The following is a 287,750-nucleotide window of genomic DNA, read 5'->3' as shown; positions in this document are numbered from 1 at the left end:
GAGTAGCTCCCCATTTCCCCTCCCCCTGGTCCCTGGCAACTACCAATTTATTTTCTGTCTCTATGCATTGGTCTAGGATGGATGCTTCATATAAAAGGAATAATACAATATGTGGTCTTTTGTGTCTGACTTCTAATTCACATATATCTTCAAGGTTTATCCATGTAGTAGTATTCATCAAAATTTCATTTTTTCTTGTGGTGGATATACCACATTTTGTTTACCATTTCTTAGCTAATGGACATTACAGATTTTTCCACTTTTGGCTATTACGCTTTCAAAGTATGATACTTTAGAAAAGGCAGAACTATGGAAACAGTAAAAAGATCAGTGGTTGTCAAGGGTTAGGGGGAGGAAGGGACAAATAGGTGGAACACAGATTTTTAGGGCAGTGAAATTATCTTAAATCTTTTTTGAAGCATATGAGATTTCCTTCTAAATAATCTAGTATGGATACAAATAAAATGAGGTTGGCCATCAGCTGACTGTCTTTGAAGCTGGGATGCTGAAGTTAGGTGATGAACACACAAGGTATTATTATTCTGTTCTCTACTTTTGTTTATTGTAAATTTTCAATGATTAAAGATTTACAAACTTACTACCTCAGAGGCCTTCCCTGACCACCCTAAGGTAGATTACCTCTCCCCATGATTTTCTAGCACAGCGTCCTATTATCTTCATAGCACTTACCACAATGGTCTTTCACATATTTACGAATTGATTTTTCTCCACTAAAATTTAGTTTCAGTGAGATTAAAAACTCCTTGCCTTGTTCACCGCTGCACCCTAGGGCTGGAGCACACAAAGATGCTTAATAGATCTCTGTTGCATGGAAGGATAGATGGATAGGTGGGCAGACCAACAGACAGAAGCAGAGGCTAGGGCAAGAATTAACAAAGACATAAATTTATAACAACATACTCCCCAAAGATACTAGAAAAGGGAAAGCTTGGAAGGGAGATTCAACTGCCGAACCCTGGGGGGTCTTTGGAGCCAGCTGATTTCAGATTTAGTTGTTCCTCCAACTGTATGAGAAAAATAAACTAGATTCACAATTGTTTTCAGCCATGAACCCTTTCTTTGAATGAAATCTCCTGAAATAATCCAATATGTAATATAGAAAAACATGATAGTCAAAAGTAGATTTATTGTTATAGCTTAGTTTCAAAAATAAAACAAAAGGATCATCCAGTGATTATGAGGAATCTAGGAACACCTGTCCCAGTAATGCCAACTTAGAGGTAAAAGGCTGACTAGGGCAGCTGAGAAGCGGGATTTTCTGCTTGGCAGGCTTCTTCTCTCTTGTCTCATCATGGTTTTCAGGTGAGGAGAATGTTCCTGGCCCTGCTGGGGGTTCCCATGGCCCTGAGCTCATAGTTGTCTTCTGAAATCTTGACCTATTCCGTTTGAGAGAGTAGAACTCCCTCATCAAATCCTCCACTTCCCACTGCTCTTCCTTGAGCCTCCGGCAACAGTGCAGGGCAGCAGGGTCGATGGGGTGGGCTTCTGTGTTGAAGATGTAGCCCCCAGCCCCTAGGATGCACTCCCCATAGGGAGTGATCACTGCATCGAAGGTGGAGCCATTGTTATGAATGAAGTTGTCTGGGTCAAACAGAAGGTAGAGGTATTTCACAGTCTCAGCCAGGAAGAAAGACTCCATGCGATTGTCAAGCTTGTGGTCTCGCAAATCTTTGATCTGCCATGAGGGAGAAGGAAGCAAGTCAGAAGAGCATCCCAAGGCTACAGAAAGGGTCAGGAGACCCCTGTTAAGAATTCCTTGCCTGCCACCAAGCAGTTGAGGGCCTTTGGGCAAATTATGACCACAACTCCCAACTGGATTTCCTACTTCCACTCTTTCTCTAAGGTATATTTCTATCGTTAAGTCTTACCTGTCACTCCTCCACTGAAAACCCCCTGTTAACACCCATTTCACGTAGACTACAAACAAATGCCCTTACCAGGTCCTTTGTGATCTGGCTCCTGCTCCATCCCTGACTTCTCTCTTACTGTTTTCCAGCCACAAGGCTTTTCTGTTCCACAAGCCAGCAAGTACACTTCCACCCCAGGATCTTTGCACCTGCCATTCTTTTAGCCTGGAGCACTCTTCCTTCAGACATCCTCATAGTTTGCTCCCTTACTTCCTTCAGGTCTCTGCTCAAATGCTGCCTCATCAGAAAGCTCTTCGCTGACCTCCCTACCTGAAATGACAATTCCTATCCCCTTTATCCTACCTTTTTGTGACTACAAATGTAGATCTAATCACCTCCTGTAATGACATTGCAAAAATGAAGCATCATTTACTTAGCTAATCCTCTCTTGATGGGCATTAAGGTGGCCACCAAGTTTTTGCTATTGTAAACCACTAATTAAGAGTCTTAAGAAAAATTCACATTTTTAGTTTATAATCATGGATAATAAGTTTACTTGCTACAAACAATTTATTTCAGCTTTTCAGAACTGGCAGTACATTTAAAAAAGAAACTCATTCTCAGTGGATGTCTATTTTACACCAAAAAACTGTGACTAAAACACACAGACCTTATGAACCAAGAATTATTATTTTCTTGCCCTATTTGATGAAGGCCAAGGGATTCAGATGACTGTTCCCATCACTCACCCTGGAAGATCTCCAAAGGGCTTTATTTTCATGGAAATAAGTCAAGCATTCCTAAGAAGCCCCAATGGGCTTATCCACTTTGGCTTTTCACACAATATAACACATTAAAAACTAAAACTGATCATTGCTTTATTTTTCTCCTACACATATGTCTTTTCTTTAAACATATGTACCTATGTTCTACTTATAGAATATAATCACATTATAAAATTTTGAAAATAGTTTTGTTGTTATTGTTTGTTTTCAATTCCATACCTCACACAAACAAACAAAAAACCTCTGTAGGCTTTTTGGTGCATTTTCTTCTAGACTATTTTCTTACCCATCTGGTTTTTAAATGATTGTTTATTTACATCTTGCCTGCTTGGGCCCTCTAAGGACATGACATGGCTCTCACTCTTGACCCTTTCAATCCATTCTCCACAGAGCAGCCAGTGATCTTTCTAAAATAAAATCAGAGTATGTCACTGCTGCACCATAAATCCTACCAGAACTTCTCATTCTAAGCAGAACAAAACCCAAACTCTTTCCCACGGCATACACAAAGCCTTACATGATCCAGTCTCTGCCTATTTCTGGGATTTTATCTCTTTCCACTTTCCTCTTCACTCCACTCCAGCCACACTGGCCTTTTCTGTCTCCCAGATACACGTTCATTATTTTTCCTACTAAAACATCAACCCAAGGCTTAGTTTTTCTTCACAGCTATAACCCTCAGCCTAGCAGAGTATCTGGCCTGTGAAAGACATTCAATAAATATCTGTGAGACTGGTAGGGCTGTTTCATTGAGGATCCTCCAGTTTGAACTTATGGTCAAAATATATATTCAAAAGGCAGAGGTTTATGGGCCTCTGTATTTCCCTTCTAGAATCTGTTTTACAGGCCTTTTCACAAAACTCACCCTTGCAATGTAGACTATTCTGACAGCTAAAGAATCTCTGATATAGGGAGAACAGCAAGGGCATGGAGTCAAGACCCCAGGAACCAACCCTAGTTCTACCTCTACTAGCTATGGGACCTTTAACAAGTTCTTGGCTTCTATTCCTTGGTCTCTCCATCTATAATATAAAGGCATTACATATCTCTCTAAGGTCCCTTCCAGTGCTAATATTCCAGAGCTTCCAGCACTCCACCATTAAAGAGGCTCTTTAGTAGCAGAAGGAGACGTTTTCCAATTCTTGGGCCCATGGAAACACTTACAGTTGCAAATCCACACTCCACCTTGCTGATTTTTTCGATGGATTCCACAGCATCTCTTCCGAGTTCTAAGAGGGTGGGGTCGCCCGTGGCACGGTAGAGATACATGGCACTCTCAATGAGTTCTGCAAAGTCCAAAGCAGACCCTTCTCACTGATCAAGGAAGGCTTGGGGCCCACTTGGGGCAGTGAGATACCCCTCCCCTCCCTACCTTGTCTACAGGGTCCCCAGTAGGAGGAACATGGGATAACTCACTCAATGCTGAGTTCTCAGAGCCAACAGACCCACATCCTGAAGCTTAAACAAGACCAGCATTAAAACAGACTCCCAACCCAAGAGAGAAGCAGGCAACTAGGCTCTGGGATAGGGAAGGTGGCAGAGGCTGCTGTCTCTCTCTCAATATCTGTTCTCTCCTTCTTCCTTAGTAATAGAATTCCTAACTTTCACCAAGCACATGTCTGCTAAGACTAACACCCATTCCCAGCAGCCAGGTGTGGGATTAGGGTTCCTGACACCATAGAGAGCCACATAAGGCCAGAACATGACAAATAAATTTCTATCTTAATCAAGTTATTGCATTTTTTTTCTGTCACTCATTGCCCCGCCTAATCCTAAAACTTAAAAAGAAGCATATGAACCTGTCATTATAAGGCCCTCTCTGACATGGGATAGAACAAAACATGAAGGCTAACATATTCAAAAGCCAACCTTCAATCTAACAAAGATGTAGCCATCAGTTCACTGTGGCCAGAACAAGGCAACAGTTCTGCCCTATTCTACACCACTGGAATCTGATGTTCAGACATAGGCCCCATTAAAAAGGAATATTAGCCAATAGGAGTTGGTCTCCAGATGATAATATTTATCCTGGAGGCAAAAAACAGAAAATCTGTTTATCGTTTTCAAATATCTGAAGAGCTATTATGAGAAGGAAAAATTTGACTCTTCGGGTGGCTCCAGCAGGTGGATGCTACAGTTCAACAGACTTCTACTTCCTCGCCTGTCTTTTCTCAGAAAGAAAATTCCTCTCCCTTCCCTATGCCAACTTTTCCTCCTGATCATTCCTTCCCTGTTTTCTCCTGGGATTTGATCAGCACTTTTCTCTCTTTTGATTTATTACTGAAAACTCTATTTTTTATTTCTTATTTCTGCTTATCGCCCCAATTTTCTCCTACTGCTCCTTCCCATTAACCCAAAGACCTCTAAACAATTGTTAATATAACTGCTCATATCCTAAGACACAGACTGGGACATGTTCACTGGCAGGTGAACGCACTGTGTGTGTTCAAAGAAAGAAGACAGTGCTGTTCTGGGAAGCCTCCCCTCTGCTTCTAGCGGCTGCTGGGATCAGCGCATCAAGAGTCAACCATTTGTTTTCTCGTCCTCACACATGAGCTTATGAACGCTGGTAATTGTTTGAATTTCCTGACTATTCGGCCAATTCTCTAGAAGAGAGTGACAGCCCTAGGTTTAGATTTGAACTTGGTGGGAAAGTAATGGCCCTCAGAGGCCTTTAGGCTAGGCTCTGTGCATCAACACTGCTGATGAGACATGTGTGCCAGACTGTAAAGCACTGGTCCACCTAATTATAGATTATAGAGTAGTACCTTATCTTCCATATGCTATTTTGGGGTAGGAAGGATGACTAGACTAAGGCATTCTTAGATTCCTGGATGTGGTGCCTTACTTTCCACTGATGCTTCCTGTAAGCCTATTCTGAAAATGCAATAAGTTGCCTCTATAACTAGTGAGCTCCCTGTCACTGTGGTAACTATACAAAGACTAGATTACTAGTTGACAGGGCACTTATAGGAGATTTCGATTAGAAGAGCTTTCAGGTTCCCTCTAACCCTGAGAAGGCACAAGTCTAAGTCTTACATTTAGTTCCAAATTCTATCTTCATTTTATCTATTGGTAATATAGGAAGTGATACCTTCTGAAAGTTTTCTCATAAAAAAAAAAAAAAGCCATAAAAATAAATACATGAGAAATACCAAGAATGGCAGCCTCTAGCCTCTAAGGAGTCAAAAGTGACTAATTTCCTCTTCCCAGTGGCTATTTTACTCCCTCTTCTGTCCCTTCTCCACAACTCCTACAACAATCGCTTGTGTTGGAGGAAATAAATGGATCGGAGGAGGGCAGAATGGGCAGAAGCCACTAGAAGGCCGGTCCCATAGCTCGAAGGCATTCAGGTGGGAAGGTGGGACAGGTCTAAGACAATGGTAACATAACCTGCTCTGGGGTGGAGGATGAATGCGTGTGCTGACTAAGCTTCCTTCCTCTGTCCCCCTTTTCCTTCCCGTCCTCACAACATTTAACTTTCCTGCAGTGAATCAGAGGATCAGAGTTGGAAAGAAACTTAAGACTTTTATCTAATGTGTAGTCCCTTTCTTCTCTGTGTCTTGATTTCTGAGCTGCAAATGAGGTGGATGAGCCCAGATGATTCATTCCTAAAGTCCATTCCAAAGTTCTAACACTCGGTATTGTAGGAATGTAATTTATCTGACCCATTGACTTAGGAAGTTTGCCCACATTTTTGGAATCCTGATGGCAGGAACTTAAAAGGAGCCAACCTGGCTTTTTCCATCTCACTCACTTGCTCAAGATTGAAGGAAGATTTAGTTAGGAGACCTGGGTTCCACCCTACCTCCTACACTCACAGCCTTGGGCAAGCTATTTCAACCCACCAGGTCTCATATGAAAAATATGGGGATACATAATTCCTAGCAGGAAAACTATCTAGAACCACTGGAAGAATCAGATAGAAAAAAAAAAATGGACTTGTAAGGCATGGAAACTCGTAAAGACATGAGGGTTTGGGGTCTGGAGAACCAAGCCTGATGGCCAGAGATGCTGCTTACCTGGCCGAAGTGGGTAGCCCTCTCGCTTCTCCACCGTGTATCCCTGAGGAATATTGTAGAATTCTGGGAGTCCTCCAAACTGTTTCCAAACAGTGTAGTAGTTAAGGAAGGTCCTCATGGCATTATCAATGTCCCCAATGAGACTCTGTGAGAGAGAAGGGGTTGTCAGGCAGGCAGCCACCAGGCATAAAAACCCACATACAACCTCAAGAAAAAGAAAAAAATAATCAAAAAGGCCTGCAATCAAATCCTGAGTTGGCCTTTTACTCACTGAGGCCTCAAACCAGATACTTAACTTCTCTGAGCCTCACCTATAAGATACAAAATATATCTTATATATTGTTGTGAAAGACAGAGGTTGTACACAAAGCCCCTGGCTGCCAGTACATGCTCAGTCAATGCTGGTTACTAACAATTTTTAAATAGGTAAGTCAGCCATCTGCTTTAAAGTTCTAAGAATAGGAAAAAAGGTTGACTATACTAAGTCTCACTCCCACCCTACATCTCAGCAAGTACCATTTTGTATTAGTTTGTAAACATAAACAAATACATAGAGTATATTATTTCCTCCACATTAAATATAGCTTATTAAATATACTGTTCTGCAGGTCTCTTTATTCATTTAATAATATATCCTGATTTTTCCATGCAAATACATAAAAAGCTCCTGCCTCCCTGCATAGTATTCCATTGCTTCAATCATAATTTAATTAGTTCCTTATGAAGACAGTTGGCTTGTTTCCAGTCATTTCCTATTTGCTATATCAATGCTGCAATAAATAACCCTGTACATATATCATCTCAAACATATGCAAAATGTATCTGTAAGATAAAGTTCCAGAATTAGGATTGTTCAATCAGAGGATATATGCATTTGTAATTTTACTAGCTGTTGCCAAGTAGCTACTAATATTAACTCACAGAGAAACAGCTAACCTTCTTGACATCGCCATTGGATATCTCAAGGATAGAACAAACTTGACATTTCCCAAACAATATTTCTGGTTCCCTCACTTTCCCACAAAGTTGACTTTCTTCTTGGTAAATGGCTCCACCATCTCCAGCCAGAAGCCTTAACTCTCCTTTATCTCCACCTCCACATCCATTCCATCAGCAATTCCATCTTCAAAACATCAATATTTTTCTCTCTCTGTCTCCAGAGCCAACACCTGGTCTAGTCACCAGCATCTCACACTGGGTTGATGTCAAAGGCCTCCCTGCTCATTCCACGATTTGTCCCCTTGCCCTTTTCAGCCTACCCTCCCCAAGGCGGCCTGACCGCAGGGCTTCCCATGGACTCAACATAAAGTCAAGACAGTTTACCGTGGCCCTCAAGGCCTGGTACAATCTGGTCTCTGCTGACCTTCCATCGACTGATCTTTCCCTTCCCTGGATCGTGGCCATACTGCGTTTCTTTGTTTCTGATAAACGCCCAACACACTACACTGTATTTCCTCTGCCCGGAACAACGTCCTTCATTCCCAATTCCTCAAGTATCAGCTTTAATGTCACATCTGATAGGCCTTCTTGTCTAAAGTAGGTCCCCATCCAATATTCTCTATTGTAGCCCCTTATTTGTTTCCTTCATTGCAACTTATTACTTTATGTATTTATCTGTTTAAGTTTTTCTTTGTGTCTTGTCCTCTATAAACTTTAGCAGGGCCTGAAACACAGAAGGCATTTAAATATTCGTTGAGTAAATGAACAAATTTAACATCTCTAAGCCTCTTTTCATCTATGAAACAACACTTACCTCATTATGATTCTGTGTAAAGTCCCTGGCACACAAATCATTCTTTCATAAGTATTTGTCACAAACAACTTAAAAATAAGAATGTCCCAAAATCTCATTAAGAACTGCATTACTAATAAAATTGCTTTTAGATTTTATATTTATAAAAAATTAATTTATAAGAAATTAATGTTGTGTTAATCATTTACATTTAATAATAACTAAATCCATAAGAAGACAAATTGAATACTCAGAGCCTATGGTCACAGAAAATTTTTAAATATTTTTAATTTCTATGTACCATATTCGGACTTTGTTTCAGAGACATGATAGGGTATCAGTAAATTTTTTCAGCATATAAAATATAATAATTTGGATAAAATTCTGTTGGGAGAGTAGAATGGAAATATGAGTTCAAGGAGAAAAAGAAATGGTATGCAAACACATAAATATGCAAGGGGTGCTACAGTTTTTCAAAATTCTCTTAGGGGTCATTCGAGCATAAAATTTGAAGATCTTGAAGACTTGGACCAATACTTAATATTATCAACAAATTCTCTCTGAGCCTGTTTTCCCATCTGTAAAATAAGAGGGTTGGCTGAAAGTCCATAATGGAAGACTAGTTAAATAAATCACAGTGTATCTATTCAATGGAATATATGTAGCTGTTAAAAGACTGATCTATGTGTATCAACAAAGAATGATCTCTAAGATATAGTCAGTGAAAAAGATTATTTATAATATGTTCCTATAAATGTAAAGAAAAAAGAGGGATATAAATATACATACATTTATGTATATGGATTTCTGGAAAGATATACAGAAAACTGATAATAGGGACTGGATTGGGGAAGAGGGTCTGAGGGTGGGGGCTCAAGACTTACTTTACCCAGTATTCTCTTTTGTGCTTTTTAAATGTACCATCTATGTGTTATTACCTTTTCTTAAAATTAAAAATTAAAACTAGTTTATAAAAGTATTTTGGAATACCTAGGGTGTAGATTAGATGGGCTCTAAGATCCTTTCCAGCTACAACTCTATCAGATCGTGTAACGGAAAAAGATAGTGATGGCAGACAGAGCAGCCCCAGCCGCTTTCACATCCTTTCTCGGGCCCGCTATCAAGGAGATCTGACAGAAATGTCCAGTGGAGAAATAGCTGTTGCCAGTGGTTGTTACTGCCCAGTCTAGAAAGACACTCTCTGCTTTATATTTACAACATTCCGTAGCAAACTGGAAGCCCGGTTCCTAACATCCTAAAGCTCCCCTTGCAAAATGCAGTGAGGCAGAATCTTAAATCTAATTTACTCTAAGTCCTTCTTCCCTCCCCAAACCATCGTCTAAAACAAATATTCAAGCAACTAAGCTTATTTGACTTATACATCAGAATGAGCTTGCTTTGCCAGTTCCAAGGAAAATCGCCACCCTCTCTAATTGCTCCTACCTGAAGACCAGGCCAGTAGGCCTCCAAGGACTGGAATACCGGCATGGACACAGTCCCCTTGTACATCTGCACCCACAGGTACCAGTCATCGAAGCGGGTATAATTTCGAATGGCTTTGTTATATTCTGTAATGGAGATGGGATAATGGATACATCAGGAATTAGGGAGAGAAAAGGCAGGCCTTGGCAACAGAAGCACAGACTTAAAACTTTTGAAAGATTATATGAAGGTCTAGCTTCAAAGAAGACTAGCATGCAACAAGGCATAGAGGAAAGAGCATGGGTTCTGGAATCAAACTTCTAGGCTCAAATTCTGGCTCCAGCTTTATCACTTGCTAACTATGACCTTGAGCAAGTTTTTCCCTCTGAAGCCTCAATCTTATTATCCGTAAAATGGGCAGATTTATGTTATATACCTCATAGAATTGTTTAGTCATTTGTTCACTCACCATTATTCACTGAGCACCTACTAAGTACCAGGAACTCAGGTAGCAAACAAGACAAAGAAGGCTCCCAGCCCTCAGGGAGCTTGAACTTATACTTCCCCATATAACGTAAATCCATGAGGACAAGGGCTTTGTTTTGTTTATTGCGGAATCTCCAATACTAAGATACTACATAATAAATATGCACCATAAATGTTAACTGAATTAAGTACCAAATATGCATGCAAATAAATAAAGACAATCTCGATTAGTGTTGTAAGCATCAAATAAAATAGTCCATGTCCAGTATTTTACAGAGCGCGTGACACATCAATAATTAATAATAATTATTAGGTGTCTAACAATTCCTTGACATCATTATTACTAGTGTCTAAGGGCCTGGAGGGTAAAATGTTTTTACTCAACAGGCATTATTAATCTACAGCCTACTTCGTGTAAAGCATTATGGGAAACACAAAGATGAATAAGGTATGGATGCCGTGCTTAGCTGGTAGAGCTTTGAACTGTGGATGACAGCTGACTGCAAGAGAAAAGCTGAACACTCTAAATTCTCAGGAAGGATTAAGCTACTTTCTGGGCAAGGTGACATTTAAGCTGGGCCTTGAAAGGTAAGTAGAATTTGGGCATGTGAAGACAGGAGAAAAGGTATTCCAGGTAAAAGAAACACTTATGCAATGGCCAGGAAATAAGAAATCCAGGGCTACATACAGAGAACAGAGTATGGTTCAGAGTATTGGCTCTTGCAAGAAGGCAACAAGAAGTGTGGTGGGCAGCAAGTGGACAGTATACATCCACAGTGGCTTTGAATGCAAATTCAGGTATTCAGAACTGATTCTCTAGACACTTGGGAGCAACTGAAAGTTTATAAATAAACTATATGTCAACAGGAAAAATCATAAGGAAAGCCCCTTTATCCTTCCCTTTTTACCTAGGAACATGGCCATGAGTTTCTTATCCTGAAGCAGGATGGCTCCTTTCACCAGGTACTCAAAGTAGGAGTCCACACCAGCCCCGATGCCCGCATCCTGGGCCACCCACTTGCCAGTGAGCACGTCAATATGGTTGCCGACCTGAGAGAGAGACAGGTGGTCCCAAGAGGGCCCGAGACAAAACAAGGATTTTTCCACTCCCCTGACCGCCTGGTGAGATACAAGGCAGGCATCCCAGGGCTTCTTGGGAGACATGCAGGCTATCGGAGTACAGGGTTGGGGGGCAAGGCTGGATCACGGCCAGCTCTTCTCCATATCTATACAGTGGAGATATATGTCATGCACATTTATGAGAACTTTATACACTGGGCAAAAAATGAGAAAGAACAATGATTTATAGAGTTTATGCTTTGTTTAGAGGAGCAGGTCCCAACATTTTGGCACCTATACGAATCTAATGCCTGATGATCTGAGGTGGAGCTGAGGTGGTGATGCTGGTGCTGGGGAGTGGCTGTAAATACAGATGAAGCTTCACTTGCTCCTCCCCCCCCAACCCCCCCCCTCAACTCCTGCTGTGCAGCCCAGTTCCTAACAGGCCATGGACCGGAACTAGTCCACGGCCTGGGGATTGGGAACTCCAAGTCTACAGTGAGTCTGAGCTGGGAGATGAGAACTTGCTATTCCCACAATCTGTCTCAGACATCTCAGAACTCTGCATATGATTCCAGTATCTAAAGACACAAAGATATAATCTATAGATTTCCATAAATCAACCCAAGAAGAATATCCAAGAAGCTGATGGAGTGGTTGGTTACTTGTACGGAGAGGAACTGGGTAGCTGGAAACAGATGTCATGGGGGACTTTTTTTTGTATCCTTTGACTTGTGAAACGTGACTTTTAAAATCATTTAAAAATAAATTTTAAAACATTTCAATGAAGAAATATGTTGTCCGTATAACTTAGATCCTGATGGAAGCTGATAACTTCGTCTGGTACCCAATCAAAGAAGACAGATAGCTGTTTTGTGTTAGTTTGGGTTCCTCCAGAAACAGATCCTTAGCAAGGAAGACTGAAAGCAGTTGATTTGGAAGGTGAGTCCCTGGATACACCGGTAGAGGAGGGGGAAAGTGAGGCAGCCCATGGTGTGCCATCAGGCAAGTGCCCATTGTGGGACTGGAGCTCAATACCAAGGGACAGCTCTGTGAGTCAGTATCGAGCATGAGCATCAGCATTATGTCACCCAAGGGGTGGGGAACTATGGTCATTATCCACAAACTCCCATTAGGACCAGTCACTGAGAACTGCTCCAGAGTAGCATTAAGTCCTGGCACTTCTGGCTGAGGACAAGCAGAGCAGGATCCAGGCACCAGAAAAGACTCATAGGCCAAGAGACACAGAGGATGGCGGTCAGGCCGGTATACACAGAAGTGGTTAAGGGCTGAGAGGATATGGTCAGGGCACCATAGAGTCCACTATGGTTCCAGTGCTGGCGAAAAAAACTGCCTGTGTTGGACTTACTGAGGGAGTTACAGTAGGTCTCCAGAGGGGCACTCTCTTAAGGGATTTTCAAGGATTCTTCACATAAGTTTCACTTTTTAAGCTGATTTCAAATAAGACTTTGCATAAAATGTACCTCCACCTGAATCACTTTCAGACAACAGAGTCTTCATAAGTCATAATGACTCAGCAAAGGTGGTATTAATACATTAATGTTATTGCTGAGGTAACTGATGATCAGAGAGACTGAGTGACTTGCCCAGGGTCACACAGTTTCGATGTAGCAGGCCTGGGCTCCAACCCAATTCTGACTAAATCTAGTGCTATTTCCTGGATAGCTTTGGCTCAATTACTGTAAATTTCCATGGATTATGCAAATGAGAAGCTGAAACTAATTTTAGGGATCATCTGGCCCAAAGTGTGTTAAATTTCCATGGTTTAATAGGTATTAGAGAAGAAAGGCAAATCTTGGGGTCAAACAAGTTTAGGAAATGTTGAGTTAAGCAAAGTGGAACAGATTTATTTATCATAGGACTTCATAATCTTTAACCTGCTCATGTTCATTATGATGCTCCCCCCGCCGCCCCCCCCCCCCCACAAAAGGAACTGTATGTAGTATTCTCCGAACTTAGTTGACTGGAAATCATTTTTTCATGGCATAACCATTCAACACCTCTCAGAACTGGTGTTCTAAGAAACACAGTTTTACAAACAAAAAAAGACAGTGAAAATGAAGGCCAGACAGGCTGATTATCTAAGGTCACCAAATGAGTCGGGGGCATGAAGCATATGATCCACTCCCTAGAAATCAGAAGTTCAAAGTCAAAGCTTAACATAGCCCCTTTTCCCTATCAGATGATTTGCTCTCATGCTCTCTTCCCCTCTGTGCCAAAACATGAATCGAAAGCTTGATCTGCTTTCAGTGTCCTAGACCATTCCTGATGTCACCCTTAGTTTCCTTTGACTGGACTGCAACTTGTTGCTCAGAGCCCCAAGTCTCTTAAGCAGGGGCCCAAGTGACCAACTTGACTCAGGAAGGTTGCCGCCAACTTACCAGCCCAATATCTGATCGGCTCTCCCACAGGCGCATCAGGGCCGCTCTGGCCACGTCTTCAAACACAGGGTCACCGGTGAGGCTGCTCAGGGTGGCGAATTCCACAATGAAGGTCCCAATCCCTGCCGTACAGGTGACAGGGGTCTCTCCCGGGTTCACACCATGAAGTAGGTTCACTGTTCCATATGGCATACCGGTGGGTGTCTGAAAGGCTGAACAATCACAAAATTATGACCCCAGACAGGAGTGGGGAGGTAGGGATGGTTGAATACAGGCCCAAAGCCTGAGGCCTTTGCCAGCATTTCCCTCTTTATCTCCTGAGTGATCTGCTAGAGACTGAACTGGAGAAGGAAGAAGATCACAACTGGAGGGCCTGTAATGGCCGCCTAAGCCAGATGTGGTCAAACACTACTCCACATGACCCTCGGGCTCTTGCTTGTGATGAGGAGGAAAGCAGTGGGCTGTGTTCCAGGTTGTCACGCTCCACGCAAGCTCACTTTAGCTAGCACAGCTCTCCTTTTACTTATTTTACACTATGCCTTCAGCCACCAGGCAGGCAACTTACTGTGAAGCAGGCGGGCTTTGGGCTATAGGGAGTGGTGGCGCTGTGGCACACAGAAGACCTTGCCCTATTAGAAGCCATTCATATACTTTAAAATTTTTTATTTCAATTTGGGCTATAATTGACATACAGCACTATATAATTTTAAGGGCTACAGCATAAAGACTTGACTTATATATATTGTGAAATGATTACCACGATAAGTTTAGTTAACATCCATCACCTCATATAGATACAAAAAAAGTTTCTTTCCTTATGATGGAACTTTTAGGATATACTCTTACAACTTTCAAACACATCATACAGCAATGCTAACTATTGTCATACTCTTGTATATTACATCCTCAATACTAAGTTATCTTATAACTCAAAGTCTATGTCTTTTGGCCACCTCATCCAATTCCCTTCATCTACCTTTTTAAACACCAGTCTGATGAAATGAAACTTATCTGCAAACCTAAATAGTCCTAGAGGAGCCAGTTTGAGATACCAATTTTAAGTAAAGAGTTTAGGGGCCAAAAAATATTTTTTTAATTAAAAAAAAGGTGGGAGACATAAACCACTAAACTGCTGATGTGGTCCAACCTCAATTTATAGGTAGGAAAAGTCACGCTTGTAAAGAAGTGACTCAAAGGTCACACAGAGAGAGCCAAATAGAGGTGGAATGGGAATGTCTGCCACGCACCTACTCTTTCCCCCTCCCCACAGCCCAATGCTCTGTCCACCCCACCCCAGTGCCTTCCGATTCAAAGCAAGGAACAAGACAACCAGCCAGAGGTAGAGATATCCTCTCCAGGACTAATGGTCAAATAACCCAGAGCATAGAGCAACCTGTGCGTCACCAAACTGTGAACAAAGTTGTCAAAACTTCCAAGAACTATAAGGTCCAGGGACTTTGTTGTAGACGAGAAACCTATCTGGCAGGCATGAGTGGCAAGCAAGGAGAATAAGAATCACAATCAAGAAGGGCTCAAAGGAATATTTCAGAAAATTCAGTCAGTGTTGAAAAGAGAGGGAATAACAAAAATCCTATTTTTTGACCCGACATGTCTCAACACAAATTTTTTTTAAATGACAAAATAAAAAAAGAAGAGAGTAACCAGGCAGAATTTCCTCTAGGGATGAATCACACAGGACATGATGTTTGTAAGGAGACATTCTGGCCATGAGCCGTGAGCCATAAGTGAGACCTGAACCCAGCTCGCTTACTCTATTTAGGTCTTCCCCAAGCATGAGAGGCAAGTACTGTGCGAAAGGGGTAAGTGAGATGGCCGAGAGGCTGGTGGAAAGCACGGTATGACGTGTTTGGGTGTGAAGAGCCCTCAGAGCCTCCACCACACCCTGAAGAGAACACAGTGTCCAGTGGATGCTGCTGAGCCCAGTTACTGTCCCGCCAGACGAACACATTGAGGCCTGGCTTACAGCCCTGGAGTTTAGCTACAAAATAAGTCCCTCTCATTTCAGTGATGTCTGAGGTTTCCCAAGTACTTTTTCCCTTCTGATTTCATTTTATGCCTCCTAAAACCTAGTGTGGCAAGGAGGTAGGAACTATGATTCCCGTTTGCTGGATCGAGAAATTGAACCAAGAAAAGGAAAAGTGGCTTGGTCAAGATACTGGCTGGCAGAGCCGAGTCTAGAACCTAGGGCTCCTTGAGCTCAGACTAAGGCTCTTCTCTGGAACCCTTTTATTCCAGCAATGTGTGGGCCTAAGAGGAGGCAACAGGGCTCATTCAAATAAGGCAAAGGCTTCCATCCATCAGGCTGGCCTTCAGCATCTCCCCTGCAAAAGTAATGAGGTCACCTCATCCATCCTGGGCCAGGGCCCCAGCTAGCCTTCAAAATACCCAGTGCGCTCCTGATAAGCATGCTGAATTCCTAGAGGTAGAAATACCAAGTGTTTGGGTGAGAAAACACCAAGAAATAATTCAGCTTTGCTATTCTCATCTCCAGCAGAAGAAGCAGGACCTCTTCCCCAATGTGGGTCTTACCTGGGAGGAGTTTTCGAGCTGCCTCCTCAGCCATCCTCAGGAGAGGTCCAGAGCAGGGCCATCCAGCCTCCACTTCTACCCCAGCCTTCTTTGATAGCAGGTGAGCAGAGAGAAGTCCTCCTACCACTATAGATGGTACAAAACACAAGTGTCAGAGTCCCATGGACCAGAGTTTCTCTTGTACAAATAAACCTAATTGCTCTCACTGGTGGCTCACTGGGAAGGGGCTAGAGACATCTGATGAAAGAAGAGACCTTTAATCCCACATATTAATACAGTGTTAAGTTTGCAAAGATGTTCTCTTGGTGGGCCATGAAAACAATAGCTATCATTTTTTTTTTTTTAAATCTCTACTGTCTACCAAGCACTAGGTACTATTGTACCCTCTTCAGATGAAGATACTGAGGTTCAGAGAGGTAAATTGACTTGTCTTGGATCATCTAGTATGTGGTAAGGCCAGGTGTGTCTCACTCCAAAGCCAATGCTCGTTCCACTTGGTCACTCTGTCTCCCATTCCTGCTCCCCCCACCAAGACACGGAGGGGAGGAAAGGGTGAGCAGAGTAGTTCTTACCTTCATTTTATTAATTTATCTATTTCAGTTTATTACATAAATTAGGACTTATAAAAAAGACACAAAGGTTCTGTATCTGGAAATATGGCTAAACAGATTAAATATTCTGAATGGCCCTCTCACTGACAAAAACTAGTGACCTAGAGCTTCAGTTTTCCCCTCCTCCTGGCAGAGGGGAAATAAGAGACCTATCCAAAATAGTGAGTGTGATGAAAGATCCCTCCGAAAAGTTGGGATCTGAAAGAATTATATACTCTGTTTAAGGACGAATTAGAAATAAACCCTACACACCTCCCCAAGTGTGCAGTAAGGAAAACTTCATGCCTCAATCTTGATGTCAAAAAAGGGAAGAAAAAAAATCTCCCCTAAGAATTAGTTCCTACAACTACAGCCTGAATCCACACTAACTGGGTAGTCTAGAAACCATCAAACCTTTAGCTTAAAGTGGTTTTTGGTAGATAGTGCCGCCAGCCACGTGGCAGAAGTAAATGAAAACTACATCTGAAAGAACCCACTATCAAGCCAGGTCTCAAAGAATCCCACGGATGAAGTCTAGGGAATGAGGATACATTTAAAAACACATAAATCACTAAACATACAAAGAAACAAAGCATTATGAATAAAAGCCAGCAGAGAAGACTATAGAATAAGACTTACCAATATTTCAGATACTGGAATTATCAGACACAGAACACAAAATAATTATGTGCAGTTTGTTTAAAGCTATAAAAGGTTGGAATATATGAGTAAGCAGCTAGAAATTATAAAAATGACCAAGCCTATTTATAAAAGAACCAAATAGAATTTCTAAAAATAAAAAATAACAATAATTAAAATTTTAAATTACATAGGTTTAATAGCAGGTAAGATATATCCGAAGAGAGAATTAGTGGATTTGAAAACAGACTAAAAAAAATATATACAAAATGCAAAGTAAAGAGACAAAATAATTTTTTAAAAGTACAGAAAGGGCTTGGAGGACAGTAAAAAGGTATAACACTATATCTGGTTGAGTTCTTAAAAAGAGAACAGGGAGAAACTGGAGAAGAGGCAACATTTGAAGGGAAAATAGTTACCAACTTTCTAAAACTAATGGATAATATCATATCTCAGATACAGGAATCCCAAGCAAAATGAAAATAAAAAAAAAAAGAAATCCACATTTATACATATTACACACAATAGAACGGTAGAACAACAAAGGAATAAAAAAGATCTCAAAGGCAGTCAAGAGTCCATGTAATAATGATCATTAAAGCCCAATGATGGGTCCATCTAGGTCATTATACTATTTTCTCTACTTGTATGTATTTTTCAAAATTCCCATAAGAAGTTTTTAAAAGGAGGGTGCCGTCTTCATAAACAAAATCAATTATCTATAAAGAAACAACAATTAGATTGATAGATTACATCTTAATAATGAAACCAGAAGACAACTGAAAATTTTCTTCAATTTTATTTGAAACAGTAACTATCAACCTAGAACCATATCTCCCAAAGGCCAAAAAAATGCAGTGAGAGAAAGACATTTCCCACAAACAAGAGCAGAGAAAGTGTGCCAAGAACACACCTGCACTAAAAGACATTCTAAATTACTTCAGATAGAAGGAAAGGGATCACAGATGTAAGGTCTCAGACACAAGAAGATAGTCAAAAAAGTGGTAAACATAATAGTAAATCTATAAAAAAAAGAGTAAATCAAAAATTTCAATTGATAGAGTATTAACAATGTATGGAGGGCTGCAAAGAAGTAGAATACATTAACTACAGCATACAGGTAAGGATAGCCTCAGAGCCAGGCTTTGTATTGTTCAGGAGAAGAACAAAGATTTTCATTAACTTTAGACTTTGTTATGTTTGTTAAATTTTCTAGGAAACTATTTTAAAAGCTAGATGCTGTGTATAATTTCTAAATTAGTAAAAAGAAAAATGAAAAGAGGAAAAAATCAGTCTAAAGAAGGCATGGAAAAGGAGAAAGGAGAAAGAAAAAAAACATAGAGAAGATGAGACAAATAGTGCAAAATAATACCATAAAAATGAATGCAAATATATCAATGATTATTGTAAATGTGAATGGATCAAATGTTTCAGTTAAAGAATTGTCAGAATGTTTAAATAAGCAAAATATATAATGTAATTTACAAAAGATATATCTAATCATAAAAATACAAAAAGAATAAAGTAAAAGGACAGAAAAAGATATACTGGACAAATGCCAAGCAAAAGAAAGCTGGTATAATTATAGTCATATGAGAAATGAAGGTATAAAGACAATCTTGATTTACAGATGACAAATTGGGCTCAAAAGTTGTGTGACACAGCAATGAGCATGGCCTCAAACTCAGGTCTGATTCCTACACCAGAATTTTATACCATGCTGCACCTCTGCTCCCTAATCTTTTTAAAAAATTGTTATTTATCACATTTCTGTAATATTTTTCATTGCAAAAGACACAAAATAAAGGTGAGCAAAATAAAGGGGGAAAAAACAAAACCCTGCCATCCAGAGGTAACTGCTCTTAAGCCACTGGGAGTCCAGACAGTCACTGAAAATAAGGGCTGTGCTAGCTTCATAAGAATCACTGGAAACCTGCTAAAAATAATGATTCTAGGACTCAACCCAAAGATCCCAATTAAGTTTAGAGTGGACCCTAGACATCTGAATTTTTTAAAAGGTGCCAAGTGGTTCTGATAGACAACCAGGTTTGGAAACTAATACCCTAGAAATACTTGCACTTGGTAATACAGTAATCACTAACCACAAGTTGCTATTTTAATTTAAATGCATTAAAATTAAATGAAATGAAAGATTCAGCTCTTCATTTGCAGTAGACACATTTCCAAAGTGCAAAAGCCATATATGGCTCGTGGCTACCATACTGGACAACAAAGATATAAAACATTTCCATCATCTCAGAAAGTTCTATCAGATAGCACTTCCTAGACAATCAGCTCTAGGAACATAAGGATTACATTGTTCTTGTTCATGGCTGTATGCCTAGCACCAAATATATGTTAAATACTTGATTAATTCTGGCATATTTCTTTCCAGTCTTTTCTCTGTCCTCTGCTCATGTCTGCAACTGATGAGGGATCTTGAGACCTCCCCATCCGACTCTCTAGGAGGGAAGAAGAGCTGCAAGTCACTGATTTTGGCCAAGTGCCCTGGCTGGGTTGTCCCTTAAGGATCCTAACTACCACCCCTTAGTTTACATGGAGGCAAAAACTCCACAGTCTTTTCTTCGAAAGGCCCTAGAGGGTAGCCCTCACCTCGGATGTTGGTTTCAAACACAGAAGCATTCACATCAATATCAAAGTCCACATTGTCCTGGAGCACTTCAACCACTCTTTGGAATTCCGAGACATTCCCCAAAATCTAGGAGGAAAGAGAATGACATGGCAGTGAGGCTCTCTCAGGCTTGAAGGCACCGAAGATGCTAGATTAAGAGTCTGTCTGGGATCCTACACTGGTGTAATCCTCATTTATTCAACTTAGGACCTGCAGTTTCTGTTCTAGGACTGGTAACAGGTGAAGAAAACACCAAGAGCTAGAATTAATTCACAGAGACCCAATATCAAGAGAATTGGGTAATATCAAGTAAATTCTTAGGTACCTATTTAAGAGTCCTCATTTAAACAATATAAAACTATATAGTCTGTAGACCACATTAATGAATTCTTAGTCTGCCATTTGCAGTGGATATCTGAACAATTTTTAACCTTCTCTTGCCACATTCATCCTTGTGGAAAGTATTGCAGGCTGGGTGGCCCCACTTCTTTACCCTTGCAACCTTCCATCATATAGGCTGGAAATCCAGATACTTGCTTTCTCAGCTTCCTTTGCTGCTAGAGGTGATTGTATTATCAGTCAATTCTGAGCCTTGAGAAAGCTACTGGGGGAACTTCTAGAAAAGCTTGTTTTCCTATTAAAAAAGGACAGACACAGCTGGCATAGCTTTTCCTCTTCCTCTTTCTGCCTTAAAAGCAGACTTGATTTCTGCAGCTGTGGCAGCCAGATTAGACCGTGAAGTACTAAGCATGAGAATGAAAGCCAATAAACTATTAATAATAGAATGGAAAGATACAGAGGTTGGGTCTCTGATGGCACAGGTAGTCACTGACCCAATGCTAGAAATTACCTCCAGACTTTCTTTTACTTGAGAAAATTAAACCCTTTTTGTTAAACCATCAGCCAAATGCAATCCTGATAACTTTTCCCTTGAGGAATTACCTTTCTTCCAGTCACTTGTACAGGTGGGAGGGGCTGCCTCCAGTCCTTTAGGTACAAAAATGGGCACTTGACCTGAACTAGACAGTGTACTGTATTGTGGCCAAGTGATTGGTTTAGGAATAGACGTACGACCCAAGCCAAATCAATGAGACTCATTTCCTGGAATTAATGCAAAAGGGCTGATTCTTTCCACACACAGATTACTAAATGAGTAGGATGTAAGTCTCGAGCTACTGTTGGCTAACTGACCATAATGAGAGCTTAAGAACATGGCCAATAAAGAAGGCAGAGATAAGAGGAGAAAGATATTCCTGAAGACAATATTTCTATGTCTGAATCCAGCTGGGTCTGAGGACAGCCTTTACCTGGACGTTTTAGTTATCTGGCTCAGGTAATTTCCTTCTTGTCTCATCAGTTTGAATTGGATCTTTGTCACTTGCAAACAAAATAATCCTGATTATTTCAGCATCAAGGCCCTCTATGATTTGGACCCAACCTACCTCTCTGACCATGTCACTCACTGTTCATCTTCATCTAACCTATCTTCATCCCTTCAGTAAAACTGTACCCACTATTCCTCGATTTCTTGCCTTCAGACGTACTGGTCTCTCTGCCAAAAATCACTCCCACCAACTTCTTCCCATTTACAAACCCAACCTATCTTTGGTTGTCTAAATGTCACCTTCTCTAGGAAGCCTTCAATTCCTCCAGTTGGAATTAACCTCTTATCCCTTTAAAAGGCTCCAGTAACTTAACCACACAGCTCTTAAGGCATCCATTTCTTTTTGTGTTAAGAGAATCTTTGCCTGAGCAGGAGCCTTACTCATTCCTGCATTACCCAAGAGTGCCACACACAGCCCATGAAGCAATTACTCAAGAAATGTTTGTTAAATGATTCCATGAATCTTTCTGCACATAGCAGCTAGTGATCTCAAAACAGAAATCACATCATTTCCTGTCATCTACTTAAGGAATTGCAGTGGCTTTTCATTACTTTCTAATTAAAGGTCAAAATCCTTAATATGGTGAGAGCATCACCTGGTTCCTATCTATTATTCCAGCCGCACTTTGCTTCCTCCTTTTCCTTCTCCCCATCCCAGATATAGTGGCCTTCCTTTAATTCACTGCACTTGCCATGTCCTCTGTCATGAGGCCTTTACTTAGTGTTCCCTCTACCAGAAACACTCTTTCATCCTCCACTTTCCTACTCAACACTTACTTCTCCTTCAGATCTCAATTTAAGTGTCATTTCACTACCTTGAGGAAGTCCTCTGTGACCTCTTCAGTCTAGGTCAGGCTCATTTGGTTATAACCACTCAAAGAATCATGTTCCTCTCCTACAGAGCACTCATCTCAATTTGTAATTATACAATCTTTAGGGTTAGTCTTTGATTCTTTGTCTCCCTCACTAAAATCATAAATTCTAAGAAAGCAGGGACTGTGTCTGTTTAAACTCATTATTATAATTATTGTAGCTCCAGAGCTTAGCACTGCTTGGCATATCGTTGGCCCTCAATAAATATTTAAGAAATCAACAAGTACAAAGACATTAAGGAAAAAAAGGTAAATTATAACTAAATAGCTAAATTATATCTACAAGGTGATCACAATCATGTAAATACTATTAATATATAAAAATAAGAAGAGATGACAAAGAACTAGAAATAATGAAATAGGGGAAAGTGGTTAAATCTTCTCTTATGACCTCTTTAAGAATGACAGTTAAGGCTTGGAGTCATACAGAATTGAGTTCAAGTCCTAGCTCTGCCTTTTCAAAGCTATATCTCCTAGCCAAGTCTCTGTACCTTTCTAAGTATCAGATTTGTTAACTATAAGAAGGAGTAAAGGTACTTACCTCATGGGGTTATGGGAAGGATTAAAAAAGATAACACAGGTAAAGTGCTTAGCACAAGTCCTACGGACACAACAAAGTAATTACTGCTATTATTTTTATCACTGAACTTGTCCACTAGAATGTAAGCCTCTAAAAACGAGAAGGGTATCAAAGTCTCTATATCCCCCACTAAATATAGTTCTACACAGAGGCTTATCACAATTCTGTGTCCATAACATGTCCTCTATAAATGTTTGCTAAATAAATAGACCTGAATAAGTTTGGAATGTTGTTTTCCTCTATCTAGCTGGGCAACCAGAACCTGACTTTTCAGAATAATGAAATGAAAATAATAAAAGACCCAGGTGAAGAATTCATTTTTCATCTACAGTCAAGCTGCCAAAAGAAGAGAGATATTGGTTATGCAATGGTAGAGAAGAAAAGAAATAGATGGGACACTTACCAGCAAGGTGTCCAGGGCATCAATTAGAGTCAGAGAAAAACTGTAAAAGGACAGAAATCCCAGCTGCTTAGTAAGAAAATCAAACACCAGATATTAAGGCTGCCCCAGATCAGATACCCCAAAAACTAATACGTGAGGCACAGCGATGCCCCTGGCTGTCCCTCTTCCAGTCACAACAGAGAAGCTATAGTAAAAATCACCAGGAACCTCTGACCCATTTAATGCAGCTAGGATAGTGGATTGATGTAGCTCAACTGTAGTTAAACACATGACCTATATGCGCTGGCATTCTCTCAGCCATAGGGAGGCAGTATGAAATTACAGCTAAGAATACAGACTTTTCATTATTTAGGAACTTATCTCACAGAGCACAGAACTACATGCTGAGAATGCTCATGAAGTATTGTTTAGAAGAGAAAAGCCAGAAATAACACAAATGTACAGTTGAAAAGTGATTAAATTGTACTGCATTCAAACAATGCAAAATTATGAGGTTGTCAAAAAGATTGTTATCAAGAGTTCTCTTGGCCAATGTTAAATGAAGATATTCAAATCATATTGTTAAATGAAAAATACAAGGTACAGAATAGGCAGTGTAGTATTTTTCTATCTGCATTTTCAAAGAGACATACAGACAGAAAGCAGATTAGCTGTTGTCTGGGCCAGAGGTGGTAGAAGGATTAACTATAATGTGGCACAAGGGAACTTTTTAGGGTGTTCTATATCTTGATTGTGATATCAGAACATCAGAAATGTTCTATATCTTGACTGACAGTAGTTACTATACACTTAAAATAGGTGTATTTTATGTAAGTTATGCCTTTAAAAAATTAATTTAAAAAGATACCTACATGATGGTATATACCTAAAACATTTCTGAAGGCTACGCAAGAAATGTAAAAGTGGTTCAAATTCTAGGGTATGGGAGATAGTTATTTATAGGATTTTGTACTGCCTGAATTTGCCATTTGTTTGTATTACTTTTTCAACTAAAAAACAAAAACCAGCACAAATTTTGTTATGTTTCCTTAACTTCTCCAGTCCTTAGCATATTCATGTAAAATGGAGATAACGGCACTTCTACAGGTATTAAGAAAATTAAATGAAATGACACCAGTAAAATGCTTAGTGTGTAATCAATGTCCACTTCAAAGAAATGCAATGATTCTTTACTCAGCTGGGTAGAAACAAGACTGAGAATTCCATCTCTCACGGATTTTTATTCTAGTGGAAGTGAGAAAGACAAACTGGCAGACAAGTGGAAATGATAGTATCAGAGTGAGAAGTGCTAAGAAAAATCGAGTGATTTGTGAGAGTGACCTGTAGGGGGTGAGTAGTTAGGGGAGTTGATGCTAAGGTGACATTTTGGGTTGAGCTCTCAAGAAGCAGTCAGTGTTGTGAAGATAATGGGGGAAGAGTGTTTAAGTTACATTAACAACAAAAGCTCTGAAGTTTCATATCTGGATGAGGAACAGTTCCTCCTGGGCCTGTTTGCCAACTTATTAAAATGAAGGGTTTGGGTTTTCTGACTTCTTGGAGGCTTTCCATCATATCCTACAACTCCAGAGATCTGCCCAGGTCCCCACAGCTTGTGCCTGTTATTCTTGTGGCTGAAGTCCAAAGGTTCCTTCAGTCCACTGTGGGATCCATATTTCCAAAAGGCTGAGTGGATCCGGGTGGTATTAGCCTTAACTGGGGGGAACGCAGCCTCACCCTGGCTAGGAGCAATTCTGGAACCAGTAAGAAGACCATGAGGCCACCAGCCCCAGCAGTCCCACCCGCCTAGGACAGGATTGCGAGACCCCGATCGCCCCCTTGCTCCTCCGCTCGCACTACCTGCCCCAGGTGTCGTGCCCGTCACAGGTAAGAGGTCGCAGCTCGTCGTAGGGAAAGGCATTCTCCAGGTAGCTGTCGTAGGCGTGGTAGAACATGGCCTTGACTCGCTCCCTGGTGTGAGGTACGAGAAATAAGGCAGGGGGCCAGAAAATAAAACCAGGCAGGGGAAAGGACAAGAAATAGGGCGGAAAATGGGAACCCTGATTCTGCTGGGAGTCCAGCGGAGGAGTTCGAGCAAGTGAGAGTGGGGTCGTGGGGTGCAGGGAAAGGGAAGGGACCGGGTTTGCGCTTTCCACTCCCCACTATGGAAGGGCAGGGAGTCTGACCCCATTCACCTGTAGTGGGCGGGGTCGGGCGCGGTGCCGTCGGGGCCCGGCGCACCATGGTGCAAGGGCAGCAGCGAGCACAGGAGGCCAAGCGGGACCAGCAGCCGGAAAGGCATAGAGCTCGTGTCCTTTCAGCACCGCCGCCGCCGCAGCAGCCACCACCACCCGCTCATCCTAGGAGCCTCTGGGGTTCTTCCGGGAATCCGTGGCACTGCGCCTGCGCGCTGATCAGTTACTCACATCCGGACTACAAGCTCCAGAATGCAACTGGTGGCGGAACCCAGACAAAGCGGGGTCCACGTGTCTTAAAGACAGTGGCTATTACAGCTACTATAATTAGTGTTTTGGTAGCATTATTTATTAAGCAATTATTGTGTATTGACTATATGGAGCACTTTAAATACATTATTATTTTCTTAAACCACCATATTGGCATGAAGTCAGAGACTAGGAGTGACTCAATATTTGTTGAGTGGACATGTATGAAGATGGATGAAGAATGTTCAGCCTTTACCATTATTAGGCATACTGAGTTTCCCAAATCAGTTCCCAGCTGATTGTGAAAGGTACAATTTACCTCCATTTATTTCTTCAAAGCTTCCACTCAAGAGATTTCTAGAAATCCTTCAGTTCTAGAAATTTATGAATTCTTGACTTTGCTCTTCTCCCATTTAGGATGTGGTTACATCATTGTGATCTCCTCAGCCTCCATACCAATGAAGAAGCTTCCTCTTCCCAATTGCCCAGACCATCTCAGTGGCTGTACTCCTGTAGAGTAGACCAGGTGAGAATGAAGACCCTGGAGCACTATAGCTTTGAGAAGATTTGGAAAACATTTTTTCATTTTCCTTCTAGCAAGTTCCCAGAATTTGGTCACCACTTTAGATCATAGCAACACCCATGACTTTGGGCAGTGTGGTGTGTAGTAAAATCAACCCTAGATTTGAAGTGAGACCTGGACTTCAATTTCGCTTAAATCTTCTATATGTGACCCTAAAATGCCCTTCTCTTTCTCTGGACCCAGCTTCCTCATCTATAAAATGAGGAGTTTGAACAAATGGATCTCTGAGATACTTTAACCTGAGCATTCTATATGCTATAGGATTGGCCATCCTCTTCTCTTTGGCAAAAAAAAAAAAAAAAAAAAAAAGTCAGATGGAAGTGGCAGCTCAGTTCCTTGAGATGGAATGCAGGTAAATGTGGTCACCTTTGGTCCAGCATCCTTGAAATACCCTTCAGATAAATATACCCTTCAACGAAATACCATCTGTGGATATGAGAATTAAAACCCTGACTTAACCCAGAGAGCTTGAGGTAGTACAGTATAGAGGTTAAAAATGCATGCTTTAGATTTGGACAGACCTGAATTTGAATACTACCTCCATCACCTATTAAGGTGTAGCCCCACCATTTTTCCTATGAGCCTCATTGTATGCATCTGTAAAATAGGAATAATACTAGTATCTACCTATTAGAATTATGAGCATTCAATGAGCTACTGCAGGTAAAGTGCTTGTCATAATGCCTGGCAGAGAAGACACTCAAAAAGTATTAGGATGTTTTTGGAAACTCTGTTTGGAGGTGCCAGATGGATAGGAAGGAGATGACAGTCAGCTGAGACTTTGCTAACAACATGGAGGCACTGTGTTAGTTTCCTGTGAGTATTGTAACAAATTACCACAAACTTGGTGGCTTAAAGCAACAGAAATTTATTTTCTCACAGTTTTGGAGGCCAGAGGTCTAAAATCAGTTTCACTGGGCCAAATTCAAGATGTTGGCAGGGCCACACTCCCGGAGGCTCTAGGGGTGAATCCATTCCTTGCCTCTCCAGCTTCTCCTAGAGAAGAGAATGTTGCTAGCATTGCTTGGTCTGTGACTGTATCACTCCAAGCTCTACCTCCATCTTCACATCACCTCTTCCTCTCTGGGTATATGTCACATTCTCCCTCTGCCTGTCTCTTATAAGGACACTTGTGTTTGCATTTAGGGTCTACCTGTATAATACAGGATAATCTCCCATTTCAAGACCCTTAATCACATTGGAAAAACCTTTTTCCAAATAGAGTAACATTTACAGATTCTAGGAATTAGGACCTAATGATTTTTAGGGGGCCATTTTTCAGCCTAGCACAGGTACTCTCTTTCCAGTTCTGGGCCTTTTCCTGTTATGAAACTTACCCAGACCTAATCATCCTTCTCCATGTAAGACCTGTAGCTTAACTTTTTGTCTCTTATTTAAAACTCTAATATGGATAACATGTTTGCAGGGAGTGTGGAGCCAGATTAATCAGTAATTAATGACAAGTCTCTTTTTATGCACAAGACTGAAAAATTCATAATTTTTCCTTGTTTTCTTTTTCTAGCTTGATGAAAATATGCACTTTCCAAACTGTCACAGAACAAATACAACCACGACTCATATTTTCACAATTTATGTAGTTGATTTCATAGTTTTCTCATGAGAATAAAAAAATTGTTTTACCCTGTAGAAAGCATTAGGACTCTTCCTTTCCAGCTTCACCTCTCACTCTATGTTTGTTATTGGATTCTAGAAGGTCATAGTACACCAGAGAAGTGTCAGATTTGAACATTTACTTATAAAGAGACTCAACGTCATTTTCCTAACCTTTGTGAACCTTAATTTCCTGATCTGAGATGTGGAAATTGACAATGCCATAAAGGATTTCTGAGGATTAAATGGGACAGTGGTCAAAATTCACAGCACTGTGGCTGAAACATATTAAGTTCTTGAAAAATATTCTCTTCTTTACCCCTTTATTCCTCTTTTTTTTAAAAAAAAAATGATAGGTGGCATTTATTAGTTCTTTTTACTGGGCTTCTGCCCCTAGTATCCAAGGTGTTATAGGCAATAATTCCTTCCCTCAGGAGTTGGAAGCATAGTGTTAGGCACACAACAAGGATTCCAAAGTAATCAAGCCACAGTCCTTTCCCTTGAAGTGCTTGCAATTTTGATAGAAATAAAAGATATTTATTGGTGAACATGTAGAATCACAGAGTGTTCCAAGTCTTCCTGTGGGTCAGTGGAGTTCAGAGGATACATAGATTGTATCAATATCCAAGGTCAATATTCTTGGACTCCATGCCGAGTGGACCAAGACTTAAACTAGTGGTCAGAAGCCCTGGGTTCTACTATTGGTTTAGCCTCTGTCTCTGTGTAATCTTAGGTAAGTCACTTTCCCTTTTGGGGATTCAGTTTCCACATCTGGAAAATGAGAGAATGAGACTACCTCTCAGTGCAAGGAAAATACTGACAGATTCATACAGAGTTATTGCAAAAACTGAATTCAGTGTACATTAACTGCAGAAAATTTCCCCTAGAAACAATCATGAAGCAGAATAAAATGGTGGGACAACACTCCAAATGGAACCTAAATATTTGCCAACTGAAATAATAACAGCCAATAAGACAATAACCAAAATGTATCAATAACAGCAAGTATTTATATAGCATTTACTATTCCAGACACTGTTCTTAGTATTTTACATGAATCAACACCATTAATCCTTATCACACATTTTCTAGATTTAAAAAGTCAAAGCACAGATTTTAAAAACCAAAGAGAAGTTTAGTAACAACCAACATCTCACATGTTGATAGAGACAAGATTTGGACTCAGATAGTCTATACTCTACTGCATTGATGAAACTAGTGACAATCTTATAAATAAAATCCAATACAGAATAAAAAAATGGAAATCTGACTTTTGCAGTGTTCACTAGCTTTAACTTCATGTGACTCTACATTCAACATTCCCTTCTTTTTTCTGGAAAGTCAGAGTAAAATGTTCAATTTCCTGAAACTGGAAGCCAAGGCATCTTAGTTCTTCTTTGACCAAGTCCTTTTGACACTTTGAGCACAAAAGTATCTGGGAATTCCTTTTCTAGCATCTGGAGATCATGTGGTTCAAGTGGATTCTCCCAACTCCCAGAGCAGAGCGTGCGTGCTACATACTTTTAGACTGCCAAGATATAAGTTTATTCCTGGGAAATTTCTCATCTGTTGCTTTGTAGAAATGTTTGGATTTCCCCTCTCCGCAGCATGTGCAAACATTTAGAGCAATGATTCCTTGATCACAGCTCCAGAACACATTTTATCATGCTCCTATTCCAAGTGAATGTGAACCTGAAGCTAAGTCTGCACAGTGAAACCTAACCATCCTGGGTGTATTTCGGCAAAAGTACGGAATCAAGAAGTGATCACAGATGGTCTTACAGTCTGGTCCGTCCCAGGCCCTGAGCCAGATTAAAATCTCTAAGAGCTCAAGCCCTGAAAATGGTGCAATTCAAAACAAAAATAATCCTGTATTATAAAATAAATGGAAGCAATATCCATAAGTGAACATATAGATAAACAAAATATGATATGAATAAATAGTGGAATACTATTCAGCCTTGAAAAGGCAGGAAATTTTGACACATGCTGCAATGTAGATGAAACTTGATGATCTTATGCTAATAAAATAAGCCAGTTGCAAAATAACAAATATTGTATGATACCACTTATATGAGATAGCTAGAGCAGTAAAATTCATAGAGACAGAAAGTAGGGTAGTTGCCAGGGGCAACGGATGGGGATGGGTTATTGTTTAGTAGGTAGAGTTTCAGTATTGCAAGATGAAGAGTTCCAGAGACAGATGGCGGTCATGGTTACACAACAACATGGCTATAGTTAACATCACTAAATTGTACTCTCAAAATGGTTAACTTTGTAAATTTTACATTATACGTATTTTACCACAATTTTTTAAATTAAAATGGGAAAAAAATTGACAGTGGTCCCACAAATTTCTGATTTTTTCCGTGGTGTCTACTTCACTGTATTTTTTGGAAATATCCAGTTCTTCCAAAGAATATGTGTTCTTATTGTGGGGGGAAGGGTGCCCGCTTTGCTGATGCCCAAAGCGGATACTTTCTCTGCCTATTTGATGATGTAGAATTAGCCTGACACCTCCCCAGGCTGAGGAAGGGCAGAGCATAGGTGTCCTGCAGGGTTCCCCCTCAGCCTACTTGCTTTGTAGGCCCCAAACTCTGCTGCGAGAGAGAATGAAGAAGTCTAATAGAATGAAAATCCTTTCAGCAAACATTTATTGAGAACTTTATAATAATAACAGTTTGTATCTATTAAATTAAACTTACTAATGTTAAGGAAAACTATCCAAAACATGTTACTAAAGTAAAAAGATGATCGTGTGACTTTTTGATGTCATAATAAAGTATTGATGAGCAAGAGTCATCTACCTCTGAAGAGAAATTTACGCAATTGATTAGGGCCCAGACATTTTACAATTCTGCAGAGTATTGAGTTGTGACAATTTTCTTTTCTGCCTGGTAGAGAAAATAATCACAAAGGTTATGGTTTTATTACCCTCTAGGACATTAATCCACTTTGTATATAATTTAGCAATCTCATTTCAATGTTTTTCCTTTTCATTGACTATAAAAACTCTAGTTTACATTTTATTTTGAACTGGCTTTGTCATCCTGCTAGTCCCCTTATAATGAGTTAAATGAAATTCTGACTCCTGTTCACTATTTGTATGAGAATTATGTTTTTAACAAACTGATAATTATCTTTGACACTGTCAGACCACAGGTTAAACAATTCAGGGACCCAGGATACCCCTTTGAGACAGTTTCTATTTTATCCCAATTTTCCAGATGAGAAAGCTGAGGCAGAAAAAAAGATTAAATAATTTTCTAAGGGCAATTATGTGCCAAGCATTTTGCTAATCACAGTTTTCTCTCCTTCTCTGGACATCCTATTTATTTGTTTAGTCATCCAGTAAACATCTACTGAGCACTTACTATGTGCTTGGTACTCTTCTAGGCTGGTAATAACAGAAATGTGGTAAAAACACATTCTCTTCTTACAGTTTTTGGTGTGGAAAATAGACGTTTAAACAGACAATTATGACAAGAAGTAAAGGCTGTGATGAGTGGAAAGAGAGGGCTGTAATAGAACAGAGGGAATATCCAATTCAAACTTATGAGCATGAAATCAGGGAAGGCTTCTTGGAGTAAGTGATGGCGACTCTAATAGTTTTAGGCGGGCCAAAAAAGGGGGCGAGAATCACTTCAAGATAAAGTCTCAGTTCCTCAGTGTAGCATGGCAAGCTCTACCTCACAGACTCCTGCTTACCTCTTCACATCATTTCTACAATCCTACCACCTATTCTGTTTTGGACTTAAATACTACCAATAACTCAAGCATGTTGTATTCTTTCTCCTCTCATTTTATATTCTTTTGCACCTTTTTCTCCTTCTGCTTGAAACTTTTCCCCACATGTTCTGTCCTAACCCCATTTACCCATCACTTGTCCTGCGGGACCAGCGTAGGCATCATCTCTGAGGAGTCTTCTCTGACCCCAGGCCAGGGTCAGAGGACTCTATTCTCATAAGTTAGATGCTCCCCATGCTCCCTAGTCCCAGTCTTCTACCTCCCTGGCCCTCTATTTTAATACTTATTATACTGTATTATCATTGTTTGTTTATATGTCTCTTCCCTACTTGATTGTCTGCTTCCTGAGGAGGGATCTTGTCTGCTTCAGATCCTAGCACTCAGTAAGTGCTCAATAAATGCCCACTGAATAAAAGAACGAAGCAGCATATGGACAACTTTAGAGGAAATAAAGAAAGAAGAGAGGATGCCTCTCAGAAACTTTTAGAAATAACTTGTAAGCAGTTCAGAATAGCAGAAACATAGAGTGGTGATGGCTATGGACTAAGCTAACAAAAATAATAGGTCCAGAGCTGTACTAAGTGACTTGCTTACATTACCTCATTTCGTTTTCACAACAACTCTATGAGGCAGGTGCTATTATTCTTCCTATTTTACTGATTGAGTCAGAAAAGCCAAGTGGCATGGCCTAAATCCACAGCTAGCAAGTGCTAGAGCTGAGACGTGAATCCAGACAACTTTACCCTAGAGCCCATGACCTCACACTGTACCACTCTGCTGTGGGTCCAGGGAGGAAGGAGTGGACTGAGAAGACAGCACAAAGATGCCCTGGAGGAGTTCATAGTCCAGAAGAGAAGACAAGGGGACAGATAGAATGTGACAATGTAGCTACAATGGGAGACAAAGTTCTATGGGTTTTGTGAGAAGAATGAGAGTTCACTCCTAGCTGGGGGCATCTTGGAAAGCTTTCAGAGGAAGATGGTATCCCAGCAGGGCTTTGAAGGAATGGGAAAGATTTGGAGAGTTCTAGAGAAAAACAGCAGAAGAGTAAAATATATGTAATAATATCTCACAAGAAGCTGTTTTATCTCAGCAGTGCAGGGTTAGTTTAACGCTAGAAACAATGCATTTCCCACGTTAACAAACTAAATATGGAAAATCATGATCATTTCATTAGACAATGATAAAAGATCTGAAAAACTCAAAACATGTATGATAAAAGCTCAGAAAACTATGGGGAATATAATCAATAAGATTGTAATAACTGTGTATGGTGTCAGATGGATTCTAGACTAATTGGACTGATCGCTTCATAAGGTATATACATGTCTAATCACTGTGTTGTAACCTGAAGCTAATATAATATTGTATGTCATCTGTAAGTGGAAAATAAATTAATTTTTAAAAAACTCAGCAAAGTAGGAATAAAAATTTTTCTTAATCCGATAGAGTATTTATTTTTAAAAACATACAGAAAACTTCATATTTAATGGTAAAACACTGAACACTTTCTTTCTTAAACCAGGAAAATGACAAGAATACTCATATTTTCTGTTATTTCTCTTCATTATTATACTAGAGGTTGTAGCCAGAATGATAAGAAGAAACTATAAAAATTAGAAAAGAAGAAATAAAACAACATGGCTATGCCTATAGAAAAGCAAAAAAGATCTACAAATTAATATTGGAATAAATGAAAAAGTTTATTAAGGCTTTTAGATACAAAATCAGTGCAACAAAATTATCAGCATTTCTATATACCAGCAATAAGCAATTAGCACATGAAATTTCTTTTAAATACAATTTTTAATAACACTTTAAAATATGAAGGACCTAGGGGGAAAATCTAACAAAGAGCGAGTAAGATGTCTAAAGAGAAACTTATAAAACTCTGAGAGACACCAAAGAAGATGTTAGTAATGAAGAGATATTCTCTATCACGCATTGTTTGATTCAGTATTATAAAAATGTCAATTCTTCCCAAAGCCATTAACATTAAATGCAATATCTACCTGATAAAATAAATCTAAAGTTTATGTAGAGAAGTTAAATATACAAAAATAGCCAAGACATCCTTAAAGAACAAAGTGGGAAGATATTAAGATATATTATAAATCTATACTAATTGAGATCACATGGCATTGATACAGGGAGAGAAAAACAAGCCATTGAAATGGAATAAACATACTTACTACAAGTCAAAGATGTCATTGCAGATCAGTGAGGAAGGGCAGACTTTCAATAAATGGTGCTCCGACAACTGAATATCCACATAAAAGAAACTAATCTTGACCTCTACTTCACACCACACACCTAAAGGTGGGAGAGAAAACTTTCAAGCTTTTGAAGATAAATAGAAGAATATCTTCGGGATTTCCGGGTAGGAAAAGATTTCTTAAACAAGGCACACGAAGTATGAACTAATGGAACGGAATGATAAAGCTGGGAACTTCATAAAATTAGGAACTTCTGTTTACCTAAAGATAAAATAAAGTGAGAAGATAACATTTATGTGCTCTGTGTTCAGGAAATCAGGAGGGGCAGATTTGCCTGAGACTGGAATACATGGAAAGATAAGGCTGCAAAGCTAGGTAAGAGCCAAACCAAGACTACCAGGCCCCACCACCTGCTGGACAGGCGAGAGCTAAAATCATCCTGACTTTAAAGGGCTTTTTGTCATGTTTCCTAAACTGAGGTGTGTTAGAAACTGCAGGGAATGATACTGAATAAGATTCATATCTATTCCTTTACCATTCCTTCAGGAAATTGTAATTAATGTCTACACTTCATTCTTCCTGCTGGGGAGTCAGCTCTGTTTGCTGCCCCAAAGCCAAGCTCTTGAATACGTACTGTGTTCTGGCACTTCGTATGAGTCATCTCATTTATCTTCATAGGGTGGTCTAGTAGTTAGGAAAGCATATTTTGGAGTCTAGCTCATCTGGGTTTGAGTCCCAGCTCTGTCTTTTACTAGTTGGGGGATCAGAGCAGGTCAGTTCACTGTTCTGTGCCTCTGTGTCCTCCTCATCTGTAACATGTCCTCATCTGTAACAAGGAATAAAGGCTGTTTTTTCATACTTTATAGAGCACTAGTGAGAATAAAACACTCTGCCTTCTTAATACAGTGCCTTGCACATTGTAAGTTCTCAGTACATGTTATTGTTACTATTCCACATCCTAAGGGAAAGGTGATTTCTGAAGGGACCACTCTTCATTGTTATGTGAGTTGGGCTTGGTCGGTTAAACTGCGTACCTTCAGTAGCTAATAGGGGAGGGAGATGACTGGTCCTCTGAAGTCCAGCTGGGCACACTGCCAGTCCCTGGCTCAGCCTGGCTTCTGGAGGGGTCTCTCCTCACACACTGGAGCTGCATCAGCACAATTCCACCTCGGCTTCCTGTCCTCCTTATCTTCCCCCGGCATGTGCTCTCTGGAGTGGGAAATGCCACCACTTGCTTCCTTCACTTCCCTTTGCTCAATACAACCCTCATTCTTTAGGTCTCTGTCAAATCTCAGCTGCTGGCCCTGCGCCTACTCTGCTGTGTGGTTTTCTGCCCCTTGGTCACCCAAGCAGGATGCAGCATAGGCTCTGGCTCCAACCATAGCATTTCTCTTCTCTTCCCTACCCCCAACCCTGGGTTTAGAAGGGGAAAAGGGGAGACACCCCTCAAGCTGCTCTCTCTCACCAACCTCCCTACCTAATCCCATACCTCCATCCTCTTTGAATTCGAATCCCTGTTCTGGACTTCCAAGCTCTGTGACATTGGGCAAGCTACCTAAACTTTCTGGGCTTTAATTATCTCATCTCTAACATGAAGACAATGAGCCATGTGCTATATACCCCAGAGGAAGTAATAAAGACAGAACTCGTAGTATGAGTTTAGAGCATGTTTTATATTATACATAACATAAATATTCAAGCATGTTGGATGCATGTATTCAAAAATGTACAGATGGAAGAGTATCTCAAAATTTTTGAGATACTATGTGGTGGTTAAAATCACAACTTTGGCAACAGAGAGACATGGATTCAAATTACAGCTTTTTCTGTGTGAACTTAGGTAAGTCACTTACTCTCTCAGAGCCTCAGTTTCTTTATTAGTAAAATGGAGATGTTAATGAAATCTACCTCACAGGCTGACATATGGATAAAGTGAGGTTATTTATGTAGAGCTTAACCCCGCCCTAGCCCGTGATAAATGTTAGCTAATAATAATTGTTGTCTCTGCTATTCAATTTTCAGGGCACTGGGGATGAAGAGAGTGCTCAGGAAATAGCTGTTGCCACTTCTCTCCATGACAGGTCTTAGTTTGGCGGGAAAGAGCTCTCCGTAACTAGGTCTGTGGATGGCGGCGTGGCCACACTTTAACCCCAGTGCTCAGGCCCTACGTGCACAGATCAAAGACTTACAGCATTCAATTTCAAATTGGTTCAATCATATACTTATCAACCTCTGTCCCAAAGCATTCTCAATTCCTCAAGGGAGAAAAAAAGGCAAAGCTAAAAAATGCACAAACTCACTAGGAATCAGATAAAACAAAGTAAAACCAAAACGAAGTGCCATTTCACACCCAATCATCTGACAATGCCAAGGGTTGGCAAGGATTTGAAGCGAGGGAACTCTCATGCAGTGCTGGGAATGTAAATTGGCCCAAACTTTTTATAAAATACTTTGGCAGTATTTAGTAAAATTGAAGATGCAGATACCCCATGAATCATCTATTCCACTCCCAGGTTTGCACCTACAATGATTCTCCCACATAAGCACAAGAAAACATGTATAAGAATGTTCATACCAGCACTGTTTGTAACAGCGAAAAACTTGGGGGGAGGACAGCGGTGGGCCTGTGGGAATGAAGGACTGTAACGTCTAACAACAGAAGAATGGATAAATAAATTGTGGCATAGTCAAAAGATGGCATATTATAAAGCAGCAGAGATTAATGGACCTACACATAACAACGTGGATGAATCTCAATATGTTAGGTGAGAAAAGCAAGTTGCAGAGGAATATGTGCACTTCAATACCATTTATAGAAAGCTCAAAATATACAAAATACCACTATATGTTGCTTAGAGAGAAATGCGTGTGTAGTATAAGTACATAGAAATGTGAGGAAATAAAAAATAGCAAATTCTGACTTGTGTTTACTTTGGTGGTGGGGCAGAGGGGAGAGAGACATCTATGGGAACGAGTACACTGCAGGGTTCAATTTCATAGGTAATATTTCATTTCTTCTCCTGGGTGGTAGGGACATATATGTTTGTAATAAAATTCTTCAAACATAAAATAATTCTTCAAATATGAAATCTTTCATAATATTTTTTTTATAAAATGCGAAATGATATCATCAGCAGTGATTTAAGCTCTTCTACTTTTCCTGAGTCCCAGTGCAGAAAAACAAAGACCCTGTTCTTCTGACCAGATCATTTTGGTGAGCTGGAAAAAGACCGCGATATTATTTCTAAGATAGTTTGCAACAACTAAGAGGTGAGCATGGACACTCTTGCATATATTGAGTTCGGAGCATGGGAACCTGGTGTGTGTCCAGGGTTTGTGCTGATACCACTACGACATCAATGCTCCCTCCAAGGAAGGCAGATAAAATAAAAAGTTAAAATCCCCCCTAAACCCTTTATCTACTTCCATTTCGTAGAGGTAATCTCTACTGACAGTATCCTTCCGCAAATTTTCCTATCTATATGTAAATACACAGATACAGACGAAGTTCTTTTTTAAATATTAGAATGGAATTATATATGTTTTACTTGGACAGAAGTAAAAGTTTTAAACAAAAAAAAATAGATAGAATTATGCTGTATGTATTTTTCCATGTTCCTTTATTCACTTATAAATGTCTCAGGTCAATACATCAGCTCATAATGATCTGCCACCCTCTGCTACCGTAATTTAGTATTTAAACTTCTATTTTTAACTCAACAAGAAATATATGATCACATTCTAAATGCAAAATTTTCAAACACTGCAGGTAGAGTGATAAAGCCCTTTACAAAATATAGTGAAAAAGCCTTTCAAAGATTTCCAGCCTTCACATACACACTTTCTCCTCTCCCTCCCTCCCTCTCCTTCTGTCTCAGGCCCCTCCCTAGAGATAAACCACTGCTACATTTGCTGTAGGTCCTTCTAGATTCATTTACTACCATAAAGAAATAGGTTGTTTAGTTGTCATATGTGTGGTTGATATACAAATGGTTCTGAATTGTATATAATGTTCTGCAATTTACCCTTGCAGATTTATGCACATCATAACTATCTTATGTAGTCATCCATTAGCTGATATTTATTATGATATTGTTTATTATGTCCACTATTCTAGAAACAGTAACGAACAAGATGGACAGCCTCCATCCTCATGGAACTTACATTCTGGTAGGACATTCAGAAAATAAACATGTAAATAAATAAGTAATAAAATTTCAAGTAGGGCTAAGTAATATGATGAAAATAGAGTGGGGATTGACTAGGGGAGGTTTTTTATAACTACTGCATAGATTTCTACAGTATAGATTATCATACTTTGACGGAGTAACATTCTGATTTTCTCCTTGCTTCCTAGAGTAAGAAATACATTTTACACTGCTATCCGAAACCTATCATAGAAACATACACACACAAAACCAAAACACGTATACAACCAAACAAATATTTCATGAAATAATGCTTAACTTTACCAAGGGTGATGCACTTGAAAATTTTTACTCTGTTCTATTTCATTAAAACAAAACAAAACAAAACAAAACCCTACTAATCATGACTTGCAAAATTGTTTTCATTGTCCACTAATAAGATTGTGATCTCAGCTTGAAAAATATTGCTTTAAGTAACAATCCTCTATTGCGATTTAGATTGGTCATAATTCTCTCCTATTACAAATGATTCTGCAGTGAACTGCTCTATACTTATAACTATTTCTGAGAGCAAGATCCCTGATTGTGTAATTACTATTTCCTTAAAATTCTGAGAAAATGTAGCCAGCATGATGAAAAAATGAATTCTAATCCCCAATCTGTCACTACCATAAAGTACAAACTTTGGGCAAATTTTCGAACCTCTCTGGGCTTTGGTTTTCGCATCAGTAACCTGCTGGTCTCTACACTCTAAAGTTGGCTCTAAGTTGAAAACAGATGCCCCACCCCCTGACTCAGCCAGGGAAGGACTTCTCTCCAAGCCCTTCTCCCCCCTTTTCCGCCGCTCCCAGTTCCTCAGTAGCAGCCCCAGGAAAAGAGAAAAGGCAGGTCCGGGCACGGCGGTGAGAAGTAGGGCGGGGCAAAGGGAGGGCAAGAGAGAGGCCGGCCCCCAGTAGGAAATGAGATAGGGTAGGAATAACACTTTAAAAGCCTGACGCCCTCTTTCTCCTCCCATTCCCTGGCCACCTTCCAGCCTCCTCCGTTCAGCCTCCTCTCCTCCCAGGCAGTTCTCACTTCTTCCCCTAGGCTGCAGCCAGCTGGAGCCCCCAGCCTCTCAGAGCCAAGAGCCCAGGTGGGGTCAAGAACCTCAGCCCCAGGATGTTGACAACATTTCTGCCATTGCTGCTTCTACTGGTCCTGCCCAGCAGGGCCCTTTGTAGCCAGGAAGCCTCAGATGGTGAGTCGGGGGCACATCTCCTGCCTCGGGATCGTTCTGGAGACTCTTAGCCTCTCTCGGTACCTGGTCATGACCAGAGGAGAGCTTATCCCACAGTGTCTGTGTCAGTAGTTGGCTGGATCTCTCTATAGGGCAGGCAGGGTCCTGGGGACTGGTTTGTGTCCCAAAGCCAAGATGAGGAAGTATAGTTTGGCACATGGGAAGGGAGAGATGGAGGAGGCTGGGGGGAAACAGGACTGGAAAAATGGTAAAGGGACGGGGATAAAGGGTGAGGGAATTAGCCTCAGGGAGAGGGGAGAGATGGACTGAAGTGAAGTCTAGAGAGGGAGAGCTGAGGGTGACGGTGGATGGGGTGAGTTTAGGGAAGAGATTCAGAGATGAGATGAGAGATGGAAGGAATGGGAAGACACTGGGAAAACTGAGAGAAAACTTGGGGCTGAGATAGTGAGGCAGAAAAGGAGACTAGAGAAGGTGGAAAAAGACTGGGGGCAGTTGGTGAGGTGAAACTGGGGGAAAGAGAGAAGCTGTGGTCAGTGGGAGAACTCACGGGAGATCGGGCTGCCTCGAGGGACTCCTTTAAAGCACAGGAGAGGTATTGCCCTGCACTGTAACTGCACAGGAGCCTCCTCTCTCCTCTCCCACAATCTCTACAGCTTCAGTCCCCCCTCAGAGAGGGAGCAAATAATAACCAGTATTCAATGAATACTCACTGTAATTAATGCATGTATTGATTCATTTAACCCCCACAAAACCTACAAGATAGGTAACATTATCTCCACTTCACAGAGGAGACTGGGCCACACAACAATTAAGAACCTCGTCTAGAGTTATCCACACAGACATATTTATTCACACTTGCAGACACAGAGCACTTCTCCAATGCAAAAATGGTCAACACACGCATGCACATACAAGCACGCACGCGTGCACGCGCGCACACGCACACACACACACACAGATTTAAAACCCCAGACTCATTTCCTCCTCAGACATTCTCTGGCACCAACTCTGTGCTAGGCCCTTACTGGGTACAGGGGGCAGATGACCGGATGCGATTCTATAGCCTAAAGGAGCCCAGTGTAGCCTGTGTGTTTAGAGACAGTTTTGTAGAATCTGGGATCATTGAAACAGATCCACACTGGTCTGGGTGGGTGGAGAGGATAGGCATCAGAAGGAGACAACAGAGCTGGGTCTTGAAGCATGAATAGGGGTTTTCCAGGAGGCAAAGCAACCCTCACATGTTATGTGCATGTCAGTCAAAAGGCAGCATGAGAAACCCCAAGGAGTTGGACATACCTATACACTGGGGAGAGGCTGAAAAAGGCAGCTGAGGCTCAGTCCCCGCAGCCTTGAATGCCGTACTACAGACTTTGGACTTAATTTTGAGAGCAGATATCCTAATGGCAGAGGGGAGTAGGGGGGGGGCAGGCAATGTAGTCAGGTGGCTAAGAGTGCTGGACTTGGAATACCTGCATTCAAACCTTAGCTCTCCTATACCATTTTAGCCTGTTTCACATAGGGACTGGGGTTAATAATAGTAGCTACTACATTAAGTTAATGGGAGGAAGGCAAAAATAAGATAATAACGTGTGTCGAGTACAGTGCCCAGGTCATAATAAGCACAGTATTATTAGCTAATATTATTGATAGGGGAATGTGTTACTGGAGGATTTTAAGAAGGGCCTAATCTTATTTCTGGGTCTGGTGGGGTCAGATTATGAGACAAAACTGAACAACAGGGTTGGGGCATGAGGAAAGAAGTTACTACCCAAGTCCAGATGAGAACCGACAAGGCCTGAAGTAGGGCAGTGGCAGAGGAGACAGAATAGAGATTTTATTATGTCAGGAATTTTTGACCAACAGGAAACGGGGGGGGGGGGGGGGGGCAGGGGAGGGGTGAGAGAGAAAGGAGATCAGAGTTGCTCTTCTACTGACTGGATTACCCTGGGGCAAATGGCTTCTCCTCTTCTGGCCTCTTTCCTCATCTGTAAAATGAAGACGATAATCCCTGTTCTGCCCCCCTGGCAGGGTTACTGTGAGCATCAAATGGAAAGAAGGGTAGGAGGACGCTTTATATACAGTTTATGAAGGCCAAGAAGGTGGGTGGCCAGCCTCTGGGTAGGGGGTTATTATCTCCTGCTACACGCCGACCCATCCCACGCCAACCAGGGACCAACGCGCTGACTTCTGCCCCCAGACCGTTGGAACCTCCACATGCTCCAGATCTCCTACTTCCCAGACCCCGGCCAAGTGTTGCACGAAGGCAACGCGTCGCTAGGGGGTCTTCTGACCCACGTGCTGAAAGGCCAGGACTCCAACATCACGATCCGCCAGCTGTACGCCTTGCAGGAGTCCCAGAGCTGGGCCGTCACAGAAGGAAGTGTGCGGCGGTACCTGCAGGAGTTCCAAAGCCTGGTGCAGCTGGTGCACAATGAGCGGGGCTTGGCCTGTGAGTGGCACGCACGCACGCACGCGGGGACAGGGCCGAGGCGGGGCGGGGCGGGGCGGGGTCTGGGCGGAATGCGGCGGGACCTCGTGGAAGGGACCGGCGCCAGAGGCGTCTTGTGGATGGAGGTAGCCCGGTGGACATGGTCTTGTGTGGGCGGTGGCTCTCAGGAGCCCAGTGGTGCCCTGGCACCCGCACCGGCATTTGCTGATTGCTGTGTGGGAGCTCGAGGCTACAGAGGAGTGGGCATCCTAGCTTTTGGACCCTCTGTCAAGCCCCCTTCCTGCTGGCATGACCTCGGGGTAGACTCTGTCCCTTATCCACTCTGAACTCTGAAAGTTCACTTCTCCCTGGTGGACATCCCCCACACCTGGTACCCTCTACACACAGACCCCTGACCCTGAATCCCCCGTCCACAGTTCCTCTGACCATTCGCTGCTTCCTGGGCTGTGAGCTGCCTCCCGAGAGCTCTAGAGCCCATGTCTTCTTCGAAGTGGCTGTGAATGGGACCCCCTTAGTGAAGTTTCAGCCAGAGACGGCCTCCTGGGTGGCAGGGCCCCAGGCTGACCACACAGTGGTCACCTACACCCTGAAGCAGCTCAACGCCTACAATCGTACTCGGTACGAACTGCAGGAATTCCTGCAGGACACCTGTGTGCAGTACGTGCAGGAACACAGCACCGCGAAACAGTTGAAAGGTATGATGGGATTGGTAATAGGCCTGCGTTTTGGGAGGGTTCTGGGCAAATGAATGGACCTGAAGGATGGATACCTTGAGCAACAGGAGACCCAGGGCTGGGGGTTTGGAACAGAGTACACGCAGCTTAAGTCACCTGGTGAACTAGCCCCTTCCTTTAGAAATTCCTAAGGGTTTGACTCAAACCAAGGATTATTCCTTGGGGGTATGTTCTTCAGGCTAACTCTCTGCATGTTCTCCAGGGAGCCAAACAGGCCGCCCCTACACTTCGCTGGTCCTGGGTGTCCTGGTGGGCAGTTTCATCATCGCTGGTGTGGCTGTAGGCATCTTCCTGTGCACAGGTGGACGGTGTTAATTACTTTTCATCCCCCTCTGGAAAAGGGCTGGACTGATGGGGGCTGGCAAGGGAAGATCTCAGCTCACTGAAATACCAGAGTCCCCATTTGGGATATTATAGCCCAGAAGGTTTGGAGTGGCAGCTCCTTTCTTCTCCCAAATCTGCCCACTAAAGGTTGGAGGTGGGGTGGAAGGAGAGAAGGCTAGGTAGAGAGACACCAGGTTTGTTAAGAACCTACAAACTTGAATGCTTTTCTGAATTGGTCTGAGAAGTGAATGCTTCTCTATCTTTGTGGAAAACAGATGATGGACTGGTGGTGGGGGTGGGGGTCTATGGCCCATCCTCCAAAGACAGACAGAATCTCCCGAGGCATTCAAAACATAAAACCAAATAAAACAAGTCATCCACAACCAGAATAAACAACATTCAATGCTTCCATGTGTGTCAGATATGGGAAGGGACAATGGTATAACAGAGGTAGAAAGAAATAACTAGAGAAATGATGGAAGTATAAAATCCAAGTAATATGGGAGCAAGGAGTTAATCAATCAATATATTAATAGATTCCTTATACATAAGGCATTATTATTTCCTCTGCTTTGCAGAACTTCTGGAAAAGTAGCCTATACGCTTTGTATCTACTTCCTCATCTCTCAGTCATTCTTCAACCCACTGCAATCTGACTTCTCTATAAACTACTCTAAGATAATCAAAGACCCCTAATTGCAAAATATTGCAGGGAAGCAATATAATCTTGTCTTTGAGAGCATGTGTTTTTTATCAGACAGACTTGAGTTTTACTTCCTTGAGTTGGGCACGTTAATTTCAAGTCTCAGTTTCTTCATAAACAAAAAGTACGATAAAATATACGAAAAGGGTATAATAAAAACAATACCTACCTAATAGAGGCATTATGTGTATTAAATAAGAATACATATAGCCAATAAATATAGCACTTGCTGCTGACCTTCACCTCGAATATTATGCAGACATTTTAGAGTCAACATGTTCAAAATAAACTCCATATCTTTCTCCCCAAAACTGTTCTCTCTCTTCTGTTGTTTACTATCAATAAAACAGAATTACCATCAAACCATATCAATGTGAAGACCTCGTGTTAACCTTTATTTACTCCCTCTTCATCCCCACCTATGAAATAAAATATCTGTAGAATTCATTCCTTCTTTTCCACTCCATTGCTTTTTGTTCAAGATACACAGGTCATCCCTTTCTCTGTGGTAGACACAGAGGTGTGCCATCCAGTTCTACCTTCCAGAAAAGACTTGCTGTTCAGCTACAAGGAGTATAGCCAATAGATAGCCTCTTGCTGCTTCACTTCTTTCAGAGTCTGCCTTCCCTTCAGAGAACAGTTCTGCACAAAGTCATGCTTGCCCTGCGGCTGTCCTCATCTGACAACTAAGCAAAGCAGAAGTATAAAAGGTCAGCCATTTTAGCCTATGGCAGGACAATTCTGATAAGTACTATTTACTCCACAGCTCCTTGCCAGGTAAGCTGGATCTATGTCAGATTTACATTCAGTTTGACTTTTCCCTTTGTTCAATCCTGCTTCCTCTCTCTAGTAAATATCTCGCACCTCAAACTCTGTCTCAGCATCTGCTTCCAGAAAACCCAATCTGTGACTGACAACCTGTCTCTGTCTCTTAATTAAGAAATGTTCTCAATCTTTTGTCTGGACCATGGCAATAGCCTCCTCTTAATTGTTTTCCTGGTAACCTAATTCCTCTGAGTTCTGTTTCATCCTCTACATGACCAAAATCAAAAAAACAAGCAAACAAACAAAAAGCCCACACATAGATATGATCATATCATCATTCTGTTTTTTAAATTTTCCATACTTATTGAGCTAAATTCAGAATCTTCAAAATGACATTTAAGGACTTGTATAATCTGGCTCCATTCTAATTTTCAATTTTATTTTCTACCACTTCTTTTTGTCCAAGTTTCCTTTAGGTTATCAATTTTTAAAGAATAGATTTAAAAAACAGAAGTAATATAACAGTAGCTCTCTCCTCCCTAAAACCTTATCCCAAAGGTATACCAAGATTCTTAGTTATAAGCAACAGAAACTAACTCTGCCAACTGAAGGGAGAAATAAATACATTGTCAGGTTTCAAGTAATCCTTAGGGTTGATGGGAAGGTGAGCTAATCAAGTGCAGAAAACAGAACCAGGGATCACAACCAAAGTCACAATTCAGAAATGGTCGAAGTAAGGATACCACAGGTGGAATCACTACCTCCATCACTACTGCAGGCTGCCATCTTGAATTCTATGCTGTCCCTCCGTCTTTATATTCTTTGTTCAAGATTCATAGTTCTGGTGGGAGCATCCGAATGACCAAGCCTAGATCATGTTGCCTTGGCCTTAGCTGGAAGTGGAGGTAAAGGAAAACTTTAGGTGTCTTTGGCTTCTCTTGTAGGAGATGGGATGCTGTTTCCCATTAAGTTACACAGAGGAAGAGGTTTCAGATGTTGGGAAACCAAAAAAAAAAAAAAAAAAAAACTCAAAATTTTCACGTTGTCTCTCACCATCAGTTTATTTACTCACTCAGTAAATGTTTATCAGTAACTTCCATATACAAAATTTATCTGTGTACTTTGGAAGATACAAAATGATTAAGACATGATTCTTCTTAAGAAGCTCATCATTTACTTAGGAAGATAAAATATCTACAAATAAGAATAATATAAGACAGAATATCCTAATAATTAGAAGAAACATAAATAAATATGCTCTGTTGTGACTTACTGTTGTAGCTCTCATCTACAGATTGCTTTACAGTTTTTTTGAATTATTTAACTTGTATTTATCATTTAATACTCGCCGAGATCGTGTAAGATAGGTATTCTCCTCACTTTAGATTAGGAAACATATTTAGTGAGGGTAGTGAGGGAAGTAAGTAAATAAAGTAAATGGCAGAGCCAGGACTCAAACCCATGCCTTCATGTTCTAGAATGTATGCTTTTCCTCCTGTACTAAAAATAAGGGAATCAGAGGAATCTGAGGGTGGGGTGAATGTAGGATTTGTGAGTGGGTAAGAAACTACCATGAACTGATAGGAAACATCGACAGAATAGCTTAAATACTGACATAGTTAGGAAAAAGCAAAGTAAATTTTAGGAAGGATAGCTATCCCCAGTATGACTGGAGAAGAGAGGAATGGTGGAAAATGAGAAAGGTAAGCTGGAGTTTCATTATACTGGGCCTCGAAAACCTGTTGAAGGATCGTGTTCTTTAGGTGGTAAAAATTTGGGGAATTATTGAAGGTTGGTGGACAGAAATCTGCTGAATTCTTTCCCCTTTCAGATGCATTGTTAAAAAGGGACTTCAGAGAGGTTGAGAACCACTGACTTCAAGTTTAAGAACCTGGCCTGCCCAGACTAGGCCTTATCTCAAGTTATGGAACAAGGGAAAGGAGATGGGAAGAAGCCAGTAGGGAAAAAAGTGAAATCTTGGAGTGTGAGGCAGATGTACTCAGGTTCTGAGATGTTATGTTACCTGCCTTTCATCAGTGCTGCCACCACAAGAGTACAGGCGCTTACCACCTCTAACCTAGACTACTAACTAAAATTCGATTTTACATGCTTTTAGTCCCCTCAAAATGTTGGCCATTAGAATGCTCTTTCTAAAACATGCCAGTCATCTGCCCAGAATTCTTTAGTTCTTCCACTATTCATAGGATAAAATCCAAACTCGACGGCGTGGAGTTAAGACCCTGTACAACCCAGCGCCAACTTATGTCTTCTTTAGCTTCATCTTTAACCCCTCTTAGTCTATTTGGATTGCTGTAACAGAAATATGATAGAGTGGGTGGCTTAACCAACAAACACTTATTTCTCACAGTTCTGAAGGCTGGGAAGTCCAATCGTGCTTTAGGTTATTGATTTTTAAAGGATATTTTGTACCTGGTGAAGGCCTGCTTCTTGGTTCAGAGGTGGCCATCTTCCCAGTGTCCTCACATGATGGAAGTGGGAAGAGGGAGCTCTCTGGGGTCTCTTTTATAAGGGTGTAATCCCATTCATGAGTGCTCTATCTTCATCTTTGGGAAGATGACCCAATCATCTCCCCAAAGGCCTTTACCTCCAAGTACCATCACTTTGGGGATCAGGTTTCAACATATAAATTTGGGGGAAGGGAAACCAAAACATTCAATCTACAGTACCTTCCTCCTCTCTCAGCCTACCATCTAGCCTCTCCAGATCACTCTTGTTTTCTCAAACTACCCTGTCCTTTCTTGTTATGCCACTTCATGTCATATTTTTCTCTTTCCCTGGCAAACTTCTCCTGGTCTTTTGAAACCCAGATCAAATGTCATCTCTGCTGGGACATCATCTGTGATTCTCCTATACATATTTATTTACTCTCTCCTCCGTGCTCCCAAAGCATGCTTTACAGTCCCTATTAGAATACTGTTGCCTTGTATTATAATAATTTGTATTCTATTCTGGAATATGAGCCTTCCAAAAGGTAAAAATTGTATCCCCTAACCCAGGACTGATAAAGTAGCTGCTTGATATAATTGGAATGACTTAGTATTCTAGGTACTGCCTGGGCATCCTCCTTGTCATGCTAAGTTCAGTAGTATGTGGTCAACAAATACATTTGACAAAATGAATTAACATTTGAATGAATGAATGTGGCCCGGGTAGTAGTTCGGATTCTGCCGTTATCTAGTTGTGTGACTTTGTACAATAACTCCACCTCACTGATTCTGTTTTTTCATCTATATAATGAGAATAGAAATCTATGGCCTGCTTGCTTCATATTGCTGCTGTAAGGATAATGTAAGACAATGGATATGAAAGAAACTTACAAACTTCAAAGCACTGTTCACATGTAATGTTATTATTAAATAATAATAGCTTAAAAAATAAAAGGTATAGCTCTGAAGTAGATTCTGATAAGATTTCTATTTTAAGCCCTGAATCAACTACCAAGAAAATAAATAAAAAGGCAACAAAAGCAAAAATCAACAAGTGGGACTACATCAAACTAAAAGCTTCTGCCTAGCAAAGGAAACCATGAAAAGGCAACCTACAAAATGGGAGAAAATATTTACAAATCACATATGTAATAAAGGGTTAATATCTCAAATATTTAATGAACTCATACAAATCAATAGCAGAAAAGAAACAATTTGATTTAAAAATGGGTAGAGGATTTGAATCGTCATTTTTCTAAGGAAGATACACAGATGGCCAACAAGTATATAAAAAGGTACTCAACAACACTAATCATCAGGGAAATGCAAATCATAACCACAATGAGCTATCACCTCATTTAAGATGGCTATTAAAAAAACAAGGACAAGAGTTGGAAAAGATGAGGAGAAAAGGAAACCCTTATACACTATTGGTGAAAAAGTAAATTGATATAGCCATACGGAAAACAGTATGGAAGGTTCCTCAAAAAAATTGATCCCACAATCCTACTTCTGGGTATGTATATCCAAAGGAAATAAAAAATTGCTATCTCAAAGGGATACATGTACTCCCATGTTCACTGCAACATTATTCACAGTATCCAAGATATGGAAACAACCTAAGTATCTGTCAATAGATAAATGGATAAAGAAAATGTGGTATATATACAATGGAATATTATTCAGCCTTTAAAAAGAATTAAATACTGCCATTTGCAACAACATGGAGAAACTCGGAGGATATTATGCTAAGTGAAATAATCCAAACACAGAAGACTAATACTGCATGATCTCACCTAGATGTAGAATCTAGAAAAGTTGAACTTATTGTAACAAAGAGTAGAATAATAGTTACAAGGGAGTGGGGAAAATGGGGGAGATGTTGGTCAAAGGGTACAAACTTTCAGCTATTAGATGAATAAGCTCTGGAGACCTAAAGTATAGCATGGTGACACAGTTAATAATAATGTATTGTTACTTAAAATTTGCTTAGGGAGTAGATATCAAGTGTTCTCATGATATGCACAAAAAAGGTAACTGGGTCAGGTGAGTGTTATGTTAATTAGCTTGATTTCAGTCATCTTTTCACAATAAATACCTATATCAAAATACGAGGTTGTGTGATTTAAATATATATAATTTCTATTTGTCAATTATAAAAGCTGAGAAAAAAGCATTAAATGTGAATAGATTAACAAACAATGCAATCGAAAGTCAGAGATTGTCATACGGAACAAAACCTAAAATCTAACTTTATGTTGTCTACAGTAGACATACTTTATATTTAAAGATGCAAATGATTGGAAGTAAAAGGAGAGAAAACCATAAGACAGCTGGAGTGGCTATACAAATATCAGACGAATTAGACTTTATGACAAAAAATTATTAGAGATGAAGAAGAACATTTTATAATAAGGAAAGGGTCAATCCATCAGGAAAATGTAACAATTATAAACATATATGCACTTACTTGAACAACACTATAAACCAATGAGACCTAACATGCATCATTAGGACACTCTATCCAACAGCAGCAAAATGTATATTCTTCTCATGCACACATGTACCTTTTTCAAGAACTGATCATGTTTCAGGCCATATTCTTCCTACTTCTATTCAACATTGTATTTGAGGTTCTAACCTGAACAATTAGGCAAGGAAAAGAAATAAAAGCCATCTGGATTGGAAAGTAAAGAAGTAAAAGTATATCTACTTAGAAATGACATAATCTTATACATAGAAAATTCTAAAGAATCTACCAAAAAACTATTAAAGCTAATCGACAAGTTTAGCAAGTTTGCATGATACGAAATTAATATTTTAAAATCACTTATATTTCACAAAAAACGATAATTGTATTTCCATGTACTAGTAATGAACAATTCAATAATGAAATAAAGAAAAGAATTCTATTTGCAATAGTATAAAAAAAGGAATAAAATACTTAAGAATAAATTTAACAAATGAAGCATAGGATGTAAGCACTCAAAACTACAAATCCTTATTGAAAGAAATTTAAAAAGGCCTAAATAAAGGGTAAAACATCCTGCATTTATTGACAAGAGACTTTACACGTTAAGACAGCAATACTCCCCAAACTAACCTACAGATTCCATAAATCTCTGTTAAAATCCCAGCCGCTTTTTTTTTTTTTTTGCAGAAAACAATGCGTTAATTCCAAAATTCATATAGAAGTGCAAAAGACTCAGAATAGTTTCCCCTGCCCCCCCAAAAAATACTTGGAAAAAAGCTGAGGATCCACACTTCTGTTTTATTATTATTAATTTCAAGTACACAGTACATTGGTTAGACATTTATATAGTTTATGAAATGATCACGCTGACTGCTTTCTCTCCTCTGGCTCTCCACCTAGCCAAAACATTACTGCTGACTGCATTCCCTATGCTGTGCTCACCATCCCTGGGACCATCTATCAACTGCTAATTTGTACTTCTTAAACATTCACCCCTTTCTTCCAATCTCCCAATTTCCCTCCCCTCTGGCTATCACCAGATTGTCCTCTATATTTGTGAGTCTGTTTTTGATTAATTTGTTCTTTTTGTTCCTTAGATTTCATATATAAGTGAAATCATATGGTATTTATCTTTCTCTGACTTATTTCACACAGCATAATAACCTCTAAGTTCATCCATGTCATTACAAATGGTAGGATTTTATTTTTTTATGACTGAATAATATGCCATTATATATATGAACCATAACTTCTTTATCCAAGTTGCTTCCTATCTTGCCTATTCTAAATAGTATTACCATGAACATAGGGATGCATAGATCTTCACAAATTATTGTTTTGGTTTTCTGTGGATAAATACCTAGAAGTGCAATTTCTAGGTCAAAAGGTATATTCATTTTTAATTTTTCAAGAAACCTCCAGACTGTTTTCCACAGTGGCTGTACCAATCTGCAATGCCACCAACAGTGTATGAGGTTCCCTTTTCTCCACAAGGACCCACACTTCTGTATTTCAAAACTTACAACAAAGCTACAGTGATCAACATAGCATTTTATTGGCATAAGGACAGACATTTAGATCAATGGAATAGGAATGATACTCCAGAAATAAACCCTTACATTTATGGTCAATTGATTTTCTACAAGATGCTAAGATAAGTGGAGAAGGAATAATCTTTTCGATAAATGATGCTGGGACAACTGGATATTAACCAGCAAAAGAATGAAGTTGGAATCCAAACCTTACACTATATATACAAATTAATTCAAAATGGATCAAAGAGTTAAATATAAGATCTAAAACTATAAAAGATTTAGAAGAAAACATAGGTGCTAATATTGGCCTTAGATCAAGCAGTGGTTTCTTAGATATGATACAAAAGCACAAGCAACAAAATTAAAAATAGATAAAATAGACTTCATGGAAATAAAATATCTCTGCACTTTACATCACACTATCAATAAAGTGAAAATATGTCCCACAGAACAGAAAAAAATATTTGTAAATCATATATCTGATAAGAATCTAGTATCCAGAATATATAAAGAACTCTTACAACACAATAATAAAAAGACAAATAACCCAATTTTAAAAAGGCATTTTTCAAAGTATGCCATTGGCCAATAGCACATGTAAAGATACTCAGTGTCATCGATCATTAAGGAAATGCAAATCAAAACTATAATGAGATACCACTTCACACCATCGAGAAAGGATATAATAAAAAAAGACAGACAATAAGTGTTGGCTAGGATGTAGAGGAAGTGGAAACTTCATACAGTGCTGTCGGGCATGTAAGATGATAAAGCCACTTTGGAAAACATTTGACAGTTTCCCGAAAGTTAAAAATAGAGTTACCCTAAGACTCAGTAATTCTACTGGTATATACTCAAGAGGATTAAAAATGTATGTTTATACAAATACTTGTACATGAATGTTCTTAGCTGCATTATTCATAACAGTTGAAAGGTGGAAACAATCCAAATGTCTATCATTTGATGAATGGATGAACAAAATATGGTATATTCATACAATGGAAGGAAAGAGCCATAAAAATGAACTAAATAGTGACACATGCTACAACATGGATGAGCCTTGAAAATATTAGAAGTGAAAGAAGCCAGTCACAAAGAACTACATCTTGTATGATTCCATTTATATGAAATGGAATAGACGATCCATAGGGAAAGGAGATCAGTAGTGTCTAGTGTAGGGGGCATGGAGTAGTGACAGAGAGTCACTGTGAAAGGGTACAGGGCTTCTTCTGGAGGTGATGAAAATATTCTAAACTTAGAGTGTGATGATGAATTCATAATTCTAAATATAGTTTTTAAAACATTACATTGCATACTTTGGATGAATATTATGATATGTGAATTATATATCAATAAAGATGTTACAAAGTACTAACAATAAAATTATCTTGAATATGAAAAAAGGAGCAATAGCTGCTTAAATCAGTGGCCAGCAAAAAATATTAACAATTATTTTGTATATAAAGAAAAGTGTCTGGAGTTAGGTTAGATGAGGTTAATTCTCTCTTTGTGCTTTCTCAATCCACAGTTTGCTCAATCTTCCTTTGAGTCCACACGGAGAATAAGGAGATAGAATTGTAAAATGTTAGACCTGAGCACTCTTGTACTGATGAGGAAACTGAAACTGGGAAAGACTGAGCAGCTAGTCCCAGGTTCTACGTTAGCTGATACAAGTACTGCAACTAGAAGTTGGGACTTCTGACTTTTGACCCTGAGCTATTACTTCTATACCATGCTATGAGAGGGGGCAGGACTCATAAAATGCAGAGGTAATGGGACTACTTGCAGTGCTTCTCTGAAAGCTCATGTTTAAATCCAAAAGCAGGAGAGGTAAAGAGGCAGGAAAACAGTAGGATAAATAACTCTGACTTTTTAGGGTGAAGGTATGAGCCTCATTTCCAGGAGGTTCTAACAAAGTAGAGAGTGAATAGAAGGTTCATCTGCCTATGCATGTGGATATTTGTTCACAGCCGTGCGACCTTGGATAAGTCAGTGTCCCTCTCTGGAAGGGAGTCTGTAACTTTTAAGATAACTTTCTGATAGCTAGGATTCTAGTTCCTAAGTGCAGACAGCTCGTGCATTTAGACAACTGTAAGAGTCCTAGCAGTCCTATTCATCTTAACGAAACCACCTCAAATTGTTTGGCTTAAGCTTATCCCCCCGACAGCCAGACTACTGGAGGTTCTGTTGGAGTTTACAAAAGAAATAAACAAATCTGGAATAAATTTAAACAAGTGGCTCCCGCTTGGCTTACTGTATTTCCCCCACCTTATAATTTGGTTCAACATGTATTTATGATTTTATGCCTACTGCCAGGTGGTCTTAGGTTAAGTTTCTATACCCTATTTTTCTTCCAATTCAGCCAACTTTTGCTGGGGCCTATTTGATGCATAGCATTGTGCTAACTGTTCTCAGGAATGCAGAAATGGGTAAGATATGGTCCTTGTCCAGGAACTCATAGTCTGGAGGGAGAGGCATACAAAAAAACTCATTTAACAAAGAAGGAATGAAAAAGGTACAAAATAACTATAAGCTATGCACTGAGGAAAAGGGATCAGGGAAAGCTACACAGAGACCACAGATTTCACCTGGGCCTTGAAAAAAGAGAAGCATTTCACAGCTTGAAGAGAGGAGATGCATCTCGCCTCTTAGGCTAAGATCTTTGAGGGCAGAAATTATGTCTTATTTATCAATGTGCTCCTGACTGACACCCAGAAAAATACCTAACATAAGGGAAGAGCCCAAACATGTTTGTTCAGTTAATGAAAAATGAGTGGATTTTGGACTGATATCACAGCACAAAGGCAAAGAGGGCGGAAGTGCATCTTATGTTTAGGGAATGGTAAATGGTCTGATGCGGCTGCTCTGAATATAGTTTATGTAAGACAATGTCGTGGAGATAAAATGAGACATTTGGATACCGGATTAAGAATGCCATGCTAAGACTTGTACTTACTTCTGTAGTCAATACTTAACTATTTCCCCCTCTAAGAAAATAATACCCTTGTTCATCTTTGTATCCTTAATACCTAGAATAGTACCAGGGATTTAGAAGATAGGCAACGAATGGCTGGATGAATGAATGAACCGAAGATTTTTTGAGAAAGGAAGTTATTTAATCCAGTCTTCAGCTTTAATAATAAGAACCTCACACTTTTATATACAATTTTATAGTTACAGAAACACTTTTTGCTATTATCTTATTTAAAATGTTGATACCCCAACAAGTTCATTAGGAAAGAAGGACAGATGTTATTCTCACTTCCAGTGTACAAAAACGAAAACTCTGCTTCTTCTAATATCCCTTCATCTGTCTGAAGGACTGATATATGTGTACCTGCATATGACACTCGGGCTACAATAAATTTATACAAAATATTTTATTTCTTCAATAATAAACCAAGCTTACTGTAAATTTGTTACTCGATAAACTTTTTTTAAAGCTTTTTGACTCTTTTGTAATAACACGGCTTAAAACACAAACACATTGCACAGCTATATGAAAATATTTCCTTTCTTTATATTCTTATTCTATAAGCTTTTTTCTATTCTTAAAATCTGGGTTTTCTTTACTTGAATTTTTTTGTTTGTTTGTTTAAAAACTAAGATACAAACACACACATTACATCTACACAGGGTCAGGATCATCACTATCACTGTCTTCTACTTCCACATTTTTGTCCCACTGATGGGGTTCAGAGGCAATAACACACATGGAACTATTGTTTTCTGTGATAACAGTACTTCTGGAATACCTTCTGAAAGACATGCCTGAGGCTTTTCCTGAGGAGGGGTCGCTCTTTTCAGAAATATGTCTATGGTGGTTTGCTTGGCTTATTTCTTTTTTCTTTTTTTCATAGGAAACTTGCTTATAAACAGCTAATGAACCATAAACATTCTTCTCTGTTAATGAAAACATTTTAGTATTGGTATCCGTATTTTCAAACTTTTTTAAGGAGTTTGTTGAGGTCAACAAAAGCTTCTGCCAAACCCTTCACTGAATTTCCTTGGGGGTTCATCTTTTTCTTCTACAGTTTCCTTTTCCATTGCCTCTTCTTTAGCTGTATTTTCCTGTTCTCTTTCCAACAACTCCTCATTAGTCTGTTCCTCAAAAACCATCTCTAAAAACTCTTCAGTGTCACCTTCATCACACCAGATTAAGTTTTTGCTATGTCAATCACATCATCATGGATTTTTGCAATTTACTCATCCTTGGCAAATCCTTTAAAGTCACGGACCAACCTCTTCAGTATCTCCTTCCAGATGCCATTTGTATACTCCTTGGTGACATCACCCCAAGCCAAGGCAAGGTTCTCGATGCAGTCATAGATGTCGTAATCTTTCCAGAACTACATCAGTGAAATTCCTCAGTTATAGCAATAGCTTGGGCAAAGGTCCTCCTCAGGTAGTAGGCCTTAAAAGCCGCTATAATTCCTCGATCCATTGGTTGGATCAACGAGGTGATATTTGGAGGGAGAAATACCACTTTGATATTGGGATGAAGAGCACCAATAATATGAAGGGTATCTGGGAACATTATCAACAATAGCAAAATCTTGAAAGGAATGCCATACTCTAAACAGTATCTCTCCATTTCTCTGGCATAGCAATTCAGGAGGATGTCTTGGAAGAGGAGCTGGGTCATCCATGACTTCTTATTGCTCCTGTAGTACACTGGCAGTGTTTGCTTATTGATATGCTTGAAGGCCCTGGGCTTCTCACTGTGCTAAATCACAAAGGGTTTCAAATTGTAGCCTGAAACATTGCTTCTAAGCACAACTGTTATCCTGTCCTTAAAAGCCTTGAAACCTGGCATTGACTTGGCCTCCTTATGGTAAAAGTCCTTCCAGGCATCTGTTTCCAGAATAGGGAGGTTTCATCCATACTGAATACTGGCAAGCAATTTTCCTCCATAATCAGCTTATCTAGAGTTTCCAAAAACTCTTCAGCTGCCTTCACATCAGGACTCACAGACTCACCAATCGCTTTCACATTATGTAATGAATAATGATTCTTGAATTGTTGGTGACCTAACTTTCGGGACTTACCATATAGATGATATGTAAATCCATGAAGCTGAATGTGATCACCTAAGGTTTAGTGTAAATAAAGAAAACATTTAAGGACTAAACCCTGGGTACTCCATCCAGCAGCTAAAGATTGGGAATTGAAGAGAAACCTGAAAGAAAATTGAGAAGTGGACAGTGAGATATGAAGAAAACCAAGACAGAGAGGTATCTCTGAAGCCAAGTGAAAAACAGGTTCCAAGGGAAAACGATCAACTGTAACAGATGTTCCTGATAGGTAGAATTAGGTAAGGATGGAGAAGCGATTCTTGATGAAGGTCATTGGTGACTTTCATAAGAGCACTTTGGGTGGTGTGGTAGGGACAAAAGCCTAATTGGAGTGGGATTAAGAAAGAAAGTGGGTAAACTAATTAGAGATCATGAATATAAATAACTCTTTTGATGAGTATGACTTGTTTTATAGGGGAGCAGAAAAGTAGGGTATAAATAGAGTATTAATTCCTATTGAGAGAAGTGTGGAATAGAGTATTTAAAAGGGTTATGGGGTTAAGAGAATTGATTTTCTTTTAAGAAGGTGGATAATATAACATATTTGTATACTTATAGGAATAATCAATAGGGAGGAAATTCTTAATGATGCAGGGGAAAAAAGGACAGTTGCTAGAGTGATGTTATTCAGGAGGCTAGAGAGGATGGAATCTAACTTAGAGAAATTGACTTAGCTGAGAGCATGGGCCATTCACCCATAGTAGCTGTAGGGGAGACAGAGCACATTGGTAGAGATGTAAACAGATCAGTAGATGTGGAAACTATCTTCTGATTGTTTCTGCTTTCCCAGAGAATTTAGAAGCACAATGTTCAGCTGAGAGTAAGAGGGATATGGAATTGGTGTTTTGGAAGTAGAGGTATGAAATAGTCATCTTGGAGATAGTGAAAGTGTGAGTCTCAGAACTGGACAATAGTTCTGCAGGCAGCATTTGATAAGTGCATCATATTTATCCACTAAAACTATTACTTTCTGGATCTCGAGCACAGTATTTTCTCCCCATCAGTACAATTGGACTTGTCATTAATCAAAACACCCGTTTTTTACTTCTGGTGCAGGCAAGATGGAGGAAACCCATTACAGCCTTTCTCTCTCACTGATTGTAATTAAAATCTCTGACAAAAATAAAAAACTACCTGAAGACTGTGAAAAATAAATAATAACAGGCAGGTTAGAGAGGGAAGTCAAAATTCGAAGACTGCCCACTATGGCAGCGGTGAATTTCCTGGTGGGGTGGTGGTGGTGGTGGTGGTGGTGTGTATGTGTGTGCGTTTTCCTCTTTCATCCCCTAACTTTCACCTAAGGATTGGTCAAACCTGGAAACTGTACAATAGCTGCAGATAGTAAAAACGCCAGGAAAACCTCATCTCTCTATCCAGAGGACTGGGAAAAGGGGCCTTTGTGAGCTGGAGTGTTTGGGAAGAATCTCTACTTTTTTTTCTCTCCCAGTCCTAACCCAAGGCCACCCAACTGTGGAACTGCACTGCTATGGGGGATGGTGTCATTGGCATAGTCACCTAAAACTCTGAAGAAAACCCATTTCTCTAGACAGAAGAACTGAAAAAGGGGGCCACTGTGGTATAGATGTTTTGAAATGTAGATTCCATTTTTATTCAGGTATGGTGAGGCCGACAGATCAGGAAATGATTGTCACTAAAAAAGATGGTCACTTGAGGCCACATGAAGCCACAAGCAAGAACACTGAGGTCAATCACAGGCAGGGAGGGGCACTGGAGGAGAGCCTTTATGGTAGTTTTTGAGATTAGGGAACCAGAATAGTGACCTGGAGGTGATTGGGAGGCAGGGGCTCAGATTAGTTAATTTGCATATGAAAGGCACACAGGGGAAAGAGTCATTTCCCATCTCTAGGAATCCATTAACCCTAGGAGGGAAAGTCCTTCCTGGTCAGCAAGGCCCCAGATGTCAAAGCATCAAATATATAAACTAGAAAACCTGATTAACTGCAGTGGAGACTGTGGAGGAAATCCCCTTTTCTTCTCTCTTTTTTCTTGCCACTTCACTCCAGAGGTGGGCTGAGTCCTGTGGAACTATAAGACAACATGGGAGGCTGTATGACAACATGGGAGAACCCCACTTTTCTAGACAGGAGAATCTGTGAGCCAGAGAGTTGGGGCGGGGGTGGGGTGGGGGTGGGGGGACATTCCGGGAAGGAGAGGACTACGTGCGAACTAACAGAAATCCTGGGCCCATTCCCATGTTGCAGAACACACCCACAGACGCTTAGTAAGGGCTTTGGGAACTGAACTACAATACGCACCATCATCGCCTGAGTCCCAGACTAACCCACGAGTGACACATGAGGGGCAGATCCAAACAGCATAGCAAAAACTGCAAATGAACTGACATTGGAACCACCACCCATAGAAGGTGAGACAGAATTTGTAGTACGAGCCTAACTGAGTTGACTTGATAGCTAAAATAAAAATAATCAACATGCAGAGGATTTTCACAGGACTCAGAGTTCTATAATATAATATTCAAGATGGCTAGGATATAATCCAAAATTACATACCAAGAACCTTGAAATTCTGATCAATTTTCAAGGGGAAGGAAAATAAACAGATGCTAATTCTAAAATGACCCAGTAGTTAGAATTATCTGACAGAGACTTTAAAGCAACTATTCCACCATCCTCCCTGAGGTAAAAGTAAATACCCTTGAAATTAATGGAAAAGTAGATGGTCTCAGCAGAGAAATATAAACTTGTAAAAGAGAACCAAATGGCAATTATATAAAGTAAAAAATATATATATATTTACTGGAGGGGCTCAGTAGCAGAATAGAAATGACAGAGGGTGAGGCATGTGGACATTCAGGGGAAGAGACTGACAGGCAGAGGGGCCAGGGCAAAGCGCTTAGACTCCAGTTAAGCATCCTGGATACTTCATAACCTTCAGAGATGATTGAAAACTTCTAGAGTCAAAGATTACATGGAGTTAGAGGAACAAATTCACTTATTGGAATGGACCCAAATCACTTCCTTTTCGTTTTCTTGGAAACTCCATCACGTGTGGGCTGAAGGATCCAGCAGCTGCAGGTTTTATCCATGGTCTCAAATGATTGCAGACCACGGGAGCAATGTACTTGGCTGTCTTCTGTCAGCACTTTACCTGTGAGAGATAAAGAGATCAAGCGCAATAAGATGTCTATTTAAGCATTAACTTTTCTTTAGCCATATCCACATCACGTGTTTTAAATGGTTTTTCTAGCTTGATATTTTAAAAATATTATCTAAATAATATAACATAGAAAGACTAATTTATGCACGCTCGAATGTTAGAAGTGTATTTGTTAGTTCATATTTTAAGTTTATTTTTTCTAATTGTAAAAAAATAATAATAGTGTAGAAGATATGAAAAACACAAAAAAGTGGAAATAAAGGGAGAAAACCAAATTTTACCAACAAATGTTACTATTTAGAGATATTTCCTTTTATAATTTTTCTACAGTTATCATTACAGTAATTGAAATCATACTGTATATCCTGCTTTATTTATACTTCACTTTGATAATAACTACAGCATTATTACAAATTCTTTATAAATTATTCTAATGGCTGCATAATATACCATCATGTAGGTGTTCCATAGTTACTTAACCACTCTTCTATTGTTAGAAAGACACGTGGAATGGAAAGGAAGAAATAAATCTGTCTCTATCAGTAGCCAACATGATCGTTTATGTAGAAAATGCTATTAAATTTAAAAAAAAAAAAAAAAAAAAAAAAGCTCCTAGAACTAATTAGTAAAGAGTTTGGCAAAGTCACAGGGTACAAAGTGATAAGATATAAATCAATTGTATTTTTATATACTGGCAACAAGTAATTGAAAAACAAAATTAAATAAATAATACCATTTATAATTGCATCAAAAGAATGAAGTGCTTAGGGATAAATATAACAAAATATATGACAAATATTTATGCTGAAAACTATAAAGTACCAAAGAAGGAAATAAAAAAAGACCTAAATAAATAAAGTGATATAACATGTTCACTGATTGGAAGGCTGAATTCTGTAAAGGTATCAGTTCTCCCCAAATTGACATATAGATTCAACACAAGCCTAGTAAAAATTCCATCAGGATTTTTTGGTAAGTATCAGTAAGTTGATTCTAAAATTTATATGAAAAGGCAAAGGAATTATAAAGCTAAAATAATTTTGGAAAAGTAGAACATTGTTGAACTTTATCTGATTTCAAGACCTATAATACCAATACACTAATAAAGACAGTGCAGCATTGGCAAAGGGATAGATACATGGATCAATAGAACAGAATAGAGAGTCCAGAAATAAACTGACACAAACATGGCCAATTGATTTTGTTAGGGAAATGAGGAAAGATTGTGCTTTCAACAAATGCTGCTGGAGTAATTGGACATCATATGCAAAAATGTAAACCTTGACCTATACCTTACACTTTTCATTTTAAAACTTTAATAGATGGATCATAGACCTAAATGTAAACCTGTGAAACCTTAAGAAGAAAGCAAAGGAGAAAAAGCTCACCTTGTGTTGGACAGAGTCCTTAAATGCAACATGAAAGCAAAATTCATAGAAGGAAAATTTAATAAATTGGACTATAGGGATAGAGAACACATCAGTGTTGCCAGTATTTAAGGGTAGGGGAGGTTTTGACTACAAAGGGTAACATGTGGAAACCTCTCGGGGATGATGAACCATTCTGTATTTTGCTTGTGGTATTTTGCATGACCGTATTTGTCAAAACCCACAGAACTATATACCGAAAAGTAAATTTTACTGATGTAGATTACAGTTAAGTTACACACAGCTATATATAATATATGTATGAATTCTTTAAGTTTTTCTCCTCATATTACTATCAGGTCACATCTCATAGACTGTAATTTTCTTGAGCCCAAGATTAGGAATGCCTTAATCCCTGTTAACTTTGCGTTTTCTCTCATTCTAGAACCTAAAACTTCATCATTTGGAATTTATTCTCTTTGAGTAGGTTATTCTTTATGTCTCAAGAAGGTCCAACTCCTATTACTGAGAGTGGAAAAATAACACACCATCTGCCATTAGCACTTTAGCAGGAATTCATTTATCAGGTTAACTAGCTGTCATTACGCATGGCAGTGAGCAGGCCTCTGAGGGCCAGGACACAGGACAGATGTGCTTTGATGAGGGGAAAGGCAAAGAAAGGCCTGCAGCACAGCGCAGCAATCGGGCACTACAGGCTAGAGGTAGAGGCGGGAGGGCAGTGATCAGAGAGCAGAGCTGAGAGCATGCCAAGAACACACTGCGCTAACTTCACAGCTTTGCCTCCAGCTGGCTCTGGACTTAAGCCAGTCTCTTCCTTGAACTTTCATTTCCTCTCTTCTGAATCTGTCAAGTCTCTACTAACATCTGTTCCATAGTGTAACCGAACTCTCCCTCTGTCTCCGTTTATTCAACAAATATTTATCATAACTGACTCTAATAACACTCCCTTTTTTTACAATGCTAAAGCCCTTTTATATCTACTTATCTCTTTATCTCTTTTGATCCAAAAGAATTAGTCCTCATTTCCAGAAATGGAAATAGAGCCTCAGAAATGTTAAGTGATTTACCCAAGGTCACTCTCTTAACACTGAGGACTGGACTCTTTCCATTATCTATACTCTGCTGCCCCCTACTGTGCACTTAGCATTAAATACTTAATTACAAAGAACACAGTTGCTACAATCCAACAGTGTTTACATTTGCTAATTTAAGAAATATTTATTGAGATCTTACTGTGTACCAGAAAGACAAACATGGTCCTTGCGCACATGGTGCTTATGATGTATAGGGGGATATACAATTACGCAAATAATCGTGATCACAATTTGGATAAGTACTCTGAAGTACAAGGTTGCTATATAAAGGTATAGGTCAGGGGTATGTAGCCTAGTTTGGAGGCTTAGGGCAATTTTGTATGAAGATTCTATTCCATAGGAATAGATTATCTATTAGCTATGGAGGAGGTTAATGAGGCATCAAGGATACCTCCCAGCTCTCTGATATGACTGGGCAGATGGAGTACAGTTACTAAGTTGGGAAAGCCTAGAGGAGAATGAGATTTTGAATAGGAGGAACATGTCCTTGGTTTTTGCCTTTTGCAGTTTGGAAATCCTATGAGGCATCAGGTATAGATGTGGAGTAAGTAATTGGATCTATGAATTCAGGAGCAAGGTCTAGGCTAGAGATAGAACTTTGGGAGTTGTTGGGATACGGGTCCTATTTAGAATTGTGGTGATGGATAAAATCTCTTAGTAAGAAAAGATCAGAAACAGAAGAGGGTTTAAAAAGGCCCTGAGAAACTCCTGAATTTAAAAGTTCAAGTGGAAGAGATGGAACTGAAAAGGAAACTAGGAGTGACGGGCCAGCGAGGTAGGGAGGAGAATCAGCCAAGGAAAGAGTGTGTTTCAGGAGGGAGACTTGCCAACTCTGGTGGAAGTTCTGAAGATATCAGGTAAAAGTTATTTATCTGGCTAGCCTCGTGAAACTGAGGCCCAGTAGTTTCAGAGGCCTAGAAGTTGAGAGGACCAGACCAAGACCTCCTAGAAAACCCTCCAGAAGCTGCCATAGTGTGTGGTCTTGGACCAGCGGTCTTCGTACTCTTTTTATCACATACCACCTAAAATAATCTTGATAAATGATGTCACGCATAATTAAAGGGTACTTCCCTGAAACTACTATATTTAATTGTCTCTTTGTCACCTCAGAATTTATTGTTGCCCCAGGCAATGCACCATAGTAAGATCCAAGGTGGGACAGGGATATGCCTTTCTCATGAAGACTAGCAGAACTCTGATTATGAAGGAAAAGTCAGCTTAGAGCCTCAGCCCCAGGAGCTTTCTCAGATAGAGTACATATGAAAATTGAGGATCTAGAAAATAATTTCCTTAAAAATATCATGCAGGAGTACCCCTTTGAAAGTCTTCATGTGTCATAAGGGAATTGCATACCTCCATTTGAAAGTCAGCATTGCAAAGGATTAGGGGCAATCCGAAACTACTGCCAGATTCCTGGAACCTGGAACTGACAATGGGGCCAGCTGGCCCTGATGAGATCAGACCCCCACATTAAATGCCTGAAGAGTATAAGGAGATCAGAGACAGGTGTAGGTGGTTTGGGGGATCCTCCAAAAGCTTGCCAGTTCAGGCATCTCCCACCACTCCAGGGGACCATCTGAAATATATCATGGCTCTTCCAAGCAAGAGCCAGCCATCAGGGCCTGCTGGCTTCAGTGAAATTAGAGTCCAATCCAATTTAGCAACATGGAGGTGAGGCCTAATTTTGAAGCAAGGTAACTGATTACTTAGTACACCCATCTAAACTATCCATTCCAACTCATTCATTCTCTCAACTCCCATGTGTTAGGCAGTGTGTGAGGTGCCAGTGTTAGCAACAACAACAACAAAAAAAAGTGTAAGCCATAGGCCAAGCCCTTGAGAAAGCTCAGGAAGACAGACTTTAAAACAAATAATCATAATACACTGTGATAAAGATACATACAAAAGCTGGTGGGGAGCACTGAAGCGTGTCTTGGGTGAGAGGGTTCATGGAAAACTCCCAAAGCAGATCACATTCGAGTTATTTCTTGACAAGCATATAGTCCATATAGAAAAAGAAATGGTGGTGGAAATATGTTCCAGGCAAGAGAAGCAGCATGCCACTTTGGCAGCCAGTGTCGATGTGGCCCTCAACTTTTAAGGGGCAGAGCTGGCTTCATGGGCACGTAACTCTGCAGTAACACAGGCCTCACACTTAGAGAATCTCCCACACTTGTTTTAATACTCCATTGCCACCATCTTGGAGTTCTTAATATTTTAAAAACAAAGGGCCCTGCACTTTGGTTTTGCACTGGGTCCCACAAATTACGTAGCATGTCCTGCAAGGAGGCAAGTTAAAAGGAGGGAGACCTATTGGAAAGCTACCGCTGTAGTCCAAGTAAGAGATAATGAGGGAGCTAAATTAAGGTCTTGTCATAGCAGTAACACAGATCCACGTTGTGCTTTTCAACACCTACCTAGCGTTCCCCTGTTTAGATGTAGCAGTTACCCCAACTGGAAAATATTTAGGCTGATTTTGGTCTTTTGTAATTATGAAGAATGCTGCAATGAATAATTTTATACGTTTGTTTTTCTAATCTGCAAGGATTCTCTATCAAGGATAACTTCTGAAAATTAGAGTTGATGGGTCAAAGGCATGCTCATTTTCCAGGAAGATAGGCATTGCTAATTTGTGCTCCAAAGAGAGTATACCAATTTATAACCCTTCAAACAGTACTTCTGTCATGCCCTCTTTAACACTCTGTAATATCCAACCTTTTTATATTTTCAGCCTCATAGGTGAGAAAGCAATAGCTCATTATTCTAATTTGCCTTTCTTTAAATACAAGTGAAGTTGGTCTTTTTAAAAATATAAGTCCATTCATATTTCTGTTTATGTTACACCCATTTTGTCCTTTACCATTTTTGAATTGGATTATATTTCCTTTTCTTATTGGTTTCTAAAAGCTGTCTTATGTTAAGAAAATTAATAATAAACATTTTACCTAGTTTATTATAAAATTTACTTTATTTATGGGTTTTTATGGTGACATTGGTTAACGAAATCCAATAAGTTTCATCTGTACTCTGTAACAGTAAGGTATATATATATTTACACTGTGTGTTCACCTCCCATAGTTAGATTTCTTTCTGTCATCAGATATTTGTCACCCCCTACCCTCTGGTAACCACCAGTCCATAGTCCATGTTATGGGTGGGGGAGCTGCCAGTAGATTAAGACCTGAGTTTTCGAACCTGCCCACCTAAGTGAACAACTTTTGCTTATATTTCAATATAAGCCCTATTTTTAGGGAATGGCCTTTAGAAAGACTATTACACTAACATTTGTTAAAAGTTCAACTTATATTTATTTATGTTTTGAGTAGATAATATAGACACATATTTTTTAAAAAAGTCAAAGGACACAAAAATGTATACAGTAAAATATCTCCCTCTCACCCTGTCCTCAAACCACATAGTTTCCCTCCAAGAAGGTAATCACAGTTATCGGTACCATGGAGTCCTTCCTATTTCCTGTGTAAACAAGAAGGTACACACACACACACACACACACACACACACACACTCCCCATTATTACAGAAATAGTAGCATACTATACCCACTATTCTGCATCTTGTTGGTTTTTTTTTTTTCATTTAATGTTACATTTTCGACATAATTTCCTAATGGTTTATAAAGTGCTTCCTCATTATTTTTAATGGCTGCATAGTGTTCCATTGCATGACCATCACTTTGAATATGCTCTTAAGAGAAAAATCCAAGTGGAAAATACCCTCAATTCATTTGGGGCTGGATCTTGAGAGTGAAGCAGGGGATTGAAATGGGACTTCTCTACATCCTAAATAATTGGACCCTTTCCTTCTTCAGGTCCTTACTAGCCCCCCACCTCCCACCACCACCATTTTCTGCCAATAAAACTTCACACGATCTTTCATTGCTTATAACTTTTAAACACACAATGTGGTGATAATGTTCAGTGTATACTGTATATAAAACAATTAGTTTATAAAACACTACCTGTTTATATAGGCTCATTTCAAATGCTACTTCGTTTTTGCTACTTCTTTCACCAGGGGAGTAGTGGAGGACGAGGGACCGCATCAGATATTAAAGGTGATCAGATAGTGAAAACGAGGGGTTCTGGCTAAACAGACTCAACAGGAACTTTGCTAAAGCTAGATTTACAAGGAAGTGCACAGATGGGCCTAGGAGAAGTTTCAGAGCCTGACTAAGGTTTAGCCAAGCAAAGAGCCTTTGTCATCAAATGGAAGGTATTCTGATACCCGCAATGAGAAGCCAATGTGATCTAGGGAATAAAAAAAAAAGTCCCAAGGGATCATAAAGAGCACAGTGTCTTGGAACTTCAGGAGCTTTAGTTCACTTCTCAACTTCTCTTGCCTTGTTGTAATAGCCTCATAACCCACCTCCCTCTTACATCAAGAACTATTGTGAGGAAAGCATCTAGCATAGTGCTGGACAATGCAAGTAACCAATGCACGCAAGATCCCCCTCTAATCTCTTCTCCACCCTGGTACCAGATTTATACACTTAAGAGTCGTCTTCTTTCCTATGGATGATTACCTTAGCTCATAGCCAGCCTCTCTACTTGCATACTTGCATACTCGAGGACATTGCTTCAGCAATTATCCCCACCCTCCTGCAGCATCCATTTTTCCCTCTCCACTGGATCATTCTCGATCCACATATAAACATTATATAAACCCTTTTTTGACTCTACTTTCTCCTCTAACTGCCATATTTTCTCCTTCCCTTTGCAGTAAAACTCTTTGGAAAAAGGTATATATATTTAACACTTTTGATTCCTTTCCTGTTCTCTCTGGAATTTACTCTAGTCAGATTTTTGTCCCCTAGAAGCCACCAAAACTGCTCTTCTCAAGATTAACCAATACCTTCACATTGGTTAATCCAATTACCATTTCCTAACCTTCACATTATTTGATCTATAAACGGCACTTAACACAGTTGATTATCCTCTCCCTTAAAACACTTTCCTCACTTGGCTTCCAGGATTTCTCACTCTCCTGGGCTTCTTTTTGTCTATTCCTTCTCAGTGTCTTTTGCTGATTCCTCTTCATTTTTCCCAACCTCTAAATATTAGAGTTGCCCAGGATTAAGTCATCAAAACTTTTTTCTTTTCTCCCCACACTCATTTCCTATGTTATTTCTTTTGGTCCCTTGGCTTTTAAATATTATTTTCATTTTTTTCGAGAACCTCCAAATTCATATTCCAGTCTAGACCTCTTTCCTGAACTCAGACCCACATATGAAACAGCCTCCTGCGTAAATCCACTTGGGTGTTTAATAAACATCTCCCACTTAATATGTTCAAAACCAAGCTCTTATTATTTCTCTTCAAACCTGTCCCTCCTGCAGCCTTCTTTGTGTTAGCTAATGGCAATTCCATTCTTCTAGTTACACCAAAAAGTTTGGTGTAATTTGACTTTTCTCTTGTTTTCATGCCTCATACCCGATCCATTGCCAAGTTTCACCAATTCTACTTTCACAATCTGTGAAGAATTCAACTACATCTCATAATGATGTACTCTTGGTTCAAGTCCCCATCATCTTTTACCTGGATTCCAGTAATAGCCTCTTAGCTGGCCTTTCTGCTTATGACCTTTCTACCTGTTCTCAATACAGCAACCGAACTGGTTCCATTAAGGGTAAATCAGATGTCTCTTCCAGTCTCGAAACCTTCCATTGGTTTTTTATGTCAGGTAGATAAAAACCTTCCCCTTCCATAACCTTTATCTCCTAATACCCTCTCACTCTTCTTCCACTACAACCTCACTGGTCTCCACATTACTTCTCAAACTTGCCAGGCAGACTCTTGCCTCAGAACTTTTTCTGTTCTCTCTGCCTGAATTCATTTACCCAAGATATCTGCATGGTCCACTCCCTTGTTCCTTCAGGTCTTTACTGAAAACTCACCTTTTTACTGTCCACCCTATCCAAAAATTTCTCTCTTTCTCGTTCTCTTCCTCCTCTCTCTTACACCTATACACACACCTTTCATATCTTAGTTCACTGCTTTTCTCATCTATTGCTAACAAATGACATACTTATTATTTTGTTTATTGTCTTTCACACCCAGTATAATATAAATTCAGTGAAAGCAGGGAATTTGATTTGACTTCTTTACTGCTCTATCCCAGCACCTAGAATAGTGCCAAGCACATAGTACATGTTTAATAAATATTTGTTGATCAATTTGTTGAAATGTTATCATGTCACTCCTTTATTTAAAACACTTTAGTGATGCCCTACTGCTTAGAATAGGGTTCTCAAACCTTTTGGTCTAAGGATCCCCTTTACACTCCTAAAAATTATTGAGGACTCCAAAGAGTTTTTGTTTATGCGGATTATATCAATTGATAATTACCATACTAGAAGTCAAAGCTGAGAAATTTTAAAATATGTATACATTAATTTATTTGAAATATTTTCTCTCTCTTATAGCACATATTGTGTTATATTTTTTTTCTATCTATGTAACTGTCTATGTTGTTTTGGAAAATATCTATGTAAATATATCTGTGTAATTATAAATCTCCCAATGGACTATCTTTCTAAAGGCAACAACTGTAACTTAATCTTTATATCCCTAGCCCACCTGGCACCCACAAGATATTTAATAAATATTTATCGAATGAAGAAATAAGAGAGGAGGTGAAGGGAAGAGAGGGCTCCAGTTTCCCTACAGTGAGCTCTGGCACTGATATAATACTTCTTGATAAGATTACCAATATCAAAGTTTTTCCTAACATCTGCTCGGTTAACTATATAGTTTCCAAAGTAAATCCCAACTGTTCATATGGTCTTTCTCATAAAGTGGAGAGGGCAGGAGTTATTAGTTTTATTTTACAAACGAGGAAATCAAGGCTCAAAGTGATGAAGCAACTTGCCCAAAGGTGCAATATAAATTAGTGACCGCCAATACTTGAATCCAGGTATCTGACTCTAAGTCCAGTGCTTTTTCCATTAAAAAAAAATAGGAAAAAAGAAGTCAGAGCCCAGATTATTCCATCATAGAGTGTTACTGAAGCCTTCACAACCTCCTCTTGGGCTGGCTTCACAATGGTCTCTTGACTTCTCAATTAGGAACTTAACTTAGGGATACATTTTATAAGCATCCATTTGTCTTATACCAACCTCTTCCTTCTCTATCATTATCTACTGCCACTCACATCCACCATCCTTGGTACCTGGCTCATGGACCACTTTAGCCCTACATCACCATTAGCAGTTTAATGAGTACTTGGCATTAGAAGAAAGAAGATGAATAAGACAGATCTTGTCCTTAGGAAGCTCAGTCCAGTCTGTTCCCTTTCACTCAACGAATGTACTCCTTCCTTCTGGCATATACCCTCTCCAAAATCTTCCAACTTTGGGCAGTTCATTACTCTTTCCTCAATGTTTCCATAACACTTTGTTCTCATCTCTGTCATAATTTATCATGTAACCACAATGACTTGTCTCTATATCCCTACTGGAATGTGAGCTGTTCAGTTCAATGGTGTGTATGCAGTCTTCAATCTCTGATACTGCTAACTCTCTCCCTCTCTTTAAAACATTCCTCCTCTTCCTCATGATACTCTACAACCCTGATTCCTCAATCTTTTTGGCCACTCTTTAGACTCATTTTTGCTCGACTTCTTTCAAGCCCTGGATATATCTCAAGATGGGGCCCTTAGCCTAGATGGCTTTTTCACTCTAGTCTTTTTGCTTCAACTATGATATTGAGGGTTCCAAAATATCTATTCTCCACCCTCTTCTGAACTCATTCCTATATGCATCTCAAGGATCTTATGGTCACCTCAATCTCAGCAAGCCTAAAAGCAAACTCCTTGTCACCTCCCTCAAGCCAGTTCCTCTTTATGACAGATCTATTACTGTGAAGACACAACCATTCATCTTTCTGGACTAGCCATTATTCCAAAATCCTTTCTCTCTTCTATTTTGCCCAATGTCTCTTAAATTTATCTCTTTTCCCCCATTCTAGGAAAAAAATGGGTTCTGAGGTCAGATTGCTCCATCTCTGACACTTATGAATCATGTAAATTTGGCAAACTTATTCAGAGCTTCCACTCCCTTATCCCAAATTGGGCATAATAATAGCATCTATTTCATAGGGTTTATCTATGAGGATTAAATGAGATATAACACAGTAAATGACTTAGCCCAGTGCTTGGTACATAGTAGGCATTCGATAAATGTTAATTATTTTTGGTATCATTATTTCTTTATACCTAGACCATTGCAGTAGTTTCCCAACTAATCTGTCTGCATCCTCTGGTCATTCCATACACCGGGAGGGTAACTAATGTAAAACATCTATTACGTACTAAGCACTTCATCCTCACAGCAACCTTATGGAGTAAAATCAGCATCATTTTATAAAAATGGAACAGAGCCAAGATTTGAACATAGGTCTGATTCTAAAACCTGCCACCTTCCCACACTTCCAAATTACCAGGTAACCATATGACACCATTTTCCATACACCATCCTGCACACACACAAAAAGACCTTCAATCACCACCACTCCCATTTCCCTTCAGAACATAACCCAAATTCATTATCTTAGGATTTATGGTCTTGTAATATTCCCCTCACTTCCCAGCACTTTCCTATAGGAACTCTGCGTTCCAGAGAAAGGAGTCTACTGCTCCAACCACATCCTGTCCACCCTCACCTTCCTATGGATATGCCCTCTTCATCCCTCTTCCCTTGTTTAATTGCCTGGCTAGAGTCCCACGGGATGCATAAGACCTTTCCTGACTTCCCCAGCCCGCCATCAAGTCTCTCCTGACCCCTGAAGCACCTGCCTGTATCTCTTTTGACACTTAGTGTTTGCTACCCTGTATTTCTTTGCACCAAGCTGTAAATCTCTACCCTTCAGGCAACCAGCCTCCTTTTCTTTTGTACCCCAGGTAGTCCAGAGCCCTACATATATATATATATATATATATATATATATATATATATATATATATATATATATATATATATATATATATATAAAGTGCTCAATAAACATGGGTTGTTTTGAATGGAAGACGGTCTTCCCAGCTGGGCAATTTCTCTCTAGAAGGTGAGGAAATGGAGCTTCACCTTAATTCCACCCAGTGTCTCCCAGGGCTGCTCCCCTGAAACATCCTTCAGGTTTATTCTTTAGTTTTCACCCTCGCTACCCAAGGAGCCCCTCGGACCCTCTCCTCCAGGGCTATTTCTTTAGCTCGTTCCCCTCCAATCCCGCCATTATCCTCAGGGAAGCTCCTCAGTCTCCTTCCCCGGGGCAGCCCCTCAGACCCCTCCTCCAGTGCCACCCCTTCTCAGACCCTCTCCCCTGGAGATAGGGACACCGTATAACCTCCCCGAGAGCCATCGCGTAGTTCTATCGCTGGGATTATTTGTTTAGCTTCTTTTCCCTCCCTCAGGGCTGCCTCTCAGGCTCCCCTCTCCAGTCCCACCCCTTTGGACCCTGCCTCCAGAGCTGTTCTTGTGGCCTCTGAGACCCCCTCCCCAGAGCCCCTACTCGACCAGTGCCCCAGGGCCAGCCCGGGACCGCCGCCCCGCGCGTCCGCCCGGGTGCTGCCCCCGCGCCCCCTGCCGCCCCCCGCCGAGGCGGGGCGCGCGGAGGCGGGGGCGCGCTGGCGGCCGAGGCGGCGGCGGTGGCGAAGACAGGCGGGCCGGGCGCGTGTCCGCGGCGCCGTGACTCGGCGGCTCCGCAGCGGCTGCAGCGGGAAGACCCGGCCGGAGCCGCCGCCGCCGCCGCCGCCATCGCAGCCGGGCGGCCGGGCCCCGCCGCGGGGATGCCGAGGAGCCGGGGCGGCCGCGCCGCGCCGGGGCCGCCGCCGCCGGGCCGGGCCCGGCGCTGGAGCCGCTGGCGGGCCCCCGGGCGGCTGCTGCTGCTGCTGCCCGCGCTCTGCTGTCTCCCGGGCGCCGCGCGGGCGGCGGCGGCGGCGGCGGCGGCGGCGGGGGCCGCGGCCCCGGCGGCAGCGGCGGCGGCGCGGGCGGCCGAGGCGGAGGCGCCCTTCGCCGGGCAGGTGCGGCTGGTGCGCGGGGCCGGGGCGCGGGCGCGGGGCCTCCGGGCAGGGCGGGGGGCGGCGCCGGGGCCGGGCCGCGCCTGCCGCTGGGGGAGTGGAGGTGGCGCGCCGGGGGTCCGGGCCAGGGTCCTGGGGCGGGGGCTGGAAGGGCGGCGCCGAAGCCCGGGGGGAGGGGGGTGGCCGGGAGCTGCTTCAGCACCGCGGACAGAGGCAGCGGGCGAGGGCGGAACGCAAGGGTCGGATTGTTGTGGCGGCGGTGGGGTGCGTGGCCTGCATGACTATGTGTGAGGGAAACCGTACAACGCCTCGGAGTAAATAGTGAGCGCAGCCAGTCTGTTGTGGGCTGGGAGAAGAAATCGAGGATGTTCAAGCTGAAGAAGGAAGGATGGGGTAGAGAAGGCGGCGGCGGGGGTGGGGCGGGTAGCAAGAGAAGGACTCGATCACTGTCTTCATATTCTAAGGGCTGTCACGTGGAGGAAGGATAGACTTGCTCTATGAGGCACCACAGGGCAGAACTAGGGCCAACAGGAGTGGGGGTAGGGTTTACAAGAAGACAAATTCCAGCTCAATACAGGCAGAAGTTTGTAACCATCCGTGCTGCATGTGCAAGCGAAGGCTCCAGGAGGGGACTGGATGGATACATGTATAATAATAACAATAATGCCAACTAGCATTTACTGAGCACTCACTGTGTGCCAGGCCTGATGCTCTGTTTTATATGAATTTGTATCTTATTTAATTCCCATGACTACTCTAGGAATGGTTGTAATTATTACCCTCATTTTACATGCCCACCTGTCCTTCCTTCAGTGGAAATAGAGAACTTAAATAATTCGCCCAAGGTCACAAGACTAGTAGTGAGTGATGCAGTTGGGGTTCTAACCTAGGCAGGCTGACTCTCTCTAGTCTCCGTGTATTTAACCATAGCGGTTATTCTGTATCACAAGAGGTTGGGAACTATATAATTTCTCTGGTCTCTTCCAACCTGGAAGTCTAGGAAGTGAGGTTGAGAAGGTGGTCTTCTGCAGAGGAGAATAAGAGTGATTGCCTCAGATATCCTAAGAGATGGAGTGTGCTGGTTGAAGCAGGCAGTCTATTTGTGCAGAAGAATCTGCCAGGACAGGAATTCTTGATTGGACATGGAACTCAGTGGGTCATAAACACTCTGAAATTCTGTGTGAAATTGTATTTGTATGTATGTGCAAGTGTGTTTTTCTAAAAGAGAATCCATAGCTTTCTGCAGACTCTCAAAGGGCTATGTGATCAAAAAAATTAGAGTGGTTAGGAAGTCTCCTTAGCCCCAGTTGGTAGTTATCTTCCAATTGCTGGCTGACTTTTAGTGAAAACTTTTCCTAGCCTGTTTGTGTTTTCAGCTTTATTCTGTCTCACAGTAATGCATTTCATGAGTTTATACCCTGTAAAAAGTAGGATTCCTATAGTCTTCCTGAGAGCAAAAGGTGAGGTGGAAAGACCTCACCTTGGCTAGAGATTTCAGAGGCCTGGGCTCTAATCCAACCTTGGCCCCTAATGGTTTCTGTGACCTTGGGTTATTTCTTTGCCTTCTCTAGGCTTGAATTTTACCATCTCAAATATGAAGAGCTAGAGCTAGATGATCCCAGCTCTGAAGCCCTTTTATTCCTATGATATTTTAAGCATTAAGAGGAGGCTAATTGCTTGAATATGTCAGGATTCAGAGAGAAGGTTATGTGTACCCACTCCTTATCTTCAGTTTTATAGGCTTTGATTGTTCCACTTCTCTTAGCCTTTGTCTTAGCACAGTTAAGTTTCCTCCTCATGACAAGCCACCTATAGAATAGCTGCATTCATCCTCTGGGTCATTTTAGCTGCCCTTTTCTAGATATCCTTGTGCCATAATGTTTAATAGACATAAGCCTGACCATTGTCCCCAGATATGGAACCTTGTAGTCTTGTACACAGGAAGAATGATTTCCTCTTTGGTTTTCAGGTCCCTTCCTGCTTCTGCCTATCCCTTTGTCAGCCTTCCTGACCCCAACACGTTAGGGCACTGCCTTTAGGAAACAATCTGCTATAGCTCCTGGATCCCTTTTGTGAGTCAAAACTGATAGCCTGGAACACAGCACCCTATATGTGGATTATATTTATCAAAATTCATTACCATGCATTTCCCTACATCAACATTTATCTGCCATTTTGCATCCCACTCAGTACCTTCCTTCGACTCTCACTCTCTGCTTTGGCAAAGCATTCCCTTACATGAAAGGGCTTAATATGATCTGCAGTCCTGAAATTTTCACTTTGCTCTACTTCTGGATCACTTATAAAAATTTTCAAACAAGCAAGTCCCAGCATGGTCTCTTGGGGGCCCCAGCACTCTTAATCTCCTTTCATTCAGAGAAGTGACTGTTTATTTCCATTTATTGTTTCCTATCTCTAAGTGAGTACACCACCCTTAATTCCATGATGACTCCATTTTCAGTGCCTAATACATTGTCCAAAACTTTCTGAAAGAGAGACGAATTATATTTACTGCTTCTCTCCATGGTTTGCACCTCCCTATTCCTGTTGAATATTAATGGATCACATTATTGAAGTCTTATAGAAATATTGTTGCTTTTTAGCCAGCAGATAATGTTGCTTACTCCTCTTTCTGTCTTTTAAAGCCTCTGGAGTCTGACTCCACCCTACCTCCTCACTAGAAGGCTGCCTTTCCCACTGCTCATCAGTACTCATTTTTACTTCAAACAGGCTCGTCTCTCCTTTATCTTAAGATAAGCAACTTCAGTTCCTCTGAACATCTACACATGCCATTTATGTCTGCACCTCCACCCAACCACCTGCTTCTCCAGGAAACTGTCCTTGACTTCTCTAGTCATTTATTTTTCTCTTCCCAGGGGAACACTTTGAGGCAGCCCCAATTTGCCATTTAAGTTTTTTTTTTTTAATACTTAAACATTATTTGGGGGGAAGGAGTTGTGGTTTTTAGGTAGGGCTCTCCCCAACTTTATGTTTTTAGATCTAACACAGCTCCCAACTTTAAGTGCTCATTGTTAAGTACTCAAGCATTCAATGGATTCTACTCTTTATCCTTTATGCAAAAACGTTACATGGATCTGAAATAGATGCAGGGGGCATGTGAGTCTCCAGGTCCTCTCTAAAATCCCTAAGAAGATGGGACATGCCGCTCACCTGCCTTTCCCTTATTGGTAACAGAGGTTATTCCTTTCAGCAGTGCTTCTTCAATTTCACCCTTGAGTTCTTTCAAAACCCAGTAGGTAGGTTATTATCTAGTGGCAGTGACATACTATACAGAGGAATTGAGAGGTGGCCATCATCTTAGAGACCACCAAGGAAGCACACAGTAGTACTTAATAGATAGTTCTTAAATCGCCATTAGTGAATTGCCCAAGGTCACTAAACCTGATAGTAGGTGAGTCAGAACTAGAACTTTTCCCTGGTTTCCTGACTTTTTAGTTGAAAGCATTTTTACTATCTTTGGCTTTTGGTTTCATGTCACTGATCTTGCATTACCAAAAGACAAAGTAAAAAAAAAAAAAAAATCATTCAGTCTGTTTTCTCCTTTGCTTCCTTGAGTCTTTCTCTTGTATTTTGAATTCAGGGGTCCTACTGATTCTCTAACTGGCTTCCTGTGTTTGATATATTTAAAGCATTTCTTTTCTCCTATTAGCAAAGTAGAATGCCCACAAATAGTTTTTTGGCCCTCTTAGTTTCCAGTATGATTCTGAGGAAGGTCAGTTCAGGCAGAAAAGACAAGCCAATCAAAACAGACCACACAATGTGATGCCTGGTCCAAGGGCATAATGGATTCCTGATCTTTAGACCAGTTTTGAGAGATCTGCTCTGGGCAGATGGAGAACATTCTTTAGTTTGTACCTGCAGTCAAGGAAGTTAGAGCCCTGAATGAATCGAAGGATGGTGTAAGCCTATTAAGAAGCTATCAGATTCTCAAGCCGAAAATTTATTTCAGTATGATTATTACCTCCAGTGTATCTTTTGTCTGAGAAAAACAAATTCTCACTCTTAGGAAGTTCTTCCTTTTATTTAACCTGAATCTAGTCCACCGTATTTTTAATTCATTTTCTCCTATTACTTTAATAGCCTCCTAGCCGAATGGCGCTTGGCACTTTCTAGATGCTTTCATGTGCATGGCCCCACTTGATCCTGGCCACAATGCCATGAGATAGATAGGGAAGACACTGTCCTCATTTTATATATGAGCAAATGGAGACTCAGAGAGATGATGTCATTTGTCTACGTCTTGTTTAGGAGCCCATGTGTAGCTAATAAATAGTAAAGAGAGGACCAGAGCTGGATTTTCTGTCATTGGTCTGAGTGTTTTCCTTCTACACTAAACTTACCTTATTCTGGACTACTGTAATAGTCTTTTAGCCAATCTTTTCCATTTTCAGGTATGTCTCACTCCAGTCGCTGAAAAAGGCAGTTCTAGAGCAAAAAAAAAAAAAAAAAAAAGGGTAAATTATAGTTATACCAAAGAGATTAATCTTAGAAAATGCTTAGCCTTATGACACAATAGAGTTTGAACTCAAAATGAGAAGAACCAAATTCTTCATATACTGTAGCCAATGTCTCCTCAGTGCCTAGCATGTGCATGGCACATTCTGGATACTTGATATTCTTGAATTAATTCCATTGTCTGTATCCCCCACCAACTTCTTTGAATAGTGCTTGGTACATAAAAAATCAGTACTTCTTTGGAAGAATAAATAAATGCATTGTAGAGGTATAAACAAGGTCCGAGGAAGCACTGAAATGGGAGGGGATGAAGTTCCCAGCTGAGGTCGGGGAGGTCAGGGAATGTTTTAGGAAGAAAGCTGATATCGAAGATAAACATTAAAAGGAGGAGGAGGATGGAGGATGCTGAATGGGGAAGTCCAGACAGAAGGAAAATCATGAAACAAGACTCCAAAAGAGTGTGTGCTATGTTTCGGAAACAGTAAATAATTTGCTGTGCCTGGGGCATCGAGTTACTTGCTATTTCCAGTAAGAATGTATGAGAAGAAGAGTCTGGAAAAGGAGGCTGAGAGCAGATTGTGAAATTGGCTTTTGTCCAAAGGCTGAGGGGAATCATGAAAGGTCTCTGAGCAGAGAAGTGACCTGTTTGGAGCCGTGTTGAGGAGGTAGAGGGACCGGGGCCTGTTCCAGAGCTGTCGTGGGTGCTGGCCCCTGCCCTGGATGCTTTTAGCGTTCTTAGCACAACTTAGGTCTGTGAACCTGTCTGAGGGGCTAGTATGTGGATAAAAGCTGTGAATCCCAGCTCTGGCCCTCTCTAGTCCAGAGATTTGGGAACAAATTATTTGGTTTCTCCGAACCTCAGAACTGATTCCATTCAGGTCCTTCACTAGTTGTTCTCCATCACTCCTCCATGCATTCATTTTAAAAGGCAACTTCGGAACTAGGTTTTCTCAAAGATCATACCATGTTGTTATAACAAAGTAGGTAGAAAAAAACAAGGCATTGCTATTGACAACTTTTGTTAGCAATAATCATCTAAAAACTCAATTCTATACCACAGACACTAACGTGCACACTGTTCTTTGTGCCCCAAAAACCCTGGGCCAGAAAGATGCCAGCTGTCCTTCACCTCTTCCTCTCTCCCATCTCAACAGAATCAATCGCCAAGCCCCAGTGAGCCCCACCTCCTGAGTATATCTTCCCCGTGTCCACTTTTCTCCACCTCTGCTGCCTCTGCATTTGCCTAAACTTCCATCATGTCTCATCTGGGTTTCAGAAACTTCCCATCCGATCAGCTTCTTTTTCCCGCCTCTAATCCTTCTTCAAACAGCAGCCAGCCAGAGTGACCTTTGAAACTAAATCTACACAGGGGTCAGTTATATCTGAAGCAAATATGGTAGAAGCTAAGATTTAACAAAGCTGGTTGGTGGTTATCCAACATTTGTTTTATTATTTTGTATGCCTTTGGATGCTTGAAAGATTTGATTTAAAAATTTTTTCTTAAAAATCTGATTGTGTTACTCCCATCCTTATCTTGCCTAAAATGGCTTTTTGGATAAAGACTAAACTACGATTACTATACTATACTTTTTGTTTAGTTCTTCTTATGAAAAAATTTCAAACACACATGAAAGTAGAATGAACAGTATTCTGAACTCCCTTGTACCTAGCTAGTGCTCACCAGGCTGCTTACTAAGGCTCGAGGCCCTGTATGACTCAGTCCTGCCCAGCCTCTCTGGCTTCCTTTTGTACCACTTTCTCAGTAAACTCCAGCCACCCTGGCCTTCTTTCTCTTATTCTAATACACAGGATCCTTCCCACCTCAATAAGCCTTCAATAAGATAGGCTTTTTCCTGGGACGCTCGGTTCTTTCACCTTCACCTCTTCTACTCGTCGCGTACAGGGCTCAGCTGAGATGGCACATCCTCAGGGAGGCCATCGGTGACATCACGGCCTGCATCTCTTCTCAGACACTTTCGCTGCACGTTCTCCTTTTCCTTCAATCCATTATCACTATTGTTAGGAAACACTTAGTCTTCCCATGTCTACCTCCCTCACCAGGCTATACGCTGTATGAGGAAGAAGAGTTCAGTGGGGGCGACAGGCATTTATTACATTGATGTACTATAATGTAATAATGCTGTTAGCGAGGGGTGCATATAATGCCACCGGGAGCACAGAGGAAGTCAGTGCAACCTTGATAGCCCTCCCAGGTGAAGTGGCATTCAAGTTGCATTTCGAATGATATTTAATATTTTATCCGGGAGAGGCCAGAATACAGGTGGGGAGGCATTCTAGGGAGAGGGAAGAAAAGAGGCACAGGAAGGAACCTGCAGGCAACATAAGGCCTGAAGCTACAGTAGTAGGGGGTACTTGGGATGGACAATCAAAGGGTAAGACTCGAAGACAGAAGATAAGGCTAGAAAGGTGCACTGGCATCAGATTGTAAAGCTTGTTGAGTGCTATGCTAAGGAACTTGGACTTTAAGACTGGTCATGAGGAACCAGGAGATTGGCTCCACACTCAGTCCAATTAAGCTAAAATAATAAAACTTTATGTAATTACTTAGAGGTTCTTTGGTTGGTCATCTGCCTGTTACAGTTGAGAAACTAAGGCCTGACCATGGCCTTTATCTCCCCTCTTCCCTTTTCTAACTAACTCATCAGTAAGTCAACCCTAAGGGGACAGAAAACTGGTAGATCTTCAGGAAGGCACTGGAAAGGGCTAGGAAGACTAAGGCTCCTCACTTCTCAGAGAGTGAATGGCTACACTCCTGGCCTTGGGAGAAGGCCTCTCCAGAGCTGAAAAACTTGGACATCCCAGAGTTGACCCAAAACCCCAAATGCACCACCTCCCTAGGTATGGTGATTGTCTGGCTTGTGGTGGCCGCCTGGGAGTGGGCCAAGGACATTGTACAGAGTGCCAGGGAATTCCCGCTAGTGCACTTACCACCTACTCAAGAGCTCATGGCAGCCAAGAGGCAATGCCGTGCCATTAAGGTGTTTGTCAAGAAGCTAAGTTGGGCATTGTGGGCGATCCTGAGGGCTCATTTTAGACTGGCTGTAAATGAAGGGGGATAAAAAAGGTGCAGCCTTTGGAGGCAAACCAGAGCTAGTGGGGAGGGTGTAGCATGACAGAGAGAACCTCGTTAGGAGGCAGGGGCGCTGGGCTCCATTTTCAGTTCCTCTATGAACTTGCTCTGTGATTTGGGACAAGTCGTTTCTTTCACTCTGTCTTATTTTTCTCTTCTGCAAAATGAACATGTTAAATTAGATGCTTTCTAAGTATTCTTGACCAGTGTATATTCTAGATACCTGAATGGTTAAGTCTTCAAGATTTTATAATAAAAAATCAGTTCTAACTCAGGTTGGCTCAGTGGCAAGACTGCAACCTTAGTTGTATGGGTAGAGGAGGAAGCAGGGTTTTGGTGGGACAAGAGTTGGAGGGAGCTGACACAGTGATATGGCTAATCTCTGAGGAGTCACCAAAGAGACACAATGATTTGTTCTGGCAGCAATGACCAAAGGTGGTGATCGATCTATTGCTGGAGAGTATGGAGCGAGCATATGGACAATAACATTGTGAGAATGCTTCCTATGTGCCAAGATCTGCTCAGTGCTTTATCTGTTAGTTTCCTATAGCTGCTGAAACAACTTACCAGAAACTTAGTGGCTTTACAACACAAATGTGTTATCTTATAGTACTGGAGGCCGGAAGTTCAAAATGGGATTTATGGGACTAAAATCAGGTGTCGACAGGACTGCATTCTTTCTGGAGGCTCTAGAGAGAATTCATACCTTGCCTTTTCCAGCTTCTAGAGGTCACCCGTATTCCTTGGCTTGTGGCCTTTACAGCAATGGCATCATTCTGACATCTCTTTCTGTCATTATAGCTCCTTCTCTGACTCTGACCCTCCTGCCTCCCTTTCGTAAGAACCTTTGTGATTACATTAAGCCCACCTAGGTAGGCCAGGATTATCTCTCCACTTGAAGGTCCTTCACTTAATCATATCTGTAAAGTCTCCTTCACCATGTAAGGTAACATATTCATAGGTTTTGGGGATTAGGATGTAGACTTCTTTGAAGGGCCATTATTTTACCTGCCACAGTGCATCATTTCATTGAATTCTCCTAACAACCCTCCTTTTATCATCCTCTATTTAACAGATGAAGAAAATGATGCTTAAAGAAGTTAGGTCATTTACCCAAGGACACCCAGCAGGAAAGAGCAGAGAGACAATATATGTCATGTGGTGGCATCTTGGTCCCAAGGGGCCTCTTTTCAGATAAGACCCCATCCAGTTCCCAGGTGTTTCGGAGCTAAAGTCTCACTCTCTGGAAGAGACTGAGAACCAGGCAGGGAGTCTGAGACCCTGAGAAACTTATTAGGATCATAGCAATCTTGGCTTAGGACCTGAATTCCAGACAGGGAAACTGAGGCAAAACCCAGTTATAAGGATTGAACTAACATGGCAATGAATGAGAAAGAATGATCTTAGGCCACTCTTGTTGCCAGTATGCAATGACACAATGGAAATTCAATGTTGGGGTACTGATGGACCATTTGCTGAAATTAGGACCACCCAAGGAGAAGGGCAGGCAAAGGACCCAGAGATGAGAGCAGACCCGAGGCACAGAGGGCAGATGCTGGCTATTGAGCCAATTTAATAGAAGGCTTTTCTCAATGGGTAACATACTTTCTGCCTCAGTAAATTAAAATTGATACTGAACATAACATGCTCATTTCTTCATGGCACAGGGCTATCACTCCCAGTGGTCCCTTACTGCAGTGGTTCACAAACTATAGTAGGCAACTTAATCACCTTAGGTACAGATTCCCAGTTCCCAACCTCAGAGAGTCTGATTTAGTAGATTTAGGTTCAGATTTGGGAATATGCACTTTTAACAAGCTCCTTGGATGATGCGGTGCTGACAGCCTATGATGCACAAGGACTGCACACTGAGAAACACAGCCTCAGTGTTTGGGGCTACGGTACAGTGAGGTATTTAGAGTTGTTTGTCATCTGTCCGGAAAATCATGGTCATCACTATTGCTATCTTTTACTGAGTACTTAATAACACATGTTATGTTATTTAATCTTCACAACCAATCCGTGAGGCCCATACTAATGACATGATGCAGATGAAGCAAATGCACAATAGAAAGGTTGAATAATTTGCCTATGGTTGTGTAACAGGTAAATGAAAGAATTAGGACTTGAGCCCAGCACAGTTTGTCTCCAGAGCATACACTACTAATCATAAACCTAAACATCCTCTCAAGCTAGCTTGCTCCTCATCGCTTTCAAGCCCATATCATATCCACCTGCCCAATAAGAAAACCAGCTGTCACTCAGTCTCATCCTGGGAGGCTATTGACAATGCCTAGCGCTTTCCCTAAAACGTGGAATTTAGGGTTGAAAGGACCCTTAGAGGATATTCAAGGCAGTCCTATAAGGGAACCTCTTTATAGTAGTGGTTCTCAACTGGGGGCAATTTTGCACACATTCAGAGGAACTTTCGGTGATGTCTGGAGACATCTGGCATCCAGTGAGTAGAAGCCAAGGATGCTGCTAAACATCCTATAGTGCAAAGGACAACCCCCTCTCCCCGCCCCACACACACCAATAACAAAGAATCATCTCACCAAAAATATCACGTGCCAAGGCTGAGAAACCCTGTTCTATAGCAAGTTCCAACTCACCCTGAGCACTTCAACTCGTTTTCATTCAATAAATATCTATCTATGCCAGGACCTGTACTGGGTGTGGGGATATGATGGTGAAGAAGACAGACTATGGGCCCTGCCCTCAAGCACTGTATAGTCAAGAAGAGACAAGTAGTTCACATGATTACAACACTGTGTGATAAGAATTGCAATAAAAGAGAAGGACTGCCTGGTTTCAGATATATCTGGGTTTGACTCCTGCTACTTATTAGCTTCGTGGCTCTGATAATTACGTAACCTTTCTAAACTTCAGTTCCCTGATGTGCAAACTGAGGATCATAATCCCTACTTTGTGGGGTATTGTGTTCTAGAGCGCCCAGCACAATGCCAGGTATATAGTGGGAGTTCTAATAATAGTAGCTATTATCATTGTTATAATTAGAACATCTCTGTTAAAAAGATGTTTCTTATAATAAGTCAAGATCTATATTCTGTAATCTCCCATGCAGGTCTTAGTTTGCACTCTGTGCCAACCAGAATATAAATCCTTATCCACAGCCATTTGGCTTTTTGAAAACTCATATCCCTGTAGCCCTCCCTTATCTAGCCCACACATCCCTCGTCTTTCCTCACAGGACATGTTTCCCAGTTTCCTTACTTTCCTGGCCACTCTCCCTTAGTCATGCTCTAGTTTGTCACTGTCCCTTACATATACAACCTCTACAACTGGACTTGGACCTGCTGTGCATGTTGAGACCAATGCCTTGTTCCTGTTATTCACATCGTCACCCTAGGATATGACCTCGGATGCACAAACTCTTTGATCAAGGTCTTTTATTCTTTCTCCCTCATTCTAACCCGTGCTTCCAAATTTGATGCCTTCCTTCCTGGTCCTTCTTTGTAGACTTCGCCTCTGGCCTTTACGATACTACCTTCTGGCTCACTGCATTCCTGATCAAACACCTGATCCTAAGCATTCTCCCACTCCTCCTCCAGGCCTGTACAGTCTGATTTGGGCTCACACCCAACCAGTTGTGATACTCCTGCATGCCCCAAGGAGACCATACAATTTTAAATGATCCGTCTTTCTCTTTTCCCACCCCCCACAGTCATTTCTGTTTTCCAGGAGCAAACGGCAGCACCACCAGTTGATCCTGCTTCTTGCTGCCTCCATTGCCACTTCTAATCTCACCACCGCCTCTGCTGTCTGCCACTCTCTCTTTAGGCCACATTTTTTCTCTTTGTTATTCCGCGTTCTCTCCTTCTCCTATCACTACTCTTGAACTTCTCAGCTTTGGCTTCTCAGGAACCGAAATCCCGCCTTCTGGCTAGCAGACCAATCACACTGTATTGTCTGTGATCTCTACATCATCTTTGGTTCAACCCAGCTATTTTGGTCCTTGCTTGCACTCTGAGATTTTTCTCACTTTCCTCTGGGTTTGCACCTCTTTCAGCACTTAAAGGGTGACAGACATCTTAGAGCTGGTTAACTGAGCTGTAAAAGTTAGACTTCTGACGTGGCTGGTGATTGATTAATGGATCCAGGTATAAAAAGATGAAAGGTAGGTTATTTTTTTAAAAAAAAAAAACTGAATGGGGACTTTTCCTTTTGTGGATTTTATCTTTTTTTTTTTTCAGATGGGACAATGGAGCTAATTGCCTCATCAAGTAAAGAAGTCAAACCACAATAGACTGAATTTCAACAAACTTTTTTTTCAGCTTCTAATAGAAACCAAGAATTGTGCTTGGTGCTTTCATGTGTATTACTCATTAAACCTTTCCAGGATGAAATGCCTTCTTTGATACTCATACAGTACCTCCTAGATCAACTGCTCACTCATTCATTCATTCATCATCCATTCAGTGATTATTTATTGTTCCAGGCACTGTGCTAAGTACTGAAACAAATACAAAAATAAATGAGGCCCTGCTCCTCGGGAACTCAATCTAGTAAAGAAAACATATCAACCAACAGGTGTCATACACTGTGGTAGTTATGTTTAGAATGGTAGAAGAGTAAGGCACTGCAGAAGGAAAGAAGATACCCATTAACTCTTCCAGGGAGAGTTAAGGAAGGTTGACCAAAAGAGATGACATTTCAACTAGACCTGAAGGATAAGTTTGCTAACACACATAAAGAAAACAGGCTTCGTAGGCAGCAGGAACAGCCTTGAAGTGTGAAAGGGCAGGGAATGTTTTGGAATTGGTACAACTGGAGTGTAGAAGACTCACTCCCATATCAGAGGATTGCCTGGTTCACAGAGCAAGTGAGTGGCAGAGACAGGGTTAAGCAGAAGTTGGAATTATCTTGTGCCTGATCCATAGTCTTTAGCCTCCTATTCTCTAACACACACACAGATGCACGCATGCACACACACACCAGGTCCAACCTCAATGCCCTGTTCCCGAGCTTAGAGTTGTCATTTGACCAGCCCCACCAACCCACTCCCATTTTCCCTCTTAAGCATCTGCCCCTGAGTTCTGAGGATTGCCCCCAGTGAACCTGGAAGAGAAGTGGCGCCCAGAGAAGGCTCACCCATTACAATGTTTGGTCCCAACCAGATATATGCCTAGGACCTGAGTGCTTAGGTCCTAACTCAGTGATGCTGCTGATGTAGATTCTATGACCTTCATAGTGGATCCTGATTGGCTCAGATGCTCCTTGCTGGGGTATCCCAGGAAAAGAGCTAGATAAGCCAGGTTGCCCATACTGAGGACTACTTTCAATTCCCCAAAACCTTAAGAAGTCTGGAGTATGTTTATGCTAAGAGTTCCCTGCTCCCTATCTCCTGCCATAAGCAGTAATGAGGGAAGGAGGTGGAAGATTCTTCATTCCATGCTCGCTTAGAGGCAGATCCTCAAAAAAAGTATTCAGTTGGCCGACTGGTTCATCAGCGGTATCTGTCCGAAGACCCGTAGCTGTAACTCATCTTAGTTGGATTTTTAGAGAGGAATTGGTTTGTACCACACCTCTTTTTGGAATGGCTTGCGGCAGCTTACAGATTGAAACAACATTTGTAAGTAAGACTTTTAAGGATGAAATATAACCTGGAGGTCGGAAAGATGAAAAAAGTAATGGCAACTTCCAGGCATCACTGCGCTCAACACTTAAGCTATAAATTTGGCTGACGGATTCCTGGCAGAAAGGCCAAAAGGGAAAACCACTGGGTTACCCAGTGTTCATTTTCTGAAACCAGAAACCATATAGAATCTCCTATAGGGAAAACATTTTCATCAAGCTAAAGTTTGATAGAAAGTGATCGTGTTTGGTCCTAAGAAAAGCTGAGTGACAATTCTAGACAGTTGTCATTTCTCAGTGTGCAGTGCTCCCAGTTCTGTGTGAGAAATGGTCATGTCCATTGGTCACCTACTAGCAAGCAGAATTGATCCTGCCAATGTACTACCCTCACAGAATCCAGAAAGACTGGCTCTTTGTCCAAAGAGAATGTGCAAGGGCAGGATGACTAGATTCAAAGGCAGAGAAGGAGTCAAAGGCCATTTATTCCACCTTGATTTTACAAATAACAAGATATTGCATGTAGTGCATGTTATCCAAAGGGATAACAAATACCTTTTGAGTGATTTTTGTGTCAGGTGCATTTGTTCATTTCATCTTAACAACAATCCTGTGGAGGAGGAATTATTGTTTATATTTCACAAATAAGGAAACTCAGTTTGCCCAAGGTCACAAAGCTGGCAAGTGGTGAAGTCGGGATTCCATCTCAGGGCTGTGTGCCTTTTTCCCACTATACCGCCCTGTTTATTCAACACAATAATTCTTAAAGTTTCTATACAGAGGATGTAATGTGACATTCGGGTTATGAGAAGCTAAGAGAATAGATTGAAGGGACTTAATGCTTTGATGACATAACCTAGAAATCGAAGGTAGAGTACCTAGATGAATAGATGGGTAACTTGTCTTGTTCATTTCCAGATGTCTCATTTGAGCTTTTTGGCTAACCCTAGGCCATAGTCAAGTCACAAGTGATTCTCTATAATTTGTCCACTTCATGAACAGATCATTATGTACTATATCTCTCCACTTTCCTCCTTTCCAACTCTCTCTACTCTTCACCACACTCTCCTCCCCCAAGTTCAAGCCATTTTAAATATTTCTCAGAATGTGCCAGGCTCCCCGACACCTCCAGACAATTGCACATGCTGTACCCATCAAGACTTAGCTCAAATCCCGTCTCCACCTGGAGGCCTCCCCTAAGTTTCCTTTTCTCCCCATTCCCACCTCCCATGTGGCTAAGACACCCCTCTTTTGTTCTCCCATTGAACCCTATACACCTTATTTTTAGGGCTATATTTTCATAGGTTTCATGGGTTTGTTTGTATGTGAGCTCCTTGTTTATCTTTTTACCCCCAGAGCCTTGCACAGTACCTGGCCTGTAGTACGTGCCTAATAACGTTTGCTGAACGGACATAATGAGCAACTACTGTGTGTTAGGCACTTCCTGGGCCCTGTACATATAGGGATGAGTAAGATATGGATCCTTCCCTCAAGGGACTCAGAGTCTGATATGTAATGATTAGAGTTCAATACATAAAGTCTATACTATCTATAATTGCGGATTTAGGGAGCACAAAAGAGGTAGAAAATAACTTAGCCTAGAGAGTAATGAAAGTCTTCCAGTAGTAATTTTATGGTCTCAAAATTAAAAGTATGAAAGATTTTTGCCAAACTAAGAAGTATACCAGGAGAAGGGGAAATGTACAAAGGCATGAAAGAAATTCAATGTTTGGGGGAAGTGCAAGAAGTATTAATATCCTATGCCACAATTTGGAATGAAAAACATTTTAGACATCAAATATGAAAGAGGTAAGGTTGTCACTCTGTTATGGACATTTTAAGACTTTATTATTCTGACTATTTTGTTTTTTAATCAGTCTAATGGATTTTATCACAAGGCAGTAAAGATATAGTCACTTTTGGTAAAATCATAACTTATAGTTTTTGGTTTGCTTCCTTCCAAAATGGTTTGATTTGACTTAACAGGAAACAAAACCTATAGATAGGAAGGGAATAATACTATTTCTTACATTCTTTTTCCTTCATTAGCTCGTTAGGTATTCAGGACAATCCTCTAAGAATGGGCACAGGTTCTGTCCAGCTTAGAGACCAGCATGTAGGAGTGCTCCTGTAAATGCCTGTGGGTTCGGTAAATACCTGGATATTTTCCTCATTTTCCAACTGATGCCACCGATATTTCCTGGTGTTTCGGTTTCTTCAGGTTTCTATCCCCTCATGCTTGTCGGTCAGCATAACTGTCTTGACTTTGCTATCCTTCAGATCCACTGCTTGTTTGACCTTCTTCGCCCAAGCTCCTTTCAGGTTCTTTTGCCCTTTTAAAGGTTTTCTCATTTATATTTTGAATGATTCATGCATAAAACTTAGGAAAAAAGAAAAGAGCAAAGAAAGAAGTCCCCCATGCTACAAATGAAGGATATTCATTATTTTTTCATTTAAAATTTTTTTCACTTTCAGAAAAGTTTTTGAGAATAGGACAAAGAATTCCTGACTACCCTTTACCTGGATTCCCCAACTGTCAATATTTTTTTTAAACATTTTACTATATCTGTTTTTTCTCTAGACAGACAGACTGACCGACCAACCGACTGACTGAGAGACACAGAGATATATTTTTTCCTGAACCCATTTAAGAATAAGTTGTAGACATCATGCACCTTTATGTAAACCTAAATACTTCACTGTATACTTCCTAAAAACAAGGAATTCTCTTACATAGTCATACTATTATTTTTCATGTATGCCTTTTATGTATTGATATTTAAATTAAATAATACATTGTTTTGCTTATTTATATTTATTTATAATGGCTGGCTTTTTTTAAGGGGTTAGCAATAAAGATTGTATATAACCTTATGTCGATAAATATTCTACAACATTATTCTTTATCAGACTCTGACTTTAGACACATGGGTTTCTGGAAGGGACATTTTAACAGATCACTCTCTTTCAGAGAATGAACTATTCTTGTACTTTTGCATGTCTAGTCATATGTCAGTAGAAACCACTGAATGAATGAGCAAAGAGTCAGGGTAGTGGAAAGCCTTGAATGCAAATTTAATCTTCATTCTGTAGCCAGGGGAGAGCCAATGAAAGGTTTATAGCAGGAGAGTAAGCCAATAAGAGCTGCGTTTCCTGGAGATACATTTAATGTGTCTACAGGAGGAAGTGAAGGAGGAAGAAAACAGAGCTTAAGTCCATAAGTCCCTCAGGAAAAATGATCCCCACTTTCAAGGGCAGATCTCTGCCCAGGTAGAACAGAGCCTTCTCCACCATAATGCATCCTTTTCTTTCATGTGTCTTTCAGAACTGGTTAAAATCATATGGCTATCTGCTTCCCTATGATTCACGGGCATCTGCGTTGCACTCAGGGAAGGCCTTACAGTCAGCAGTCTCCACTATGCAGCAGTTTTACGGGATCCCAGTCACCGGTGTGTTGGATCAGACAACAATCGAGTAAGATTTGCATAGGACATTGTGCCTTTGAACTTTCCAGACTTATGTTTGGGTTCACATTTGTCATGGCTTTGTATATAAACTATGTCCATCTTACCTTCTTATGTGCAGTGTCATCCCAGGAGAGAATACCCCAAGGTGCCCTTTCCTGTGTGAATTGGGGTTGTGCTCTGTGACAAACTTGCTGTGTGACACTTAATGCTTTGGGGCCTCAGTTTCCTTATCAGCACAGTGAGGGGTTTGGTCATAGTTGGTCCTCTGATTCTGTAATTTGTGTGTCTATGAGTTACCCCTCTGGCATTCCTTGAGATATACACATCTCACTTGAGACAGAGAACCCTGGAATGATGAGTTGACAACACTTCTTCCACTTCTACTTATGGAACATTTGCTGAATGCCTGCGTGTGCCAGGCACTGTGCTTAATCTTAATCCAGAGGGTCACCATTTAGTGAAAAACACTGGCTACACCAGTCTAGAACTCAGAAGGAAATACTGAGTTTCAGGGAGTGACTTAGGAGGTGATAATAAGCAACAAGGATGGTTGAGATCACTCAGGGAGAGTTTAGAGAGGGGGGAGAGTGCCGGGGATGGAACCTCTCGAAGCAAGCTGAGGAGGAGCAGGCAGAGAGGTGGAGGAAGCCTGGGGTCGTGATGTCATGGCAGTGAAGGCAGGAATGGGCAATGAGCTCAGCTGCTGCAGAGCAGTCAAACAGGAGACTGAAAAGTGTCTGCTGAGTCTAAAACAAAGAGGCCATTGTAAGCTCTGAGGAATGGTGGAGACAAAGTCAGATTGCAGTGAGGAGATGGGGAGGTGAGGAGTAGAGATGGTAAGTGTAGGGAAAACTTTCAAGAAGCTTAATAATGAAAGGAAGGAGGAATAGATGATAGCTAGAGAGGGATGGACTTTTTTTTTTTTTTTTAAGGCAAGGCAACCCTTTGTTGGCCTCACAGACTGCAAGGACCTTGTCGATTTACAATCCCTTTTTTATTTTATTTTATTTTATTTTATTTTATTTTATTTTTTATTTTATTTTATTTTTTATTTTATTATGTTTTACACCTACAGCACCTGGTCTTCCTAGGTGGTCTCCCATCCAAGTACTAACCAGGCCCAGCCCTGCTTAGATTCCAAGATCAAATGCGATCGGGCTTGTTCAGAGTAGAATGGCCATAGACTGAGATGGATTTTTTTTTAATTGTAGAGTAGAGCATGCTTAAGTTTGTTTAAGAAATAGCCATGAATGTTATGAAAGCTGTTTTTAAAAAGCCATTAACACCATGAAGTCATGAAAAAGACCCGGAGTGAGTTTCCTAAGGAGCTGGATCCTTAGGGGTAGGATCCAGAGCTCAGGAGAGAGCAGGGCTGGGCGAAGAAGACACATGAAAGTTGGTGGGTGGAGGAACAGGAAATCCACCCAGTTGTGGAGCCAGGATCAATCCACCCCTTGGGTGAGTCACTCCTTGAGAGAATCATCTTTCTGGGCCTCAGCTTGTTCATTTACAAAGGGGAGTGTCGAGTTACAACTCTCAAATTCTAGATTCCATTATTCTAAGCATCTAAGCTTTTAAAATTTGGTGAGTATGGGGTTTTAGGATCCTAAAATTCTGTCCAAACATTTTCTATTCCTAGGATTCTCTGATTGTGAGATTATGAAATTCTAAGATAATACATTTGACTGCTCCTGTGATGTCGTGAGTACTGTGGCCTCACGAGTGAGCTGGTTAAAGAAAGGCTGACCGTCTTTCAAAGCGGACGTTATTTTGAGGGCTTTGTGCAGGCCTCATGGCAGTGCATCCTGGGCAGAGGCACTGGAGCCTCTGCTGAGGCACCACCTGGCCTTGGGTTACTCTGTTCCAGAAAGCCCCAGGCCTGCTGGAAAGAGTTCAGAGGGTGGCAGGTGGACCACAAGAGGAGGAGGCAGAGAGAACAATCTGAGGCATTTCTCACTTGCAGCTCTCCCCCCACCTCTTTGAAGGAAGGCTGGGAAATGCGTTTTGGAGGCGTGGAAAGGAAGAAGGCACTCGCACTTAAAACAAGACCTGAGTAGGGAGGGTGTTGGAGTAGAATTTATAGACCTTAGTTTTGACTCCAGCTCTGTGACCTTGGGCAGGCCCAGCCTTCTCTGGGCCTCTTTCCCCTCTCCGTGCCATTCCAGGCCTAACTTAGCCTTGCTGTAGCTGAGATGGCTCCTAGTTCTCTTCCCAGGGACTGTCAATGAAAGGAGCCTGGATTAACAATTCCAAGTACTACTTTTGAGTGCCTACCTGGGAAAATGTCACACATTATTCATTCACTTATTCATTCATTCATTCATTCATTCAACGAATAGTTCCTCTAGCACAACCTTGTGTTAAGCAGGGAAATTAATAATTCATTTATTCATTCAACTAAGTTCTAGTCTTGCCTCACTGTTTGCAATATTTTGCAAGTTACTCAATTTATCTATGTATCTTTTCCATCATCTATAAAATGGAGAACAAATAATTTCTGGTTACCTCACAAAGTAGTTTTGAGAATCAAAAAAAAAAATTTTAATGTGAACACTGTGACAATTTTAAATGTTTATTCCAATGCATGGCATTGTTATTATTATGTTTTTTAATTACTGATTTCTGAGTACAGGACACTGTAGGCGATGTGGACCACACAGAGATAAGACCTGGTTAAGTTCCTCAAGGGGTTTTAATATTTGGTTAAAATAATCTCTATCTTTTTTCTATATCGCCAGTGGCAACTGCTTTCAACAACTGCAAATGAAGTCAGACTGTTTTCCCTTCCAGCGATCCCAAGCCATAGTTTAGTGAGTTAGACATTAGGCCAGCAGAGATTTAAAATTCAAGGATGGCCTGGGCCCCAATCAGCCATCATCTTTTAAATCTCCTACCCTGGTTCCTTTTTAATATGCCCAATGATGTCCCAGGCTTACTGTTCTCTCATATAACTTTACCTGACAACAAACTGTTACCAGGATTTACTTGAGGTCCAGGCACTGGGCTAATTGCTATGGATACAATGATGAAGAGGATATGATTCCTGTCATCAAAGAATTTCCTATTTATTAGAGGCAACAGACTAATGGACTTAAAATCACAATACACTGTAATAAAAGTTATAGAAAATTATGTTCCAAGTCCTACAGTTGTTTAGCTACTTTTTGAACATCTATAGTGAAAAGGAATTTGCTGTCTTCCAAACTATCCCATTCTATTGCTGGATAGTTCTCATTCATTTATTTATTCATTCATTCAACAAATCATTATTGAACACCTGTTTCAGGCACTGGGGATACAGACAAGGTTCCTATCCTCATGGAGCTTAGAAACTGGTGAGAGAGACAAAGAATAAACAAGACCACAAGAAGTTATGTGTAACTTCTATGAAGACAAATGCTATGAAGAAAATTTAAGCAGGATAAACAGATAGTGGTGGGATGGGAGGCTATTTTAGATAGGGTGGGCAAGGAGATCCTCTCGAAGGGGTGACATTTGAGCAGAGACCTTAAGGAAAGAAGGAAACAAACCATGTGAAGAAGAGCATTATAAGCAGAGGGAACAGCAAATGCAAAGACTCTGAAGTGGGAATAATTTTAGTAAGTTCAAGGCACAGCAGAAAGGTCACTGTAGCTAGAGCAGAGTATATGAGGGGAAGGAGAGGGAAGGTGTCTCTGGACAGGTAGGCATGGGCTAGTTCATGCAGGGCCCTATGGGCCAAGATGAAGAGTTTGGATTTTATTCTAGGTGTTTGGGGAAGTCATTGGAGGGTTTTAAACCAAGATGTGATCTGAGTACAGGTACAGAGCATTTTCACACATGCACATTGCTTTGAGACTCACTATTACCTAAGAACAGCAAGAACTATAGTTCTTGTGTTGCAAATGAGGAAATTGAGGCTCACGCTGATTCAGTCGCTTCCCTGGGCTCATACAATTACTGGTAGAGCTGGAACTATCAAGCCCACGTCTTCTGACTCCCAGTCCCTTATGCAGCACTGTTTCCTCATATTCAGCTGTGAGTGAATGAATGTATGCATCAGTAGATCATGTTCCTGGTACGGAACCCATCAGAGCCAGGGTCCCAAGTCTAGGTTGAGATGCATTCTGCCACCCAGACTGAGACTGGCGACTCTGCTGTGTCTTCCTAGAGTGTTCAGTGACCACAGTGTACGTGTGTATGTGTCCTCTCTCTTCCCAGATGGATGAAGAAACCCCGATGTGGTGTCCCTGATCACCCCCACTTGAGCCGTAGGCGGAGAAACAAGCGCTACGCCCTGACTGGACAGAAGTGGAGGCAGAAACACATCACCTACAGGTGCTTTGACTCTCTCTCTCTTCCTCCCTGGTTTTGGCTATACCCTCACTATTTTTCCTGACCTGAGTTTCAGAGGGTCTTACTGTGGATGGGTGTGAGATCAGGGTGAGGACCAGGGGCTGAAAGCTTATGACTTTGTCCTCCTTGTGGTTTCCAGGGGATGCTGTGTCTCCAACTTCAGGTTTATTTAGTCCTTTAGAGCCTCCTTAGTTGTGTTCTGTTTAGATTCCTATAGTTTTTAGTTACAGAAAGTAGGGTATGGATTGTTCAGTAAATTTCAGCTATGATAAAGAACCATGCCTGAACTCATTCTCCCAATCACTGCTTGCCAAACACCACTCTCTCTGATCTAGACCCCTGTCCCACTTAGCCTGATGGACTTCACTCAAGATTCCCAAGACAAATTTCTAGTTGTTTCTTAAGGAGAATAAAGGACTGGGAACTAAATTGCAACAATGTCATTCATTGACTGTCGGGGAAACCAAGGGCAGAGCAAGATCAGTCATCTCCAAGTCAGACCAGCGACTGCCAGCAGGGATGATGGAGCCCATCACAGCATACTCAAACATTAGAATTCAGAGCGGGGCCACCACAAGGGCAAGACATAGGGCAGGCTCAGGTGGGCTCTGGTTTGTACCTTTCAAGCCTCTGATTCTGTCTCAGCTGGATCTCCTGCATTCTGGGGTAGGATCTAAGACAGAGATCTTAGAGTTGGACTAAGGGCTTTCCTGCTGACAAGCCATAGAGAACAGAACAGGATTTTTTCAGAAATCTAACAAAGGAAGGAAACTGAAGAAGAATCTGGGTTAGAAAATGGATGAGTCTACAGCAATGCCACCTGAATGTGCCTGATCCCATCTGATCTCGGAAGCTAAGCAGGGTTGGGCCTGGTTAGTACTTGGATGGGAGACCACCTAGGAAGACCAGGTGTAGTAGGCATTTAAAAAAAATGGATGGACAATTAAGGTCTACTGAAGAAGTAGAGTGGATCAAAAAAAAGATTTGGATTCCAACCCAACTCTGATCTTAACTTTTATCACCCAAACTCTATGGGCCTCAGTTTCCTTACCTATAGAATGGGTGAATAATCCTTGCCCCAGGTGTTCATGGGGCAGAGCACCCAGAAGTAGTGTGCTACATTGTGAAGAACCATGTAATCTGGATATACTAACCTTAAATAGCTAAATCTATATGTGATTAAACCAGATACCTCCCTGTACCAGCTTTTAGGTAGACAAGCAGTAGTAGTTGGTGGGTGCCAAAGGTTTTTTTTTTTTTAAAGAGACATTCACTTAAACGCTCTACCATTTAAATATTTCTATACTGTTATAAATGTACCCATTTTACGTATTTGTTGAAATGTAAATTTTAGAAAATGCTATCCACCAACTTAATTTTTTTTCAACAATTTGAAGTGAAATTCTATTCAACACAAACTTTGTCAGAGATTAAATACAAAACACTGATTAAAGCAAGGCTACTCTGATCAAGCAGAGGTAGGGACCCAGAGCCTTGCCTCTTCTTCAACCCCTAAGGCACCTCCACAAAATTGTAGGGGTAAAATTTGAAGGTCATTTGGCTGGTCTCTGAAATTCTGTCTCTTCCTCTCTAATTTAATTCCTTCCCCTCTCACCAGCATTCATAACTATACCCCAAAGGTGGGTGAGCTAGACACACGGAAAGCTATTCGCCAGGCTTTCGATGTGTGGCAGAAGGTGACTCCACTGACCTTTGAAGAGGTGCCGTACCATGAGATCAAAAGTGACCGGAAGGAAGCAGACATCATGATCTTCTTTGCTTCTGGCTTCCACGGTGACAGCTCCCCATTTGATGGGGAAGGAGGATTCCTGGCCCATGCCTACTTCCCTGGCCCCGGAATTGGAGGAGACACTCACTTTGACTCAGATGAGCCGTGGACACTAGGAAATGCCAACCATGATGGTAAGGCCATGAAAGGACAGGGTTCAGTCCTGGGTTTCTCAGAATCCCTGAGAAAGAGCCTGGAGGATGCTATAGATGAGTCCCTGGTTTCTAGAGCTTCTTATCCAAGAACTAAGAACCTAAGAGGGTGGGAACTGTGGTCCTTGATAATATTCAACATGTGATCCACCAGGGCCAGGGCCATGGAGATGGGTCAGATCACTTAGCAAATGCCGAGTCAAGAGGGAGGGGTTAGGCCATGAATAAGACTAATGGATCAGACTGGGGGAAAAGATTAAAAAAGCATTAAAGCTGAATGTGGGATCCGAAAGTGACGCTCTGGCCTGACTGATGATAGCTTCAAAGGCCATCTTATGGGATGACATGACTGACTCTCTCCCTTATGTCAACCTCACAGGTGAATGAATAACAGGCCCCATATTACTCTAGCATCCTTGGATGACTTGCTTCTCACCAGTATGATTCAATGAATATTATATGAAGCCAGAGTCAATACTGTACAATAACAATACTCTTCAGGTTGCAAAAGAATTCCTCATCTGTATTTACTTGTAAGGCACATGCTTAGTAAGTAGGCAACTGTACATCATTTTTAAGATGAAGAGTTCAGAGCTCAAGTGGCATAGCTGGTGTGATTAGGGACAAATAATTGACCCCAGCCTCCTTGTCTGTAAAATGAAGGACTAGATTAGGTGATCTCTGAGGTCCCTTCCAACTTTAATGTAACATGATGCACAGCCCATGGGATCCAAACGTTTTTAAAAAGACATGGTCTCTGCCCTCTGGAACTCCAGAGTTGAGTTGAGGAGACAGGTGTGTACATAAGCTACCCTCTCACAAGGCAGACTGTATGTACAGAAGACTTTAGCAAAAAATACCCAGAAGATGCAGTAGGAATCCAGAGGAGAAAGGGGCAAAGGATTCTATTCTGTCCTCTTTTAGATTATAATAGAAAACAGATTTTATGTTAATATTCTAAGGCCCATGCCAAGTGCTTTCCCCATAGTATATACATATTTTTACCCCCATTTTACAGATAGGTAAACTGTATAGAGAAACATTAAATAAACTAATGAAGGTACCATAGCTGGCGAATGGTGAAATAAGGATTTGAACCTGAGCATTACAACTCCAGAGACTGTACTCTTAGCCACCATGCTAAGCTTCCATGGCTCTCAAACTCCATGGCACACCAGAATCGCCTAGGAAACTTTTTAAAGAATGCAGATTCCAGGATCCAGGCCCCAATCATCTTGGTATTCTCATTCTCTTGTTCGGGGGCTAGGCTTAGGACTGTGCACTTAGTCTAATAATATCCCCAGGTGTTTCTGATGCAGGTGTTCTATCACCTTAAGAAACACTGTCTTCATCCCCAGTTTCCCTAACTTGCCTGATCATAAGAATTAACCAGTGTTCTTGTTATATACACAGATTCCCAGGCCCTTCCCCTGGAGATTCTGATTCCTAAGCTTAGGCAAGTTTGGAAAACACTGGGCATTCTTTCTTCTTAGTGAAGCTTCAGGCCGAGAGGAGATTTTAAAGCCCATTTCCTCGGAGGCTGTGCTGGTATGTATAAATGGGGACGGCCTCCTTGAGAAAAATTCATATTTGCATGGATCAGGGATTGTTAGCTATTGGTTTATCCATCAAAGGTGGTTCAGGAGATGGTTTGGCCAAGGCTCAGCCTGGGCAAAGTTATGAAATTGTTAAACTTCTCTTTGTCTCCTGCCCTTTTCAAACTTGTGTCCTCTTTCCAATCTAGCTCCATTTCCTCTTCCTGGTGTCCCTCCCCTCTGGCCTGGATGTGTTTCCTGGTTTTTGTAACACCTATTCTTTATCTCATTCTTTGGATCAGTGTCAAGGCAGTCTGTGCTAACTGATAAGGTGTGAAGAGAAGAGAACTAACATTTTTAAGCCTAGTTATGTGCCAGGCACTGTTAGCTGATAAGATTTTAGTTATAGCTGTGATAGCAATAAATGAATTCTTAAAAGGCTATTGCCCAGAGGAGGTGCTGGAAAGACACTTCTACTCCTCTGCTCACCCCTTCCCAGCTCTGGGATTTTGCATTTCCACATCTACTCCTTGCTGTTGGAAACCTTGGGCTAAAATTCCAAGCACTTCTAGTGGTATGTGTGGGAAGGAGCCGGGACCATCTCAGAACCCTCCTGTCTGTCCCGCCCCATCCTGATGAATGACCACCAATTCTGATAGAAATTCCAAGATGGCTAAAGTTTTCTCTGGACAAGTCAGAACATCTCCGTGTTCTGGGAAACCAAGCATAAACTATCCAGATGCAATGGAACCCTGGCTGGAGAAGTGGAATGCACCAGATTGCCCTAGGATGGCTTTTAGAAGGAGAGGAAAGGAACCAAGAGTTATTGAGCACCTGTATATTATCTTGTTTAATTTCCACATAAACTCCATGGGGGAGTGAGTGGAGTCTCCTGGGAACTTTTTGTTTATTGGTTTTCTTCTCTATTCTAAATTGCCATTATGGAAAATTTCAAACTCACAAAAGTGGAGAAAATGATAATATGAGCCCCCAGGTACCCATCACCCTGCTCCAGCAATTATCAACTTTATATCACTCTTATTTCATCTACATCCCACTTTTTTTTTCTTGGCTGATGTATTTTAAAGAAAATCCCAAGCATAATCATTTCACCTGTAAATATTTTAGTATATGTCTCTAATAGATTATTTTTCACATAAGCACAAATTAAACCCAACAAAATTAATAATTTCTTAATATTGCATATCCAGTTTGTGTTCATTTTCTCAAATTATCTATAAAATATCTTTTATAGTTGTTTGCTTGCATCAGGATCCAAACAATACCCATGCATCCTACATGGCTGACATATCTCTTAAAGACCCTTTATTTTAAAACGAATCATCTCACTTCCATGTCCCATGCCCCCCATATTTGTTGAAGAAACTGAGTCATTTGTCCTGAAGACAGATAGCCATTTGGCTTGACGAAATTCAGGTTCATTTTTAACTTGTCTCTCTTTCCCATATTTCCTGAATATTGGTAATTAGATCAACGGGCCTGACTAGATTCGGGTTCACGTTTTTGGCAAGACTACTTTCTAGGTGGTGCTGGCCCTCACTATTACATCACACTGGGAAGCATGTGTGACACAGGCTGTCCCACTTTCCGAGATAGTGAGGTCGAACAGTTGCTTCAGGTATATGGGCTTTACCCAACCATTACAAATTTCACCAGGAGAACTTAAAAAGCAAAAGGTGCCTAAAACCAACTCAAAATTCCTGAATCAGAATCTCCTCTACCTGTGTGTTTAAAAGGCTCTCTGGAGAAACACTGGATTGTAAAGTTGATTTTGATTCTCCAGCTCATTGGAGTCTGTGTGAAGGGCAATCTGGCCCACTGCACCTTTACGCTGGTCTCAGGAACTGCTTCCAGGCACCTTCTGTCCTCAACTCTTTCCAAAGAGTCAAACAGTGAAGTCGGCAGAATTCACTAAGCTCTGCCGGGGAGGAAGCCCGGACTCAGGGAAGGAGACAAGACAGGAAGAGTTACCCAGACCAGCGCTTCACAGGGTAGAGCCCTTCTGCAACTCTTCCCAACCCTGGGATCTAGACCCAGCAGGGATCATAATCTCCACTTTACAGATGAGAAGAGTAAAGTTCTGAGTGGTTAAGAAATTCACACAGTCGTAAGTGGCAGAGCCAGGTATGGACCCAGGACTCTTAATTTCTGTGGCATTGTCCTGTCCTGGCTGCCGTCACCAAGCCCTGTCAAGCACAAAGCTTGCCTTCATGGAGATCACAGTCCTAGGACGAATGAGTGTGTGTTAGAGGCTATAATGCAGGGTAGAAAGTGTTCTGTGTGATGGTTTAGATAAATTGGCGGGAGAGGGCAGAGGAAGAAGCACTCGCTGCCTGGAAGATGCGGTGCTGAGCTGAACTTCAACGGAGTAAGAGGGGACAGTTAGAGGGGACAGCACTGGCAAAAGAATAGAGGCAAACGAAAGTACTATAACCTTTTTTGGGGCTGGAGGAGCCAGTGAGATGGGACTTGCCAAATATGGAGGTGCTAAGAGAAGGGAAATGACGCAGACAGTCCACCTGAGTAGCCAAGTAGACTATTGGGTACTTGCTAAAAGGCCCAAGGACTTGAGCTCCCAGCCCACAAGAACACTCTCTATTGGGGATGCCGGTCCTCATACAAGCTCAACATGACTCTACTAATTAATAGTGATAGTTCTGTGCCAGGAGCCACTATGAGGCTTTACATACCTTGCCTCATTAATCTTCACCTCGATTCTTATGAAGGCACCATTATCCCCTTCATTTTACAGAGGAAGAGATTTAAGCTGTCACACTGCTAAGACCTGGCAGCACTGGGATTCGTGACAATCTGACTCCCAGGGACTGTACTTCTGACCACTCTGCTTCCTGCCTCTTACCCTTTGGGGACTGAAGATCCTAACAGCCTCCTGCCCATTAAGCACTAAAGTCTTCTCCATCTCTCTGCTTTTCCACTCACAAGCTCCAGGGAGTTCTCTAGCCCCATCTCTTCTCCAGCCATCTCCTCAAAACAGCTCCCACTTCACAGGTCTCTTGGGTTTCCGTGCAGTAAGATACCAGCTTCCTAGCTCTTCTCTGCCTTTTGGTCCCTGGAACAAATCCACAAAACGCTACCTTCAAGGACTTACTCCTGTTCTCTGCAGAGACTCACACACAGAGGCTCTCAGAGTAATAGACAGAGGCTGAGGACACAGTTTACAGTCTTGCCAGGTGCTCAGAGCCCTGCTCCCTGGTTCCCAGCTGAGATCCCTGTGGATGCCCCCAACGAAAAGCCTGGTCAAGAGACAATGGACCGAACAGCTTGTCCCAGGTCAAAGAACAGACCAGGAGCAGAGCCAGGACTAGACCCCAGGAAGCAGAGCTGCCTTCCGCTGGCTCTAGCAGCCACCTTTGTTTGGGATGGAGCTCAGAGATGAGCTCACCCTTCCCTGCTGCCAGATAGACCAGGACCTGAGGAGGGAACTGGGGGCGGCCTGGATTCCTCGTGCCAGCTCGCCCTTCCCCAGCAGAAGGCAGCCCCAGGCTCTTGGCCAACCTTGCACTGATCTTGCCCATGGCCTCTTCGCTGAAAACACTGGTGGTATCAGCAGAGCCACAGGCATGCACACGTCTGGGTCTGCCCCATGGAGCTCTTCTCTTTTCCCAAGACTTTAGCCAGAAAGGCCAGAGACAATCCTCAACCCCATCTGACCCTCCCAGGGCCCGTGGCTGGGTCGGGGTAGGGCAATTTTGCCAGTGACACTGGGGCCAGAGTGATTAGGACTCCTGACAACCTCCTGGGCTCCTGGCAGCCTCTCTTGCATTTAAAGGTGACAGGAATGACCTGCAACACACCTTAGGACTGGGTAGTAAGAGGCGGGCCTCAAGGGCATTCAAATGGCAGAGGTCAAGGTAAGCAGGCGTCCATAACTGGACAGACAGGAGTCAGAATTGTTCATACAACAGCCTGCCCAACTACCAGCCCCTTACACTTCTTTCCTAAAGCTGGTGTTACTTAATGCCTCCAAAATCAGGCCTTGCCTGTCCCAGGCCTGATCCAGAAGCTCAGGGGAGTTGCTTTAAGAGCATCTGGTTGCTGGAACCCCACTGGCCTTGTGCTTCCTTTCTGGGCAATGGGCTTATTCCAGGCACCAAGCTTCTGTCTTGTGTACAGAAACAGCAGCTCCCCAGCAGTATCACGCCTACTACACATATAACTCGCCCAACCCTCATGCAACCCTATGAGGTAGGACGATTTCCACATTTTATACATGAGGAAATTGAGGCTCAGGGAGTAGAACTTCTGGCCAAGTTCACAGAGCTGGTGGAGTAGAGGTGGAAATGAACGAGGTCTGTCCCGCTCAGGGGCCAATGCTCATGACCATTATACCATGTTGCCCCCTTAGCTTCATTCTCAGGATCCCATGTCCCACTTTTAGCACTTGGACCTTGCTGCTTTCACTCGCATTTGATTCCTTGCCTTGATCTTGACCATAGCTCAGTTCTTTAAGGACTAGGGTCTTGCCAGACTGAGAGCTGCCACATAACCAGAGCCCGGCCTGCCCCTGGGTTTTCTGAAGCTGACCGCCAGCCTGCCGCCCCCAGGACTCCCCTCCACTTGTCCCACTATCTCTGCCTTGGATCAGGCCCTTTTCATCCCTCACATGACCCCTTGTACTGGCTTCTGAACTGACCCCGCTGATACCCCTGCCTCTGGTCTCATTACCCCCAAATCCTTCCTCCAACCACAGGCAGAGTGATGTCATCTGGTCACTGCCCCCACTCCTGTTAAACTCCCCAGTGGCCAATAAGTCAATCCAAATTCCTTTGTGTGGCATCATAGAGCTCTGCCTGCCAACCTGGCTGACCTCATCTCTCTCTGGCCCTCCCTTCGTGCTTTGTTCTAGAGCCAAGTGGAATAAAACCGCTTGTCCCTGGACCTTGTTTATAGCACTCCCTTTACCAGAAATGTCATCCCCACCCCTCTTCCTCTCCTACCCCCTGATTCTCCTAACTTCTTATCTTTCAAGATTCAACTTAAGCTTCACCTTTATGAAGCTTTCCCCGAACATCTTCCTTCAAGTTTAAATGACTCTTCCCTTCTCAGTATCCTCACTCGACCCTTATAGACATCTATTAAAGCACCTGGAACACTAGTTTCACTCATTTTGTTTGTCTCCCTCTATCCCCCACTATATAGAGAGTTCTAGACGACAGGGGTGCGTCTGATTTCTCTGTATGATTCAGTGTCCAGTACAAGACCTGACACAAAGTCTATGCTCAGTGTTTGCCAACTCAATGCATGAATTGATTGATACTTAAAGCGGGCGCCCTGAGCACCTCCCCATCCCCTTCTCTACAGGGAATGACCTCTTCCTGGTGGCTGTGCACGAGTTGGGCCACGCGCTGGGACTGGAGCACTCCAACGACCCCAGCGCCATCATGGCACCCTTCTACCAGTACATGGAGACACACAACTTCAAGCTGCCTCAGGATGATCTCCAGGGCATCCAGAAGATCTACGGTGTGTGGCAGGGGAGGGGGCCACCACTTCCTCAGGGCTGAGCTACAACTGCCTGCCTGTCGTGGGGGAGGGGAATGGGGGCAGGGATCGGGGAGCCTTGCCAGCCATCCCCATAGCTTCTGTGTCTCTAGAGACTTCTGATGTCATTACTTAACCAAAAGGGGCAAGGCTACCTCCTTACCCCACCCCCACCTACCCCACTTGCCTCCCCCTGGGGAAACCTAGAGGCAGGTCTCAGCTGCTACTGGGAGAGACAAAAGTAGGCAGAGGCCCACCCACTCCCTCTTCTCCAACCCCTCCCCCTCCACATACCTCCCTCTAGCCTCCCATGGTTCATTCTCAAGGGGTCCCACCTCTAGCCAGGAGATTCAACTCACCTGTAATGGTGATACAATGTGATGAGTATTATAACCAGAGCTTTTTTCTTAAACAAGAAAAAATGAGAAGCGAGGCTAATATCTTGATAAGGTATGAGAAGCCTGCTACCATGCCTCCCTCCTGGTTCTCTGGTCATGCTGGTATGTGAAGTTCTTCTTCCCATTAAGTTACTTGAGATAAGAAGTCTACAGAGTACAGGCCCCCACATCCCCCAGGCTACGGAGCACAGGAGAAAGGCTCCCTTTGGAAGTCCTGAGGACCTCGCAGAGGAGGGGGCCCTACCCAAAGCCCTGGCGGACAGGCAGGATTTCCATAGGTGAAGCTGTACAGGACCGGATGGGGCAGTGGGGACTGGAAGATATGAAAATAGAGTGGACAGGATTTGCTGACAGATCAGACATGAGGTGAGGAGAAGGACGACACCAAGGTTTCTGGCTTTTGTAATTGTGGGGCAATAGGATTGACCAATCTACAGCTCAGAGATCTGGGCTGGGATAGTAATTCGAGCTCTTTGGTATCCAATATAGTAGCCACATGTGGCTATTAAAGTTAAAATTTAAATTAATTAGAATTAAATAAAATTAAAATTTCAGTTCTTCTGTCAAACTAACAACTAGTTACTCATTTCAAGTACTCAATAGCCACATGTGGCTGGAGGCTACTGTCCTGGACAGTGCAGATGAAGAACTTTTCTGTCATCACAGAACATCCTATGGGACGGCTTTAACTGAAAGAGTCTTTAAAGCCACGAACCTGGACGAGATCACTTAGGGCCATGATTCTCAACTTGGCTGCCCATTGGAATCACCTAGGGATTTCAATAAAAAATGCTAATACAAGGTCCTCACCACTGAGATTTGGTTTTACTTGGTCTGGGGGCCTTCTGAGCATCAGGAGTTTTTAAAGCTCCCTAGGTGATCCTATTATGGAGCCCAAGCTGAGAAGCACTGACTGAGGGACCAGAAAGGAGACAAAGAAGAGAAGAGGACCCAGGGCCACCACCGCCTTTAGTGTAGGGTAGAGGACAGGCTGCCAGCAAAGGAGGCTGGGAAAGAACAGCTCATGGGGCAGGGTTCTGGAGAAGAATGGAGTGTTCTGAGGAAAGTTTCTCTGATCTTGTTATTCAAAGTACGGGCCTCAGACAGCAACATCAGCATCACCTGAGAGCTTGAAGAAATGCAGAATTACAGGCCCAACCCAGATCTTCTGCGTCATAATCTGCATTTTATCAAGATCCCTGAATGATTCATATGCACATCCAAGTCTGAGCCAAGAAACCAACAGATTTGGGAACATAGAGGCCATTGGCGATCTGGACAGAGCAGTGTCAGTGGGTGACAAGGCAGAGGCCATATTAGAGCCAGATAAAGAATGAAGGGGGCGTGAGAGAATGGGGCTAGCGTGTATGGAGGGGAGAAGAGAGAGTGTGGGACACTGAGCCTCGGAAGGGGCACGTTCTCTCACAACAGGAGAGAAGAAAGAGAACAATTCAGATTTGAGAGTGGACAAAATGACAGTTCCCACTTAATGGTTCTATTTTCTCAAAGATTGGAGAAGTGAAAAATGGGGAGAGGGGACAGGAGGCTGGAGTGTGACATACTTGTCTCAGAGCTGCCCCGGTGATGAGGCAGCAATGACAGGGGGGAAGCAAGGAATGGCTAGCCCCTTTCTAAGATGCAGCCCCTCTCTCCAGGACCCCCAGCCGAGCCCCTGGAACCCACAAGGCCCCTCCCCACGCTCCCCGTCCGCAGGATCCATTCACCGTCTGAGAGGAAGCATGAGCGCCAGCCCAGGCCCCCTCGGCCACCCCTCGGTGACCGGCCATCCACACCCGGCGCCAAACCGAACATCTGTGATGGCAACTTCAACACAGTGGCCCTCTTCCGGGGCGAGATGTTTGTGTTTAAGGTAGGGCCAGTCGACTGGCGCTATCCGGGGTTCCCCTCCCACCCCTTCCCCCACCAAGAAGCCAGAAAAGGCTGCTGCTCTGGGGCCCGGACAGGAGCTGGCCCAATGGCCAGGACACGGGGTCTCTTCCTGGTGCTGCTGCGCAAATCGAGAGGGAGGGGGGAAGACCGGTGACCCTGAACCAGGGGTTAATGCTGGGGAAAACTGCTGGAGTCGGGTTTCTGGTCTGTAACTTTGAGTAACTCACCTTCCTTTTCCGGACCTCAGTTTCTCTATCTGAAAACTAGGAGAGTCATTCCTTTAACAAAGGGTGTATGAAGATCAAACGAGTAAATGGCTATGAAGATGGTGGCTTAGAGTAGGGGTTGGCACAGTGGTGGCTGCATTGCCTCTAGATCCTGCCAGAGCTAAGAGGCTGGTTCTGAGAGCTGCCTGATAGAAAGAGGGCCAGGCTACATCTTGTCACCCATCCTGTCCTATCACATTAAACATGGGCCGACTGGGGGGAGGGGCTGTTACGGTTTGGGTTCTAAAGGAAGCAGAGTCTGAGACAGTGTTTGGAATGTAGGATTGTGATTAGGAAGTACCTTTGGGATCAACATCTGTGGGAAGGAAGCAGGACTGGGCAGAGGAAGAAGATAAGCAGCAACTAGGCCCTTTGCAGACTCAGCCGCCCCTACAGGGGGCCTCTCTGGAGGTAGGTTGGCCAGTCAGAATTATCCCACATTGGGCCCCAAATAGCTGCACTTTATACTCCTTGCCTCATTCAGCCATTGGATAAGGGAGGGTGTGACCCTAGGGGAGCATTCTAAAATTGAGACCACCCCAAAAGGCTGACAGTTGAAAACTGCTTGCTGACCACACTCCCAGCCTCAGAGGCAATAAGCCCTCCACTGAAGAGGATCTGGGCAGCATGCCTCTGTCATACTGCATGGTTGCAGAGGGCTTCCCACTCCCCTCGTGGAGTTCTCCCCGGCAAGCTTTGAGCACTGAGCAAGAATCAGGTGCCCTGGGTCAGCCAAGTCCTGCCTCTCACCAAGTGGCTCTAGGAAAGTCACTTGGTCTTCCTTAAGACTCTGTATATCTCATATCTACTTGACAAGAGTTGTGAAAGTTAAAATAAGGTTTAAAAAAACTGGATGTGAAAGTTCTTTGTAAAACACTTTTAAAAAACCTCCTCTAGCTTTTATGCCATCTTTTATGAATCACATTCATTCTTCTGCACTCTTTGATCCTCCAACTAAACGGTTCTTAGACAAGTCTGGGTTTTATTATCTCCATTTACACATAAGAAAACTGAGGTCCTGGGAGGTTATGGCCTTGCCCAGAGTGCCTACCAACCAAAAGATGCAGTGAGACAAGGGACCAGTTAGAAGAGGAGGGCTTTTATCACGCTCTTGGCTGATTGATCTGCCATTTATTCAACATCGACTATGGGACTCCATACTGTTCTAGGCACTTTGCCTATAATCTCTCATCTTATCCACCATTATTACCCCCATTTGCAGATGAGGCTCTTTAGGTACTGTGCCCAAGGTCATGCGGCTGTAAGTGGAGGAACCTGAATTCACACCCAGGTCTTAGAGAAATTCCCATGGTTTGCTTCCCACGGTCCTAGCTCTGATGGATGGAGCCAGCCATTTATGAGGAAGGCACTCTGCCCAGGTTCAGTGACCACCTGAGCTTCCCACCAGCCTGGGGGGTAGCCCTGCTGACGTCGTGAATCTCTGCTGCCCTCGTGTGGCCACTCTTAGCGCCCCCAACATACATACTGCCCCCGCCCCAACCCACACACACACCAGATCCTGCATCATCCCTTCCGGCTCCTCCACACCTCCTCTCCACATCAGGTCTGTCTGCAGTCTCTGTCTCATGGCCCTTCAGGCAGCAAGAGCCATCCTGAGGCTTACACGAAGAGAGTTAATTTAATGAGCATCCTGTCTTTCTTACAGGGTTAGAAACAGTAAATGGACAGAATTCACAGAGGGTTACAAGGTTTGGGCCAGAGGAAAGTGTTGGGTTGTTGGGCTGAGATCACTGGGTTCAGAGGCTATGCCTCTTCCTCTCCTTCCTTAACCCTCAGGATCGTTGGTTCTGGCGCCTGCGCAATAACCGGGTGCAGGAGGGCTACCCCATGCAGATCGAGCAGTTCTGGAAGGGGCTGCCTGCCCGCATAGACGCAGCCTATGAAAGGGCTGATGGAAGATTTGTCTTCTTCAAAGGTAATGTGGCCTGTACGGAGGGATCTGGGATGGCTCCCTGCCCTGGGGACCCCCTTTCTCCATCTGTAAAATGGAAAAGGTGGGGTAGGCAGCAGATGCCCATGAGGGGTCCTTCTAGCCCTTACAGCGACATTAACATCTGACTGATAGATCCCTGCAGTCAGGCAATGCACGAACTGGGGAAATCAAGTCAGGGAGTGATTGCTGAAAATCTGTATGTGCCAAAGTTGGTGGGGCAACAAGCCTCACCTATATGAAGTAGAAGGTGGTACAGGCAATTGAAGACTAGCAGTGCTCCACGGAAGGTCACCCTATCAGTTCTGTAAGAGCCAGGAAATAGGAGGTCACACAGCCTGGAGACTGGAGAGGTCAGGGAAGAAGGAGGGGCAGCTAATAGTACAGCATGCTCACCCTGTGCTCACCCTGTGCTCACCCTGTGCTAGGTGGTTTCACTTCAATTATCTTGACTTTGACCAGACCCCCAGAAGGGTAAGATACAGACAGCTAGTGAAAAGTGAGCATTCCAAGGGGAAGGAACAACATGGGAAAAGCAGTAGTGTAGGAGCGTGCACATCTATTCAAAAGGCTTTAGAAGGCCCCCCAAACATCCATGGAGCCCCACATCTGAAAGCTGTGAGAAGAAGTGGCCTGGAAAGGTAGTTTGGGAGAGAGGCCTGAGGAGCCTTGGTGGCCAGGCCAGATTAGGCAATGCTCGAAATTCACTGGATGTTTTTGAGCCAGAGGGCAGGCAGAGAGCCAGAGGGCAGCCAGAGAGCCAGAGGGCAGGCAGCAGTCAGGGCAGAGGCAGGGAGGCCATTTCTGAGATGGTTGCTGGAGTTGAGGAGAGCGATATCTGTAAGGCCCAAAGCAGAGAGGAGCAGTGAGGTGACAGACAGCTAGAAGGTTAACTAGGCCTCTGGAGAGGCTGAGTTTTGAGAGGCAAAGGAGAGAGAGGATCAACAGTGATGCTGGGACTTCTTGTTGGGGTCCTGGGAGGCACGAAGGGTGAAAGAGGGAGCCCTCTGTGCTGAAGATGAGGAACTTCAGGAAGCTGACTTGGAAATGCCCAGGGGCTGATGGGCCATCAGGGTACTGGGTCTGAGGCCCAGGTCCACTGGAAGAGGGGGCTATGGGCTATAGCCTCAAGAGTTGGGTGTCACTGGTAGAAGGTTAGGGGAGTACTAGCATGCATGAATGGCTAAGGTCACCCAGAAATGAGAAAGTCACATAAAAGGAAAGAGGGTGGGGCATGGAGCCTGGGCAGCATGGGTGAGTTACCCAGGATGTGTGACTGGCTTCCGGCTTCTTGACCCCTAAGCTCTGCCTGGGCCAAGAGGCCTCAGTTTCCCACTGAGGAAATGGAGCAGGCCTACGGCTGTTTCCCTCTGACACTCTGGCTCTATGAACGGCTTCAGTCCAAGTAGAAGATGGGCAGGTGGCACTAGCCACAACCTCTGGTATTGAGTGTCTGCAGAAGGCTGACCCTGGGCTCCTCTTGGCCACAGGTGACAAGTACTGGGTATTTAAGGAAGTGACGGTGGAGCCTGGGTACCCCCACAGCCTCGGGGAGCTGGGCAGCTGTCTGCCCCGAGAAGGCATCGACACGGCTCTGCGCTGGGAACCTGTGGGCAAGACCTACTTTTTCAAAGGCGAGCGGTACTGGCGCTACAGCGAGGAGCGGCGGGCCACGGACCCTGGCTACCCCAAGCCCATCACCGTGTGGAAGGGCATTCCACAGGCTCCTCAAGGGGCCTTCATCAGCAAGGAAGGATGTACGTAAGGGCCCAGCCAGGTGGTGGTGGTGGGGGGGGGGCGGTTCTGATTTTATGTGGGTCTCAGTAGGACCCACAGGCATACTCTCCAGGTATCCATGTTTGAGAAACACCATCTAGTGGCAAAGACAACTGCCTCATATTCGCCCATGTTCACACGGTAAATTCTTACCAGCTACCAAGCCACAATTTCTCATCTGCAGGGATGATTCACAATTGAGAGATGTTTTCATAGACTGACTCCATTCCTTCAGACAGCATTCCCCAGTGGTCCTCAGGTGCAGTCTAGGGCTTCCTCCAGTTATCAAATCTGAAAAGCAATGGTGGGTGTGATGATTCTAAGGTGTTTTTCAAAAGGGTTTGAGGGTAGAAAGATGGAGAGAGAAGCCTTTTTTATTTGTGAGATGTTTTCTAACCTCCTCCTGAAGGCTGGACTAGGAGTTTCTCAAGAAGAGGAGCCAGGTCTTGCCAGGTACAAAGTGAGTACCCAGGAATGTCTGTTGAATACATGCCCACTGATCTGGTCAAAAGTACAGACTCTGGAACCAGCCTGGCTGGTTTCACATCCCACTTCCACCACTTACCGTAAGTTAGGGCAAATCACTTTTCTTATTCTCCTCGTCTATAAAATAGGGATAATAATGATACCTACCTCATAGGATTTTCTAAGAATAAATTATGTAGAGCACTTAGACCAATGCCTAGCAGCACATAGCCCATGCCATATAAGTTTTAGCTGCTATTATCATCATCATCGTTGTTTATATGTTTCAGTCAGGTTGTGTGGGAGGGTTGGGGATGGAACAGGGAACAAGACTCGCATTGCATCCCTGGCTCCCAGTCTAGAGGCAGAAAAATAAGGTGGCAACAAATGCTTTAAGGGAAAGAAATGCTGTGAGAGAGCAACTAGGCAGAGGGGGCCACATTAGAGAAGGTCATCAGGAGGACTCTCTGAGGAGACATCACTGGTAAAAAAAAAAAAAAAAAAAAAAAGCCAACAGCCACAGGAACAGAGCTGCTATTTGGTGACTCTCCTGTGTACCTAATTCTTTACACACATGGTTTCACTTCTGGGGGAGCCTCAGAAACAGATGACATCAAGGGCTTTGGCCAATAAAAGTCTCAGCCAGGGTGGGGAGCCAGCCAATAAGAGTCTGAGCACAATGTTCTGTGTCTGTGGACTGGCTGGATGCTAAGGCTGTTGCTGGGAGCCTTGGGTAGCTCCCCAGCCCCGCTGCCTTCTTTCCTTCCAGTCCTTCCCCTAGCAATGTCCCAGAGACCTTGCAATCTGTTGCGATGTGTGACAAGACAAAAAATCCCATAATTGTGAAGAGGTGGTGTCTGCTATCAACAGCAGAAATCTTGTCCCCTGCCTCCCTTGGCTCAAGCAGGAGCTGGACTGAGGCCATCAGCTATGGAGATGGTGCTGTCCGAGCCCTAAGTTAGGGGCTTGATCTGATCCGCATGAGGGTCCCTAGGGACACGGTGTGACGAAGCTGTGGCCACAGGCTGAGAAGGGTCCCATCTGGGAGGTATAAACTGAACTTACCAATTCTACTTAAAGCCCTGCAGTGGCTCCCCAGCACCCTTTGAGAATATGGGGTAGGCTGCTCCAGGTCCTGGGTGCCCCCTCTGCAGCTATACCAGTCATACCCCATGACCCAGCCACCTTATTTGCAGGACGTGCCAAGCACTGCGCTCCCCGCACCTGCAAGCATTCCTAAATGCTGCTCTCATCACTTCATACGCCCATCCCTCCTTCAGAGCTCCTCTGGGGCTCCTCCAGGGTGAGAGGTTCCCCTCCTCCACGCTGCCACAGCACCTCATGCCCTCTCACACCGACCCAGAGCAGGTGCATAGAGGAGTGGTGACGCTGGGCCGTGTTTCTACAGATTACACCTACTTCTACAAGGGCCGGGACTACTGGAAGTTTGACAACCAGAAACTGAGTGTGGAGCCTGGCTACCCGCGCAACATCCTGCGTGACTGGATGGGCTGCAACCAGAAGGAGGTGGAGCGGCGCAAGGAGCGGCGGCTGCCCCAGGATGACGTGGACATCATGGTGACCATCAACGATGTGCCAGGCTCTGTGAACGCGGTGGCTGTGGTCATCCCCTGCATCCTGTCCCTCTGCATCCTGGTGCTGGTCTACACCATCTTCCAGTTCAAGAACAAGGCAGGTCCTCAGCCTGTCACCTACTATAAGCGGCCAGTCCAGGAGTGGGTGTGAGCAGTCCAGAGCCCTCTCTGTCCACTCGGTCTGGCCAGCCAGGCCCTTCCTCACCAGAGTCTGAGGGGCAGCTCTGGCCACTGCCCACCGGAGCCAGCAGGGCCCTAGGCCTGGGGTCATGTAGTTGAAGTGGTGGGTGCACTGGCCTAGGCTGAGCATGGGGCAGGGAGTGATGGCGGCTGTGCCCCAGGGTGGGTGTCTGGCACCCAGCGGCCAGCCTTCTGTCCTGGGTAAACTACTCCCTACTCAAGGGAATAGGCGAGGCCCATAACCAGGAGGAGGCCCTGTGATCACTGCGTGTGGTGTCCATGAGGCACCATAGCTCTGTTCCTGGCTGGACCCAGCACCCTCTGTGGAAAGCCAGCACTAGCGCTCTCAGCCCCATCTGGGAGCAGCCACCAGTCCTGGTCCCCCTTTGCCAACACCTGCTGGTCAGATGTCCACCCCGCTCCCACCCCACTGTTCTCCAAGGCTTCAGGACCCCTGCTACCAAGACGGTGGGCAAGAAGCCTGGGTTTCCCCTGCTGTCATACAACAGATCCCTCAGGAAACCTGTTCCACACACCAGGGTCTCCTCTGAGACCCAAGATTTATGGTCACGTGCTGCAGGCAGGGCTGTGGCCCAGCTGGCTCTGACAAGGACCCAGCTGTCACATCTTGAATATTTAAATGTCCTGTCACAACGGTTTAAAGTCCCATTCTGCAAAGGCTGCTTGAGGCTTTAGGTGAATTAGAGGTGACTGTTGGTGATGAGGCCAGCGTGGCAGGCCCTCTCCCAGGTGATAAAGACCAAGGTGCTGTTAAGGACACTCTAATGCCCAGACACCCCAAGAGTGTGGCCCTGCACATGCGGCTAAAGGGCTAGGGCAGGAGCAAACCCCACTTCTGGAGGCTGATCTGAGTTTGTGACCATCCTCCACTTTCCTCTCCCCCAATTCCCCATCTCCGGCCCCACTCTAGCCTGTAGCTTGTGGCTTAGGGGCACAGACTGACTAGTTGAGGCAGAAATGACTCCAAGCCAACATTCTCATGGCCTTGGGGTAAGGGACTCAGGGTAGCTTTCTGAAGTGCTCAGAGTCCACACCCCCAGCTACTCTGAGGCCAATCAATCTCTTGGCCTGGAAACAGTATTCATATCACGAGCTTGGCCCTTGCTAACCTAGCTCATTGGGCCCATCTCCTGCATCATTCTTTGGAAAAGGGCACCCCCAACTGGTAGCGGCCCCAAGCCTAGGGGCCCACCCTTCACTGTCTCTGGCAGAAATCCTAGGGCTCAGCTTGCCTCACTCCAAACCAGTGGAGGGAGCCTTGCTTGTCACTGAGGAGCCCTAGGCAAGACCAATGGGTTCAGTGAGGCCCACTGGCTCTCTGCCAAATCCAAGAGGCAGTGTTAGTTTCCAGGGTGCTGGCAGGGCCTCAGATGCCCCCTTGGCCCTCTGAGCCTACATGGGCTTTGCCCCAACCCTGTGGACTCTGGGTCAGCTTAACCTGTAGCAGACAGGGACTTCTGCTGCCCTGGGAGCTGTCTCAAGCAAAATCTCTTGTCCCAGAGGCGCCTATTTGGGTCCACTGTGTTCCCTGTCATTTTCCTGTTTGTTTGTTTTTTTCTCATTTTGGCCAAGGGCGGGCTCCCTGGGGCGGGTGGGGAACAAAGGAGGAAATATTAGTGATTCATAGGTTTGTACAGTGTTTTATACTTTGCAAAGCACTTTATTAGCTCACACCTGTCCACTCACATGAAACTTGTGTAGGCCCTAGGAGGCCAAGGGTAGCTCTCATCGTGCCCTCAAATGAAGCACAGAGGCTGTTACATGCCCAGGCCACCCAGTGGGCTGCCTGGGCCTTGGGTCCCCCACCTGTGGATCTCTCTAGGGTCCAAGATGAGATCAGAAGTGTCTCTTTTATCCATCTTTTCCTGGCCTCCCTTCTCCCCTTCCTGGTTCCTCTTCACTCCTCAGGTTGGTGCTCTCACTTCTTGAAAGCTCTAGGCCCCCCAGGCTCCCCGTTGGCTCCTGGTACTACTGAGGTCAGCTGAGAAAGAGCAGGAGATGGAGGCAGGCAGCCCAGGCTGCAGATGTGAGGGATGCGAGGCAAGGCCCAGAGAAGGCTCAGCCTGGATGCTTCCAATATCGGATTCTCCTGCCTTGTGGTCATCTGTTTGTCCATCACCCCAGGACAGAGCAGACAGAGGGGCAAAGCACTGGGGGCCCCAGAGCCCAGCTTCCCCTCGGCCTGGGGACCATCACAGCATTTCAGTGTCAGTCACATTTTAAACTGATCAGCCTTTGTATAATGTTTTTTAAATCATTTCTAAATAAAAGAAAAATACAGAGTACGTCATTTCCCTTGGATATGGGTACAAGGATCAGGTAGGTTCTGAGAGTAGCCTATGAAGCTTCTGGGAGAAAGGGAACCGGGTGCTTTGGAGTGTCTGGGAGCTGCCCCATGCACCTCATCTGTTAGTCTAGCAATCAGAAGTCCCCTCTCCCCGAAAGGCTGCCCACAAAGGCCCAGTGTTACTGGGATCCCAGGAATACAGCCTGACAATGCCTCCCTGGGATCCAGGATGACGGAGCAACCTACCCTAGGAGGAGTACAGGAAGGGTCGCTGTGGCAAGGTCCTCTCTGAATTCGAAGTACATGGTGCCATGGCCAGGAACAAAAGCAAGAGCCGAGTCCTCAGCAATAATGGACAGATCAAGGGAGGTCAGATTAGCAGCTTTGGGGGCTTACCAAGAGCCCTAACCTGGTTCTAGAAGTCAGTGACAGGGAAGGCTGCCCCAGGACTCAGAAGGCTGGAGGCGTGGGGTGGTTGTGAGCACGAAGGTCTGAGCTGGTTTGGGTGCAGGCTGGGAAGCAAAACAATTCCAGGTGGCGGGAGGGGCCAGAGGTTACAAGGTGACCCAAGGCGAGGATATGGAGGCAGCCCTGCAGAGGCTTCCTTCCAGTCCCCCGCGACCTACTCCACTCTTCCTCACGTCTCCGGGGCGCCGGTCGTAGGCGGGGGTAGTGAGTTGAGAGACACCGGACAGTGGGGACAACGACGCTACCAGGCGAGGTGGAAAGAACGACAGGCGGTGGGCGGTGACTCGAGGGGCGTAAAGTCAGTACCAAGAGGTGCAGGCGATGAGGAAGCGCACGTCATCCAGCGGCCCCCAGGTGCCAGGCTCGGGCTGGGGCCGCTCAGGTCCCTCGGGCGCCGCAGGCTGGGGTTGCGCCGGCTCAGCAGCGCCCTCGCCGCCGCTCAACTGAGCGCCCATGGTCTGCAGGAGGAGAGGCCCGTCAGGCGCTGGGCCAGCCGCACGCCACCCAGCCTCCTCCCTGCTCCCGCCCGGCCCTCACCTTAAGATCCCGGAGAAGCTGGTCTGGAGTATCCCAGCGCCGGCCTCCACGCTCCGCTCACCCGTGCAGCCGCGTTGAGAAAGGCTGACGCCGTGACGTCACCGCACGCCGACACCGCCCTCGAGCTTCCAGCGCGTAGTTTCTGGCTCCGGGGGCGGGGCCCAACAAACGACCCCACCCCCAGCAACCCGCAAAACCCCGCCCCGACGTCCCGAGGACCCGCCCCACGCGCAGCCCGGAGACTAATGGCACGCCCACCCAAGTAAGTGTCCTGCTGAGGTTTGTCTAAGGCTTTCCGAGGCCAGCAACCTCCATCTACCTTGGATCAAAGAGAATAAGAGTGCCCTGTAGTAGCCAGGTGCCCCAGAGCCCTTATACAGGACTCTGCCCCAGAGTCCACACACCAGCCCAGGGAAGAACTAAGTTCTCATCCTTTGAAGCCATAAGTGTGAGGCCAAAGTTGCGTGGAAAATGTTGAGAACTACAGTGTGGAGTGGGAGACTGTGGAACTGAGGGGTGTGTGTGCCCGTTCTACCCCACCTTCCCCGTGGAACAATGGTGGGGCTGGGTGCAGATCGAAGCCGACAAACACCACATTCAGAACGGACAGAAGCAGATGCCTTTAATTGGGTGGCACAGAGAGGAGCCAGAAGGCCTGACAGCCAGCATGACATGGCAGATTTTTGCAGTAACTATAGATTCAGGAGATGGGCACAGGTGAAGAAGTGTTGGGTATCCAGCTACTCGATACCAGTGAGCTCTCTGCCACCTCCCTGCCAGAGACCGGGACAGACTGGGTGGGACGTGAAGAGGGTGCCAAAGTCCAGAGCCAGAAGCCCATGAATCAGCATGGAAATTCAGGTAAGGCTAGAGAGAGAGGAAGGACCATTGTCAGTAGGTGCTTCACAGACCACACCTCACCCTCTATTTTCAAGGTGCTTGCCTCCACCCTTACCCAAGGCCCTTTGTTCCAGCTCAGCCCTTAAGAGCCACACTCAAAGCCCCTTCCAGGTTCCATTGCTCCTACGAGTCACAATCCAGTCTAGAACTCTCAATGCTTAAAAACTAAAACTCCTTCCCTGCTCAGGTGAGTAAACTCAATAATTTATTAAAATTGTTACTGGTCATAAATCAGAGCCCTAACCCTAACCCAACAGACATTAGAGAAAGAAACAAAGGGCTCAGACAGGGGAAGGAACATGCCTAAACCACAAATCCCCTCATGGCAAAGCTCAGGCCAGAACATCTTCTAGCAGGTGATAATCATGTGCATTATAAAAATGACATACACATTTCTAATGGCCTGACACCTTCATTGTAAGGTCTCACAGGCACTTCAAACTTAATATGTTCAAAACCAAAAGAAGCTAATGAGTTTTGTCTCTTCCTTTCCAGTACTCATTTCTTTATCTTATCAAACTGCAGTGCTGACCAGTGCTACTGACTGTAGTAATTCTGCACAACTTTATTGGCAGTTTCTGAAGTATTAAATGCAACATCTGCTGTAGTTTTTTAGTAGGTACCAATGATCAGGTTACAGAAATTTCTATTCTTAGGTTATTAAGAGGTGTTTCTGTTTTGTTCTTTAGTTAAATGATTAGTGGTGTAAATACTGTCTTCTTAATGAGATTCTATATTTCAAAAGGGCAGGGCAGGTGTATTTTATTCATCACTATAACACTATTGTCTGGCACAGAATAGGTGCTCAAAAAAAAAAAAAAGTTGTTGAGCAAATGACAAAACCACAGATATTACGTTCCTGTTCAGACCCTTCCAACTGCTCTCTAGTGCTGACAGCACAGTTTGTCAGTGTGGTCTCCAAACTGTCCCATCAGAATCACACAAAGAAGCTTATTAAAATAACCATGGTTGGGCCCCATTCCAGACAAAGGAAATCAGCAGCTGGGGGTGATGCCAGGAATCTACATTAACAAACATCCCAACACAGACCAAAGGTCAAAACCACAGGCCTATGGGTCAAAACATCTTGACATGGGGAAGAGGGGTTGGAGGGCTGAGTGAAAAAGGTGAAGGGATTAAATACAAATTGGCAGTTACAAAATAGTCATGGGGATATAAAGTATAGCATAGAAAACATAGTAATATTGTAATAACTATGTATGGTGTCAAATAGACTTATTGCAGGATCCTTCTGTAAGTTACATAAATGACTGTCTACTATGCTATACACCTGAAAGTAATATAATATTGAATGTCAACTGTAATTGGAAAAAAGAATTCTTGACATGGACATTCCGAGTTCTCAGTCCTCTGGGAATACTTTCCCCCTTCACATCCTCCACACTTCTCCATCTCTGCCTGAAGTGCTTCCCCACTGTCTACACATATTCAATTATCTACTCATTTCCTGAAGCCCAGACTAAAGGAACTGTTCTCCATGAAATCTTCCTGGATCCAAAAAAGTGTCTCACCAGAGCTTCCCAAGCCACTTACGGTACCTTTTAAAGAGTTATGTGTGCTACAACTTCTCTCGCCTGCTACACTGTGAGCCCCTCGAGGCAGGAGTAGCACTAAGTTGCCTGACTATCCCACATGGAGCCTTGCCCGGAGGGATCAATGAACATCAGATGAATAAATAAATGAAGGGAGAATGAAGAGAAATTTTGGCCACAGTAAACAGGAAGTGTAGTACTGGGCATTTGTTCTACTTTGCAGTTTCTATTCTCATAAAAATATCTGCTTCTCTTCCAAAGAAAGAAGAGATTCTAGAGCTTCACACCCAGAATCTCCAGGGTTAGGGCCCAAGAACCCACTTTAAAAAAACCACACACAAAAACCCAGATGACTGTGATTTTCAAGCGATCCCCACTTCCATAGTCGTCCTCAGCTCCTAAGAGCAACCTCCCCTCCTTCACTCAGTCACAGTTCTTTTTTCTGTCTCAGTCTGCTGGCTCAGGACACCGGCACACAGGCAGATACAAACCATAAAACAATTTAATAAGTGATAAAATCAGACAAACCAGAAGGAAGCTTTGCCCAGAGAGGAGATATACTGAGCCAAGTCTTCCAAGACAGGGATGAGCAGATACTCAGGCAGTACTTGCTAGCTCTATACCTTGTGACAGCCAGAAAGTGTGTAGGTATGCCCTCACATCTGAGGAGAACCTACTGGTATGAATACAGTGTGGCTCCCATTATAGGTGGCATCTCCTTCCCTTACCCTCGAAAGGCAGAAGAGAGGCCCAGATACCTGTCAATGAGGGAATCCCGCATGCTGGTAGCAATGGTGCTAGGCTGGGCTTCATTCAACTTGAAGACACTCTCCACCACCGATAGCTCTGTGCTCGTTGTGTCCAGGCCACAGAAGGCACACCAGTCGTTCACCACCATCCCAGCAGCGATCACCTCGCTGCCTCGGTTTACAGTGCCCGCCTGCCAAGTGATGGCTCAATGTGGATCATAGCATCAACAACCAAAGTCTCTCCCATACCTAATGAGGACTCTCCTCAAACCCTGCCCCTGAACTGCAGCCCCAAACCCAAATTGTGACATGTAATAGCCCAGACTCCCAAACCCTGGGCAAAGGGATATGCATCAGGAGACAGAGGTCACAGGAAAAGAATGCTTACCACAAGGGGGACCTGAAGAAGAGAGGACAGCTCATCTTGGTCTTCAATGGAAGTCTTGGGATGTACCAGCCCTCCTTGATTGCTGAAGACACAATAGCTTCCTACTAGCACCTGGTCAGCTACTGTCTGTCTGAAGACTTCCACCTTGAGTACATCAGCCAGGATTTCTTCTGTTTCCTGTCAAAGGTACTGTGCTCAGGGCCCAGAGCTTGGAAGCCAAAGAACCTGAGGCCCTCCATTCCCCAAATCACATATGGCTTGATGCCTTAAGCCCCTCATTCCTCTGCTATGTAGCTGCATATGGAAGCCTCACCCAGAAAAGCAGAGGATACGGCCTGGAGCAGAGTTCAGGCATGCTATGGAGCCCCTAATATCTATGTGTGCCCTGAACAGCCAGAGGCTGGTCTCCACACCATACTCTTCCCTCTAACCCACACTCAAGAGTCAACTGTCAATCATCTCCCCTGGCCCTGGCTAGAGGACCTGATAAGTCAATCTCCTTGATTCTGAAGGATTAATACCGTCTCTAGATTCTGTCTGACACTGACCACACCACAGAAGGCCTCTACTACCACTATTCCAATGAGTACCTAAAATGCAAGAGCCCAGGTATAAAGAGAAACCACAAGAAATACCCCTAATTCCTGCCTGCTAGGCAAGAACAGTGTCTAACCACTGACTAGACTAGTCCTGTGACTCTTGGGCTAAGCTAGGCTGCCTTACCCTGTCCAGGTCTGGGTGGACCAAGGCCACGTAATCGTTGCAGGTGGTGACATTGCCCAGGGCTGAGAGCCGCTCCTCCACCCGCCGGATCTGCACTGAGTCTGGGAGGCAGTTGCGAATGTGTTGCAGCTCCTGGTCGGTGGTGTTGTTGGGCACCAGGAGACCATGCCTGTTCCCTGGAGAGACCCAAATTGGGAGAGGGCAAGGAAGGACCATGAATACACAAAATGCCTGCTCAGTCCTGGGGACTGAAGATACAACCCAGCCCAATTAGCTTCTCCAGGAAAGCCTCCGGCCCAGACTCCAGCCCTTCAACTCACTGATCCATACAACACCCAGGTGGACTGGAAGTCCCAATGGGCAGGCTAGAGATGGCCTAGGAGTCTGTCCCAACACATTCTACCCACTTTTGTCATCATCAACCAGGGGACTAGGACTAGCAGCTAGGGGTCCTGGCATTAGTTGTAAATTTTATTACTTAAAAATTGAGATGATAATAATAATAATAATAATAATAATAAATGAGATAACACTACACACCTACCAGAATGACTAAAATTTTAAAAACATCAATAACAAGTGTTGGCAAAAATACATGGAGCAACCAATAGGAGTGTAAATCGGTCAACTGCTTTAGATAATTATCTGGCATCATGTATTACACTGAATATTCACATACCCTGTGACTCAGCCATTTTCTCCTAGGTTTTATATATCCAATAGATATACATACACGTGTCCCCTAAAAAACACAGCAGCACTATTTATAATAGACCAAACTGAAAACCACCCAAATGCCCACTGTCAACAGAATGGATAAATACATTGTGGTATACTTACATAAAACGTACTATACAGCAACAAGAATGAACAAAATACAATTATATTGTGACAGCAATGACTAAACCTCTGCCTCCCTCTGCCTGGACACAGTTCCATGAACATCTGAGCTCTGAGATACTCCAAACATAAAAAAAATAATTATAATAAAAAATTTTTTTAAAAGACTACCAAAGGTCAAGCTAAATTCTCCCTTGTTACATAACAACTTGCTTTAAGTCCTAAGGTCATAGTTAGGGTTAAGTGTGTTTTGCCTGAATAAGAAAATACTCAGAGGCCAACATCAGCCTGATTTTGATAAAAAAAAAAATAAAGGAACAAACTCCTTTACGACTCCAATGAGCAGAACTAGAAATAAGGAGTGGCAGTGAAGGGAGGCAGATCCAGTTCAAAGAAAGAACCAGTGGCCAGAGTCAACAGTGCTGAGAAGTAGGAGGGCCCGTTGGGATGCCACTCAAGAGACACGGTCAAAGGAATTTAAGATTTAAATGGATAACTAAACAAGCTGATCCAGAATCTCAGCTTTTTAGAGGCAGAAATGGATGTTCAGAAAGAAGTAGCAACTTGCCCAGAGTCAGTGACAGGGGAGAAATGACATTCCCATCTTAGGCGTGGAACTTGGTGAGTCACTTGAGTTCTGAGTCTCAGCTTTCTCACTAGTCAAATTAGGCCAATAATTCCTACTTCCCAGGATCTTCGTGGAGAAGGAATGGAAACAAGTCTAAGACTGAAAGCACTTGATGTTATTTGTCCCTGATCTACTGACACTTAGGCTGCGGTTAGGCCCAGGCCTCATTCATTCATTCTGTAGTTTCCCGAGAGAATAGAAGAAAGCCTGGAAATTCTTGGGTGTCTCGAGGTCCCCTCCAAGGGTATAATTAAAGGTGCTGGGAGGTTCCACTCCCACCCTCGTTCTCTTCCACCTGGCTTACCCACACACATACGACCGATGATACGGCAGCCGGCGATGGACGCGTGCACCACAGGGATGGTCTCGGCGAGCTCGCCCTCGAACACACTGTAGAAACGTGATCTCGGTGGTCACAGGGATGAGGAGCCTGAGCCCTCCCTCTGCCGGAGCCTCTGACTTCCAGCACCCCTCCCCACCACCCATCCGCGCACTGCCCGCGGGCCCCGGGGCTCCCGCCTCACCTATAGAAGTTCTCTGACCCCCCGATGGCCACCAAGCAGTAGGTGTTGGTGAGTTTGGCAAAGCAGCCGACCTCACAGTTGTTCTCGAACGACGCTCGGACCGCCATGAAGCCTGGGGATGGTCGAGTGGGGAGTTCAGGGCTGGCGGATCCTCTCCCAGCCCCAGGTCCTGGTACCCGGGCCTCGGCTCCTCAGGCCCCACGGCGACCCCGCCCTTCTCGGCTCCTCAGGCCTTCGGTCCCGCCCACTGGGCCCCTCCAGACTCTCCAGCCCTGAACCCTCCGGCCCCCACCCCTCACGATCCGGGGCACCCGAGCTGACCCTTCCGGTCTCCCTCCACGCAGACTCACCAGGTAACCGTAAAATCCACACGCGACACCAGACCCTTCTCCGCCCTTAGTATGTTTCCGTTTCCGTCTCCACCTGGGAGACTTCCGGGCGAGTGCGACGCACCCTGCCGCGCATGCGGCCACACTAGCTCCATCCTCTGGGAAGAGTCTGTGGTTGCAAGCGGTCGGACGCGAGGCCGCCTGCCCACCCCCAGGATGCTCTCATTCCTTCCTTCCTTCCTTCCTTCATTCGTCGCTCACTCATTCAAGAGCTTTCTTGGAGGTACAATAAACCGAGACCTGTGGCTGATCGGACGTAAAGCATAAGAGAGGAGGAGCCAGGGATGTCTCGCTGATGAATCGATGATGTAGGTATTTACTGAAGTAAAGCCTGAGGAGGAAGAGGAGGTGTGGGTGGGGACAGTGACCAGCTAAGTGTGAGGTGCAGGACAGACGTTCAGGCTGGATCTGGAGCCCAGGGGAGAGTGAAGCGCTGAGATTTGCGGCTGAATCCTGGGGTGAATGAGGTCACCCATGGAGAAGGTGAGACTAGGTGAGAAGTGAGACCAGGACAGAGGCTAGAGAAGGCGTAGAGAGAAAAGTAGAGGAAACAAGTCTGAAGAAGGTACTTGAGAGAGGGGAGGATGGATAAAGCAGGGTCTTAGGGAGGGTCCTGAGTGGGCAAGGGTGGGGGTGCTGACTGGCTTCCACTCTGTGCCCCTTGCATGTGCTTGATCACTCAGCGGCCACTTTCTATCCCTGGGATAGATGGTGGTGGTTAAGGGATATGCGCTTGTGGATGAGATGTACTTGACCCACAATCTGTAGGATCTTCAAGAGCCCTGGGAGCTCTCAGAATGTCACAGTGAGGGCAGAAGACGCTTGGAGCCCTTTTCCTCCCCTCATCCCTCCTTTGGCCATCCACATTCTACCAGGAGCCCTTCTAACTGCCTCGAGCAGTGCCCTCCCCCTCCACCCAGCACTTACTTCCATAACTCCACCTTCAGGATACACCAAGCTGCAGCTGAGTCATAACGTGTCTGCTTTTATTCATTTCTATCATGTATAATACTATTTCTGGCAGGGGGTGAGGTCAGAAAAAGGACCCACAACTTGTCAGAGCCTGTGCTTCAAGGAACACTCAGGAAAATTTGTGTGTGTGTGTGTGTGTGTGCGTGTGTGTGTGTGTGTGTCAGAGTCTAGGTATACGTATTCTCTGCATACTTCCCAGTTCATCTCAGACCCACTCCATCGTTCCCCTCCCTGGGCTCTCTTCACCTGATTCCCTCTACCAGAAATTCCCAAACCCTCTCCTCTATCTGTCCAAATCCTCCCCATTCTTCAAAGCCTGGCTCAAAGGCCGCCTCTTCTAAGAAACTCCTCATGACTCCACCGTCACCACAGCTCTCTGTCCTTCATTCCCTACCACGCTCTGTCACTGGTTAGCCTTTAATTAGATACAGCCTTGTTTTGCTGGCCAGTGGTTTATGCATTTAATCCAGGGACTGTGTCTGATTTATTTATCAGCCCTATGGCATGCCCAGCAGGGCGGGGTACACTGCTTCGCTACAAGAAAATACTAGTTGGTACGTGGTGTGTGTGTGTGTGTGTGTGTGTGTGTGTGTGTGTGTGTGTGTTTAGTGCATATTTATGGTCTGTGGATCCTAACAGATCTACAGTGTGACTGAATGTTTATATTTTATGTAGCCATTCATTTAGCCAAATGACATTTATTGTGTCTGTGGGTGTGCAGTTGTGGGTGTGAACACTGTGAATGTGTTATGAATATTATACAGGCATTTGGGGCATCTCTATGATGTACATATTTTGTGTGCATGGGGTCATATGAACTGTTGATATCGTGTGTCAAATCTGTGCAAAACCACAGTCTTAAGAGTCAGAGACACAGGTATGGGCTCTTACTCTGCCATTTCCTTAGACCTGATTCTAAGCAAGTTATCCAACTCTCTGGGCCTCAGTTTCCACATTTTGAAAATAGGGAAGATAACACCTAAGATCCTAGAATCGTATATCTACTAGAGGGTACTTTGTAGGTTGTTGTGAAGATGAAGGATGAGAAGTAACCATGTGAAGCGCCCAGCACAGTGGCAAATGACATTATGGGTTCCACTTTCCCATGTACGTGTGTATGTGTGTGTGTAAGCAAGAATCCTGAGCCCAGGGAGTATCTAAACTGGGTTTCTAGACATCCTCTCCTCCCCACACAGCCTCTGCCTGATCTTCCACCCAGAGCAAACCTATAGTCTCAGCAGATGGAGGAGAAATGTATCTCTGCAGGGAGCAAGACTAGGACTCAAAGCGGCTTCGGAGCAGCTTGAACTTGGACTTGTTGTACTTAGTGATGAGGTCCAGTTTGCTGTGACCCAGGGTCAGCCGTTTCTCATCCCCAGATGGTCCATTGCTACTGCCATTGTGATGGCCACCTGTGGGGCCCCCAGGAAGGCCAGGCTCAGTTCCCTGCCTGGCACCCTGCAACTGATGATACTTGGTGATGAGGTCCAGCTTGCTGTGACCCAGAGTCAGCCGCTTCTCATCCTCAGAGCCCACTCCAGGCTTGCGGGCAGGACCTGGTCCAGGGAGACCATTGGGCCCAGGCCCCTCAGCCCGGAATGGGCCAAACTTTGTGATGAGGTCCAGCTGGCTGTGGCCCAGGGTCTGCCGTCGCTCATCTGGACTCTGCTTGCCAGCTCTGGCCGGGGACTTGGCTTCAGGGGGCACTCTGGAGCCCCTAGCCTTGGGGTGCTGTATCAGGAGGTCCAGTTGGCCATGGCTGTGGTTTGAAGACGGTCTCTTGTCCTCTGGGGTCCGATCACCAGGTCTGAGAGACCCTGACTCAGGGGCACTCCCAGCACTCTGGGTCCGGGGCAGGAGATCCAGCTGGTTGTATCTCTGATTTGAGAACAACTTCCTGCCCCCTGAGGTCTGTTCTCCAGGCCAGAGGGAGCCTGAGTTGGGAGTTACCCCAGAATCAGGGCCTCCTGCTTCTCGAGCTCTGGGGAATGGAGTGAGGAGATCCACCTGGCCATTACTCTGACTCAGAGACACTTTCTTCTCCTCCACTGTCTCCAGGGCTGTGCCAGGTACCCAGCGGCCTTGTGGGGGGCTGGGCTCCTGGCTTCCTGGGAGCTCATCCTCTGGGAGCTGGGACAGGACTGGGACACCCCGGGGGAAGGGGAGGAAGGGGCGTGGGGGATTAAGCAGAGGTGATCCTACTGCCCTGGTCAAGGGGCTGTTTCTGTTGTGGTTAAGGGCAGGGGAGGACTGGGACCATGGGGATGCCCCCAACTTGCCCAGGTTGGCTCTGTAGGGTCCTGGTGGGGAGCCATGGTTAGGATCTGACAGCTGACGTTGCAGGAAGGGTTGGCCACTGGCCTCACGACGGGCAGGGCCCGGAGATGAGGTCCCCATACCCATATCACTGCAGCCACCGCCTCCTGGTAGAGTGAGGTAGGAAGAGCAGCCAATGAGAGGGGAGCGCTTGATGCTGCTGAGGCTGGTGCTGGATGGTGATGAGGACATAGGGCTTGAGATTCCAGGCCTGAAGGCCTGGGCCACTGGGGGAGGGCACAGTGCCCTGGGATCCTCACCGCCGCAGAAGCCCTCCACAGGCTGTGACTCAGCATACAGACAGCGGAACTCCCGGTCAAAGTCTTCCACGATACAACCCCTCAGCTGCAGGACCATGCTAGTGTGGGCCTGGCTGCAAAGCCAGGTGAAGCTGGAGGCAGAGGGTCAGGGTCAGGAGGCAAATTGCAGGACCCTGGGGCTAGGCAGGTGTCACAACCAGAAGATCATACCAAGACAACTCTACCACCATGAGGGCCAAATGAGGGGCGGACCTCTGAGTCCAAGGTCTGTGCAAGTCCTAGCCAGCTCAGTGGCCTTGGACATATGGTTTTCCATCTCAGGATCTTAACTTCCCCACCTGTAAAATGGACCAGGGGCAAGTTCCCTGAAGTCCCTCCAGTTCCAAAGTGCAACGGTTATTTTCAGTGTCAACGGCATTAAAGTCCTCCCACTAAGCTAGCACCTCCCAGTCCCAGCCTAGGGCTGTCTCGCTACCCACACTGTCCCCTGAGCCCTGCACAATGCCTGGTACGGGGCAGCTGCTCAGTTCATGTTGGAAGAGATGGATGGATGAAGGAAAGTTCCAAGCTGCCAGATCCCGGGTGCCTTTGTCAGCCAGTGGCCCAGCCCCAGGCCCCTCTCCCCTGCATCCCACTTGCTCACCTGAAGCTGCCCGCCACCACCTGCTCACAGTCGATGATGACGAACTTCTCCAAGGCCTGCCCGGTGAAGCGGCGGCCTGCTTTGCTGCAGTATGTGTCCCCACATGTGCTTCGCACACGCATGTTCTGGACCAGGGAGGGATGAAGGTTGGGGGCTGACTTTGAGAAAACGAGACTCAAGCCATGTCTAAATCCCATGGGGTGTCTGAGCCTTAAACAGCTAAGGGAATCCACTTCCCCACTCCTGTTGACCCCCCGATGCTCACTGACCACCCAACTGACTCTTCTGCCCTTTTGACTCCCCACCTCACCCCCTGGTTATAGTCTCTGTCCCTTACTGACCGGCAGGTGCCCCCCATTGAGGTCCATCTTGTAGCACATCTCCAGGAAGTGCCTCAGGTACTCTTGAGCCAGGAGAAGGTAAACGGGGACACCACGCCTACTGGAGGCCTCCATGAGGTCACAGAGGAGCTCCATGTCGGTGAATACGTCCATCACCACAGCCACCACCTGAGGGAGGGAGGGGAAGCTCAGCACTGCCCAACCCAGGGGTAGGGGCTGGATCCCAGGAAAAGAGCCCTGGACTGAAAATCAGGCCAGAGCCAGCGAAAAAACTGAATGGGAAGGACTTTTAGTGATGACCTAGTCTAGGGAGTCTTAACTTAGACACAAGGTGGTTTCACTGTCTTAAAGTCCTTTGTGTGCATTTTCCCCCCCTAAGGACAGAGTGTGTATCATAAGATTCTCAAAGATGTCTGTGGATCAACTGTACCAGTCTAACACTCCACTCTGCATATGAGGAAACTGAGGCCCAGAAGGGGAAAAGAGTCAGAAGCAGAACCCAGACCCCAATTCCCAGTCTAGGTCTTCACTCTCCCCACTAGCTCTGTCTCAGGGACTGTCTGAGGCTCCCTTCTCAAGGATCAGAGTGCAAGCCAGTTACTGGGGTCTTCAATGCCCTTTGCCAGACCTGCCTCAGTTTCCCTGTAAAGCTACAGAGATCCGTGTGACACCTTATCCCCACAGACTCCCTCACTTCCACCCATGCCGGGTGGTACCAGTTTTTCTGCTCAGTTGAGGGGCTGGTTCCTGTGGCCTCCCTCATAACGGGCTGCCTCAAAGAAGCTTTGAAAAACCCCTGGCACCGCCACGCCCCCACGTGTCCCTTCCCATTGCGTATATCTGCTGTAAAAACCTCCTCTCCTAGTCCAGGCTGAGAAGGAGGAGGCACAGAGCAAAGCCCTCCAACTGGAGCCACACAGAACCGTGTTCAAACCTGCTACTGCTAGTAATACAGCCTTGGGTGAGTTGCTTCACTTCTGGAAGCCTCAACCCACTCATCTGCTAATGGAGATAATGACAGCTACATCTCAGAGTTGTGGAGAATTAAATGTGAAAATACTCGACACACAACAGAAGCTCAATGAATATTCCTTTCCTGCTGCCTCCTTAACAACGAGGACATGGGGTGGCAGGAGAAGGAAGCCCTTGCCGAGGTCACTCAGTCAGTGAGAGCCCAGAGCAGAAGCCTGGCTTCTGGCCCAGAGGTGGAGGGTCTAAATGGACGTGAGGAGGCAAGGCTCTGGGGAATGCCCTAGTCCATGGCACAGGCCTGGCCAGAAGTGGGGGGAACAAGAACAGGCAGAAAAGATCAAAGAAGCAGGGGTGACGACAGCAGCCACAGGGCTACCACACTAATAACCCCATTCCCGGTGCCAATTAGGCCTGGTCCTCCCCTGCCTGAGGTGCAGGCAGGTCTTCCAGGCCGGCTCATGCTGGTGGGATCTCAGCATCCTGGCTCCCGCTCTCTGCAGCAGGCGCCCTCTGGGCTGCTTCCCCAGACAAGGACACTGAGGCCAACCTACCTCAAATCCTGCCTGGGGTCATCTGCTTCACTCTCTTGTCTCCTGAGTCAGAGGTTCCCTTCTTTGGGCCCAGCTAGAGATACAGTGCACAAGGGGCAAGGGGCAGATGGGGACGTGCACCAGGTGGCAGGGCTGTGCCTAGGGCCCAGGGCCTGCATCAGGACCACTTCTTGCCTCCCTGAGCGCTGAGCTCTTCACCAACTGAGTGGACCTTCCTGAGCAAGCCCCAGCCCCTCTCTGGCCTCAGTTTTCTTCTGTGTAAGTCAAAGGGTGGCTCAGATGTTCGCCAACGTTGGAGTTCTTAGTTTGGAGATCATAAACCTTTTTGAGAATCTGATAAAGGCCACAGACCCTCTCCCAAGAAAGAAGCAGGAAGGATCCCTCCCTGCAATATGGACAATTTGCATGCATTTTCAGGGTGTTCGTGGAGTCCCTGAGGGCCACCCACTATTCCCCGCTTATCCATAATGTTGAGTGCCAAGGGGTTATCAAGGTAAGTAAAACACTTGCACCCTCTAAGAGCCTGTGATCTGATAGAAGACAGAGGTTCTAGACCCAGGGCTGCCCCTAAGCTGCTGTATGTCCTTGGGTTTGTCCCTTCCTTCCCCTGGCCTGTTTTCTATATCTGTGAAATGAATGTCTGGAGAGGTGAGGGCCTTACCGTGCGTGCCTGACTAAAGAGGAAACGCAGAAGGTCTTTGATGTTCTTAGTCTTGTCCCGCTGAAAGTGGACCACAGCCTGGGTGGGGCCGAAGCCTGTGGCCTGTGGAATCTCAGGCCAGCCCAAGTCCAGGTCTGGGGGGTCTGTGTCAGAGGCCATGGGAAAGTAAGTGCCTGAAGTGACTTCGGAGATCAGGCTGAGGCGGTCGGGCCCTGAGGCCTCCAGTCCCCGGGCCTCACCAAGCTCAGGACCCCCACGCACATGGCTGGTCATGTAGTCCACATCTAGGGCGCTCAAGAAGGGCAGTTCTCGCTCCTCAGAGATGACCCGCAGGTAGGCGGCCTCGCCCCGCTCCAGAAGGGCATCGGTTGCCAGCCGGGCGGCCTCGCTGTGCTGAAGCACCAGTGGTGAGCTCTCCCGCCACCAAGGCCGCTTCAGCTCCTCCACCCTGCCCCGCAGGGATCCTGCCATGCCCTGAGCTCCCGGGCTCCCAGGCCCTAGGCCTCCGAACATGCCTGTCCACCTGGCTGCTGTCATCCTCCAACGGTCTCCATGGCCTCTGTCCTGGGCTGGCTACAGCAGGAAGAAGATCCCAGCAAGCCCGTCTCCTGCCTCTCCACCCCGTGTGTGGCGGGGCCCCCAACACGTTGCCACCCTAAGTCAGAGAGCTAAGCTCCGCCTCATTGCCCCTGGCTTCTGGAACCTGTCAGGTCAGCCCCACCTGTCTGCCTGCTGTTAGGACTTGCCCTCCCAGGGAAAAGTCCGTGGTAGGCCCTCAGCACACTCCTGCCCTCATCCCACTCCCGCCCCACCCTAGCATTGCCTCCCCCATCCCCACCAGGCTCCTAGCAAATGCTAACCTCTCAGAGCCCCCGTGAGGTTGTATTATGGTTCAGAGGGGCCTGGGCCTGTGCAGGGACACGCATGCACGCACACACACACGCACACACGCGCACACCACGTGCATACACTAGGGTGGATGAATGACTCAAGACACCAAGGAAAAGACGTGAACATACAAGCAGACAGGCTGACTGACATACTGAGAGTTGACAAAGGCTAATATGTGCAGACCACACATTTGATCACACTTCAACTGACCCAAACACGAATTCAAAGAATGTCCATACCCCAAACCTATCATGATGGATATTGCAAGCCTCAGCACACCTGCACACAGGCCCTAAATAAGAGCTGAAGGGAGTGTCACACAAAATTGCCAAGGACATCACCAATCTGTCCCCTTTCTAGGCCTCTTTTTGCTCCTATAACGGCCCTGCCATTCTCTACCTCCCTAACTGTGGCACTCACTGTCTCCTGTCCCAACCCCACCCAGTTCTGAGCCCATTCTCTAAGAGTCTAGAATAGTGGCTCTCACCTGAGAGTCCCCAAGAATGGCCAGGATGTGTTAAAATGCAGATCCCCAGGCTCCACCCATTTGAGTAGGCTTCTGGAACCTGCCTTTTTAACAGGTGCCCTTGGTGCATCTGGGGCAGTGGGCTGAGGCCCACCCCTGAGGAGTGCTGTTCCAGATGGCTGCATTTCCAACACCTTCAACTCTGGAGAAGTTCTCGTCCTGGTGGGGGCCAGACCACGGCCTTCCTCTCCTCCTCAGGAGTTGAGTATTAAATGGTTAGTGAGAAAGGTTGTTTCAGAGGCTAGGAGAAACACACTGAAATGTTAGGAGGCAGGAAGGGCTGGCAGATTTCTTATCTCCACTCTTAAACAAGGGCCAAGGTCCCAGAGTCCTGAGCAGCATAGGTGGGAGGCATTGCTCTGGGGAAGGAGAAGGGGGATCAGCAGGTGGCAGCTTGTTGGGGAAGCAGGGCAGGCAGAAGTGGTCACAATGGTGCACAGTGCCAGCCTGAGGGACCACCTTTCTATGGAGAGACGAGGCCCAATGGGGAGGGCCAGGAGAGCAGGAAACCTAACGCTGTGTCCCAAGACCCTGGTTAGTACTGATTGCAACTGGTTTATCTGTGATCATGTCTAGAGCACAGGTTCTTCTATGTCCACAGAGCTTCATACAGAGCCCAACACATGCACGGGGGGCAGGAGGGAGATTTAGGGGCCCCCTATGTTGACCTGGGCCCTGGGACCAAAGATGAATGGGACTGGGCTTTGTTTTTAAGGCATCTAGAAGTGAGAGGACAAGGCCAAGGAACATTCCGTCCCATATCAGAGTTAGCAGCAGAAATTGGAGCACCAGGTGTTCAGAAGAGGCCCTTCCCTGGGGCTGGGGAGGTGTGTGAGGGGCAGGGGTTTGAGTAAGCAGAGCCAGACTGTGGGTGGGTAATGAGCTGTGGGGGTAGCCGAGGTGGCAGGGCCTTCATTAGGGCCTTATCTCCAGATTTGTCTAAGGGGAGAACCAGGCTTTATCTGGGTTGAAGTAGTGCTCCTGGGAGGGGAGGTAGCCCTGTGTCTCTGTTGCTGAGTTCCTGTGTTTATCCCTGAGTGTGGACATATCTACCTGATGGTATATATTTTGGGCTCTGTCTTTTTTAAACTTCTTTTTTAATTGTGGTAAAATGCACATAACATCAAGTTTACCATCTTAATCATAACATAACATAAAGTTTACCATCTTAACCATGTACAGTTCAGTGGCATTAAGTGCATTTACATTGTTGTGCAACCATCACCAACCACATCTATCTTCAGAACTCTTTTTCTCTTGCAAAACTACCCTTTAAACAACAGCTCCCCATTTCCCCCTCTTCCCATCCTGGTAACCATCTCTCTACTTTCCATTTCTATGAATTTGACTACTCTAGGTACCTCATGTAAGTGGAATCACACAGTATTTGTCCTTTTGTGACTGGCACATTGCACTTAGCAAATGTCCTCAAGGTTCATCCATGTCGTAGCCTGTCTCAGAATTCCCTTCCTTTTTAAGGCTGAAGAATATTCCATTGTATGTATATACCACATTTATCTATTCACCCACTGATGTACACTTGGGTTATTTCTACCTTTTGACTGTTGTGACTAATGCTGCTTGAATATGGGTATACAAATTTGGCTCAGTATTTTTGCACATTTTCCTCCATGCCCACATTTGCATTAAATTCCATTTTTATAAGTGAAAAACCACTGAATATTGGCAATTTCCTATGGCTCAATTCAACATATATATCTATACCTGTGCAGAACTGTACCTATGCGTGTATGTACATGTACATACTGAATATTTGTACATCTGTTTGGCTGCCTTCAAGTATCTAGCCACACGTCACTGTATATTTACCTGTGTGCGCATCTGTGTGTATATATTTATGTGTGCATATCTGGGTGTAGATCTATTTGTGTGCATGGGTGCCTGGGCAGTGGTCTTTATCTTTAACTCTGGACTGCAAGGATGGGAAGACTGACTTGAAGGGCTCTCTGACATCTTGATAATGAAAGTGTGTAAATTAAATCAAATCCCCTAGGGCTGCAGGACTGGCAGGCCCTCCCAATGGGCTGAGTGGGTAAAGGGCAACAAGAGGGTAGATGGATGGATCCTGGCCATGGGTCTGGGCTTAGGGGTAGGGACCCAGGGTGATGGGAGCCATACAGATAGCTAAGCCCAGCCCCTGGCTGCAGTGTGTTGGACACAGGCCCCTTAATAACTGTTATTAAGAGAAAGAAAAATATTTTCCTGTCCAGGAGGTGTGTCAGGCGCCTGCCTGGCATCATTCTGCCCTTCTGGGAGCCATTTAGCCTTGTCCTGAACAACTTGAGTGGCGCCTGGGCAGGTGACTATCCTGCGGGGGTGGTGGGAACAGAGGCTGGGCTGCAGCCCTCCAGGTACAGGATGCTCTGATGCCAACCCTGCTACACACCTTTAATATGGCACCTCTGGGTCAGGTCATATTCCTGGGGAAAAGCAGCCTGGGCAAGTAAGAGAGCCAGAGTGTGCCCCAATCCTTTGAATCAAGGCAAAGTGACCCAAGATCCAGAGATATAGGGCCAAGCGGTAAAGATTCCCACAGGTTGGCTCGAGCTGGATATTGAAGGATGAGAACTAGTTCAAGATGTGTAGAATGGCAAGCAGGGCATTCCAGACTGGAGGACTAGGGGGTTAAGGGTATCCCCAGTGAAGGAAGTGGGGGCAGTGGTGCATAGAAAGAGCTGGCAGACCATCTGGAACCACACTCTGAAGAGAGCCTTGCTAAGGTGCTGGCTCTCATCGTAAAGACGATGGCGCAGGTGTTGGCGAAATTCCTAGAGCGGTATTTTAGGGTAACTTAGGAAGCAGCCCCCCGGGGGAGAGTGGCCCAAAGTACCAGACTCCCAGAAACAACCCAGATGGGTGTGGTTCACTGTCCTAGAGCACCGCAGAGGCCTTCAGGAGGTCACACTGGCTCTGGCACTTAAGGGGTGAGTTGAACAATCACAACGGACACAGTGGCTGAATCTGTAAAATGGGACCAGCATCACCTCTTTCACCGGGTTGTTGTGAGGAATAAATGGGCGACTCTGTCCAGTCACGGAGAGGAAAAGTAGCAGCTCAGTCCATGCTGAATTCCAGAGGTTTTCCGTCTGTGACAGGCAGGGGGTCGGCGGAGGCCTGAAGACTAATGGAGCAGCAACCAGGAGTGCCTCCTGCTCAGCCCCTGGCTCCTTCCGGACCCAAGGCTGGCTCTGTAGGTGAACATGCCTCTCAGGCCGTGTCAGTGGAGTGTGGCTCTGAGATTTAGCCTCTCATCCCAGCTCATAGGAGGCAAGTTTCTCTCTCCACTCTGCATACACAGACAAGCACTCATGCCTCCCTCTGGCACCTAGCACTCAGGACCACGAGGAAAGGGAATTTTGGTGTTCTATTTCAGGAATCTGTCTGTGTCTGGGTCTGTGACAATGGGGTCTCACCCTTTCCTTCACATCATTCCCTCCATCCCCTCCATCTCTTCCCATCCAATGGTAGGAGATTTGTCCCTTCTCTGTTTCCATAAGGAGAGATTGCCCGCTCCATTCTCCAGAGGGGAAGTGTGAGAGGACCACTCCTGCTTCTCTTCTGCCTCCAGTACTTGCTCCTTCCCAGTGGAGAGGGCATGGCTTGTCTAATGGGTTGTTAGGGGAGGAGCTGAGCTCAAATTTTTCTGGGTTTCTCTCTTTTAGTTATCAGTTCCTTCTGAACTTGGGAGGGGAAGAGAGAGATCTTATCTACTGACCTCTTAAGCCCCCAACATTATTGATCCGGCTACCTCTCCTCTTCATCCCATCCCATCCCAACCCCGCCCCTCTTCCTCTGAGCATCCAATCCACCCTGCATGTATTTAATGCCTACTTGAGGCCAGTATTTTGGTTCTGAAGATGAGTAAGACTTGGTCTCTGCCCTGGAGGAACTCGGTTTAGTGGGAAATGCAGACTCATAAATAATTATAAGCCACAGATTCAGCCAAGGTATAAACCAAGCGCTTGGGGTTTAAAGCTCATGACCCATTCTGGAACCTTAGGGGAACCATGTCCCTAGCCCCACCCCCAACTAGGGTATAGCCCTGTGGCAGGTTCTTTCCCTGATGGTGACTAGAACGTAGAAGAGCTGTTTCTGGCCACAGGGAAAGAGAAAAAGAGGGAATAAGCAAGCCAGCACAAGCCTGCTGGTTGTTTCCTGACTGTGAAACCTCTTGTGAGCCTCTCAGGACCTCACCTTCCCACCTGTAAAGCGAGCTGGCTGGGCTGGGGGTCTCCAAGTCCCCTGTAGTGCTCACATTGTATTCTATCTCTTTAGAGTGTGAAGACTCTTCCTGGAAATTCCCGAGTCAATAGAGGGGAGAGGGGTACTGAAAACTTGGGCAGGGTCTGGGTCCTAGGCTCACCGGTATGTCTCAAGGGAAGTCCCCTGGAAACCACAGAAAATTTGTGATGGGTAAGGTCAACACTGGGGCAGGGCTAAGTAGGTAGAGGATCATGGCCAGAGGCCTGAGGTTTGGCTTACCCCCACCTAAGGCCCAACCCAGGAGAGGGGGTGGGCAAGACATGGTAGCATGCAGTGGGGAGAAGGCTAGACGTGGGCAGAACCAGGACAAGTACAGGAGGGCTGCTCCCAAGGGAAGAGTTCAAACACTTTGGGACTATCTGGTTCTCCCTGCCCACAACCTGCCAGCTTCCCTCCTTCCCCCTTCACCCCAATGGCTGGTAAACTCTAGATTCCTTCAGTGTCCGGACTAGCATGAGCTCTCCCTTGCCTCTCAGCCCTCGCCTCAGAAATCCCTTGTCCTCCATCTGTTCTCCAATGCCTGTTCTCAGGAAATGGTCCCCCTGCCCCTCTCCCCGCAAAGCCAAGCCCCAGTTCTCAAGACAAGACTTCCACTTGCAGAGGGATATGATAATAAAATAACAACAATGCCACCTAACATTCATGGATGTTTCCTTCCACTAAATAGTTTACATTTAATCAGACTCCTTCCCACGCAACTCCCCCCCCCCGCCCCGCCCCCATCTTCAGCTCTTTCTTGTGCTCAGGTGGCCTTAGTTTTTTTTACCCTGTGCTCAGGTGACTTTAGTTTTCTTTATTACCCTGCTCTTTTAACTCGTGTCCCATTTTTCTCCATTTCTGCCCAGCTAGGTACTTCCCAAGACACCACAGTGGCCAACAAATCCTGTCTTCTTGACCTTTAGCAACCTGTATTCTCTCAAAAATCTTGTTTCTGAAATAGTGTAAAGCCTTACCCCACACCTACTTACTCCCTGGCCCCCATCTGCAGTGTGCAGCCTCCTCCTGGAAGCTCTCCTCTCCCCCGGACTCTTCTCCAGATTTTCCCTCCTCCACCAGTTCCTGCTCTTCCTACCACCCCCTGTAAATGCGTTGCCCTCTGCACTTCACCTCCGGGAGCTCATCTAATTTTGTGGTCAAATGTTCCTTCTACACTCAAGACAAGACCAGTCCTTGGCCCTTGTCCTAATCATCCCAAGGTCCACTCCTGCCCTGTGCCCTTGCCCTTCCTGGGGATCTCTATCTTCAAAGTCTTCCACCAGACTGGCTCCCCATGCACGTACAACCAAGGTGCACCAAAAGCAACAAGGTTGGGCTCAGAAGACATGAGATTCTTCAGCTCTGCTGTGGGGTCACCTTTCAACAGTAAGTGGTTTCTTCTCAGTGGCTCTGTTTCCCTGTTGTGTGATGTGGTAGGCCTGTATCATAGGGCACTGTAATTAACACTTGAAAAAAACACAACACAAAGAGGATTCCTCTAAGCTCCCTTCTGCCAGACAGCCCCATCTCTCCATCTCCCAGCTAGAGGAGAGCTGAGATTTTTTTTTTTCCTGAAATGTCTCTGGGGCTTGAACTTCATTTAAATCCTACGACCACCACCCGGGCCCTCAAGCATGGATGTCTAGAATCCCTTCCTGACTCATCCAATTCACCCTGCACACTGCTGTGCATCTTCACTCCCGTAAGGTCAGTCCTTTCCAAGAATGCAGGTGGCTCCCTGTCTTATTACCCAGGTTACCCCCATCCACGGCCCCACCCACATCTCTGCAACCCTTTCTTCTCTTAGCAACCAACTCAGCTGGTCCACTTGAGTTTGAAGATCGTCCTGTTCTGTCTTCTCCTGGGCAGCTCCTCGCTTCCCGTTCTTACCTGGAACTTGCCCATGCTGTATGTCCCAAATCCCTTTAAGGCTTTTCTAATTTCTAACCCCCTTGTTCTGGTTTTTCCTGTCCCTATGTGTATGCGCCCACACAACCCCATGTGGCTGGAATATTGCTTTAGGTTTCCTTTTACTTTTAAATTGTACCACAACTGACCCTTCCCCCACTTGGTACACTTTCTAGAACTAAAAGCATTGGATGTGGATGTCGGAACCACCAGAGGCTGCATGCAGCGCAAAAGCAGGATGCCCCCATGAGCTTCAGTTTCCCTCAGTGATACCATGAGCTTAACAACACTTACCTCACAGAACTGTCAGAGGATTAAATGAAATAAAATATGAAAATACCAAGCAGTGTCTGGCACAAAACGATAGCAAAAAACATATTGGCTGAATAGTGGCCTGAGCTTTTAATCTTAGCCTGATGTAAGAAATAGCAATTATTTATGATTTTTAAAATTTTAGGCAAAATGAAATCTTAGGGGTACTACATTGTTCAGTGTTTCTCATTTAAAACCCTTATAATATTTTTTCTCCTCACTCAGTGAGGAAAACATTTGTTTCTTCTGATGAATAAGTACACTTCCTTTTATCTAACAATGGGAACTACATAACCTTAAGGCTTTTCCCTTTCTGCCTCCCGCTGCCAGGAAGCTCAGCAAAGTTTTCTACTCAATTGCAGATTTCCTTACTGACCTGCAGAAGGCAGTGTGAGATGGACAGAGAGCAAGGGCCCTGAGTTTGGGAGACATGGGCAGGGGCACTCCTGGCCCCTTCTTACCCTGGATAACCCACCGGACCTCTCTCAGCCTTAGTCCCCTCATTTATGTACAGGGGATAAGAATGATGAGGATAATATCTATTTATAGGACTGAAGCGAGATAATGCAATAAAAACACTTCACAAATTACCCTAAGTCATCTGAAAGTTGGGATATTAGCCGCCTAAGTTTTCTAAGATGATGATTTTCCTTCTCTTTCCTCTCAATACTTGCATCTTAACTTTTTAATTTTGTTTTGCAGTTTTATTGTAACAGTGTCTCTTAATTTGCTGTGATCCTTTCTGGAAGTACACATGAAAAAACTATTCCTAGAGAGCAATCTCCCCGAGGGCAAGAAATCATCTTCACTTGTTTTGTATAGTAACAATTCACGATAGGAAAAATTTATTTAGTTAGAGAAAGAATGTTTTGTTTCTACAGCAAAGGCCAAAGGAGGTATTTCCTACCCAATTGTTAAAATAAGCTGAACTGTAGGTCAGACTAAGAGAATGGTCCAGAAAAGGGCTTTTTTTGTTGGTGGTATTGTAACTGATAATACTTGCTTTAGTGATTCATTCCTTCTTTTGTTTATCAAAGCTTACACCGATGCCTACTAGGAACCAGGCACTCTATGGGCACTGGAAAAACAAAAGCAACTCCCACACATAGTGCCCACTTTGAAGGAGCTCATAGTGCAGGATGGAAGGTGGGTGTAAAAATCCTTCACCGGAGGATACCGCCTGGGGCGGACAGGAGAGGAGGGTATTTGAGGACAGGTGGAATTTCTTTAGTCAGAAGAGGGAAGGAGAGAACCCAGGTAGAGGAAAAACATAGGGTGGTCTCCTCAGGTAACCCCAAGTGGTTCAGTTTGTTCAGGGAAGAAATAGGTTAGAGACTGACAAAAACAGGCAGGAGTCAAACTAAGATGAGTCTTGCAGCCTCCAAGGAGCCTGGATTTTATCTTGAATGGGAGGTGGGGCATAGTCAGTGAAAGATGCCGACAGAAATTAAGGGCTTTGGGACATCACATACATGATAGACGGATTTGGCTCTTTGAAACACAGTTCTGTGTTCGAGTTGCATGCAATGTTTGATGGTTACTCATTTATGGAGACAGGACATGACTCTGAGGCCAGGACCGTCTGCTGCTGAAGTATTCATATATGGCCTGCGTGAACACAGGCCAACTGGGATGTTGAGAAGGGGAGTCAAGTTCTGAACCAATGCTGGACTGAAAGACCTCAAAAGTTCCTTCCAAATCGGAGATTCCATGATTCTAAAACAAGCCCAGTAGCTCAACTGGGATCTGTGGCTGGGGAGCTGCTGTGGGCAGCAAATGGGTTAAGGCTCAAATAACTTTTATATATGAATTAATGTGCAGAGTTGGGAGCCAAAATCTGTTCCATTAATTTTTCCATCCATTCCAGGAGCAGTTAGGTACACACAGTAAAGTTTATTTTGGTGCATGGTATACTTCACTCCATTAAAAATAAATTAATCAGCAAATTCCTGCCTGGCTCAGCTCTGGTTTATGTAAATAGTGCCCAGCTGTAATGAGTTACAAGGTGTTATTATCTCACACACACAGAGGAGGCTTCACTCTAGAGCTCCGCTCGCAACAAAAGCATCTTAAATAAACTCAGAGAAGGCGGTTTGATTTGTAATGTTTTCACAGAAGTGGGATATACCTCACCCATATAGAGTTTCGTTATATGACTCATTTTATAGCAAGTTAAATGAAGGAAGTTTGATGGGGGGAAAGGAGGGGCAATATAGTTCCCCGCCCCCTTTTTTCAATTTAAAGAAAATCTCCCAAGAGATGACCTATACTCAGAGGGAGGAGGGGACTGGTCCTCAAGTGCTCAGACCACGGCGGCTCTGCAGCACATGCTCCAGAAGCTGGGAAAGGCATAGAGAGCTGGGCACGGTGCTGGGTCCCGAAATGGTACAACTAAGCCAGGAAGAATGTTCTCTTCTCCCCGGCATCTCAGATAAGGGGAGAACTAAGAGAGGAAAGACAGCACGCTTCTCACCTGGGTCACTGGAGGCTGACAAAGGGACCTTTGTTCTTGAGCCCTCTTTCCAAATGATTTGGGATATAAGAAGCCCCTGGCCTGGCCATCAGAGGCCTTGGGGGCCCCAAAGGACAGGGCCTGGCAGGCTGTGGCTTGGCGCACAGCAACATTTCCATGACCTGGGACAAAAGCAACAGCAGAGACCCTCCTGACCCTTTCCCTGTCCCTGTCTCTAAGCTAAGAATCCACCTCAGCTTATAGCATCTGCCACCTCAGATAAGTTTCTAAAAGACCCTGGAATAAAGGAGAGTCATGGCAGAGTTAAGTCTGTTTCTTTTAATGTCAAACTCAACCCACAGCTCAAAGCCAGGGGACAGAGCATGGTTACCAGTCTTGACTCAGCAGCATTGCCAACTCCTCCTAGGCCACAGTAGGCCCTTGGTGGGGGTGCCCCCTTCCTAACCTACCCCATCCCTTCCGCAGCCTTTAGGGAAAGCTGTCAATCACAAGGTCATTAGAGGGGGCTTGAGGAATGTGTGCTGAGGAGCTCTTGTTCAGGGCTTCACTTGAGGAAGAGGACACCCCAGAAGAACTTTTCCCAGCACTGCACCCCACTAGATCAGATTCCTGGGCATACTAAGAGGAAAATCAACACAAATGGGGCCAGGTATTTGACAGATGCTGTTCATAGGTCAGTTCACGCCACTTTCTGCAGGGTCCTGGGCCAAACAGGCACCTCTCTGCCGGTGGTTCTTCAAAGCAAGCTGGCCAGCCCTTTAGAGCGACCAGCTGGTCAAAGACCTTCGTCGTTATAAACTGGAGAATGGGGCTTCAGGATGCTTTGAGGATTCTTCTCCACCAGAGGGCGCCAGCTCACCTCCCCTGTCAGAAGCAGATCCTCACCATTCATGGAGTCCAGGTACTGAATCTGCAACCAGGAGGCAGAAAACAAAGGAAAGGGACAGAGCAGGACAGACATCAGGTGGCATAAGGAAACAGCCTTTTAAAGGAGAGGAAGAGGAGGCAGCATGAGGAAACTTCTGACGGTCCCAGCTGGCGGCGGACAGGGTTGGGGGTGTCTCTGATCTCCCAGATTTATTTCACTTAAGGAAGTTTGGCAGAATGAGTCACTGGGGAAGCTCACTGGGAAGGCTTTAGGGAATTCCTCATCGTGCCTTTAAACAGTCAGACACACAAGCCCTGACTTTTTGGACTGAAAGGTCTTTCTAGGGAGGATGTCTTGGGGAGACACATCGTTGAGGTAGGGGTGTGTGTGTGTCCATTCAGAGTGGCAACGAAACCCAAGGTGAGCCAATGCCCTTCTGTGAGATGTAAGTTCCCTTGCCTGAAAGAGGATAGTAATGTACACCTACAGGAGGTGATTAAATGACAAGATTAAATGATAGAACATATGTACACTAGACCTTTTTTTTTTTTTAAACTATGCATATCTCTGCTGTCCTCTCATGGCCCCTGACCCCAGATTAGTTAGCCCCGACTCCGGTCAGTGGGCCCCAGCTTCATCCCTCTAGAAGGGCTGGAGGAGTTTATTCCCCCAAACAGCATTGTGGAGAGGGGACACCTGTGATGGAAGACAGGAATGGCTACAAGGGAGGTATGGTCAAACAGTTCTGCAAGAAGCAGGTGACCTAAGGAGTGGCTGTGTCTCAGGAAACAAAGGTGGTTTCTGGGAGGACTCCCCAGGCTGCTGCTAATAAGGAGAGCAGAAGAATGAGAAATTCTTTCAAGTGGCCAGGCAAAATTTAGGGCGAGCTGGATCAGAGCAGGAATCCGCACTGGATCCAGAAATATGAAAGTCCATTTTGGGGTGAGAAGGCATTTGGGGGATAACGGGAGGGGACAAGGGTCCGAAGGCCTCATCTTAGGCCTTGGATCATCTCCCTCTTCCAAGACTTCCTTTGCTCCTACTGTTTCATCCTCAGGCTGCTGACCCTCGAACTGAACTCCAGTCTCTCACATATACCTCAGGTCTACATTTTCACATGTCCTGCTATTCTCCAGAGCAAGGAGATGAACTAACACATTAACTTCTCTAAAATCCACTCCTCTTTCCAACTGCTCCATTTAGTCCCTAAGGCCACCACTACGCCCATCTCCTGGGATAAAAATCTCATCATAAACATAACCTCTCACTGGGTCTTGGGCCATCTACCACACTAACTAGCAGCATGGTGCAGGATGAGTCTGCTCAGGACCCAGATTCCCCAATCCTCTCCGTCAGACTTAGTCTTTCCTTTCTCTGGCCTTCCACAGCACTTTGTTCCTACCTGTATCACATCACAGCCTGACTTATTCCGGGGTTAGCCTTGTACCTGACTGGCTTCCTTGCCAAACCAGGAGCTGGCTCCTTGAGGGCAGGACTAGGATTTATTAATCTCTGCTTTCTGAAAAGAATGCCTGACACAGGTGGTACTCAAAAGGTTTGCTGACAGAACTGGGTCCCCAGAAAGGCTCCATGCTTCCCTAAGAGCCCCATCACTGTTTTATTGCCTGCCTCTCACTGGGGCAATACAGGACTTCTTATAGGGGCGTTGGTACGGTAGCCCTTTCCTTTAGGACCCTCAGAGAGGTCCCAGCTGTACCCATTATGGCCCCTGGCATAAGCCCACCACAGCAGCTGGAAAGTTGGACTGGTCTCTCAGAAAACATGGCATTTGCTTTGTCAACTGCTATTCCTGTCTGAGGGCGAGTCCAGCCAACAGCGTAAGTCTCAGAATTCCCTGTGAGGGGGCCCTCTGGACACAGTGCCTTCTCTCCGGCTCTAGTAGATTTGAAGAATGGTCCAACGGAAGTCTTGGCTTCCAGGTCCAAAGAGCCTCAACTGACTTCTCTAGCAATCAACAAGATTGTCTTGTAGGCCCAGTCTTCTCCTTAAAAGCCAGGATCGGGCCTTCCATTTTCTGGCTGTTGAAGGCTTACAGGCCATGGACACAGGTAAATAAGAGAATAACTGTGGGGTGAGGCCCCTTTTGCTCCAGGGGCCATGCCCATGAAGCAAAGGTGTGACTCATGGGACAGCCTGAACTGGTGAGTTGTCTGGAACAGCTGAAGCCTCTACTGTGACTACATGAATCACCCAGTTTAGGGTTCTAGGCCAGCTGTGCAGGCTGACTCACTGGGAGACCCTAGAAAAGCCTCTATGTTCCTGTTTCCTGCCACTCAGATCACTCATCTAGAAAATATGGGTTTCTCATCTATTAGGGGGCAGAGAGATCAAGGAGTGAATTCTCCATGGGCCTGAGGAAAACCATAGTTAAACAGTCCTCACTCTGGAGCTTTCTCCTAGAAACAAGGGTATCAGGGAGCCCTGGACAGCAGCGGGGTAAGGAATGAAGTGATTATGCAAAGCGCCCAGTGGAAAGAGGCTTGAGGGATGTCTGTGGAATAATGCCTTGAGTCCAGTTTTGCTAACCATTAAAAGCAAGAAACAGGAATCCTGGGGCTCAAAGTGGGTGGAGAAGGGGGCTACACTGGGTTGCTGCACTGTATCATGCCCATATCTGACAGGACTATGTGTGCCCAGGATCTAGCATAGCACTTGGCATACACAAGGCAATCAAACATGTAGTGAATGAATAACCAAAAGTTATGGAAAGCAGGAGACTATTCTGTGCCTTTGTTTTCTATTCCTGTTCCCTGACCCCTGGCCTGCTCATGGCAAATACACAGAAGGTTCTCTTTATGGATACCCAGTGCCAACATGATTTGGTCAGAGTTCCTTCAGACTGCTAACCTCTGGGAACTCAGCCTCTCATGATCCTCTGACAGACAGTCCAGCATTTGCAGACATCAGGAAGGACCTGCTTTCTGTGAGATTCTAGAGGGGAGGGGAAGGGCCATTCACCTGTTTCCTCACATATTCTACCAACAATTCAAGCTGTCGAGGGTCTTCACATTTCTGGTTGAAGAAGCTTCTCCAGAGGGCAGCAGCCAGCCCATGATCATCTGAAAGGATCCCCTGGAACACAGGGTACAACAACTTATCTTACAGGGAGTATGGAAGAGTCATGAGATAAAAGCTGGGGATACTGTGAACATGATAGTAACCATAGAATATCCTCAGAAGGACATTAGACTATGAGAAATGGAGAAGCTGCATGGTAGAGCTAGAAGGGTCTTCAGAGAACATCTGGCCCAACCTCTTCATTTTGTACAAAAGAACTTGGGACCCAGAGGAGCTGAGTGACTGGCTAAGGTGATGCAGAGATGGGGCTCATGTCTGGTTGACCCTACCAGGCCACAGCTCTCTCTACTCTACCACACTGTACCTGGCCCAGGAAACACTTGAGAGGCTAAGAAAAGAAATAGTAGCAGTAGTGATTCCACTGCTGTCCACGAGGCGAGCTCAAAATATTGTAAGTGTATATTCTTTTCTCAGGAACAGGGGTGGGCAGGGACTGCACCTTCTCTCCTGGTCCAGAGGTATACATCTGCAAGACAACTGGGACTTTGGGGAAGGGAACTAGACACCCTGGCCTCAATGTTACCAGCCCTGGGCTGGTCATGGCTGACCCAGCTTCTCTCTAAGTAGAGGCACAGGCTATTTGGCAGGACTGCCTTGGGTCACAAAGGGAATACTCAGAGCCTGTGTATATGTGTGCCTAACGTTGTCTCTCCCGGCACAGAGCAGCCCTCTTTTGGAAAGTCCAAATATCACAGAGGCCTGGGCCATTTTCTAGCTTAGACCTCTCAGGGAGGACAGGGGGTGGGACTTGCTTCCTGGGGTAAGGCAATGGAAGAGAAAGGCCCTGAGAAGTTGCTCTGTCCAGGGATCAAGATAGTGTGTGGAACCAGACAAAGTGCTGACTGGGATTTTGAAGGCTAGGTCAAGTCCTAGCTCTGCCACTGCCAAGCTCAGAGATGGTAGACAATTCACTAAACCTGAGTCTCAACCTTCTCATCTGTCAAACAGAGGTGAAAATACTTGACCTTCTCACAGCATCCTTGAATTATAAATGTAAGATAATGTAAAGGTATTTTGTTAAGTGTAATATGTCAGATACAAATATCAAGAGCTTGCTTTGGCAAGCAGCTGTGGATATAGCTGAAACAATGTTGGCATCCTGAGATCAGACCACCTGAGTTCAAATGGCAGCTCTGTCATTTGATGGCTCTGTGATCTTTGGAAAGCTACTAGCCCTTCCTGAGCCTCAGTTCTTCATACGCTAAGAGTTATTGCAAGAATGAAGAGATAACAGTCATGTAAGGTCCTGAACATGGTAAGTAAGTGCACAAAGTCCCAGGACCATTTATTTGACATATATTGTGGGCTGACATATGGGGTCCTGACAGTATGGTGGAAAAAGAGTCCACCTGTTCCAAATGCTCTTGCTAAACACCACTACAAGTTCACCACTTAAGAGATTGTCCTGGCACAAAGGCTGAGTCAGGAAAACCAGCTTCTTCCGGTGGATGGGGACAGGAGCCAAAGACAAGCTCAGGCACATCACTGTTTTCCAAGTTATTTGCTAACACAACAGCTTGCCTGTGTCTGAAGAGCCCTGGGCACATGCCGGAGTGCTGCTGGCAGTGACCCACATGTGCTACACAGGAAGAAATAGGAGCAGGAGCAGGTGTTATGAGGACATGGAGAATGAGCACAGAGCACAGTCTTGGTGCCATGGCCTCCTGTAAACAGGCAGCCTCGGTAATGGGTGAGATGGCTGGGAAGGGGCAAACCCATAATCAGTTCTTGAGCTGTCAGACAAAAAATAGATGACTCAAGACTCAGATTAATAGTAATAACAGCCTTACTATTCCAGACTGTCAGAGTTCCTTCATACACCTGGCTCCTAATGACTATGTATGCCAAGAAGAACAGATATTATTATCCCCATTTGAAACAAAAGTACACTGAGGCTTAGAGATTATCAAGCTAACTGGGGGTAGAAATAAGACCAGAATGCACTGGTGAGGTCAGGGGATGGTGCCTGACTAGGTCTAGTTAGGATGCAATATTGGGCACAGAGTGGAAGTGCAATAAAAATGGTTGAATAAATCGACGAACTCAGCTTCGGCCTTCTTTCCATCATGTTGTTAGTAAGTCAGTGAAAACAAATGGGAGACTGGTCTGAGAGAGTGAAATTTTCAAAACAAAGAAGCTAGAAAAGTTAAAAGGGTACCTGGGAGCCAGCATAGCTATTTTCCCATAATCTACTAGGGTTCCTTTTTGTTTCCCCTCACAATACAAAACAGTCATCCTTCAGGAAATTAAGACACCTAGGTCTAGAATAACTGAGAGGAAGCAAAGGGACTATCCTAGCCTAGAGAGCTCTTGTTATAATTAAGGGTTTAGAGTAGCAGAGCCTCATACAGTGAAGACTAATTTGACATCACTATGTGTTTAGGATGATGCTAACAATACAGCATCGCAGCAGTATGGTCTCAGCTCGCAGGCAGCTTGCAATCTAGTTGAAGAAACAAAGCTAATGCACGTCAAGGAGTAGCACAGAATTAAATCCTGGAGAATGATCAAATGCTAATCTGTATAGGGAGACCTCTGAGGTGTATTCTGTACCTGGCTGTTTCCTCATTCTTGAGTCTTAGCTTCTATGACAACTCTTCAGAGACCTTCCCAGTCCACACTAAGTATATTCCCTGTTATTCTTTATCACTGCACTCTATTTGTAATAAGATACTTGTTTCGCTATTTACTGCCTACCTCCCCATTAGAAGACAGGCGACAGGGGGAAAGAACCAGACTATGTTTGTTTGATTCGCCAACATATTCCCAGTGCATCACACATGGGAGGCACTTAATAAATACCTGCTAAACTGATGAATGGATGTTGAAATTCAGAGTAAAAAAGAGAGATCTAGAGAGGTCAGAAAAGGCTTTGCAGAGAACGGGGCCTTTAGGAACGGAGACTATTTGGACAGCTACAGGACATAACAGAGAGTAATGTTTACTAAACATTTAAAGAGGGGGTACCTACAAGATGCTAGGCCTTGAATCAGGCCCTCATGGCCAAAGCTGACAGACTCAGCTACTGCCCTCTAGAGCTGGTTATCCAGAAGAGCCTCTATCAGGAGCAGCATGTCTGTGGTCAGTAAGGCAAAAAGGCCTCACTCGGTGAGAAGGCTATATACATTGGCAAGAAACAGGAGATAAACGGGGATAGGACATGTCACAATGGGGACAGTTCAGAGAAGGTCTGAAGTTCCATGGAGGGCTCTAGATCTAATGTAGTAGAAAACAGGAAGGTTCCAAAAGTGTTCAGGGTTGGGGCACAATCCAAACAGTATTCTAGGAAAAGGGTGCTATAGAACAGCACTGTCCAACTGAAATTTCTGACAATAGAAAAGTTCTACACTGCACTGTTCACTACAGTGGCCACTAGCCACACATAGTTCTTGGGCACCTGAAATGTAACTACTGTGACTGAAAAACTAAATTTTTATTTTTATTTAATAAATTTAAATCAAAATAGCTGCATGTGGCTACGATAGGACAACACAGCTCTAAAAGCTGTGGTTTGCAGAAGTGCCATAACTATATCACCTGGAGCTTATTAGAAATGCAGAATCTCAGGCCTCACCCCAGACTTGCTGAAGCAGAATCTGAATTTTACCCAGGTGTCTAGGTGATTTACATGCACATTAAAATTTAAGAAAAACTGTTCTAGAATTGCACATTAAAATTACCTAGAGGAACTTTTACAATTACAGATGTCTATCTACAGCAGCTAAGTCAGAACTTTTGGGAGATAAGGCCCAAACACTGGTATTTCTAAAAAGTGCCCCTGGTAATTAGTACAGTTCTCAAACTTTCCTATTCTTAAGAGTCACTTGGGGTACTTGTTGAAATACCAGCCCCCACTCCTATTTAACTGGAATCTTCAGAGAGGTGTTCAAGAATTAAGATTTAAAAAGCACCTCAGGTGACTCACGATCAGGCATGTCTGTAAGACGGCTCTGCCAAAATGGATTGGGATGAAGGACAGAGAAGAAACATAATTCAGAACATCTTTATTAATATTGGTGAAAGGAATCAATTGAGCGCCTGCAATAAAGACCTCAAACAAATGCCAACAGAAAATTATTATTTCTTCAATTCTACACCTCATTCTTTTATGTGCTGTAAGGTTTTTGAAATCAGAATGTACTCATTTAACAACCAATGTGTAGATTTAAGTGTGTCAACTCCCACCCCACTCCCGCAAAGTTCATATTAAATTAATGCTGTCTTTGGTATGCAATCTAAACTGCTCTTATACTTGAGGATATCTGATGGTTTGAAAATCAGGAAACTTAGGGTTCTATGACCCTAAGCAAGTCATTTAACGTACTTTTTTTGTAAGCTTATTTCCTGGCTTTAATTATATCTTCAGGTTGATAATATTTCCTCCAGCCGGAACTCTAATTTCTTACTTTCATATTTTTATGTATTTCCTCCATTCCTCACTCATCATCTACTACGTGCCAAGTACCATGCTAGCCAACAGAAATACACACACAGTAGACACTGCCACTACCCAGAAGAAATCCTCGCCCAGACACGATGGCAGTTAACACTAATGTAGCAAAGGCTGTGGAGTCCAGAGAGGGCGGAAAGAGCTGAGCCTGGGGAAGTTCTGGGACCGTTTCCCAGAAGAGGTGATAAATCAGAGGTAACCACAAAATGAGCATAAAAGCATGTGATTTGTTAAAAAGATGAGGTATGATGAATCCTGGTGGTGTGCACACAGGTGTTCATCATATCATTCTTTTAACTTTTCTATGTGTTTGAAATTTCCATAATAACAAGGAGGGAAAGATAAGAAAGATGCTACAACATGGTTGAAACCTAAAGACATTAGTCAAATGAAATAAGCCAGACACAAAAGAACAGAAACTGTATGATTCCACTACATGAGATATTTAGAATAGTCCACATCATAGAGACAGAAAGCAGAATAGTGGTTACTAAGAGCTGGAGGCAGGGGAGAATGAGTGATCAGTGTTTAATGGGTACAGAGTTTTAGCTGGGGAAGATGGAACAAGTTCTGGAGGTAGATGGTGGTTATGGTTGCTCAACAATATGAATGTACTTAACGCCACTAAAATGTACACTTAAAAATGGTTAAAACATTTAAAATTTTGTTATATATATTTTATAATAAAAAAGAGATAGATTTAAATGTTCTGATGTGGAAGAATGCCCAAGACATAGTGTTCAGTAAAAAAAGCAAGTTGTAGTTAAGTGTATATAGTGTAACTTCCATTTGCATAAAGAAAATACACAGGTTCTGTGTATACACAGCTAATATCTGGAAAGACACCCAATTGACTATTAACACAGTTTTCCTCTGTGACTAGGAAGTGGGTAGGACAGAAAAGGGGCTTTCTACTTTGTACTGCAACCACTTGTATATGGTTTTATGAATTTTTTAAAATGAGTATGCACTGCTTTAATAATTAAAGCCAAAAAAAGTGTGTAATTTGTCTGCTAGATAATACTATTTACGCACATATGTCTTCCTCTCTCTGGGGGCACCAGGGGCTGAGAAAGTGACTGATTCGCTTTTGTCACTCCATCCAGCTCCCCATAGGCCCTCAACAAATGGTGACTAGTTGAATGCTTTGACCATATGATATAGCACCCTTTTTCCCTCACACAAACTAGGCATATTCATTCTATTTGCCAATATAGATGAGGAAATAAATACTAAGCCATAATGGCAGGTAACGACAGCTCCTGAAGCTTCCTTCAAAGGCTCTTACCAAAGCCTTTGTTGGGGGAAGCCACTGTTCTGCCTAAGGCTTCACAAATGATCTTACCTCATCATATCCCAAGATTGCTGCATAGAAATTATTCGTCATAACCATCATGTTCTTCTTCAGGATATAGGGATTAACCTACAGAAACAAAATGGCAAAAACAGAAGTATGAAAGAAAGGAACAAACCAAAAAGTGGGATTTTTGGCTTTGAGCTGTCACACGCTTATAGTAGAAGAGAGGGTCAGAGGGTCCCTAACAGGTCAAACTGCCAGTCCGTCCCCATTTCTTTGATCTGTCAGGATTCTCTTCAGTTTGACAGCTTCTTTTAAGTTCTGATGTCAAATCACAAAAAGTAGTAACTCTGTTTAATGAATTGAGCCCCAATCACGTGTCAAGGCTTTGTGCTAGATCCTACAAACCAGCCCCCCCCTCCACCCCCCTGTCTGTGGCCTGTTAGGAACCAGGCCACACAGCAGGAAGTTAGTGGCAGGCAAGCGAGTGAAACCTCATCTGTATTTGCAGCCGCTCCAAAGCGCTAGCATCGCCACCTCAGCTCCACCTCAGAACATCAGGCATTAGATTCTCATAGGAGCACTGGTTCCTGGTGCCAAAAAGGTTGGGGACTACTGCTATAAACACGAAGTAGAAGAAACAGTTCCTTGACTGGAGGAGCACACAGTCTAGTATAGGAAAATAGACACATAAAAACTACAGTACCCTAGAACATGGGTTTGAACTGTGTGAGTCCACTTAAACACAGATTTTTTTCAATAAGTACCTATACTGTTTCGATCCACAACTGGGAGTCTGCAGATGAGGAGGGCCAACTGTATGTATTGATCTATGCCATTTTATATAAGGGACTTGAGCATTCATGGATCTTGGTATATGCAAGGGGTCCTTGAATCCCATGTGAATACCAAGAGTGGTTAAGTTTTTGGGGAGTCAAAAGTTATATGAAGATTTTTGACTGAGCATGGGTTCGATGTCAGGTTGTTCAAGGGTCAACTCTAATTACCCGGCAATGTGTTGTCTCAAATTCTATTTCCAAAGTGGTGAGCCACAAATGAATTATAAGACAAATATCTTTGCTTGGAGGAGCTGGGGAAGAAGAGTTCTCTGGGAGGTAATGTTTATTAAGTGGACCTCAGAGGAGGATGAGTCTGACAGGACAGAGGGGGAGAAGAAAGGACATTCTAGACGAAAGGAATAAAGTATATAAAGGTGCAGAGCAGGAAAAAAAATTGAGGGAGTACCAGGGAGGGTGAATGGGCAGAAACACTGGAAAGATATGTTGGGTCCAGGTCAGGAAATGTCTTAGGAATCACTCAAAAGAGCTTGTAATAAAAGGACAGAAGAAGAAATGAGAGAGGTGGAAAGAGGAAGAAGAGAGGCAGACTCTCAGATGCTGAGGAGACAGGGGGAACTCGAAGGTCGTGAGGGCAGGGAGAATTAGATGGGCTGAAGCTGTTAGACAGTTTCTGTTAAGAGACTATTTTAGAAATGCAAGACCAGTGAGACCACTGAGATCCTGGTATGATTCCTCTCAAAGAATGGCCAGGAAGGCCTTCAGAGCCTAGAATGTCTTGAATGGAGTAAACTCTGACCTACGGACCTCTGGGAATACGACCTCCAGGAATATGCTTGAGGGCAGGATCCAGCTTTCATTCCTCTGGGATTCCAGCAGAAAGCCTGGTCTAATATGTAATATGTAGTAAGGACTCCTCGAATATTTAAACTGACAGGTTTTAGAGACAACCAGAAGTCATTTGGAACTTTGTATGGAGAATAAGATTTGTGCTTAACAGCCCTCCCCAACCACGACCGTGACCATGACCACTATCATCTTCTTCATTTACTGAGTACTTATTAAGGGCCAGGTGCTTTATGGACATCATCTCCTCTAATCATCACCAGAACTCAAAGAAGTCAATATACTATAGTCATGTTTTTATAGACACAGAAGACTGAGACTCAGACAAGCGAAGTGATTTGCCTTAGGTCCCACAGCAAATTAGTGATAAAGCTGAAATTCGCATCCAGGTCAGTCTGATTCCAAAGTTCATGTGCCTTACATTCTATCAGGTTTCTGCCTCCAGGAGGATAATTTTATTTTGGAACATAAATCAAAAACTGAATGATTTAATCCCATGGTTTATACCTGGTCTTTGAAGAAGGGTGGGAAGGAGTGGTGAAGAATTTAATCAGAAAACCTGAGTTCAAGTCATAATTCTATTACGTGAGATGTAATCCTGGGTAAGTCAAGTAACCTCTGAGTCTATTTTGTCGTCTTTTAAATGTCCTACACAAAGGCTGGTTTGACTTAGCATTTATTCATTCGTTAATGCAATAATGTATGTTGAAAACCTTGGTAAACTGTGAAGTGTTCAGCAAATGCAAGGAATTATGAGTAAATATTTTCGAGTTGTTTACACAAAACTAAAATCAGTTCCAATACTTTACAGTCATGAATAATTTTCAAAAAAGAAAGGAAAATTGTGAAGCTCAAGACTGGAAAATATGAGATTGGATGTAGGCTGGTAGTACAATCCATGACCTTCCCCACCCCACCTTCAACCCAGGACAAATAAGCCATCCATCCTTCATGTTCCCACAGCTCTGTCTACACTTCTCCCACTGGGTGCATAACGTGGTTTAGAGTTGCTTATGTACCTGTCTCTCCCACTAGTCTTGTGAGCTACTCAACGGATGTAAGGAACTCTGATTAATCTTGGCAACCCCAACACCCAGTCCAGGCCTGGCCCAGAGCAGGGTTTAAAACTGGCGTGCTAATGACTGAATCCTTACAAACGTCTGAGTGCCACGCATAGCATATTCTAGCCAATAACACTCATTTACTTATTTCTTTTTTTTGCTGCTGAGTACCTTCCATGTTTCTGAAATTTCATATAATGCCCAACTTCTACTGAGCCTTCTTCCAGGACAGGCTCAGGCAAAAGGAAGAGTCATGAAAGAAGCCAGAGCTAAAGATAATTCCTTCTGCAGTGTGAAGGTGGCACTACAACCCAGACCTGCTGATACTCATTTTGGGGCTCTCGCTACACCGCAACTAGTTGTTCTCCTAACTGTGTAAGAAGAACCAGAGCCAGAAACGGACAACGTCAGAAATGTCAAACAAAGGCAGGAGCATCTCTCAGAGGTAAACATTCACTGAAACTGCTCACAGAGCTGGTTTATGTGTTTCATCAAACAAGCAGGCTTTAGAGCTGGAAGGGCCTTCAGAAATAACCTAGCTCGATCCCTTTGAGGAAATGGTGAACTGAGATCCAAAAAAGAGAAAAGACTTGTCCAAGATCACACATTGAGTTAGTGTCAGGGTCAGGATTAGAACGTGATTTCTGGACAAGTGCTTTTCCTACTTCACCATCTACAGGGCACTTCCAAAGATTACCAACACATTAACCTACAAACCTCGGGGTCTTGCTCTCCAGCAAGATCTACTTACATATGAACATATTTTCTCCTCTTGGGATGCACCTGCATTCTGGCTGGCTATTGCCCAGCAAGAATGGAGAGTAGGAGTGGAATTCCTTATTAGCAAGGCTCCTCTACTTCCTTATCCTATATTCCACCTCTGGTGATCTGTAAACTCTGAGAGATGGCAAGCTGCCACAGCTAGGAATGGTTTTCGGATATCATCACCCAGGCTGGATTAGATCATGAAAAGGGCCCTTCCTGGAAGAGGGTAGAAGCTCAATCAGTGCAGACACATGATCTGCAGGCAACAGGTGAGCATAAGTGAGAGCAGCTTCCTGAACTACTGGATTCACCCCTCCAGGACCTTCTATCCAGCCCAGAAGCTAAGGGAGACTGGATATTCCCTCTGGTGAACCTCTGTTGAGATTTTATTTTCTCATTTCAGCTTTTGTTTGCTGGTGTACAGGCTGTGTCCCCACTGCTAGATCATCCTATATGGAGCACCCTGCCCATGAATACACAGATGGACAAAACGGGAGAAACTCCCCCCCGCCCCCGATAGCATTGGGCTGTTTTCTTATTAAACTCTTATCCTTTCCATAACGCTTTGCTTTTTATAAAAACCCATACATACATACGCCACCACCACAAGGAAAAGGTTGCTTTTATATCAGTTACTCATATTTTCCCATTTATTTAAGCTATTAAAATTCATGCAGATATTTTATAAGCCATCAGGATTTGGTGACTGGTATTACTGAATGTTTAATAATAAACTAAACAGAAGAAATCAGAGGGTTAAATGATGACTGCAATTCCTGTAATGACTTAATTAAATTTTTATTGAGTACATAAACTATGATGTCATTTCTAGCCAACCATGGGCCTGCTTTCCCAGCTTGTCACAGGGTGGGAGCACTCAATAGGAGGCTAGGCTAAATGAGCAGCAAGTCTCAGCTGAAATGGGGAGGGGAGCAAGGCTCATGTAACACACTCAATAAATTATCCGTTCATTTTTAAACAAAGTCCATGAGTTATAATATATTTGCCATGCACTTTTTATGACATAATAAAAATGTTACCTTAAGGATTACTTAACACATACTACAAATGTTATAGCAGAGGCAGGCACAAGGGGCAAAGAAAACAAACATGAGCAGGCCAGGGACGGGTCCTGGAGTTTACATCCCGGGGGAACAGCATAGTATATTAAAAAGGGAATGCAAAAAAAAAAGGGGGTGGGGGGATGCAAGAGTTCAGGGTTACTAATCAGCAGATTAATGAATGAGACAACCAAAAGGGAGCACAAGTAAAGCAATAATGAATCTTACAAGGTACATGTTTAATTAATGTAGTATTCTCAAGGAGAAATATTAGCTTTAAAGAGATGCCAGTTCATTTGAGGCCAATTCACTGCCCTCTTTCCCCTTTTCACTGTTGCTGCTCTTAAAGACATTTATGTGACTGCTTAACAGAGGGACCAGATTATGTGGATAGGGGGGCTGATGAAGGATCAAGTTTAAACTCCTCAACGAACTCTGCAAGATTCTTTGTGATCTGTTCTTGGTAGTCTTTCCTGCCTCATCTCCTCTACCTCCCCACTTTAATCCACTCTTCAGTCAGAGTAAACTACAAGCAATTTCCACAAATGTGTCATATTCTCTTACAGCCCTTAAGCATACTGCTGCTGGGAATCCTCCTTTCTTTATCCACTGGGATGCTAACTCCTTCTTATCCTCTAAGACTCAGCTTACAAATTATATCTTCTACAAAGTAGCCTCTCTCCCCTGTCTACAGGTACCACAAAAGTGATCTGAATCCAGAAACAGATCCCACAATTCACTGTTTACCATGTGCCAAGAACTGTGCTAAGAGCTTTAAACATATGGGCTCGCTCAATCCTTCACAACGACTCTGTGAGATGGGTACTGTTACCATCTCCACGTCAGAGAAAAGAAAACTGAGGTTTGGGAAGCTTAAAGTTACACGGCCAGGAAATAATGAGTCAAGATCAGGATACATCAGTAGTCTAACTCTAGTGCTTATCTCTGTTGGAACGAACACCTTCAATAATGTGGCTGCCCCTTTGTGTGCCCCTTTGTGTACCTCAAGCTTTCTGTAGAAGCAGAGCTAAGAAGTGGTAATGTGATCTTAGGTAAACACAACTCAGAGAATCCCAATTCAAAAGGTGGCTAGAGACGGGCCACATAGATGGGTCATCAGTGGCTAATTACTAATACAACAAACATTTCTAGTATAGCTAAGCCCCACTCCTGGGAAAACTGGAAGAAAGTTGGTATAATAATGGTGTAGGAGGGGAGAACGGAAGAAGGCTGGTATGGACACCACAAGAACTGATGAGTATGAAGGTGAAATCAAGCGTTAAGGCTACTAGCTTGAGGCAAAGTTGCTAACAGTAGCAGGCCGATAAAATTTTGTTAGAATGAACTAATAATAAAGGGTGGCTAGAGGTGCTGACAGAAGCATAAGGAATACATCAAATTCATCATAAGGCTAAAATACAGTGCAAAAGATCATAGGTCATGTTTTAGTTGTCTTTCTAGTAGCCAGTAATGCCATCGGCAGTGCTTCGCAGTAGCAACACCATGGTCCACAGTCACTGCATGGCAATAGGCTATGCGCACTGAACGTCAGCCAAGCTATTCAAATTTGATGCTAGAAATTAGTTCAGTGTGCAATATTATGTGAGATACACAGAAACAGGTGAGAGTAGACAGAGAGAAAAGGGACATGGAGAGACCAAATACACAAGTGTGCATGTAACTCATTTACTCGCATTATGACTAAAAGATCCACGGAGGGTCTTTTAGCAATGATTATAAAATGCAACAAATAAAACTAATTTACCTGTGTATGTGTGTGTGAATGTGTGCCTGTGTATATTAGAGAAGGTACATGGTTGGCAGGTAGAAATGCAGAACCAGTAGCCTTAATTTCTGAATGGTCACAAAGTATAGGAGACTTTTCCTTAGGGCTGGAAAATAGCCCTAAGGCATTCGAACACATCAGTCAGTCCATAATCATGTTGAAAAGAAGGTGATGGGTTACATTAAGGTCTGGAGAAGATCAAACTATCGCACCAATTTAATTTTCTTCTTCGCAGGACATACAGGTAAGAGGAAGATAAGAGCTATAATCTACTCTGATTTCTGAAGTTTTTGATTGTATCCCACAAGACAAGTCTCACACACACTCCAGTTAGAGGGGTCAATATTAGCTTGAAAGAGTCATTGTTTTAACAATAGCACTGTTGGTGCCAAGTCCTAAAGGAAACAATTCTTGGGGGTCTCCACTGGAAATCTGCACTGATAATAATTATGATAGAGATAGTAGCAACAATGAGCATACGTCTCATTTGATTTGAAAATGTTTTCATGTATGTGATCTTATTTGTGTCTCACCACCATACCTTGCCCTCGGGAGCTCCCAGACTCACTGCTACTTTTGTCCCAATTCTATAAACAAGGGAAACAGAAGCAAAAAATGATAAGTGACTTTCACCAAAGTCACATCCTGCTTGTGACAATACTGGGACTTATATCTCAGATAGCCAGTCTCTAAACCTAGTGTCTTCTCCATACTGTCACAACTTTCTGCTTCTAATGACCATCATTTTTGATGTGACCATCGGAAATGGAGAGTCACACAAGCAAAAAGCTAAAATTGTTAATTTTAGTATGTTAGAAAACAAGATGCAAAAATCTGAATTGTTGAAAAACTATCCTAGAAATAAGATGCGATTCAACAAGGTCGAATGCACAGTAGTATGTCTAGACCAAAATAAATAAATAACAGGATGAAAAAGGGTTTGACTAGGTAGACATACTAAAGTCTCAGAGCAAATCTCCCTGATCATGAGCTTATAAATGAGAAATGTGAAAAGACAGTCATAACTGAACATGTTAAAAGAAACGCCACATACAAAGGTCAAATTTTGGTCTTTATTATTATAAGAGTCTTTGTTTTAACTATCATACTTAAGAATAAATAGAGAAACCAGAGAAATTTCAAGGAAGGATGTCAGATAGGTATGGTCACATTGTGTTGACACTGATCACAAGCCAGGGCATTCAAGATTCTACAGCCAATAAAAATACCCAAAGGCTGTTCCATGGGTTGCCCTGGTTGCATCCATCATCAACCTCAAGGGATCAGTAGATCTTAGAGGTACACTCTGATACTGAGGTGAATATCACCCATTGTCTCTGCATCCCTTCCTTAGTACTGGGACCTACTCCGCAACTCCATACGAGTTGATAGGATGCTGATCCTAGAACCCTGTCTCCTCATCACAGAGATGGGCACAGAGTCCAAACTAATCTAATCAGACTATCACTTCCAAGTAGAGCTATCCAAAGAGAAAAGGCAGCTGAAGTTGGATTATCCCAAAGAGACTATACTAAGTTCCTGTTCCTAAAACTAGGATCCCTAAGCTTCCTTGTATCTTTCCTTCCTGAGCCCTACTAAGAAACTCTCTTTTCCATTCTGTGAGCTTTGTTACCCTACAATACATTCCCTCGTTTGCTTAAATTAGCATAAGTCAGTCTCTGTTGCGTACAATCAAAGGATATACTATTATTCATCAATTCAATAAAACCTCTCCATAATAACATAATAACATGAGCTAACACTTGTTGAACACCTACCACGTGCCAGCAATTGTATTATAACCCCTATATGTGTAATCTCTTCAATCTTCACAACAACCCTAAAAAAAGGGGTGTTATTATCCTCATTTTACAGAAAAGTCATCACTTTATTTTCTCTGAAGCCTTTCAAGTCCTCCAAAGCTTGTTGCTTTCTCCTTCTCTAGTTTTTAATATTTCTACCAGGAAAACTTACTGTACTATTTAATTCTACTTATTTATGTTTTTTTACATCTATAGCACCTGGTATTCTTAGGTGGTCTCCCATCCAAATACTAACCAGGCCCGCCTCTGCTTAGCTTCCGAGATCAGACGGGATCAGGTATGTTCAAGGTGGCATGACCGTAGACTACTGTACTATTTTAATAACCTGTTTATAGGCTGTGTACCTACTCCCCCACTGCATTAGACTGTGAGCTCTTTGAGGGCAAAGATGGCACACTGTTTAACATATGACTGTATAAGGAATCAATATAATATTTGTCATAATTACCTCTCGTATTATTGATGCCCATGCACTTTTACAAATTTCAAGAAAGTGCCCTGAGTACAAGGATTTGGGGAGGGATTGAGCAAGTTTGTGTGTATGCTGCTGCTGTTTTTATGGTTTTCAAACACAACTCTAACCTAAGGAGGCCCAACTCCTGTCTTTTAGTCTGTCCTCACATGGCCTCTGAAACCTCACATCCCTCTAAAATCAATCTCTTCTATTGTTTCAAGACTACCTCTAGTTTTATTACTAGCATCTTGCTAGAGTTCTAGATTTAAAAGACTTATACATCAGTTTTAAGTAAAAAGGAGAACTTCTGATTGAACAGAAAAAGGACCTAGAGACTGCAAAGATAAGAAAACATGAAGTGGACAACTGAGTTTTTCTCTGTCACTGGTTTCTGTACCAAGATAATAGCCAACTTACTCTCTGAAGTGAACAGGTTAGATAATTAAACAAAGCTTTGATCCTTGCCTTATAACAAATGCTAAGAAAGAATAATTAGGAAACTTCCTAAGAAATGCCATTCTGTTTTAATAATTCCAAGTTTAAGAAAGGGCTTATGTCCTGCTAACAAGTGCCAGTGCATGAAAGTTTTGGTCAGGCTTTGGTTTTCTGTTGTTTAACACAAGATTTGGAAAGTGAAAACAGTTTATTAGTGCTCACTAATGGCCAATAATCAAGGCAGAACCAATTACCAAACCAACTGAAGTCTCAGCAAAGGATAATGCCATTCACATCTACTAGAATAGTTATAATTTCTTAAAAAAAAGATAAAGGAAAATACGCATTGGTGAGGATGTAGAAAAATTGGAACCATCATGCATTGCTGGTGAGAATGTAAAATGGTATAGCTGCTGTGGAAAATAGTTTGGTGACTTCTCAAAAGGTTAAACACAGCTACTCTCTGACTGATCCAGTAATTCCACTCCTAAATATATATCCAAAAGAACTGAAAGCTAAGACTGGAACAGATGTTTGTATATCAATGTTCCTAACAGCATCATTTACAATAGCCAAAAGGTAGAAACAACCTAAGTGTTCATCAAGAGATAAATGAATAAACAAAATGTGGTGTGGTGTGTATATCTGTGTGTATACACACGTGCGTGCACGCGCGCACACACACACACACTGGAACATAACCCAGTCATGAATTTTTGATATATGCTACAGCATAGATGGACCTTGAAAATATTACACTTAGTAAAATAAGTCAGACATAGAAGGGCAAATATTGTGATTCTACTTATATGAGGTACCTAGGATAGGCAAAGTCATAGACAAAAAGTAGAACAAAGGTTACCAGCAGCTGGGGGAGTGGAAATGGGGGAGTTATTTAATGTGTACAGAGGTTTTTGTTAGGGATGATGAAAAAGTTTTGGGGATAGTGGTGATGGTTTCAGAACATTGTGAATGTATTAAATGCCATCAAACTGTACACTTATAAATGGTTAAAATGATAAATACTATGTATATTTTACCAAATAAAATTCCAATTACAAATAGTTCTTCTCCCACAAATATTTCAATCTATGACTTACTCATGTATATATTAAAGCTTCTTTTATGATACTGATCCCATTCTGAGTAGTAATATCATGAAGTAATTTATGCTCCTTGCTAGACCATAAACTGTCTGGGTTCAGAATTCTACATTGCCTTGCACATGTTTAATAAGCACATATTGAGTGTCTACCATATTCTAGGCATTGTGGTACATGCTGGAGGTAAAAGACAAACAAAACACAGTACCTGCCCTCAAGAAGAAGTTTGTAATCTCATGTGAAATATACCACACACCAATGATTAAAACATTTAGCATACTGCATGTAAAAAATGGCAATGGTGAGTCTGGGGACTGAAAGGCTTCAGGGATGAGGCAACATTTATTATTCTGCATATTAAGAGGTGAACAGGAATTAGAACTTTTCAGGCAGAAAGAATGGTATGTGCAAAGCCACAGAGAGGTGAATAAGATAGCATTTTTGCAGGAAATTTTGTAACAAAGAGCTCATGATGGGAAAAGGGAGAAGGTAGAGTTTGAAAGGCAGTTTGTGTTTGATTGTAAATAGCCTTAAATGCCTCATGAAGAAAAGACGAAGAATTCTAAGACAGGGAAGTTGCATGGACAGATTTATTTTCAAAAAGTAAGGCTACAAGTGCAGACCATGAAGTTGGGGGAAGAACCAGAGGCAGAAATACCAGAGGAGGCTATTGCCATGGCTCAGGTGAGAGTTGATAAGGAACTAAATTAATATAAGTGGCAAGAGGAATAAAAAGGTAAGAATGCTTTCAAGAGAAATGTCTACAGCAGGAGCCACAGGGTATGATTTTCAAGTGAATGCATGGGAGAAAAGGTATGGCCATGACTTGCACATAATCAGACTGCACTGAATGCTAGCTGAAGAAAGAATTCAACAGTTACATGCAATCATAAGCTGATGACTTTCTGACCCTGGCAGCACTAAGCATAGACAACCAGTCTTGTAGGGTTTTAGCAATAACCGTGCCCTCAATGTCTCCTATGTTGTGGTAATGGAAAATCTTACTTGGACAAGATGTAATATGAGCAAGATGTGTATTCAGCTTGAGCCCGGCAGGCATCTCCAATAGAGCAGGAGTATAGCACACCAGGTCTGAGCCCCTTTTCCAGTAATTTGTTCACTACATGTTAGTGGATATCACTCCCCTGGATCTTTTGCATTCTATCTACAGCCATGAGAACTGACTACTGTCAGCATGAAGATGAGGACACACCTTAGCTTTCCCGAGACACTTGCAGGCTCCCAATTGCACCCTGGACCTCATGACCACATTTATGAGCGCAGAAAAGCTGCAGGCACAACTTTGCTTTTTTAATGATTTTCTATTAAATTTACACAGACTGGGGACAGTGGAAAATTACAGGATGCATGGGATGTGTGTTCCCCATCAATACTGGCCATCTCAAACATATAAACATATAAGCCAAATAGTGAAAAATGGGTAATTAACAAGTTAGGGAGCTCTCTGCTGATGGAGCCTGGGCATTGTCATTTGTCCTGAGTGCTGAGGATCTAAACAACCTAGAGGACCTGGAGGCAGCACTGAGTTCACTGACCCCGGCCAGAGTCCTTTCCCACTCAGTGATTTCAAGACAGGTATCATGTTGCCTGGATAGCAAGATTTTCTCAGAGGATCCAAAATGTAGCCCCTTCCTGATACTGAGATTCCTAGCCCTTTCATCAACCAGTCCCACCTTCTCTCTCTCTCTCTCTGCAGTAACGGGGAGCAAAAGAGATGGGCCACCCTAATGAAATGAATCGTATATGTTAACTGGTGACTCCAGCTGGGCAGAGGAGGTAAGAATAAAGTCTACAGCTCCAAACAGTAAAGTGGACATTTCCATTCTTCTCCATGGGTCATAGAATGCTTGTCTTTCACTGACGATTCCTTACTGCTTACTGTTCAGAACCATACAATTTCCACAATACTGACCCTGGGGTAATCTGAGAAAAAAACTGTTCCCCGTTGTAAAGATGAGGAAAACAAAGGCTCAGAAAGGTCAGGAAACTCTCCCAATTATCGCTCAGCTCATAGATGGTTGAGATGTTCACAGAAACAAGGTCTTCTGACTCCTAGTCCAACATCCCTTTAAGGCTCAAACCGAATTGCCATTCAGCTGATATCTTACAGAATCCTGTGGAAGTATCTAGAGAATGGCTGAGCCCAGATTCTGGGTTGGAGCGATACAATCTCTCCTGCTTGGGTAATGAGGAGGCAAGAGTGACGGAAGGGATGACGTTCAGAAACTCCCTGAAAACAGAACGGGCACTTGGCCTTATGAGCTCTGACAGTGGCACCATCTCTCTCTAGGATAATTCTTTTTGTTCTCTCTTTTTTTTTTTTTTTTCAGTAAAATATTCTTAAAAGGGTAAACATTTTATCTAAAGGAAAAAGGAAAACTTGCTTAGAATAGCGTATTTGTTTAAAAAGATGCTCTCTCTAGCGATTTGTATTCAAGTCCCACCCTGAACTAAGAAACATTCTTGAAATCTAATTCTGGGCCCAAGAGCTCCATTTCCCCACCTTGTGACTCTGAAAAGACAAATCTCTAAGTCTTAGTTTTTCCATGAAAACGATGCAAAATTGCCTTTCCTTTTTCTTTTTATATTATCACGTGAGATAAAAATGTTTAATAAGTAATAAAATTAATAGCAGCAAACATCTACGTAACCTTCAAGCACTGTTCAGAGTCTCAAATGTGATAACTCATTTAACCTCCATAATACTGTAGGCTGAGATGGGTACTATAGCTATCCCTATTTTACAGAGAGGAAACTGAGGAACAGAGATTAACAACCTTGACCAAGGTCAAAGGTCACATCGCTGGGATGGACCTAAGCCCAAAAAGTCTGGCTTCAGTGTCCAAGGACTCTCAATTGCTGTGATGCTGCCTGGGAAAGGAGTTTACAAACCCAACCCACTCCTCCACCTGAGAAGTAGGCTTGGCAGTCTTCAGTACCTGGGGGCTGCCTAGTCTTCTACACCATCTTGCCATCACTCTTAGCCCTGCTCTGGGAAAGTTTCTCTAGGAAGTTTGCAGAAAGAAAAAACAAAACAAATAGGTGAGCTCATATCTTACTTGTTCATCCATTTAGTTTGGAACTTAACCTGGGAAAGAGTCAACTGTATTTCTCTTCTTGGCATAATCTAGATTGTAAGCCCTGTAAGATCACTTCTCTCTAGTGTACTCTCTACCAATAGCATTGAGGGACTGGCATGTAAGTAAAGGCCAAAAATGTCCCTTGAATAAATAAGTGAATGAGTGAAACAATCCTTAATAGAGCCATACAAATTAATGTAGCCACTGAACCTAGAGGGAAAAAAATTCATAAAGCCTCCATCATTCAACAAATGTACATTCAGTGCTAATCATGTACCAAGCACTGTTCTAGGAGCTGAGGCTACAGCAGTAAAAAAGAGACATCCTGAACTCTTAGGGCTAACATTCTGGAAAGAGGATGAGACACAGTAAGCAAAATAAAATATATAGAATGTTAGATGATAATTTAGTGCTACAGCCTAATCCTGTCACTCAAGGTCTTTAAAATGAGAACTTCCCAGGGCTGTGGTGTACAGATGTGGGCATAGGTGGGAACCTGCTGCTGCTAAAGCAGCGAAGCATTGATATGAAAGGAGAAACTGCCCAGGGACAAAACCAAGGACAGATGACAGAAGACTGACTATAAACTCTTAGAGAAAAAGACCATATTTTGGTCCCATCTGTATCTCCAGCACAGTGCCTGGCACATAGCAGGTACTGAGTGAACACCTCATGATGGTGTAGAGCATTTGGGGACTACAAGGGAGAATGGGAAGCCTCATGCCTCTATATATGCCACTCTGTTTTGCATCACCATGCTGGATGAAAGGGTTAGTGGGTTAGCTGAGGAAAATTAATCAAGAAAATATTACTCAGAACATGTTTTACTCATATACATAGCCCACATGTCTCAATACTTAGTCAATTTTTGAACGATTATCTTTACTTCTATTCTTCCCTTGGAGCCCTCTTGCAATGCAACAAAACTACTTGTTGAATCAAGAAACATTATGCCTTGTTCTGTGTTGGGCCTGGAGGAGGTTACTTGAGGATGCCTCATAATCCTTGAACTTAAGAAATTTATAACCATATTGGTAGAATAAAACACAAATGTAACCCTGGAGTGGTTAGGGAAGATTTCAGGAGGGAGTCAGTAGAAAATGGACAGGCAGAGACTGGAAGAAAAGTTCTGCAGGTAGAAAAGAAAATAAAATGATGGTGAATCATAGAAAGCCTTGAAGACAAGTTCAGGGGTATGATGCACATCTAGCAGGCACCAAGGAGCTATTGTGGGTTTCTGTGTGATGAGTACTTGATATAAGTGTGTTTAGAAAGATGAGCCAGGCTGTTGAATGATTTGCAGGATGGATCTGAGATAAAAGAGTGAGATAAAAAGGCAAGGGGGCCAGTGAAGATGCTGACAGTGAATTTAGGTCAAGACTTGATATGTGTATCAGTAAGACAGCTGAAGTCCTGCTAGTGGTTGTTTTACCTTTTTTTTTTTTTTTAAGTGGTTTTAAGTGTTTTAAAGAAGGGCTACTTGTAGTTCCTCTTGTTCTTTTGAAGACCAGACCTATCACAGTTATGGCTCTTAACACTGCCACTCAGAAATGAGAAACTAAACAAATGGCAATCAACATGGAGAAAGAGGTCCCTCCTTTCCAGCTAGGCCCCTACAGGTGTAACCAATCCCCACAGGGTCATTCGCCCAGCATTTTAGGGAAACAACAGGAAAGAGGAGTATTACAGCTGCCTCATCAATAGAATCAGAAATACTCACAGCACATTTAGGGCAGCTGCAATCACTGTCTGGCTCTACTGTATCCTGGGTCTGACCCCTAGGTTCCATATTTTTTTCACACAGCCATCCAGTTCTTAGCAGAGCCACTGACTCCTAGTAGTGCCCATTGAGGGACTAAACTCATAAGAGAAAGGAGCAGACAGCTGCCTACTCTGTGGCAGAACAAAGTGAGGGGCATCATTAATCTTGCATCACTTCAAGAGCTCCTCACAGAGCTCCTGCAATCATTCCTTTTTCTGAACACACTACTTACAGAAAGCCCTCATTAAAATACAAATGTCGTCTGACAATTAAACCATTATCTTATTAGCATCCATTAACAATTAAATATGGATTAGTTTATCAGGTGAGGTAGCAGTAGAGAACCCACTCTAGAAAATGAGGGCCTGGGTGGACTCTTTAAGTTCATTCATTCATTCAATTCACTAAGATTTGATGAAGGCCAGTTATATACTAAGCACTGTGCTAGACACTGGAACTGACCTTAAGAAAAAAAGGTCAGAAAATGTCTGTCTGTAAGATAGAAAGATAAAATGAAGGGCATGTACAGTAGCTCTAGGGAATAGCAAAGTTCACAGTATAATGTAATGAAAAGAGTAACAGAATGAATCAACATGACTTTAGTCTCTGCTACTAGTATGTGACACTGAGCAAACCACGTGTCTTGCCAGGATCAAGTGTCTTCAACTGGAAAGGGCTGAATTAGGATCATTATTGAGGCTGTCAAGCTTCAAAGAGATTGCTGGCCATTAAAATGGCACAAAATATAAACACTGACTGCTATGCAATTCTGACCAGCTAGGGCTAGCCCTGCCTGGGCCTTCCTGCCATCAGCCAGAGCAGTCTGGACTTCCTTTAGAAATCCAGGGGTCGATACCAAGTGGGATTCTTCTAACATCCATATCTACCCACTGCTTCACACCAGAAAACTCTAGCATATTCTGAATCCAACATTTGTCCCCGAACCATTCTAATCTCTCCTGGGCCTTTGACATGAGGATAGTAGGAACAGGGTCAATTCTTCAGGGCTACAGGGCAAGAGAGGCTTGGAGAATAAATAGGAAGTCTGGCAAACTGCTGTTCACTTCTGTAAATTCTACCCTGCGTTGGAAAATTCTTTTCTCAGATTTTTTGTCCAAGCTTGAAGGTCTCTTAGAAGGTCCAGGTTCTTGATCTGAGTCTGCTATTTAGTGGTGGATCCCAGCCATTAGAAGAGACCCTACTCTTCCGTACCCAAGACTAGTGAGCGGTTTTTCAAACTTCTCATCCTCTCCTTCCTCTAGAGGGAGGCTCTTTGGCAGACGACTCAGCCCAGGACCTAATGCACAGCAGACAATAAACACTGTCTGTGTCTGAAAGAGAAGAGGTATGGCCATAAATATACATACCCAAAATACCAAAGATGAAGTTTACTTGATATCCAAAGAATCTTAGCAAAAGGGTATGGGACAAGGATGAGAAGTAGCAGTGTGGGAGACACTTGAAGGCCCCTGAGCACTTAATGGGAATTGTCTCTTACTTCCCCCACAATCACGCACACACCACCAGCTTGCTGATTCTTAACCCCAGCAGCTGAACTGCTCGCAGCCCAGAAAAGGGGCAACACACACAGTTTACACCTTTTATTATTCTGATAGAAATTTCTCTCTTGAGAGCAGAAAGGGGTCAAAAGTCCAAACCAAAAATATATATCTTTATAAGTCAGAGCAAAGAAGCATTAAAGCAGTTATTAAAAAAAGAAAAAGAGAAAAAGAAAAAAAGAAAAGCCTCAGTGAACAGAGCAGAGTAGGAGGTGTTAGAAAACTCACTCCAAGTAATTTATTCGCTGGGAACCACAAAGGGCTTTCCCAAGAACAGCAAAAACACCATTAATTTCCCCAGTCCCTTCCTTTCAAAGGGCTCCAAACACTTCACACATATCGTTTTAAATTGTCCTCAAAGGCTCCAAAATAAGGGGTTATTATTTCCCCAGATTTCAGATGGAGAAACTAAAACACTCATGCCTGCCCTGCCGTCCAAGTCATCCTAACAGATTCGGCCAACATCGACTGAGTGCCTGCTATGCATATGACCCGTGCTAGGGGGAACAGGAGATACAAAGATGAAAGATATAATCTCTGTCCTCCAGAAAGTCTGAATCCAGTGAGGTATGAGAGATGTACAAATAAATCCTTTTAAAATAAGGCAGCCTATGTCAGGTGTCACAGAAAAGGTCCAAATATAATGCCTATTTTATCAAGTTCCTAAAAGGTTCCAAGCAATGTGCTAAATTTTTACTAGTATCATATTGTTTAAGTTACACACTATGTGTGGCTTATCTTTAGAGGAAGGAATGGAGACAATGAGAGGTAAAGAGACTTGCCCAGGGTCTCAAGGCCATACTGTGGCAGAGCAGAGATTAGAACCCAGGTATATCTGACTCCAAAGCCCATGCAATGGAAGGTAAATGCTTGGGAAACTAAGTGCTGGCCTTTGGACACTTTAGCACAAAGTGCCCACATCTTATAGGTGAACAGCAGAACACAGGAGCCCTCACTAAATTTGGGGAAAATGGCCTATTTCCTGGGCCCAAAATCACATATGTATGTACTAATTTGGATTCTCTGTCATAGGGACTGTACTTGTGGATCAAGAAGCCAAAGGTAAGTATCTTCCAAAACAGGAGAGAGCAAAGAAGGGCTAAAAGGTTCTAAGCACTTCTTGTTCTACTGGTGGGCACTAAAAAGTGGATCAGGGCCAGAGGGGGCAGGGGCCCCTGGCTGGCTCTAATAGAAGGTCATGGCGTGGTGGTCACGGTATACATACATCATGGTAGTCATGGTATACATACATACCAGCAGAGTATCTTTTTCTTGGAGCTGGAGTGGAACTCCTGCAGGGGAAGGAGCACCCTGCTAGAGATTCCTAAAGAAGGTCCTAGCTTTGGTGACAGCTCTGCAGAGCTCATCTGGCGTGGATAACTTTTGTCTCTTTTGCCAAGTCTCCGTTTTGGAAGCCAAAAAAGGAAAGTACCAGATTTAGAGGAAAAATAGCTTATAGGGCAGCAGGCCACCATGCCCAGACCAAATAGGTCACAGAGAGCATGGCTGGAACTGAGGAATCCCTGAGTTTCAATGAAAGCTAAGTTAATAAACAGCTCTATTTTAAGCCCACAGGACATGAGTCTGTTGGGGGAAGAAGGTACTCCAAATCCTGAGAGCAAAGTTGAGATTGGAACTAAGGAAGCCCAATCACCAGTCTAGCATTCTTCCCAATTGTTTTCAAATCTTAATTTCACCCTAAGAAAACAACAAAAACAAAAACCCTTTGATGGAGCCAGACATTTCTGTGTATTATTATCTCATGTAACAGAGTGACTTCGCTCCTATCAATGCATGGGTTAGTCATTAGTTCAGTAATTATTACTTAGATTCTACCTACTTCTAAAAAAAGGTTCAAGTCGCCTTATAATAAAAGGCATGTGGTAAGGCCAAAACAACAAAAATTTTAAAATCAGATCTGGATTTGTGAATTACTATGGTAGCCACGACCAAGGCATTTAACCTTTCTGCCCCTCAGTTCTACACTGCAAAATGGAGACACTCTCACCTCTCACTGTAAGGATAAAATGAGATGGTGTCTGAAAAAAAAAAAAATGCCTGGAACAGAGTTTGGCCCAGAGTATGTACCTCAACCAAAAGTTAAAAAAAAAAAAGAGAGTTAAGTAATAAAGTGTGTGTGAGAGAGAAAGGGGATAATGAAAATTATATCAAAAGATCTAAAGAGAAGCTCTGTTCTTTCTGGTAGCCATGGTGACAAGGAAGCAGGATTGCTATACCATTCTCATTGTCAAATAAAAGGAAGCATATAAGTTCATCATGGCAGAGAAAGTTCTTAATTCTAAATACTGAGGCTTATATACGAGCAGATGTGAATTTGCACACACATTCACACATACGCACGCTTATACCACTTCTCTCTCCAACAGGAACAAGGCAAACAGCTCTCCAGAGCCCTGCTGCCCCTCTGACACCACACTACTGCTGTGCAATGAAGTACTTCAACAGTTAAAACATTTTTGTGCCAATATTTTAAGAGTGCAGAAGGTTCCAAATTACATGTAAAATAAACAATGCCAGACTGTGAAAACTCTTGGCTGCAACGTTCTCTGATGTTAACAAGAGTTTCTTTATTACTGTAACCTTTCAGAAGTGAATAAAAATTATTTCTCTGCCCTAGTTTTGCCCTCCAGTAAAAGGGAAGAGAACAGTGACCATGGAAAGAGCTGTACAATGACCTCTCATGAAGGCTAGGAGGCTGGGAAGGGAGCAGTTTAAAACACAAAGCTTTCCATATATGCTTCTAGTCAAAGGTTAGAAATTTAGTTTGCGCTGTGCTGATCATATTGTAAAATTTTATGTTCCTAATATTTTTATATAACTAAAACCCTTAGGGGGACGAAAGGGCATTTGTAAGAGTCCAAACTAAGCTGGTGCTATGGAGAAAACCCAAATCTTGACCAAGGCTCCTTAGTCAGTGAACCTCCTTAGAAACTGAGTCTGAAATCCCCTAAAGAAACAGGGAAGAAGATCTATGGTAACTAAGACTTAGATAAAATATGTTACTTTGCAGACCTTTTTAGTTAATGAGTCTGCAAATACTGGACACAGAAGGATCTCAAAATGGAGTTAGTCTGGACAAAGAGAGAGTCTGCTTTCACCATTGCAAGAAAACAAGGGGCAAAGTCACCAAACAAAGGCAAACATACTTTGTCCTCTCACATCATTCTGCCTTTAACCACACTGTTCCTCTGCTGGGGATGCTCTTCTTGTCTAGCAAGCATTTATCTGAAAAGGTACAACTGAATGTCATTTACCCCAAGTTTTTCTCCTCTGGGCCTTTTCAGAAATTTTTAAATATCATAATCTCTTAATACTACAATCGCCTGTTTATATATTTGTCTTCTTCTACTACGCTCAGGAGTCAGGGACAGAATCTTTGTCATCTTTGTATCTCCAGTGCTTAGCAGAGTACCTGGAAGCTAGCAGGCCACAGTAAAATGAATGGATAGATGGGTAAAACCTTGTTTGTGTCTGGGAACAGGAATCAGACAGAGAATGATGAACTGCTAAAAAAACAGAACATAAGCTCTGGGATTTAATACAACGCTAGCTTTTCAGACTTTCACAGAGCTGCAGAATGTTAAGTCTGGAAGAGAATTTAGAAATCATCTAGCTCTCCTCCCCAGAGAGGTGAGGTGATTTGACTTACTCAAGCTCACCCAGAGAGTGGCCGCGCTGGCCAAAATGCCTTCCATTATACCATGCAAGATGAGAAATGTGATTAAGACTCTATATTGTGAGAATGTTATTTCATTATAAACAAATGAACAATGGATGTCATTCTAGGAATTCAAATAACTTGATATAAGATACAGTATCTCAGCTGCTCAAAAAGCTAAACGTAGAGTCACCACGTGACCCAGCAATTCCACTCCTAGGTATATACCCAAAAGAATGAAAACATGTTCAGACAAAAACTTATACATGAATGCGTTCATAGCAGCATTATTCATAAAGACCAAAACCCGACAACAACCCAAATATCTATCAACTGATGAATGGATAATAAAACGTGATATAATCCATACAAGGCTATCTATAAAAAGTAATAAAGTATTGAAATATGCTACAATATGGATGAATCTTAAAAACATTGTGCTAAGTAAAAGGAATCAAACATAAAAGGCCATGTATTATATAATTCCATTTATATGAAATGCCTAAAATAGGTAAATCTATAAAGACAGAAAGTTTAGTAGTGGCTGCCGGGGCTGGGGGAAGGGGAATGGGGAGTGACTGCTAATGCGCACAACGTTCTTTCTGAAGCGATGAAAACGTTTTGGGATTAAATAGTGGTAATGATTGTATAACACTGTGAATTTACCCAAAAAAACACATTTAAAATATTGAATTTTATGGTTTATGAATTATATCTCCATTTTTTTTAAAAAAAGATAAAAAACGATTAAAAAATGATACAACCTCTGCCCTCTAGGAGCTGACAATTTAACTAAGCCAAGACCAATAATATACAGAGATACTAAAGAACTTATAGGTTCAGCATTATGTGACAAGTAAAGTTATGAAAGTTAGAGGAAGAAGGAAACAACATTTTAAAATCTTAATGCTTACGTGAGAGCTATAGTTTTTAGTAATGATCAGAGAGTACAGAGTAGTGATTTAAGAGGATGGATTCTAGAGTCTGGGTTCCAATCTGAAATGCCATATTTACTGTGTAAGTCTGATTAAATTATCTGACTGGTAGGCTAAATCATGATCTCCCAAAAGATCTCTACATCCTGATTCCTGGAACCTATAAATGTTGTTAAGTCTGGAAGACTTATGGCAGAAAAGGACTTTGTAGCTATGATTAAAAATCTTCAGATGGGGAGAGTATCCTGGATTATCCAAACAGGCCCTAAATGTAATCACATGGATCCTTCTAAGAGGGAGGCAGAGGGCATTCAAACTCAGAAGAAGAGAAGGTAACATAACCACAGAGGCAGAGATTGCAGTGATGTGGCCACAAGCCAAGGAATGTTAGCAGCCATAAGAAACTGGAAGAGGCAAGGAACAAATTCTCCCCTAGAGCCTCTGTAAGGAGTCTGGCCCTGCTAATACCTTGATTTCAGCTCAGTGAAACTGGTTTCTAGCCTCCGAAACTATGAGAGAATAAATTTCTGTTGTTTTAAGCCACCAAGTTTATGGTAAATTGTTACAGTAACTACAGAAAACTAATACACTAACCTCTCTGAGCCTTAGTTTCTTCATCTGTAAAATAAAGATAGAACTACTACCTATCTCACAGATAAGACTGTTGTAAAATTGTTGTAGGGTGTAAAATTCAAATGGTACTTGTAAAGGGTACCGCAAAGAGAACATGCTCAATAAATGTTAGCCATTAGTATTGGTGAGCTGTTTCTGTGTTATGCTGGAATTCTCAACCTCCACATGTCACGGGCATACCCAGACCTTGCTCTTCTTAGCAGGCACGGCAGGCAATCAGGAGACCTGAGATCTTGCTCTTCAGCTGGTTTCTAACTTAGACTTACTCAGCTATCTCAGAGCCAGTTTCTCTATCAGTTAAAAATGAAACTTACACAAGAGCAGTAAGTCTCAAACTGGAAGGTTTGTTAAAATGCAGATTGTTGGGTCGCACTTCCAGAGTTCCTGATCAGCAGATCCAAGGTGGGGCCCTAAACATGCATTTTTAACAAGTTCCTAAGTGATGTTAAGGCTATTGGTGTGGGGTCCACACTTTTGAGAATCTCTGGACTAGATTATTTCAATGTTCCTTTCCAGTTTTAACAGTCTATGATTCTCTAGAACCTCTAATAGATGTAGCACTCAAATAATAAGCACTGCTGTATCAGGCCAAAATAGCCTTAAAACTAAGTTACTTTCCTAGGTAGAGTGGGGGATGGGAGGGTGACTGAGGTACATGGTAAAGACTAGTTTTAACTTTTCAACTAAGCAGAATGAGAAATTTTAAGCAATGGTGGAAACAGGAAGAGACTGTCCCCTTATCCAAATGCTGGCCCCATTTTAATTGATCTTAATCCCACCTTTCTGCCTTTTCACCAGACCCCTCCCCCTCATACTCTCCTCTAGAAACACATCTAGGTGTCTCCTGAATTCATTTATTGGCTTTGCCGTGCACAGTATAATACCGCCTTTGTTAGTCTCCCTGCCCAACCTCTTGAAGCACAGTGTTCAGTCTCCGTATTCCTCTACTCTTAAAAAAACAGAAGCAAGGAGTCTCTGAAAAATAATTGTAAAATCAATCAAAGCAAATTCAGACGATGTGGAGACATTCAGACTCTAAATGCTGGAAAAAGAAACAAATTCTGAACATTGTTAGCATTCTCACCTTGTCTTTTTTCCCCCTTAATCTCTATTGAGAGTCCTGTTGAGTAGGAAACTTCTGCTTTATCGGATTAGAAATTCTGAATAAAAGAGGCCTCAGACTTGGGACAGCAGTGAAGTGGAATACTTCTAAATTCAAGAAAAGCTGTCCTCTTGGTCTTTGAAAGTCCTTGGTAATATGACAGGGGAGAAGGAAGCTGCCATGAGGTTGATTTGGTGGAGATATCATGGTATAGTAAAGTGAACACCGGACTGAGATTCAGCACACCCTTGTTTGGGTCCTCATCCTGCTGTTTTCTAGCTGCATGACCTCAGGCAAACCAATTAACTTTTCTGGGAACCCACTTCCTCACTACAGAAATGAAAGAGTAGCCAAAGATCTACAGTCCTTAATCCGAGATGAGCATCAGAAATCTCCTGGGGAGATGTTTCAAATTATACACAACTGAGTCCCTTCAGACTGAGAACCATTTAATAGAGAATCTCTGAGACTCCCACTCTAACATCCTAAGCCTCATCTATTCCGTAAAGTAGATTAAAAGTATAAATGACCAAAGAGCCAGGGAACCCATGGGGGGAGGGCAGGAAGAGAAAAATGAACCAATTTTTTTTTTTTTTTGGTGGGGAGGGGGGTAGTAAAATTTAATCCAGATGTGATATAAGGTGATCACTCATTAAGTCAGTATTTAGGAGTCAGTGCTGACCAGACACTAATAACAGAACCAAGTAACTATGTTTGCCCAACAACACTCTGAGGGGTGACTACACTAGGCACTCTGTTTAAGACACCAGGGATCCTAAGATCCTTATCCCATCTAATGGTTCTGACTTACACAAACCCATAATTATAGTACTGCATGGTGTCTTATTTTAGAAGCTGTGCAAAGTGCTACAAAAAATATAGAGAAGGGAGTAGGCAAATATACAAATATTTTTTGGGGGTGCTGGGAAATACTTCTTGAAGGAGGTACTATCTAGCGGTGTCTTATAGTTATAGTACCATGAATAGAAGAGACAAGGGTTAAGACCACTTCAGACAGAATAGCATAAACGAAAGATCAGAAGCATAAAAAAAGCATGGCATACTGTGGCTTCAGTGAAAATCTGGCATGAGTGGAACATGTGCTTGAGTATATGTGTGCAGATACTAGTGCATGAAAAATTTGTGTGTGGGTGGAGTTTGTTGGAAATTAGACTGGAAAGGCAGGCTGGGGCCAGAATATGAAGATTCTTTTCCCCAATTTTCACTTTTAACTACTTCAAACTTATAAAGAAAAAGATATAAATGTAATACAATAGAAACTTGTATGATATGATCTTTAGATTCATAATATTTTGTGACATTTGCTGTAGCTCTATCTATAGTTGACTCTGAACACAGGTTTGAGCTTTGCAGGTCCACTTATATGTGGATTTTCTCAATAACTACAATAAATGTATTTCCTCTTCCTTATTTTCTTAGTAACTTAATAATTTCCTTTTCCTTCGCTTACCTTATTGTGAGAATACTGTACATAATACATATAACATACAAAATATGTGCTAATCAACTGTTTACACTATTGGTAAGGCTTCTAGTCAACAGTAGTTTTGGGGGAGTCAAAAGTTTTATGTGGATTTTTGACTACATGTTGTTTGAAGGCCAATTGTACACACACACACACACACACACACACACACACACACACACACTCTCTCTCTCTCTCTCTCTCATGCCTTTTTTCTTTTGCTTGAAGATAGTTTCAGATAACAAAACGTTTCACCCCTAAATACTTCAGCATGTATCTTTTAAGAACAAGCACATTCTCCTATGTTACTACTACAGGTGCTATATGCCACTGCAAAGAAGTCAGAATTTTGTCCTGTATGTGATGAGAGCCCTCAGAGGTTTCTAGACAGAGGAGGGACATACTCAGATGTGGGATTTAGAAAGAAAACTTCTGGCAGTTATATGGTGAGAGGTTTCAATAGATGGGAAAAGTCTAAGAACCAATTAAGAGACCATGTGCAATAAAGAAGAGATGATGATTGACATGCAGCAATGGAACAGACAACCGATAAAATCCAGAGATACCTTGGGTAGAAATTTGACAGGCCAACTAGATGCAGAGTATGAGGAAGGAGTTGAGGATGACTCTAACAATCCTAGCTTGGGGGACTGGATTGATAGTGACGACAACAGAAGTGAGATAGGAAACAAAGGAAGAATAGGTTCGTGAAGCAATTTATCTCTTGCTGCTGAGCAAGACTTATCTAGGAGAAGCATTAGTAACCTCGGAAAGAAAGGTGTGTTAAAAGGCCTGATGCACTCAGCTCTAAGCATGTTTTATTACATTTCAAATACAGAAAGGTTTATGGCTTCTCTTTCAGGGACACTCTCTGAAATAGTGAATCCAGTATGACACTCAGAAGGACAAATCAGACTGGCATTCTAGTTGGACACACTTGGGCATCCAATCAGTTGGAAAACCACCTGAAGCACATACTACATGCACTCTTGGTACTTCTTAAGGCCCAAGGGTATGAGATTCACGTAGACAAAGAAAAGCCTCTACTAGAGGTACATCTTAAGTTGGACTCTGCTTAAATTAATTAGCCAGTCCCAAAATGGAATTGTTCTGTATTCTAAGAATTTAGTTTTCTCTCCTCCAATGAACAAGTGTCCACTCCAACAGCTTAGGTCATTTTTGTAACTTTCGAAAGAACTAAAAAAAAAAAAAAAAAAAAAAAAAGAACAACTGATATCTGAGAATAAACATTTATTTTTATTGTAAAGGCCTAGGGCCCAATGTATAGCTCCATATTTACATTCCGCCATTCATATCACTGACCACAGAAACTATACCCTTAAAGTCGTTCTTATCTTTTAAAAACATACCTGTAGCAGTGAGTTTTAATTCTGACCTAGAGATGCAAAGTATAGCAAAACTTTTACTTCATGGTAAAACAGAGTTTGACTGAAGATGTGGGGGGAGGGGAGATCTGAGTGGAATTACAGAAGCTTGGAAGAAAATTTCCAAAAAAATCTAAAATACCTATAATTCTTATTTTTACCACCCTTTATAGAGTAAACAAATGTTTTCTGAATAAAAAAAGATACGTCCCCATCCCTACTTTTTCTCATACTCAAGGTAGGATCCTGTGGTAGCAGAGGCCGAGCTAAGGAGGCCGAGCTAATCGTTTCCTATAACGATTGAAGGTTGTTCACGTCCCTTCCCATAATAGGTAAGGGTCTTTTCACAGCTGACGTGGCACAGACCATAGGCTCTGCTCGGTCACTCCTTTTACAGCCCACCAAACAATCAAAATACACTTTACTATGAGGAAGTATAAGATGTGTATAAAAGGGTAAGCCCCACCGCAATTGGGGATCAGCTTTTGGATGTGAATCAACTGAGCAGGTGCCAGCACCAATAAACACTACTTCCTGCGCTACTTCCTGCTTATTGCCTCGATGTCCTGTCTCTTTGTCAAAGTATCCTGCAACACTCCCAGAATTGTCTTCTTTCAGAAGAGACCGTACTGGGCATGCATTCAGCCAAGAGGCAATGATAGGCACTTTAGAGAATACAAAGAGGGATGAATGTGATCTCTCCCCACCCCCCATTCACCTGGAAGGTAGTCAACATTCACGAATGACGATACAAATAAAAACAGTAAGAGCCTGAAGGGTACATGTAAATTACTCCCAACTACCAGCTAGAGGACATTGGGACTGGCTTCCAGTTTGGAGTGGAGAGATGTAAAGGAATTGGGGCTGGGGTGTTGGGGCAATGTAGGTTTAGGTACCACAGGAGGAAAGACACAAGACAGGAAGAGCTAGGTATTCAGCTTGGCAGGAGTGAAGAGTATGTGAAGCAAGGATGGAATGTGATGTTCACGGAGAGCTTACTATATGCCAGGCACATGTGCTAGAAGGTTTTACATATTTTGGTTCAAGAAGGGCTAAGGGAAATGAGTTTGGAAAGGTAGTCTGGACTGTGATCACAGAGAACCTTGCAAAGCAAAATGCTGGTACTGAAAAGCAAAGTAGAATTTTTTTTACAAAGGGGTCCTGTTCAGCCCACAGTTTCACTTCTTCCTAGGCCCTCTGTACCATCCCATCAAGTAGCTCTGCTACAGAGAGCTGGAGACCATTAAGTAACAGAACATTCATCCTTATTCTGGAATGGTGCTAGCGAAGAAATCATCGGAAACCCCGCGAAGGCAACTGGCATGCCAGGGACCTATGATAAGGATAAACTTGCAATTTCTTAACTACAGCCTACCCCTCCCTACCCCTTCCCACCTAGTCTCCAGGGCTTGGAAAGTCTAAACCTGCTCATTGTAAGCCACAAGGTGGAGATGTCTGGCAGCGCAGAACTGGGAGGAAGTCGTTTAGCCAGCCTAAGGTTACCATTAACACTTTGAGCCACTGCCTTGAGCTAATTTTTATGTTTGTTTTTTAAGTTTGGTTGAAATGTCACAAATGGAAAAATTAAGTAAAGCGCCCTGTTAGCCACAAGACTGGACACACCTGGCTGCAAACCCAGCAAAAGAACTTACTTCATTAGTAGCAGAGGCAGAAAGTGAAATTTACATCTGAAATCTGCCTGCACCAGGAGAAAGAGCTGAGGCCAAAGGCGCTGTCTGTTTTTACAGCTGTGTCAAGTCTTAGTTCTTGACTCTTACCAACACTCAGGAGTGAGGCAAGGGCCCAAGGAAAAATGGTCTCCAACCTCTTCAGCTGCAACTCAGCTCACAAAGGTTTTTAAGAACCAGTTAATGAAATAAAACAAGACCAGATGAGGTGATATAATGAACTTTATTTCCACAGCTAATTTATATGTTTAAATCCCAAATAATGTTTTTTTAAAAAGTCAGAACACTCTAAATTATTGATGTGATTTTTGTAACCTCAAATTTAACACTTACTTTTTATTCCAGCTTCACTGAAGATATATGAGTCTCCCTTATTTTCCACAATAGTTGTGCTCCTAAAAAGCTGGCAAAAAGTAAATTTTTCTAAAATGAAAATTTTCCCACCAAATGAGACTAAAATTCTAATTTCAAAGAAGTTCTTGATTAAAATTTCTGATTCATCATTAATTCATAAGTGGCTCTATTAGTTCTCGATCTCCCCCAGACCAATCCACTCAGGTAAAGTAACAGCCTCTAAGAATTCTTTGGCATGAAAAAAATCACTACTACAATGATCAGTCTTATAAATTCCACTTTTTGAGTTTTCTTAAAGGTGTACACCTGGGATGCCAAATAACACAGATTTGCAAATTACCACCTTCAAATCATAGGTTTTCAAAGTTGAAAAGGAACTTGGAAATCATGTAGCCCAACCCAACCACCATGCTTTTTTATAAATGAAGAAACTGAAACACAAAGGAGGAAAGACTTACTTGTCAGGGTCAGAACCAGGCAAGACTGGTTCCCTACTGCCTACTACTTTCTTCAACCTCACATCCCTAACTTTCCCATTTCTTTAGGTTATTTACACAGAGAAGACTGAAATCCCCTCTAAATACAAACACAAATTCACAACTTAAAAGTGGTGAATATATAATTTTCTTGCCTGTATAAAGGGTGTCTGCTTATACCATGATACTGGAAAAGGGAGATCAAGTCAATTATAATAGAAAAGCAATAATAGTAATTCTCCAACTCTCCCAAATCTCTATTATTTTAAATCACCATCTTTTATTCATAGTCTTTGTTACTAAACTAGAGCTTGGCACTTCCCTTCATGAAGGTGAATTAAAGGGTCTACAGGGAAGCATTATTAATCATCTAAAATCTTGCTATTCAAAATATGGTTGGCCCTTCCCTACCCTGCCCTACCAATGGCACTGGCATCACCTGAAGCTTCTTAGAAATGTAGACCCTCAAGCCCCACACCAAACCTACTTAATCAGAATTTGTATTTCAACAAGGTCTCCAGGTGAACTGTAGGCACATTAAAGTTTGAGAAATGATGATCTAACAACTCTATAGGGCAGCATCATTCCAAAAACAATTTGGATTGTAAAAAATGGCTCAATAAAATGAAAGAAAAAAGACTAATTCCTGCAGGACTACATGGATGTACACCTAAACCAGAGACTAACAAATCAAATATTATTTATCTGATAAATAAGTGGACTTTAAAACAGAATTTCAGAGGCTGAAGTTCAATTTATTTATCCAATATTTACTGTGTAACCAAAAAACTATGAATAAGACAGGTCTTCTGCCTTTATAAAGCATACAGTCAAGTAGAAGGGGTATTATAAAGTAATATAGGAGAAAGCTCAAAGTGTTGAATATTTCAAGAGAGATATATATGGAGGTCCAAAAGGAAGTTCATGAGTAGGGGGAAGGGGACAACTAAAAGGTTCCTATGGTCCAGAAGTCAGCAATCTACGGCTCATTAAGCTATTTAGGTTGGGGACAGCTGTGGCCCAACTTCCAGGAGAGTTTAGTCAACAATGATATGAAAAACAGGCTATTAGAAGAGCTACAAGGTTTTGGCTGGCCATAGGGTATCACTGGTCGTCATTAAATGTGATGATTTGAAACTGCCAGCACCACCCTACATCCACTGTGTGCTGAGTTAGGTGTATTTAAGGGCAGGTGGAACACTGCTAGATAAACAGCTTAAAGGATGCTGATCCCATTTTGGGCAACTAAACCAGCAGAAAGACATGACAGTGAGAAAAATGAAAAAAGAATCAGAGAGCACAATTACAAAGACAGTTAAATACTGACGCCAAACAGATGATGATGATGGTGACAGCAGCTAAAAAAAACTCTGACATATGCTATCATCTTCTTAGACATGCCAATGGTCCGCTGTCCCAGAGAAAGGCATATAAATGTCAATGAAGTATTCTAAAGGCTAACCCACATACACTGTGTCTCCTATACATGCAGATCCTCTAAAGACATTAGAATCTGAAAATACCCTCAATCCAGACTGTCGGTAGGCAACCATCATTTCCACAATTTAGTCTCAAAGACTACAATTTTACACACATAATAAGCTCATGATAGCATCAGACAATAACATAGGAGTATGTGAAAAAAAAATTACAATAAATTAAAGTAAAACATGGGTGACGATCTCCAACTTAACTTCCATGCAGCATGGAAAAATCTCTAAGACATTAAGTGAAAAAAAGAAAGGTGCAGTAAGTACATAGAGGATGATATTATATACAATAAAATATATACGCACAAAACCAATACTATAAATTTTCTATAGATAACATAGGAAAATGTCTCAAAATATGTATACCAGGGTAGAAATAGTGATTACTTCTTAAAAAGAAGAAATTGGCCAGGATTGAGATTGATGATAGTTAAAACATTCTGAAATTTGAAAACAATTGTAAAGTAAAAACATATATTAAGTAAAAGAAGCCAAGATGCAAAACTGTATGTATAGTATAAGCCAATTTGTTATGCTAAAATAGTTATATATTTGTAATTGTATTTAAAAAAAAAACTAGAAATATACACATTAACTCTTAACAATGGTTACTTCTGGGAAGTTTGGGAGAAAGATGCTTGTTCTTTACCTTAAATGCTTTTTACTGTTTGATTTTTATTCTGTGAATGTGTATGACACTTATAATACATTTATAAACTTTGTTTACTTCTCAGTCTACAGGGAGAAATTTGGTCTGTAATGAAAGATACCAAATTAGCCCTTTTCATGATCTTTTCTGATGGTTCTGCTTTAGATGCTCCCAAGATGGAAGGCAACAAAATGGGGGGTTGGGGGGGGCGGTATAAAAGGAACTACAATCTACTAAAACATGGTCTAGACACATAAGAAAAAGAGTATTATTTATATAATCAACTGTATTCTAATGTTTTAGTTTCATTTTTCTATTGTCGTATTCTACGTTTTATATATATACACTATATATTCTCCTTTCTCAGGTTAATATAACTCATGCACATTTTCAGTAGATGCCCTGCCAATGTATTCTAGGTTTTCAGTGATCAAAGAGCTTGTTTTTCAGTTCCTGAGGACAGTGCAGGCCCCACAAGAGGATATTTCCATCCAAACCTAAATTAGAAGAGGACTGGTTCAAACATTAAATCAGTGTCCAAAATATAGGGTCCTTAAATTGATTATTTGATTTCCCCCAATCACCAAATCCATCCCTCCTAGCACCATGATTTGGGCTTACTAATTCCATCTCATCTCCATACACAGATGTCCTCACACTGACAAGCCATGATAATGTGTGCAAATATACAAATAAAGTGTCTGAGGCATGCCAGTCTCCACAGAGGCAAAGCGACACTAGCTGAATTACCACCTGGCATTAGGCAGCATTTCACAGAAATCTAAAAGCAAGGCCATTCTAGGACAGATAAAATTTCAACTCAACCTTCATTGGAGTTTTCCAGAAGAAGAATCCGATAGCACTCACTTACCCCCATGATTCTGCCACGCTGCTCAACATCCTCCCACATAAAGTGAACTATTATACGACACATGTATTTCCCACTCCGGCCTTCCTGCTTCATTCGGACTAGACACATCCTGGATGGAAAGAAGACATAAAGAAAGTCACTGGCTATTTGCATTTTTCACATCACCCATTCCACTGAAAGTCAGCTCACCTGAATGATTTCAGCAAAGAGCATGGAATCAAAAACTGAAGTGATTTTTAAAAAATTTTTATTGAGGTACAATATAGACACCATAAAGCACATAAATCTTAAGTGTACAGCTTGATGAATTTTTAAATATTATATACACCCATGTAAGTACCACTCAGATCAAAATATAGATTATTTGGAGCACCTCAGAAGGCCCCCTAAGACATGGAAGGGACCACTTCCAGTTGTAGAAGATAAATCTGAATCCTTCATTTTACTGATAATAACATGAGACCTAGAGAACTAATTTGCCTAATACTTATAAAGGTGGATAAAAGTATTGTGCTGTCCAATAAGGAAGCTATTATACATGTGGCTACTTGTGAGCACTTTAAATATGGCTAGTTCAAATTGAGATATGGTATAAATTTAAGATTTCAAAGATTTAGTTCAAGAAAAAGAATATAAATATCTCAAATTTTTTATATTGATTATAAGATGAAATATTATTTCAGATATATTAAGTTAAATAAAACCTATTATTAAAATTAAGTTCATTTTTTTTTTTTACTTTTTAAATGGAGCTACTAGAAACTTTTAAATTAAGTATGTGGTTTGCATCTTGTCCAGAACATAAATCACAGAAAGTATTATGATTTCATCTGTGTAATTATCAAATTGTTTCCCTCATTAGAATGTAAGCAAAATTGAAAGCAGAGATCAAGTTTGGTTTTCTACTGTCACTTGTATTTCCAGGGCTTAAGTATAGTCAGTACTCGATATATATGTGTTTAATTAATAAATGAATAAAACATCTCAAGGCCAAGTTTAGAGTTCTTTCCTCTATACCACACTGCCTTTATTTATTTATTTTTTTTTGGGGGGGGATTTATATATGATCTATTGTTTCATTTCCACATGGTCTTTAATCAGTCCAGAGAGGTATCTCTGCTTAAGACCTTACATAATAATACAGGAATTATGTTTTATTAATAAATACAAAATTGCATTTAATAACATATAAGAATATAAACAGGGTCATCGACTTTCCAAGCTAGTTCTTAATCTCATTCTCATGACCATACTTATTCCTATTATCTCTCATTAGTTATTAAGCAACTACAACAGGACTACTCACCTAAAAAACAATTCCTGCTATAATTATGAAATATTCAGTCTAAACCGACAATTCTATCTCCATACACAATTAATTCTGCCCATAAAAATCTACTAGCAATAGCATAGCACAATGGAATGATTTCAGCCTGGCTTGTCTCAACATCTCTGTTAGTAACTAAGATGGAGAAAAGAAAACATACTTATCAAATTTGCAGACGACAAGAAGCTGGGCAAGAAGACAAATATGCTGGATGACCCAATCATGAACCAAAAATACTTCAACAGACTGTTTCAAGGGCTGAAACTAACAGAATGAATATGAACAGGTATAAATCTAAGGTCAGGCACTTTTCCCTAAAAGAACCACCGAAGAGGTACAGGATAGGTGAGTCATACCTACCTATGTGAGAAAAAGCCTTACAAGCTTAAGTTGACATTATATGTTTTTTAAAGGGAGTCAACCCTAAAACTTACTATATTTTGTTAACCAGGGTCACTAAAATAAAAATTAATTTTCAAAAAGAAAAAATAATAAAAAAGGGAGTCAAGAGGATGATGAAGTTGCCCCCAAAATTAATGTGTTTTTAGATACAGTAAAGGAAATACAATATCTTCAATGTGTAAAGAGAGATTTTGGTTCTACTCAGCACAGATCAAACTCAGAATACTGTCCATAGTTTTGAACATTATATTTTAAGAGACAAAAGGAAGAGAAGATCAGAAGGGGAAAAACAGGAGAGTTACCTTAAATATTGTAGAAAAATGATTAGGCTGTCCAAGAGTTTAGAATCAGAACCAGTGGGTGGGTCACAGAAAGAGAAAGAATTACTCAAAATTGAATATTAAAAGCAAAACTTTCTAACCAGGGAGTTTCTGAAGATTAAAATAATGGAATAGATAACCTCAAAAAGTAGAGAAGTACCTATTTCTGAAGGGTGAATAAATGTTTGGTGGAAACTCAGCTATCTGACAGAAGGTTGACAACCTGATCTCTCAAATCCCTTCCAACCTTGCGATTTGCTGATGCTGTAATTCTAAATTTGTAACCTCTGAACCCAGTTAGTACCTAAGAAATAACGCTTTGTGACAATAAAAACAGGTCATGGAAAAAAGATTTGGCCACTTTCTATGATACAGGGCACATTCCAAGGCAGAAACAAACTGAGGAAAGCTCGACAGTTCTTTTTCATAAGATTTTCCTTAAAGTTAATCAAATCACTCATGTCAGCCTCTCACCTGAAAAGAGCTGTGTGTTTTGATGCTTAAGTGTCGTCAGAGGCCAATTCATCAACAGCAATAGTGAGGTAATGGAATTCTTCATTTATTTGAAAATTCTGTAGTTTGTTAATACACCTGCCTTCTGAGGTTTAAAAGGCACAGATTTTCTCAGGCTATAAACTTCTTAACTATATCAACATGGAGTGAAGTGTTTTTTGTTTCACAGCTGTTTGTTCTAGAGCCCCTACAGATAACAGTAGACTCAAATGGTTATCTGGGTTGAAATGATAAAGTAAATTGACAACATTTCAAGATGCTGACTGACAATTCACTTAATGAACATAAACTGGGTTCCTACTATGTGAGGGGGTGAATTATATATGGTTGTATGCCATGAGGGTTAGAGTGATAGCCAAAAGAGCCTAGTTTCCAAGGAGCAGTTAAGTCTCCTAGTGGAGACAAAATACACCATATACAAATAGCCCTAAAAGAGAATGCAGTAAGTGTCCCAAGAGAAGCAAGCACAAAGTGCAATGAAGCTTAAGAAGATTACTTTTGGCTAAGTGGAATCAGAGAAAGCTTCATGGAAAATGAAATATTATAGTGGGGCTTGGAAAGATGAGCTGAAATTATATAGTAGAGACAAAAAATAAAGAGAATTTCTAGCAAATGGAACGTTATGAGCAAAGGAAGAGTTCAGCATATGTAAGGGAACAATGAAGACCTAGATTTTGTGGGAGGGCAGGTATAGGAAACAGAAAACTATGCCAGAGAGGTCATGAAAAGCTTTGAAATGCCATGCTAAAAAAGTGTAGGCTTTACTCCGTAGATAATGGAAAGTCACTGACTTTTTAGGAAGGAGTATAATAAGATTAGAATATTGGCATTAATAGATGAGTCTCTGAGAAGTTAACCCTTTCTTCCCAGACTCAACTCTGTAATCAAACATTAATGTCACCAGGGCTGCAAAATGACAAATTTGGTGAATATTTATTTCAGCAGAACTGTGTACTCAGAATAGTCTGATTTCAGAAATAAAAACTAAAGTGTGTGCCTGCCTTTTGGGAGGTATGCAACCAGCAAAGTTTGTTATAACCTGCACGTATTTTTGCTGATACTAAGTTTAGAAAATATGGATTCAAGCACGTTACACTAAAGAAGCCTGTTTACTCCTAAAACATTACATCTAATTAGATCAAAAGACAATTAATGCAAAAGACTTTCAAACATAAAGCTCTACAGCAAATTTCATCACACATAGCCAAAGTTATAAATCAAAACAAAGAATCAGTCTTCTCATAAACAGGGAGTATAATGAAAACTCCCATGAGTTTGGGAAAATAAGATTCTGATCCACAGGGCTGTCCATTCACCAGCACCATATCCAGCTAACTAAAAGTTCAACTAATTTTTACCCTAAGTTTGTGAGTCATATTCTCTAGGTAGTTAAGGACAGAAGCTACCTGTTTCTGTCCTGTTGTGAAAAAGCACAACAGAAGGTGGGGGCCCTCATCATTGATAGTCAGTTGCCTGGAATGCCCAGACTGAGCAGCTGAAGGTCAATTCTTGGGCCACCTGACCTTGAAACCTACACATTCAGTCTACTCTTTTATTTAATAACTGTTTTGAATAGGTAATATATGCACACAATAATAAAAACTAAGTCTCCTTCCTACCCACATCCCCTGGCCACTATGTTCCTCTCCCTAAGGCATTCACAATTAGTATTTTCTTAGGAATCCTTCCACATATAATCCACAAACTTACACGGGTATGTGTTCTTTTTACATAAATGGTAGCCTCCTTTTTCTCCATTTTTCGCAATGGTGGCATTCTACATACACTGTTCTTATGTTGAGAAAATAATCTGCTATAAAAGAATGTAGGTAAAGAGATCTCAACTCCAACTCAATGTTTCATCCACAGATGCCAAAATCACCACAGTCAACCTTTTTCAGATGCTAGAGATAATAGATTTTCACTAATTTAGACGGCAATTGTTGGAATAACATCTGATGTAGGCTGAATTCAGTTTACTGGCAATTTTTCCAATTCTCAAAATGACTAAGAAATAGGAAGAAAAAAAACCCTTCACAGCAAAAATAAATAAGTGCTATAATTAACAGCTAATACAACTATGTGCCAAGCACTATGCTGTGATTTAGAAGTATTACTTAATCCTTACAACAATTCTATGAGGCTGGCATTCTTACTGTCCCCATCTTATAAATGAAGAAACTGAGTCTTAGGAAAGTAACTTGTTCAGCGTTACAAGCCTAGTAAGTGTCAAAGGAGAGCTGAACCCTGATAATCTGATCCCAAGTTATCCTGTTTTTCTGCCTCTTTTAATAACTAGAAGAAACCCTCCAGAAACCATTTACTCTATTTTTCATTTAATCCTCACAAAAGCGTAATTTAAGTTTCAAAATTAGCATCACATTAGAAATAGTGTATCAGAAGGGAAAAGACTGCCTAACTTGAGGCAAGCGTAACTATGACAACAAAAAGTAACTCCTGGCAGACTAACAGGAAAAGAAGCTAAAAATTTATTTAAAACAGACACAAAAAAATAGTACAGCAACTCAGGTTCAACAGGGAGGGTAAACCTATCCAGTGCAAGTCAAAGAGGACAGTTATTGGGACCTCCTGATTCATCCAGAAAATGTTAAAGCATGTTGGAAAGTAAAAAGAAAATGAGTGAAACAAATTTAAAATGGTAAACAAAAACAAAAAAAGATTTAATGATCCTAGTACCCACTGCAAAACAAAGCTACCATTTGTCACAAACTGACCAAATGACAGTAATGTTTGAGTCATTAACTATTCCATAACAACTGAGGATACTAGGTTTAAGTAAAAGAACAGAACAGCTCTTCTTCAGTTCACATCATGGGAGCATTCCTCATAACAAATGTTTATTTAAATGTTGAGAGGTCAAATAACATTTTGCTACTGATTCAACTTTGTAATTTCAGAGCTCTGTTCTGGGAGGGATTATAAAAGGAGGGAGGGGGTACCTTCTGTGCTAAAGCATAAAAATTTCCCTTAAGAATGCAAAATCAACTTTAAAAAGAGATAATTTGCTCAATTTTGCTGTGAACCTAATGCTGCTCTTAAAAATATAGTCTTTTTTTTAATCTTTTTAAAAGGAGACAATCTAGATTACAACAACAAAAATATTTTAAAATGAAAACTGATTACCTAGAAGTATATAAAAATAATAAAAGGCTGAGTGTTTAAAAAAGAGAAAGACAATCTAGCAATAAAAAAAAAACTTCCATTAATTTAATTAAATGATTAATTTAATCATTATCAAGTATTTACTAAGTACCCACTTTGAGTACAGATTTCATCTGCATGAACACCTGTTTAGGAGCAATTCCAGTTGCCCTCTCAAGTTTGATATTGTTAAACCTACAATTTATTATTGAGGTTTTAAGCTTCACAGTACTATCCTTGTCTCTCAGTGATTCCAGTGGCTCATAAATAATACTGATCTCTTTTACATATAAGGAAAGCAAATAACCCAGCTAGCAATGAAAAAAAGGAGTGTTCAAGCCCTCGTCAGATGGCTCACTAATATCTCTTAAAGGCACATATAGAGACGGTAAAAGGGAAAAGGGAAGGAAGACTCACAGACTAGGAAATTTTCTAAAAAGGGTTAAGATATAAATTTTGCCTTATGCCAAATAATAATGATTACTACCATTTATTAAACCCTCTAATATGAGACTTGTCACTGTAAAATGCATTTGCATTCACTGTCTCTTTCAATCTACCTGATTACAACTGTCCCCATTTCACAGAAGAGAAAACTAATGCCCTGAGTAAGTTAAGTAGTAACAAGGTTACACAGTGGAGAAGAGGGGAGCTGAAATAAAGCCTGAGCTTCCCTCACTTTCCTCGGAGCCAGTGTCTCCCTAGGCACTGTCAGCACTGGCCGCTTCCCCCATTCTGTGACAGCACAGCTCCAAGAGCTGCTTCCTGCTGAATCAGACAAGGAGAAAGACAACAACACTGCCTGAGGAGTTCAAAGGAATAAGAGTTTCTAGCCATGCTTTCCTCCTCTCTGCCTAAATCTGGTAGGGAAGAATTCTTGTTATTCCTGATGCTGACCTCCTGCCATGTACTGGCAGCTCTGAGCATCCTGTCTTGCTTGCTCTGTTTGGACCTTCTGACAATGCCAATTGTGTTTTGGCCTTATTTCTCTCTCATGGTAGTTTATAAGCTAGTCAGAGCAGATCTGATTTTGAATTAAATAAAGACTAATGGGCACTCAGGCAGGTTTGTCACTCTCGTGGCTATGAAGGAATCCCAACGGGGACTTTCACGTAGCTTGTTTCCCTTACTCTGCCACCGGCTGAGGCCAAGAAAGCAGAACCTACATGGCCACACTCAAGCCTCAGCAATGTGCTAATGAATGAGTTTATTTATTTGTGAGCTGGCACTCTAATCCTTTCCTGGGGCTGTGTACATGGCTATCTCCATCTGGTTTCCTAAACTCCCTTCCAACGAAGCCTTACCTTTATGTGGGCAGCATGGGGGCCATAGGACAGTCTGTGGGCAAACAGACAAGCGGGGTGAGGCACTTCCTGAAGCCATCTTACCTGACAAGTGAGCTTCCTCCAAGAGCTACACCTGGCTTGCAGCCTGCCTGTCAAATCTACTATAAAGAACAAGCTCCTGGGTAGCAAGTACCGGTGCTGCTAGGTTATGCAATGGTAGTAAAATGATACTGCATAGGCCTTTGGTTTGGGCAAAAAACTGTATGTGTGTTTGTGTTTCAAAAGAGCAACTCTGGCTAGGGAAGGGAGAAAGAAGATGTGCACCCGGCCAGGGCTCACCATATATAGCAGGTCTGGAGCTGCTGGAATCCAGCATGAGCTCGAAAGCCCTACAGCTACATCGAAACTGCTGTGGTGGTTTTAAAGAGCCTTCTTGCAAAGGCTGGGAGTGTCTGCCAGAGCAGTTCTCTGGCTGCACTGAGACTGGAACCAGTCTGTTGTCCAACCCCTTCCCACCTCCACTTTACTTCTCTTCTTTCCCAAAGGCTTCTTCCCCTAGGCTTATAAAAATATTTCAGTGTTTCCCCAACTTAAAATAATAAAATGCTTCCCCCTCTCCATCCTGTTTCTCCCTCTAGCGAGCATCCTCTCATCTTTCTCACTTGGAACATCTTTAAAAGTTTATAATTATTCTTCTCCTCTTAATAACTATTTAAGACCCCATGTCCTCTGGTCCTAGCCCCCAAAGGCCAATGCAACTGCTTTCCTTGACCATCCCCAGGAAGCCCTCCTTCCCCTGTGCTCCCATTAAGATCTGTGTGTCTACTACATGCACTTATCACCCTGTACTGTTTTCAGGTTTACATGTCACCTCGACCAGGACAGACAGTGAATGCCAAGAAACAGTTTCATATAGGTGGTGGTCAATGCTCTGCTGTTCATATTCAGAAGGAAAAAAAGCCATCCCCATGACCACCAAAAGGGACACTCCAACAGGAAGCAAAGTGTTGTAGAAGGAGCAGTTCATACAGTTAGCTTTGGATTTGAGTCTTGGATCCTCCATTACTGATAAAGGGGCCTGTGACAAATCCCTTAAAATTGCCCAAATTGTCTCCCCATTTGCAAAAGTGGAGGCTGGACTAGATCTGTGGTATTCTGAATTTCCATGAAGCTACGTAAGGGTCCCTTACCAGTGCGCATGTTGTGAAGACCTGAAGTGAGCAGATCATTCCCACTTCTTCAACCCGGGTAGCAATCCTTTTTTCTATTCATACATTGTGGCTGAGCATAAAATGTCATTTTTAAAAAAGACTCTGCTGATAAAAAGATTGAAAACCACTGGGTACCTCTGCCTGGAATGCTTTTTCATCTATTAAAACTCATAACACTAACAAAAATTCCAACTACATACATCTCACCACCCAGGGAGACTTAAGTAGGAACACAGCTTTGCCATTCTCACCTGACTAACAGATATAACCAGGACACTTACAACTGCCACAGGAGTCAAGTCAGATCTGAGGCCATCAATTATTTTATGAACATTTATTAATGAAAACTAAAAGTAAGATATAGGACAAAAAGAAAAAAATATCTCATTTTTGTATCTTTCTGAAGACAATAAAAATAATTTTTGCTTTCAATAACCTCATCTACAAAAAAAGGTTGATACATATATGATAAAATCTAAAAATGTTATATGATGAGAGCTATAACAGAAGTATACAAAATACTAACGGAATGCAGAAGAGGAACTAACTCTGTCTTCAGAGGGAAGGAAAAGCTTCAAAGAGGAGATGATATCTGAGTTGGATAATGAATGAAAAAATGGGAGTTCATCAGGTGGAGAGAAAGAAGGCCTTCTAGAAAGAAGAAAACTTGAAAACTTTATGCAGAACACTTGATATTTCTATTATATACTATTATATATATTATATAAAAAGTTTTGCTTTTTCTTGCAGAGAAAGGAGTGGTGGTGGTAGTGATGCCTAGAATGGCACCAGATGAAGTTAGTAAAGGCGGGATATTTGGAGGGATGTGAATGCTTTATCCTGACAATGGAGAATATTAAGGAATATGTGTGTGTGTGTGTGCTGATCCAGTTTGTATTGAGAAGTATAAAAAATAAATATTACTAGTGTTAACTGGCACAAGGAGAGGGAAGTTATAGGCCAAAGACTAGTTTTCAGGTACTATTGCTTATAACCCAGTGAAAAAGCAATTTAATGGGTGGCATCTTGAGTTTTTATTTAAAATGAATTCAAATGGAATGGAAAATATCAGAGATTATCTGACGTTGTAAGGATAAGTTTTACAAAACTTTTATATCAGATACATTTGTGTGTTCTGGGTCACAAAGTAAAATGCATTTGTTTTTATGGATCATGGTTAAAAAAAGGTTTGAGTTGGTGACTGGCGACTAACCAAGATGAAGGGAATCAGGGAAAAGTCAAGGAGGACTCCCAGGTTTCGGTGTGGCACCTGAATAAATCACAACTTCACTGAGTGAGACCAAGACGGAACAGAGGAGGAAGAGGCCTGGTTTTATCAAGTAAGTCTGTGTGGGAACAGCAACCTCTCAGCATTTTTTCAGCAGCTACAGTTAATACTAATCTCGTTCAGCAAAGACAAAGGAAACGCAGTCATTGCAGCTGCAAGATCACATGAATACACAACTGATAAAGGCCCTCTGGAGGGGTCCCAGTCCTAAATCCCAATACACAGAAAAACTTGGGAATGAGAAAAAGCAGACAGGATGAGGGAAAGATCAACACCCCCTCCAGGGAACTAACAGGATGTCCAAAATCCTGCCCTATTCTAGGAGCCAACAGGGAGCCATCACATTTGGGAACCCAAGGAAAGTCCACTGCCGGGGTATTCTATCAGTGCTTTTTCTGTTTTTTTGTTTTTGTTTTTTTGCTTTTTTGGGGGGGGTGGTGGTATTTTCGCTACTCTAATAACTGCTTTCTAAACCTCACCACCTTTCCTTCACACTACCACCTACTACAGGAGGTACTTCAATCCCTGAATATCTCGGGCAAGTCTACTGAATCCTATAACATCCCTTGGTTACCCTCCTTGGTGCTTCAGGCTAACAGAAAAGGGCTAGAAGAACATTGTTTTTCAACAGACTTGAAGCGGAATCATTACTCCTCCTAATACCCCTATGCCTTAGAAGAGAGAGTTCCCCATGTCATCTTGGAGAATCACAGCACAACTGGGCCCCAAACTACCTTTCTTGGATGACCCTTCTTCTCACTTCATTAGTCCACAAACCTGCCCCCAGACACTTCAGACAACTGGCTGCCCTCAAATATTCCATATTCTTTTTTTTTTTTAATTCCCCCCATTCTTTTCTTGCAGTAAAATACATGGAACATGAAATTTTCCATTTTAAGTGTATAATTTAGTGGCATTAATTACATCCATAATGTTATTCAACCATCACCACTATCTACTTTTAAAACTTTTCATCGCACCAAACAATTTCTTAACCATTAACCAATAACTCCGCATTCCCATTTCCTCTCAACCACTATCTACTTTGTCTCTATGAATTTGCTAATTCTAGATACTGCATATAAGTGGAATGATATAATAATTGTCCTTTAGTGTCTGGCTTATTTTACTTTCCATGTTTTTGTATATAATCTTTGTTTTGCTCCTGATATTCCCTCAACCTAAAATGCCCTCCTTTTCTCTGACAGAAATTCTCCTCACCCTTCATGATGCATCTTAAATGTCACCTCTACTACAGAGCTACACTTTATTCAACATTCTGTCTGCCCACCCCCCACCAAATTTGGATTTAGTCACACCTCCTTGTGTTTCCACAGTATCCGCTTGTGCCGTGGGCACAGCACTTCTTTCACTGTCATCTATTACAGGCAATTGTACTTCATGTTTGTTTGCCACTACGCCAAGTTTTCTGAAGGTGCACACCATGTCATATCCTTCTCTCCAACGCACACAGTCCTTACCACACAGAAGGTCTTCAATACGAGTTTGCTGATTCAAATTGAAAAGCTACCGATTCATTCCATCAGGGCCCACAGATCATGAGACGTAAGGGAGGTAGGGTGGAAGGGAGATAAAAGGTAAATGTGAAGCAGCCAGCCTCCCCCTCCCACCTAACTGGTGGTGGTACTCCCCACTCCTCTGAGAAATTAAACCAACCTCGGCAAGGAAGACTCGACAGACATGTTTGGAAATGGTGGCCAACTTGAAAGAACTACAAGTAGTTTCAAGGTTCTTCCAGCTGCTATTAGTCAGGTATTGACCTTGGGATGTGGTCACAGGGATTATATATTTTATTTTGCCATCCACTCCCTCTAACACTCTGATACCTCTAACTATATGGGCAATAAAGAGTCTTTCATACAGGCTCTGAATATTATCTTTGAGCTCCTTTGGGAATAGCCTAGCCTCCTCTCAACCCTCCCTCCTTTCCAGTGAGTAATTCTACAAAGCTCCCTCTGCAGTCTTCCCCTCTTGAAAAAAGTTTTTCTCTCAGTATATTCAGTTTCCCCCTCTGAAGCCTTCCTAATGTTCACCATTGAGACAGAAGGTAGTTTGCCTTCTCAGTTGCCTGACTAAAAGACACGGCACATTTCAAATAAGTAGAACTAGTAAAACTTTTGATAGTTGTGGCTTCCTCTGTAATCTCCATAAGTACTACTTACTCAGATTTATTATAGAACTTACTTAGCCTTTCTGATTTATGGCTAACCATTTTACATGTCTTATCTCTTTCACTAGACTGCATGCTTCTCAGATCGCTAGTACCCAGCAAACGGCCCAGGAGGATATGCGCTCAATAAACTACCAACTTAGAAAAAAAATAACATAAAATGAACTACCACGTTAGGCCCCTTTGCCAATCTTGGTGACTAAATTCAGAAGAAATATTTCAGAGGTGATCAAAACCAAAAAGTCTTTATATAGTAAGTCAGTCCTGTGATGCAAAGCTCAGCTGAATGCAGTCTTACACAAGGGTCCTTTTGACGAGGCAACCCTTACCCACGTTCCTTGGATACTCACTATGGTCAAAGTAGCAAACTTAGTTCTCCAGAATTTACTTTCCCAAGATCTGGCAGTTCAATAAATACATTCCCCAGCCCCCACTTCAATGTCTTTCCTATATCCTTCTGACCTTTAATACTTGGTAACATTAGATGAAAAATTAATTTTTTTTGGCTACTCATTTTGCAGCTGAAGAAAAAATATACTGTTTAAGGTGTTAAATATTTTTACATGCAACAAATCTGGCATGAATCTAACCTGTATGCACATTTTAGAGGTACAGGCGTAAATGTCAGTGCTATAATTTGTTATAGGTTTCTGATGACCAGCAATGAAAATGACCACGGATTCTCACAATTCAAACCACTTTTACGTAAATGTGAACTTTCCTAAAACAGCCAGAGGAGAGAACTTTCCATCCAAGCTCATAGAGTCTCTCAGAGATACTGATAGCATTATTCACTGAGTTAGGGGTTCTTTAGGAAAAATCTACAAATATCAGTTTCTTTCTGGGACTAGGCTTTGACCTTTAATAAAAATGTGCTTCAAGACACCAATTATTAAAATGAAAGGAACAGTTTTTAATGCCTGAACAACTGCCATTTCATATAATCAGCCCTGCTGAAGGCCATACATTGCAAGTCAGCAGTATTAAAAAAAAAAAAAAAATTTGATGACTTCACTTAAATTGCTCACTTACCAGACATGAAGAAGAGTTATAAGAAACCATGAATTGAATGTATCAGGCATCTGACACCCTAGAAAATAATAATAAAATATAAATATGCGCGAGTTTAGAGGAGAAATACTGACTTTTAAATATTGGTAGGAATTCGTTCAACTAAAATATATGGCAGTTACAGTACTCTGACTATGCTATTAGAGTGAGCCAGTGGGATCACAGTGCATGACCACAAGTTGAAAGAGCAGTGAATGCAGAGAGACAACCAGCCTTCTAGTTCCAGCCTTGTTATCACCTTGCTGTGCAGTTATCACCTTGCTCTGCAGCCCTGGGCAAATCAATTCTCTTTTCTGAGCCTCAGTTTTCCCACTTTGTTTAAAACAGCCTAGGTGATCTCTATGGTTCCTTCCAACTTCTGTGCAATTCAATGTTATTTTCCCTTCTTGGTTTCAAATTGTTCTAGAAAGCTAGGCAGACATCACCTTGCCTCCTCCACTTAAGTATATGCTTTTTTCACTTGAGTCTCACTAAGAAGTCTAAATTCTTCTAGTCATCTTTTCCTGTCTTCTTTCTTTAAGGTGATCCAGTGTGCTACAAACATGGTGTACGAATGATTCACCCAAAATACATGACCAGGAGAAAGAAGTGGGGCCCTAGGGAGCTGTAGCTGAATACGAAAGCAGATCATTTCTTTAAAAAGGGCTGTTTATCACCTCCAAGAAAGACAAAACTGGGCAGGACTTCTTGGTTTTAGATACCAAAAATCAGGTCATTTCTTAGACATCCAAGCCTCTTAATTCTGAGCTCTAGGAAATGCCTTTAGCTGAATGTATTCTTATTACATGACAGGGAGAAAAGCTGGATCAAGAGGATAGAGAAAAAAGACAATCAGTGAGCAGAATCTATCCTTTGAAGTAATGACTCAAGAAACAAATGGTATTTTCTGCCTTTCAGCAAACAATTAAGTATACATTGTACTAAATGACAACAAATAAGAGCCAGAGAAAACACAGAGAAGGACCCTTGTGAAGTATACTAACGACACAGATAATCAGATAATGATGATAAAGAGCTATAATTCATTGTGGGGTTACTATGTAGCAGATATTACAATAGGTGCTTTACATGCACTGGCTCAATGTGTCCTCCCAACAGTCCCACAAAGTAGGTATGGATATTATCCCCATTCATGTCAATACATTACTTCACTTAAACTTCACTTTAACCTGAAGGGAGGCATTATAATCCTCATTCTAAAAATGAGGAAATGGGCTCGAAAAGGCTAAGTAACTTGCGGGCAGCCACAATATTAACAAGCTAGTGGCTGGGATGTGGTTTAAGTCCAAGTCTGTCACAAAGTGACACCAAAATATTCTGGTGAGCTTATTGGGAGGTGCCCAGCAGATGTCAAGTGGACTTCCTCTTGGAGCCCAGCAGGAGGGAGGTGAAGGCTGGCCTGGCTGGCCATACAGCCATTAAGACACATGCCATCTGAGAGTGGGCCAACCACCCTCCACCTAGAACAAGAATAGCCATGAGAAACTCTAAAGCCCATATCCGAAGTTGGGTCTTTTTTGGATGCTAGAACAAAACATTAAAAAGAAAAGTTTTCTTGGAAGTCTGTCTCAATCTGGAAAATGAAATTTGGCTGCTTCTAAAGGACAATCTGTTCAATTGCTACCTCTACATCAAAGCTTCTCAGCAGCCTCCAGGAGCCTTTCCAATTTTCTCAGAGAAGGAATCAGTTCTTGGGCTGGAAAGCACAGACAGACAGACAGACAGGCCAGCAACTGGACTTGGGTCACAATTTTCCCTTCTAGGGGTCGGCTCAGTGCTGAGGATGGGAAAAAAGCTGGCACATGATTGACTCCCTGTACCCATTGGGGTCAAAACAGAAACTCAGTGTAAAGTCCTAAAAAACAAGACCACAGAAATGTCTGACTGTGAGCAATACAAAAACAAGGAAGATTCTTTAGCTCAATGAAATGTATTTAAACACTTCAAAGTTAAAGGCTGCTGTAGAGTCTTTTGCCATAATCACTCTTGCTCCAATACATACTCAATGCATTATTTTCTGAGGCTAGGTAGTTTCTTTCTCAACATCAAGTCAGATGAAATTAAATAATTCATTACTGTTAGGGGGTGGCAGTATTAGCACAACTGTTTATTTAATGCAGGCTCTGAGGTCAGACTGCCTGATTCAAAAGTGTGACTACCTCTCACTCACTACATGACTCTGAATAAAGTTACTTAGCCTCTCAGTGCCTCAGTTTTCTTCTCTGTAAAAATAGGGAGAACAAGAGAACCTACCTTACAGGACTTTTGTGAGGATTAAATAAGGCCTGTAAAATGTTTAGCAAAATGGTTAGTATTCAGTAGGTACTCAGTAAATATTCACTACTGTTTTTCAGTAAGTTATTTAAATGCTAAGGTTTAAATTATCTTTGAAAAAGCTCATGAATTATTTAAGACTATCAATGAACTTCAATCACTGACTCAGAATTTATTCATTAAGGAGGCTTCTCTCTAAGTATTGTCTCTTAAGGGCTAACAACAAAGCAGTCTGCAGACAACAGTATGAAATTAAACACAAACTTTACTGATTGGCCACCTCTGATCTAAAATGCTCTTCATAATAAAACTGTCTCCAAAAGATCAGTTAGCAAAGCACTGCCTGCTCACAGATGGTGCCCTCATTTATGTACAACAATAGGCTGCTAAGGTATCTCACCAGTCTGAATCCTCCAATATCTAGTTCTCTGAATCAAGACCTTTGAACACTTTGGCTCTGAGATGACAAGAGTCTATTTTGGCATTTTATAGGGGCCTATCCGAGAGGCTGAAAGGCATATTGCTTACACATAAGCACACTGAGAGTAAACAATTCATTCTTATACAATCTTCATGCAACAGCACTGGTCTCACTTATCTTGGACTGAGGATGAATGACACTGGCAAGTTACCTGAGGCTCTCCATCCTTTCTAAAAATTACGGACCTCTCAGGACTCTAATAAAAGTCAAGCCCTAAAATACCCAAATCCAAGGGACCAATGGCCATTCTAATAAAAGTGTAATCTTGGAAAACAATATATATACATATATATATTCTCTTCTTTTATTCTAAACCTGTCTGGCCTACTCTTTAGAATCTATGATGCAAAAAAGTCAGTTTCATTATTTTTTAGATATTCTTTATCTGCCTCCAGTTGGTACTTTTCAGACTGGCTCCCTTTTTTATTCACTAGCCACAGTTTGGAGCCACTTTGGTTTGATTTTAAAGTTTAATCTACCCACAAATGACAAAATGGACCACAATGGAACATAATACAAATGAACATTCTATGGGTCTGAAAAGCAATTCTCAAACTGAATCTTAAAAAAACCTGAAGTAAGAGTGGTGTCACTGAAAAATGTACTGCCTCCCTACTTAACTACTTCAAAGGGCAAAGCTAGGACAAAGCTCAGTGAGATGTATACACTTTCATATACATAAACATCAGTTTACTACATTAATAGAACATCTCACAGGTATTTCTCATTTAAGTACAATAAAATAGAAAAATATTAAGATGGATTACTGCTTCTGATTTGTGGTTACATTCAAACAAACATGTTATAGTGGAAAATTCCTGGATTTTAAACCAAATGACATAGATTCAAGGCTTGAACTAAGCAACTTTGGGCAAGTCACTTAGTCTCTTTAAGTTTCAACTGTTTCTCAAAACAAAACAAAAATTAAAACAAGATTATATGCCCTTTCTATCCCACAAGGTTTTCTAACTCCTAAATGAGAAAAATATAAAAGCATGCCATGTAAATGTAAATTATTAGTATATAATGGGATAATTTTTATAAGTAGGTTATAACAGATTATAAATTGAAACAAAATACATTAACATAAATATATAATAGTCTCATTATTCAATATCATAGTATTAACTCAAGAATCTTTAACAATGAGGACTAACACAAAGATAGCTAGTAAACATCTTTTCAAAATAATTATAATAAATTTCTGAGTTATTTATTGAATCAAATATAGATGTCTCAGGATGAGGTTTTAAAAACATCTGACGAAAAATACTTAAGCACCTGGATTTGAGAAACTATTTAAGAAAAATACACCTTCTCATATTCATAGTTTCATTAGGTAGAGAAAGAATATTTTCTCCTTTCAGATTAATTTTTCTTAAAATGAGAAACTGTTAGAAATTAAAAAGCAGGAAAGTTTTCTTTCTTTACTACGAATCAATAAAAAATGGAAGGTGTATACTAAATTAGGATTACAACTCAGTATGATATTTTAAGTTTCTAATACGTCAATCTGCTGAGATAGTAAAATAAAACTCGCAATTGGTTTTAAATAACCAAAATAGTTATTAAATAATTGAACTGCATCTAGCTTTCTTCATTGTTGTTAACATAATTACATGTAAATATTTGCTGTCCATGAAAAATACCAGATATATATAGTTAGGTGTTTGTTGCTTTGAGGATAATGGCTGTAACCACAGACATGCATAGCACACATTTCCTTCCAAAATATGTGGAACTGGAAATGGCTTAAACTTTCCCAACAACTTTAAAAGTACCTGCTTTAATTAACTTTAACTACAGTTAACACCATCAAAATGAACACTATATTGATACAATCAACGGTTAATGGTAGTCTAAACCAGTAAAATCCTTTTGGAAAGCAATTTATCAATGGGATTTAAATTATAAAATTATATATGCCTTTTGACCTAATAGTCCTTCAACAGAAATGGGAAAAAAATCATGAGGCACATTCCAGGATTAACTAAAACAATTAAAAACAAGAAATAAAAGAGAACCGACTGAAAATTCACATCAAAATCCTAAGTAAAACATCCAGAATGTAAAACAGGATATGTTTACATGAGTATTCTTGTTCAGAAAGATGCATGTGAGGACAAGGGGGATGATAATGTCAAAGTACTAGACAAATTTTTAGGGGTTTTTTTCAAACTTGTTAAAATGTTTTATAGGGTTCTTCTAGTCTATGTTTATTCTATTAAAAGAGAAAAGTATGCAGATTTTATAACACTTGGTAAAAGAAAAATAATTTTACTAGTGATTTTAAAAAAGTCTATCCTATTAGGACACAAACGTAAAAATAAAAAATAGATTCATTTTCCTTTTCATAACTATCAAAAACAGTAACTTACTTAAAAAGAATTCCTCGAAGTCAGTTTTCTTCACACAGCTAGTATACATGCGCAGAGCCGCAATCTTAATCTTCTAGACAAAGAAAATAAAACGAAACTCAAGACATGACCAAGGGGATGTTCTACTGCCATTACATGGTCATAGAACCTTATATTTCTTCAACTAGAAGGAAAGGTCCAAATGAGTCTCCAGGCAATTTAATAGCTAAACCAACACAAATATTTCTTTCTACTATTAAAGCTAGTCATTCATACAGACTTCACACAAGTTTCACATTTCAGGACTTTAGCATGAAAATGTCAAAAACGTTTTTCCAATATTTAAATAAAATCTCTCCTTTAATTCAAGCCCACTTGACCTCATGTAAGCCTCTAAACCAATGTTCAGTATCATCCACATTATTTCTTTATAATTTGAAACCCTTTATATTAAAAAAAATTACCCATTCTCTCATCCATAAAAAAATAATGAAATCTTGCCATCTGCAACAACATGGATGGTACTAGAGGGTATTAGGCTAAGTAAAATAAGTCAGAGAATATGTTTCACCAAATGCTTTCACTTATATGTGGTACTAAAAAACAAAACAAACAAACCAACAAAACAGAAACAAATTCATAGATACAAAGAACATTTTGATGGTGGCCAGAAGGGAGGAAGTTGGGGGTGTGGTAAGTAAAAAAGGGGAGGGGATTAAGAAGTACAAATTGGTAGTTACAAAACAATAATATTGTAAAAACTATGTATGGTGTCAGATGGTTACTAGATTTATTGGGGTGATCACTTTGTAAGTTATATAAATGTCTAATCACTTATTGTTGTATACGTGAAACTAATATAATATTGTATATCGACTATAATTGACAAGATAAAAATATTTAAAAAAAAAAAATTACCGGTACTGACCAAAATCAAACAAACAAAAACCTAACCTTTCAGTCTTTCCTCAGAGGCAATCTATTCTGCAGCCTTTTTTTTCCCTTGGGGTAGAGGTCATTTTTTTCTATATTTCCTAGTTTTATAGTTAGCTGATTAACAGAAGACTGTGTTTATAAGTAAGAGTTCCAAATGAATGTATAATATAGAAGGATTGACCTTTTACTATTTTCCAAAGCACGAAGAATTCTCTTAGAACTTTGACATAAGTGGTGGTTTTAATTTATTCATTGAACTATATACTTAAGATTTGTGTATTTTAGTATACATACATTATGCCTTAATAAAAATAAATCTAAAAATAAAAAATAAGTTCTTTTAAGAGTTGAATTATAGGTCTGAAGACCAACTCAGTGCTAAGTGAACAGGTATTTCCAAGGACTTTCAAAATATTTCCTTAAGGATACAATTAAATAAATTAGTACAGCAACAAAAGGCTTGTAGAAGCTTATTTCTTTATAAAATGACAGAGAAAATTACAAACTCAAATACACACAGACTAAAAAAATATGCACAGAGTGAGAATGACATAGCAACTGAAGAAAAACCAATCTAGAATTTTAGTAGAGGCATGTAACTAAGGTTCAAGGTCACCAAGGATATGTTATATTCAATACTATATAATGTTCATATTTTTCTATATTCTAGTCTAGTCGGATGGGCATTAATACTCATAATAAATTAAGGAAGAATTATATCTCTGATTATAATTAGGATTTTCTTATTTGCTAATTTGAGGCCTGTCATGATATAACGACTTGTAGTCTAAAGCTCATAGATATACCTATAAGGGGAGTAAATCAGTATTAGAAGTCCACAATTAAACAAAAACCATGGTAAAACCCTAGAAAAAAGAGCAAATCAAATCTAAAAGCAAGCAGAAAGAATGATATAATAAAGACTAAGAGCAGAAATCTATAAAAATGAAAACAGAAAAATAATATAGAAAATCAAAGAAGTCAAAGCTGGTTCTTCAAATATCAATAAACTTGATAAAACTTTAGTTAGACTGATAAAAAGACACACAACAGAAAAGATACAAATTACCAATATCAGGGATCAGAAGGAACATTAATACAAATCCTAAATATATTAATAGGATAATAAGGGAATATTATGAAAAATTTTAGGCCAATAAGTTTGATTACCTAGATGAAATAAATTCCTTGAAAGACACAAACTACCAAAGCTCACTAAAATAAAAAAATAACATGAATAGTCCTGTATCTATTAAAGAAATTGGATTTGTGGTTTAAAACCTTTCCACAAGAAAACTCTAGGCTCAAAGGCATCATTACAGAATTCTACCAAACATCTATACAAATTCCTCCAGAAAACAAGAGGAAAGGTCACTTCCCAGTTCACTCTGAGACCAACATTACCCTGATATCAAAATCAAAGTCATTAGAAGAAAATAAAACTACAGAACCAGAGCCTTCATGAATATAGATATAAAAATCCTTAACAAAATATTAAATCAAATTTATCAATACTTAAAAAAAACACTATATCATGATCAAGTGGGATTTATCCCAGGAATGCAAGGTTGATTCAATATTTACAAATCAATCACTGCAATTCACCATATCAGCAGGCAAAAAAAAAAAAACGAGCCTTTTTAACTTTGTTAATATCTGCAGGTTCTTATGAGGGTATGACACATTTTAGGAAGCACTGATTTGTACCATCACCAAATTAATGATATCCTAATGATATCATATTCTAATACTTCAGGCTTGACAGGCCTGTTCTTATCCATTAGAAGGGGTTCAGGAGATCTGTAAACTCTTCGCTTCACTCAACAAATAATTTATTGAGTATCTTACTAAGTGCCTGGCATTGATTTGGATGCTGAGAACCAAACAGTACACACAAAGCCGTCAAACACTCCTGCTTTCATGGAGCTTACGGCCTAGTTCAACTATAGACACATTTTTAATTTTAAGTAAAATTCTAATGGCCTATTTCTTGATTTTTTTTTTTTTTAACTCTGCAGTTTCCTTCAGATTCCTTATGTAGAGCCCTCCAAGTTCATAATCACCCTGCCTGAGAAAAGGCAGACTTGCCTCCAGGCCCAAATTGTTCCTTGAGAAGGAGGTTTTCCCCTACAACATGTTCATGAAGAAAGCATTCATTACAAATAATGAAGACTCCACCAGATTGGCCAGTCTATTTATACAGTGCTCATACTGTGGCAATCAGGAGCATTTTATAGTTCTTCACTTTTCCTACAGCAAAGCCAAGCTTTTATACTTGGGTGAGCCATTTTCCTGGACAAATCTCTAAAGCAAGTCCCTTAAGACCATCGCACAGGGACTGGAAATAACAACTTAGGGAAAGAACCTCTTCAAGATTCACATGTTAATATAAGTTAAGGAAGTAGGTGGAATAAATTTCCATCTAGTCAATATGTACAAATTGTTTTGATCCTCAGATGACCTCATGTTTATTTCATTATAACTTTGGAAGATTTCATCGGTCTACCTGACTTAAACAAAAGCACCTAAGACAGCTTCAGGAAATGAAAATCACCTCTCCCACTAACTGATGCATTTTGTACCATCCTACAAGATGAAAAACCAATCTAGTAAAAGTCCTGCAGTATGGGAAGGAGCTTTGAAGTCATTTGAACCTTCTATTCTGTACAAGAATTCCTTCTACAGCATTCTTGACTCATGGTCAACTATCTGGGCCTCTGTTCAAATAAGTCCAGTAACTTTGTGACACTATCTACTCCACCGAAGGACAATTCTTGTTAGATTTTTGTTTATTGAATCTAAATCTGTTTCAGGTAACATTAAACATCACCTGCCACTGGAATACTTCATATTAAGTCTCTTCATTTATTTTTTTTACACTTGCCCCTCAAATACCTGAGAAATATCATGTCTTCTCTTTTCCAGGCTAAGCGTCCCTATTTTCTTCAACTACTCTTCATTCGACATGGTTTCTAAAGGCTTCGCAAGGCTCAATGCCTACTTCTGAATACATTCCAGTTCATCAGTGTCCTTCAGAACTAGAATAATTTTTTGGCTTAACAATAATCTGGATTCTGCCTGTTTTGTGACACATGGCTGAATCTAGTAAATGTTGTCATACATAAAGATAATGAAAAAGAATGGTTATTTCAGGATAGTCAGAAAGGTAAGGAAAAGCTACATTTAAATTCCTAAATATGAATCTAGAAGAAAAATGGAACTCCACACAAATACTTTACAGAAAAAGATGAGGGAAAGATGGTTTATACTGCTGGTGTGTGGACAGCCAAGCAGGTATTTTACAATCTAGTCAAAAACATGTAAAATACAAAACTCAAAGAATCTTGCCAGTGCAATCCTAAACAAATGTCTTATCATAGCTTTGAGTCACCATTTGATGAAAAGGGCTCACTAATCTTTCAAAATGGAGATTTATACCTACATTTTCCCACTTAAATTACACTATAATATCACATTCTGATGTTTTGATGTCATGAATTAAAAAATGCAGATTATAGAGAGTAGACACTGCCACATTAGAAACAATATTTAAAATGCAAATATTAGGGACTTAGTTGAAGTCACAAGGGAATCAAGAAAAATCAGAGGCTAACTTAAGCTAAAACAGTGAAGAAATTTTCTGGTGATTTTGTAATCCTCCAAATGGTAGCCAACTTTCCCTCTGGAATCATAAAAAACAGACGAGACAAAGCATATAGTAGCAACCAAGTGAAACCCAACCATTAAGAAATGAATAAAACAGTTAATTTTTTTCTCTTTTCCTTCTTTCTACTTTCATTTCCCTTTTCTTTTAATTTCAGATTTTCAAGCAAAACACATATTTTAAGTTTTTACTTATTTTATTTATTTTTTATTTATTTATTTTTACGCCTACAGTACCTGGCCTTCCTAGGCGGTCTCCCATCCAAGTACTAACCAGGCCCGACCCTGCTTAGCTTCCAAGTTCAGATGGGATTGGGCTTGTTCAGGGTGGCAAGGCCATAGACCATATTTTAAGTGCCATAATCACAACCATTTTCTTATAGAAGAACTGATTCTGGTTAATAAAGTTACCAAATACACCAATGAGTATCGACTGTCAAAGAATTAAGATGAAAAAGATAACTTTAATAAACATAATTTATATTTCTCTAATGATTAAGAAGGCACTTCATAACATTTAGGGTCTCAAGAACATCATTATTACCTACTATGTATGCTATTTTCTATACTTTTCATAGCCCCTTACAAACAAAATGCTTATTCACATTTCAGAATTTATGTAAAGGGGAGATTATAGAGAGAAACCTATATCTGCGATAGTGAGAATTGTTAGGAAGAGAATTAGACATTCTAAGAAGAAGCTAAAAGTAGAAGTCTAATGAAAGTGAAATTCTAATTTAATTTCAACTCATTAAAATGGTATAATGGCATTATTTGATCATTTGGGACAAAGCTATAATGTTTTCTAAAAAAGTCTTCTCTACTGCTTTGTGTTGGTTTGCTTTGATTAATATATAACTTATGACTAATTAGGCTTATCTAACATTACAGCAACTTTAAAAGGTACTTCTGCCATAATGGTAGAAAAAACTGTTAATACTAGGAGATAACTGGAACGAGAAAACCTGAATGGCCAATGTTTTATTACTTTAATTGGTTAGAGGCATTGCTTAAAAAAAAAAAAAAATTAAGCCTAGGGGCAATATGTACCTGATGCAGAAAGGATATTCATTCGCTTTTAGCAATTACTATATAACAGATAACATTCTAGGCCAAGAGTTGACTGGAAATGATACAGCTAACAAAAATCCCACCATAATAATTACAATAAATTACAAGGTTAATTTAAAAGATGCTTATTAGTAAAAACTTCAAAGAAAGTCGCATAATGATCTAGTGAGTAATGTTTCCTTAAGCACACTGTCCATCACAACATCTGGCCTGTCTGATTCCTTAGAAATCATCTACATGGCATACCATGTGGCAAGGGGCTGGAAAGCCCAGGCTTACTGAGTTGCCGGCTACTGAGATACTTCTGAGGAATCAGAGCATTGCAGCCCCACATGCTGTATAGATCTGACTTAGAAAGAACAGGGGGACAACAACACATTTTTAAGCTTTCAAAATAATGTATGAATTTCTCAAAAGCAAAGCAGAAGCTTTAAAAAATCTTCCATGAGGAGCAGAAAGCACAAAGCCTAAAAAGAAAAATGAGAAAAACTTAAAAGACTTTACCCATTTACTGTATTTCAAAGGTCCTGTGAATCCCATGGCCTCTATTATCTTTGTGAAGGCACCAACCTTCTCTTCAACAGGCTGTGGAGAATCCTTGGTAGTAGAAAGCTATTTAACAAAAAGAAGGGGACCAAAATTAGCTGCAAAAAAAAATTTTTTTTAAAGAATGCCTTTGTTTCTCATTAGATCTAAGGGCATCTTTATTGCTTAGATTTTTTTTTCACCTAGAATTTTTCATTCTTATTTTTCTGGTCATCTTGTCACTCAGCGCAAACACACTTGGAACGCTAATAGATGTCCTCTAAATTTCGGAACAAGATATACCCATCTCACTGACCACATGCCTAAGAACCCATGTCTAGGAAATGATAAATTTTGGTATCAGAATAAAAGTTCTATAAAAAAAGAGTACTTTTAAAATGAAATCTTGTCTATAGCCATGCTACCCTGAACAAGCCCAATCCCATCTGATCTTAGAAGCTAAGCAGGATCAGGTCTGGTTAAGACGTGGATGGGAGACCACTTAGGAAGACCACGTGCTGTAGGCATAATAAATAAAAAAATAAATGATTGTAAGCTTACAATCTGTGAGGTCAATCAAGGGTTGCTTCGCCTAAAATAAATTAAATAGATAAATAGATAGATAGATATAGATAAAAATAAAATGAAATCTTGAACCGTATTTCCCAAAGAACAATTCTGAGAAGAATGATCTATGTTTACTGACATACCAGGAAAAAGAAAGAAAAAGACTGTCGGAAAGCAGTCAAATAAGTACTTGATGTATGTTTTTTAACTCTTGCATTTTTTAGTATGACAAATTTTATTAACAACTATAGAAGATATGAGTCTTGCAGTTTACAAATAACTTCAAGGAAAACTCTGTTCTAATGCTAAGCCTCTCCAAATGAAGGCAGATTATATAACTAATAAGGAATTCTCTAAAAGTTAAATATTACTTGATGATTAATATGTAAAAAAAGTTAATAAAGACTTCTTTCTCTAAAGTGTCTTCCAGGCAAGACAACACAATAGAAGAAATATAAGACATGGGATCAGAGAAGCCTTAGGCTCAAATATCCAGTTGGTACGTCACTTACCATCCTTATGACCTTGGGCAAGTCACTTCATTTCCGTTAGCCTTACCTTCTGCACTGGATAAAATTACTTTCCTTGTTCAGCTAACAATTTTGCTGATATTCAAATAAGAACACCTATGTGAAAGCTCTCTGTTAACACAGAAAGCATTAATTCTCACCTTATTTGTAGTGTGATACTTCCTACTCAGCTGCATGTCCATACCAGGAATCTGTTCTGATCCACCACATGCTAGGGACTGGCTCATCTGGAGCCACTTGGAGATTTAAAAAAAAAAAAAAGATGTAAGTAACACTGAGCATTCACTTAGAGGGTTAATCTAAGCAGAGCTGCCTCAAAGTATAAAGAATATAGAATCGTTCCAAACTTACTTAACCCAGTTCCTGGTGATCTGATCACCAAGAGGATCCAATATTGGCACTTAGAATGTTGTTGGGTATGTGGTAGGTGCTCAATAAATATCTGTTGAATACTTGAATAAATGAAAGGATTTGGTCCTGAAAACCCAGAACTAAATAAATCTGAGTCTACTCTAAGAACCAGAATTGCAATAAATACCTATTTAAACCTTGGTAGCAGTGCAGTATGTGTGGGGGAAGGGGGGACAAAGACTTTAACAACAATCCATTTTAAGTTTAAAACCTGCTTCTGCCACTTTCAAGCTAAATGGTCACAGGCAGGTTACTGAATCTCAGTTGCAATGAGAATTAAAGGAAATACAGTAATCCCCCCTTATCTGCAGTTTCACGTTCAGTGGTTCCAGTTACCCGAAGTCAATGGAGTCCAAAAAGATTAAACAGAAAACTCCAGAAATAAACAATTCCTAAGTTTTAAATTGTACCCATTCTGAGTAGTGAAATCTCATGTCATTCCACTCTATCCCATCTGGGATATGAATCATCCCTTTATCCAGTATATTCACACTATATACACTCACAACCCATAAGTCACTTTAGTAGCAGTCTGGGTTAACAGATGGACTGTCACAGTAATGCAGTGCTTGTGTTTAGGTAACCCTTATTTTACTTAATAAAGGCCCCAAAGCACAAGAGTAGTGATGCTGGCATTTCAGACATGCCAAAGGAAAGTCATGAAGTGCTACCTTTAAGTGAAAAAGTGATTAAAATACAATATTTTGAGAGACCACATTATTACAATATATTGTTATAATTGTTCTATTTTATTATTAGTTATTGTTGTTAACCCCTTACTATGCCTAATTTATATATTAAACTTTATCGCAGGTATGTATGTAGAGGAAAAAAACAGTATGCATCAGGGTCGGTACTATCAGCAGTTTCAGGCATCCACTGAGGATGCTGGAATGTACCCCCCATGCATAAGAGAGGACTTCTGTATATGTAAAATGCCTTTTACAAAATAGTCAATAAATAACAGAAGTTTCCATTATCACCACCATTACTGTTCAGATTAGAACTGCCCTTTTATGTTCACATAAAATGCTTTCATTTCATTTGAAAGCATTTTGGCAATAACAAAATTATTTACAATTTTTATGTGCCAGGTACTATGCTAAGTGCCTTACATATATTACCTTATTCAATCCTCACCATAACCTTATTAGGTTGGTATTTTTATAATCAAAACATAGTTTTAGAAATAAATTTCAAAGGAAAAAAACTACATGTAAGAGATCCTCATCGTAGAGTGAATATAGGTAAAACTGGGGGAAAAGTCCAATAAATTAAGGTACTCAATGGAAAATCAGGTAACCATTAAGATTTTTTAATAGACTTTATTTCTTTAAAGCAGTTTTAGGTTCACAGCAAATAAGAGCAGGAAGAGAGTTCCCATATATCCACTCCCACACATGCACAACGTCCCCTACTATCTACATCCTCCACCAGACTGGTATATTTGTCACAATCAGTGAACCTATGCGGACACATAGCTATCACTCAAGATCCATAGTTTTTACATTAAAGGTTATTGTTTTTAGCAACATAAAAAAAAATATAATATGTATAAAATTATAAGTAAAAACATAAATGCATATGGGCAAGTCTGGAAAGGAACACACTGAAGTGAAAGTTATTTTGTTAAGTTAGTAAAATTATAGAAGAGTTTAAGAATCTAGTTTCTAAACTCTCAGTAACATTATATTACCTTTATAATAAAAAGGGGTTGGAAGGGGACGGGAGAAGGGTTAACCCTTCAATTCTGGTTTAGTCCAAGAAGAGAAGAGACACATGAAATGAAAATGATTTTTTCGTTAGTCTTAAGGAAGGAAAAACTGAATTTCTAATTGTGGAGAGTTACTATTTATTTTTCTTTTTAAACAAGGATATTAAATGATTAGTCAGGATTCTTCTGGTCAGTCCCAAGGACACTTATGCTTTAATTCATAGGTATCATGCAGGCTTTGTAAAACACAAACTAAACACAGAACACCTCCCATTACATCACATACATCAATTTAATGGTTCATCTAGAACATAAAGCACTTAAATGAGTTCAAAAAACACAACCAACAGCAATTTTTAGCTTTTGGGGTGAGTTCTCTTCTATTAGATTACATGATCTTTCTCTTCCGCCATAACTCCAGGAACCTATGGATTCTTTCAGTAACTGTCTCACCACCTGCTGTATTTCTGTCCTACCATTATTCATGAGTTAACATTTAACACTACCCTGAACTACTGAAGTACCTAGGTATCTAGTATCAAGGACAAGATCTAGTTTCCCCCATACCTCTTTATACATCTATAAGCACATGCATTTACTTTTTTTACCTACACATCTTACCAAAAAGATCCCCTTTGACATTTAAGATACCATTTTCCCCTTGTTTAAATTAAAAAGATATCAATAATAATTTTCTGTCAGAGGAAAAAATACCCTGAAATACTTAAATATCCCTTTTTTAAAGAGACTTTCTCTTATCATTTTATCTAAAATAATTTCTTATCATTCCATTATTCTCTAGTATAGCAGTAGCCTATTCATGTCACTTATAGTACTCATTACAATGTACAAGTATATTTTTATTTATATACTTGCTTATTTTCTATCAACGCTACCAAAAAGATCCACGAAGGTATAAACTAGGTATTTTAACAATCACATACAATGCATGGTACATGGAAAACTCTCAAATATTTGTTGTATGAACAAACCAAACCACCTGTATGGTTATTTACTATTTCTTTCCTGTCCTTATTCACCCACAAACCATACATACATTTTTCACTCATCCTTAGGATATGTCAGCTTTTATAGCAGGTTTTAGAACACAAACAGAATCCCTATCCTCAAACAGCTAATGATCTTGTGGAGAAGATAAAGAAGACTCACTACACAAGAAACAGAACCAAATATCACATTTTAAAATGCTTAAAGATCGCCTACCACACACACAATGTGTTAGCAAGGATGTATAACAACTAGAACTCTCACACACTGTTGGTGGGAGGGTAAAACGGCACAATCATTTTGGAAAATTATTTGGCAGTATCTACTGAAGCTGAATGTATGCACATCCTATATGACTCAGTAATTCCATTTCCAAGTACACATACCAACAGAAACGTGTACATATGTTCACCAAAAAACATGTACAAGACTGTTCATAGCAGCACTATAATACAAGCCCAAACTGAAAACAATCCAAATATCCATCAACAGAAGAATGGATAAGTGAATTGTGGTATATATCCATATAATAAAATGGTATATATCCATATAATAAAACACTATATGACAATGAGAATGAATAAACTATTACAGAGCAACAAGAAAGCATTTCTAAAACAAAGCTGAATGAAAGCAGTCTAACATAAGGCAGTACATACCATATGTATAAATGGCGACACTACTCTATGGTGTTCAAAGTGAAGACCATGGTCAACCTTGGTTAGGGGTAGCAACTACAAGAGGACCAAGGAGGCTTCCGGGGTTCTATTTCTTGCCCTGAATGCTGGTTATATTCACTTTGTAATAATTCATTGAGCTGTACTTAGGATTTATGTCTTTTTCTGTATTTTTATTATACTTTAATAAAATGTACAAAAATGCTTAAAGATGTGGAATAGGCAGTATAAACAACAGAAATTTAGAGATGGAAGAGAATGACTCAGAGTCATCAGAAAAGACTCCACAGAGAAGCCTTAAGAAGTGGGTAAGAAAGAGAGGATGAGTGAGGAGGCAGAGGTAAGCATGGTATAATGAAAAGAGAAAAACATAGGAGTTAGAAGACTTGGGCTGAAGCACTAGCTCCTCCTATCTCATAAACATATGCTGAGAACCAAATAAAATAATGTATGTGAATGTCTGTGTAAACTATAATGCATAATATAAGTGTAAAGACCTATTCTAGACAACTACAATGATAAATTCTTTTGCAGACAGTGCCTTGTTAAAAGATATATAAGATTTTGTCCTTATTTTTTGCTTTTGGTTCTGAAAGTGAAGAGACCTGGAAGGAGAAGAGGGGAGGGAAGAGGTGTGGAGGGGAGGGGAAGGGAAGGGTGGAAAGGGAGGGGTGGGAAGGGAAGGGTGGGAAGGGAAGGGAAGGGAAGGGAAGGGAAGGGAAGGGAAGGAAGGAAAGGTACTTTTTCCAGAAAGCAATTCTGCATTAAAACCGGGAACGGAAATTAATTAAAAAGAACCCTTCCCTTGAAGGAAGGAAGGGACCACTTCCATGGGAGGGAAAAGGGGAGGGAAGGACTTAGGGAAGTGAAGGGGCGGGAAGGGGAAAGGAAAGGAAGGGAATTGAAGGAAAGGAAATACAGGAAGGAAAAAAGGAAAAAAGGAAGGGAAAGGAAAGGGGGAAAGGAAAGGGAAGGAAGGAAAGGAGGGAAGTGAAGGGGGAAGGGAAGGAAAGGGAAAAGAAAAGAAAAGAAAAGAAAAGAAAAGAAAAGAAAAGAAAAGAAAAGAAAAGAAAAGAAAAGAGAGAAGAAAAGGGAAGGGAAGGACTCAAGCAAGTCTTGAATATCATAGGAATGTCTGATCTTTATAGCAAAACTATAAGCTCCACCATGGTACAATCTACGTTATACTTCTTTAATTTTCTGACCCAACGCTCAATACCATTCTGGGCATGGAGTTGACATTCAATAAAAACTAGGAGGATTGTTTAAAAAAAATTTTTTTTTTTAATCCAGAAGGACAATCTGGAGAAGGTCCAGAAAAGAACCACAGGAATGATCAAAGAGATGAATAAAAGGTCTTAGTGGAAAGGTTAAAATGAATTAAGGCTGTTTAGCTTGGAGAAAAAGCAACTGAAGAACTAAGGAGTAACTCAGAATAAAAATACTTGAGCTGGAAGAAATATCAAAGATCTAAGTTCAACCTTTTCATTTCTCAGATGAAGAAACTAAGACCCAGGGAGAGGTTGCAACATGCTTAAGATAGTTTTAGCACCAACTAATTTTTAAGTTTCAATTGATACAGTGAAGAGAACATAAATAGCATCAAAAATACTATTTACAAATTACCGAAGATCTCCTATAGGCCCAGCACCTATACGCTTAATGTTTCAATATGTTTATCTCACAATAACCTTGCAAAACAGATATTTTTTCCCATTTTAGAAATGAAAGTTCATTAAAGGGTAGAACATATACTCAGAGCTATCTTTTTTACCCTGTATCTTATAGCTTTCAAAAACCCAAGTAGGGTTTAATAACATAGGTTCATGCATACTTAACGACCAGATCTTGATTTCTAAAGATTCTAAATACCATTCTCCAAGAAAAGGAATCAAGGCTCCTCAAAGAAACTGTTGAATCCAGGGCTAGAGCAAAGAAAATACAATATCAACCTGAAATATCTTGTGGTGCCAGGAAATAAGAAAGTTTTCAAAAATGATGAAGGCATATAGAAAGAAACTTGAAGGGGTTCCCGAGAGCCAAAGCTGGAAAAATTTAATCAACAAAATAAATAATGAGACTAATGGATTATAACTCATAGAAGAAAATAAATATCCATAACTCTTACTAATATAAACAACTGAATAAATAAATGGGGAAGAAGTGACAGCTCTTTCTTACAGAATTCCAATCAATAAATGTCATAATGATAGAAATAGAAAATCACCATCAATCATATACCACAGTGATGATTGTTGCAGTCAAGAATCCATCAATAGAATTACTATATAATGCAGCAATCCCACTTCTGGGTAAATGTTCGAAAGAATTTAAAGTAGGGTCCCGAAGAGATATTTGCACACTATGTTCATTGCAGTATTATTCACAATAGCCAAGATGCAGAAGGAACCCAAATGTCCACCAACAGATAAAGGGATAAAGAAAATGTGGTATATACATATAATGGAATATTTATGCAGCCTTGAAAAAAGAAGGAAACCCTATTATATGTAACACGGTTGGAACTTAAGGACAAAATGCTAACTCACAAATGAGTCACAAAAGGACAAATACTGTATGAGTCCACTCATATGTAGTATATAAAGTAGTCAAAATCACAGAAGCAGAAAGCAGAAAGGTAGTTGACAAGGCGGGAATAGTGTTTAATGGGTATAGAATTTTACAAAATGAAAGAGTTCTAGAGATCTGCTGTACAATAATGTGAATATCCTTTATGGTACTGAACTATATACTTAAAAATGGTTAAGGTGATAATTTTAATGGTAGGTGTTTTTTATTACAATTTTAAAATTAATTTAATATTATACATCATTAAAAAAATAACTATCAATGGATGCTAAAGGTAGTGAGCAAAAGTATGATGAGAAACAGAATATCTGCATAGTCTCAAAGTAACTTCTCATAAAATACTAATTACAAAGGGAAAAATGGTAACTTTACAGTAGGGAATCCTGATAGGTGCCAATTTAATAACCAATTGATTAAAGTTAACGTCACTAGTAATAAGACATATTGGTATCATGTACTCCCTGATATGATGCTCTGAGAAAGGAACCACCTTTGCCAAAAATGTATAACCTCAATCTAATTATAAGAAAATATTAGACAAACCCAAATTGAAAGATCAAAAAAGGACATTAGGGGGGAAAAAAAACTAGTAAAACTGGGAAAAGGTGTACGGATTAGTGAATTGTCCTATGATTACATATAATGTTAACATTAGAGGAAGCTAGATGGAGGGTATATGGGAACTCTACTATTTTCATAACTTTCCTGTAGGTTTAAATTATTTCAAAAATGTTTTAAAAAGCAGAGTCATCAAAGAATGACAGAACTTCAAGAGGTTATTTAGGAAAGACAAAGATAAAAATACAATGTCCCTAGCTTTTTTAAAATAATAATATTATAGCATTTGACACTACCTTAGAGATCTGATAATATCACTCCTCCAATGAAGGATTCTTTTGTCATGCCCTTAACATAGTCTTCCAACCACTGTCTGAATATTTCCAGGAAGAGTAAATTTACTATGTGAAAATGCAGCACACACACTCCATTACACCACAATTCTAATTAACAAAAAGTTCTTCCACATTCTTAGCCAAATTTGCCTCCCTGTCAGACATGTACCTGAGGATGTCATTCTGAGGCAAAGGTTTCCAACCAAGGGTCCTCAAAGATGGGAATATGTGCCAGGGTGGTACAGTCAATAATGACAAAATGTTCAGTTTATTACATTGGCTAAAATTACATCTCGTTAGCATGAAAAAAAATGACCCTAAGTTATTTACATGGGTACTTTGCTATAACACTGTTCCGGAACCTAAAACAGTACCTGGTACATATTAGGTACTCCAGAAATATTGTTAATTGATTCAAAGAATGAAACGCAAGTCAGAGATTCATGTAATGAAGGCCCCCCCCATTATCTGTGCACATACAAACAACATATTATTTGGAACTATATGATAAATTCTATTAAAATTTTCCAATGCATAAAAAGTAACAGAGCACAGCTCAACTCTAAAAAGAAATAGCTGCCTGATGACCCAAAATAAATGCCTTTTTTGAATAGGCATAGTCTTCATTCATTCAGCATACATTAGTGCCTAGCTTAGTGAGAAGCCCAGGAAGTACAGGGACAAACAAGACATATCTTTAGAAGGGCATGGCATACATACTAGTTGGAGGGGGTTACTCTATATTTTAAATATTTTTAATATATTCTATTTATATAAATTATATAAATATATATACAGATGCTCCTTGATTTATGATGGGGTTACAATCCAATAAAACCACTGTTAGTAGAAAATGCATTTAATACACCTAACCTACTGAACATCATAGCTTAGCCTGGCCTACCTTAACATGCTCACAATGTTCACATTAGCCTACAGTTGGGCAAAATCATCAAACACAATGAATACACTACAGAGTATCAGTTGTTTACCCTTGTGATCACATGGCTGACTGGAAGTTGCAGCTCAGTGCCACTGCTCAGCATCACAAGAGTATTATACCACATATCTCTAGCCCAGGAAAACATAAAAATTCAGAATTAAAGTATGATTTCTAATGAATGCATATTGTTTATGCACCCTTGTAACATCAAAAAATCCTAAGTCGGATCATTGTAAATAGGGGACTATTTGTAATTATATCAAAAATAATTTTTTAACTGTAGCAAATATGGAAAGGGAAGTTAATGGCTACAGAAGGAATTCACATAAATTAGTAAGAAAAAGAAATTCCCAGTAAAAAATTTGTGAAATGATATAAAATAAGCACACAATTTTCCTAATCTAGAATACAACTACAAACAGAAATAATTGTTTAACCCTGAAAGATAAAGAAATGCAGAACAAAACAAGGTAGCATTTTCTACCCAATTAATTTAATTTTTTTTTAAAAAAAACACCCAATTTAGGGGAGGTAATGATGAAACGCTAGTTATATATACATTGCTGATGGTAATATAAATTAAAATAACTTTTGGGTGAAGGAAACTGCTCATACCTTTTGACCCAGGGTATACTCTCAAAGGAATTAATCTTTAATAAATAAAATAAGAAAAACTATATATCAAAAAAATGGGAACTACATTGAAGCTTATAATGGCAATAAAATTTGGAAATAATTTTAATATCAAACAAAGGCAAATTACATGTAGCTATTTAACAATTATGAAATCTACCTAACAACATGAATAATGTCTGCTCTAATAAGTGAAAAGGCACCAGAACATAAAATTTTTTAAGGAATCTAAGGAAAAAATTAGTACACACACACACACACACACACACACACACAGACTGGAAAAGAACCAGCAGATGTTTTCGGGTTTGAGGTGATGAGTGATTTTTATGTCCTTTATTACTAGATTATTTGTACAATTAATAAAACCAGGATAAAAAAAACTCTCAAGGAAGGTCCAAGGTAAACTACATTATAAAGAATCATGTGGTCAATGGTAAACTGAGGCCTCAAATAATTGTTCTTTGGATTTTATGTTCATAAAAAGAAAAAATAAGAAGAAACATTTCTTACCCCAAATAAAAGTGCCTACAAAAAGAAAACTAAAGAAAAGGTTAACTCTGGGATGACTATCTGGAAACACTCCCACTAGTAAAAATCATCAGACTGTACCATGGTATCCTAGGCTAAGTTCCACTGCTCGGGTATTTAGAAGCAACGCCCTAGACACCATACTGTAGGGATCAGTCCTGAGCTGGCACCACAGAGACCCAGAATTGGTCTCATGAGGTTTTTCTGTCACACAATTTCATTGGCTAATCTATGAATACATGACATTTGCACATAAACACTAAGATTTTCATACCCACCAAAAGAACAGCAAACCTTACCTGAGAAGTGCCAGACAGAGCCCTGCCCCACTGTCCCTGTGTAGCAGACACAGGTACCAATCGGCTGCATACTGGAACCCACTGGGAGATGCTAATCCGTTTCCTCTGGAGAAAAAAAGTAGTTCATCAAAAGTCAATATCAGACTCCATATGCAGAAGGCAAAGAGCATATCTAAGTTTAGAAATTTTGCCAGAACAGGGGACATGAACAGAGAACATCCAAAACAGGATCAGGATCAAGCCTCCCCATGCTTATCTCTTCATAAATTAGATGTACCCCTGTCTATTCCCAATCCATGGATTAAAAAACTCTAGTAATAACTGACTCTAGCAGGGGGACATGGGAACAAAATAAGCAGACTCCAGTCATTTTATAATTAAATTATCATCTAAATTCGAGTTTGCAATGCCTTTTCATAAACACTAATTTATCTGATCTTCATAGAATCCCTCTGTAGTAACTCATGCTGGGATTACCATCATCCCCAAAAGGATGAAAAAACTAGGGCTGAACTTTTTAGGGTGGGAAAACACACTTAGCAACCTGATTTCCAAGACAGAAGAGAAACTAAATAGGTACACCATGACTGTGGTTCAAGTTTTCCCTCAGATATTACTAACATCAGAAAGGTCTCTGGGCCAAAGTGAAAGGCAAGGCTGGAGAAAGGAGACCCTCTATTTCACTAAATGAAAAGCCTGCTTTATTTTATGATCCTGAAATACATTACACTATATAAATGGCATCAATGTACACAGAACTGAAAATCTCTATTCTGAGAACCAATTCTGAGGGATCCAAGGGTTTCTTTCACTTGACCTGTAGACCTTATAGGGTCATAATGAGTACTGGGTACACAAATTATTTGAAAGCAATCTTCCAAGCATAAACTACAATACTAGGAGTCGAAAATATGGATTCCAGTTTAAACTCAGCTACTCTAATATGATCTTTATATGTAATTTAACCTCTACAATGCTGTTTCCTCATAGCAATTTTTATTAATACTTATGAGCACATATTATGTGTCAAGCACTTTCCTAGGTACTTTACTTATATGAACTCAATTAACTTCACAATCACCACCCAATTACCTAAATATATTATTATCCCATTTACTAAATAAACTGAGGTATGGATAAATAACTTCCCTAGGTCACACAGTTAATAAATGGCAGAGTGAGGATTTGAATCTAGGCAACACAAACAACTCCAGGATCCACAGACATTTATGGGATGAAAAGGGTCAAGAGAATATCTACAAAGAACCTTCTAGCTCTAAGACCTAGTCTTGAACCAATTAAACTACAGCATAGTCTTGTGGAAAGAGCCATGTAATTGGAATCCAAAGCACTGATTTGAATCTTGGCTCCACTGTTAGTAAGCTACAAGCCTTTGTTTTTGCCTCTTCTACAAAATAAAGAAAAATTCCTGCTTCTCAGGATTTAAGAAAAATCAACAAATGTACCTTGCAGTATGTCCAATTCAATAAATATTAAGTTGAATCTGAATCTCCATTTCCTTATGCATAGGTAAGAAGGGGCAAGGGTGAAGTTAAAATTTTAAACCCAGAGATGCTTTCTAAAGTGTCTCACAGTTCTAAAACTGTGTAACTGTTTCTAATAGGCCACTCAAAGCACCTTGTTTCAAATGAAAAGATTAAAAACATTTTCTTTTGGCTGAGGTTTGATCTGTTGGGATGGTTTTCAAATGAGAGACAGTTACTGGCTTTTTGTTTACTAACAGTGACTGGTTTACCAGAATCATTCAATGTCAGATGTTCCCCTCCTAAAAATGTAAATATGGAACGAGATGAAACTTCTGCAAATTCAGGCCCGAAGAAGAAAAAAAAAGTAAGAGAAAATTACCAGTAGGAACAATGAAAACCTTTGGAAATTTTTCTGAAGAATTTCATCATATTTTTTCCAATGTCAACAAAATTTTTCTCTGTAATTTTGGTTCTACTTGGTCTTATGCCAATATTTTAAATCAGTTCTTATTAGAAGAAAGAAGCAATCAACTCTGTTCTTTCCTTCTCCAACTCTACAACAACAAAGCTTGTCCAAATCCTTAATTGAAATTGTTGAGGTGTAACAGAAAGGGTGTTTGAATTCCAAGCCTGCCATGAAATGGCTGTGTGACCCTGAACTAGTTACTCAATTCTCTGGGTCTCCATTTTCTGTACGTAAAGTAGGAATAATAAAAGCTACCTCACAGTAGTGTTCCCAGGATCATTTGTAAAAGCATTTTGATAATAGTAAAACACAGACACAAAGGCATCATTATTGTTATTAACAACCATTACTGAATTATGTAATAAGTAGGTGCCTCTTTCTCCAGCAAGAGCAGCAGCAAGAATCATTTTCTTAAAATATTATTTGAACCTGGAACTCCCTTCTCAAAAGCTTGCAGTGGGCCCATGTACCTCCTTAGTTAAACTTACATACCTGATCTCTAACAACTGAACCCCTCCAGACTCATCATTATACTAACATACCCTGCCCTGTACTCTCCACTCGGCAAGCAATTCCAAAACCTAACTCCACTCCACAAACTAATCTCCCTTGCAGTTTCTCTGAAACTCTCTTCATTCCTACCCAAATCACGAGCTCATTTATTTCAAGGAATCTCCCTAGACTCCAGGTGGAAGTACATATCTCCCTCTTAAAGGTACTAATTCATTAGGCCTAACACAATTAGCAAACCTCAGCTACTCCAAAGTTCAGAAAAACATTTATAGCCATTTCCAATTAACATTGTTACTTCTAACTTAGGATAAAATATATACTATTACTAAGTAGGAAACAGTTTTATAGTTTTTCTGCTTCACCAACACTTCAAAACCAAAATTTTAAAGATAAGTTTCATGTTTTCCTTTCCTAGGCACATTGTAAATTGTGGGTGATTTTACATTTATATTTCAAAATATTCTGAGAGCCTAGCTCTCTCTCTCACTTTTTTTTTTTTTTTTTTTTACTATGTTTTAATCAATCCACTAGCTAGTCTGTTTCTACATGTGGTTTTTAAGATACACAGGATTTTCCTTGGCTCATTCCTGAGTTTCAAAAGACTTTACAGGTAGTCAATTCTCCTATTCTCCATAGTTATGTTTAATAAAGCAGGGGTCTCCAACTCCTGGGCCACAGACCAGTACCAGTCTGTGACCTGTTAGGAACCAGACCGCACTGCTGGAGGTGAGTGGCAGGCAGGCAAGTGAAACTCATCTGTATTTGCAGCTGCTCCCCAGCGCTAGTATCACCGCCTCAGCTCCACCTCAGCTTATTGGGCAATAAATTCTCATAGAAGCACCAGTCCCTAGTGCCAAAAGGTTGGGACTACTGTTACATAAAGTGATCACATGTGGCAATCAGACTAAATAGCAATATTCAGTAAAGGTAACCAATCAGTCTTTATTGGAGAAAAGTTGACTCCTGAATAGGATAGATGCTCCTCAAAGCCTTATTCACAAAGAATTGGCATTATTTGATCTGTCTAGTAAGTAGTTCCTTGGAAGACTCCATTTGCAAAGCTGTCTCCAAACTCACTCAGTGTGAAAAATGTTTTCCCCAAAAGCACTGATTAAAAACAAACAGAGGCAACTGTTTAATTTCATGGCTGTCTGAGGCAATGGGTAATACTTAGGGGAAACAATAAGCTAACCAAAAAGCTTAAAAAGAAAAACAGGGGAATGAGATGTTCATAGAGGCCTTGAAAAGCTTTAACATATTCTTGGGAATCTGAAGGCCATGCACAAGCACAGGGCTGTGCACATGTCCAGAGCTGTGCATATTAACAGGAAAGACCTGAAAATGCGCATTAGATGAACTTCTAGTTAATCTTAGGGATCTGCTTAAGCAGAAAGTGAAAATTAAGGTAGAGGTGTCACAAGACTAGCAGAGTGTTAAAGGCATGCCCCAACATGCACACAGCACCTCAGCAAAAACTGGGAAACTTACTGTTTCCATGCATTTACAGAAATCTCCAACCAAGCATTACCTGACCACCAAACTAACTGAGCAGAGACTACTCCCAAAAAATATATACACAAACTTTACAGAATTCAGAAAAGTCACTAAACAGAAAAACAATAACAAACTATGAGAAAGAAAAGAACTGATTTTCAGAGTTCCCACATTATATTATTTGAAGTGTCCAGTTTTCAACAACAACAACAAAATAATGAAACACGTAAATAAAAAAGCATTGTCCATATATTGAGGGATAAAAGAAATCAACAGAAACTGTCCCTGAGGTAGCCCGGACATTAGACAAACTAGAACAAAGATTTTGAACCAGCTATTTTAAACAGTTAAGATCTAAAGGAAACCATGTCTGAAGAACTATAGCAAAATATGAGAATGACATCTCACTAATAGAGAATATCAATAAAGAGAGAAATATAAAAAATAAAAATAAAATTCTGGAGCTAGAAAGAATAATAAATAAAATGAACATTTCACTAGAAGGGTGCAACAGCAGATTTGAGCAGAAAAAATAATCAGTGGCCCTGAAGAAAAATCAATTGAGATTATCCAGCCTGAAGAACAGAAAGAAAAAAGAATGAAGAAAATGTAACAGCGCATCAGAGACCTATGGGATACCACCAAACATATATATAAAATGAGAGTCTCAGAAGAAGAGAAATAAAGGGGCAGAAAAAAAAATTTAATGAAATATTGGCAGAAAACATACCAAATTTAATGAAAAAACATCAATCTATAAAATCCAAGAAATTCAACTAACTTCAAGTAGGAGAAATGAGACAGATCCACAAATAGACATATCATCATGCGGGTGAAAGACAACAAAGACAGTATTTTGAAAGCAGCAAGAGAAACAACTCATCTTTTACAAGAGATCCTTGATAACATTAACAGCTAATTTCTCTTCAGAAACCATGGAGACCAGAGGCAATGGGATGAAATACTCAAAATGATCAAAGGGGAGGAGACTGTCAAACAAAATTTCTATATCCAGCAAAACTATCACTCAAAAATGAAGGTTAAATTAAGACTTTTTAGATAAACAAAACCTGAGAAAATCTGCTAATAGCAGACCTGCCCTACAACAAATATTAAAGGGAGACCTTCAGGCTAAAATAAGATCTTTGACACTACAGGGACTCAAATCCACACAAATAAATTAAGTGAAATGGTAATGGTAATTACTTAAATAAATAAAAAATATAATATAAAAGTATTTTTACTTGTAATTATTTTTATTTTTAATTTAAAATACAATTGAATAAAGAATTATAAATCTATGTTGATGGGCACACAATCTATAAAGATGTAATCTGAATAACAATGACACAAAGGAGGAAAGGAATGGCACTACATAGAATCAAAGTTTTTATATATTATTGAAATCAAGTTGGTAATAATCCAAATTAGATTGTTATAAATTAAGATGTTAGTTGTAATTCCCCAGGGCAAACACTAAAAAAAATAACAAAAAGTAACAGTGAAATTTTATATACCATATATAAAAATTAACTCAAAATAGATCAAAGACCTAAACATAAGACCTAAAACTATGAAACTTTTAGAATAAAACATAAGGAAAAATCTTCATGACATTGGATTTGGCAATGTTTCTTAGATATGAAACCAAAAGCAAAGGCAACAAAATTAAGAACAGTTAAATTGGACTTCATCAAAATTAAAATTTTTTGTGCATCAAAGAACACTATCAACAAAGTGAAAAGGCAACTCATGGAATGGGAGAAAATACTTTCAAACCATATCTCTAATAAGGGATTGATATCCAGAATATGTAAAGAACTCCTACAACTCAACAACAAAACACTTGATTAAAAATTGGGCAAGGGGCTTAAATACATTTCTTTAAAGATATACAATGGCAAACTAGTATATGAAATATGCTCAACATCACTAATCATTAGTGAAATGTAAATCAAAACTACAATGAGATATCACCTCATATCCATTAAGATGGCAACTATGAAAAGAAAGAACGAAAACAACAATTGTTAGCAAAAATGTGGAAAACTGGAATCCTTGTGCTTTATGGTGAGAATGTAAAATGATGCAGCTGCTATGAAAAACGGAATGGTGATTGCTCAAAAAATTAAACATAGAATTATCATACACTCCAATAATTCCACTACTTAGTTTATACTCAAAGATAGTGAAAACAGGGACTTGAACAAATATTTGTACACCTGTGTTCATGGTAGCACTATTTCACAATAGCCAAAAGGTTGAGTAACCCAAGTGTTGACAGATGAATGAATAAAATGTAATGTATACACACAATTGGAATAGTAGTCAGCCTTACAAAGGATATTCCAACACAGACCACGACATGGATGAATCTTAAGGACATAATGCTAAGTGAAATAAGCCAGTCACAAAAGGACAAATACAGTATGATTCTACTTATATGAGATACTAGAATAGTCAACCTCATAAAGACAGGAAGTAGAATGGTGATTGCCCGGAGCTGAGTAGAGGGGACCATGGGGATTTCTCATTTAATAGATACAGAATTTCAGTTTTGCAAGATGAAAAGAGTTCTGTGGGTGATGGTGGTGATAGTAGCACAACAATGTGAATGCATTTAATACCACTGAACTGTATACTTAAAAATGGTTAAAATGGTAAATTTTATGTGTATAATTTGTTTAAATAGAGAGTGGCTTTCTGCAATTTCTACTACTGTTAAAGAAAAGCAAAGATGGTCACTAATGGCCAGAACAACTCATAAAACTATTAGCAAGTTCTGTCACACTGCTCAAATGTCCCATTCCGCTGCTAGTGCTACCCAGCAATAGCAGTGTTTTAGTTTCCACCTCCTTCTCAAACATTTCATTGGCTAAAGGGAAAAAAAACTGGCCAACAAGACAGAAAGAGGAAAAAGTAAAGGGAGATTAATGAGATTGTTTCGGGAATACTACCTGCCTGTGGTTCAATATTATCATCTGTAAAGGGCGGGAAATAATAGTGCTTACCTTTCCAAAGGGCTGTTGTAAGGATTAAGAAATTCCAAGTGCTTAGCACATCGGTAAGTGCCCTATAAATGTTAGCTATCAATATTATTGCTCGAGAAATCTCAATATCTTGCTTCAACTGCAACCTTTATGTCAGCTCGCTTGCTCTGGCTCTCTCGCTCTCTCCTTCTCCCCACTCCCCAAATATCACCTCTCCAGCTGGACATTCTCAGTGGACACTGGTATTAACTCACGGTCATGAAAGCCAGACCTGGGACTCACTGTTAGACTCCTCCCTCTTCCTCACACCTAACATCTAACCTCTCATCAAGCCCTGTAAGACTCTATCCTTCAAATATTTACTGAGCAGCAATCAAGGGTACTGTATTTTGCTAGGCTGACACAGAATACAAGAAGTAATAAAACTGGTCTTCGTAAGCCATACATAAAAAGATTAGAAACAGGAGTGTAAAATAACTCAAATAATACCCAGAGGAGGAATAGGAAGGGTCTGCTATGAAAAACAATGTCCTTGACCCAGTTTTGATGGACTTTCTAAAATTATAAACTCTTCCATCCTCCCATAATCAGGAACTAAGCTTTGTATCCTCCCAACCTTTTTCTTTTTCCTTTAATTCCTAGAGGTCATAGTATGCTAGAAGGATCGGAACTGAATCACAAGAGGAGCAGTAGCTTCTTATATTGGTATTAAGAAGCCTAGTAGTTCTTCCTTATTTCATTCAACAAATATTAACTGAAAATCTATTATGTGCCAGACACTGTGCTAGGTAAAGTGAAAACAACAGATATGACCGTGGTTCTTGTGCAACTTTCAAATTAGAATTTTCTAACAGTATTTCATTTAACTGTAGTTAACAACTGACTGATATCTGAAACAAACTCAGAGAACACCAGAATACAAAGAGAATGCAGATTAACGTCCTCGTTTTTCACATGGGGACCCTGAGGTCCGAAAGAGACTTGCCCAAGGTCTGTGAACCGGTGACAGAACAAGGACTAGAACCTAGGTCTCCAGAAATTCCAATCAGTGCCCCACCTGCTGCCTCTCCCTGAAGGGACGCGGTCACAGGCGGTGACTGAGGAAAACCAAGCTTCATCAAATTTAGGTCCGAAGTCAGTTTCCCTCCCCTCCAAAGTGGGAGAAGCTACAGCCAAATAGAGGGTAGAGGAAGCTGCCTCAGTTTCCCCACAGAGGAGAGGCTGCAAAATCCCGCTGCCGCACAGGCTCCTCTCCTGCACTTCCCTCCAGTTTCTCCCATCCCACCCTGCTCGACTGCAACCCCAGGGCCCGGCGGCCGACTATACAAAACTACTCCTTCACTTACAAGGACTCGCACCAGCAACGCCATGTTCCTCAACAACCATTTCCGGGTGAAGGGTGGGCTTCCGGAGTCCCCGCGGCCGCCACCCCTTCACCAGTTCGTCCTTTCGCCGGCGGGTGCCCGGCAACAGCAGCGCAGGCGCACAGAGGCCACGGCGCGCACGCGCGCGCGCTTTCCCCGCTATGCGCGAGGCTGCCGGGCACAGACTGCTCAGGCGCGCGCCTCCCGCTCTCTCTAGCCTATGCAAGGAACGTCATAGAGGCATGAGTCCTCTTCGAAACCCAAGTCCTCCCTACCTTTGACCTTGGGGTTTTCATAGCGCTCTCCTTAACCCCCACCTCACTGTACTCGGCCTCACTGCTCGGCGCCCCTTTGTCAGAGCCCCTCCTTCCCAGACTCTACCCCAAGTCCCCCCTCCCCCCGCTCCCCCGCCGCGCCCCTTTTCACTGGGCTTGAAAGGAACAGGATCTTGGGGAATCCCAACTTTAAGGGGTTCCTAAAAAGAGTCTGAGAAGAGATAGTAGAGGAACACGGGACACAGCTGAGTCCTTAAAGTCAGGGCAAGAGGACGGTAACATGCTGACCTGAGGCCTGAAAAGGAAGGAACTTTGGGAATTTCTGGTTGGTTGGTTAATGGAAACATCTTTGAGTATTGATAGGAAATGATTGTAAAGATGAAGATACAAAGAAAGAACCAAGGAGTTCTTTGAGAAGGTGGGAGAAAACGGCCTTAACTAAAGGACCTCTCCCGTTGTACCCCAAGAGCAGTAGAGGAGAGGTGTCAGTGCCCCTGGGGTTGACTAGAAACAAAGGGATAGGATGTTGAAGGACTTCCTTTTCATTCAGTCAGCAAAGACTCATTGAATGTTCAGTAAGTAAGTGCTGGACACAAGACAGGTGTGGATACCAGCTTCATGGAGCCCATAGACTGGTGAAGGAGGCACAGAAATTCTAGTAAGCAAATGAAAATATAGAATAATTAAAAGTCGTGGTAAGCACTATGAAGGAAATAACTAGAGAATAATATGGGAAATCAGATTTTAGGCAATCTAGCCAGGTAAGGCCTCTCTGAGGAAGTGACATGTACATTGCAATCCAAAGGATGAGAAGGAACTATCCATGGCAAGTGACTTTGAACATGCTAATCTATGAGCAAATATTGGAAGGATGAAAGAAGGAAAGATTCCAGGACAAGAGTCCTAAGATGGGCAAGAACAAGGTTTTTTTTGAAGAATCCAAAGACCAACGTGGTTTTGAAATTAGTTTTAATTAAAGAGATTACTAAGAGATAGGCAAAGGCTGAATTATGCAAGGACTTCTAGATGATGTCTGGATTTTATTCTAAGTACAGCCATTGGAGGCTATAAGGGGAAGGCTAACTGGTTCATGTTTAAGAAGCTGACTTTGACTACTGTATGTAGAATGGATCAGAGAGTTAAATGTGAAAATGGAAGAAAACCAATTAGTAGGCTAATAGTCGCTGAACATTCATGATTTTAGTATATAAATTATTGTTTTTATACAGAATATAAAGATTTTCCTCATTAATCTTCCATATGCAGGATTTTATAAATGAAATGAAGCTGCTTTCTGCGTTCAAGTGAATAGCTTACATGTGCAGTATTGAAAAACAATGCTTCTACACATAAGACAAGTGGCAACACATATTAAAAAGGATAAGGGAAACAACCAAATTCGAGAGGCAGATGTTAGTCAAAAAAACTGCAAATTTAAGGCCAAGTGAACAATTCACACAAGAGACAATGAACTAAAATGTTAGAGAAAAGAAAGAAGATTGATATTTCATTTCCTTTCTGATGGCTTCTATTTTCTCTGTGAACTAGGAGGGGACAGTTTTTCTACACAGTGGAATGCAGATGGTATGAGGTTGTAGTTTAGAAGAGTGGAGAAAGCTTAAAGTTTAACAATGAAAAAAAAGGACCAGTGAAACATGGAGGATCAAGTTGAAATTGATGACTCATCACTTTTTAAATTTTAATTTATTAATTCATTTTAAATTGAAAGGTGATGTATGATTATATTTTCTTTTCTAAAAATTAGCATGTTACAGATAAAGCTACCTTTTACCACTAGCTGAATCCCAACCCCCTCCCACTCTCTCTAAAAAAAGAATTTCTGTCCTTAATGCTTTCATATACATATATGTATTCCCTTAGAAAATATATCATTCTGGTTAGTATGGGTTTTCTTATTATTTAATTGACAACATTCTTATGTATTATTTTGCCGATTCCTTTTTTACTCAACAGTTTATTGTTTTAATTCTGTATATGGTGCTTTCTAGATCCAGTTCATTTCCTTTTAACAGCTGTTCTATCATATGACAGTTGGCAGATATTTTCCTCTTCTTTTATTCCTATGACCAATGTTTTCATGAATATTCTTGTACGCTTAAGAAGAAAATTTTTAATGGCACCAATATACTTCTGTGTAATTTTTCTTCAAAATCTTTTGCTAGGACGTGGTTCCATAGTGTAGCAGTTAGCACATCCGCTTTACACACAGAAGGTCCTAGGTTCATGCCCCAGTGGAGCCATAATCTATGGTCTGTGGTTATGCCATCCTGAACAAGCCCGATGTCTGATCTCAGAAGCTTAAGCAGGGTTGGGCCTGGTTAGTACTTGGATGGGAGACCACCTAGGAAGACCAGGTGCTGCTATAGGCATAAATAATAATAAATAAGTAATCTTTGGCTAGCCTGGGATTAGCGGAGGAGAGAGCTGATAACTGGACTCAATAAAAGATTAAGTTTTCACCAGGTTATGGAGTGAATGTCAGCAGCACAAAGAAGGTGATCACATTTTCAAGAAAAACATTCAAGTGATAAGCCAGGAGATCTGTCTAGTGAAAGATATGAAGAAAAGGCTGTTAGGAAAGAAAAGGAGATAAATAAATAAAAGAAAATGTGCCAAGCAAAATTGAGTGAGAGCTCGAAAGATGAGAGAAATGTGGCCAGATAGTGAGATTTTTTAATTTAAGGTTTTAGGGTTAGACTTGTTCTGGATGATGACAAAATACAGGGGTGACTATGAAAGAAAGGGGCTGAAGTAAAGTGGAGGTGGAAATCCCTGGTGTGGATGCTTTCAAAGAACTGAGAGCTCACTATTTAGGATGAGTTGTTTATACAAACATTTAAGTTGCTTAGAATAATGGCTCGATTTGAAATGAAGAGGCATATTCTATGTCTTATGCCAAAGCTTATGATAAACAAGAGTGTCCATGAGGTTGGTAGTAGCACGAACATAGAGCATGAGCCTTAAAGGAACAGCAAATAAAGGGGTAATGGCTTGAAAATGGTATTGGAACACAAATGGATAAAGATGCTGTTGGTCCTTAATAGGGGGTATAGAATAAGGACAAGTAACAGCCTTCAGAAGGAAGGCTACAGTAGAAAGAATATTCAAAGAAGGCCACATTTCAGTAAGGCAGAAAGTAGAAAGAATTTTCTGGGAACAGACTGAGAATATAAACAAGTTTATCTATCGTGGAACCCAAGGGGATTGTAGTTTCCATAAGGCCCCTCGCGGTGCTTCCCCTGCTCCTCCGCCTTCACTCCCCAGGGCTACTCAGCTTCTCTCCACTTCCAGAGCTCATCAGCTCCTTGTCCCCTAAACACTCAGCCTGAAGCCCCAGCGGTTTCCATTTTTCTCCCAAAGCTTCCTCTCTTTCTCTACATTTCATCTTTCTCTTTATACTGCCTCTACCCCTCAGAATTCCCATTCTTCCTTATAGACACCACATGGAAATTCAGTCATTCAATTCAAATATATATTTGCTGAGCACTTACCATGATCCAGTCTCAGATCTAGATGCTGAAGATACAGTGGAGAATAAACAAAGCATTGGCACAGGTGTGAAAATCACCGGAAGGGTACACAAGAAACAGTAGAGGTGGTTATAGTTGTTGGTGCTGAGGAGGAGGGCTGGAGAACCAAGAGGTTAGGTATGGAAGCTAAACATACTTTTTACTATATATCCTTTTGTCTTATTTGAAGTTTGTACCATATTTATGTAATTATCTTTAAAACTGAAATATAAATATTGAAGTCATTCTCAAAATCTTATTCTGAAAAAAAAAATTTACTCATTGGCTTTATGGAAAATACAAAGAAGTAGATTTGGTCCTTGCTTTCAAGTATATTACAGTCAGTGGGGTATAATACATACTCACAATTTTTTTTTAATTCAAAAGACTAAAGTTGGACTCCTATCTCACACTATATGAAAAATTAACTCAAAATTAAACATAGACCTTAATGTAAGAGGTAAAGAATAAAGCTCTTAAAAGAAAACATAAGACTAAATCTTCATGACTTTGTATTAGGCAAAGCTTTCTTAGATACAACAGCAAAAGTGCAGATAACAAAAGAAAAAAACAGATAAATTAGACTACATAAACATGTAAGCTTTTGCTTTTCAAAAGCTATCATCAAGAAAATGAAAAGATATGGAATGGGAGAAAATATTTGCAAATCATATATCTTATAAGGGACTTGTTCCAGAATATATAAAGAACTCATAACAATAATAAAAAAAAAATAAACACTCGATTTAAAATGGGCAAAGGATTTAAATAGCCATTTCTCCAAAGAAGATATACAAATGGTCAATAAGCTAATGAAAAGATGATTGACATCATTAGCCATTAGGGAAACACACACACACACACACACACACACACACACACAGACACACACACACTCACTGGATGGTTATAATCAAGCAAACATGCAATACAAAGTGGTGGCAAAGATGTAAAAAAAAAAAAAAAACTGGATCTCTCAATCATTGCTGATGGGAATGTAAAATGGTACAGCTGCTGTGGAAAATAGTCTTGCTGTTCCTCAGAATGATACACATAAAATTACCATATGACCCAGTGATTCCATTCCTGGGTATATAGTCAAGATAAATTAAAACATATGTCCACACAAAAACTTGTATATGAATATTCATCACAGCATTATTCACAATAGCCAAAAAGTGGAAACAACCTAAGTGTTCATCAACTGATGACTGGCTAAATAAAATATGGTATATTCAGAAAATGGATAATTATATAGCAATAAAAAAGAATGAATTGATACATGCTACAACATGGATGACCCTACAAACATGCTAAGTGAATGAAGTTAATCACAAGAGACTATGTATTGTATGAATATAATTCTGTGTCTGTAAAGTGTCCAGCCACTTACTCCCATGGCCAATTCCTGGACCTCATTACAAGAATTGTTTTAATTCTGATATTTTTCGTTTGTGCCATTTTGTGTTCTCACCATCCTATTATTTAAGCTTTCATTCATTACTCCTAGTATACTTGTCATTCTACCCTACTGAGACCACCAGCCTTCTTAACTCTTCTCTTTATAGTCTGTCAACACTCTTCTGCTCTTTTCTCCTTCTCCTATCTAGCTCAGACTTTATGGTCTATCACTTTGTTATCTTACCAGTATTAACTTCTTTGCTTAAATATATTTCTATCCTGCCCACCTAGAAAGACCCCAACACTGTAATGTTTCTGTATTCCATACCTGTATCTAGATTATTGAGTACTATTGGAGAAAATCATGCAACGGCATATTGGCACCACTAAATATAATTACCATCCTCTACTATGCTCAATCTTGCCTCCTTCTACAAAACTACTTTTAATAACTGTAGATTCTTAGAGCTGCCATAACAAAACACAACACAACACACACACACACACACACACACACACACACACACACACACGTGGCTTTAAAACAATGGAAATGTATCGTTTAAGAATTCTGGAGGCCAGAAATCCAAAATCAAGGGGTTGGTAGGACCATGCTCTATCTGAAGGCTCGAGTGGAGTGTCTTTTCTTGCCTCTTCCTAGCTTCTGGCATTTACCAACAATCCTTTCATTTCCTGCTTTAGCTGCCTACCTCCAATCTACCTCTGTCGTCACACAGCCTTCACGCTGTGTGTCTGTCTCTGTGTCTTTTCTTCTAAGAACCCCAGTCATATTGGATTTGGCCAACTCTAATGACCTTCTCTTAATCTGATTACATCTGCAAATACCTTTTTTTCCCAAATAAGGTCATATTCACAGGTATGGGGGTCATGGCTTTAACACATCTTTTTGAGAGGCACAATTCAACCCATAACAAGAACCTTTTCCACATTCCTCAAACTTTGACTCTAATCCCTTTCTACTGTCTCTGAACAGATGGCCTCACCTCCTATTTCACAGAGAAAATAGTAATTTAACCCATATAGAGGAAACTCAACTTTCCCACCATTAAAACAAAAAACTTGCTTTTTTCATGTGTATAAATCCTTTCTTCTTTTTATCATTGCATAGAATTGCTGCTTTTCCTATTTAAAGCCAATTAAGAGTTTTTCAAACTTAAAATGTCCAAAACCAACCTCATTATCTTTCTCCTTCTGGGTTCTCTTTTTTTTGTTGTTGAATGGCACACCATTTACCCAGTTGCCCAAGCAAAAAATCATAGAATTCACCCTTGACTTTGCTTCTCCCATATTATCTCCATCCCAAAACTCCCCAAGTCCTGCTTAACAGAGCAGGAATACAATTTCCTTGGGTTTGTACACTACGTGTCTATTAATGAAGCCCATACTTGTATTCACATTTAGGCGTCTGCATTATATTCAATTGATTTGACTGAGTTCACAGCCACCTATAACACTATCTCTTTCCCATCTGAAGTTGTGAAATCACATTTTTCCACATCCTGTATATGTACAATTGGTTTCATGCACTCAGATATATAATTTCACCTTTTCCACTATTTTATTTCATCTCCTTTGATTTGGCCTATCATAAACTTATCATCCTACCATCCTCTGGTATCTTTATTTTCTCTTTTATCCATGCATATAACTCGAGAACATGATCATTACAAGATGATTCATGTAAAGTGCTAAGCATAGTACCTGGCACAAAATAAGCCCTCATTTCTGATGGTGGTTATTATTCCAACACTCAGCACAGAGTCTGGGCCATTGTAGTCCCTCAATAAATATTTATTGATTAATGAATAAATAAATGAATCAATCAATCAATCAAAGATTGATGGAATGAATGAATATCCCCTCTTCTGAATCCCAAGCCCAGTAAACTTGATATTATTATCCCTCTTTTACAGATAGGGAAACTGAGGCTCAGAGAGATTAAGTAACTTGCTCACATTCACTCAGCTGGAAAGTGGTGGAAGTAAGACCAGAACCCATGTTTGCCTGATTCCCAAGCATATGTAACTAACCCATCACTACTCTGCTTTCTCACATCTATGGTCAGATAAGAAGAACTAGTTGTGGAGTCAGAATGAAGTCTGAGAGGCTTCCCAAAGCTGTATATTTGAAGCCCTAGAAAAGCTGACTCTCCTGCTTGTGGCTTGGGAACACAGGATTGTGGAAGAGGCCAAGAGATGGACATCAAAGCTCTGGGAGCCTCGCCTCTTGTATCCCCTATGGACCTCCCATTTTCCCTGCCTTAAGTAATATGCTTAACTGTTTCTCCCTAAAAACTAACAATATTGCGTGTTCCCAAGGGGTACTTTTAAGACCAGGGAGCCAAAGCCCTAGGCAGGTAATACTACTGCTTGCCACGACAGTGGTCAGTAGAGTAGGGGACCCAGAAAAGAAGCAAGAATAGTAGGAAGAACACTACGACCTGTAAGAGACCTGTATTTACCTCTCCGGGTGTCAGTTTCCTTATCTGTAAAAATGAGAGGTCATATTCCTTTGCCCTGCCTGTTTCATGGGACTGTTTGAAGCACCTTATTGATAATGGCTAGCATCTATTGAGTGCCACCTCTGTGCCAGCTACTGTGTTGAGTGTCTTTCATATCCTTACAGTCAGCCCTGTGAAATAGATATATTGTTGATGACTTCCCCCACCTTTTTTTTTTTCTCATAAATGAGGAAACCAAGGTTTTTGGAATTAAGTTACTTGCCCAAGGCCTCTAACTCTAAGTAACAGGTCTGAAATTTGAAACTGGGCCGCCTTTTGAGCCCTTCAAATCTTCAAAACCAAGGCTGGGAGAGTGTTTGTGAACTTTAAGGAATGATATAAGCCTCGTGCCCTTTTACACAAGAATGTACTGTACAAGTAGGCAGCTTGTTATGATTGGGACTGTAGGAGGGTGCCTGGTGGAGATAATTTTCCAAGGAGGCAGTTGAATAGGTGAGATAATTAGGATGGAAGGATCATTCCTACCCCCCCCCACACACACACACACAAATTATCTAATTGGATCGCCACAGTCTGGATGGGGAAGCAGGGGAGGGTACACAGTCTGAGTGGCTCTTTTGTGCAAGACAGTTCTAGGGCAGGTTGAGGTGGAGAGGAAGCTCCTTGGGTATCAAGCCAGAGCCACAACAGTTAATCAATGTCCAAATCTTCAGCAGGAAGAGCACCGTGGCTGAGATGACATGAAGCTCTCTGATGGGGCAAAGGCAGAGAGCAGCTCCAATTCTGTCAGACTTTCCAAGAAACTAGGGATACATAGACCAGAAAACAAGTGTATGTAGAAGCCAGCCCCACTTGTGACCCTTTTGTCCCCTGTCTTTCTGTTCTTGGATTTCCAAGCGCCCAGTTTCTACACTGCTCTCTCTGTGTCCACAGCCCACTGCTCGGCTTCCCCAGCACCTCCTTTCCAGGCTCATTCTCCTCTCTCACACACCAGAACTCTGTCTGCCGTGGCAGCTCCTTTGTTTACTTCCAGAGCTCGCAAGCCTACCATCAGCCAAACACAACGAAGGCCGGCCAGGGAGGGCGAGGATCCAAGCCCAGGCTGGCCCCTTGGGGACAGGTACTGGCCTCCAAGCCAGGGAGGCAGCTTGAAGGTATGTTGCCCCCTGTGTGGAGCTCTTGCTTTAGGTCCTGACAATCCAGGTTTCAGGTCTAGAGGGAAGGGACCTAAGATCTGCCCATAGCTGAGCAGGAATTCCCAGTTGAAACAGCTTTGGCTAGGAGCCCTGGGAATCAAAGACTCAGCTGGAGAGAGGTGGGGAAAAATTTGAGGCCCCTTGGGTGGGAAGCAGAGGCCTAGATTCCCTTCTCCTGGTCCTTCTTCTCTTCAACCAGGCAGATCCTGGTCTTGAGCCCTTAGAATGAGAACTCAGGTACCCAAGTTTCCCTGCCAGAAGGCTGTGCTCCCCTCCCAAGAGTTCATGTCTCATGTCCCCCCAAAGATTCTAGTGGAAAATGGGAAGTAGTCATTAGGTCTGGCCAACCCCCAAGCAGTAAACATTCTCGGGATGTGTCTGGCATTGGTCTGTCTGAGGTAAGTAGGGAGGTTATTTATCTAATGTATAATTATGTATTTATATAATATGTAATATAAAGGAGAGATACCCCAGCTCTGTTTCCAGAGATGGGGTTAGGGAGGTAGGAGGCTATAGATGAGCAGTGAGGAGTAGTGAAGATGTTGAGCTGGAAGGCTGATGGCCCACAGATAAGATCATGTTAGGAATAGTGGTCAATGGCAAAAAGAGATGCCTCAATAGGGGAAGGAAGGGCTATGTGTGTTCTGGCAGTCCAGGTCCCCCAGTGAGAGGTAGAGGAACTTAATTGGTTGTTCGTTCATTCTGTGAGTATGTGGTAGTGGATGAAGTGGAGATAATTTTAGAGGAAATGAAATCCCCGATTTCCCTCTCATTTCAGTGACAACAAGCTGGACTAAGAAATGCCAGAAAGAAAACCTAACTCTGTTGCCAGGCCCCAATGGAGCAGATGGAGCTCCAGATCAACGGGCCTTTGGAAGGAACTGGAATAGGGTTAGAGGTAACACTGGCCAAGCTCAGCCTGTACTCTCTGTCCCATTCTGATTCAGTTTCCGGGACTGGGAATGGGATCGGGCCCTGGAAAACAGGTTTATACATGAGGCAACCCACCTCTCATCCTTGGGTCAGTCATTCTTCGAGGGGTCACTGGGTCCCCTGAGATAAATAATAAATTTGCCACAGTTTTAGGCACAGTTTTGCTTTTTATCTCATCAATGTACATTTTAATCTAACAGTCTAACAGCCCCACATTCCTCACCCCTGCCCAAGCCCTCTCCCCATCTTTCCCACCCCTGCCCAATCAGCATCTCATCTACCCCAGGGGCAGAAAGTCACCAGGCACAATGGTGATTCAAGGAGGTGGCACCTGCAGCTCCCCCAAGAGGAGCCCTCACTGGAGAGTCCAGAGTCCAAGGAGGTCCAGGTAAGGAGAGCTCATGGGCTGAGTCTCATCAGAAAACCAGGTCTGCTGGGTCTCTGTCTCATTCAGAGTCTGTCTCCCTGGGCCTGCGCCTGCCAGTCAGAAGAGCAGAAGGGCAGAAATCCTGAGATGGGGGACTTGTAGATAGAAAAGACCCTTAGCCTAAGTTCCACTCAGAGAGTGAGCAAGGTTGTTGGAATCCCCTTTCATACAGGCTGTGTAGATGGTCCCAGCTGTAGCTTCCTGACCCCTTGGTAATCCCACAAGTGCAGAAAGGGGCTCTTGAGACCAGCATCCTGGGGATGTGCCACCCAGGGAGACAGAGGGCCTGTGCTGCTACCTGCAGCCACAAGACTCCACGACCATGTCTTCATACTGCTTATAAACCACGTTGTTGGCAGAATCAATGAAGAGGATACTGATGGGACTCAGCCGCGTGGGCACACAGCAGGTGGGTGGCGTGGACTCAGGGTCCATGGAGTTCATCAGAGTCTGGATGACTGCATGGTTCGTGGGCTCCAGGTGGGAGCGCAAGGGAAACTCACATAGCCCCTCACAGTGGAAGGCCTCATACTCAAGGGGTGCAATGATCCAGTCGTCCCAGCCCATGTCTTTGAAATTAACATGCAGCGCCTTCCGACTGCAGCGAGCCTTGGGGTTCTTGCTGGGCCGCTTGCCCTGGCGTGTGGCCAGTGGAGCCCTCCGTTTTCGCCGCTGGCTGAACAGGTATTCATACACAGTCTTATCATCCTGGCCAGAGCGGGCCTTAATCTCATTAAAGAACAAGTCCCGTTTTTTAGTGCGGCCAAACACCAGGAACAGGGCCTTCTCGTGGACCTGACGGGCAGCCCTGTCAAAGCCCAGGCCACGGAGGTCCACCGCCCGGCCCCGTTCCCAGGCTTCCAGCTCCAGACACAGCTGGGCCGAGTTCTTAAAGTTTCGGAAGAGCTTCCAGATGTCGAACACCTCCCAGCCAGATACGTCCAGGCCTGGCACAGAGCGCACATCCAGCAAGGCTGCGGGCTGCCGGCCGCTGGGGCAGCTGGACAGCTTCAGCTGGGCAGCCCGCCCGCTGCCAGGGGCCACTGGCTTGGCTGTGTCTGAGGGCTTCTTCCGCAAGATCCGCAGCTCAGCCCCTAGCAGCCCATCCTTCTCCAGGGCACTAATGTCAAACACGTACCTTTGCTTCCTGACCACAGGACCTCGGTCATCTAGAGAGAACACCCAAAAGTCATTCCCTGTAACCTCATCAAGAAAGCCAGTCACCTTCAGGCCTCAAGAGAGGGCCACAGCTCTCTTCCCCTCCAGAGAGCTTTCTTTAACCTCTTCCCCACTCTGTCAGAGGCCAAGACCCAAACCACCAAGAGCATTTTTCAGAATAAGGGAGAGTTCTACACAGCCAACCAAGTAGTACTGTTTATCTGTAGACGTGGCTGGAGGTGATTTGAGTGATTCTGAGGGTTTGTGTCAATTACCATTCGAATCTGGGATTCATAAACCTTAGAACTGCCTCCTACCTATCTCTCTCTTGTTACCGAATATGATATCTTATTGGTGGAATAGGTGGGGTGGGCGTTATAATTACTCCTGTTTTTCCAGAGGGGGAACCTGAGGCTCAGAGAAGTTAGGTGACTTGCTCAAAGTTGCCCAGCTAGGAAAAAACAGAGTTGTAACTCTGTTTTTATATCCAATCCTGAGCTGCTTCCACTATACCTTAAAGATCTATCTTAGTGTTCTCACTTTACAGATGCGGCACAAAGAGGGGGAGTGACTTGCCAAAGGTCACTCAGTGAGTTATGACAAAGCTGGTCCATGACTCAATTTCCCTGGCTTCCCAGTCTAATAATTTTGTTTTATATGTGTCTTATCCTGCTGTATATATGAGTGTGTATGTGACAGTTCATGTGTTTGTGTGTATGAGTGGGTTCATATGTGAGTTAAGAAAGTGAAATATATGACATGTTATGTGTATGTATGATTGGGTTTGTATAAAAATTTAACGGGTATGCGATATATAAGAAGACCCCCGTGTATACATTTAAGAAAGTGTATGTACACACATGTACATGTGTGTGATTCAGCATGTATGTACAAATATAAGGCTGTGTATATGTGCAAGAAGCTCAGTAGTATGTCCGAATCAGCATGCCCTCCTTCCTAAATACCAATTTGCCATTGGGAAGCATTCATATATTGCTCTAGAAGGTGACTAATTAGGCCTTTAAACTCTCCATCTCCCCCTCTCCAGAGTTCCCTTAGTGCTGGGGGGCACAAAGACTTACTTTATGAGCCCCCGAGGGGTCACAGCTTTCCCTGGCTGGGCAGCCAGCCAGGCCACCTCCCCCACCTCAGCCAGACCTGCTGCCTCTGTGCCTCCCCCGCCCTCTATCATTCCCCCACAGGCAGGCTCTAATGAGGAGCCTCTCCCACTCTCTGACCCCTCCCCCATACTGCCAGCCAAAGTCCTAAGACTCACAGAACCAAACCATATCAGCTGCAATCAACCCTAGCAATCAGTGGTCCACCTTCCTCTTCACAGTTAGGGAGAAACCGAGGCCTTGAAAGGGAAAGGGACTTGCTGAGATCACACAGCAAGTTGAGCGGAAAAGCCAAGACATTAACACCAGGTGGGCAGAGGGAGAGGTAAGGGGAGCAGTTATTCTTCTGTGTTAATGATAAAAATGATCTGTGTTCAGGACAGGACACAATGAAGGGCTCTCAGAAATCGCTTAGTCTAACCCTCAAACTCCATATATTTAAATGTTATTCCGTGACTCCAAGATGCCTCACTTACTGTCTTCACCTATCCTGCCTCCTCTGACCTCTAGCCCTCGGGCAAAGTTGCAGAATCATAAGAGCTAGAAGTTAATTTCTCTCTCTGCCATCTGAGAACACCTACGAACTCCTGGAGCTTAGAATGTTTGGCCAAACCATACAGGAACAGAGCATGGACTGGTGGTCAAGTCTTAGAGTCTGGTCCCCAACTCTGCCACCAACTGGCAGATCTTATCTCCTCTCTGGATTTCAGTCATCCCTTCTCTGCACCTTGCAGGATTGGACTCGGTTATCCCCAGGTGCCCTCCAGCTCTGACATGCCAGCAGCCTGGGATCTGATACATGTAAGATAGTCCCAGATACCACCCAGGCCAAACACACACACCATCTCCCACCAGTGCAGTGTCAGGGCTCTGAAAGGCCCCTCCATGCATGCAGATGCCCCTCCCTCTGAGCCGTGCCCCTACCTCCCCACCCCCTCACCTTGCCCTTTGTCAATAAAGCTGGTGATGGTGTTGGCCAGGCCAGCCTCCAACTTCACGCTGCTGTTGCCTCCCTTTCTGTCAGCATCGGACAGCGTCCTGTACAGCGAGAGCATGTACTCGTGGGGCGTGATGGGGGGTGGGCGGAATGGCTCCTTGGGCTCTCGAGGGGGCCCAGGCTCCCTGGCCTTCTTCAGCAGGAAGGGGCTGGGGACAGCTCCCGCCTTTGGAGGTACCTTACCCCCAGAAAGCTGTCCTTTTGGGGTCACAGTCCGCGTTGCAGCCTGCCTTGACTGGGGAGGGTGTCCTGGCTTAGGTTCAGGGCCACCCGATCTGGGGGGCAGCTTTTTGGGTTCATCCTTCTTGGGCTGTGTCAGGCCTCCTGCCTGCCCGGTGGCCCCCTTTGCCCTGGCATTGGTGGCCCCCCCACCATAGCTGTGACCCCCTGGCCTGAAGATGTTCCGGGCCAGAGGGGGCCTCTCCTTGGCTTCTGCTTTGGCCAATACTGGCCTGGCCCCCTGGGGTCTCTGGCCCAAGTCAGGGGCCCCCAACACAGTGCAGATAAATTCCAGGTCCAGCCAAACCAGGTGCCAAAGCAAGAAAGTGAGGAGTTTGGAGAGTCTCATCCTCTGGCCAGCCGCTGAATGACACCAAAGAGAACAGCGGCAGCAGCGAAGGTGCCTCTGGTTTGGCAGGAAAAACCATGAAAGGAGTAGACCCTCAAAAGCAGCGGCGGCAGCAGTAGCAGCAGAAGGAAAGGCTTTCTCCTCAGTCTGAGACTCTTTAAGTCTGCCGGGTGTGTGTTTGTATCCAGTCCCATAGTGGAAATGCTCTCGTATCCAGACGCGCACCGTCTCCAGTCAGCAGCTGAAAATAACTCGTTCTTGAAAGGAGAAAGCCGACCGCCCCCTTTCTCCTGCACAACTGACTGAGGGCTTGAAGGAGGCTTGTATAAGGCTGAGGGATTTTTCCAAGAAGGAAGAATGGCGTAATGCTGCCTGTGTGCTCCAGTTTTTTTTTTTTTTCAAGTTTTGAATCCTTTCCAGTGAAAATACTTCACACACACACACACACACACACACACACACACACACACACGCCTGCAGGTGCTTAGAAAAATCTTTTACAAACCTGAACTCAGGAATTGGAAACGGAATTCCAACCCAAACCAATTTAATTACTCTCTGATGTCATGCTGTCTAAACTCATTTAAGTGCGATATATTTATGTGAAAAAAATCACCGCTGCCCTTTCGAGGCCATGGCTCACAGGGGCTCTTGGCACAGAGCCCCAAAGTGCGACTCTAGGCTTAGGGGGCCCCTCAGTCCATGAAGCAGACTCATGGGTCTTCGCCTTCACCTCGCGGGGCAGCCCACCCCACCTTCCTGGGGAGAGATGCTGAGGAATGAGCTCAAGGATCTTAAGCCCCAGAAGCATGGGGAGTGTGGGTTTTCAGCTAAGTCCTTGGGGTGTTTTTAAAGCAGTTTCAACCCTTGCGTCTAGTCTGGGGCCTGATTTGTTGTTGGGGGGGCAGCACAGATGGCAGCATTTACCCACAGTTTCTTTTATTTTAATAAACTTGTGGTGACCCAGAGACAGAAAAATATCAGTACCCACTGCACCCCTCCTCCCGATGTCATTGACTGAGCTCGGATGATTTCTTCAGGCTTTAGGGGGCACTACCACCCCAGAACCCACTTCTCAGGTGGAGGCAGGTCCAAGGTGTACCTCACTGTCACCCCAGTAAAGACAGACTTTGAGTTTTGTTGGAAAGGACTGGTGGTGGCCGACCCAGCCTGGGGCAGCAGCGGCCCCTGCAGGAGGCTGGAAAAATGAGTTCCCACATGATGCTTTTCTGGTAGCTCTCTAAGTCTAAGAAGCCTAACTTCCAGCTGGACTCATTGGGGACAGCTATTCTGTCACCTAGAACACCCTCCTTTCACTCCCACAACTGGAGGAAGCCCTCCTCCTCCTGGGAACTTCAGCTGAAAATATACCTCCTCTAGGAAGTCTTCCCTGATCGCCAGAGTCAATTACTCTCTCTTGTACATTTTACTACAGCACTTGTCATACTGTAAAAGGTATAGCAGCAGTAGAAGCAGTAGTCAGGCATGCTTCCTTCTTAATCTGAGATTCTTTGAGCCCACCTAATAGAGATCTGTTCATACTCTAAGGTCATCAGATTGGTTTCCCAGAATAAGCTGGCACAGAGTTAAAGCTCAGTAAGTGTTTCATGAATGAAAAAAGATGAAATTCACAGCTGGAGTGTCCAGGTGTCCGACCAGCCCTTTCATGGTGACACTCCTAGATCTTTGCTGATCTTCAGAGCACAGCAGCATAACTTGGACATTTCAAACTTCATCTAGTGCACTTAGGTCAGAAAACCCAGTAAAGCACCACCTCCTCATCTCAAAGGACCAGCGCACCACCAAACACTCTTTAGGGGAGCTTTAAGGAAGAAGTGAATTCATTACTATCCCTCCAGTTGCCCAGATTCACAATGCATGGCTTCCCTTTTGACTTGTCCCCACGTAAGCAGTCACCTCCGGCATTCCTCCCTCCTCTCCATCCCCACTGTCTCACGGTCATGGTTCTTCTCACCACCTGTCCTACTATGGTTCCCTTATAACTGGCTTCCATGCCTTAAGGATCTCTCTGTTCCAATCCTCCCTCTCTCTAAAACCTACCCACTGAAAAGTGCCAACTCCTGTGCCCTCTCCTTATGAAGCCCTCCCTCATCTACCAGAAAATACTCTTGAACTGCCATCATGCATTTTCTGCGCCCCTTTCCATTTTGGTAGCTCAAAGATTATTCAGTTCTATCCCTGTCCCCTGTCTTGAACACAGTTTATTTCTTCCACTCTGGGTAGTTTTTTCATGCTTTTTTTTAAAAAAATAATAACTTAATTCCTTATAACTGTAATAATTTATTTACATATATGTCTCCCCCATTAGATTATGACTAGACTGTACTATATTTATCTTTCAATTATTCCCAGTGCTGGGCACAGGGCCCAGCACATAGCAGATTTTCAGTATGTGTTACATGGATGAAAAAAAATCTCTAAATGGCCCTTATATATAAAAGCCGTCATTTTCTGCTTTGAGATATAGTTATTTGTGGACATATTGTGCCTTGCCTGCTGGATTCTGAGTTCCTTAAAAAGAAGGGATTCTGTCTTGCCATCTAGTAGGTACTTTGTAAGCTCGAGTGAGTGAATTAATAAAAGGATGAATGAATCAAACAGCCAAGATATCCCTGCACAGGGTTAGATAAAGAGCAAGGGCTCTTGGAGTCAAGCAGACCAGCTTTTGAATTGTGGGTCTGCTACATGGTTTGGTACATTGTGTGATCTTTGCAACCCTCACATGATAGTACCTACTCACAGAGTTTTTATGGGGATTCAATGAAATGAATCATAAAAAGTGATTAGCCTAGTGCCTGGCAAATATTAATAACAGTTACTATTTACTAAGCACGTACTCTAGTAAACTAGATTTGGTTCTTTGGATCCCACTGCATTTTTATCTTATTTATCTTTGCAACAACCCTAGATGAAGGTACCGTTAGTCCCATATTTTGCAGGTAAAGAAATTGAAGTTCAGAAAGGTTAAATTACTTTTTAAGCCTAATTCCTGCTTTGACACATTTTTTACCAAAGAATCCTAACCTGGCCTCTAGAAACACAAGTAAAAGGGGAGCAATTAAGGCATTCTTGGCTTTTGATCAAAGTCTCATCCAATGGACTGAGATTTGGAGACATGGAGAAGTCTCAGATCGGGAGTTATTGTTTGAGGACCAGGGAACCACCGAAGTAAGGTGGGAGCAGGGAAAAGGGACTCAGAGCTTGCCTGGAAGGCCCTCTCCGGGGAGGAGCCCAGGGGACCAACCTGGCTCTCACTATAAAAGTGACTAATCACTTCGGTCCCCTCTGGTAATTGCAACCAGATACTGCTGCTGGCAGCACTTCAGTCCCAACATGTTTAATTACTGGGATGTAGAGTCCCTCAGTCCCCCGTGTCCCCCTGCCTCCCCCTCTCCTGTCAGCAATATTAATGTCAAACTCAAGGTAGAGAATGGGAGCCGTGGGAAGCCACTGGCATGGAAATAATATTTACAGTCCCTTCTGCCACAGAGAGCCTTTAACTCTTATACATGTTTCCCCATCCATTACCTTGTTGGCATTCCACAAAGCATCCTCTTAAAGTTGGCAGGCCAGAGTATGATTACCCCATTGCACAGATAAGCAAACAGTAAACTGAATAATAATAATAATAATCTTTTGCTTTTTTTCAAGCACTTAGCAATTTTCAAAGTGCTTTTACATTCATTATGCTGTCAGAACCTCCCAAGATCTCTCGGAGTCAGTCTAGCACAGTACAGTGACTAAGAAGAACATTGGTTCCAGCATTAGACAACTCAGTTTGTGCCCTGGTTCTGCCACTGACCAATTGGGCAACCTTGGGTATTCATTCATTTATGTACTTAATTATCCAGCAACTAAATATTGGATGTTTACCATGTAATAGGTCTTAGGCCTGAGTGCTGGATATCTAGCAGTGGACAAGACAACCAAATCCGTTCTCACAATCTGGCAGAAGAGACAGATAATAAGCAAACAAATCTATAACTTCAGAGAATTCTAAGTGCTATGAAGAAAAAGTAAACAGGGTCAAAGGGATGGCTATTATAGATAAGAACGTCTTTTTGAGAGGGGTGATATTTGAGCAGAGATCTGGATGTAGGGACGGAATGAGCCATACAAAGGTCTGGGAGATGATCATTCCAGGTGGAGGGAACAGCAAATGTGAAGTCCCTGAGACAGGAATATGCTTGGCATATCTGAGGAACCACGAGAAGCTGGTGTGACTGAAGCAGGATGAGCAGAGGGGAGAGTGATAGATGAGGTCAGATCACGCCAGGACCACATCGAGTAAGGCCTTGTAAGACAGAGAAAGGAAGTTGGATTTTATTTTTAGTGCAGTGGGAAACCCAATGGAGCATTTTAAATAGGAGAGTTGTCTGATTTGTAACATGATTAAGAGCTGAGCTACCTTCAAATCCTGGCTCCCCAGTTCACCGGCTATGTAATTTCAGGCTAATTATTTAATCTTTCTGTGCCTCAGTTTCTTCACATGTAAAATGAGGATAATAATAATATACCTACTTCATAGAGCTGTTATGAGTTAAGTTGTTGTGAGTCAAGTTTTTAGAACAATGAATATGTACACAGTGAACATTACATAAATGTTAGCTATTATTTACATTTTTTAGAAAATCAATTCTCTGAAACTGTTTTTTACCTCTAAAATGAGCATAAAAATACCTGCTTCACAAACTGGTTATAAGAGCTAAAGATATTCATGTACGTAAAGCACCTTTCAGTGACCAGCATATAGTAAGTCTGCCATAAAATATAGTTTTTAAAAAAGATTCAGTTGTTAATATTGTCCTTATTTCAAAAATGAGGAAATTGAAACTCAGAGAAGTGACTGGCACAAGTTTTAATTTTCTATTTTCTTTTCTTTTCTTTTTTTTTTTTAGATAGAAATGATAGAGATAGGACTCAACCTAGACACCTGACTCTGAAATCAGTGCTCTTTCCACAACAGGGAGCTGGCCTTCTTTCTTGTTATCACCCTACATGCTAGGTGTTGGCTGGAAGGAAGTCCCAGAGTCCCTGACCCTCTATCTGTCTTTCTTCAAATCTGTGGGGCTTGGGCTGTCCCCATCCAGAATGCTCGAGCAGGAACAGAATGGGCTAATCCTCCCCCAGCCATCAGTCTGGTTTATATTGTTTAAACTCCCCCAGAAGTGGCCATTGCTGTGGGCTCTCCTCCAGTGAGCTCTCAGTGGCTACCTCAGCTGAGTTCCTGGGGAACTGCACATTGCCTGAGCATGGGCCTTCTGTCCTAGGTCAATCTATCCCATTTGTTGCATGTACAAAGCTCTGGAAACTCCATCTGGGCGTATGTGTGTTTCTCTCTGTTGCGGGCATGGGTTATGAACAGAGTAACCATACATTTTTCACTTTTATTCTTTATTCAAAATATTTTTAGTTTATTTTATAAATGATTTCAAAACTTTTAAAAAGTAATACTTATTAGATAGAAAAGTAATGCAAATTCATGATGAAAAAGTTTCAAACAGGACAAAAGAATACACAGGAAGTCTCTATCCCACCCCAAACCTCAGGTCTTTTAGTCCTTCCTGGAAGCAACCACTCTTATCAATCTCCTGGATGACTTTCTACACAACATAAGCTTTTACAAAAGTTTTTTATTGAAGTATGAAAAGTATACTAAATATATTTTAAATAAAAAATTAAATCATGCTAGTTGTAAAAAAAAAAGTCAAACAATACTAAAGTTTATTAAAGGAAAAGGAAAACTTCCCTCCTCACTGCTCCCCAACCTCTCTCCCTAAAGGTAACTACTGTTAATAGTCAGGGACCTGAAAACCTTATTGATCTTGAGCTCAGAAACCTCAGGTTCCTGTTGGACCTCTTCCACTCCTCCATCCCTTCATCTAATATTATCTCCTACTTTGCACATAAGAACCTAGTAGGTAAGTACTGTAATGCCCATTTTACAGCTGAGGAATTTGAGGCTCAAAGAGGGGAGGTGGTTGCTCAAGGACATACGCAGAACCAGGAGTTCAGATCCAGGTGAGTATGTCTGCCTCCAAACCCCATGTTCTTTCCTCCATGTTCCTTCACCTAGTTCCTGTTCAGAATCTAAGACTTTAGTTACTGTGTCACATGAGGCAGCAGGTAGTTTCCAGTTAGCATATAATTAAGGGCTCATTTTGAGGAAGGAAAGAACCTGGTCCCTGGTCCCTGTCCACAAACATCCTTTACTGCTCAAGCCCTGAAAGGTGGTGAAAAGATGCCACCCACTTCAAGAAATGTCAAGCTTGGGTGAGTTGGTTACTTAGAGCTTAATTTTGTCAGTGAGAAGAGGGTAGGACTAGAATGAGACCTGCCCACTGAGGCTGTCAGGACAGGGGGAAATTGTCCAGCTGATGGAGGGGATTGTATTATTACCTAAATATTCAATCCAAGGAGAGTCATATAATCCAACCAAGGAGAAGAACCATCAAGAAGAGTACCCAGAGGAGATTCTTAGCACTCCCCACACATCTCATGCTCTTGCACACCACACACACACACACACACACACACACACACACACACGCACACTGCTTGGAATGCCCTTCCAGCCTTTGTCTGTTGGGCGGAGTTATCCTTCACCATCAGGTTATAATATTATTGCCTCTATGAAGCCAGTCGTTCCCTCTTCATAGAATTTACTACACTGTATGTGTGTGAAATATTTTTTTATTCACTTGCCTGTGAATCTAGGCAAGGTCCGTGTGTTATTGTTCTTTGCATTTCTCCCAGGGTCTAACTCAGGATTCAGCACATAGTAGGCACTCAATCAATATCTGTTTAATGATGAATGAATGAATTCAGAGGGACAGAAGCAAGTTGTTCACGATCTGCTACAAGACACAGTATCTATTTGGTGCCTCTGGCCCTGCTTTAGATTGAAAGAGGGAAACAATTGGGTTTTTTTTTTTTTTTTTAATTTTCCCCCTCTATTATCCTCAGTTCACTTCAATTACTCAGGGTGTTGGCATGGAGAGGAATGTGGGGTACGGGGAGAGGAAAGTCTTCTTTGAAATAGTATTATAGCTGGCTTTGTGCTTTCTGGGTCTGGAAGATGTTTATAGCTGTATCTGTGCAATATCGAAGCATCACAGGGTGCTCTCACAGGCACTGCTGGGCTCCTTTTCCTTAGTAAAGACATCTTTATTACCAATGGTCATTTTTCTTTTTACTTCTGGGGTCCCTGTACCCCAGTAGAAGGCCCTACTGAAAAGGACCCAGAGTGGGCTTATGCAGGCTTTCTTTCTCTTACTTAGCCCACATCTGGCCTACAGAAAACGTTCCTTGACAAATTCTAGGAGACTGAGCCAACTCCAACAGAACAGCAATCTCCTGGGTCTGCCATCAAAGCAGTTGGCATGCTTGTCTCTTGTTGCTAGATTTCCCAGGCAGGAGGTAGATCCAGTCACTATGCTCCTCAACTGCAATGGGGATGGATTTGGCACCACAGACTCTTGTGGAAAGTCCCCTCCCCCAATCACTTGGCCTGAGCAGTTAAACGTAAAATCCCCACCCATTTTCCCCAGGAAGGGCGGGCACTCACAGCCAGAAATATCTCCACGTATATTCCCTACCCTCTACTCTCTTGACCCTAGAGATCAGGGATTTGAGAACTTTAAAACAGATTTTAGACTATTAGAAAAAAATATTATTTTTTTAGCACTTCTCATTGAAATTTCACATTCATAATTTTAAAAAGAAAAAAATCAGAAGAACTATCTACAAATAATGAGCTAGGCAGGGGTGCAGGATCCATATTACAGTCCTGGGAGAGGGTTAGGATGTAAAGTATGTTCCTAAAGGTGGAATTTAGGACATAAAAGAAGCCCAGTTCACCCAGAGAAGACCAGGGTTTCTTTTCTTTCAACTGATTCATTGTTTCTCCCTGCAATCCAGCCTCCTTTGAGGCCTTCTCCTCATTCTGGTTCATCAGATAGGTTTGAACATGGCCAGACTTTATTTGTGTCTAGATTAAGTCTTTTCTCATAGGTCTCTTGGGCCCCAAGCAATTGAAGTGATATATATGAACACCTGTTTCTTTGTTCCAAATGTTCCTGGCACTTTAAAGGACATTTAAAGTCCGATGTACTCTTAGAACCTAAAGAACCTCTAGGGGGAATGTTACCCACTTTCACACATCAGCTAACACTGTTTTCTGCTCTGGCCCAGAAAACATACCCAGTTGTACTACTCTGTTGTGTTTTAATACAATTCCTAACTTGTTGTTAATATATTATATTATTACCCAGTATTAGTACACAGTAGATGTTCAATAAATGTTTGCTGGGTGAATGAATAAATGAATAAGGGAGTGAATGAACAATTTTCCCTTTTCAAAGATCAAAGATTACTTTTTGGTTTTAATCACTTTCTACTCTATTTACCCTTTATTGGTATGTCTTCATAGTCTGGAAGACTATGTTTATTCCTCATGGTCTTAAAATGAATTGTGTAGTTTGCTGATGAATTTTATGGCATTAACCTTTGTAACACTAAAGCTGACTTGATTCATTCATCAAATGGATACTTTTTTATCAGCATCTACCATGTGTCAGGTCTGTGCAAAATGCTAGGAATAAGTCAAGCATAGTCTCCTATGCTAATGAAGCTTAAATTTTAGAGGGAGAAAAAGATAACAGGTAAACAAACTAAAAAAGAAAGTGGAAAGTTCTGTGAAAGAAATAGAATACCGTGATATAAAATGATAGCTTTTCCCTCCTCCCACTCCCCCTACAGCACGCTCCAGCTGCATGGCACTGGCTCTGAGCTCCCACCTCCTGATAAGCCAGCGCTGCTGTAATCTCCTTCCAGCCTCCATCATGATTATTTACCAGGGCCTCATCAGCCATGATAAGATGGTCCCTAACATCTACAAGATCTGGGAGGTCCCAGAAGGTCTGTGCCTGGAGGTGGAGGGAAAGATGTCAGTAGGATAGGTGGTAAAACTGATGACTCACTTATTGATGGAAATGCTGCTCTGAAGGCCCTAAGGGCAAAGGTACCTAAAGCACAGTAATCACTGTTTTTGATATTGTTATGAACCATCATTTGCTGAAAACAAGCTTCACAAAAGAAGCCAACAAGAAGTACATCAAAGGTTACATCAAATTGATCAAAGGGAAACTTGAACAGAGACCAGAAAGAGTAAAACCTTTTATGAAAGGGGCTGCAGAACAAATCGAGCACATCCTTGCTGATTTCAAAAAACTATCAGTTCTTTATTGGTGAAAACAAGAATCCAGATAGCATGGTTGCTCTGCTGGACTACCGTAAGGATGGTGCGACCCAATACAATTTTCTTTAGGGATGGTTTAGAAATGGAGAAATGTTAACAAATTTGGCAGTTTGAATCTATCACCTGTCATCATAACAACTGGCTGCTGCTTTTCATCCACACACCAAACGAGACTGATGTTACCTTGAGCTCTTCATTTATTTTGACCTTGTTTTATTTCGAGGCATTGTTTTTAAGAAAAACATGGCATGTAGGTTGTATAAAAATAAAATGGATTTAAACTCAAAAAAGAAAGGAAGGAAGGAAGGAAGAAAAAGAAAATGATTGCACATCACTCTGGATAGCATGATCAGGGAGCACCTAAGCTGAGGACGTATCATTTACAGCCAGACCTGAAAGAGGGGAAAGTATCAGCTAAGACAGGAGTTTGGGGAAAAGTAGTATCTGTAGAAAGCAAAGTATGTGCAAGGGCTCTGAGATAGAAGAGATTGGTGTGTGTAACATTCAGGGTTGTTTCATTTCTCTCCATTCCATGTACTGTTGTAGTGAACATTCTTAAACAGTACCTGTTGCCTGAGTACTTCTCTGAGATGGATTCCCACACCACTGATTCTTTGCATCTTTTTTTCTGTCCAGTGTCTGGGATGTTTCTTTTACCCTCTCTAAATTGTTTGCCTTTCAGAATCAATGTCCTCCCTCCCTATAACCCCATTTACTTTATCTTTTTCTTAAAGTAACTATTAAGAACTTTTTTGCATTGTTACAGGAGAAAGAATACAATATAGCTCTTATCGAAGTGTTCCCTTCAGCTGTGAATTGTTTCACTCCTATCCATCCATTCATTCATCTATTTACTCACTTAGCACTTACTGAGCACCTATTTTGTACCAAGCCTTATGCTGAGTGCTAGAGATAGCCATTGTTATGCAGTGCTTCTCAAAATGTGTTCTTGCATCAAAATCGCCTACAGTGTTTGCTGAAATGCAGATTCCTGGGCTCCACTCCTGGTTTACTGCCTTTCTAGGGGTGGAATTTGAGAGCCTGCATTTAAAAAAGTTCTCCACTTTTTTTTTTTTTTTTTTTTTTTTGCGGGGGGGGAGTAGGTAACTTTTTAAATCTCCACTAAAAACGTAAAACCACTAAGTGGAAGGTAAATAGAATTGACAACTCTCAAGAAAGTACGTTGATAATTTATGCCCAAAATGCTATGGGAATAACGCTGGGTTATAGAGGCAAGAATCCTCTAGAGACATTAGGTTTACGCAGAAAATGAAACTGCAATTCTCCATTCAGGCAGAGAACACCCTGTGCAAAGACATGTGGGAAAACAGTGCTGAGTTTTTAAATGATATTAACTATGCTATGAGTATTGTGTTGCTTGAAGCGGCTTGAAGCTTCGGGTCTGAAGGCAAGGAAACGTTAAAACTAGTCGCCCCGCAGGTTTTACCATATACTTCACGCAGCTGTGAATTGAACTCGGGTTTGTGGATGCGGCGTGCGCAGACGCACCTAGAACCACGTGACCATACACATGCGCAGTGTTGACCCCGAAGCCAAAAGTGGGATGATTAAGGGCAAGCTTTTTTTTAATACCAGAACTTCTCTTGCTCGAATCCAGCAACCCTGGCTGTCCCCACTTCAAACTAGAGAATCTTCTCTTACTATAATCTCCCCTTTGCTTCTGGGCCACTCCAGGATCTCGGCAGCCAGTACTAGACATGGCGGGAAGCCCCCAAGCGGTGCCGTCCGCCTACACGCGCACTACTCAAGGGGGCGGGGCCCTCTGAAAGGGCGGGAGTTTGGAGGGGGCGGGGTCTGGTCCCCAGCCGGGGGGTGGGCCCCCGCCCCCGGCCCGGCCTTAGCGGCGGCTTCAGCCGCACCGGCGCAGAGGAACAGGCTAGGAATCTGCGGGCTCCGAGCGTGGTGAGGTGGGGCCTCCATGGCAGGCGGGAGGTACCCGGGTTAACGGTCCGAGGTCCACAGACCGGTCCACTTATGGCGCCATAGAGAATTCCGCTCGGGCAGCGGCCTCCGGTTTCCTGGGAGAAACCCGAGGCCCAGGGAGGGGTTGGGACCTGACCTAGGGCTCCCGGCTCCTTGACTCCGCGTCCTGCTGTCGCTACCACTCTGGGCTCCAGTCTGCGCAGAAAGGGATCTTCCCGATCCTCGCTTCCAATAGCCGACGAGCCCAGGGTTGTCAGGATAAGGCGCTTCGCCCTCCAGCCCATCTCGCTCCGGGCTCCCAGAATTTTACGGCTTCCTCTGCCTTTGGTACTTTGCACGTGATCAGTCCGAAAGCCTTGTCCCACCCGCCGCCTCGCTCTGGAATTCTCATTTTTCGCGACCCAACTCAAATATCACTTTCTGGGAAACCTTTCCCAACCTTTCTACTGGCGTAGTTAATCTCGATGCTCGGTTTTTGCACTCATTGTATCGAGTTACTGTTCCTGCTCCTCTTTTACACTCATGCACTCTTGTAGCTGTGCTAGTTTATTCTCTGGCTGCTCTGACAATGTGTTAATAAAAGGGTGGTGAACTGCGTTTCGAGGAAGCTCAGAAGCCTTTTTCATCTCTATACCCCAGGGTCTAGCACATGATGATGATAACAGCTAATATTTACCGAATAGTCACAAAGTGTCAGGTGCTACTAAATGCATTACATGTAAAGGCCCATTTAATCCTTAAGCAATTCCCTAAGGTGAGTTCTATATCTTCACATTTTAGGTATGAAGAAACTGAGGCATTCATAAATCAAGTTGCCTAGAGTCCCACAGCTAATAAGTGTGTGGTGCTGGAAACAAATTCTAGGTTGTCCGCAGAGTGTGCGATAATTTCCCAAGATTTTGGGGGGAGTTTGGCAAATGTCTGTTGATTTGATATTTACATTAGCCTCATGACTTATGGGAGTCCAGAATTATGACACACATTTTACTGAGAAGGCTTAGAGAGAAGAACTGATGTCCCCAAACATATAGACTTAGACCTCATCATTTCACACCATTTAGGAAGTGCCTCTCCCAGAGCTGTGATTTCATATTTCACGATTTTGGAGGCAGCTTAGTGTAATGGAAAGGGCATGAATTTGGAAGCAGATTGGGATTTAATCTTTGCTCTGCCACTGACTAGTTATATCCCTTTCATTTTTTGAGCCTCGGTTTTCTTGTCTGTAAAATGAAGACAGTAACTATTTCAAAGGGCTTTTTATGAAGATTATAAATGATCGTTGTGAGAAAGTGAAATGCTGTACAAACTTTTTTACCTTTTAGAAGGCCTTAGAACTGTCAGCCTTTTGCAAGACCATCAGTGATACAGATCATGTTACCTAATGTCCTTTCATTCAGTCAAATATTTAATGAGTTCATGCTATATACCAAGCACCTGTTTAGGAGCTGGAAATACAGCAGTCAATAAAACAATGTTCTTGCACTTGGCAAATTTACATTCTGATAGATATATTACACATAATCAGCTAGGGACAGATAAGGCATGGTAACGTTAATAGAAATATCAGTGTGTGTGAAGAGTGGTGGTATTTTATATTGGATATTTAGGGAACAACTTACTGAGGTGATATTTGAGTGGAGACCTGAAGGTGGTAAGGGAGTGAAATATGAAGATGAGACCCTGAGATGAACGTGTGGCTTGGTGTGTTCCAAGGAGAGGTGAGAACAAAGGGGGGAGGAGTAGAAAATGGAATTAAAACAATTGGAGGCTAGGATCAAATAATTAGGACCCCATAGGCTATTATAACGATTTTGAGTTTAATTCTGAGTAGCCATTGGAGGGTTCTGAGTGGCATAATCTTTTACTGTTTTGAAAAGGACCACTCTGACTGCACTGCTGAGAAAAAAAAAGCAACTTTAGAAGCAAGGATGGAAATCACTATGGTCTAGGAAAGCTTTTGCAGTAATCCAGTTGTATTATCCATTGCTCTGCAAGGAATGACCTCAAAATTTAGCAGCTTGAAACAGCAGTCATTTATTATCTCATATAGCTGTGGGTCAGAAATCCAGGAGTAGCTTCACTGAGTGTTTCTGGCTTAGGATCTCCCAGGAGATTTGCAGTCAAGCTGATGGACGGTCTGCTCCCAAGATGGTTCCTTACTCCTGGCTGCTTCACAGGGCTGCCAGAGTGTCCTTAGGACACAGCGGAGAGAATGAAGGGGGTGGGGCGGAGAAAAGCTGTAGTGCCTTATATGACCTTGTCTTGGAAGTCATTTCTACTTTATTCAGGTTCATTAACTTTATTCCACTTCACTCTTAAGGGGAGAGAATTAGGCTCTACCTCTTGAAGGGAGGAATATCAAAGAATTTATGGCATACGTTAAAGCTACCACACCTGGCAAGAGAGACTGGCTTGGTTTAAGATAATAGTGGTGAGGGGTCAAAAAGTGGTAGGATCTGGTAGAGCTACCAAGATTTACTGATGGAAGAATGGAATAAGTAGGATTATAACGCTTTTGGCTTGAGCATCCAGAAAGATGAAATTGCCATTTACTTATTAAATGGGCAAGATTGGAGGAGTAGGAGTTCACTTTTGGGCAAATTAACTTTGAGATGCCTGTTAGACATCTATGTGAAGAAACGAAATAGATGTTTGGACTTTGTATAGGGGTGTGAAGTTCCAGAGGGAAGTGTTGGCTAGAGATGTAACACTGGGAGTCATGGGTGTGTAGGTGCTATTTTAAGCCATGAAACTGGATGAGGTTAATTTAGGAAATGAAGGTAGGTGGAGAAGAGGTCTGAAGCTTGAGCCCTGGGACCTCCAACCTTTAGGTGTTGGGGAGATGAGGAGGAGCCAGCAAAAGAGACTGAAGGGAGAGGCCAGGGAGGTGGGAGAAAACAGGCCCCACAGAGGAGGTTTTTATATAAGGAACTGCATGATAATTTTTTTTTTTTCTGGAATAAGAAACAAATTGTCTCTGCAGACAAATATATATAGTTTTCTTTGCTCATGAAATAAAATGTTTGTGCCCTCAAGTGTTTTGCCTTTTTTGCTTTAAATAACAAATTCTATTAAATAATAACTAGTCCACATCTTATTCCTTGCAACATTTATACCTCTACTCCAAGTTTAAGTGATGTTACTTCTATTTTAAACTTTATGTAAATACTCCTTTTGGAATATTTTGCATGGAGATGAAACACACAATTTATATCACTCTTCCATCACTTTACATCATAGGTGCAGAGGTTACTGCCCTTCCCAGCCTGGTTCCTAGCAAAAGTAGGAAGTTGGTCTTATTTATTTCTGTGTCACACACAGTGGCAGACTGTGATAATACCAAGCTGTAATTCATGAGTGTTTAGGGGATAAAGTCATGTATAAAAGAAGTGATTCTTTTTCCTTTTCCTCCAGTAATGGTGATGTCCATTCCGTGGTTCACAGCTTACAAAGCACGGTGACATCCATTATCTCATTTGAATGCACTCCAGCCTTTTAGCATTTGCCAGCTACTGACCTTTTCCTTTTTTCAGGGACAGACACCAAAACCTACCTTCTTTTGGAGCTGTGCTAGCTTATTCTCTGGCCGATCTTACAGTGTGTTAATGAAAGGGCACTGAAATGCATCTGGAGGAAGCTCAGAACTAAATCTCAATTTCAGAAAGATTCCTGATGTAATTTTCTCTGTCCCCACCCTCTTTTTATTCTTATTTTAGTGAATTTCTGTTTTATGGGGATTTTCTTAAATCATAAAACACTTCAAATCATTTTTAAAGTAAATTTTATTTTTAAGAACAATTTTAGATTTCCAGAAAAATAGCATAGTAGAGTTCCTATATACCCTGTACCCAATTTCTCCTATGAGTCGCATCTTACATTAGTATTGTATCTTTGCTGCAATTTCAAATCTTTAATTTTTTTGAGGTAAATGAGGTGTATAAATAACATATGAACAAAATGAGTTACTTCATCTCTGTAGGCCTCAGCTTCCTTATCTGTAAAATGAGAGGATTGAACTAAAATTTTAAATAGCTCTAAAATTTTTAATTATCTGCTAAAGTAAAATAATCATATAATTCTAATACAATTCCAGTTCTTTCCTGAAGTATTACTATCATCTTCTCAAATAATGTTTACATGTTAACAGCAGCCTTATCCTAAAAGAGAATTTAATATGAGAATTCTAGGAACTGTAACAGGGCTGCTTACAGAGATATTAGGTTGAACTACATGAAATTATCATTTTTATAGGTTAAACAAAGGGTAAATATTGTTAATTATGGTTTAACCTAATATTTTAGGGGTAGGCAAGCTCTGCAAACTCAGGGATCTTCAGTTGCCCAGGAAGTAATGTAAATTAGTAAACTGAGTTTTCTTCTATAACTCTAAGAAAAACACCAGCACAAGTGCAACGATAAGTGGCAGCTGAAATCTGTTATCAATGTGAGTGAGAGAGTGAGCCTGGGGTGAGGGCAGACACTGTGGTGAACTGGAAAGCATATGCTCTATTTAAAGGGGACAGGTACCGTTCAACCGCACGTGGTTGTTGCCTTGTGGGAATGTGTGTCAAGGGTCACTAGCTAGTCCAATTTTCCAGAAAGATGAATATTTATATGCATTTTCCCAGTGGTAAATGTTGGCACCTAATTTGAATTCTTAAAAATTATCGTATGGGCCACACGATGGTTGAAAAGAGCCAACAGTCCACATTTGTAATGTGGATCTCCCAGGAATGAGGCCCATATGTATTAAAATTATGTATTGTCGATAACCTACTAATGACCGAAATGAATTAGCTCTTGCCTCTGAGGTACTCACAGATTAGTGAAGAAGACAGGAAAATAATAATGATAAAAGTAATATAGACTTTCTACAAGCCTGTGTGTGCGTACACACACACACACACACACATCTACCTCTGGGAGGATATGATAGGAAGTAACATTTGAGCCAGGATGCAGGATGTTTAATGAATCAACAGTTTGATTCATTAAAGGGATTTTGGGCCCCTGAAACTCCCACTGTATGTGCAAATGTTAGATTTGCATTTGCTGTATATACCATTTTCTTGATAGGTAGTTGGAGATACAGGTATCCTTTAACCTTACTGATGAGAGTCTCAGGATTAATAAAACGAGAAAACTCTAACCTATCTCCCTTCACCTAGGTAATAGGATTATCATGTTTTTGAGGCCTAAGAAACTCAGAGGTCGTGTAGCTGAGTGCCCTCATTTTTGGACAAGGAGTGACATGCCTGAGGTCAAACAGCCCATTAGAGGCAGAGCTTGGACTAGCACCCATGACTCTTCTTGACGACCATGCTTCCCCCTCTCCTGGTTACATCTAAAGGTCACTGGCTAGGCTGGCATCCCCTGCCTGCAGGTGCCCAGCTCCTGGTGAGTGAGAAGGGTTTGCCATCCTGCTGGAGTTGGTTCAGTCTTCTCTCTGTTGGATCCCCCGCTTGAAATGCCTGCTACTCCATTTCTTTGTCAGAGAGCCAGAGCAAGTATTAATTATGATAATGATGTTTCACACAGTTCACACGCACACCCCAGGTTGGGTTAAATGCCTCTCCTTTGTTTTCCCATACTGTCTTGCAATGTCTGTATTATTACTGAACATACTACATTATACTGCTGGTCCTCAAATAACATCGTTTTGTTCAACATTGTTTTATTATATTGTCGATGAGATGCCATGGGACCTTAACTCTTTATATTAATTAGCCTATCCTAAATTTGTTATGCCTCATTTCACTTAAAGCTGTAGAACCTATAGATGGCATTAAGTGAGGACTTACTGTATTGTGATTGTGTCTGTCTCCTCTGCTAGATCACGCATCTTCAGTGATTGATTCAACAAATGTTTATCAGGCACTGTGCCAGGCACTAGAGATTCAATGGTAAACCAGGAGCTCTCTTGGTCTAGTGCAGAGTTCCAAAAGGCACGCCAGGAAGCACTAGTCCTCTGAACTTGTTTCATGCTTAGATAAATTTAGGAAATGATGTTCATCATAGCCTCCTTTAGAGATTAGGATCTAAGTATTTTAAAGGCCCTGAGGGGTTCTGTTGTAAAAGAACCTATTTACTTTGCTCATGCCAGCTTTGTCAGACTTAATGAGTATTTGCTGAATATATTTGTATTGTATAGACAGTCTTTTAAACTCCACTGTGTGCTTTTCTCCCCAGCTCAAGAGGAGGTTGAAGTGTTACAGCCATGATTACAAATGCTGCTGGGATCACACAGCCTTTGGCTGCATAGAGGCCTGTGCGTTTATTGTCTTGTGCCCCCATGGAGACAGGAGGCCCTGGGTTGAACAATATGAATCCCCAGTCACTGCAGCTGGTGCTGGAGGAGCAAGTGCTAGCACTACAGCAGCAGATGGCAGAGAACCAGGCAGCCTCTTGGCGGAAGCTGAAGAGCTCGCAGGAGGCCCAGCAGAAGCAAGCAGCCCTCGTAAGGAAGCTGCAGGCCAAGGTGAGGCAGCTGCTCTTTCAGGGAGGGGAAAAGAAGAGAACACCTCCTAGAGCTGGGTGCTGAGGTGGCATAAGGGTTTGCAGGAGGCAGAACCATGTGATGAGAATGTCCCAAACAGCCTCTCCTTTGATGCTCATACCTACTCCACGAGATATACACTATCTCCCTCCTTTTTTTTAAAGGCTTAAGGCACCCGATCTTCCTAGGTGGTCTCCCATCCAAGTACTAACAAAGCCCGACCCTGCTTCTGAGATCTGACGAGACTGGACATGTTCAGAGTGGCAGGGCCATAGACACTATCTCCCTTTTAAAGATGCATTCACGAGGGTTAAATTCATTGCCTAGGTTTGCTCTGCTACTCTAGAGCTAGGACCTGACCCTAAGTTCCAATGCCTATGAGGTATAAAGAAAGTATTATTTAGATGCCCACATAGGAACTGTAAGATGTTATGGTGTCACCTCACTGTCATCACCCAGTCCCCTGTTCACAGCAGGTTTACCCAAGATTCTTGGGGGCGGGGGCGCTGTGGATTGGGCAGTTTGTACCAGCTGTGCCTGTCGTTCACATCCTGCTCTGTTTGTTTCAGGTGTTTCAGTACCGGAGCTGGTGCCAAGAGCTGGAGAAGCGGCTGGAAGCCATTGGGGTGAGTGAGGCTGTTCCCCTGTTCCCCCTGAGCTCTCAGTGAACATACTTGTTAGGCTTCATTTATTGACTAAGATAGGTTGGGTGTGATAATATGGTGTTTGGTAAAAGCCTCTCTTCAGTACCTAAGAGCCTTGTCACAGATACCTTCATGGGATCTAGCTATTCCTGGCCTGTCAGACTCCAACCCTTAGCTCTCTACAGACAAAATGCAGCTTCAGGAGACTTAATCAGATTGGAAGGAGTGAGGTATCAGAGGGAAGAAATGCATTTTTCCTCCAGAAGGTGTCAGTGTTTATCTGTCTTGGAGACACGTGTGCCTTTACAGGCCTGAAAAACATGTTTGTGGCAGAGGGATTTGTTTGTGCTGTTGGCTGGGCAGAACTGGCTTTGGAAGACCCCTTTGCCTTCATTCCAGCTCCCTCTCAGTGCCTTTTCACATTCCCCTCAGAAAAGTCCTCTCGAAGGAAGGAAAGAACCAAAACTTATTGAGTACTATTCTGTGTAGACCAGGCACCATTAGGCATTGCCATATAATTATGTCCCTTGATCTGCAAAGTAACTTCCTGTGGGGAATGATATTGCTTTTGTTTTGTAGCTAAAGATGTTTTGGTTCAGAGAAGTTAAGTAACTTCTCAAGGTCTAGAAATTAGTGTAGTAGAAATCAAAGCCATCAGTGAAAGATATGTCTTATGCTTCTTTTCACTACCAAATGCCATGTTTCAGGAGAAGTCACATGTTCACCTTTGGAGGGAAGGATGCAGTGGATTTACTTTCAGGATGCAGTGATTGAGAAAAGAGGCATATTGCTAACAAATGGGAGAAAGAATAAAAAGAATGTGGCTGCTGTAGAAAGGGGCACCCAGGAATTGGTGTGTGTGATGTTCTCTTTGGAGGTAAATAAGGCTTGTCTCTGTCTGGCTAAGGGACCGATCCCTCAGAGGTGGGAAAGTGTGGAAGAGCCAAACCTGGAACAGCTGCTAATCCGATTGGAGGAGGAGCAACAGAGGTGATGGACCCCAAATTCTCTGGCCTGGGTGCTTGGCCACTGGGTGGAGAAGGCTGACGGGAAACCTCTGTCCTGAGGGCTAACATGGATCAGAACCATGGACGTCGGCCTCAGCCCTCAGTTCCTGGCAATGGAAAATTCCAGTTGTTTTCATCTTACTCCAAGAGGTCCAAGGGTTGGGCCAGACCTTTATTTTGCACTTGCTCCTACCCCTCCCCAGTGCAGGTGTGAGAGTCTAGCAGAGGTGAACACCCAGCTTCGGCTGCACATGGAAAAAGCTGACGTGGTAAATAAAGCACTTCGGGAAGATGTGGAAAAATTGACAGTAGATTGGAGCCGGTCCCGGGATGAGCTAATGAGGAAGGAGAGCCAGTGGCGGATGGAGCAGGAGGTAGGAGGGACAAGGGGCTGGAACTGTGAAAGGAGGGCTTACCCTCTGGGCACCACCCCGGTTAGCACTGGAAGGGGTTTACTTTAGGACTTGGACGGAGAGTGGACGTCGTCCGTGAAGTCTCTTGCCACTCCTGCTGGCAGCTTTGCCCAGCTTAGGCCCTCAGCTAGTTCTGCCCTCACTTGCCTAGTCAAGGTTTTGATAGCAGATGGCATGCCATTCAGAATGCCTGTGTTCCTGTATAAGTGACTAGCTTAGGTTTTAAATGAATCCGAAAGCCTCCTGACTCCCCTCATCTGGAGGTCTGCATATCTAGATGCTAAGGAGGTGGCTATTGAAATCAAGTTGGGGAGAAAAACCAAATACAGACCCTAGGGAATTTTCAGATCCCAGCTAAAGGAAATTAATGTTTTCTTGCCTTTGCTCTGTGCCAGGTATTATGGTAAGTGATTTACATTCGTTATGTAATTTAGTCCTTATTATAAGTCTGATAATAATGGTCATAACTCCCATTTATTAAGCAGCTACCATTTATCCTTTTCTAATCTAGCTCAGAGGAAGGCCATGTATCCTAGGCCCTTTGACCCCTTGAATCCCACTGCTAACTTTATTAAACTCTTAAGTATAACCTGAGTGTAGACACCTATTCATAAGCTATCTCCTCTAAGTCCCTGCTTGCCCCGCGCCCCCCCCCCCACTGCCCCGCCCAGTGGTCAGGAAGAATTCAGGACTCCTCTGTTGGCAAAAGGTAGACCTCTGCCCTTTGGTATGACTTGGGTTTCTGAACACACAGTTCTTCAAGGGCTACCTGAAAGGGGAGCATGGTCGCCTTCTCGGTCTATGGAGGGAGGTAGTGACCTTCCGACGCCACTTCTTGGAAATGAAGTCTGCCACTGACAGGTTAGTTTAACAATAAGGAGGGAGGAGGTTTGCCCCTACCAATTCTGTACTTATGACAGTGGGCTGCTATCGAAGGGGATCAGATGGCGGGGGGCAGGCAGGTGGAGGAGTTGGTGAGGAGGGATGGTGTTTTGGATTCAGATGATTTCTCCCAGACCTGTTCCTCAGGCTTCACTGGGCCTGATCTCCATGCTCCTTTCCCTGGGCCCCTATTGGAGTCTTCTCTTTCCTTGCTTGTACTCAGAGACCTGACGGAGCTCAAGGCGGAGCATGTGAAGCTTTCAGGGTCCCTGTTGACCTGTTGTCTGCGCTTGACTGTGGGAACACAGTCTCAGGAATCTGATGGATCTGGGAAACTAGATGGGAGCGAGCCAACGCAGCTGCTACTGCTACTCGCCAAGACCCAGGAGCTGGAGAAGGAAGCCCATGAAAGGAGCCAGGAGTTAATACAGCTGAAGAGTCAAGGGGATCTAGAGAAGGCTGAGCTTCAGGATCGGTGAGATAGACTGGGGTCCTCGGAAGGGGTCACTGAGGGAAAGTTGACCCCCGTAGGGTGTTAGAGATGGGTGGGGGAGATGTGAAGAGCATCCCTCCCGTGAGAGGGAAAGGAGATGTGCCAGAGAGAGTCTAGTTTCAAACCCAGTGCCACAGTTGGGGCCATGTCACTGCCCTCTGCCCTCTGACTATCTCGCAGCTCAGTTTCTCTCCCGTTGACTTAATGAGCTAGCTATGACTCTGTCCTCTGTCAACACCGAACTACTTGCCATCCCCAGATCAGCCAAGTTCTTCCTTTGTACATGCTGACCTCAGCCTGGAACACCTCTTCCCTTCTCTCTCTGTCTTATCTTTAAGATGTAGTTCAAATGTCACCTCTTCTGCGAAGCCTTTTCTGACCTCAATAGCTTATTAAATTACTATGCCTGGATGTGGTCTTTTGACCTGCTTGTAACAACATTGATCTCATTGTATCGCATTGATCTTTTAGATTTCTTTTGTTATGTTTTTTTAATTTTTTGTATTATAATAAAATAGATTTTTTAAAAAATGATAATAAGAAGGTCAGGGACATAAGCAAAGAGCCCCATTTGAATCTCAGGGCAAAGTTCAGTTTATACCCCATGGCTAGCATTGTATCACCACCTGTTGGTGGTGTATATAAATTGCAATCTATTCCGATTTTGGTTGTGAAGGTCCTGGGAGGCACAAGGACAGAGACCATGTCTTAGTTAAGTTTTGTGTCTCTAGTGATTTTCACTTTATCTGACATATAGTTGACACTCAATAAATGTTTGTTTAATGATACAATAATTAAATGAATACCATGTGGTGAGTTAAGCACTTAGAGATGGTACAGAATAAATTATTAAGACTTTGGAAAAAAATTAGTCTTCTAGATGACATTCATTCAGGAAATATTTTCTTAACTACCCATATAATACCAGGGACTGAGCTCTAGGATGTAGTGTTCAGTCGTAAAGATTTGGGTGGTTTCCCTGAACTTTGAGGTTAATATCAGGGAGGTTGACTATAATCACCCTCAAGGTATCTCTCCTTTTTTTCTATCAGAATAAGAACTTTGGGCTGGAGGGACCTTGGGACTATCCCATATGGCAATTCTCATGTTCTTATTGACTTCAGGGTGTTTGACTTCAAGATTAAGCGGGGCCTGGAAGGGCCTGGGCCAGGGCTTACCTTCAGCTCTCAGACCCCCAGACACGTGTTCCAGCCTTGAGATGTGGTAAATCCCTGCATGTGTCTGAGTGGCTTTTGGCTTCTCCCTAGTTCAAGACTAGAGCATCCTATGGAATTCAGGGAGTGCAGGGGCTGGGGGCGCCCAGGACTCCGGGAAGGCTGCAGTGGGAGTGTCTGCGTTTGGGCTGGGGTGTGCTATATAGTAGCTCTGTCTGCATCGGTGGGCTGCCCAGCTGACAGTGCTGTGCTCTTCTCTTCAGGATAACTGAGCTCTCTGCTCTTCTGACCCAGTCTCAGAAGCAAAATGAAGATTATGAAAAGATGATAAAAGCTCTGAGAGAAACCATGGAGATCCTGGTACGTGATCCTTTGTTCTGGAAAGAAGTTGGGAGTGGGCCCGTAGATTCCTTGTCCTTTATGGACAGGTAGTGCAGGGTACCAGTGAAGCATTCCTTGATGAAATCCCCTAAAGCTAAAAAATAAATTTTGGCAGAATCCGAATATTAATTTATATAGATTTTTTCTTTTTTTTGGGGGGTGTGACATCATGACACCTCAAAACACCTCATTCAATAAATATACTTGTCTACTATCCCTACTGTATTCCCAGGGAAGCTACAATGGTTTATGCATGCAGTGTGTCCTTATCAGAGAAAGTGGGACACACAGTAAGAGCCACACTGGCAAACCAGGAAGGGGATGTATGGAGAGATTCAAAACCTAGTCATAAGGGAAATAACCGAGAGTGTGGCAATAGTTCGCCTGGAGAAGGGCTTGAGGAAGCTGTGATGGCTGCCTCCACGTATCTGAAGGACTGACATTAGGGAAAAGAGTTGATTTGTTTCATATTTTCCAAGTGGGCACAAGCAGTGTCGATGACTAGAAGTCACAGGATAGTAGAGTTTGGCTAACAGCTAGAACTGTTCAGTGCTTGGACAGTCTATCTTGGGGAGAAGTGAGGTTTGTGTCACTGGCTTACCATCTGCCATCTGTTATCAAAGGAATTCTCTAATATTGGTTGTTAGAACCTTGGGCTTGGTTCCACATTTCCTTTTATCTCTATGAATTTTCAGATCTCTGATTTTAGGTAGATTCTGAACCCCTATCCACATGCATAACCCTAGTCTTCTCATCCAAGTTGGGATCAGCTGGGAGCTGGACTTGTTTATGCCTTTTTGGTTCTTTTTGGTCAGGAACTTGCAAATTCAAACGTCCTCAGGGCCTAGATAATGTAAATGAGTGAAGTGGGTCAGTGGTAAAAATTCTGGTTTTCCTTTGTTAACCAATGTCACCATAAAGTAATAATAATGATAATGAAGTTTTAAAAATTCTGATTTTCCAGCACTGTCATGTTTAGTTTTCAGTATTATCAGGGACATTTGAGCTCAATATTAAGGAAACTATGCATAGTGGACTACAGGACCCTGAAGAATATGTCTCATCTGGAGGCACCTACTGCTCGACTTCACTAATTATTGCCATGTAAAAATGGGTGCTGGTGTGACCCATTTGTTAACTTTTTGAGAGAAGCCAGAAATTCAGATCTCAATTCATAAAATCTCTCAATTTGTAAGTGTTTCAACAAAACATAGCTGCAGGTCTGTGTCTTCAGGGCTTCATTCACTAACACAAGACGATGGGAAGGAGGAGGCTTCAAGTTTGTTGCTGGCCTTCGGGCTAGAGGTTTCCCTGGTTTGACCTTAGTGTTTAGAGATAGGAGCCAGTCTCTGTCCTATGATAGCTTACGTTTATTGAGCATTTGCTTTGTGCCAGGCAGTATGTTGAGTAATTTGCATGCATTTTTTTTCCATTTAAGCCTCAAAACAAACCTGTGAAGTAGTTACTGTTAATTAGTCCTATTTTAAGGAGAAGGAAGCTCGAAGAAACAGTAGCCTAAGTTTATCAAGCTAGTGAGTGACAGAGCAAGAACTGTAATCTAGACGTCTAATTTGGAGCTCTTAATCACTTAATCTGAGCTCTTAATCACCACATCACATTGTCTTCAGAGTCCCGGGACTCACATATGGTCAGGGAAAAAGTGGAGTTGACAGAATAGACAGAATAAGACTGATTTGGGGCCTGGAATGATAATTTCTCTCCTGGGAGTTTGGCTCTTAGGCTCTATTTTCTTCCCTGTTCAGGAGACAAATCATGCAGAATTAATGGAACATGAGGCATCTCTTAGTAGAAATGCCCAAGAGGAGAAGCTATCCTTACAGCAGGTGCTCAAGGATATAACCCAGGTACTGGTAAGCCTCCTGTTCATGGTAACCAGGCTATGCCTCACTCCTCCCCAGGCCTCCTGGTCCTCTCAGTTGTGCCCAGATTTCCACTCTCTGAAGTATCTGGGCTTAGAGTCTTGTGGGGATGATTGCTCTGAGCATATCTGAAGACTGGAACCGAAGAGGCAGCTAAGCATTCATTGACTAGCACTGCCTGCTGGAAACAGGCCCTCTCATTGCCAGCTGCAATTCTCAGGCCAGCAGCTGGATTCTCGTGTACATTACCTCAAAAGCTTCTTCATCCTTCATCCCTTCATTCCTTATTACCTCAGGGAATGTTCTAGCCTTGTTGCTAACCCCAGGTTTGGGTGACCAGAGGTGAAGAGTTGAAGGAATCAACCTTTTTTGCTCTTAGATGCCTTCTTCCCTCTCCCTAGGGAGAAGGCTGAGAAGAAAAACATCAGGTTTGTTGAGGCTGTAGTGTTAGTCCACTGAATGGACTCCAGGCCTTGGCCACTAGGGTGGTGACTGTCCTGTGTTGGGTTTCAGGTCATGGCAGAGGAAGGGGACAATACGACCCAAAGCTCTGGTCATGAGAGCATCTTGGAATTGGACACCTGTGACTTCTCCTCCCAGTTTGATTTCCAGGACCCAGACAAGGCTCTTACTCTGGTGCGTTCAGTGCTGACTCAGAGACGCCAGGCTGTACAGGTGAGAGCCCCAGTGTTTCTCCCTAGCCACAGGGGCAGGTGTCTAAAGTGGTTTGTTCCCCAGATACCCTCCTAGCCTGGGCTGCCCCTTTCACTATGTTGACCAGTCATGAGGTATTTTGTCAACACCCCAAAGTGCCCATTAGAATCTCTCTTTGTCTGCCAAACTACTTGTGGGTAACAGGCACATTCTCCGTGGCGGTGGCATGCTTCACTTTGCATGGTATTAAGCAAAGACTGGCAACCAGAACCCTGGGAGAGTATGGGTAAGTGGTCCCTGATTCTACGGGTCCCAGCCACATCTACCATTCACACACACACACACACACACACACACCACTGTATATTTGAAGATGGCGAACTCTGAGACTCTAGGAGCCACAGAAACCCAGTAATAGTAACCTCTGATCCTCTGTCTTCTCAACCGGTCACATCTCTTCTTGGCTTAACCTTCTTGCAGCAGTGCCCAGCCCCCTTGCCCAGCCCTACGTTTAGGCTTCTGACATTCCTCCTTTGCCTTGCCCTCTTGTTCACCATCTCACTTCTGTTATTCTCCCTCCACAGGACCTAAAGCAGCAGCTTTCAGGCTGTCAGGAAGCTGTGAGCTTCTGGCAGCAGCAGCATAATCAGTGGGAGGAAGAGGGTGAGGCCTTGAGACAGCGGTTACAGAAGCTCAGTGGAGAGCGGGACACTCTGGCAGGGCAGACTATGGACCTCCAGGGAGAAGTGGACTCCCTCAGCAAGTGAGCATGGGCTGCTCATCCCGCCCTTCCTTCCCAGCCTCGGTCCTCATCCAGCTATTTACCCGCTCCCATCATGTTTCCAGTTGGCTGACTCAGCTCTCCCCGAGACCCAGGGCTGCTCAGGGCTGTCTTGCTTTGTGCTCTGCTTGTTCCTACTCACTCAGTTTTGTGTTTTTGTGATGATAAAAAATAGTTTCCCAGTCAAAATGGAAGGTGAGATGTTTGAAGTAAACAGACACCTCTCTCCTTTGACCCTGTGATGTCTGCTTCCAGGAAGGACTTCAGGTTCCAAGGTCTCTGCTCATTTCTGGTCTCCTTCTTTCAGGGAGCGAGAGCTCCTGCAGAAGACCAGGGAAGAGCTGCAGCAGCAGCTGGAGGTGCTGGAGCAGGAGGCATGGCGACTGCGGAGGGCAAACATGGAGCTGCAGCTGCAGGGGGATTCTGCCCAGGGTGAGAAGGAAGAGCAGCAGGAGGAGCTGCACCTGGCTGTCCGTGAAAGGGAGCGCCTGTAAGTGTGACCCATCCCCTCTTCGCTGGGGCTTGTTCTTTTCTTCAATTCTATACCCTCCTCCACTTACTCTCCTAGAAAGTGGAATATATTGAAGCATGGCGTGTAGTAGGTTTGGATTAGCTTACTGCTCCTTTGCAGAAAGATGAATACAGAAAATTCATCCAGCCTTTGCTGAGCATCCGGCACTGTGGATACAGAAATGAATAAAGCACAGGCCGTAACCTCAAGCAGTTTGCAGCTCAATGGGGAAGACAGACAAGTAAAGAACTAACTGTGGTATGAGGCCAGGTGAAGTATGAGCTAATAGAGCTTCAGGTTAGGTCCTTTGGTAGCCTTGGAATAACGGTTAATTATTGAAAGCTTCATGGAGGAGAGGGTAGTCTTAGATATAAGCCTCGACATATTTGATTGGTAGAGAGTGGGAGAAAGACTAATGGAACAGATTAGCAAAGAAAGGAGACAGGAAGGTTCTTGGCATGTTCAGATAGGCTGGGCTGGCTAAAGGGTGAACTTATCTTGGGAAGTCATGGGAAATGAGCTGGTCAAGAAAGGGAATTCCAGAGTAAAGGGACCCAGATAATCTGTAAATTCCCCTATACAGTGTCATAGAAAAAGCAGGGACTTTTGAGCTAGGTGAAAGCTTGGTTTAAATTATGGCCCTGCCACTTGGACAGATTACTTTATTTGTAAAATATTTACCTTGAAGGGTCGTTGGCAAGATTAGAGCAGTGTGCTTTGCAAAATGCCATCATAGGTCCTGGCATATGGTAGGTTTTAAGTAACTGGCAGGAACTGTATCTTCATCTTTAGTATAATCCCTCCTCTCCTGTGTCCTAGTTCTTTCTACCTAGTAGCCAAAGATAGTGGAATCTTGAAGGACTGCTATAAGGATCATGACTTGTGCAAAGAATGGGTTCTCCTGTACCAAGGAGAAGAACAGACAATCTACGAAAATAATTACATGGTTTCAAATTTAATTTGTTTTAATCGATAATACTTTTATCAATATTCGTGTGCTTCAAAAGTCAAAACTATTTGAAAAAGATATACACTGAGAAATCTTACTCTGCTCTGATTCATTTGTCCCATTTCCCTTCCTTCTGTAGGTAATCACTTAAATTAATTTCTTGTTTGTCTTTCCAATGCTGCTTTATGCAAATATATACATAATTCTTACTTCCCCCAATTTCTTGCATAAAAGATAGAACACTACATATATTGTTCCGCACTTTGCTTTTTTTCATTTTATATGTTTTAGAGATATCACTTTTTAGAGACCTTCTTCATTCTTTTATATAGCAAAGGTAATTATATTTCTATTACTTTTGGAGTGTAGCCATACCCTAAGATTTCCTCTGGAACCCTCTCCCTCTCATGCTAGTCAGGAGATGCTGGCGGGCCTGGAAGCCAAACAGTCAGAATCACTCAACGAACTGATCACTCTTCGGGAAATCCTGGAGTCAAGTCGCCTGGAAGGAGAGTTGCTGAGGCAAGAGAAAACAGAAGTGACCGCAGCCCTGACTAGGGTGGGTCTCCCTATCACTTGCTGGGTGGGACGGGCCACTTTAAAAAGTTGTGTTTCTAGAAGAATAGCATGCAGCCTGCCTGATTCTTCACCCTGCAAACCATGACCCTTTATGTTTCTTGCGTCAATTAAAAGCCTCTGCTTTTAGGTCCTTAATCTCCCAACATACTTTCTATATTGAAATTAGAATAGTTTTGTAAAATATAAATCTGGTGATGTCAGTGTCTTTCCTAAAACCGTTTAGTGGCTTCCCAGCTCCCTGGTGCCACATTTAAAGCCTTTTGCCAACTGCCTCAAACTCTTTCTGGCCTCCCCTTTATTCCAAATTTTTGTCTTAACTCCTCATGTGCCTTTACTTCTGCCACACAGCACCAATTACAACCTCATTTTCACTGCGTTCTTTCATGACTCATATTTTGCACATACTCTTCCTTTTGCCTGACTCCTTTCATTTCCCTTTAACCCCAGACTGTTCCTCATCTCTCAGTAGTACCCAAGTTAATTGTCAACTCTTCTACCAAGCATTTTCGATTCTTCCAAACTGAATGCTTTCTTTGAGTTCCCAGAGCACTTTGTGTTTACATGATCTCTCGTGTCATAACAGTTGTGGTTATTTACACATCTTGACATCTATACCTCTATACTGAGCTCCTCTCTTAATCTTCAATGAATGAAGAAATGAATGAGTGAACAGATGAATGGGAAACTTGTTCAGAATATAAGGGAAGAAATGGAGTGTTAACTGATCTCTGTACAAGGAAAGCAGCAGGTGTCGGGGATGTGAGCTGTGAGCTATTGCAGGAAAACTGGAAATAAGAAACCCTTCAACTCTCTTTGTTTTTAGGCAGAACAGTCTATTGCAGAGCTGTCGAGTTCTGAGAACAGTCTGAAGGCAGAGGTAGCTGATCTTCGGGCTGCAGCTGCCAAGCTCAGTGCCTTAAATGAGGCTTTGGCATTAGATAAAGTTGGGCTGAACCAGCAACTTCTCCAGGTGAGCAAAGATTGATCTGCAGGGTAAGGCTGGGCCCTGACTGAGGGTAATCCAGTGACAGAAGCTGATGTCTATGACAAAAAAAAGAGCCCTTCAATGGATCAGCCCAAGACAGATATCTCCCAGGAGGCCTGAAGTGAGCAGAAGGAACATTCATAGTGCAGAGGAGAGCAGACTATAAGGACTGGGCTTAACCATTTAAAGTCCCCTCCCACACCTATAGCAGAACCACCTTTGGGCTTTAGTGTAAAATCACCAGGGCTAGGAAGAAGGCCCATGTTCTCAGGAAGGAAGACTAGGTTTTTAATCTTGCTGTAAGCTTTCACAGCAGTCACCAGAAAAGGATCTGCTCAAGAGCCTAAGTCTCAAAGAATCTTCTCTATAGATTGCAAATTTAACATGTCTCTTTGCTACCTATTCCCTTGAGCCCTGGAAATTTATGTTATTCTGAATTTTTTGAGAATAGGATTTTGCCTTTTTTATCTCTATCCCAAGCATCAGTCCATCTAGTCCCTGGAATACAGGCACTAGACCAAATAAATGCATAGTCCCCCTCTCTTATAAGCACTCTGGTGTTCATCTTTGGAGAATAGATTCATATCTCACTATTCTCAGCACTTGCCATCTAAGCTGTAATCATTCGTCTTTGATGTTCTTCCCTTTTTTGGCCAGTAGTTAGAACAGGAGAACCAGTCTGTGTGCAGCAGAATGGAGGCAGCAGAGCAGGCAAGAAACGCTTTGCAGGTGGTCCTGGTAGAGGCAGAGAGGAACAGGGAAGCCCTATGGGAAAAGAACAGTCACCTGGAGGCTCAGCTGCAAAAAGCGGAGGAGACTGGAGCTGAACTGCAGGCTGATCTCCGGGGCATCCAAGAAGAGAACAAAGAACTTCAAGAGAAACTAAGTGAGGTGAGAATATAGAACTGATACCATCTCTTTAAGGTATAATACATGCTTATTGTGAAACACTACAGAAATTATTCAGCAGGTAAAAAAGTCTTATTGCCTAGAAATAACCAGTGTTACTACTTTGGGGTGTATCTTCCAATTTATAAAAAGAATTCCTGTAGGAATCCTTCAGCGATTCCCCACTACTCTACAACCCCCTCTCCTATATGCTCTGAGAGTACTTTGCGCACATTTCAACCACCACATCCTTCATCCTGTATTATAATTATCTGTGTACACGTCTGCACTATTAGATCAAAAGCTCCTTGAAGGTAAACCTATGTTTTATTTGTTTTTGCTCCTCCTGCTTTTAGCACAGTGTCTAACACATAGCAGAGACTCAGTAAATTTTTCTGACCCAATGACTCGGCTCAAAGGTCATCATTCTCCTTTGCCAAACTTCTCATTGCTTTAATGATTATACATAATTTCCCTTCTCAGAGTTCCTTTCTTAGGGCACTGATCACTTTCTTCCTAGTATTATGTGTGTGTTTTACTTCTTAAGACTAAAAGCTCCCTAGAGGTAGGTCTCTTGCAGCCCTAGCACAGGCTTTTGCTCAAAGGTGAGCATGCTTCCTGGGCTGGGGGCTCTATGGGTTGATCAGAGAAAAACATAAATGCCACTTGGTATGAGTAGGCAATGCCCAAGGCTCACAGAATTGAGTCTAGAATCTCTGAAGAGCAAATGGCCCTAACCTGTGATAGTAGTCCCAGGGGAATCCTGCCTCAGCTCTGTATCTCACCAATTTCTTCTCCTCAGGCACGTCACCAGCAGGAGGCAGCCTCAGCTCAGCTGGAGCAACTGCATCAGGAGGCAAAGCGACAGGAAGAAGTGCTTGCCCGGGAGGTCCAGGAAAAGGAGGCTGTAGTAAGGGAAAGGGCGGCTCTAGAGGTGCGGCTGCAGGCTGTGGAGCGGGACCGAGAGGACCTCTCTGAACAACTTCTGGGGCTCAGGTAGGGCCCAGACCCAGTTCAGCCGAGGGCAGAGAGAGCTTTTCAAGGCAAAGGGTAGCCAAGCTAAGTTCCCTGCCCAAATATAAGGGTTCTAAATGCGTTACGAATTTGTAATTACCAGCCCCCCAACTTCTTCAGGTAGCCAGTACTTAGAACCCAACTCCTCTTAAGGATGGGTAAGAAGGGGCTCGATGGTTAAGAACTCTTCCCGATTCCTGAACCTGACAGCTCAGCCAAGGAGCTACTGGAAAGCAGTCTGTTTGAGGCCCAACAACAAAATTCTCTGATAGAGGTCACCAAGGGGCAGCTGGAGGTCCAGATTCAAACTGTCACTCAAGCCAAGGAAGTAATCCAAGGTGAGAACCCAACTGAGATGGGCACACTCCATTCCATGGGAATGTTGAAAGCCAGGAAGGCAGTGGGAAGCTATTAGTCCTTCTCCAGCCAGGACCAGGGCTTCTGAGATGATGATTGCTCCTGAGGTCCTGGGAGGGGGGTGAAAGGAGGAGGGCTGAGGCTTAGAGACAAGATCCTGTCCCTGGCATCTTAGGGGAAGTGAGGTGCCTGAAGCTGGAACTGGACACTGAACGGAGCCGGGCAGAGCAGGAGCGGGATACAGCAGCCAGACAGCTGGCCCGGGCTGAGCAAGAAAGGCAGACTGCCTTGCAGCATCAGAAGTCAGCCCATGAGGAAGAGGTGAACCGGCTCCAGGAGATATGGGTAGGTGGTGGATGTGGCTGGGGAATGAGAGAGGCACACCTGGCTTCCTTTCAGTGAGCACACCACCTGCTGACTCTTGGTCCAGATATTGCTGCTTATAAGAGTGAGATCTAAATAGTACTAGCCTGGTCACTAAGGTGCAAAATTCAGTTTCTAGTTATTAAATGACTTAATATATAGAAAACACTAAGAATAGTTTCTGGCAAATAGTGAGCTCTGGTTTTGTGTTAGCTATTGTTATTGTGTTGTTTTGGTACGTACAGAGGATTAAGAACGGATCCTGAGATTTAGGACTGTTACATTGACACCAGGATGTAAAGGGAGCTGAGGAATGCCTGGGCCCATTCTTACACAATTCAGGACCGTCTTTCTTTTGGCTTTTAATTATGTAATTTAGTCCATTAGCTCTCATTGTGATTATAGGTATATTTGAATTTATTTCACCATCTTATGCTATTTGCCGTGCCTTTGGATATCATTTGGGGAAAGGAGATCACTTTCTTAACTTCTTTTAGAGAGTTAAAGCGGATGATTAAGTTATGGTCTTTTCTTACCTCTTTTTTCTCTCTACTACTTTGGATGCTATGTACTCTATTTTTTCATTGTTTTAGTTGTGTCCTTTAATGTTAAAATACATACTTAATAAAATCTCAAGTTAGGTCAAATATATGGTAACAGAAGGAAACTGGGCTGACGGTGAGCATACAATAGAGCACACAGATATCGAATACTAATATTGTATGCCTGAAATTTATATAATGTTATTAACCAATGTTACCTCAGTAAATTTAGTTTTTAAAAAACCTGAAATTAATCAGTATATTTACCTTTTTCCTGGCACCAGGAACATTCAGAACACTTTACGTACATTCGCGCCTCTCGACCTATATACTGTTTTATTCATCTCAATGCTTTCTGTGTGCTAAGTACTATTTAAAGCACTTTACTTGATTTATCTTAATCCACAAAGCCACCCTGTTATTATTCCCGTTTGTATAGACAAGGAAACGTGGGCACGGAGATGTGATGGAAATAACACTAGTGGGGTTGCACGAAAGACTGTGACCCAGGCAGCCTGGCTCCGGAGTCCTTCACCACTATCCTGAGAACCTAATAGAGGGTGCTGGATTTGCCTGGGAGATCAGGGAAGGCTCTGGTCACTGGCGTACCTCTGGAAAAACCAGGATGCCCCATCGTAGCACTCATGTATAATATAGGCGACATCTTGGCTAGGCTTGGCCTGACTTTTTGGAAGGCCAACTGCTACCCTGAGCAGAGGAGAGTGGGCAGCAGAAAATGAGTCTGCCACCTCACTGCGTTGTTACAACTGTCAACCATCGTGTGGTTGCTTTAAAATAATGGATACCCAGAGCTTATATAAGGGACAGTTGCTCTTTAGAAAGCACTTTGGCATATATGATACCATTTGATATTTTATAAATCTCATTTGATTCTCATAAAGTTTGGTGAGTTGGTAAGGCAGGGATTAATAACTTCACTTTATAGATAAGGAGACAGGCTGAGAATGGTGCCAGGGTCACACAGCTGGCGAGCAGTGGACTTGTTACTGTAATCCAGTTCTTTTTGTACCTCTTCTCCTCACCTATTTGGTTTTGACAATATTTCCTCTGTATGACCAGGAGAAAGAGCGCTCCCAGCACCAGCAGGAACTGAGTAAGGCTCTGGAGACCCTAGGGAGAGAGAAAATGGAGCTAGAAATGAGGCTGAGGGAGCAGCAGACTGAAACTGAGGCTCTCCGGACGCAGAGGGAAGAAGAACGGGCCGAGGCCGAGAGTGCTTTATGCCAGGTAAGAGGCTGGGAGGATTGGAGCTGCATGTCCAACCTGTGGTTCCCCTACCTTTAACCACTTCCTTTTCCACTCCCAGGAGCAGTGCTGCAGTGGCTTCTAGAAGAAAATGTAGCTACCCACTTTGCCACCTGCGAGCAGGGTGATCAGCACCATTAGCTGCAGGGCTGGCAATATGTCATACTTCCTGAGGGAGGGTTGATGTTTACCACATCCTGTCAGCTTGCAAACCAGTGGCAATCTTTGCACTTCCTGGTTCTCAGTTAGTGGGTCCAGACCTTCCTTTGTCCTCAGCCCCCACCCCATTTGCCGGAAGAGCCCTAGAGTAGTTGGTATGTGCTGGTGGCCTAGTGCGTGAGCATGGTGACCCTGCTCCAACAAGCCCTTGCCCTCCTGTCCCTCCAAAGATGCAGCTCGAAACAGAGAAGGAGAGAGTGTCCCTCCTGGAGACACTGCTGCAGACCCAGAAGGAGCTGGCAGATGCCAGCCAACAACTGGAACGGCTGAGACAGGACATGAAGGTTCAGAAATTAAAGGAACAGGTATGGATGGTGGTCCTATACAGGGAAGAAAAGGGAGAAGTGATTTACTCATTCAACATTAACCAGTTCTTTGGTACTTCTTTGCACCAGGCCCTGTGCTAGATGCTAACACATGATGGGCATAAAGATGTGGCATGCAGTGAATATGACAGACATGGTCCTGCCCTCAAGGAGCTTACATTCTAGTAGCAGAGATAGACAAAGATGAAGAGACACAAAATCATGAGATAATTACAGGTTGTAATAAGTGCTGTAAAGGAAATGAATAGGGTGATATAATTGAGAATGATTCAAAGGTAACCACTTTGGACAAGGTGGTCAGGGAGGACCTCACTTAGAAAGTGACATTTGAGCTGAGACATGAAGGTTAAAAAGAGCGAGCCCTATGGAACAATTGGGATGAACCTTAAAAACATTATGCTAAGTGAAAGAAGACAGTTACAGAGGCTACGTGGTATATGACTCCATTCATAGGAAATTTCCAGAGTAGGCAGATCTATAGAGACAGAGTAGATGAGTGGTTAGGACTGGGGATGGGGAGTGAGGAGGGTACAGGGTTTCTTTCTGGGGTGATAAAAATGTTCTAAAATTAATCGTGGTAGTAGTTGCACAACTCTGAGTATACTAAAAACCATTGAATTGTACACTTGAAATGGGTGAATTGTGTGGTATGTGAACTATATTAATAAAACCATTAAAAAGAAAGAAAAGAAGCCAGCCATTTGAAGAACAGTTTAAGCAGAGGAAATAGGTGTTGTAAGGGCCCTGGGGCAGAGAACATAGGGCTTGGAGGGTTCAAAGACAGAGAGGAGGCGGCATGACTCTGGCGTGATAAACTCAGGGGTGAGAGGAGGGAGGGAGGGAGGAGCCCTTTGTCAGCCATGGTAGGGGCTCAGATCTTGGTCTAAGGGCAGTAGGAAACTGTTGGATGGTATTTAAAAATCAGAGTAGGACATGATTTATTGTATATATTTTTTAAAATACTTTAGCTGCTGAATGCAAAAGTGTGTGTGTGTGTGTGCATGTGTTTGTAGGGGGTGGTGGTATGAAGTAGAATTAGGGCTATGCAATAGGAGGCTGTCGTGATGGTCTGGGTGAGGGACTGCTGCCAACTCAGGGACCCTGACCGAGAAGGCCCGGTGAGCCAGCGTGCTTCGCGAGGCAGTAGAGGGAATAGGAGGTGAGGAGTTGAGGTGGCAGGGCATCATGGAAACAGTGTGGATTGTCAGGTCCTGCTTCAGCTTTTGCCAGCCCAACCAAAAAATCAGTATTTATATGACAAGGATTTCTACATCACAGATTTCAAGACCAAGGCCCTTGTGGAAGTTTTCTCCTACTCATAGCTGTCTTCTCCCTTTGCAGGAGACCATTGGGATGCTGCAGACCCAGCTCCGGGAGGCTCACTGGGAGCTGGAGCACGCAGCCCAGCAGCACAGAGACGGCCTTGTTGCCCTCCAAGAAGAGCACAACATCCTGCTGCTGGATAAGACAGACCTGCAGAAGCAGGTCCATCCTCCTCCCTCCCAGCCCCACATCCCTTCCCCAGCATAGTCAGGCTCCCTGACGCCCACCTGCAGGACAAGGGGAAACTTGGCCCTGTTGCCCGAGCTTCGGAGGGGTAGGGGAGGCCCTGGTACTGAGTGGAATATTGACGGGTGCTCAGAGTGGAGCATATGCCTCTCAGAGCTCTGGCATAGTAATCTCTGTGATGCACCAGAACAGATTTGCTTGGGCAGCTCCAGTGTCAGTTGTTCTTCCCATCTTCCCCATAGATCCAGTATCTTTATACACCACGTAGCTTGCTTTTCTTATTCCGATTGCTTTCCCTTCTCAGAATTCAATATCAGATGGTGGTCTGATTATTCCTTTAAAAAAATACAATCACTATACACTTGCCCATCACTTTGCCATTGGGCGTAGTTCTATTCAGCCAAGATTTTTATTTGTGCCTGCCTTTATCCAGCACACCTGAGACTGGGGAGACAAGTGACTAGGCTGAATGAGATTTGGGGAAGGGGGTGGTTAAGGAGTGTGTAAGGATTGGTAGAACCTCCAGAGCATCGGAAATGAGCCAGTGACTGTGGTAAACCTTGAAAGACCTTAAAGCCTTAAGTGACAAGCATCCTCTCACTGGTCTCTTGTCCTTTGTCCCCATGCCCTGAACTTTCCAGGTGGAGGACTTGAAGTCTCAACTAGTTTCCAAGGATGACTCCCAGAGGCTGGTGGAGCAGGAGGTTCAAGAGAAGGCCCGGGAGTATAGCCGAGTTCAGAAGGAGCTGGAGAGAGAGAAAGCCAGGTAGGCTAGACAGGCCATGGAGCTGGCTTTTGTCTGGCTACAGTGGTCACTGTGAAGTTGACAGCTCTTTGCTCAGGTCACCTAGCCTTTTATGTCTCCAATTCTGGGCCATACAGGTAGTCATGTGGAGAGGCCACAGTACCTGTTTCCAACACCTACATTTCATTTATTTAGTAAATATTTAGGGAACATGCATTACGCACCGGGCACTATACCAGGTGTCGGGGATACAGTGATAAAGACAGTATGGTCCCTGCTTCAACAAAATTGATAGTTTTGTGGGGAAGACATCAATCAAGTAATCCCCCAAATTATTGCAGGTTATGCTACAAGGCGTGGAGGAAAGAAACAGAATGCTGAAATAGAAATGGGGGTGGGGAGGGGGAGATCTGCATTACACGTTAGGGAAGGCCTTCCTCGGAAGGTGGCATTTAAACGGATCACCAAAGGATGAAATGGAGCCACCATGCAAAGAAGTGGGAGAGTTCTGTGCCGTAGGAATAGAAACCATATGCGGTGTCTCTGAGGCAATATCGAAGCTTATGGTGTTTGGTGAAACTGAAAGTATGGTGTGACTGGAGCCTAGCAACTGAGGAGTGTGACATGAACTAGAGAGTGATATGTGGTCCCTGTCATTCCGCATTTCGTAGGTCACAGGAAAGAGTTTGTAGTTATTTAGATTCAGTAGGAAACCCCTGGAGGGTTTTAAGCCGGGAACTCCACACGATCCATTTTACGACATATTAGAAGGGATCATGATGAACCGAAACATCAGGAATGAGATAAGACCGCCCAGAATAAAAATCTGTGTATTTTCTCAGGGCTATAGGAGTTTGGGGAGGGACAGATCCTTTTGTTGATGAAACTAGAGACAGGAAGACAACTTAGGAGTCTGGTACAGTTGTTTAGATGAGCGATACTAAAGCTAAACCAGGGTAGAGTAGTGGGACAGTGGGGAAGGGAAGGGGTTTAGGGGAAGTTGGAATCAGCTAGATATAGTCATGGATTGGATAAATGTGGGATGAAGGGAAATCTGGTATGGTCAAGGCTTCTAAGTTGGGGCGCTGGGTGGATGGAGGTGCCATTCACTGAGCTAGGGAACATAGTAGTGAGTGATTGAGGGGAGGGGAGGTGCAGAGGGGACGGAAAGAATTGCGCATGTTGAATTCCTATAGCTGTTTCTGGAAATTCTCAGAGAAGAATGAACTGAAGTCGAATGAGGCATCATATTCATGACGTATCTAGGAACACTCAGTAGGTGCTCAATTAGTGGCAGCTTTTATTGTCACACCGTAATCATTCTCATTACTATTTCTATTTTCATCATCAGTGCTATGTTTAGAACAGTCAGATGAGAAGGTAGTTCATCATTCTCTGAAAAAATTGCCCAGCCTTCCGACTCTTCTCTTTTTAGCCTGACTCTGTCACTGGCGGAAAAGGAACAGAGACTTCTTGTTTTACAAGAAGCTGATTCTGTTCGACAACAAGAGCTGAGCTCCCTGCGCCAGGCCATGCAGGAGGCCCAGGGAGGACAGAAGGAGCTCAGTGCCCAGGTACTTTTCCCACCCTGGTTATGGGCCCTAGCCCTCGGTGAAAGCCTGCTTCTGGAGTTTGGGGTGATTGCTCAGGTCCATAAAGGGGACCTTTCTCTTTTTCCTCATTACAGGGTATGCTGGAACTTCAGCAGCCCTGGCAGGAGGGAATCCAGGACTTGGCAGGGTGGGAACTTGGGAAACTGACCCCGAGTTGAAAACGGTCCCCTGTGGAAAACCTGACAGCCCTGAACCCAGTACCCAAAGGGGCAGAGCTCACACAGGCCTGGTTCAAGCCTGGCCACTTCCCTGTGTGCTTGGTCTGCTTGGCAAGACACAGCAGGGGGAACAAGTATTACTCCAGATCAGGTAGACAGCAGCAAAAGGACTTCCAGGGACTCAGTCTACTCATAGGCGCACTCTAGACCTTGGGTCCAGAGGAAAGGTGGGACTGGGAGGGGACAAGTGAAGGAGAAAGAGATAGATAGTAGACTGCAGCAGATAAGGACCCAGGTCTGGTCAATAGATGATCCTGGGTTTGATTCCCAGCTCTGCTACTTCCGACTTGTGTGAACATCAGTTTCTGCATCCATAAAGCAAGCATGAGAATTTTTAACCATTATAAGAATATGTAAAGTGTCAGGAACACAATAAGCATTCAATAAATGGTGGCCATTGTTATTGTGACTGGTTGTATTAGGCTCAGTGTCAGGATTTTAGGCAGAGTTTTAATCATAGCAGGGAGCTGGCATAGTTGCCAGCTGGGCCAGGGCCAAAGCCCATTTGTATAGCCTATGCCCATGGGTCAGGAGTGAGTAGGTAGGCATACACGTCAGTTCTGGCGTGACACTCATTCTAGAACCCTCCTGGCCTGTCGGAGAGTTGAGCCCACTGAAATCTTCCCAGCCTTGATCAAGTTTTGCACAGGGATTGAGGGGGTCAGGCCTGGGAGGGTCTGAGAAGAGGGTATATGTGCCCTGCTCAGCATGACTACACTTCCTCCCTGCAGGTGGAATTATTGAAGCAGGAGGTGAAGGAAAAGGAGGCTGACTTTCTGGCCCAGGAAGCACAGCTGCTGGAGGAACTAGAGACATCTCGAGTAACAGAGCAGCAGTTGCGAGCTTCCTTGTGGGCCCAGGAAGCCAAGGCAGCCCAACTACAGCTGCGCCTGCGTAACACAGAGAGCCAATTGGAGGCACTGGCTGCAGAGCAGCAGCCTGGGCACCATGCCCAGGTCCAGCTAGCCAGCCTCTATTCTGTTCTGCAGCAGGCCCTGGGGTCTGTTTGTGAGAGCAGGCCTGAACTAAGTGGTGGGGGAGACTCTGCTCCCTCCCTGTGGTGCCCTGAGCCAGGTGAGGCAGCCACCCACGTACTCAGTCCTTTTGGCCAAAGCCAGGCCTAGCTCCCAGGGGAGAAGGAAGGGAAATGCAGTTCTTCAAGCAATATGCATCATAGTGAAGACCACAGCCTGTGGAATTCATTCAATTAGAGTTTGAACCCCAGGTCTGCCACTTGCTAGATATGTGTCCTTGGGCTAGTCAACTATTCTCTGAGCTTGATTTCCTCAACTATAAAATGAGGATATTAAAAGTACCTACATCCCTCAGGATTTTTCTAAGGAGTTAATGAGGTTACAGAGGTACAATAGCTCATAGAGTTCCTGGCGCTTACTAAATGCCTGACATGATAGCTAGCATTACCTAGTGCCCAACATAGTGCCTGGCATGTAGGTACGCAAAACGTGCACGATGAATGAACTGAGAAGGGCTAGGAGAAGAGGGACCAGTAGGAAGGCCAAAGCCATGTCTGGGGAGCTATGGCTGTTTCTTTTTATAGTGCAACCAAGTCAGGAGGTGTTTCTCATTTGTTCAGACCAGAATGGAGCAAGAATCCTCTTTAAGAGAGGGCCCCTCCTGACGGCTCTCTCCACTGAGGCGGTGGCATCTGCCCTCCACAAGCTTCACCAAGACCTGTTGAAGATGCAGCAGGCTCGGGTATGTTTCCCTGCTCTGCTTCCTTGACCTCTTTGCCTCCTCCGAAAAAGATTCATAAAGCATTTTGACCTGTTTTCTTCTTGACATAAGATTGGGATGAGTTCCACTCTATCACTTACTACCTGGCAACCATGAATAAAGTGTTTGGTTTGGGGCTTGGTTTTGCTAGACATACAGGGCAAATCATGCGCCCTTCACAAGGTTGTGAGGATTAAATAAGTGAGGGACTTACGTGAGCCCTGTAAACAAAAAAATTTGCATAGATGCGTGCTATCGTTTTTCATCATTTTCCTCTCAGCCATGAATTATTCTTGGTGCCAGACCTACACACACACACACACACACACACACACACATATTGGGGACCTCTGAGATTTGAGGTTGCCATTTATAGAAATATTCTAGGCCTAAGACTGAACTAAATGTCCTGCAAATTTCATCTCACAGTGAACCTATCAGTCAGTAAAAATCGAGTGCCACCATATGCCAGCCACTGTGAGCTGAGGACATAAAAAGCAGAAAGACCTGATCTCTGCCCTCAAGAAGGCTCCTGGCATGGCTGAGGAGGCAAACTGCATTCTAAAATAAAGCAGGGCTTATAGAATTAATTGGACTGATAATGGATGCACAGAGTGATAATAGGAGAAAGGGACAATTCATTCTAACTTGAAAGTCAGAAGGAAGGAAGAAGTGACCTTTAATGTAAGCTTTGAAGTAGGAGTTCAGGGAGAGGAGAGGTGACCCTGAGCTAAAATTTTAGCAGTTCTGTTTTAAATGACACAGACAGAAGGGAATTCTGGGCTCCAGTCAGTTGGAGCAGAGCCTGTCATCAAATACACGAGTTCAGAGATAAATAACCAGCAATCTGGGAATAGGTCTAAGATGACAGACCCCTACAGAGGCTGAGAATGAGGAGAGGGCTTGGGCCCTGGACTAGGATAGCTTTGTGGAAGATGAGGAACTTGTTTGGCTACACTCATGTTTTCCCAGGATGATCTGAGGGATCAGGTGCAGAAGCTGGAACAGAGTCTAACTGATACAGAGGCTGAGAAGAGCCAGGTCCATGCAGAGTTGCAGGATCTGCAGAGACAGCTCTCCCAGAACCAGGAAGGTGAGAAGGTCAAGGCAGGCAGGGGGGTTTGGATGGAGGGGAGAGGAAAGACCTAGCAGCCATTCTTTACTACTTATCTGCAAGCGTGAGAGGATACCTAGAGGCATCTCCAAAGAGGTGGTGACCCCATGAACTATTTTCTGCTTTGCTTGGCCTTTGAGGGCCATCCTGGCAGATGGGATTAGGAGAAACAGATCTGGTGAACGATAGAAGTTGCTGTCTAGGCTTCCTCTTTCTCTGTCTGCCGATTAAAAAATTGGCAATCCAGAGCCAGGGCCAGGACTGTGAGAACATTATAAAATTCCGTATCTTTTGTCATTTATCTACATTACTTATTTTTGTCATCTCCACCTATGTCCTCGAAATGATAATCTTTGGCAGCAGGAGTATGGGCTTATTTAGGGGATAGCAAGGAGGGAGAAACTGAGGAGTACATATCTGTGCCACACCCAAGGGCTGGAAAGGGTGGTGACTACTCGAAAAGGAAAGGAGAGAGGAGGGTTTTGAGGCTCAAGGCTCTACTGTAGAAGAGAAGAGAACAAGTAGGGGAGTGGGTCTGGGTCTTGAAAGTATCTCCGGGGGCTACTTAGGGATAGAGCTGGGTTCAGGTGCATTTTGCAGAAATCAGAGTGGGAAGCAGCCAACAGAGTAACCCTGGTCTCTAGGAACCTCTGAAAAATCATAGAATTGGGGACTGGCAAGGTCCTCTGATGTTGTCTAGCTCACCCCTGTCTGGAATCGAAGCTTGAGGATCTCTGTGTGATCAGGATGAAGTGTTGGGACGATTATCAGGCAGCGCTAGAGCTGGGTAGCAGATACAGACACGAGTCTGGAAGCAGCAAGGAGCCTAGGCAAACAGGAGCAGCTGGCAGATGGGTGATATCTCTGTGAAACTGGATGTAATTCTCTCCTTGGCCTTCTCCCCTTTGATTCCCTTACCCATTCTCCATCTGCTTCTATATCCCTCTTTTCCTCCACCCCCAACCATGGGCCCTGTGCTCCACTACCTCTCCTCTTCCCAAAGAGAAATCCAAGTGGGAAGGAAAACAGAACTCCCTAGAGTCTGAGCTGATGGAACTTCACGAAACTGTGGCATCCTTACAGAGTCGCCTACGGCGAGCAGAGCTGCAGGGAATGGAGGCCCAGGTAAATTGGTGCTGGTTTGGGGAAGGGGGTTGCTGCAGGAGTAGTCCCCCCAGGCTCAGGCTCCAGCTGCCATGCTCGTCTTGGCCTGTGGTCATACCACATCCATATGTAGTGCCCAGCTTCCTTCAGCAGTGTCTCATTTTCTCTGGCTGTCCTCATGTCCCTGAGGGCCATTATTAAAGTCCCAGTGAATCCTCCTTTAATTAATTTTTCCAAATTGAGGTTGAGATTTTTGTTCCTTGCCCTAAAGGACCAGAGTCTAGATGGCTCATTTGTACCAGACTTTCTTCTCTGAGCATGGAAGAGCTCTGGGATATGGTGGGGATGTTCTTTTATAATATTAGCTTAAGTGGAATGCACTAGTAGTTTTATTGTTGTTGTCATTTTGTTTTTTGCCCAAGTCTTTGACAGTGCTAGTGCTACAAAGTAAGGAAAGAAAGGACGTGTGGTGGAGTGATGGTATCAAGGTGGCTGTGCATCTTGTTTTCCAGAATGAGCGAGAGTTGCTTCAGGCAGCCAAGGAGAACCTGACAGCCCAGGTGCAACATTTGCAAGCATCTGTTGCAGAAGCCAGGGCTCAGGCAAGCGCTGCTGGGGTCCTGGAAGAAGACCTGAGAACTGTTCGCTCAGCATTGAAACTGAAAAATGAGGAGGCCGAGAGTGAGCGTGAGAGAGCCCAGGCTCTGCAAGAGCAGGGTGAGCTGAAGGCGGCCCGAGGGAAGGCTTTGCAGGAGAATTTGGCTCTCCTGGCGCAGGCCCTGTCTCAGAAAGAAGGGGAGGTGGAGGCTTTGCAGGAAAAGACCCGAGAACTAGAGAAGCAGCGGGAAATGCAGAAGGCTGCTTTGGAATTGTTGTCACTGGACCTAAAGAAGAGAAATCAAGAGGTGGATCTGCAGCAGGAACAGATTCAGGAGCTGGAGAAGTGTAGGTCTGTTTTAGAGCATCTGCCCATGGCCGTCCAGGAGCGAGAGCAGAAGCTGACTGTGCAGAAGGAGCAGATCAAAGAGCTTGAGAAGGATCGAGAGACTCAGAGGAACATCTTGGAACATCAACTGCTAGAACTCGAAAAGAAAGCCCAAGTCATCGAGTCCCAGAAAGGGCAGATTCAGGATCTGAAGAAGCAGTTGGTTACTCTCGAATGCCTGGCCCTGGAACTAGAGGAAAACCATCACAAAATAGAGTGCCAAGAAAAGGCAATCGAAGAGCTGGAGGCCCAGAGGGAAATGCAGAGGGTGGCTCTGACCCACCTTACACTGGACTTGGAAGAAAAGAGCCAGGAGCTGCAAGTGCAAAGCAGCCAGATCCACGAGCTAGAGAGCCACAGCAGCCTTCTGGCCAGAGAGCTCCAGGAGAAAGACCAGGAGGTGAAGTCCCAGAGAGAACAGATTGAGGAACTGCAGAGGCAAAAGGAACATCTGACTCAGGACCTTGAGAGGAGGGGCCAGGAGACAGTGCTGCAGAAGGAAAGGATTCAGGTCCTAGAAGATCAGAGGACACTGCAGACCAAGATCCTAGAGGAGGACCTGGAACAGATCAAGCTGTCCTTGAGAGAGCGAGGCCGGGAGCTGGCTTCTCAGAAACAGCAGGTGCAGGAGCGGGTGGAAGAAGGGAAGGGCCAGAGTAAAGCACAGCGTGGGAACCTAGAGCACATGAAGCTGATCCTGCGTGATAAGGAGAAGGAGGTGGAATGCCAGCAGGAGCATATCCAGGAACTTCAGGAGCACAAGGACCAGCTGGATCAGCAGCTCCAGGGCCTACACAGGAAGGTGGGTGAGACCAGCCTACTCCTCACCCAGCGAGAACAGGAGATAGTGGTCCTGCAGCGGCACCTGCAGGAAGCCAGGGAACAGGGGGAACTGAAAGAACAGTCACTTCAGGGTCAGCTGGAAGAAGCCCAGAGAGCCCTGGTTCAGAGGGACCAGGAGCTCAAGGCCCTGCAGCACCAACAGCGGCAGGCCCAGGGGCAGGAGGAGAATGCGAAGGAAAAGGCAAGTACTCTGCAGAGAGCTCTGGAGCAGGCCCAAGAGACTCTAAAAGAGCGCCAGGGAGAGCTTGAGGACAGCCAGGAACACGTGCGAAGGCTTCAGGAAGAGCTGGCAGTGGAGGGACAGCGGGTACAGGCCCTGGAGGAGGTGTTGGGTGACCTAAGGGCTGAGTCTCGTGAGCAGGAGAAGGCTCTGCTGGCCCTCCAGCAGCAGTGTGCAGAGCGAGCACAGGAGCATGAGGCAGAGGCCAAGGCTCTGCAAGACAGCCGGCTGCAGGCAGAGGCAGTGCTCAAGGAACGGGACCAGGAGCTGGAGGCCCTGCGGGCAGATAGCCAGTCCTCCCAGCATCGGGAGGAGGCCGCCCGGGGCCAGGCTGAGGCTCTGCAGGAGGCCCTCAGCAAGGCTCAGGCAGCCCTGCAAGAGAAGGAGCAGCATCTCCTTGGGCAGGCAGAACTGAGCCTCAGCCTGGAGGCCAGTACTGCTACCTTGCAGGCTGCCCTGGACTCATGCCAGGCACAAGCCCGGCAGCTGGAGGAGGCCTTGAGAAAGCAGGAAAGTGAGATCCAGGACCGGGATCTCCGTCACCAGAAGTCCTTGCAGGAGCTCCAGCAGGTACTTGCCCAGAGGGAGGAAGAACTGAGATGTCAGAAGAAACAGAGGCAGCTGCTGCAGAAGTCACTGGCCCGGAGGGCCCGAGAGGATATAATCCAGGAGAAGCAGAATTTAGGGCAGGAGAGAGAACAGGAAGAGATCAAAGGCCTTCGTGAGAGCCTAAGGGAGCTACAGTTGACCCTAGCCCAAAAAGAAGAGGAGATCCTGGACTTGAAGGAGAAAAAGAAGAGTCTGGAGGACTCAGCCCACAGTCACAAAGCCTCGCCAGCACCAGCAGAGGAGCCCTCTACAAAATTTGATTCTTTAGGGCCCAGGCTGCAGCTGGAGCTGGAGCGACTACAGGCAGCCCTGAGGCAGACAGAGGCCAGGGAGATTGAGTGGAGGGAGAAGGCCCAGGACTTGGCACTGTCCCTGGCCCAGAGCAAAGCCAGCGTCAGCAACCTGCAGGATGTAGCCATGTTCCTACAAGCCTCTGTCCTGGAGCGGGACTCGGAACATCAAAGGCTTCAGGTGAGTCACTCCATGCCTAGTGAGGGTTGGGGGCAGAGCCCTGTGTGTCTGAGCCCGGGCTGCCTGCCACCCTGGGCTTATAGCACCTCAAGGTGTGAGAAAGCTAAGGTCATGGCACCTCAACATAAGTGGAATCCAGGTTTTATTGTGCTAGTCTGGGGGATATAAGGAGAATAAGACACCCTCAGCCCCTGCCCTCATTGAGCTTACAGACTAGTGGATAAGCAATTAGAATGCAGTGCCTAATTATAATTAGTGTCTCACTGGGGAAGTTTAGTGTACTCTGGGCATACTGCAGGGACACCTTCCCTTTCTTGGGGGTGAGTCCCGAAAGGCTTCCTGATAAAAGTGGTGTTTAAGGTTAGGTCTGAAGGGACCAGCAAGGAGTTAGCTAGGCACAAGTTGGGGAGGAGCTTTCTGGATAAGAGAGAGAACATGAAGTATCTGTATTGGGAGTTCAAGCTGCCTGTTAAAGAGAAAGAGGACAGTGGGGGGCCGTGTCATTCAGGGTTTCTAAGTCAAGTTAAGGACCTGAGTGACCAGTGGGAAGTGGATGAAGGCTTTAAGGTGAGGGAGTGACACAATCAGCTATAGAATTCAGAAAGATTGCTCAGGCTTCTGTGTGGAGCAGCAGTAGATCCTGAGAGACCAGCTAGGAGGCTGTAACAGAAGTCCAGGGGAGAGACAGTGACCTGAGATAGTAAGTGTGGACGGAGGCATGTGGGCGGACCTAGACCATCATAAGACTTCTGGCAGTTGATTTGCTAAGAGACAGGGGCATAAAGAAAGAAAAACCAAAGCCCCAGGTTTCTGCTCACTGAGACAAAAAAGGCAGGTTAGGGGAAGAGTAGTAGAATGGTGGGTTCGGTTTGGAAATGGAGTGAGGTACCTATGGGACATGCAAGGGAAGACGTCCAACGGGCAGACCTGTAAAGTGATCTAAAGTTAAAGGATGAGAGTGAGGCTAGACATAGAGACTTTGGAGTCATCAGCGGTTAGGAATAAGAGGGCTCCTCTAGGTGGAACGTTGAGTGAGAAAGAAAGTGGGCATTAGGGCATAACATTTAACCTTAAGGTCAGAGGCCATGTCTTAGTCATCTCCGCACCCCCAAACTGAGCACAGGCCTGCACAGAGTGGGCAATCAGGAAAGCTAGGTTGACAATTGGACCTAGAGAGGCATTATCTCTTATGCCGAGAGGAATCCAACTCATTTTTCCTGGGAAATTGACTCTCCATCCTTGCGCTGAGACCCAGAGAACCCCCTCTGTCATCTCAAACACACAGCCTTGCAGGGACTTGCCTTATGGGAGCTCACAGCGATCTGCTCTGGTAAAGGGCAACAAGCAGACAAGGGGTTGCATTTATGAACTTTGGAGTCAAGTTCTGGGATTTGAAATACAGGTGTGTAGTTTGTTAGCTGTGTGACCCTAGGTAAGTGCCTTCTCTTCTCTGACCCTTGGTTTTCTCATGGATAAAATAGGGAATGATAGTACCTGCCCCAGAGGGCCATTTGGTGTATGAAATGACATAGTACGTGCAAAGCGCGTAGGAAGGAAGCATACAGTAAGTGGAACAACTTTCCTATTTCCAGTCCCTTTGTTACAGGCACAGAGAAAGTAAGGTATGCAGCTGGGCAGGAGGGCACTTCCTGTCTCTACTCTTGGGTTACCAAGCCGTTTTTACTCAGTGTAGCCCGAGTCAGAGTCTCCCTTCCCATACACACTCAAGGACATCTTTCAGATGCAGCCCTTTATCTCAGTGGTATCATTTTTTATTTTAAGCATTTTATATGCCAAGCACTGTTACTCTCACTTTCTTCTGTAATGACCCTCAAAAGTAGTAACTGCTCTTACCTTCATTTTATAGTTGAAGTTTGGCAGTTCAGAGAGGCTAAACTTATTCAAGGTCAGACAGCTAGTAAATGGCAGAACTAGAACTAGATCTAAGCAGTCTTTTTACTACAAAGCTCTTCCTCTCTCCCAGACAATCTCCACTCACACCTGTATATTCATCTTCTCTTATCTGTCTCTCTTCTTGACCATTATCATTTAGGAAACATAGGATGCCTAGAACATACCTAGCACTAATTTCCCTGTTTATCTAAAGGGATTTAACCCCAAAGGCTTGATCTGTGCATCATGGAGCATGTAGTCATTTTACAAATGAGGAAACTGGGATTTGGAGAGAACTCATATCCTGACTAGAGTCATCTAGCCAGTAAGTGATGACATAATACCCAAGTCTGTGTGGCTCCAAGTCCATGCTCTTTCCATAACACCTCAGCGCTCCAAGTTAACACTTAGCTTTTGGGGGATCTAAAACAAGGCAGGTTTAGTGTGTGTCCTTGGGTAGATCCCTTTGTGTTTTGTTTATCCATCTGTAAAATGCAGGTTCTGCACTAAAATACCTCAGAGACCCTAGAACACATGAGATTATAACTTGATGAGAAAATTGAACTGAGAGTGGAGGGTATAGTAGGTCTGGGTATGAGGTTGTCGTGATGCGATTTTGTTCCGTACCTTGCTACCCCAGGGCGAGTTGGAGCTCACCAGACAGGCTCTGGAGAAGGAGCGACTCCACAGCCCCAGCCCAACCAGCAGAGCAGAACAGGGGCCCAGAGGAGAGGTGGGTGTATAGCTGGGGGTAAGGTGGGGTTCTGGTGGGAACAGATGTCCCAGGAAGGAGCTCCTGTCCAGGTGCTTGTCCTCCTCTTGGGAATTGGGTCCTGAAACCCAGACCTGCCATTTTAGTCCCTTTGCCTATATCTGTTCCCCACCAGTCTAACGGGCTACCCAGGTGAGATTCACAGGTCTCTCCCACAGGTCTCGGGAGTAGAGGCTGAGCCTGGTCCTGGGATGGAGGAGAAACAGCTATGGGAACAAAGGCTTGAACACTTACAGCAGGCAGTGGCACAGCTGGAGATTGACCGAAGCAGGCTGCAGCGCCACAATGTCCAGCTGCGGACCACCTTGGAGCAGGTAAGTAACTTCTGAGCGTCCTCAGCTCTCTCCTCCAGGGTCCAGTGGATGCGAGTCTCTACTTCTCGTGCAGCCCCCAGAGCAGGGATTGGTAAACTACAGCCAGAGGGCCAAATTCAGCCTGCTGCCTATTTCTCAAAATAAAGTGTATGTACACACAACCATGCCCATTCATTTATCTGTTGTCTAGGGCCGCTCGCAGGCTTCAGTAGTGTAGTTGAATAGCTGTGGCAGAGATCGAATGGCCCACAAAGCCCAAAATACTACAGAAAATGTTTGCTATCCCTTGCTCTAAAGGCCTGAAAGGCTAGCCCTACCTCTTCTGCCCCAGGAGCGCTTCCTTGTATTGGACCTGCCCTAGCACGTTCTTCCCTCAGCATAAGAGTTTATCTTCCTATGACTGCTGTCCTCTTACACTCACACACGCACTGGCCTCTCAGAAAAGGTAGCTGTGCTCCAGCCCCAGGGCCAAGCCAAGTGCTGACTTCTCACTTGCATCCTGGCAGGTGGAGCGAGAGCGGAGGAAGCTGAAGAAGGATTTCCTGCGCGCATCGCGGGCAGGGGTTCCAGAGATCAGTGAAGTCACAGCATCGTCACCCACACCGCAGGTTTACCTCTTTTCATTGACTACAGCCTCAAGAAAACCCAACCTCAGCCACCAGAAACAACCCTCTGCATCGCATATCCCAGATTACCCTTGCAAGGAGAGTCAGCCACTTCTGCCAATCCAGAGTCCCTCCTGACTGGGTTCTGCCCAACTCAGCAAGGCTCAGTCTGTCCCTGCCTCAGGAAGGACGCCCAACATCAGTGGGTGGGGTGGAGTCACAGCTAGCTGTCCTGCATTCTGAGGAACTCAGCCTTCACTGTTGTCTAGTGTACCTGTTCCCAGGCCAATACCTTAGGCTCACCTGGGAGCAGGGCTCATTAAGCTTTTGGTCAGAATCCCAGGCATATGGGTATTGAGTGGTGAAGCTTTGCAGACCTTTTAGACCTCCTAGCTCATTGCAATATTGTTTATAAGATTAGTGTCCATGGTATTTCCTGGGGCCAAAGTCCCTTTTTGGGGTAAGGAGTTTGAGGAAGACTTCCAAACCAGCATTTTTAGCAGAGTTATGCCCGTCAGTAGACAGCCCTGTAGCCTGGCAGAGAGAGTCTGTTTCTGCTGGATGACCATCTCTCAGTTCTTCATCACTCTTACTTTAATAAGAGCTTTCCAACAGCAGGCACCTCGTCTTCCTCTCTGCATCCTTAGCTCACAGCTCAGGGCTAGCACAAAGCAGGTGAACTTCTGTAGATGAAAAGGTGCCTCAGAGAAGCCAATGCCATCCAAGCCTTTTGGAAGTTCAGCATCAGGTCTCTGTGGGCATCACCCACTGGACTGATTTGGGCCTCTTCTTGCCCGGAGGCATCGTGCCCCATAGAGTTCACTTTGATTTTGGGCACTTCTGGCCCATACTCCTTGCCCTGGCCCTTGGGACTGTGATGAGCTGGCAGAGAATGCCTGAAGAACCCCTAGGGTGGGAAGGCCTCTTCCATTAGGAATGGGATTTGTCTTCTACAGACTGGAAGAGGACAGAAGGGCTCCTCCGATGCCAAGCACGTGATTGAACTGCAGAAAGAGGTACGTTCTACAAGGATGCATTTTTAAGCCTTCTTTCCCTTCCTTGTACTCAGGCAATGGGCTTTAGTGTCTTTTGTTTGCTTGGCCCTTTGTGCCCCTCCAGCAGGGAAAGTGGAAATAGTTTCTGCCTCAGAGGACTTCAGTCTATGTTAGAGACAAGAAGAGCCCAGTTCCAACTCAACCTACCATATGGTTAGAGTGGGAGTGGGGAAGAAAGCATGCTCCAGGCCCCAGACCTTCAGGTTCCTGTTTAGGAAGGGAATGGACAGGGAATAGGGTAGAGGAGCAGAAGAGGAGTCTAGGAGGACAGACTAAAGCAAGCAGAAGCGTCCTGGTCTCCTCTGCCCTCACGTGCACCTTTGCAGGCAAGACTGTTGCCAGCACACCAAGCGGAGTGGCCCGGCACCAGAGCCAGGGTCCATACCTCAGAGCTCAAGTCGAGCCTTCACACTCAAGGAAACTGTAGTGCCTTCTTGCTTCTTGCCCCATAGGCTGAATTCGCCTAAAGTTTCTACCTGTCTTTCAAGACCCAGGAATAATAAGATTTCTGACCCTATTTTAGAAATCAGTAGTCACTACTGGCAGAGCCTGACTATCTGACTAGACTCAAGCTATTACTTTTAATTTATCCAAAAGCAGTCTCTGAAACAAGGCCCAGAGGAAGGTGAGGCAAAAGAGGAGGCCCTGTCAACCCGGAGTGCCTCCTTAAATTTTGTACCCCAGGAGCTTCTTTTGCCCTCACCCTAGTATTGTATCTGCCCTGAGCTCCCAGTACCTCACCTCCTGGTAGTCTCATTCTACCCACCTGAGAAATGGAAGTATTAATTGGTGATTCTGAACCGTGGCTGCGCACATTGCAACCATCTGGGGAGCTTTTAAAAAAATACTGGTGCCCAGGCCTCATTGCAGTGTAATTAAGTCAGAATATTTCTTAAAAGCTTCCAAAAGGTGCACAATGGAACTCTGCGGTGATTAAAATATTCTGTATCTTGATTAGAATAGTGGTTATACATGGGCAGGTACATTATCAAACTCATCAAAATACACACTTAAAACCTGGGCATTTTGGTACATGGAAATAATCCGTCAATGAAGTTGAGCAATAGTTTTGTTGTTAATCAAGCTCCTCATTTGAGTCTCCGGTGCAGCCAGGGTTGAGCGTCACTGGATTCTATGATTCCCAGAGGCCCTTCCCCCAAACACTGTAAAGCCTGATTCTGAGATTAGTCCATTGCGATAGTAGATTGAAATGCTGGTCTGACAAGAGCCACAGGAGCAGAGCAGGAAGAGATGGGGCAGCTTCAAGGCCCTCAACTGCTTTCTCCCTCTTGATTCTGCCTACCAGGTAGCCCAGCTACGAGCCCAGCTGGCCTTGGAGCGGAAGGAGAGGCAGGACTACATCGCTCGCTCAGTCCAGACCAGCCGCGAGTTGGCAGGCCTGCACCACAGCCTCTCCCACTCCCTTCTGGCAGTGGCCCAGGCCCCTGAGGCCACTGTCCTAGAGGCTGAGACCCGCAAGCTGGACGAATCCCTGACTCAAAGTCTGACATCCCCAGGGCCAATCCTGCTATGCCCCAGCCCCAGCACTTCCCAAGCCACCTCTAGGTAGCAGCCTCAGCCAAGGCAGGATGCAAGCCAGCCTGGGAGCACACAGACAGATGGCTGTAGAACGATTCATGGTTCCTCCTTGCAGCTGCAGATTTGCCAAAGGAAAAGTCTGGATCTATTACCTAACCTGAGAGCCCCTGTCAGCTGGTGTTTCCAGGAAGAGAGAAGGAAACCTGCAGGCCTGGGGGAAGGCCCCAGTTCACATGGGAATAGGGCCAATTACATTTGCCTGCAGAGTTCCCCAGAGGGGTGTGTTGCCCTGGCCAAGGAGCAGCTACTGCCTCTCAGTCTAGAATTTATTATCCCGGCACTTCACCCTCTCTTTTAACTTCCCCTTCAACAATAAACCTTGGATCTTTGCATTTGTCCTCTGCTGCTGTGTCTACTTATGTAGCTGGGCGTCAGCAGCATGATGGACATCTATTAAGAAAGAATTCGCTAAAGATTCCTGTTGGGTGGCATGAATTTGTTATCTGCCTACATTCTGATAGGGAAGGGTTACAGAACATACAAAGATGAGGTCCCTGTCCACAGAGAGTTGGAGTCCAACTGCCAAGAACAGAGACACTCGAGTCAGTTCTGTGTGCTGACTAGAATTGCTGTAGAAATTCCAAGGGCTGAGAAAGGCATGAACTGGCCCTTGAAGGATGGAGAGGTGTTGGGAGGGGTTGCTAAGACCACCTGTTGGAAAATGCCCTTTTTCATCTTGACTCGGGACCAGTGCCGCCCCCACTGCATCTGGAGGCTTCAATGACACCAGCAGCATGTGTTCTTGCCAGGTTGTGGAATTCTCAGGTGTGTTATGTGCAGAGGGGTCTGCTGGCCATGCTCTCAGAGCCTAGTCGTGGGCTTGGTTCATTCTGCGGAGATACGAAAGGAAGGCACTGGGGCTCACAGCCTGGCACTGCTCACCATTCTCCCCCTTCTGCCCCCACCGGAGTGCGAT

General features: G+C 42.7%; 9 protein-coding genes, 1 long non-coding RNA gene, 1 other non-coding gene and 4 pseudogenes across 24 annotated transcripts; 6 read left to right on the top strand and 9 right to left on the bottom strand.

The window, feature by feature from the left end:
• Positions 1-1,126: 1,126 nt before the first annotated feature.
• EDEM2 (ER degradation enhancing alpha-mannosidase like protein 2) lies at positions 1,127-25,785 on the bottom strand. Of its 2 annotated transcripts, XM_016126432.2 has the most exons (11): positions 25,598-25,783; positions 25,263-25,373; positions 23,427-23,466; positions 20,169-20,274; positions 16,327-16,452; positions 13,777-13,988; positions 11,224-11,365; positions 9,851-9,975; positions 6,676-6,820; positions 3,818-3,939; positions 1,127-1,696 (listed from the first exon to the last, which is right to left on the bottom strand). In XM_016126432.2, the coding sequence occupies exons 1-11, from the start codon at positions 25,702-25,704 to the stop codon at positions 1,196-1,198; spliced, it is 1,737 nt and encodes a 578-aa protein (XP_015981918.2). In that variant the 5' UTR covers positions 25,705-25,783; the 3' UTR covers positions 1,127-1,195. The 2 variants fall into 2 exon arrangements, with proteins under 2 accessions (XP_015981918.2, XP_036085382.1); XM_036229489.1 differs by lacking the exons at positions 9,851-9,975; positions 11,224-11,365 and having other exon boundaries at positions 25,598-25,785.
• Positions 25,786-26,065: 280 nt separating this feature from the next.
• On the top strand, positions 26,066-28,343 carry LOC118609993. Its single transcript, XR_004953624.1, has 3 exons — positions 26,066-26,154; positions 26,264-26,372; positions 27,952-28,343. It is a non-coding gene; the product is annotated as an uncharacterized LOC118609993 (long non-coding RNA).
• A 10,761-nt stretch (positions 28,344-39,104) lies between these two features.
• On the top strand, positions 39,105-45,390 carry PROCR (protein C receptor). Its single transcript, XM_016126408.2, has 4 exons — positions 39,105-39,388; positions 41,586-41,837; positions 42,254-42,532; positions 42,774-45,390. The coding sequence occupies exons 1-4, from the start codon at positions 39,310-39,312 to the stop codon at positions 42,884-42,886; spliced, it is 723 nt and encodes a 240-aa protein (XP_015981894.1). The 5' UTR covers positions 39,105-39,309; the 3' UTR covers positions 42,887-45,390.
• Positions 45,391-71,308: 25,918 nt separating this feature from the next.
• MMP24 (matrix metallopeptidase 24) lies at positions 71,309-112,324 on the top strand. The gene is made up of 9 exons (XM_016126405.2): positions 71,309-71,545; positions 88,027-88,175; positions 92,369-92,485; positions 94,122-94,426; positions 101,323-101,484; positions 103,556-103,770; positions 105,854-105,992; positions 107,498-107,764; positions 109,657-112,324. Exons 1-9 carry the CDS (start codon positions 71,312-71,314, stop codon positions 109,992-109,994), a joined length of 1,926 nt encoding a protein of 641 aa, XP_015981891.2. The 5' UTR covers positions 71,309-71,311; the 3' UTR covers positions 109,995-112,324.
• On the bottom strand, positions 89,235-89,353 carry LOC118610098 (annotated as a pseudogene).
• On the top strand, positions 93,307-93,424 carry LOC118610119 (annotated as a pseudogene).
• Positions 111,684-113,826, bottom strand: MMP24OS (MMP24 opposite strand). The gene is made up of 2 exons (XM_036229488.1): positions 113,337-113,826; positions 111,684-113,257 (listed from the first exon to the last, which is right to left on the bottom strand). The coding sequence occupies exon 2, from the start codon at positions 113,252-113,254 to the stop codon at positions 113,099-113,101; it is 156 nt and encodes a 51-aa protein (XP_036085381.1). The 5' UTR covers positions 113,255-113,257; positions 113,337-113,826; the 3' UTR covers positions 111,684-113,098.
• Positions 113,827-113,941: 115 nt separating this feature from the next.
• On the bottom strand, positions 113,942-120,105 carry EIF6 (eukaryotic translation initiation factor 6). 2 transcript variants are annotated; one of them, XM_016126406.2, is made up of 7 exons: positions 119,992-120,105; positions 119,642-119,753; positions 119,422-119,507; positions 117,650-117,825; positions 116,927-117,103; positions 116,548-116,729; positions 113,942-114,203 (listed from the first exon to the last, which is right to left on the bottom strand). In XM_016126406.2, exons 2-7 carry the CDS (start codon positions 119,746-119,748, stop codon positions 114,194-114,196), a joined length of 738 nt encoding a protein of 245 aa, XP_015981892.1. In that variant the 5' UTR covers positions 119,749-119,753; positions 119,992-120,105; the 3' UTR covers positions 113,942-114,193. The 2 variants fall into 2 exon arrangements, with proteins under 2 accessions (XP_015981892.1, XP_015981893.1); XM_016126407.2 differs by lacking the exon at positions 119,992-120,105 and adding an exon at positions 119,963-119,981.
• Positions 120,106-121,002: 897 nt separating this feature from the next.
• Positions 121,003-127,537, bottom strand: FAM83C (family with sequence similarity 83 member C). The gene is made up of 4 exons (XM_016126403.2): positions 126,747-127,537; positions 124,563-124,730; positions 124,222-124,346; positions 121,003-123,709 (listed from the first exon to the last, which is right to left on the bottom strand). The coding sequence occupies exons 1-4, from the start codon at positions 127,281-127,283 to the stop codon at positions 122,278-122,280; spliced, it is 2,262 nt and encodes a 753-aa protein (XP_015981889.2). The 5' UTR covers positions 127,284-127,537; the 3' UTR covers positions 121,003-122,277.
• An 8,979-nt stretch (positions 127,538-136,516) lies between these two features.
• Positions 136,517-221,418, bottom strand: LOC107500791 (ubiquinol-cytochrome-c reductase complex assembly factor 1). Of its 2 annotated transcripts, XM_016126401.2 has the most exons (10): positions 221,301-221,418; positions 213,005-213,109; positions 203,447-203,542; positions 202,189-202,296; positions 196,036-196,108; positions 190,864-190,921; positions 178,132-178,240; positions 146,879-146,956; positions 140,964-141,077; positions 136,517-138,026 (listed from the first exon to the last, which is right to left on the bottom strand). In XM_016126401.2, the coding sequence occupies exons 1-10, from the start codon at positions 221,322-221,324 to the stop codon at positions 137,892-137,894; spliced, it is 900 nt and encodes a 299-aa protein (XP_015981887.1). In that variant the 5' UTR covers positions 221,325-221,418; the 3' UTR covers positions 136,517-137,891. The 2 variants fall into 2 exon arrangements, with proteins under 2 accessions (XP_015981887.1, XP_015981888.1); XM_016126402.2 differs by lacking the exon at positions 140,964-141,077.
• On the bottom strand, positions 155,156-155,274 carry LOC118610223 (annotated as a pseudogene).
• Positions 200,839-200,957, bottom strand: LOC118610375. The gene has a single exon (XR_004953867.1). It is a non-coding gene; the product is annotated as a 5S ribosomal RNA (ribosomal RNA).
• A 9,864-nt stretch (positions 221,419-231,282) lies between the features above and the next one.
• On the bottom strand, positions 231,283-235,703 carry GDF5 (growth differentiation factor 5). The gene is made up of 2 exons (XM_016126387.2): positions 234,779-235,703; positions 231,283-232,731 (listed from the first exon to the last, which is right to left on the bottom strand). The coding sequence occupies exons 1-2, from the start codon at positions 235,401-235,403 to the stop codon at positions 231,857-231,859; spliced, it is 1,500 nt and encodes a 499-aa protein (XP_015981873.1). The 5' UTR covers positions 235,404-235,703; the 3' UTR covers positions 231,283-231,856.
• An 8,564-nt stretch (positions 235,704-244,267) lies between these two features.
• Positions 244,268-244,780, top strand: LOC107500784 (annotated as a pseudogene).
• Positions 244,781-246,496: 1,716 nt separating this feature from the next.
• On the top strand, positions 246,497-287,171 carry CEP250 (centrosomal protein 250). 11 transcript variants are annotated; one of them, XM_036229483.1, is made up of 34 exons: positions 246,505-246,611; positions 251,795-252,023; positions 252,816-253,104; positions 253,692-253,748; positions 254,674-254,756; positions 254,982-255,147; positions 255,941-256,047; positions 256,292-256,543; positions 258,000-258,096; positions 259,881-259,988; positions 260,511-260,672; positions 261,236-261,414; positions 261,740-261,922; positions 263,307-263,451; positions 264,295-264,441; positions 265,117-265,347; positions 266,147-266,340; positions 266,569-266,696; positions 266,891-267,060; positions 268,701-268,868; positions 269,276-269,410; positions 270,773-270,916; positions 271,582-271,706; positions 273,121-273,259; positions 274,248-274,590; positions 275,111-275,232; positions 276,223-276,343; positions 277,368-277,489; positions 277,981-280,596; positions 283,130-283,222; positions 283,420-283,575; positions 284,082-284,183; positions 285,137-285,196; positions 286,542-287,171. In XM_036229483.1, exons 3-34 carry the CDS (start codon positions 252,919-252,921, stop codon positions 286,803-286,805), a joined length of 7,305 nt encoding a protein of 2,434 aa, XP_036085376.1. In that variant the 5' UTR covers positions 246,505-246,611; positions 251,795-252,023; positions 252,816-252,918; the 3' UTR covers positions 286,806-287,171. The 11 variants fall into 11 exon arrangements, with proteins under 11 accessions (XP_036085375.1, XP_015981917.2, XP_036085374.1 ...); XM_036229478.1 differs by having other exon boundaries at positions 246,506-246,606; positions 254,977-255,147; XM_036229479.1 differs by having other exon boundaries at positions 246,506-246,611; positions 254,977-255,147; positions 259,881-259,982.
• Positions 287,172-287,750: the final 579 nt, after the last annotated feature.

The sequence above is a fragment of the Rousettus aegyptiacus genome, unplaced genomic scaffold (assembly GCF_014176215.1).
Source record: "Rousettus aegyptiacus isolate mRouAeg1 unplaced genomic scaffold, mRouAeg1.p scaffold_m13_p_12, whole genome shotgun sequence".
In the NCBI taxonomy this organism is placed as follows: Eukaryota; Metazoa; Chordata; class Mammalia; order Chiroptera; family Pteropodidae; genus Rousettus; species Rousettus aegyptiacus.
Note: the sequence above shows the minus strand (reverse complement) of the source record. Positions and strands in the feature narration are given on the sequence as shown.

Bases quoted from the DNA above. Each gene is read 5' to 3' on its own strand.
- EDEM2 (XM_016126432.2), bottom strand. From the start codon at position 25,704: ATGCCTTTCCGGCTGCTGGTCCCGCTTGGCCTCCTGTGCTCGCTGCTG. The intron at 23,467-25,262 runs GTAGTGCGAGCG...GTCCTTTTACAG, and splicing joins GGGCACGACACCTGGGGCAG to TTTTTCTCTGACTCTAATTG. The intron at 6,821-9,850 runs GTAGGAGCAATT...TCTCTCTCACAG, and splicing joins CCTACTGGCCTGGTCTTCAG to AGTCTCATTGGGGACATTGA.
- PROCR (XM_016126408.2), top strand. From the start codon at position 39,310: ATGTTGACAACATTTCTGCCATTGCTGCTTCTACTGGTCCTGCCCAGC. The intron at 41,838-42,253 runs GTGAGTGGCACG...CCCCGTCCACAG, and splicing joins CAATGAGCGGGGCTTGGCCT to TTCCTCTGACCATTCGCTGC. The intron at 42,533-42,773 runs GTATGATGGGAT...CATGTTCTCCAG, and splicing joins CACCGCGAAACAGTTGAAAG to GGAGCCAAACAGGCCGCCCC.
- MMP24 (XM_016126405.2), top strand. From the start codon at position 71,312: ATGCCGAGGAGCCGGGGCGGCCGCGCCGCGCCGGGGCCGCCGCCGCCG. The intron at 94,427-101,322 runs GTAAGGCCATGA...CCTTCTCTACAG, and splicing joins AGGAAATGCCAACCATGATG to GGAATGACCTCTTCCTGGTG. The intron at 105,993-107,497 runs GTAATGTGGCCT...TCTTGGCCACAG, and splicing joins AAGATTTGTCTTCTTCAAAG to GTGACAAGTACTGGGTATTT.
- MMP24OS (XM_036229488.1), bottom strand. From the start codon at position 113,254: ATGGGCGCTCAGTTGAGCGGCGGCGAGGGCGCTGCTGAGCCGGCGCAA.
- EIF6 (XM_016126406.2), bottom strand. From the start codon at position 119,748: ATGGCGGTCCGAGCGTCGTTCGAGAACAACTGTGAGGTCGGCTGCTTT. The intron at 119,508-119,641 runs GTGAGGCGGGAG...ACGTTTCTACAG, and splicing joins GGGTCAGAGAACTTCTATAG to TGTGTTCGAGGGCGAGCTCG. The intron at 116,730-116,926 runs GTAAGCATTCTT...ATCACTTGGCAG, and splicing joins TTCTTCAGGTCCCCCTTGTG to GCGGGCACTGTAAACCGAGG.
- FAM83C (XM_016126403.2), bottom strand. From the start codon at position 127,283: ATGACAGCAGCCAGGTGGACAGGCATGTTCGGAGGCCTAGGGCCTGGG. The intron at 124,347-124,562 runs GTCAGTAAGGGA...TCCCTGGTCCAG, and splicing joins TCAATGGGGGGCACCTGCCG to AACATGCGTGTGCGAAGCAC. The intron at 123,710-124,221 runs GTGAGCAAGTGG...CTCTGCCTCCAG, and splicing joins GTGGTGGCGGGCAGCTTCAG to CTTCACCTGGCTTTGCAGCC.
- LOC107500791 (XM_016126401.2), bottom strand. From the start codon at position 221,324: ATGGCGTTGCTGGTGCGAGTCCTT. The intron at 196,109-202,188 runs GTAAAGTCTTTT...TTCTTTGTCTAG, and splicing joins CTTTGAAATACAGTAAATGG to AAGATTAAGATTGCGGCTCT. The intron at 138,027-140,963 runs GTGAATGGCCCT...TCCTGGTTGCAG, and splicing joins TAGAATATGTGAGGAAACAG to ATTCAGTACCTGGACTCCAT.
- GDF5 (XM_016126387.2), bottom strand. From the start codon at position 235,403: ATGAGACTCTCCAAACTCCTCACTTTCTTGCTTTGGCACCTGGTTTGG. The intron at 232,732-234,778 runs GTGAGGGGGTGG...TGTTCTCTCTAG, and splicing joins CTTTATTGACAAAGGGCAAG to ATGACCGAGGTCCTGTGGTC.
- CEP250 (XM_036229478.1), top strand. From the start codon at position 251,946: ATGCTTCCCCCTCTCCTGGTTACATCTAAAGGTCACTGGCTAGGCTGG. The intron at 269,411-270,772 runs GTATGGATGGTG...CTCCCTTTGCAG, and splicing joins TTCAGAAATTAAAGGAACAG to GAGACCATTGGGATGCTGCA. The intron at 285,197-286,541 runs GTACGTTCTACA...TCTGCCTACCAG, and splicing joins TGATTGAACTGCAGAAAGAG to GTAGCCCAGCTACGAGCCCA.